Source organism: Vanellus vanellus, assembly GCF_965231255.1.
Source record: "Vanellus vanellus genome assembly, chromosome: 2".
Classification (NCBI taxonomy): Eukaryota; Metazoa; Chordata; class Aves; order Charadriiformes; family Charadriidae; genus Vanellus; species Vanellus vanellus.
This window is the reverse complement of record NC_138906.1, coordinates 134,650,575-134,938,932: the sequence shown is the minus strand read 5'-3', so window position 1 is coordinate 134,938,932 and position 288,358 is coordinate 134,650,575. Positions and strand designations below refer to the sequence as shown.

General features: G+C 41.2%; 3 protein-coding genes across 3 annotated transcripts; 1 reads left to right on the top strand and 2 right to left on the bottom strand.

Moving 5' to 3' along the window:
• Nucleotides 1-25,490: 25,490 nt before the first annotated feature.
• On the top strand, nt 25,491-37,438 carry SBSPON (somatomedin B and thrombospondin type 1 domain containing; the record flags this gene model as incomplete). The annotated part of the gene is made up of 5 exons (XM_082479644.1): nt 25,491-25,707; nt 33,804-33,998; nt 34,570-34,660; nt 35,433-35,609; nt 36,297-37,438. The coding sequence occupies 5 exons, from the start codon at nt 25,491-25,493 to the stop codon at nt 36,412-36,414; spliced, it is 798 nt and encodes a 265-aa protein (XP_082335770.1). The 3' UTR covers nt 36,415-37,438.
• A 26-nt stretch (nt 37,439-37,464) lies between these two features.
• Nucleotides 37,465-62,162, bottom strand: TERF1 (telomeric repeat binding factor 1; the record flags this gene model as incomplete). Its single annotated transcript, XM_082499234.1, has 10 exons — nt 37,465-38,369; nt 45,672-45,736; nt 49,098-49,143; nt 49,232-49,292; nt 50,376-50,482; nt 53,578-53,727; nt 55,079-55,165; nt 55,857-55,987; nt 58,191-58,286; nt 61,979-62,162. The coding sequence occupies 10 exons, from the start codon at nt 62,160-62,162 to the stop codon at nt 38,211-38,213; spliced, it is 1,086 nt and encodes a 361-aa protein (XP_082355360.1). The 3' UTR covers nt 37,465-38,210.
• Nucleotides 62,163-82,795: 20,633 nt separating this feature from the next.
• On the bottom strand, nt 82,796-286,395 carry KCNB2 (potassium voltage-gated channel subfamily B member 2; the record flags this gene model as incomplete). The annotated part of the gene is made up of 3 exons (XM_082479117.1): nt 286,275-286,395; nt 269,828-270,512; nt 82,796-84,961 (listed from the first exon to the last, which is right to left on the bottom strand). Exons 2-3 carry the CDS (start codon nt 270,404-270,406, stop codon nt 82,796-82,798), a joined length of 2,745 nt encoding a protein of 914 aa, XP_082335243.1. The 5' UTR covers nt 270,407-270,512; nt 286,275-286,395.
• Between the last annotated feature and the right edge of the window lie 1,963 nt (nt 286,396-288,358).

Here is a 288,358-nt window from a genome sequence, read left to right as displayed (position 1 = left end):
TATGTGATGGGGTCACTTAAGTTTTGTTACTATGTTACAGAAAAAAAATTCCCTCTTTGTTCTACCACGGAACAGTTTGGTTAAAGACTTGAAGGCCTAGTGTCTGGCTTATGTCCCACCTGACAAAAATCTCAGAAAGGAAGACTTAGTTTTTGCAGCAGAACTATATTCAAAAGGGTGAGATGAAAGGTACTTGAAAAATTACTTTTAACTCCATTATTTGCTGGAGACTGTAAGGAGAACCAGAAAGACACCATCATACCAGGCTTTGATCCAAAAGTCCTTACTAAATTAACAACAAACAGGTGTTTTATCATGAACATCCTTGGTTTTTTACTTCTCTGGAAGTCAAGGTTCCAGGGAGTGTCTTGGATCAAGGTCAGTTTCATAAAAAAATGAAGTCACTGCAGCAATATAGCCACACTGGATTTTAGAATTGGCTCAAACTGTGCAAATTCTCAAACCGTAGGTCCTTGGGGACATTAGGATTTGATACTGTGTGTCCCTGAATCTGTATGAAAGCAGAAGAGCTTAATTACACAAGGAGTTTCTTTGCTCTACTTTCCAGTGAGGACCTGCCTAAATTGCTCAGCCCTACCTGCCAGGTGACTCCAAAGGGTGATGGGTGAGTATATCCACCTGGTGCTTGCCACAAAACTCTAGCTGTCAGAAGCATCACGTTTTTTTCTAAGCACAGACGGTATGTTTGAACTGAGGGAACACTCTGATGGACTGGAATGGGCATTAGGTTCTTGAATGGTATCTTGAATGGATATTATCATAGAATCATAGAATTACTGAGGTTGGAAGGGACTTTTAAGATCATCAAGTCCAACCATGACAAAAACCACTTCTAAACCATGTCCCTAAGTACCACATCTATTAGGCTCACTGTATGAAATGCTGAGTGCAAACAAAGGATTAACCGCTCTAAATGCAAATACCAATGCCAATGCCATTATTTAGTTTTCACCATCAAAATGCACTCCCACTGTAAAAAAAGGCTGAAGGAGCTCCATCATCATAAGGTAATCACTCCCTCAAGGACCAGAGCCCTTTGGCTGAAATTCGCATCTCCCAGTGCTCAAGGGCTGTGATGATCTCATGGTATCTGTACTTTCATGTTTACTGCTTCTTCTGCATTGTTTAATAAGTGGCAGAGATGCATTCCAAGCCTTTTTTTTTTTTTATATACCACATGAACAGCACTGAAAGACTGCAAGACAGGTTCTCAGCTGGTGTATTACCTTACAGACATCTGCAGTACTATGTTGATTCACATTTCCTTAGGATACAGCCTGCTCACCGGAAAGAGTTTGCAGAAGGAAATCTTATTTCCCTAAGCTTTTCAGTTTAGATTACCCAGCCAGAAGAACCCTTTGACTGGACTGTATTATCTTGTAAAAAGGTATGCTCTTAAAAAAAGGCTAGGTAATCTTATTAAAAGACATCATCTGTAGCTCCATCCAGCTGGGATATACATTCTCAGAGGGACTGGAGAACCACTGTCAGTATCTACCGAAGCCACAAATGATGTAACTGAAGAAAAAGAACTAGTGAAAATGTAGAAAGAATTTACTTCAAATCAATGGCTTGTAGAGAAATATTCAAAACTACAGATGATTCTATGGCTTAGGGCCCAGCCCACCTCCTATTAGTGGATCTACAAAGGCATCAGGATTGTGTTCATCTATTTTTGGCTTTTAAAGGAGCTATTTCCTCTCCCCTGTGTATAACATACATCCAGATACTTCATATGGTATAAAATGATTTAATGAAGTTGTGACTACCTGTGATTATAAAGGAAAAATTCTGAACGTATCCTCAGTAGAGAAAAGTACGCTAGCAAAGGAACTTCCCTGACTACTCAATCATCATCTCTTGCCTAAGCGATACAGTGGCTCCCTGTGAATTGTTTGGCCTATTAGAAACACCATAAGATTAATAAGAATGTATGCGCGCTGTGCTTGCAGAATGCAACGGGGAGTGTTTGTGCGTGGTATTAAAGAGCTACAATCTGTGGGATCTGGCTGAAGAACAATGGTCTTGTGAAGGTCCAGCTGGTCCAACCCTCAGCTTAAGATAAGAGGGAGAGCTGCAGGAGACAGCTGGTCTCACACAGGATCGATGTTGTTAATAGGTTTAAGAAAAAGTGATGCCATCGATAAGACCAAGAAAGAGCAATGCCACTGAAGTAAAAGATGAGTCAAGATGGGTAATTCTTCAAAGACCAGAGACTGAAATCTGCAAAACAAAGGGCACTTGTGGCTGTTCTCCACATGAACATTGAAGGACCATCCATGTGCTCTGGACAGCAATCTGGCTCCACTTCTCAGTTCCAGACAGCATGGTGGGCAGCTGAAACTGGTGAATTGTATGTTTGTTCCTGCCAGCAGTTTTAGCTAAAAAGAGACTCTTCCTCTTGTAATAATGTTTCTTATTTAGGATACAATGACTACTAATGTTAAGAACTGTTGGCACCCGTTATTGTATTCAAACGTAATTGTTTAACTTGGCATTGTGCATGCATCTCTCTTCGTCACGGTCAAACTCCTTTTCTTCAGGTTACTTTTGGACCTTTTGCCTATGGAACTGCAAAAATTACAACCTGACCTGAGTGTTTTATTTTTGCTAAATTCTAACCACAATCATTTCACCACAGGGCACTGTGCAATGTTTGACCCATTTGCATCTTGTGATCTGACTGGAAAATTATGAAACGTATATTAGGTTATATTCATGGAAGTGCAGTCTTGAGAAAGGATGCCAAAACTGACGGTTTGTGTCTCTTACTGTGACAATAGCTACCTGTAGCTACCAGCGTCTACATAGTATTTGGCACATAAATATGAGCTCTTTCTCCCTGTCCTCTCACTTGGCACAAACCTCATGGCTAAGTTTTTGTGTCACTGAACCCCAGCTAACAGATAGGGTATTTTAGGCTTAGGTGTGTATATGGCATAGCCACATAATTCTTGGTCGGTAGGCAGTGTGAGCTCATGCCTGTCCTCAAATGATTGTGCAGACACGCTTTCTGTTGCATTTCTGCAAGACCGAGAAAAAAGTTGAATGATGACCATCATTTACTGCACGAACAAACTTTGATATCTTACGGGCTAATCTCATCCCTCCTGGTACCTCCAGTTCTGAACTAAATCCTTTTTAAGGCAACATCTGTTTATAAATCTTGCTATTCTCATAGCTTGTTCAGCTTATGTGACTTTGTCAAATCACGTGTTTCCTCTCCACCCTTTATCTGCATTCTTCATGTAATGTGAACCAAATGGCTCTATGTTTGGACAGCACGGAACTCCTATTTAATACAAATGAGATACAACGGAATGAAGGCACCTCAGTTCAGCAGCATTTAACCTCCTCTCAACACACCGCTGTGGTCTCCTTCTCCTTCCTCTAGCTCTGATCTTTCATTGCTTGCAGTGTTCCACACACAGAGGCGCAAGTCCATCAGTGAACTAAGTCTTGCTCTACCGAAAGTCAATAGAAGTTATACTTCGGTGTAAACAATTTGGAATACAAGACATAAATATATACTCATTTGAATGCATTCAAAAAGGTTTATTTGAGCAATAACAACATAATTAAAAATCAAAACACATTGCAGTACATTTTGTATCCAACAGCTTTTTTCTTTTCCCTTTCAATTCAGACTGCATTGTCTCAGCCATCTCTCAGTAATTCTCTATTTTGGCCTATCAGTTAGCTGTCTACTCTTCTTCAACACTAAATAAAATTTGTATTTCGGGATAAATTTCAAGCATTATTTTATTGGATAACAGCTAAACTTTTATCTTTGCTGACCCACACTCTACCTGAAAACAACTGGGATGTCCTTTTCAGACAAGCATTTTGGCAGTTAATGTTGGCTTGCAGTACTTTCATTAGCACTGAATGAATCCCTGAACACACATCAACAAGTAAATGAGAAAGAAATCATTAAACATGTCTGTGCAATTAACTACCCTAATGTATTGCAAACAAAAACTATTTCATGAGTAGCTGAGCAAATGAAGTCTAGTTTCCTATGGATTTGTGTGTTACGTGCTTTCATTTACTCAGTCCCCACTCCTCACTGCAGTGTAATCAGCTCCTTTGCTATCTGCTTTCTCTTCAACTGAACAAGAAGGAGAGCGGTGCATTCATCAAATGGACGCTGCACCACAGGGTAGAAACACAGCTATATTAAAAATGCATTTCCTTAGTAGGGGAACTACTTTGGTCTTTCTATAAACCTCTAGCTTTCCTAAAGCTTACAGGGACTAGATATATTGAAGGTTTCTCTCTCTGTGTCTCAACTCCTGAAGCCTCTATCTTTTTTCTTTTTTTTTTTTTTTAAATATATATAAAATCTCCAATCCTTTGTCAAACCAATGGGAAAAAAAAAAAAAAAAAAGAGGGACAGACAGACAGGATGTTTAAGTCTTGCTTCCTTGCAAAGCCTGGATAGCCACTCTTACAGGAGACTGCATGAATATTTCTCCTAAGTTCTCGTTAAGTTCTCATGCCACGTGTTTAAACTGTCTTACCAAAATACACCTTGGAATTGTCAGAAATGTTCTTCTCAGTTATTTGTGTTACGGTGTAATGCTGGACAAACACATTTTAACATTTAACACCTCTGTCTGAATCATTTGGGAAACTTCTGCCCACTTTTTATTTGCAAATCAAGACTGGCACAAATATATTCCTACTGTAAAAAAGGTAGTTACAATTAAATGCAGTGTCAATGCAAGATGTTCAACAGTTTATGGCAACAGAATTCTTTGCTAACATTTTTGGCCATAGTCTTCTGATTATGTCAGCTCCAACCTGGCCAAAGTCCTGCAGGACTGCCAGACAAAAGTCCTGTAGGACTGACCCATAAAAGCTAGTCCAGAAGTGCAGCTGGAAAATCCTCAGCGATTCCTTGTCATTTTCAGACATTAAATTAAGAAATTTGTTGTGCCAGTTTTCTGGTAAACTTTCCAAATTGATTTCCCAGATATTAGGGGGAGTCTTCTGCTTCTGGCAGAGCAATACAGAAATGGACGTATTTTGAGGAGAAAGAAGACATCTGTCCCCCGTGCTGCTCTGGGAAGAAGTAGGGTTATGGAAAACCTGCCAGGAACCTACTGAGAAGAAAGTGGGCTACTGCTAAGTCCGCTCTTAGCTGGACTGAGCACTTCCTTCCAGAGGTATGCGGTACCACTAGATTCAAACACAGTGGGAATGTTTTGCCCATTTCTAATCCTTGCAGGAGCCATTCACTGTTGCTGGAAGGTATTTGCCTGTGGGCTAAAAGCATTCTTGCATATCAACTGGGTCCAGGACACTTTGACACAAAAAAATATGCCCGAATAAGGTTGAAGAAATGACGTTAATTGCTATCCAGCAGAGAAAAAGCGATGTTATTGGCAAGAGAAAGCATATTTCAAGAGGTGGTCTGGCGTCTCATTTGCAGCCCATTTGAATGCCATTTCTTTTTTTTTGTGAGCAGGGATCATGCTGGATTTTTTCTTCATATGAAGGGCATATGTTAAATACAACATGAACTTTGTACTAATGGACGTCTAGAGTTAACTCCACAGCCTTCTGAATCTGGTTTATAAAGCTTACTCAAGACCTGCATAACTCTTCTTATGTATTTAAGAGGATTGCATTATAAATAAAGTGAAGGGAAAAGTGGGTCACAACTTTGGCAACCCTTTTTCCTTCCCTCTATTTTTGGTCTCGGAGTTAAAGCCTTCAACATTTCCTTGTACGGACAAAACAATTAATAAAAACCTAAACCTTACAGTGGAGGCAACCATACAACTAAAACAGCTTTACTTTACCAGTGAGAAAAATACATAAAAATGGGCAAAGGCCTTTAAAAGCCCCAATATCATACCACATATGGTGTGAACTGATAAAATTAGCGTAGGTGATCTGCAGATAACGTCTGGGAAATGTTAACAGTAAAACTGTATGCGCTGAAGGCCTTCAAAGTTTAAATAAATATTCCAAGTAAATGTTATGAAAACCTCTACTCCTTTCATGAGAACCTGTTCCAAGAAGGCTAACTGAGATATAGTTTATTTACATGAATCCCATTTTGATCTTCAATAAAAATAAAGTACAGGCTGCGTTGGACAGCATGGTATTGCACACCAACAGGGCAGGGCACAAATCCCGTTCATCTCAGAGATATGCCCAGCCTGTGGAAACAGGAGAGATTGTCCTCCTAGGAAAGCAAGAAAAAAAATTGTTCTATGCATTCTCTGGTTCTGCAGCCTCTAGAGTGCTTAATATCGCAGGTTGGATTGATCCTCCTGTAGGAGGGAATCCAATTCAGTTTATTGCCTTTGAGAAAGCTATAAAAAGCCAACAGCAGGGTAACAGGCTAACCTGTTCTGAAATACCGTCTCCACACACACGGCCGAAAAAGGCCCCCTGGTCAGTGGGGACAGAGTTCCCCTGATCCTGGCTCAGCAGGACACTGTTCTTTGCTTTGCAGACCTAATGCTTACCTTGGGTTAAGCACAGCCCAGCTTGGAGGTAAGAGAAGAGGAAGTTTAATGAGATGAGGGGAAGGTGGATTTGGATCGCTGAAGCAGGTCCATGATGCTTCTGGGGCTGGTGGACCTAATGAAGCTTTAGTTGGGGATAGGGACAAAAAGAGGTTTTTGGCGCTGCAAATAGGAAAACGTTTTTTGAGAAACTACAGGAATAAGGTTTCTTTCTTCATCTCCCATCTTCCCAAGAACTCTCTCCCTGACACAAAATGCCCACCCACTTTTCTGCACCTCCCCACTGGTGCGACATGTGTGGCCAAAGGAAGAGGACAGAGAAAGGAAAAGGGCAGGGTCGAGGACCATTATCCCTCATCGAGGGAGAGACAGAAACACAGCTGGGCTAGAGAGCCAGCAGGAGAGCCCATGGGGGATGTACTCGCTGCTCTCCCTGTGCTGGTGGACCCCTACAGAGGGCAAACCCAGCTGGAGGAGGGAGATGCAGAGGAGGAGACTTGTTGCCAGCCAGGGGTGGGTTGATTTGGGGTCAGGGTGGCAGTGCCTCTACAAGTGGAGCCACGGCCAGCCTTGCTGCTTGAGAGTCCCTCCAGGACTTCAGCTTGGGGCCAGGAGAAGCTCCCAGTAAGACAAACGCAAAGGCTGGCTGAAGTTAGATTTCCTGTCACCGCTCCCCTCTACCCCTACTGCTCCAGACTTCACTTACGATTGAATGGAAGTCCCACTGTTTTATTCACAAATTAAAAAATTCTTCTTAGGTTCTGGAGCAAAGTTTCAATAACTCCTGACTCTCATTGAAAGCACATGATCCTTTCAAAATGATGGATCACCAAGGCACGTTGTTGGTTGATATTGATGGGCTTGGGCAGTGGGATTGGGCCTTGATTTCAAGATATTTTGAGGTGGCATAGAGGTGGAGACAATGCAGAGAGCAAAGAGGATGCTGGGGCCCTGGAGAGGGCAGAACTGCCTGCCTCAGGGCCAGCTTATTCTATTTTCTGTCTGAGAGAACTAAGCCATTTGATTCACCTCAAAATCACTTTTTATAGATTCAAACCATGGCACAAGAAAGCAGGTAGAATCAAACCTGAGTGACCCACATTTTCAATTCTTGATTTTTAAAGTTTTTTCAGATTAAAAAAAAAAAAAAAACTGAAATCCCAACAGAATTGTATTTGTCAGGTTTTAATTTAAATGAACGTCTTCCATTTCATAACATAATTTGCTTTTGGGCTGATGGTGTGAGTGTAAGGTTCATGTTTATGACTGAGTTACAGACCCTGAATTAAATAAATAATATAGAACCGTGAACGCGTTCTACTTTTGTAGCAATTTTTACTTAGTAGAAATATAAAAATAAATATTTGCATTTGATTAATTAGTTTTAGCTTTGTTGCATAACTGTGTTGTTAACTTTGTGTTTATTTAGTATAAATTAAAAGGCAGAGAAAGAGTATGTCTCATGACAGGCACGTAAAATACTCCAACAACTGAGTTTCTCCATTTACTGGATGAGCTTGGATTTTTGTGCTGCATAACTGATGGGGAATAGCTAAAGACAGGTAATAAACAAGCTTTATTCTTTACCAGGCTGTGTGTCTATATATAAACAGGCCAAATTGATGGTGGAAATAGCAGTGGAGAATGTTCGAAATAGCATTTTTTCACTTCTGGCTTGTGCTCATGCCTGTTTTGTGCACGATCCAGTTTTTAAAACCTGAATCCTAAAGAGAATGTGAACAGTACATTTTCTCTGCTAACATCATAATATGATAAAAAAAATTTCCGAGGATTTTTTTCCCAATATTAACATTTCAATGGCTATATTTTCCACAGGTGGGGTAGGATTTTCTTTTATTTATCTACACCATTACATTTGATATTCCCAGCTGATTCACCAAATATGGAAATTTTACTATCAGATGAAGTATCTTTGACAGAACAAACAGCAGCATTTAACTTTTGGAAAGCTGGTAGTTTCAAAAACCTCCTTTGTAGTACTTACAGATTGCCAACCTCGATGACCTAGGGTTAAAATAATATTAAGCTGAAATAAACTAAAAATATCAACAACTTGGGTATTACTTAAACATCATGCTTCCCTTGACACAAAAGCAATTTCATTCATCTGCACCATTTCCTTTCGTTTTTATTAGCTGTCCAAATCTTGGAGACAGCTCTGCAAATCCCAGTCCTACTTTTTTCAATTTGATAGGTCACACTGCAAACTGATAAAAGGTGCTTATGTTTTTTCCTGCTACATTTGCAATGCTGCCAACTGCAAACATAAGAAAACAATGATATAATCCGATACCCTTGAAATGACGTAAAAATCATGAAGAAGAAAAAGAAAGGTGGGTTATTCACATCTGACTTGGGAGACTTTAGCTCTGAAGCTATAATTGTCTCACATTCTTCATACTTTGTCTGCAAGCAAAAGAGACAGAAGCTTTGCTTTTAATGCAAGGGGAGATTCTTATGAAATAGGAAAGTTTTAGCTTTCTCTCAGACAGAACCTTGAGGCTTTAAGGAAAAACAGAAGTTGTGAGACATGATGAAATTGTGAGAGCTGGCAACACCTCAGTCAAGTTTGTTCTTCATTTCCATTGAAGTTGAAAGGAAAAATGCCAAAACCATACTTCTGGTGCAAAAACTGATAAACCAGCAGGAAACAGCCTTGCCCAGTCAGCTTTTTCCCTGAAATGAAAGACAAACATCTTGTAAAAGGTCTGCTCAGAGTGTCAATGAAGTCAAATTGCAAAATCGGCTCTCACTGACTCCAGCGTTAAAATAGTGTGCTCACTTAAGGGGTTGTTCAATGGAAGAGAGGGTACTCTGCTACCAAACTGAAATTTGGACATTCTTAGACTGTAGCTCTTTACAAGCACACTGGCGTAGACGAATGGAACAGGCTGCCCAGGGAAGTGGTTGAATCACCATCCCTAGAGGTATTCAAAAGACTGGTAGACGTGGTGCTTAGGGACATGGTTTAGTGGTGGGTTTGACAGTGTAAGGTTAATGGTTGGACTTGATGATCTTAAAGGTCACTTCCAACCTAGACAATTCTATGAATCTATGAAATATTTTTCTTGTTGCCTCCTTACCAAGATGAACTTCTGCTACTGGCTTTGCTGCGAAATATTCAAAAGTGATACTGAATACTGTGTTTCTGTTTATGTTTAAGAGAAGCTGAATTTATTAAGCTAGATTAAGTGCTTCAGAGAAGTTGAAGTTAGCAAGCTAAATTATTTATTTGCCATTTATTCAAGAAAGTGAGTTTATTGGGTAAAGGGTACAGACCTAACAGGATGAGATAATTTAAAATAGGGTAGCTTTAAGGGTAAATATGTCACCATGATGAATAGCATGTAAAGCTGTATGCTCATTATCTTTAAAATATGATGGCAGTGCTAGTGCCAAGTCATATTCAGCATCACAATGTGCTTTCTACAGGTGGTGTCTTAATCCAATGCAAGGTCATGTTGCCATCAAAAATGCCTGTGCAATCAGCTGTGCTCCTGTTGTGTGTGCCCACCACGTCTTTCTCATTAGCACTGGCAATTATGCAACCTCAGAGCTGTTAGATCTGCTTGCACAGCTGCCTGAAAATCAGCCCATGGGGAACAAAAAAAAAAAAATAAAAAAAATAAAAGGTTAACATTTAGCTGAATCAGTAAGCTGACCTGGCTCTCTGTTCATTCCAAATGTCAGACACAGGTGGAAGCAGAAATATGCACGTGGTGACAGCGGAAAGGTAGGACTACGCTTTCCACAGAAGGATCAGCCTTAAAAAAAAAGCCTAAGCTACTCATTAAACTGGACCAGGACATTACAGGTTTGTCTGGGGTAACAAGGTCTGGCTGGTCGTAGCTGTGCTGCCTTTCCACCACCTCGCACTTTAGGAAACCCTCCCAGCCTGTGCAAACCAGGCTGAAAAAACAGAGCAAACGAACTGGCAGTTCTCCGTCGGCGGTGCTTTCTATCTGCTTCCTGCAGGTGTAAATCACTCCACCAGGTGCCAGGCAGAAAACCCAAGGGCAGGATTAATTTTTCTTCCTTAAGACTGCTTTGTACTACTGCAGTAAAAATGTATGCGTTCATGGTAAATAACTGTTTGCAAGTCATGGCAGTATCTAGCTCAGCGTTAACTTCTTGATGCTACCAGAGTGCAGAACTTTAAATTTTTGTTTATATCTACAGATGTTTAAGGTGTTCATTTAGTCTTTGCTTTATTTTATTTCCACCTGCCTAAAATAAAATTAATTTTATATTAAAGACAAGATTTCCATTAGGAATCAAATTAACAGGCTGAAATAGCTATCAACACAAGGTTTTGTCACTTACTGTAGCAGAGAATTGTATACACTTCACTGAAAATCTTAAGCCATTTAAGAGTTTCTATGCCACAAAGCAAATTCCTCAGTACTGCCTTCCTTGACAGTAAGCAAAAACTCAGTGCTTGAAAAAATTAAGGAAGAAGAAAATTAAGGTTTTCTACAACGCAACATGAAAATCTTTTGTAGAACAGAAAGGGGACTGGTCTATTAGTGCAGGCAAACGCCTAATGAACAGTGCTGTATCTTTGACACTGTAAAGGAACCAAATGGGGGCAGTGAAGTCAAAATTAACTATATTTACTGCATGTAAGTGACATGTCAGATCCAGATACACAACACAACTATCTGTTTGATGTGAGCAATCGAATCCACAACAGTTCAGAATTCTTAGACTCGCTCTTGTTGGGAAAATAGCTATTTTTCCTTGTCAGAAAAGAAAAAAAATACAGTTGATAACTAATTGAACAATTAAAATCCCTTCTAAGACAAATCCTTTACTAAACTAATACTTAGACCATATACCATTTCCATGTTCAGTAGGCTTCTGTGGTTTGTGTCTTTTTCCATGGTATGGCAGGATCTTGTCTTGCTGTTTGCCCCTTTCTTTTCATACAGTATGCAGTCCAAAGGAATGAAGGTCCAAATATCTCCATTTATTCTCTGTAAGTACTCGGTGGGTAGCGTGCAAGGCCAAGCAACAGATAAGCACCGTTGCTTTGACTGAGTTCTGGTGGCTCTGAAACAGAGGATACAGTCAAGGTCACTAGACTTTTCACAAGCTGTGAAATGGAGACTCCTCAATTCCTGTCACTGCAGACATATTGCATTAGTTTCAATAAGAGGAGAGCTATATTTAAAATCATAAAGTAATATTAGTCTAACAGGACCTCCAGAAGTCATCTAGTCCAAAACAGGGTCAACTTTAAAGTTACATCAAGTTGCTTGAGGTCTTGTCCAGTCTAATTTTTAGTATCTCCAAAGACTGGTGATACCACAGCCTCTTTGGGCAACCACTTCTCATGCTTGACCACTCTTATTGTAAGGAATGTCTGTTCCTTCCCAGACATTCAGTTCAGAAAAAGGGGAGATTACACCAAGCATTACAGCTGAAGAAGAGGGGCAGCACATGTGCAGGCAGACGCTGGAGGGTCAGGTGGCAGCAGAGGCACAGAGAAGATGTCTTCCAGAGCTGTGAGGTCTTTTGGGTCATAGGCTGGGTAGTAGTAGTGGAAGCACTAATGCTGTGCTGTAGGATGACGTCTGGGTCCATGAGTAACAGAGTGATGCAGAGCCGGTAGGTTTTGCTTCTATTCTTTTGAAGGTAAAGATCTACTTCTATTTGAGGCCACTTCGTCTTGAGGTCAAGAAGGGTATTCAAGCACTTCTGTAGCTCACACTGTGATGAGGGCTATGTAAAGAGTTTGCATAGCCAGTTGCAGTCTTTTTAAAATCCCTTGTAAACTTGGGTGGACTGACAGAAAAAGGTCATTTACAGTATCTTCCCTAGCCTGGGAGAGATTACTGGGAATCAGTGATCCCGCAGAGCCCCCCTCAAGCATGGCGTGACTTGCCACGTTGCTCTGGGGATCCGTATCACTTGCTTATGGTCAGATTTGAGGGTCTCCAATGCAGCACCAGTTGTTGCAGCCATTCATTCCTGACACTGCTTTGCAGCAGCAGCAGCGCTACAGGCCTGAGGCTCTCTGCTTGTCGGCTGCTTGTTTTTTACCGCCAATAATAATTCAGTTCTATTATCAAACGTGCTATCTGTACTACATTGTTGCCTTGGGCCACAACCAGAAGTTGGTACTGCCTTGTGCTACAGTTTCTCTGTTTGTGTCATAAATCCATATTCAGGGGATCAGTTCCAGTCTTGCTGCTTTAACTGGGCTGTGCAGGGCAGTACTGAACTTAGACTTTTAAGCCTGGTGAAGTGTAAAGAAGTAGAACCCCATTTTTGTCAATTTTTGTGGACCCAGTTGCTAACTGAGAGGGCCTGTTGATTTCAGTGGAGTCGTACAAGTGATTAATCTGCTTTTTGTGTAAAGTCCTGTTCTGTAGATAAATGAGAACTCATTAAAGGGCAGTGTTCACCTTCTTACCAAGACACTTCCAGGGGAGGAGGGAGTTGATATGTAAGGAGGTCAAGAAACCAAGTAACATGACAAAGCAACATTTTTTTTTTCCTTTAAATATTTGCAGAAAAGAGGACAAAAGCTCTTTTAGGCATGCTGGGCTGAAAATGTCCATTTTAAGAAACTGTTTTTTCCTGTAGAAAAATCTGCTTAATTCCTTGTGTTTTGCAGCACAACCAGCTGCTGCCTGTGTCATCATTTCCAAACTGGTTTTCTTTTCCCCATAAATAATCAAGTCCATTTTGTTTGAAGTGTTTTACATCCTGTGCTAAGGCACTCGTCTCATGCGCACATTTAAACATGCACACCCCAGAATATGCTGGGAGATTTTTTTTTTCTCCAAGGCCAAGACGGATGGAGGCCAAGTCTGAAGTCTCTTGGTGTCAGTGATGGAGATTCAAAGGTTACTGGATAAGCTCTGAGCCTCTGTGTGAACATCTGAGATCAACTGAGAATGTGTCAAGGTCTATAAAGTTACCTAGAGACTTTAAAACCTCTGTGGATTAGGGAAACCATTCCCACGGCTTACTTTGCCCCTGGGGCAAACATTGTCATCTCAAAATGGGATAAGTTATGGGACGTTACAAGTCTAGAGGCTCTAGGCTATTTTCTTCTGACAGTGCAGTTTGGTCTTCATGGGGTATTAGATGATTATTTTGATTTCATTCCTACCTTCACCTTCATCATCAGTCTTTGCGAAATAAGAAAATGAGATGGATCAGTTTTGATGTACTTATCTTTTGGTGCCCCCATAATTCTAGAAGATAGAGTTAATTTTGGTGGAAAAGGTACTCTTTTCCAGCAATTGCACTCCAGTGATGAAACACGGATTTCTGTTAAGCCTGAGCAGAAATAAATAAGAGAGAAAAAAGATGTAATTCTGTTAAGAGTTTTGATATTTTTTCCCAGTAGTTTGGAGCATGGGAGAGACAGAAATGGGAATGGGCAATCCTGATACAATAATGATTGCAAACATAGCCCAGCACTGAACTTCAGATCAAGTAGGATTACAGAAATGAAGGAAAAAACAAGTAGGCTAAGAAACATAAAACAAAATATACCAACTAAAATGATACCTAAGTTGGAAAAAGCCTTTGTGCATGAGCTTGTTTGTAAAGCTGATGCACCACCCATCTCAGGCAAACTGCTGATTATTTTTTCAGTTCCAAATTCTCTGATCACTTAGCCTGGGAGAAGATGTTTGCTGGAACTTGCTGTATTTCTACCAGCCTTTTAATTATCCTACTGGGATGCTATTTACAGCCAGCGTTTTAGGGCGAGTCTTGGAGGTGCAATTCCCATTAACATTAATGATGTGTGCATGCTGTGAAGATAACTATAATCCCTTTGCAGATTAAATGCTTGATGCTGTCAAACCTTTTCCTAATGCTGTAAATCTGAAGGCATTCAAAATGGGTGTAGGGCTTTTTTTTTTCCCCCTATACGAGTGATTGCAGTATTTTTGACTGCTTTGGATGAACAAAAACATCTCTGCAAGACTGATGTTTTGTGCCAGAAAGCATCATTATGAATGGGGGGCCTGGTTACTGTAGGTGTTCAGGATCTTGGAAAGTCCCACCAAAGAGTCTCTACAGTATATTCTTGTTGGAGCTAACGTAGCTTAAAGTGTATAAAAACCTACAAATTTCAACTCTTCAATTTAATTTAAATCCACTGTGAGATTACTGACAGCCCATTTTGCATTGATAGACATCTCGTGCAGCCAGAGGACGGTTCTGTGAGTTTCACAAGTTGTAGATAAAACCAGAATGTCATCTCATGAGAAAAGTAATTGTTCTCCTTTCTGAAATATAAGCTTCTCCATGCTCTAAGTGCAGTATATCTAGTTTTAATCTCCAAGGAAATGTTATATCTCTAGCTAAACACAAAACTGATGTAAAGAATTTCAGCATCAAAGTTGTAGACATGCTACGCTGGTCTACAATCAAATTAAATATGCAGATAATTGGAGGAGGAATTGATAAACATGTTTCAGACAGAAAGGTCTAAGTGCAGGTGTCCTCTGCCTTGGTGACCTCTGCTTTGTAACTAAGCCAGTATGGGAATCCAGAGGGGGGACAGAAATACAGCTGAAGTACTCACATCTTCAAGCTAGAGAGCAAAACAAGGCGTCTAAGAGAAAAATATAAATAAATCAAGACACAACGTAGCCCTAAAATTAAGTATTTAATATCATGCAGTTGCACATATAATACATACATTTAAACACAGAGATATCGAGACAAATTCAGGCACATAGATAAATGGGTTTCCTGGGTGGGAACAGCCCTTGCACTTATTGGCACTGGCTGATGAGATATCTGTTCTGCTTCACCTGCTACAGGCAAAGCTGAGCTGGCTCCTGTTGAGTTCGGGGCTGTATCTGCCTTTGCCATCCATCCACCCCAACAGAATGTAAAACCAAGCCACATTTATCGCCTCTTTCTTCTTCCAACCATGCAGTGGTAGTAAAGTGTTAATTAATTTTTAAAGGTAATCTAAAGGTTTAGCTCATTAAAACGGCTACTAAATACCTTGCAGTTATTCAGGGAGATTTTCTGGCATACCCAAAGCCTCATGGAAAACTGGGTGGGGATGGAAAGCAAATGTACTAGGAGAGTCTAGGAGTTAGTTACTACCATCTTGGAACTCATCTGAAATACCCTGAAGGAACTGAAGTGTCATCCATTCGCATCCAAATTACAATTTGCCGTTGTGTGATATCGAGAACAAAAGTTTTAAAAATGGCACAATAGTAAATTTGTGTCGGGGAGAATTTGGCTCAGGCTGCATGAACTGTTTGAGCTCTTTAGCACTGTTCAATACTTTATGAACCTTCTGTACACCCTGGGTAATCTCCAGTTAAGGTGACAAAGATGTGCCCAGACTGCATGTACACCAGGCCAGGCTTGGTGCTGTTACTACTGAAGAAGGAGTAAAAAGAGATGCACCCATCCTGTGTCCAGGCTCTGAACTGGAGGGAAACGCAATACCTCAGCAGAAAAGATTGTTTCTCATTGCTTGTCCCCAGTTGTCGCACTGACTCCTTCCCTGCTTGCAGCTGCAGCATCTGAGGAGAAATATCTTCCAAACTTCTTTAATAATATTTGAAACCGCCTTTCTAAAAAGCGAGAGGAAATGCAGGTATTGCATGCCTGGAAGAACACCAGGAAGAAACTTAAATTTATTCAGGGCCATTTTATGCAGTGTAGAGCACTCTGAGAATTTCTGAGTACACGAACTAGGTGAAACATGGAAGGGCAGCTCTCCACGTAATAGCGTATTTCCATGTAAGTCGCATGGAGTGGCACCAGCTGAGACTGGGGACTAACCTTTTCTTTAGAGTCTACATTATTTATCCTTAGAAAAATACACAGATTTTGTAAGTGGAACTGCAAAGCACTCAAGAATATTTACATTGCAGCAGGAGGACCTTTTGATTTTGTGATCACCGCTCCTGCCTGCACTTCTAGTTAGTGTTTCTGTAATAAGGAAGTATGCGTTACTGGTAGCCCTAAAAAGGAAGCGCATAATAGTCCTCCCAGCAGGGTAAGTGCTAAGAAAACATCAACGCACTCCCAGGGCCTTCACATGCACTCTGTGAGTCCAAGAGAGGCCACTTACCTCCTCAAGGAAAAACCTTCAAAGGTGGAGATGGGGGTGTACCAGGTGATAGGCCATCCAGGGTCTCAGGAGAAAATTTCTCCCAATTCAGTTTGCTGCCTCTGCCCACATGTCACAAACCCGTCATGTGCTGCAAGTGCAGTGGGTGCAAAGGGCCATTGGGCAGCGCCCAGCCATGCCACAGGCAGGAGCAGCAAAGTGGAGAAGGTGGTAGGAGGGAGAAGCAAGTCATGTTTGGTGGGTGATGCAGTCCTGAGGACACCTGACAAGAAACTCCTGAGAGAAGCCTTGAAGGTCATGGTGGCAATGGAGGGATCTTCCTGGACTAGATCCTCCGCTTGATACACGTCTGCAAGTTTAATTGGTTTCTTGGCTTATTATGATGAGGCTTATTTTTTACCACATGCACGTATTGTGGTTCTGTGGTAGCTTAGTCAAAGGATATTGCTATCCAGACAGATTTGAACACAACAAGAAAGTGATAACAACTGGACAACTGGGCTGCTTCTAAGATGGTTAAGAAAAATAAATTTTGGTATGCTAAATATTGTGAGTTTTCTGCAGAGGCCTGTGCATCTAATGGAATATTTTAGGGACACATAACCTGAAAAAGGTTGAAAATGCTTGCTATTTTGAAGTAGAGCTACTTTAACTGTAAGTCATCTGCCTCTGCAGAATTATCTGGTGAAGTGTTAAAAGCCTGCGTTGCACAGATGACAGACGACTGGAGATAATATTTTTTTTCTCTCTTTCTGAAAATAGGATCAGGACCCATTTCATATATGCAGCTAGGACTGATCCTAAACTTGACATGCCTTGCTTTTCTGGTTGCTGTAGTATAGGATAAAGAGAATTATAGGATCATTTTAGTTGGAAAAGACCTTTAAGATCATCAAGCCCAATCGTTAACCTAGCGCTGCAAAGTCCACCACTAAACCATGTCCCTCAGCACCACATCTCCACATCTTCTAAATACCTCCAGGGATGGGGACTCAACCGCTTCCCTGGGCAGCCTGTTCCAATGCTTGACAACCCTTTTGGTGAAGAAATTTGTCCTGATATCCAATCTAAACCTCCCCTGGTGCAACTTGAGGCCATTTCCTTTCGTCATATCACTACTTACCTAGAAGAAGAGGTCAACCCCCACCTTGCTACAACCTCCTTTCAGATTGTTGTAGAGACCAATAAGGTCTCCCCTCAGCCTCCTTTTCTCCAGGCTAAACAACCCCAGTTCCCTCAGACGCTCCTCATAAGACTTGTGCTCTAGACCCCTCAACAGCTTCATTGCCCTTCTCAACTTCCTCAGGTGTGTTTAACAAGAGTAATATTTGTCTTGTCTCTTTTTTTTTTTTTTAATGGGGAAAGAGTGCACATTTTGGTAGATTTTAGTGGTCTTTTTTAGTAAACATACATGCCTTTTTTTTATTTAGGCAAGATCAAAGAATGCAGTAGTACCCAGCAGCATACAGAAGGAGCTTGGTTCTTTGGGAGACCTCTTAATTTCTGGTGGATTCCTCCACAGGTTTCCATTATGGATGCTACTTCCACACAGATAAGCTCTCCCCTCATAATGGAGCTCTCATTGCATTAGAGGAATTTAATGATTAAGTGGAGTGAAGGCATAGTGTGGGACTGGACTTTGGGCAACCATGAAGAAAAAGATCAAGAGTCTGAGCTTGATTTGAGATTCTGCAGGAAACTGATATGACAGGGCTCCAGGTCTTGCCTCTCGGATGAGACTGTTACATACAGAAAAGCTTTTTCTATTTCCTTCAGACGGAATTAGAGCTCACAAATTCTCGCTGCACCTTTACCTGCATGGTGAGCGTGCGTGTGTACGCATATGGGTAGAACTCAGAGTAGCGTACAGTCTGCCTCCAATGAAGGGATTTTAAGGTCTCTTAGAGTTGATTAGACAAATTACAAAGAGGTGCCTTATCAAAAATCACATTTGCCCAAGTCCATCATCTGACTGAAAAGCTTTGTTCGCTGTTCTGCTCTTAAACAGCAAGATATGCACGGAATTTGGATGGACAAAATGATTCAGAATATTCTAGATGCTGCAGATGCTAACTGTGTGTGGTTCAGAATATTTCTCTGCAGCCTGAGAGCCAAATCTGCCCTGACACAATTACAATCACTTACGTGAAATGACATGGCTGTAACTAATTGGACTCAGCACGCAAACTTTCACTGCACATAGCCAAAGACAAACTCTGGCTCCAAATGTTTTTCCCCGAACACATTTTCATGGTACCTGGCCTCATTTTAGCTCGAACAATACGTTTTTGTCTACAGACACTAAAAATAGTTCATGTACTAATTAAAAAAAAACAAGCTGTGACAGAAAACAATAAAGGCAAGGAAATGGGAAAGCATTTTCACATAGCCAGCAGCTTCCCTGGCACCATTTCTAGCTATGAAGAGGGTTATTAGCAAGCCCAGAATTATATAAACAGTTTCCTCTGCCAGCCAGTGTACACCAGAATCATCATTTACTTTCAAATTATTCAAGTCAGCAAAATCCACCTTTTCATCAGAGCAGTGGAAAGATTGGCAGAGGTTTTTAAAAGTGGGATTATGATCAGAAAAATGACTCTCTTTCTCAATAGTTCAGTGCCCTAATTTCATAAACTCATTGTTATTCCTGCTGTCTTCATTGAGAAAAAAAAAAAAAAAGCGTGTTTATTCCTGCTAGCAGAGCATGCTCGTCAGCGGCAGGAGGGGGAGGTGCATTCTCTTCTGCAAAATGCACCATCCTCAAAAACGTCCACTGACTCCAAGATGCCGAATCTTTGCTACTGGACGTGATAATTGAGAAATAAACAAACAGATTGAGTTTTGGGCTATGCCAATACTAGTTATAGTTTAAAACAACAGGGCAAATTTGATCTGGAGTTAATGAGAAATAAACAGTCTTAGCCACTTTTCGCATGAATTTAAGTAACGAATTTGAGGACAACCTACTCACCTCTTCACCTTCATGTCCTGATGAAAAAGGAGCTGACCAGGCCTAAATCGGGGCTAATGTTTGCTCTAGATCTGGCAGAATGGCGTGGGTGCTCTGGGGCTGTGGGAGGAGGAGAGGCTGGTGGCTGTAACGTGCGGCTGAGAGTGAGGGACCCGCATCTCAGGGAGCCCTCGGGCACACCAGGAGGCCCTGGTTCAGTAAATCCTCCAAGATTGCATAACTTGGAACAAGTGAGCAGTCCTACAGTGGGGTTGTTATGTGCCTCGGGTTATGCAAGTGCTTAAGTGTTTTGCTGGAGAGGGAGCCCTAAACTCTCAGTATCGTTTTCTCCTATCTTTAAAATGGTAATAATGATGCCTCCATCAGGAAGGGAAGTAATTGATTTAGTCACGATTACTGAAAAGAGGGCGTCTGTAACTACCAAACAAAATAACCTAAAAGCAGGAGAAACAGGGAAGTATGCGGAATAATATCCTGGGATGCTTATTTTATAAGAGGCGGTTCAGTTTTGGAAAGCGCTTATGTTAAACTGCCACCTTCTTTTACTCTGGCTGATCGTGTGCATTTGAAAAGTAAAACTACCTAGTAAACCCTGCCGGAAGATGGCTAACAAACAGGCGTCAAGTGGATTGTGTTCCTCACGCATCATGAATAGATGCCTTCACGTCTGAGCAAAGCCTGTGAAAACACGAGCGCCCTGTTTGGCCTGAAGAACCAGGACAGGTTGTCTGAACGACAGGCTGACTTCACAGGACCAAGAATTAGAAAACTCCCCGCTTTATGCACGGAATCACGAATTTTCAGAGTTGGAAGGGACCTCTAGAGATCATCTAGTCCAACTCCCCTGCTAAAGCAGGGTTGCCCAGAGCACATTACTCAGGACTGCATCCAGGCGGGTCTTGAAAATCTCCAGAGAAGGGGACTCCACAACCTCCCTGGGCAGCCTGTGCCAGTGCACCACTGGTTATGCTGCAAATGCTCTTCTTCAAACGCAGCCAGGTACTAAGCATGCTCGCTTCTGAGTGGTCTCAGGGGAATATTGCTCTCAACTGCACTAAGACAAATGAAAATTGGAATGACATCATGATGACAATTCTAGATTATAATAGCATTTAGAATTAAGATAAAGCTAACATGCGAAAATGTACTTATGACTGCGATACTATTGTTCCATAAGCCATAGGCTGTTTATTCACACAGAAGATGTGGTTGTAGCCTGATAGAGTATGAGGAATATTCTACCACGTGCACAAGCTGAGCCAGTCTCGTGGTTAATTGCTGCTGGTGGAGGCAGTCCTGCTGTCCTCTGCCCGCCCTGCCTGGGGCTTCCTCCCCTTCCTCATGCTGGCGCAGGTCCTTCATTTCAGTTCACCTCCCTGAACCTGTAAAAAGATAAACCTGGAAAAAAAACAAACAGGGAAAGTATGTTTTTGAGCCCTGATCAACTGAGGCTGGGCGTATAGATTTGTGTGAAGTTTTCTGCATGGAAGCTCGACAGCAGCTCTGTGTTCGTCTCAGCACTTGGGCATTAAAAACCAGCTCAAAACATCCTGACAGATAGCTCTGCTATATTCCCACTAACCTGTAGAATTCAAGCAATTTCGTGCATTGTTACCACCCCGAACCAAAATCAATGGTTGTAATTGAGACGCAGCAAGCCAACGTGTCTCCCACGGCAGGGTTCTGCCCGACAGGACTGCCAGGGCAAAGCGGGTGCAAGAGGAAGGTTGTTTGCCCAGCAAATGACCTCTCTCCAACGTAGCCAGGGACTCAGCATGCTCTCTTACGAGCCATTCGATGTAGAACAGCTCAAGCTAGTCATTGAAACAACATTGTGTTTTCTGAATAACAGCAAGGGCTATGAAACCATAGAAAACTTCTTTTATGTGTTGTCTACTGTGTTCCTATACAGGCTGATCGTTAGAGAAGACAAATTACTCCCCATTTTTCTTACATACAAAACGTTGCTTTTGCTTTAAGCTGTCAGCTACCCCGGCAAACACCATGATTTGGTAATTCACCTTCACAGGGTGAATTCACCTTCTCTCTTATCAGGAGGAAGTCTGCTTTTTCAGAACAAGGGGAACAAGGGCCTCTTACGACCAACTCAATTTGTAGCTGACTGCGGTGCTCCCGGGGAGCGTGATCCTGCGTCACGTGATGGAGACAGCCTGCAGCCTTTGGAGTCACGTCAGTCACCGTGTTGTCTCAATAGAAAATGTAAGCAGGTTGCTTTCGGAAGGGTATTTCTGTAAAATATATAAAGCCGTGTGCAAACACGGGTCTAACAAAAAAAGTAATGCCCTGCTGGGTCTTTGAAGTGGTCTCATTTTGTCGCCACCGGGTTAACCTCCAAGAGGTTAACTCCAAAAGAGTTCTGTTTGTGCAAGTTAGGACCTTCCAGAGAGTTTGCTCTTGAGGAGGTGTGGGCATGTGGAATGCTGCGGGCTGGGGGATAATGTATTTGAAAAAGACTTTGAAGTTGAGCTGAATAGTCCTTACATCAGGTCCTCAAAGTCACAGCGGCTGTAAATTAAACTTGAAAAATAAGAGAGGTATTTTACTACCAAACATATATCTCGCTCCCAGACTGAAGCTTTTCCCAGTTGCAGGTGTTTTCAGTCTTCCGCCTAATACTATGGGTAGATGCGCACCATAGGAATGGACAGAGAGTAAGAGTTCGGCTCTGCTTTACGTGCTTTATATAGAGAGAGCATAAATAAGCATGGTAAATAATAGACTTGGTAAGCACGGTAAATAACAGAGACTAGTTCTTTTTCTAATTTACTGTTGGAGCTCATTTGGCTCAGTTTTGTCTTTGCAGTGTTACAAACCAAGGAGATCTCCATGTAAGGCAACGGGGACACTTTGGTTGGAAATAAGAAAACAATGGAACGAGACTCATTAGAACCATTTACATGTTGGAGAAATTAGTTGAAAAACACGTTTCACAGTCTTGGTTTATTTTCCCCTCTTACCATGTAATACTGCTGTTAGGTTTTAGTTTGGGAATTTGAGTTTTGGGTACCAAAAGCTGAAATAGGGCAGAAAAGTACAAAAATGGGTGGCAACTTGAGCTAGACTGTGGTTTTCAAAATCTCATAGCCAGTGGCAACACCTGCTTTTGAGAGGATTACAATACAGTCCTGAGATTTCTCCTCACCTCTGGGATTAAGAAGTATTTCAATGGCATATGTGGAACAAATGATGGCTTCTGCTCCATGCAATGCTCCTCTGTGGCTCATGAAGAAGACAGAGCATGGGCGCTGCCCATTCCCTATGCTTACATACACACCTCTTTTATATCAGCCCTGCCCCAAACTGCTTTTCCTTGTAGGTAAAATTATCTGCATGACAAAAAAGATAACCAGTCACAGGGCATGAGCAACACCTACTTTCTGTGGATGGTCTCATGTTGAACTAGAAAGAAATCTCTGTCTATTTTGCTGGAATTGCCTGTAAGGGTTTCCACACTGCCTCATTGCCTGAGAACACGTCACTGTGTTTCTTTGTCCTTCTTACTCACAAGTTACCTGGTGTTACTCCTAATAGTGAGGAACTAAACTAAAAAGGAAAAAACAAACTATTTGCTGGAACAAACTGGGTGAGCTTGTTCTCTCCTTTAATTAAGATTCTTTTTTTTGGTTGCTCTGAAGAATCTGCTTGACTGCATCTAGTAGAAATTTTAACATTTTTCATTTGTATTCTGTTTTCTTTTACTAGAACATTGCAGACATCGTTTCTTGGTTTTCTGTAAACATATCCACTAAGAGAAAGCCACTCTTTAATCTGTTCCAAACTCGTCTCAGCTTCACTGACATCCTTTCAGCATAAGTCATCCACACACGATTTACCTACTTATAAAGGTGGTTTCTGCATCGATTCGCTAATATTTCGCCTTTCAGGTGATCCACAGGAATCCAATAACGGAAAGGAAAACACAAAGAGGCGTTCCTGCTCTCACATCACCTTTTACCGAGGCAGGCTGCAAGCCTTGCTCTCCTCTCACCCACCGCAGGAACTCCCGACGTTCGCTGTTCCCGGGGTTCAAGCTTTAGGCTGGCAACGTGCCAGCGAGTTCATTAGTGGCACGCTGGATAACAGCGCGGACCCAATCCTCCGGGATTTAAACAACATTGTAACGGTAATGTTGTGATGTCCAGAAGAAATTAAACTCTGGCTGGTCCGAGCTGTCTCAGCGGGTCCAAGTACCCACATGTAGCAGATAATGTAATAGGCTGTTACCTCCCATCTGTGGGCAGCTTTGGGAGACCAGATGTCTCTTGCCTTAGTAGCCAACTAGCTGCAAACTGAAGCCTGCAAAGCAAACATATTTTTGCAGTCACCTCACTACTTACTTTTGGGATTTGATTTTTGGCTAAAATTATCAGGTCCCATTAATCCTGAAAATCTCTTAGCACTGGAGATAACTGAAAACCAGAATCCAAATCTTTGTGTTTTAGGAAGTTACTTGGGGATCCATCCCGCTTTCCTTGTGCACCTGCAAGTACAGCTTCTTTTGTTTGTTCTGGAAACAGAGCTTTTTCTGTAAAAAAAAAAAAGAAAGAAAGAAAGAAAGAAAATGAAAAACATAACACAAGCAAATGCTCCTGGCTGTGTGGGATGTGCCCTGAAATGAGAAAGCGGCTGTATCAATAAACCACATCCGGTGGCCCCAGGCTGTCCCCACCGGCTGGGCTGTGTGGAGGTGGATGGGGACGCACTGGGACAGCTGTTGTGGGTTACTGCTATGTGAGTCAGGGAATGGCTGTGCAGTTCACAACTGTGCGGGTCACTGACGTGCAGGGCACTGCTGGGTGGGACATTGCCAGGCAGGTCAGTCCTGTGAGGGCCACCACTCTGCAGAAAAGGGCCGTGTGACACTGCTGTGCAGGACATTGTTCTGTGGCTCACCACTGTGTGGGAAATGGCTGTGCAGGACATCGTTGTGTGAGAGGGACATCATTGCTGTGGGGGTCACTAGAATGTGGGACACTGCTGTGTGGGATATTGCTGTGAGGATCATCACCATGTGGGATGTTGCTGTGAGGGACATCAACTGTGGGAGACAGTTCTGTGGGGGGCATTGTGGGTCATCACCATGTGGGACGTTGCTGTGAGGGTCATCACCATGTGGGACGTTGCTGTGAGGGACATCATCATGTGGGATGTTGCTGTGAGGGACATCAACTGTGGGACGTTGCTGTGAGCATCATCACCATGTGGGATGTTGGTGTGAGGGACATCAACTGTGGGAGACACTGCTGTGGGGGGCATTGTGTGTCATCACCTTGTGGGACGTTGCTGTGAGGGACATCACTACGTGGGACATTGCTGTAAGGGACATCAACTGTGGGAGACACTGCTGTGGGGCGCATTGTATGTCATCACCATGTGGGACGTTGCTGTGAGAGTCATCACGATGTGGGATGTTGCTGTGAGGGACATCAACTGTGGGACGTTGCTGTGAGGGTCATCACCATGTGGGACGTTGGTGTGAGAGACATCAACTATGGGACGTTGCTGTGAGGGTCATCATCTGTGAGAGACACTGCTGTGGGGGACATCGCAGGTCATCACTGTGTGGGTCCCTGCAGCGCGGGACACTGCTGTGGGGGGTCTATGGCTGAGTGGGATGTGGCCGTGTGGGTCACTGCTGTGGGGGACATCACTGCATGGGACATGGCTGTGTGGGCGGCCGGCGCGGTCCTGCCCGGCCCTGCCCGGCCCTCCCTGCCCGAACGGGCCCTCCCGAACTGTCAGGGAGGGCCGGGCAGGGCCGGGCAGGACCGCGCCGGCCGCCCCCTCCTCCTCCGCCCCCGCTCCCTGCCCGCCGAGCCCGCCCCGCTCCGCCGGGTGCCGGTGGCGGCCGGAGCGCGTAGCGGTGGCGGGATCCTCACGTCGGGGCGGCACGGTGATGGGCGGCGCGGCGCTGTCGGGAGCGCTGTGGCTGGGGCTGCTGTGGGCCGGCAGCGGGGCCGGCGGGAGCTGCGAGGGAAAGTGCTGCGAGGGTCGGGACGCCGCTTGTGTCGGCGAGGGATGGAGGGAGGGAGGGGGCTACGGGACCTGCTATTGCGACGGAGCATGCCGGCGAGCCGGGGACTGCTGTCACGACCACGGCCAGGCGTGCCCGGGTAGGTGCGTCCGACCCCCCCGTCCCGTCCTGTCCCGTCCCGTCCCCCGGCCCTGGGGGGGGGGTGGTGGTGGTGTGGGGGGTGTCGGGGTGGTCCACAGCCTCCGAGAGGGGCCGAGGGGGTGGGGGAGAGGGGAAAGGCTGAGCGGGGAATCCCCCGGGCACCCCCCTCCCTTTCTCCAGGTATAGTTAGCTGTTTGCTTGTGGGTGCTTTGCGGGCTGGAGGTTTTCGTGGGGTTTGGGGATGGGGAGTGGGGTAAAGGGTCGGCTTTGGGGGGGGGAGGCTCTTCAAAGCCAAATTCTTCCCCGGTATCAGCAGCCTCGGGGCGGGTGCGTGAGCAGGGACCGGGCTGGGACCAGGCTGGGGCTGTGTGAGGGTAGCAGAAGGCACAGGAGTGGGGAGAGAGGCTTTTAACACACTAAACTTTCGCAAGGTTTCTGGAGCAACTGTAGCGCAGTGCCTGGGGTCTGCCTGTCTGAACTTATTTTCCGTCTAAAATGTGATGTTGCTTACTTTTCACTCCCAAATACGCATCAATTACAGTGGGGATGAAGGCTTACAGAAACAACAGGGAGATTTGTTTAGCACCGTCTGTGTCTCTGAGCTGTTTCCTTAGGCCTCGCCAAACAAGTATCAGGGAAATAATTGGGGAAATCCCCAGGCTGAGGTTTTGTCCTCATTTTTAGGGGCAGGAATCAGCAAGGATCCGCCGTCGAGGCAAGGACTTCAAAATGAGCGTAGGGGAATGAGCGAGAGTGTCCTCTGCCAGGCTGTGGGGGAAAAGCCTGGCTCCCAGGGGACCAGTGACAAAGAGGGGAAAGTCACCCAGTTCTACCAAACTGGACCCAGCAGCCTTGTAGGTATTTACACCCCCTCTTTCCGTGGTGTTTCTACCCTTTGCGGTCTTCACAATTTATCCTCCCTCCCTCCGTCTGCGACGAGGGACACTGCCGTGGCTTTACAGGTGCAGCGCCAGCACTCAGCCAGCCTAACGTCTCTTCCCAGCCTGCTGGGTGCACGCCAGCCTACAGCCAAAAAAGTTGTGAGTCTCCGCTGCACGGTCCTGCTAATTAGGGTGTATTTAGCAGGCTCAGCGCCGTGCTGACGTAGCCACATAGCTTTGGGACCCAAGTTAGCTTGCGGCTGCCTGGTTTGGGAAGGGGGAGTACGACTGTGGGATGGTGTGTAGGCTCATCCTAGGTGATGTAAAGCTGCACAGAGAGACTCCGCAGAGCAGAACTCTGACCCCGGGTCTCCAGAGGAAACACGGTCAGTTCTTTCCCTGCTAAACAATCTCTGCAGAATAACAGAAGGGAAAAAAAAAACATGCTCCCTGAGGTCTGACAGAAGGTAGCCTCTTTCAAATTAGCATTTTTTTAATATATTGATCTTTTGTTCAGGAAAATCAGTTGGGGGAGAACTGACAGCATGCTTGCTTGTCATTCACTTGTAGCATATTGCGTCTTTTTGGTAAATCAAATGACATTTAACAGTCAAGTATAGTAGGAGAGAGCTAATAAAGGTGTGTAGCGCTAGCACTATAGGGAGCACTATAGGGAGCTGTAATCTGATAAAAGTTTCTACGCTGTTAAAAAATAAGCTGAAACTTGTGCTCTAAAAGTAGACTTTTTTTTTTTTTACCATGACTTCTGTCATGACTTCTGGCACCCGATGATGCCTTATAGTTTTATCAAGATGGTATCTTTTGTCTCGAGCGCAGCGGTGGTTGCCTCGAAAGGCAGAATGTTTGTGCCATCTCCATCCTGTACCCTGCATGGACAGTGGGTGCTCTAGATCCAGGCAGGGAGATGGAGTCTCAGTGAAGTCTCTCTCTTTCCTGCACCAGAGCTGGAATTTGACAGTCTCTGGTGGCCCAGTTCAGGCAGCTAAACCCACAGGAAACTATTTCTCTTTTGTCTCTTGCCTGTTGCTGGCTGGTTTGTCTCCCCGCAGTGCTTCGCTGCCCGCTGGTACGAGCATCAATGCCAGCACCAGCGAAGGGAGCAGGACGCTTTGCATGGGTGTAGCATGTGAGGAGAAGATTTTGGCAGCCTGGCAAGATGGTCCTGGAACTCATACATCTACCACCTACAGAACTGATCACAAGAAGTCATTCTTTTGAAGGCAAATGATCATATATACTTTCTATTGCAAGCAGCCACTAAGTTATGGTTCATATAAACAGAAATTCCAAACAGCTCCAGTGGGAGTTTGCATCAACTTAGCTGGAAATTTTAAAGTTGTTTTTGCTCCTGTTGGATGTTGAGGTCTCACCATTGAGTGTTTATAAATTCCGTCCATGTGTTTAATGACACCAAGGGTGTTTATTGGCATAGTTCACTCCAAAATGCTGTTTTGAATGTAGAGTTCGAAAAATTTAAACCAGAAATGTGAAGAAAGGTGACCAGTGGTTCTCGTGCTACAGCCAGTTTGTCAGCCTGTTTGGCACTCATGATTTCAGCACCGGCTGCAATGACATTTCATCCCTTTGCAAATACTTAACAGGACAAAGTATTTGGGGGAAGTGTGAAGTGCCTCAAGTGTATGTAATCAAGAAATGTGTTAGGAATAATACAAAAACAATGCTCCAAAACAGTAGAAACCACTGAAAGGAGGGGCAACCTAAAGCTGCCAATGCCATGGTTAAATTCTGTCGTGCCTAAAAATCGTAGTCGGTCTGGTACTTTTTATAAATAGATAGTTCAGCAGAAGTCCATGGGCTGCTGAACCTATGTCCAAGGGGTTTTAAATACATTTCCTCATAGTTCTAACAATGAAGAAAGAATATTTTTGTGCATCGAGAGCATTTTAAATAGGAACTATTGTACAATGAGAAAGTCTGAAAAAGGAATGACCTCATCATTTGAATGGAAGTGGTTACTCTGAGAAAATTCACAGTTCCTTATACATAACAACATACGTTGTGCAGTGATTCACTGAAGCTACTGTAATCCTCTTTTTTTCCAGAGATACAAAAAAATTAAAGGGTGTGACTTGTAAAAAAAATTCTATGATTCAGTGTTGCAAATGGAAAAAACCCCGAGTCCTGACCACTCAACTTTGTTTCATAGGATAGCAATGTAATTTTCCTGTGTAGTTTTGAACTTCCAGGTGTCTCATTAGCTTCCATATTTGGTAGGTCTTTGAGCACAAATCCTGTCCTTCAGGTTCCTTTGACTTGCATCCTTCTCATTGTTTCAATGAAAAATCATCTACCATCATTGTGTTAATTAAGATGGACCAATAGTAACGTAGACAGAGATCATAGACATGTAGCTATGGGTCCCTGATACTTCTTTTTATATTTCAAGAGATGGGGCCATTCCTTTTATGTCAGCTCTGGGACCCATTCTCTGTCATGCTGGGGAATTTGACATCTTTCCAATGAGGCACAAAACTGATGTACTGTCCCTTAATAGTTGCTGGGTACTGACTGCAAGAGCGATGTTATTATCCCACTGGCTAAATTCCATTCTAGCAACCCAATATTCTTATTATTCCACATGACTGGGGCAATTCATGCTTCTTGTTCTAAATCTTGATGACCATAAAATTGCCGTGTATTGCTGCAGACGACCAATGTGTAACTGTTGGCTTGGTTTAATTCCATTAAGATGTGAAGTCATCGCTATATTTGTTATGCAGCTGCTCAGTCCCTTGGGGAGTTTTCTGCATGGAAAATGGGATCATAGAATGGTTTGGGTTGGAAGGGAACTTAAAGGTCATCTAATTCCAACCCCACTGCCATGGGCAGGGACACCTCCCACTAGACCAGGTTGCTCAAAGCTCCATCCAGCCTGGCCTTGAACACTTCCAGGGATGGGGCATCTACCACTTTCCTGGGCAACCTGTTCCAGTGTCTCACCACCCAGTCAGCAAAGAGTTTCTTCCTAATATCTAGTTTAAATCTATCCTCTATCTGTTTAAAACCTTAGCCATTGTCCTATCATTACACTCCCTGATAAAGAGTCCCTCCCTATCTTTCCTGTAGGTCCCCTTTATGTACTGGAAGGCTCTTCTCCAGGCTGAACCACCCCAACCCTCTCAGCCTGTCTTCATAGCAGAGATGCTCCAGCCCTCTGATCGTCTTTGTGGCCCTCCTCTGGACTCGCTCCAACAGGTCCATGTCCTTCTTGTTTTGGGGGCCCCAGAGCTGGACGCAGTACTCCTGGTGGGGTCTCACGATGCTAGACCTTGTGTTGTCTGCATATAAAGGTGCTAATAGGGGATTTAAATTATGTGGAAATTCTTCCGTGGGTCATTCATGCAGCCAACTTGGAAAATAGTCAACAGATAAGGCAACTGGGCTAGATGACACTTACTGTCCTTTGGGAACTCTAGGTATAACTCAGATATGTGATCAGGCATTGAAGTCTACGCTTGTATTATTAAATAAAGTGGGGCCAAGGACTGTTTTCTGGCTCCGCAGCCAAGTGGAAAAGACTGTGATGTCCATACTATGTTTAGCACTTGTCCTGGCTAACTTGTGGTGGAGTCTAAGACATTTTTATTATTAGCACTGGTTTTCTTTTTTTTTTTCTAGTTCAAAATGCTTGAAACAAATGTCTGAGGGTTGTCCTGCAACATGTTAGGGTGGTGTCTTCACAGCTGCAGAGACGGTGTCACGTCTCTTGGGGCACCTCGATGTGTCAGAGGGCAGTGCCTGGTGGTGCAGTGCCAGGTATCTGCATGTGGCAAAGGGAGCCATACGCTTTTTCCATGTTATTTTCCAGTGCTGTTCTACAAATCATACCCAGGTGCTGTCAGGGAAGGTGTTTATCAGTAAGTAGAAGAAAATGCCGGAGAATGCTAATGGTTAAACAGGATGGGCAACTAACAGGTGGCCCAACATCCAAGGCTGCTCTGTGGTTCTGTTTCAGTGGAGTTCCTCAGGGCGTGGGGTGCAGCATCCTCGGCCACTCGTACGCCTGGCGCTGCCGGGCAACTGAAAAGTGGTCAAGTTTGGTCAGAACAGGTGCACAGTGAGAGGAAAGGAGGGGAACTGTAATAGTGCGGTAAGGACGTCTGCCGGCTAGCCTCTGTCAGGGGCTTTATCTGCTTTATGATGTCTGTAGTGCTCCAAGAAATTACAGCTTCAGTGACAGAGCAAACCCAGCAATTTCTGTGTCTTAAGAAAAGAGTCACAAACACCAAAGAGGGTATCACATTTTATTCTTTCTTCCCAATGTCTTGTACTGGCAGAATCCCAGAGGGCATAAAATATTTTCCTGAAATCGTAGTTTGGTCTCCTCACTTTCCTGCAACACTGATACGAGTATGTAACTAGTGGTTAAGCTGTAAAGCTTCTTGGAGATTTAAATTGTAATCAGGAAATATAGAAAAAAAAAAAAAGATGGGAAACATGTGATACGGTCCATTACAAGCTAATGGGAAACATGGGAGGGGAAAAAGCTTCATTTAACTAGATAATGAGACACATGGCCCAAACCAATTCAGAACCAAAGATAGCCCAACCATTGGTTATAACATGTATTTTGTACCATTCTCTAAGTATCATGTTGAAGACCTGCCTTTATAAAGGAATGCAAAAGCAAAATGAAATGTGATTCACACTATATGGAAAATAATTTTAAGCCTATTTGCAATGTGCAATGAAAACAAGTCGTTGAAGAACTGGGGAATTTCCATATCAATAAGAAACTCTCATATTAACATAGGCAGCATTAGGTTTTTATGCCACTACGTGCTACTATTTCAGTTACATGACATTAATTGTAACTCTATTGAAAAAGCAAGCCCATCAGAGGACAAAAAGCAGCTAATGATATATAGGGAAAGCAGCATGGACTAGTACAGCGCTGCAGTGTTTTGACTGCTTGTCTCATTTCTCGGTTAAGGAGAGCCGCAGACCCGGCCGTTCCCCGCTCGCCCAGCAGCACACCGTGCACCCATGGAAAGCTGGTACAGCCGCTGCTGTACACACACACTGACGAGAGGGGAAGCGGCCCGGAGGAATGCGGCTGCCCAACCTGGAGCACCTTCCAGGTGGCCTTTGGGAAAAGAGGCTACTGGCAATGGACCACTGGTCGAGTTAAATGTCCTCATAGGCCACAGGTTGAGGACTACTCATGTAGGGAAATGACTACTTATCCTCAGAGGATTCTTCCTCTTGATGGATGCCCATGTGCGAGACATTTTTACCTGTTCTTTCACTGCTCTGCCTGTCGAGGCTGTGTAGACTGGAAGTTCCCCGTTGGAGGGGTTGTGTTTGTTCCATCAGGAAGCACCCGGAGATCATCCCCATCCTGCCCCTCAGGGGTGAGAGCTCAGTACAGTTTTAAAGAGCTGTAGTATTCATTTTGACTGCTAAAAGTGAAATTGTTAGGTCACACAGTTTTCAAAACCTAGGGCTTGGTGTTCCTGGCGATGAGGCTAAGGAAAGCTCGGTTTCACTGAAACGTGAAACGGCTGTGTGTTTTTTACTGTTGTGTACTGTGTTAATGGACAAAAAAAAAGAAGACTTGTGTGTTATGTAGCTTCTTACTCGGGAATAATGTGTCCATCACCTGTTTCTGTGTTCTGAGAATCAGGCTGCAAAACCTTTTCTTCCAGAGTAGATTATTTGTATCCACCTGGAAGAAATCTTGCACATTGCACGTGCTTACATTGGCAAGATTGACACAGAGCTACTGTTTTGCCAGAATATAAATGAGAAACACAAGAGAAGGGAGAATTATAGATTGGAAAAATGTGTATCGTGCCTAATGAGAACTAGAAGGAGCATGCCATCATTATTAGATGCACTGCAGAGAATAAAAAAAGAAGGAAATGGCTGGTAAATAACAGATATGATAGATCCGCACATTTCTGAGCTTCGAGACAATACCGAAACTAAGAGATGCTTAGTCTGTTATTTACATCTCTCCTGGAAAGGTTAGCAAAAGTGACAAACATGAAATAAGGGCTCATTCTCTACATAATATGATGATTTAGTTTTTTTCTAAAGAACCTGTGTGTTATTTAATCAAAAGGGTGTTAGAGGCCATAAACTGGGCTAAAGGTTTCAACAGTTGCCAGAAAAATACCACAGAATACAAAACAGAGCATTTTTCTTTCTTCCTTCATCTGAGGCCTTCAGTGAGCTCACCTAATATATGCAAATTTCACAGATGAAGAGAGAATTTTTTTGTGCCTCTGACTGTTAGCCTGGGTTAGGAGAGACCAAAGGTACAAGTGCGTGGTACCTGTACTATCGATGCCCTGTCTGAGGGAAATGCAGTTTCTTATGATTCAACATTGACTTCCAGAATAATGATGGCACTTCCCCCATAATCTTTTGGTCAAGTTCAGAGGAAATTTGTGATCCATGAGAATTAAAATTCAAACATCCAGTGGACTGTTCTATCATTGGGCATGAGCAAAAGAGGGCCCTAAAATCACACTTTTACACATTTTATTTAGTACATTTAAATATCTGCATTGTTGTAAAGCTCTATCTATCAGTAGCTATACAGACACAGAAACACAACTCTACACACATCCCTGTATTGTTCTGAGACTAAATGAAACCAAAATTATCACCAAAAATTGTCTATGCGGCAAGGACCATGGAGCACGACACCTTGTGTTAAAACAGGGCAACAAAGCCGTGGCAGTAGAACTTATCTCAGCGTTGAGAAAAAGGTGTTAGAAATCAATCTGAGGGGAATCAAGAGGGCTAAAAGGCTTCCTGAATTCTGCTACTTTATTTTCCAGCCTTTAAACAAAGTTTGGTGGTGTAGAAACTGCCAAGGTAAGTCAGATCACTCACGGGTCTAGATAATGCATGAACTGGTCTCCTTCGGGGCTAATGCTGTATGCTTCAGAAGAGAGTGCAGAAGAACCTCACAGCTGTAGTGAAAGGTTTCCATGAGAAGCTGTTTCTTTCTGGACAAGGGATGGAATGGGGAGCCAAGCACTGCAGGCAGGTTTGAATGTTTAATTTGAAGATTCAAACTCCTAGAACAGCACTTAAAACCCTATAAAGTATGTAAGAAAAAAACCCACAGACACTGTCTTACTAGTCAAGTTTTTGAGAGCAATTTGGATAAAACAGAAGTCTTGATTACTGGTAATGTTTTAATACTGCCTTGCAGCTCTTCCATGCGTTGTGGGGGAGTGGAGTCATTGGAGTGGCTGCGCAGAACAATGTCAACCCGATCTGCGGATACGAAGGCGCTATGTACAACAGGAACCTAAAAATGGTGGGGAACCTTGTCCTGCTCTAGAGGAGAAGGCTGGCTGCCTGGAATACCTGACTTACCAGGGAGAGGACTGCGGCCATGAACATGGTATTCTCTCTTTGCTTTATCTGTACGTTGTGCCCGTCAGGGCCTTCCTTCATAAATTGTACTGATGTCAACGAACAGAAAAAAAGGACATCTATCTGCAGCTAGCTGGTTAAAAATACAATTTAAAACTTTACTTTCTACTGTCATATTGCTCTTTATTCTATTCTTATATTTTTTTTTCCTACTTGGGCTTTTCTTAATTTCTATTAACTAAACAATTAAGCTGCATGTATTCTTCCAGATTCTTGATTTAAGCCCCTAAGTATAAAATTGTCTCTGTGTAAAGTTAGAACACAAATTCAGTACAAAACCAGGAGACAGAGCTCCTTGTAGGATTCCAGCCCGTCCTGTTTCCTCACAGACTAGATGGCATGCATTTCTTCTGAATAAGGCGAAAGCTTAGCTGTAGGGAAGGGGGCCGAGGCTGATTTTGCCAACATTTTATCACTTTTTCAGTAAGTCAGTCAGCATCACCATCCACAAGCTCCTGATTCATTCACCCACTGTTACAGTAATTGAAATATGACTCAACGGTGCCTTGCTGCTTTACCGTAACTGTTTTCTTCCTCAGTCCCTGCTTTCATAACTACCTCTGAATACGGTAAAGAAAGAAAACGACGAGCAGCGTCTTCTCTCTGGCCTTCAGACAAAGAAGCGGCTGGGTAATCTATTTATCATATGCATGTGGGTCATCTTGTTCAATAGAAAATTGCTGGCTAGAGAAAAATGTAATTAAATTTGCAATAATTAAACAATAAGCTATAGCTCGTACTGTTTTTCTCTCCTGCAGTGCATTTGCATGTTCTAGATGTTTTTTATTACTTGCTAATTGTCCCAAATCAGACATTGGGGTCATGGTAAATCTGAGGATAGCATTATTTACTGTTTGCTTTCAAAAGCAGCTAAACAAATGTATCTGTAAGCATAAGTCTGAGAACAACATGGGCTGAATGTGATTGGTCTCAAGAGACCTTTTTTTAAAATTGATTGACACAAGCAATAAAAAATTTTGGTTACCAGTAGAGATGGTTATGAAGTTTAAATTACTGGGTCTGTAGGGCTCATCATTCTTTGCCCTATGCAATAAAGCCTGTCGGTATTCTTAAAGCCTCTTTTCCATTTTCTCTTTTAGCAGCACGAAAGAAAAAATATGGGTTACTGAGATTGTTTTTCAACATAATTTAAGAACACAGGACACAACCAGAAAGTGAAATTATACAGAAAACACTGGACTGGGGCGTGGAATGAAAAATAGTTCATGTAATGTTTTTAAGAATCCATTAATTAGGTTAGGGTCAGAAACAGACTTGTTAGCAATGATGTCTAACTTGTCCTTCACAAATAGCACCCTGTGATATGTAAGTACATTTAAAGTGTATACCTCGCTTGTGCTTTATCTATCATAACTAATTTAGTACTTTTCCTTCTGAGCAGATACTGTGTGGAATTTAAAACAGAATCACTTTCACACCACTGTGCTTTGGAGAATCGGCCGTACGCTCGATGGATGCAGTACCTACGAGAAGGACATACTGTGTGTGTAGCTTGCCAGCCTCCAGCAATGAATACTGACACACATCGTTGTTCTGGAGATGGCCATAACGCAGACGGGTAAAGAAAGCCATTTTTCTGCTGTCTCTTTGGTAGAAAAATGCAGTAACAGAAGTTAAGACTTCTCAAGGTCTCATTAAAAGCTCCATTTATTATACCTAAAAAATGAAAGAGCTCATATCGCTTGCAGAGCTCAGATTCACCCTAATCTGGTGTGTCTCAATTGGCTTTAAAACCTAGATAAAATTGGGAAATTATTTCAAAATAAGAGTTTAGCACTTTCAATGCTTTATTTGCTATTGTGAAGCGATGGTGTAACTTCTGTAGTGCAAGAGGTCTTTTTACAGCTATGGGCACTTTTACTTAAAAATGGTATTTCCTGCCACAATCCAAATCTGATTTCAGGTTTAACAGTGGTGGATCAGTACTCCTCTCTCTCAAACCTACACACCTGGTTTCTAGAACAGTAATTTTGAAAGTAGACATTTAATATTCAGAACAGATTTTTATTTGAGCTATACATTTTTTAATATGCATACTATTTAATACCTGTATAACCACCAGTCTGTATTCTATACTTCGGAATATAGTGCCTGCTCCAGAAAGCGTTTTAAAAGCTAGATGAGCTAGTTAAAGTTTTACATTATTAAGCAAATCTAATCTTCTGACATGTTATACAACACAACCTAGTAGCATGAAATATACCGTTTTCAGTGTTTTAATTCGTCATTTATTGTCACATTTCAGAGGTAAAATCTTACACTGGGAAGCAGTTGGCAACTCTCAGTGCAAAGGAACCTGGAAGAAGATTCGGCAACTGGAACACTGTTCGTGTCCCCTTGTGCATAGCTTTATTTTTACATAAAAGTTTAGAAGACTTTTAAAACAGCAACAACAAAAAGATTAAGAAAATTAACACCAAAGTCAAGAAACCTACATCTTTCTGCTGCATTTTCTGGAACCTAAACAAACTTTAAAGGAGTCAGAACTTTGGAAGAAGCATTTTGGGAAACCCTCTCTGCTTTAATACAAAACACTAAGACTGATCTTTGTATTGGAACACTAGAAGTATGTTTCCACATTTCTCTTTTGTAATTAAAGAGCTAATGTTTCTAACCGTAGTAGCTGCTTTTCCTAAAGTTTACTGGCTACGTTCCTGTCTACAGGCACTGCTCCTACTCAGTAGTGAGCCAGCCAAACATTCTCAAGTCTGAGGACAGTTACTGTCATCATTAAATAGCAAAGGTGAATAAAAATGAGAGTTTAAGAGCTAAAACTGGATATCAGTTTAGATCTTGTTCCTTCCCAATATCATCTAGACAGTTGTTTATACTACAAGTGGATAAGTATTCTTCCTTTACATTGCACTTTTTGTGTTCAGCCACCTTTATAAAGATGCACGACTAGTCAGCATTGTTAAGAAAGCAGTCTTGCTCAGAACTTTAAGTCACTAATACCCAATGTGAACTTTATGGCAGAAAAACCTAAACAAGTCTTTGTGACTAAAGCCTTGGCTAACAAAAAAAATTACTTATTACTAGTTAAAACTGCTCACGTACAATGATTAACATAGAAACCTGCAATATCAGAGCACTGGCAAGACTGCTATGCCTGTAGCTCAAATCCTTGTTTTGTTACCTATTACCTTGAACTATTCTTACAGCATTAAAGAAGATCCATACTGCACTTTCTCACTTGTCGGATACCTGCTATGACTTTTTGAATTGTTGGCTTATGGCTGCTCTAGTATTCCTTGCTGAAGGATAAAGCCTGTATTTTATCAAGATACTGGAATTCACAATGTTTGCTAAAAAGAAATTATGCCTTAAGGTTGAGGAAATTTACTGTTAAGACATGCGGCATCTCTGTGGAACCTAAAGACTACTGATTGCCGCTGTTTCTAGCAGCTGCAAGAAGAAACCGTAGTGGCTGGTGGCAAGACCAAGGAAGGTGATCTGGCTGAGGTCTTGTCCACAAAAAGACTGTGAAACAAACCTTTGTAACTGTACTTTACCATTTATCTTAACGGAAGCAAGCCTCCAGAACAGAAAGCAGAGAGATCATCTTAAGACTTCCTGAACATTTCACCTTCAACAATATATATCTTTTAACCAAAAAAAAAAAAAAAAAAGGAATCAGTTTGTAAAGTCAGCAATACCAATACATATGTATTTTTTGGTATAACTTACTGATAGAGATGACAAGTCTGACCAAAATGTCAAAGTGAAGCAAATCAGATTAGAATGGGTTATATGGCAGGAAGTAAAGTGATAAAAAGCTCAATCTAACCAGAGATACAACCCCTTAAAAATACAGAACACTTGACTCTTTATTAGCCTCTGTCAAGCTAAACACGTTGCTGGTCATTTAATATCCCTATGTACATAATTGACCATTCTTAAATCACTGCAAGCATTTTCACATTTCAGAAATTAGGTCATCTATTGCATGTAGATAAAAGGCCAGGCTTTACACTTAAGTCATCGTTATCCAAGCAAGTGAGATTACATGAATGTTTTACACCTATTATTATTCTGTTTCACGTATTAGGACAGCACCACAGCTGGGCATTCCGAGACTAAAATAAGCTATTATTCTGAAAAGCTAGGCTAGGTCCTTACATAGGGAAATGTCAAGAAGAGTTGATTCCTGTAGTCCAACTTAGCCTTGGTTGATCCTGCACAGTGTTCTCCACCGGTCTTTTAACATGACACTAGTTCGGTTGTTGAAGTCACCATGGACCAAAATTTTAGCCCAGTTACCCACTCCAAACTCCCTTATTCCAGATTTCAGTTCCAAGTCTTCTTTGTAAGTCCATCGCTAGGGGAAGAACAGAGAAAAAAACCAGCTATATGAACAGAGAAAGCTATTAATATAAGAGCTAAGCTTATAACAAATATAAAAGCAAGTTTTTATACAGCTCTCCAGTTATTACAGGGTACAGATGCCTGGGGGTCAGTAGGGTCATTTTGATTTCTTCTGAGCACCATAACTTGACACTAAATACAACAAAAAAGGTTACCAAGTCAAGTGTTACAACACAGTAGCAGACATCTACTGGAACAAGAACCACATGCTTCAACGTTCACAAGGAGGAAAAGAAAAAAAAGACATTGGGCAAAGTTTTGCTTCATTCAAAACACATTTTCTAAAATTGTACTTCATCAGCCGATTGAGTCAAGACAAACTTTGACTGATCCTAGTATACATCACAAAAGAGAAAGCATTTTGTAATACATTAATCTAGGGACTGAGAATCAAGACACCATTTACCAACAACAAAGGAATTTCAGTCTGCTTAGAAAAAACAAATCCCAATATTTTAAATGCTGGTGGAAGCAAAATGCACATATTGCATTTGAAAGTGAGATCAGCTATAACCTCAGGTAATAGCTATACATTTGTTTTTGGGCGTTTGTTGAGCCCACTGCTTAAGCCTTGCTGTCATGACCTACAAGCTTTTAATCTTTAGGGGATGGCATTTCTCTCATAGAAGGAGAGAAAATTACTTGCAGTTATACATCTGTAAGCAATACCTTCCAATGAAGTTCTCCACTGTACCAGTTCTTCCTTAGTTGCTTCTCAATAAAAATCTCTCAATACAAACAATTTAAAGACTGCACAAAGTGAAAGAAAACTGTATTTTTAAAAAAATTAAATAATTTCTTTTTAAAAGCTTACCTTTACAGTAAAGTGTGAGGGAGAACAGAGTATTAACTTTCTTTTATTGTAGTTTTATAGAAATACACATATATATAACAAAAGTTTATAGATCCTACATATCCTATCACGCCTATTTTTAATCACTGCATTTTTAATATAGGTGTATTACATACAGTCATTTTTTCACTCTGAAATAGCAATTAGCAACTTTAATATGAAATTATTTTAAACCAACTTATTCTGCTAGCATCTGGCCCTCCATAAATCTCTTAAAATCTTTGCTTGCTTAATACACAACTAATCATACTGATGTATGCTCAACACACCTCCTCAGGCAAACTGAATTATATATCATCTGTGCAAATACAGGACAGGATTACCAGTTGAAACAACTCTGTAGGAAAACTGTTTCTAAAAAGTAAGTGTCAATTTCTATTTTAAACTGCAGTTTGATAGCATATTCTTTCTATATTTATTCCCTGAAATCTGAAATTACTTACAGAAAAAATGTAAACTTAAAAATGTTAATGAGATTGAGATGTACAAAGAATTGTATTGTGTAGCTGTTCCAGTTAATTTATCTGTGTTCACTTCTGCTTCTTGGACTGGAGACGTCCTGCTGCTCCTGATGGTCTCATGGACCATAGTAAGTTATGAAAGGAGACAAATGGTCAATTTTCACTGGTCTCATGCTGGCATTTCTGTGAGCACCAGCAAATTCCATATTAAAAAACATTAGTTACCAGACTTTTACAAAATCTGCATGTGTTTATGTGCATGTCATGAGCAAATGACTATGGAAGATCCAACCAAGCAGCGCTGCTATTTCTGCATTTAACCACTGCCTGTGCTTTACTTATTTTGGAGTTGTTCTGAAATAGCAAAAAAGTCAGTGCTTCTGTTCATAACAGCACTATGAAATTCACATAGGCAAGTGATCAAAAGCACTGTAATTACTCATTCATGTTCAGTGTGTGAAAGGAAAATAGTTAATGTCTCATAGGCCTTTGCAGGCCTCAGCAGTTAAGCATTTGCAGCTAATGGTCTTGCCGGTCAGAACCATTTAATTGACAGAGTGAACTATTTGTAAAAGGATATACTGTCTAGAGCCTCCTTGTCTGATGAATTTTATTCGCTGCTGTTACGTACCACATGCTGCTTATCTGACACAGTTTTGGTGAAAAACAGGTTGTAAAAGTTATAGGAACTCTGTAGCTGCCCCAGCTGGGCAGAGTTCACATCAGCACAGGCTGTCACTGCTGCTACCTGTCCTCACCTATAGCCAGAGCAATAAACTGTTTCTGCTCTGACCTGAGCTGAATTGCAATTCAGATAAGCAGCATATGGTACATAACAACAGCGAATGAAATTCATCAAATAAGGAGGCACTTTTTACAAATTGTAAAGGTCAGCCATAGCCTGATTCTCTCAGGTTCCCTCCTGCTTTATAGCCAACACCATTCATCCATTTGGTAGTTGGAAATGATCTGTTAGTTACAGGAGGAGGTCTTGTACCTACTTTGGTAAACCCGTTTTCCTCCCCCAAACTACAAATTCTAAGACTTCAGCTTCAGCCATTATACACCTCCTATTGCTCTTCTAATATTCTGTAAACATTTTTTTTTTTTTTTTTTTTAACCAATCCAGTTGTTCCAATTAACCTGAGGTTTTATTAGCACAGGTCCCCTTTGGGAGCCCCTTTAAGGCTCTACAGGTTTGGTTACAAATTTATCATTGTAGGCACTAATGCGCAAAGGATTAGTCCCCCACCACATAAGGATTATGCACATTTGATCTCGGGAATACTCACAACTCAACCAGATCCTGCTGACTACAAAACTGCTAAGGGATATTAGAAGTGGCCACCTCCTCCAGCAGCCCCAGCCCAGGACCCTCCTGGTATGGCTGCCCTTTACAATTGAAACTTTCAAAATTGTGAAGAATTGGCTAGAAAGGGAAATGCAGTTGTAAAGAAATAGCCTCGACTTACAGAAATTTAAACTTGATAAAGCCAGCTAGTATAACTGAGTAGTACAGAGAATCTGTGAATTACAGGGGAACAAACATCACTTAACTCTGCAAATACAGTACCCAGAAGAAATATGTCTCATGGCTGCTGTCATTAGACAAATGCATACCATGCTGCTGGGTGGCTGTGCAGGACAATCCAGGAACAGCCAGTATCACTGTCAGTGGCACAAGAGGTCCATTTGTACAAGATGCTCAGACAAATTCCTCATCTGTGGATATATTTTTTAATTATTTTTTTAATGTTTTTTTTTTTTTTTTTTTTTTTTAAATAAAAAGAACAAATTTCTCCTCTCCTAATAACCTGGACCCCTTCCGGGCATCCTTAAAAGACACCACCCTTACGAACAACAACAATTCAGGCACCAGGGATGGGCCAGGTCACAGTTATGAGTGTCATTCTGCATGGTTCCTCCCTTCCCTTGAATGTAAGCTGCTAAAAGTGGCAGCAGCACTCAGAGGTGAAAGGTGGGGGGTGTTTCTTGGGGAGGGAAGGAACTTGGATAACATTCAGCCTGATCAAAATTGTATTCTGGTTATTCTGCAACAAGCAAAAATTTGGCATCTACACAAAATGAAAGCTGAGGTACATGAAGATCAAACTTCACATGTGGAAGCTGGACTTATTCCAGTTTAATGCAACTATCAGTGGCTCTTCAGGAAACTATGATCACTGATAAACCTCACGAAGCAGTGAAAGAATTGAGTGGTAGTAGTTCAGTTGTGTTTCTAAACAATTAAAAACCTAAAACTTCTCTGAAGTTGTCTACCCTTTATCAAAAATACTTCCTTTTTCCAATACTTCCTGTTCCACAGTTCTTTTACAACATCAGCAGTGAATAGTGTTTTTTTTTAAGCTATTGTTAAAAGGCCAACAATTCCATTGGAACCATCTAGTTCACCTCATTTCAGAGCATGCCAGAAAACCTTTCCTAAATAAAAATCTTTATTCAAGTAACACAGTTATGCTTGACCTACAGCACCAGACAATTAAAATACTTCCAGCAACAGAGACAATCACAACCCGTGTTACTTGTTGTAACAATTAATTACATCTGCTATTAAAAGGGTTGGTTTTTGCTTGTTTTGCTTTTAAATTGCTTATATTGATTTTTTTTTTTTAAACAAATTTATTCAGTTTAAGATATAAATGAGGAGGGTGCCTGGTTAACCAAGTAAACCAGAGACTGACTCATTTTCTTTTCATCAAGAAACTGTATAGAGCATTAAGTTGCTCCCTCCCTGCCTCGAAATGCCTGTGCCCTCTGAGATGGCAGCAGCTATGTAGACTCTAGCATTGCACTGTTACAAGCTACCAAGACGGGTTGAGAGACTGGACATAACGCAGCACTGTGCTCGACCTAACATAATCACAGCACCTAGTCCAGAACAATGTGACATTTGGCTAGTGCAGAATGCTGGCAGAGCAAGCTTGAGTTTGCCAGACAGACTGTGTAGACATACCCTCATATATCTAAAGATCTTGTTATTCCTCAGAGTCAGTTCTGCTCTAGTAACCTATCTTCCTTCGATTGCTTGTCTGGGACTCCGCTGTGCTCTTTTTTTCCCCCTCCAAGTTTAAATATATGGACCTTCCTCCCCCCCCCCAAAGTCTGACTAAATTCTGAAAACCCAGATTTTCAGATGCATTCTTTAATTTAAGCAAACTGTCAGTCAGACTTCAGACAACTCACAGAACTTGCCATTCACATAGAGATTATAAAGTTGAGTACAGTTCCCTAAATTTTGTGACACTTGCATGCCCTAATTTAGGAATGAGAAAATAAAGTACACTTCCTTTCAATAGCACTGCAGATTGCTGTATGCAACTAACTGAAAACACAGCAATGAAAGGCTGAAAACGGGCACTGAACCATTGCAATGAAATGCCATTTACAAAACAAGAGCAAACAATGCCAACATTGAAAGAGGGACTACATGGAAAAGGAAGTTCTAGAAGTCAACAGCTCTGACATTCACTGCATTCTTTCATGCATGCAGACAATTTTATAACCCAGATTATTAAGCAGAGGAGCAGATGTATTGTTTAAAAGGCCAATATCATTGCTTTGTATACAATATTTATGAGAGGTCTCACTGGCAGGGAGTATGGCATAAATATCATGCAGACAGCAAATGCCTACTTTTCTAAGTGTTTAAAGAAACACAGTCCCGAATCTTAATTTCTTTCAAGTTTTTATGAAATTTTCAATGAGTTATTCACTACTATCAGATGTAGTTTTCTATAAGTTTAGTCTTTACATTTCAATTTAGGTTGAACTATAATAACAGAATTAAGCATGTGACATCTATTTTTTTTTTATTGAGATCTGTGCACAAGCCCTAGACCTGGATACAGTACCTGTTGCTGACCCCATAAGAGACTACCTTAACATAAAAACAGGTGAATATAAAGCTGTCATTATCTCTGTCAGTTGTGGTCTGATTAGTTTAAATCTTGACGTTGAAAACAAGATTGATGGAAGCGTGCAAGCTCACCTGCAACTGGCTGACAAGGCACCTACCTGAGTTTAAGTTAGAATACAGTAATTTATTATGTTTTTGAAGGCAACAAGCAAATCCACTAAGTGCTGATTTTTTTTTTTTTTTTTAAGGCACTGGTTGTATTTGCAGGTTTTAAGGAGGATCTCAGTGCTTTAACTATTCCTGAGATTTGTGAGAAAGTGAAAAAACTGTTTATATGTAGCAGGGGGCTTAATCTCTGAGGATAGATGAGCTCTCATTAGGACGTCAACCAATTTGAGGACAGCATGTGACTGAAGATTTATCCAATACTTCAACTTCTGTAAAAATGCCTAAAGAACTAGGAATAAGTACAACTCTCCTCAAGGACAGTCTATAAAAAACATTAGCAAGTTTGTCCTTCCCTGTTATGTGAAAAATGGAATGTCTAAATGAACTCTGGGAAAATGAAACAGCTCACACCAAAATGGATGTATGTTGATAACTTCCATGTTATGTAAACAGAAAGACTCCAAATTGTTTGCTAAGATATTCTCAAGAGGAATTAAAAAATGGCAATACATTTATTTAATATTAATTTCATTCAGAAATGTTTATCAGTTTGTCATGATAACTGAAGAAGATTGGCTATGTGCAAAAATCAGTTTTTAACAGTTCACTCCAATGTCAAATCAACTTCAGATTGTCTTCCATTAAGGCACACACTTCTGTACTTCCCACCAATAGGGAATTCTGCCATTAGTGAACATAGAATTATTTTGAAGCAATTCAATGAAGTAGGCTTACCCATGAAGAGAATGCAAATGACTATTTGAAATGTAGCATTATAAAAAGACCCTATTTGTTTATAAAAAGTGGAATAATTTCTCAAGTAAATGTATGTTTTCACCTCATATGAACAAAGTATCGAATTACAAAATTGTTAGATCTTGTCACGGTTTAACCCCAGCTGGCAACTATGCACCACACAGCCGCTTGCTCACTTCCCCCATGGCGGGATGGGCGAGAGAATCAGAAGAGTAAAAGTGAGAAAACTTGCGGTTTGAGATAAAGGCAGTTTAATAGGTAAAGCAAAAGACATGCACGCAAGCAAAGGAGAACAAGAAATTCATTCACTACTGCTCACTGGCAGGCAAGTGTTCAGCCATCTCCAGGAAAGTAGGGCTCTATCATGCATAACAGTTACTTGGGAAGACAAACAGCATAACTCCAAGTGTCCCCTCCCTTCTTTATTCTTCCCCCAGCTTTATATGCGAGCATGGCATCATATGGTATGGAATATAAGTTTGGTCAGTTGGGGTCAGCTGTCCCGGCTGTGTCTCCTCCCAACTTCTTCTGCACCCCCAGCCAGCTCACTGGTGGGGTGGTGTGAAAAGCAGAAAAGGCCTTGACTCTGTGTAAGCACGGCTTAGCAATAACTAAAACATCCCTGTATTATCTACCTACACTGTTTTCAGCACAAATCCAAAACAAAAGCCCCATACAAGCTACTATGAAGAAAATTAACTCTATCCCAGCCAAAACCATCAAAATCTTTAACCTTTTAAGTAGGAAAACAAAGTCTTTGATGTTTGCACAAAATTTCTCCTGGCCAAGTGACATTCTGAATTCTTTAAACCAAACAGTGGAAAGATTTATTTTTTTTCCTCCACATATTTTAAAAAGACTAAGACTAAGCTTTAGTAACAGTGTATTTCAACAAATTAAAGGCTCATAAGCATTAGCAACAATATTTGAGACTGCACAAATAGGGTCTTTTTCTCTTTTTTTAAAGACAGGAATTAGAACTTAAAAAACAGTCTCAGGAGCTGTATGTAGCACACCTTGAGTAATGTGGAGAGTCTTAAACTCAAGCATTCTGGAGACAGAGTCAAATGAAGTTGGGAAAAAAATTCTATGTAGTGCAGATTAATCTTATCTCCATTTAGAATACAGATGGGTACAAACCTGTCTTCTGCGGCCACAAGCCAAAGCATCTCCATGTTTTTCCATATTTTGCAAGCTGTTCAGACCTAGAAGACAGTTAATATACATTCAGACCAATGAGGAGTCAACATTAAGGCAGAAGTTTTGCATTCTACCATTTATGTGAGACAAGAATGTACACTATTCTGATATGCTTTGACAGACTGGGAAAATTTCAGTGTCTATTTATATATGAATATGCTTTTATATATATATGAATATGCTTTTATATATGTATAAACGAGTGTCACCTTAGTCCAAGGACTCAAAAAATACTGTTCAAAAGAGTCACTATATTTTCTACCCAATAGAGCTCACAGAAGCACATATTTTAAACAATTAGGCAAAAATTGGTACATAATAATGAAACATTGTTATTTCATTTTGGTAAAACCATTTTTATTACACATACTGCAGTCATTTTACATAGAAAGAATGGATAGTAACCAGCAATCAGAGCTATGATACTTTGTATACAGGTTCCATCATTTCGACCCAACATGTGTCAGGCTCTAACTATTGCAAGCACCCAAGGCACCTTAAAATTTTGTCCTTCCCAGTACAACATCGCCACATGCAGATGCTGTAATGTCATCTCTTTGTGGTAAGAGGGTTTTCGGAACCTACTTACAAATATTATAAGTAGGACCTGGTTCTTACCAACAAGGAGGGGCTGGTAGACAGTGTCAAACTCAAGGGTAGCCTGGGCTGTAGTGTGTAGTGACCAGGAAATGGTTGAGTTCGAGATCCTCGAGGCAGTGAGGAAGGTGTGCAGCAGGCTGACTACCCTGGACTTTGGGAGAGCTGACTTTGGCCTCTTGAAGAATCTGCTTGGTATGGTGCCATGGGATAAAGTGTTGGAGGGAAGAAGGGCCCAAGAAAGTTGGTTAATACTCAAGGATCACCTCCTCCAAGCTCAGGAGCAATGCATCTCTACAAAGAAGAAGGCAGGCAGGAAAGCCAGGAGGGCCTGCATGGATAAACAAGAAGCTCCTGGACATGACCAAAAGGAAAAAGGAGGCCTATAGGGAGTGGAATCAGGGGCAGGTAGACTGGGAGGTATACAGAGAAATTGTTCGAGCAGCCAGGGATCAGGTTAGACAAGCTAAAGCCCAGATCGAACTAAATCTGGCCAGGGACATTAAGACAAACAAAAAATCCTTCTTTAAGTATGTCAGCAAGAAAAGAAAGACTAGGGAAGAAGTGGGCCCTCTCTGGAAGGAAACGCAAGAGCTGGTTACCCGGGACAGAGACAGAGCTGAAGTACTCAATGACTTTTTTGCCTCGGTCTTCACTGGCAAGGACTGCAGCCACACTGCCCATGACGCAGAACACAAAGGCGAGGATTGGGAAAACGGAGAACCACCCACTGTAGGTGAAGATCAAGTACAAAACCACCTGAGGAACCTGAAGTGCACAAGTCCATGGGACCTGATGAGATACATCTGCGGATCCTGAGGGAACCGGCAGATGAAGGTGCTAAGCCACTAGCCATCATATTTGAGAAATCGTGGCGGTCTGGTGAGGTTCCTGCCGACTGGAAAAGGGGAAACATAACCCCTATTTTCAAAAAGGGAAATAAGGAAGACCCGGGGAACTACAGGCCAGTCAGTCCCACCTCTGTGCCTGGCAAGATCATGGAGGAGATCCTCCTGGAAACTCTGCTAAGGCACATAGAAAACAAGGAGGCTATTGGTGTCAGCCCTGCTGGCTGTCAAATTTGGTGGCCTTCTACAAAGGGGTTACAGTGGCAGTGGACAAGGGAAGAGCAACTGATGTCATCTAACTGGACTTGTGCAAAGCGTTTGACACTGTCCCACACGATATCCTGGTCTCTAAATTGAAGAGACAAATGGACCAGTCAGTGAATAAAGAACTGTCTGGACGGTCGCACTCAAAGAATTGCAGTCAACAGCTCGATGTCCAAGTGGAGAGCAGTGACGAGTGGTGTTCCTCTGGGGTCGGTACTGAGACCTGTGCTGTTCAATATCTTTGTGAGCAACATGGACAGTGGGGTCAAGTGCACCCTCAGCAAGTTTACCAATGACACCAAGCTCTTTGGCGAGGCAGACACACTGCAGGGGAGGGATGCAATCCAGAGGGACCTGGACAGGCTGGAGAGGTGGGCCCAAGCCAACCTCATGCAGTTCAACAAGGCCAAGTGCAAGGTCCTACATCTGGGTTGGGGCAATCCCAACCATAAATACAGGCTTGGCGGCTGGAGAGCAGCCCTGAGGAGAAGTACCTGGGTGTCCTGATTGACGAGAAGCTCAACATGAGCCAGCAATGTGCGATTGCAGCTCAGAAAGCCAACCGTATCCTAGGCTGCATCAAAAGAAGTGTGGCCAGCAGGTCAAAGGAGGTGATTCTTCCCCTGTATTCCACTCTTGTGAGACCCCACCTGGAGTACTGCATCCAGCTCTGGAATCCCCAACATAAGAAGGACACGGACCTGTTGGAGCAGGTCCAGAGGAGGGCCATGAGGATGATCTGAGGGCTGAAGCACCTCTCCTGTGAGGAGAGGCTAAAAGAGTTGGGGCTGTTCAGCCTGGAGAAGAGAAGGCTCGGGGGAGACCTTATTGCGGCCTTCTAGTACCTAAAGGGGGCCTACAGGACAGCTGGGGAAGGACTCTTACTAGGGCATGTACCGATAGGACGAGGGGGAATGGCTTCAAACTGGAAGAGGGTAGGTTTAGATTAAACATTAGGAAGAAATTTTTCACTTTGAGGGTGGTGAGGCACTGGAACAGGTTGCCCAGAGAGGTTGTTGAGGCCCCATCCCTGGAGGTATTCAAGGCCAGGCTGGACGTGGTCTTGGGCAACCTGGTCTAGTGGGAGGTGTCCCTGCCTATGGCAGGGGGGGTTGAACTTTATGATCTTCAAGGTCCCTTCCAACTTAAACCATTCTATGATTCTATGATTATATAACTCATGTTGTAAGTTTTTAAAAAGTAATAGCAGGAAGACACACAAACATCCTAACTTTGTCCATCTTGCACTACAATTTGTTTTTTCCAATCAGCCAACCTCTTTAGTTCCTTCCCCTCAAAGTCAGAAAGAGACAAGTTTCAGTACTCCTCTCGGAACTTTCTTTTGCAGAGTACTGCAAATCCCAGTAAACCAAATAAAACCCCAAGGAAAACAGAAACCATTGAATGATTTTGCAAAATGAGTTGCCAGAGAACCTTAAGTCATTTCATAGCTTCCTAAATGTGGCAAATACCAGATCTGCATTTGTGCAGAAACCACACACAACAACTGGGAGAGTTTTTTTCTACCACAATCATTTTTATATCAGTCCAATCACACTGGATAGCAGTTATCAAACATCAACCCATTTACTGCAGGGGGAGGGAGAAAATGTTTGACCTGACTGTTTTGAAAGTGTAAAAATAAGCTAATACTCACTCTGAACAACACTGCTCACACCATGTTTCCATCCTGAATGAGGCCTGCAAGGAACACAAAACTGAAGTAAAAATACACAGAACTTCATGAAATGTCTATGACTAAGAGCAACAACAACAACAAATTTACCTTACTGCAGGCTTTTTTATGTCTCCAGGTGACTGATCTGTAATACGCTGTTGTTCTTTCATTGATCTTTAAAAACAAGCCAAAAAAAAACTTCCTAAGCAGCAACTTACCATTTATGTGATTCAACAATATTTAAAGGAAAGAAAATCCCAAGATTTCTCTACATAAAGTGGCATGCAAACACTAACTGCTTCAATCCATTAACCCTCTTAACCTTGCCTCCCTATACCTGGAAGAGAAATACACAAGGCATTACACAAGTTGAAGACATGACGCGTTTTGCACATCTATTTTTTTTTCCATACCTTCTTTATAATCTAGGAATTGTTTCCATAGGTTTTTTCATCAAGTCTTTCATCATACCTCTCAGATGTAATTGTGTCAGGAGCTGTCCTAAAAAAGTATCTTATGACTTGTCTTCCTGTATACTCTGTCTGCATCAGTTGATTTCCATAACTAAATGATGCCAAGTATTTCAAGTATAAAACTGCAGAAATACAAGCTCCATCAGCTAAAGACTACAATTTATTCTGCATAAAAAACAAGTGGTGATAAACCTAGAATATTAGTATTTTTCAAAATAAAGTCAAAGGCAGGGGGAAAGACCTGGGCTTAAGTTCTCCCAGCACTTCTTAGAAAAGCATGTAATTGTTTTGAGGGTTCACGTTGCCAGAATCATGAAGCAACGTAAGTATTTCCCATCACATGAGTATCACTAAGTAAGAAAATCTTGTGTTTAGCTGTAAGGAAAAAGCAATAGACTAATTCCCTTTCCTTATCCTCTTTCTTTTCCAGATGCCCTATAGCCTGAAATTAGGAAGGCACAACTAAATGGAGCTCAATCAAGCATAAAGAAAAAAAAAATAAATGAAGTATTTCTATGTTTTTATTTACAAGACTGACAGCTGTTTAAACTGAAAAATGTGCATTCAACAAGTCCTTAAACTTAATGCCAAGCTATTTGATGTAAATGCCAAAATTAACAACCATAGAAAAGCCAAAACTTAAAAACAGAGAATGTGCTTGTAGTTAACTTTCTATTGAACAGCAGTTTGGAATTTAACGTCCTTTCTCCACCTACTCTTAGTTCTACAAGTTTCAAGTTACTGTCCAAGCATGTCCCTCAGCAGCAAAATGCTTAATACAAACCTTTGTTTTGTTTTCAAATTCCTTTTGTGGTTTTCGTTTACATTCACACTTTTGTTTTGCAATGCTGTTGCTCCCAGTCCTTTAGACTCTACTTGTTTTGTGGCTGCCTGTGAGAAATGGAATTGATACTTTAAAATTAAAGCCAGCACCAAGATAATAGTTTACACTAAGATTAATGTGTACTCTCTGTTAGGACTAACAGTGCTTATTTCACAGACCCTTCAGAGGTATTACCATTAAAATCAGCAGTTTCAAAACAACTGTAGTGTGTCAAGTTGAAATCCATCACGATCTTTATCAGCTAATAACTCTGAGAAATTTTAGTCGTAGCTGCAAGTGATATTTATATGGACACACAGAAATAAGTGAACACATAGATGTGTGAAATACATTGCAGAAATTAACTAAGACTGCAAATACTACCAAAGTACTCCAAAGTCCGTTTTTTATAACTAAATTAGAAACTGAAAACTGACAGGCCTCACAAGTTCACCTAGTTCTGCAGCACATGGCAGGATCAGACATACACGTAACACTTTCAGAAGACACATGTCTAATCAGACTTTAGGCTTGTACCATAACCTTTGCTGTATGTAAACTTTTCACCACAAACTAAGATTATTCCTCTTCCATTCCTATGGCACATGCGGGACAACCAGTGATCAGGCACAGTCAGCATGGGTTCATGAAAGGCATGCTTGACAAACCTGATATTTTTCTATGACAAGGTAACTCGCTCAGTGGATGAGGGAAAAGCTGTGGATATTGTTTACTTGGACTTCAGTAAAGCCTTTGACACCGTTTCTCACAGCATTCTCCTGGATAAACTGGCTGCTCATGGCTTGGATGGGTGCACTCTTTGCTGGGTGAAAAACTGGCTGGATGGCTGTGCCCAGAGAGTGGTGGTGAATGGAGTTAAATCCAGTTGGTGGTTGGTCACAAGTGGTGTTCCCCAGGGCTCGGTACTGGGGCCAGTTCTCTTTAATATCTTTATCAATGACCTGGACTAGGGGATCGAGTGCACCTTCAGTAAGTTTGCAGACAACACTAAGTTAGGCGTGTGTGTCAATCTGCTTGAGGTAGGATGGCTCTACAGACAGATCTGGACAGGCTGGATTGATGGGCTGAGGCCAATGGTATGAAGTTCAACAAGGCCAAGTACTGGGTCCTGCACTTAGGTGATAACAACCCCATGCAGCGCTACAGGCTTGGGAAAGCTTGGCTGGAAGGCTGCCTGGTGCAGAAGGACCTGGGGGTGTTGGTTGATAGCCAGTTGAGTACGAGCCAGCAGTGTGCCCAGGTGGTCAAGAAAGCCAATGGCATTCTGGCCTGTATCGGGAATAGTGTGGTGAGCAGGACTAGGGAAGTGATTATTCCCCTGTACTCAGCACTGTAAGGCCCCACCTTAAGTACTGTGTGCAGCTTTGGGCCCCTCACTACAAGACAGACATTGAGGTGCTGGAGCATGTCCAGAGAAAGGCAGTGAAGCTGGTGAGTGGTTTAGAGAACGAGTCTTATGAAGAACAGCTGAGGGAACTGGGGTTGTTCAGCCTGGAGAAAAGGATGCTGAGGAGAGACCTTATGGCTCTCTACAACCACCTGAAAGGAGGTTGTAGAGAGGTGGGGGTCAACCTCTTCTCGCTAGTAACAAGTGACAGGATAAGAAGAAACGGCCTCAAGTTACACCAGGGTAGGCTCTGGGGAGACCTTATTGCAGTCTTTCAGTACTTAAACGGGGGCCTACAGGAAAGATGGGGACAAACTTTTTAGCAAGGCCTGTTGCAATACGAAAAGGGGTAATGGTTTTAAACCAAAAGAGGTAGATTTAGACTAGATAAGGAAGAAATTTTTTACGAGGGTGGTGAAACACTGGCACAGGTTGCCCAGAGAGGTGGTGGATGCCTCATCCCTGGAAACATTCAAGGTCAGGTTGGACGGGGCTCCGAGTAACCTGATCTAGTTGAAGATGTTCCTGCTCACTGCAGGGGGGTTGGACTAAATGACCTTTAAAGTTCCCTTCCAACCCAAACTATTCTATGATTATACTTCTACATATGGCACCAGAAGAAAGAGAAGAAAGATTAACAGTTAAAGCTAGACTCCTTTTCTGTAGAGAACACAGGGTACACTGCTGGGAAACAATTATGTGTATTGCACAGAGAAGTGGGAACTCTTCACAAAGTTGTCTCCTCCATGTCCCAGAGTAACTCAGTTCAATGTAAAGATTTCAGAAGTAAGATCGGCAACACTGGTGCAGACAGTAGGATGGATGTGCAGGCAGTTGGGGCTGCAACGCAGAGGGCCTAGGTATGCTAGTATGGAGTTCGGGGCCTTCTCCAAAACCTCCAAACCTCCATCTCATCTTAGATTCAAAGAAATAGCCTTGAAAACTGAGAGTCAAGTGAAACCATTAAAAGGTATTCCTTGTATTATACTTTAAATGCATTTAGTATGTTCTCTAGTCTCTCTTTCTGGTAAGAAAATGAAAACCCCAGAGGAACTTCAGGTTTGTTTATTTATAATTTGCTTCTTATTACCTTTAGATGTTTGTGCTTTTGTAATTGAGTAGTTCAATATTTTTTTTTATAGGAAGTAAACTTAAGAGAAATTCTTTACAATCCTCCTGAAGATGAACTGCAGAAGGAATGTTGTTCTTGCAAATTTTAAATCACTTCTGAGCAAGATGGTTTGTAGGGAGCTTTTTCATTTACAAGGAAACAGTAATAATAGTTTTCTATCTCCTAAATCCTCTGACATTCCTAAAGCTTTTAGCCAAATTAGCAAGTCTTGATCTTTTAGCTTTAGTATGAGAAGTAATATAGACTTAAACAGAATAAACATTAAATATATAGTTATACTATCTTTTAAGGAGTCTCAGATCACAACTGCTTCTCTTAAAACAAGATCTGTCATTAGTGTATGTTTAATTATGTCTTTTTCCTGACTATCTTTCGAATCAAAACAGTTGTGGAAAAAACATTCACAAAAGATATTTTAGGGTAGTCTTACTCCTAGTTTCTCCTAAACATATATTCAACCTATTATTTTTTAATTAATAAGATAATCTAAAGGACGATAAAGCTTCCTTTTAATCTAACACAATAACTGAATATTGTCTAAACAACTCCCTTGAAAGTATAAATCTATTTAATCTTATCAAGTACCTCTTTTGGAATACACTTTAAAAATAGTTTTGACATACCTGTATTAAGAAGTTAGTTTCATTTTCTTTCATAAAAAGTTCAATGTAAGACTTGATTTTACTTGTCAAAAGATTGTAACTGAAGCTTTGGAGAAGGGGAACATATGGATCCTTGCTTTTAATTACGGTTGCCAGCTTCACCCTTAAAGGCTAAGAAAAGCACAGCTTTATACAACACAGAAATATATCCTGCAGTAAACTTTGCATCTATGCTAAACAGGACATACACAAAGCTAAACATGATTATAAAAAGTTTTCTGAATGTGCCTATACAGCTTCATGCTACAGTTTGAAGGGGTTCTAAAGTTAACTAGGCATAATACCAGGAGTTTACATGATGTGCTCAGTAAATGGTTAGGCGTACCTCTTCAGAGATCCTCATTTTCATTCCTTTTATGAGTAACACTGAAAGCAGGGTTGCCAATGAAGCAAACACACCCAGAAAAGGCCACTCATTACTGGGTTCTCTTTTTCATTTGCTGCCTCAAAAAGACTGCCATAGAAAGGGGTTTACAGCATTCAGGAAAAGGACTATTCAGTACAGTAGCACTAAGCATTTACTGATAAAACTTCACATTTTGTATATCAACCACTCTGAATTTTACAGAGACCAATCTAGCCAACAATTAACTACTGTGTACAGACTGCATTTTTATTTAAGAATTTGTATACTATTACCACAGCCTACGCTTTCCAAACATCTGAGTCCTCTGAACGAAGACTCTATCTGAAGAACAAGTTATACCTATGCTACTATTTACATACAACATGTGTCCTAATATACCAGAGGAAGATAGAGGCAGCATTTTTGCATTCTTTTGTCTTTGCCTGCAGTCCTTCTTTTGCTCTTTTCTCCACCCCATCAAATTGAGGTGTGTGCACTTTCTATTATTTTAAAGAGATATGCACTCAAATTTGCATCTTTCTGAATGAGGCTGTCAACATCAAACTAGGAGGTGGCCAGACCCACATATGTTATCTTTTCCAGACAGAGGCATAATAATATCCACTCTATACTACAGATGCTAATAAGCCTTCCTTCTCCGTGATGCTTCAGTATGTAGAACACTAATCAACAGAGATGACACATAGAGGGCACTGCAATGGTTCAGAAAAAAAATCAGCAGACTGATAATTAGGGAGTTACTATGTCTCTACCAGCATTTTTATGCTAACTTAGCTCTGAAAAAACAGCAATGTCAAACTCCCAGCATCTGTATGACACCTCACTCCTCATATGAAGTGGGAAAGAGGATGAAGTTCGGAATGATGCTGCCCACAGCGAAGAACAACTGGTGATAGAAGCATTTCACTCCCCCAGATCATCCATTATTTCTATCAAACCTCTAGCCACAACTTCCCTTTTGTATTTACAAGCACCACAGGTGTGTAAGTGACTGCATAGGCAGTAATTAGGATGAAGCTATGCACGTAGCATTTGCTACCCATTCCCCTCTTCTCCAAAATTAGAGAGCTTAATGCAAGTTAAGCAAGTTACTACCTTATCTGTTTCCGAGTCTGTAAATAGCCTTTCAAGAACTTCAGCAGCCTCCTTGAAATATCCATTTTCCATATGGACTGCTACAATCTACAACAAATACAGTTACAAGATATGCTGAAATACATTTCACCTAGGATTCAGAAAAAACAAAGTCACACTTTTACAGTTGTGTAAGACTTCTAAAGTCCAGAGCATTATACACATAAGGGTTACCAACAATTACCTAGTTGTAACAGCTAGTTCTGAAGTAATAAAAACATCGTGTATAAAGGCCTAAAATCTCTCCATCAGGCATTTAAAAGGAGCCTTATTAATGCAAAATGTCCCACACTTACCTACTAAGTATTGCTTTCATCTTTCCCTGAAAGACTTTCATAGCCCCAGTAGCTGTCAACATGTTTTCACATTCTATGATTCTACACATTTCTCTTTGAAATCAAGTCTTTTAATACAAAGAATTATTTTTAAGCAAAAAAAAAAAACAACAAAAACCAATTCATAATATATTTTAAAGCTCGAGATACTAGTGTTTTGAAATTGATCTCTCATTTTTCTTATAGATTGGCAGCTTTTGAAAAAATTTTGAACTGGGACAAACAGGAACCAATTTAGATAGACCTGTACAGGGGACCTCTTCCTATTTACTCTGTACTTGAAAATACAACAAACATAGAAAATTCAGTTCAGCCTGGTAATAGCCCCAGCTTTTTGTAAAAGGTGCCCTATTTTAGCAGAATGAATAGGCAGCATCCTGAAGCATTTTGAATGTCACACAGACCTGAATTTGAATCAAGCAACGAATATCTTCATGAAGCTTTTCCAATTTAACTTCTTCCCTTTCAAGTAAAGTCCAGAAAGACAGAGCAGATTCCAAAGGTGAAATTCTTTGATCATTTTCAAAATGGCATTCTTTGAGGGAAAGGGGGGGGGGGGGGGGGAAGACCAGAAAAAAGATATTTAAAAAACTTAATCAATAAACCAATTACATCATTTCACACAATCAAGTAATATGTACTATATATAATTTCAATTCCTTTTTCCTCAAATAACTTTTAGTCTCTCTCTTCATTTGTGTTTAAGAGACCTGAAGTAACTGCCTTCTTTTCAGAGAGACTGGTTCTTTGTACCCTTGCTAATAACATTACTGTTGCATTTTTAAGGGAGACTAAGTGAACAATAATTAGCAGACACATAAAATGCCACTTACACTAGTGCTAAGTTTAGCATCATTGGGTTGGCATTAATAATACTCTTACATTAAGCTTGGCATCAGATATCAAAACATTTGGTATTGGTACTGTTAATTTTGTAATATAACCCCTAAGTGTTTTTTTTTTTTTTTCCTGAGTCTACATCTATATTTCCACATCTTCACTTTTTGTTATATTTGAAGGGGTTAAGCTGAGAGGGAAATTCAAACAGCTTAAAACAGCAGTGTCACTGAAAAAGCAGAAGCAACTGCCCATGTCATTCTACCACTGTGCCAGCACCAAGGTTTGTGCAAACTCCCAGCAACCAGGATCAGTGACCAGTTCTGGCAGAAGTCTAGCGCAGCCAAATAACCATCCCCTCAACGCTCTAGAAACAGTTTCCCAGTTTGGTCATTGCACATCTGTACAAGTGACCGTGCCAACATAACAGATGCAGTAGGAGCTGGCAGGTGCACAAGACTGCTTTTTTCCTATGGCACTGCCTGCTTAGCTCAAGATGTTCACTGAACTACCGCCTCATTTATTCCTTCTTTTTATGACATCATAGCAGAGTCTCTCTCAGCATCTTCTTATTCCTTACAGTAAGTATTTTGCAGATAGAAGGTAAGCAACACTGAAAATAAAAGAAATATGACACCCACTACAGTAAAAGACAAATACTAAAAATTTAAATAGCATTATATGTATATATACACATTAAAAAAATAACACTTCTGTGTTTCTCTAATTATTGTTTCAATCAAGTAATATGACACTTCATATTACGTTTATTTTAATATGAAAAACAATGTGTTTAACTCAAAGAGCTGGCATTTGAAACCGCCTACTCCGTTTTAAGGCTCAGTACAGGTTAAATATTTTAATAATTGGAAAAGAATTATAAAAGTTACTGTACAATATATTAGCTTTCCATGTCCATTGTGCAACTACATCTGATGTAATACCTACTAAGCACATGCAGTCTTCCTCACCACACAGGTCATTCTCTACACTGATAGATAAAAACACACATTGAAGTCATCTTTCCAAGCGTTACATACAATAATATAGTTTTAAAGCATTATCAGAAGAGTTTCATAATTTATATATGATAAACTATTTTAAATATTAGAATTTGATTCTCAAGTTGAATTAAATCAAGAAGAGTGTTATTACCTGACAAGCAACATAAGAAATTTCATTTTACAAAAACAAGGCTTTGTGGCACTGCTATGCTAGAATACACTTTTTTCTTCCATGCTTATGCTGGCAAGACTGCTTTCTGAAGTCCATAAATTCCAATGAGTTTTATCAAGCAGTGAAAACTTGCAGCAAGTTAAGTCTTCCAGAAACTTGAGCATGGAAGCAAAATCAGCTTGGCTAAACCAGTAAGTTGTGAATACAGCCAAACGGGAGACATGGTAGTGAATAAGAGTCCTAAGGACCTGCTGCCAGCTGAAAGTTTTACAGCCTTCTGCAAGAAACAAGGGCAGTCATCCTTTTCATCCATATTCTTATTCCTACTGTTTGTCCTACTTTAACCTCTAGAGTTACATGTGCAAAAAGAAATACATTATGTGCTTTAAACTTGCAAATATTGCTCACTAAGAGCTAGTCGACCTTTTCCAGTATGTTTCATTTGCTGATGCTACTCTGGCAAAAAAAGACCTGTAATTTAAGAAGCATATAGTCATTCAAACTCAAAGCAGCTAAATCAGTCAGCACAGAATAATATTAGTCCTGCATACAGCTCAGTCACTTGTGGAATATAGACAGGCCAAAATGTAGAGTTCAGTCATTTTATTTTATATATATATATATGTACAGTAAAAGCTATGTGAAAGCCTACCTAATACACCTCTGTGCAAATTCATGCAAGTCTATTTAAACAAGTTAAAAAAAAAGAAATAAAGAGTATTTACCAAGATTTTTTCCTTTTTCAATTCTTATCAAAAGCTGACAGAGATACACTGTTTTTTTCTGATGTGTAGGTATTTTGGAGAATCCCTTAATAAGAGCTGTAAAAGAAGAGAAAAGCTAACTCAGTCTTGCTCCAGCACTGCCCCAGTGTGGCTAGAAACATACTGGACACTGTTTTACCAGACTTTACTACTACTAAATTTCTAATTCATTAGGAAATTGATGAAGCACATTTAGTTAATATTCTTCCACATTAAAAGAATTTAAATATCCTTTAAGAATTTGACCAGAAAAACCTATCCCTCTTGCAGTTCACAACAATAACCTAGAAGTGGTAAGATGCATCACAGGCTTATATTCATCAAATCAGAAGATCACAGTATCTCACATACATAAATGAAGTCTTGTTTTGCTCAGTAGCATACTACTAAAGACAACTGTCTGCTCCAGAGTGCATTTATGGGAAATACCCACAAAACATGAGCCACGTGCAGACTTGGTAACACATGTTGCTATAGCAACTGACAGACCAAAAGCAGTAAAAGCTACAAGACGACCTTAGTCAGAAATGCAAATCTACAAGGGAAATCCTCCTTACAAAGGTTGGAAGGTCACAAGGATTATACGTATTTTAGAATGGAAGCCATCATGAGATTATTTCCGTCATGATGGTTACCGTGAACTTCATCTTTTAATGCACTGGATATAGTAATTTGTCTTCACAGCATAACACAGAAACATTCAAAATGAAAAATGAAGATGTGTCAAGTGACTTGTCTAAGCTGCAGACTGAACACCCTAGTTCAGGAAGTGTTTACACACACATTTCAGTGTCAGCCTAGCAAAAGCCAGGATTCTGGAGTACGGGACCCCCGAGTTCTCCAAGGACACAACTAGAGCACATTGATTTAGTCAGAAGCATTTAGCATACTTACTTATTAGTGTATGATCATCTCCTACAAACAATGGATAAGCATTAAGTTACAAATTAATTAGATCATCCTGAATGATCACCTAAACTAACATCAAGCAGGATATTGTCATTTGGGCTCGGAAGAACACATTTACAACCGCTTCAGCAAGGACAGGTGATACAAGAGCATTTAATTCCTATTGTCAAAATAGGAAGTAGAAAAAGAACATTGCTTAGAACAGCACTAAAGTGCCACTCATAATAATTGCAAATTCGTGCATCTTCCATAGCAGACAATTTCAGAAAGAGTTAGTATGCTTTCAATGATAAGAGATAAGCACCATCATCATGCCCTGAAGATGGAGCCAGAGCTTGGAAATTTTGGGATTAGGCACAATACTGTAGCTGAACGACTCAAAAAGAGAGCATCTTGGCAAGCAGCTTGATAACGTTCAGCTTTCTCTGTTCTTTTAAGGTGTACCTACAGTAGTGCTTTAATTCAGAGCAGGTGTTTATTTTTAAGGCAAACTTCCTGAGCTTGGTTTGTACAATGGAGTAGTCTTGAGAACACTGATTGAATTCCTTTAGAGCTAGTCCAAAGAAAAAGAAACCTTGAAATGTTTATTGTGTGGATACCAGGTCCTTAGCAGCAATTACAAGTAAGGCAGACAAACAGAAAGAGACACAGCCTTAGTCATCTTTTCTAGACTGTTTTCCCTCTCCACCCCCAAGGCAGTTTCTCCATTAATTTGTTTGTTAATAGTGCTCTCAATCATAAATTGCTTTTCTCCCTACAGCCACTCAAATGTATCTCGTCTTAGCCTTTCATTAGAAATTCTAGAAATCCAGTTCCTTGCCACGTAGATATCTACACAAGCTAGTTTGGGTATAGAGCCCATAATATCCTGTCAAGGCAAGATAAAGTAGGCAAGGCATGTAACCCTGCCTTGCTGTCTTTAAAACCTTAATCCCAGGTCCCAGCTGCCTACTTGGCAGTGTACTGAGCTACAAAGACACATTATTTATCTCCTAATAAAATAGTTTATCTTGTTCCCTTAGCCCTCCTATCTTTCTGCACTTGCTTGAGTTTGAACTGACCATCTTGTTGACAGCCCATCATTATTTCAATAGGGTCTCATTTTGACATATGCAAGAGTAATAGTTCTGTATTTCTATTAAAAAAAAAAAAACAACACACCCACTTTTCTGATGAAACCTTATGACTGTGCTTAGCTTTTCCCATAGACTTTCACACTTCTGACTTTGTAACCTTATAGCACTACTATGCCCAACTCTTTCCTCTGTGGCTGAGCAGAGCAGGAACAAATTCCAAATTTGCTATTAGTTCCCAGTTCTACATGACCCTGCCTCCTGTACAGTTTATTTAATTATTTCTACTAATGCAGTCCTCAAAAGTCTTCCTGTTCTTCTTAGGAGATATTCTAATCTCCTCCTGTGCTGACAGTGTCTCTTCTTCCCACCTACACAGTACTGAAATTTCAGTACAATTCTCCCACCAAGCCATAGTCCCAAGGCCAAACAGAGAAGCACCATTAACAATTTAATCTAGCAGCCCCCCATTCAATGTACTTTATTATGTTATCTTTAGATTTCTTACCTCTTACAATTTCTCATACCAATCTCACTAATAATTCTGCATGCCACTGTATTCCATTCTTTGTGAATGTTTAAACAAGGCATACTATCACATTTACTTGACTCAAGAACACACACACACAAAATATCCCCAAAAGCTCTAACCTGGTATCTTCAGGAAGATTATTTCTAACAGAAAACCTATCATATTTATCTGAGACCTAGACATTTGCTTCCAGCTGTTAACAATCCTAACTCTTAAGTATTTCTTACATGTTTTTCCATTCAAAATCCAGTCACCACCTTTGTCTGCTAGACTACAGTTCCTCGAAATACTTCTAGACTTCTACCATAATCCTGAATATAAACTCAAGGAACTCAGTGTATTTAAGTAATTCTGCTCTGTTTTTTAACCTATTTGCATGTCTTCACTAAATCCTCTTCAACTTTCAGTAGCCTTGAACTCTCAGCATCTGAGGTCTCAGCTTCAGTTAACTGAACTGATGGTACACAGGCAATCACATTATACATTAAAGCTTCATAGAATCAAGATATATTAACACCAATGCTTGTATTCACCTAATCATCTAAAAGTCCTCACGCCTGTCATGGTTTGGGCTGGGCTGGACACTAAAACAAATAACAGGTGCTCTCTTTTACTCCTCCCCTTCAGAGGAGGGAGATGCTCTCAACTTCTGCAACACAGGTCATGGCATTTCATCATGGTTTTGGTCCTTCGAGCCAGAAACAAACCAGCAACCTAAAGATCCGAGGTTCTCCGACCCCCCAGTAACCACTGTTTTCTAGGAGCAGTTCTGTTTGCTTCCCTCCCTGGTCTCATTCAACCAAAACACAAACATCCCCCAAAACTGTGATGACCCTACTCCAGCAGAGCTGCCATTGCACGCTAAACTCAAACACCGGTGGACTAAACAAGCAAACAGAAGTACAGCCTGCACTGTTTTATTTCCACCACGTGCAAATGTTGCCGATACCATTAAATTGCCTCCAGAGACTACCCTGTATTCTAGGAAACTTCCGCAGTCTTCAAAAGAGATGAAAACCTCCTCAGCGCTAGCGACCACGACCACCAGGAGGCCACACGCATGTATAAAACACACTTACATAGACCAAGAAGTAAGCGCAGAAGCACTGTCAGCACTTTAGCACAATAAAGAGTGCGCTTTGTCCCTCACGCTTTGTAGGGACAGTCTGCTGTTCGAGGGCCGCAAGTGCCCGCTCCCTCAGAACATCGCACCATCACCCGCCGCCACCCCTCACCCTGCGCCACGTTCCCCCACCGCTGGAACTCCGCCGCGCTCCCCTCCCTGAAGTGCCGGCACAGGCAGCAGCAGGCGAACTCCAGCATCCAGTCGGCAGCCACGGCTTCCACCTCAGCCGGCGAGGGCGAACAGACGCCAACACCGCCACTCCCGCCCACCTCCCCCAGAGAATCCTCGGCCATCTTCAACCCGCGCGCCTAACGGCTGCCGGCCGCGCTCCGCTAACGGCCCGGCCCGGCTCGCCCCCCGCCCCCCCCGGAAGCCCCACCCACTCGCCTCCCGGCAGCCATTCAGCGCGGCCGCTTCCTCCCGTCCCCGGCTGCCGTCACCTCCGCCGGTGGGCGGGGCCGCGCCGGTTAGCCCTCAGAGGCGGGGGAGAGGCGGAGTCGGGACTGGGCGCGGTGCTCACGTCACTGGGCGCGCGGTGGAGCCGTTGGCGGCGGCTCGGTGCGTGTAGGCCCCGGGGGCAGCGGGCCCCACGCCGGAGCGTGTCCGGCACTGCCTCGCCGGCCGGTGGGAGCCCCTCCGCAGGGCACCCCCTTTACCTGGCGACTGAATAAATGATGTGACGCGGCACACGCGGTGGAAGCGGCTCACAGCGCTCTCCTGTTCCCCGGCAGGAATGTTGTGGAAGGACTGGGCCGTGTCCCGGCTGGCTCCTGGGGATTTCGGAGCTTTCCCCTGCTCTTGCCGCGTCCTGAGACACTTTGGTATAGCGATGTGAATACAGATGTTTTTTGGTGTCAGTGGCTGAAAAGTTGAGGGGATGTCCTGCTGGGAGCAGGTGGCCTTGAGAGCTGCCATGTCCCACAGTTTCTGGGAGACTGAAAGGCAAAACAGAGGTTTTGGTGCATGTGTGAGGTGAAGGGCGTCCCATAAGAAGAATGTTTTCACGTGGATTCTGGAGAGAGAAGGCTGCTGGGGGAAGGAGGGAGAAGATGTCAGTGTCGTGGAGCCTGGACAATGACAAGTGGAAGCCTCGGCTTGGCAATGAAGTCCAGGATGAAATGTGAAGGGGGACTGAATTAGTTGGAGTGTGGAGTGCGTCTGTCTGAGAAGGCAATCCTTTGTACATTTTTAAATGTTTAACCTAAGGAGAAAGAAGGTAGTCTATGATGAGATGAATTTATGGCAAATGCTGAAGGTCAGAACAGTTTACCTGTCTGAGACTTGATGAAGGGTGAAACAGTCTTTTGGTAGATATGGTGAAAGGGTTTAATGTGAGCTTAACTTTACTCCTGGGATGAACAGTATGATAACAAAGAGCAAAGAGAGTGAACTGATAGGCTCTGCCTTTGATTCCTGTGGTCACATTAAATTTACCTGCAACAGTGTTGCTGGGGCATAAATTGAGGTCAAGCAGAGCAGAAAATACATAATTTAAGATAAAAAAGATCATCTATTTGGACATCTTTATTAATAGAATATAAGATTTAAGTTTGCACTTTCAAAGAGACTTAATGTTTGGCAATAGTTGTAAGCTTATGTTGTAGTAAGATGCATGTTTGCATGTGTATCTCTAATAACAACTTCAAGGATGTGAATTCTTTAGGCTGGGTAAATTTCTGTTATTTGCTGTATTGCTTGACAGTACTTCAGGATAACAGCAAGCCCCAAACTGTGACAAGCTTTATCAGGCTGCTGACAATCTCAGAAATCAAAATTCTCAAAGTGTTAGAGTTAGTATAAGTGATGACATGAACCAGTTAGACAGAAAAAATGAGATCATAATGCATTAATCTTTAACTGGGCATGAGTTTGGGGGGTTTTGTAGTAGAAACTGTGGCAGGAAGGTATATCAAAGCTCAAAATTACCATGATCAAACAACAGCAGGAACAACCCTGCAAGCTGTTGATTTTTTTTGGCATTAATCTTGTTCAGGCCTCTTTGCCTCCAGAGGATTCTGACTGCAGTGGTTCAAATGGAGAGAGACTTGACAGTTTCTTGAAAATGTACTTTGGGAAACCACAGCAGTTGCTTTGACCTGTTAAGCCTCAGCAAATACCCCAAAGCAGGGCAGTGTCTCTGCACTATATTCTGTGACAAACACTTGAGTGTTGTCTGGCTTTCCTTTAGTTATCATCTTTCTTTATGGGTGATTTTTTTTGTATTTAAATTATCTCCACCCCTAAAACCTGGGAAGTCCAAGATACCTGTGCACCTTACAACAGTACCTTTCAGCCTGCCTTGTGAGCAGCATCAGAGGACAGTGTTTTAAAACAGTCTCTTTAATCTGAAGACAATGTGTGAAGCTGCTTCAAATGCAATTAACTTTTCATCTAGGAAAGTACAAATTTATTGCACTTTTCAAACTCTATTGCAGTCTGCGCCCTCTGTTAAGGTACTCTGTGTTATGTGTAACAGCTTGTCTGCACACCTACAAAGGAGCATTGACAGACAGTCACGGGGCAGGGAGACCTCAAATAATCCCCTGCCCTGGATACTCACAGGCCCATCTCCACAAGCCCAGAGGAGCACAGGACACTATGGGAGGCCGGAACCCAAACTGCAGACTCCTGGAAACAAACACTGTATCTGGGCTATTCCCAGGGCTGCCCCAGGAGACTCTCGGCAACCCCCCACTCCATGTCAAGGCATGAAACCCATCACCATCAGTCATGGGGAGCAACTTTTCGGATCACCTTTCAGGTGCTGCTGAGGGGTGAGAGACATGATGGGATGCAGGGGAATAGCATTTTGGGGTTGCACATGACATATGGGAGGAAACAAAGGCAGGAAAAAGGAGGGATTTAGGTGATAGGGAGGAGGGACAAGTGTGAGAAAATAGAGGGGCAAGGGGATAAAAAGGTTGCATGAAAATAGTTGGCTGGTAGGTATGGTTGTCTCTGCTGGATCAGTGCAGTCTGTCTTATCTGCTTATTAAATTAGTTTCTAATGCCTTATATATGGGAGAGGGCTTGTGTGTGTGTGCCTGAGTGCTGTGGACCTCCATCCTGCTTAGCCAGAGGGGAGCAGGATGAGGCCATTGGTGCTATCTGTTTGTGTGAGTTTTCTGAGTGTCTATGATCTGTGTGGCTGACCGTGTATATATGTGTATAGATGTGTTCTATACATGTGCTCTGTGTGTGTGTGAATTAACGTTACGTAAGTGCATTTTCTACAATTGTTTTCTGAATTTTAAAAGGAAACAAATATGGGGAAAGGAAGGATATGGATACAGGTCATGGGTAGCCTGAACTTTATTTTAAATGGGCCTGACAGTATTCCTTGCTGGAATGCAGAGGTTCTTGAGCTGGCGTGACAGGTTGGTTGGTCAAAGTCTGTAAACTGCAACAGTGCAAGATTAAGTACTTCAAAAATTTTTTTATTTATTTATTGGAAAATAAGTTGAGAACCTGTGGCATTTCTTACTACTGTTTGCCTCATTAATTGATATTTTTCACTGTTGTCCCAAATGCAGTGTTTTGGAATACATTCTAGCACTAAAGCAGTTTTAGAGTCCTCCCAAAACATTCTCCATTCTTTTTCCCACAAATAATAGAAAAATACAGCAGTTGCCTTGTTCTGAAGGCATTCCTTTTAGATCCCTGTGTGAATTGGTATTTTCATCTTAACTTTGACCAGAATCAAGTCCTATTAAAAATACTTACCAGAGAAGCTAATGAGGTGGAAAAAAGAAGTCCTCCACTGAAAATTCCAAGGTCCCCTTCACTTACTGAAGTTTTTGTGGTGTTAGTCCACTTTATCCCTTTAGCTGTCTTTTCTGCCTAAAAGATACACTTTCAAAGCTGCTGAGTTTTTTCAGGTGTGTTGTACTACAGTCTTTTGTTGCATGGCAAAGCTGCTTCTTGGCTCACAAACTGTAATTTCTCTTGAGTGTTATAGCATAGGTTTTCTTTTTTATCTTATTAGCAGTGCTGAGCCATGAGACTGATTGAACCAGTAGACTTTAGAATGAACTATATTAAAATCCTCACAACCATGAAACATACATTTAGGTATAGTAGCAGTTATATAATATTATATGCAGTTACTTTTGAACAAAGGTGAAAGAGATGGTTTAGTAGTGTTGATACACATTTAATCAGCCAAAATGCTGCTCTACTGTAATATACTTTATTAAATTAGTTCAATGGTAATAGTTATGCAATATAGAATGATGGAAAAATCAAAGTAACAGCGTCAGAAGTTCTGTTAAAAGAATATTACTGAAGTTATTCAACATATATAGAAATAAAGGATCAGAATTCTGATAGAATACTGTCAAAAATCTTGGAAAATCACATCTGTCTAGAAATTACTGTCAGTAACTTTCCATTCAGTGAAGTATTCTATTTATCAGTATGCCAAGACTATGCAAACATAATTTCACATCGATGTTTCACAGATTTATGGATATTGTTCCTGAGCCAATCATACAGAAGCAATTAGATGCAGTAAATTTCTGAGAGGACAAAAATACAATGGGTGAGGTTGGTCTGCAATAGGCAATAGTTACAGCTCTGCAACTGTGTTCTGTCTTTTCTTGATCCTCTGGGCATTCATCTGCTGTGGTTTCAAAAGGTTTGGGCTTTGCAGGCAAAAGGGACAAGCAAGGCTGAACCAATGACTCCCTTGTCTGCAGTCACAGGCCACCTAAGTGCTGGGGAATTCCCATTGTGAGGTCTAAATCCAACGTTTCTGTATGAGAGCCTGTTTGGGAAATCTGGAGGTCACTGCACAAGCACATGGCCCCTTTGTGGATGCATACTGTTGGTTCCAAGGGAACAGATTCCTTATGGAACTCTGATCAGTGGGAAAGGAAGATGTTTCTGATTAATTAACTAGAGAAAGTGTAAGAGAAAACAAGTGGAATTTCCTGGGACCTGATTAGGAGCAGGGCGTTATGCAACACACGTGTTCCTGTATTGCCTTTCCTAACTTAGATTATTTGATTCAGTATTACAGATTTATCCTGCCCTCTTCATAAATAAATGCATTTTATGGAATAGAATTAAAGGGGAATTTAAAAATAAATGAAAGGCTAGATTTCTCCTGTTGAGAGTGCTACTAGCACTTGGAAGATACTTGGATGATTTCTGCAGCTTCAACTATAGATCTCCTCATTGTATGCTTTAAATACAAAGCATTTTAATGTCTCATTAAGCTAATATATGTGTGAAAGAATAAAGATTGCATTATTCTCAGTTAACATAATGCAGTTTTAGAGTCAAATGTATTATAGTATTCAATATAATGAACTCAGCAGAGTCTCCTCCCCTTTGCTGAGATTAATTCACACACGGAAAAGGAATTGATAGGCATTTTATTCTGCCCTGGCTGAAGAGCTGCATAGGAGACTCAGATAGAGTTAAAGGTAATGTAGCTGACTACATTATCACCAGCCATTGGCACATTTGCATCACTGAGTGTCAAACCAATGTTTTACCACAGTACGTGAGACTCCCCTTAGCAAGAAGAACAGTAACTTGGCATGCTGTATAGCACTGAGCGTAGTCCATCTTGCTACCAGAAGCAAACAGTTCTCACATTTTGACTTTACTTGATGTCTCTTGTTTTAACCAGGGACATGCTCTTACAGCCCATACGCCAAACTCCTGATGAAGTTACATGGAATTCTCCTTGGCTAAGATCAAGGCACTTAAATCAATTAAACAAATCCATGGTGTTTACATGCTTTAATGAATTTAAATAATCTTTATGGATTACATTTTATGTAAATGAAGATTGCCTGATAAAGATATGCAGAATGAGTCCTTGAGTCACTGGCCAGATACTGATATCTCTGGTATACTGAGTAATGACTGACACTTGGCACTGTTTTCTGTGGAATTATCCCTGAGATGATACACAGTTTCAGCTTATGTAACTATATTTCCATGAAATGATTCTTAGAGACCTCTTGGAAACTTTGCTTGTTTAGAAGTAATAATTTATTTATGGGTTGGTTTATTTTGCTTTGTGTGCCAGGCACTAGGAACTAACTGCTTTGAAACTGTTCCCAGTGTGAAAATAAGGCCTCAGAAATATGATTCTCTGGCTCTACTGATTAGCTGAACATTGTATGTGTTTAGCAGACTGGGAGAAAGAGAATGGAGTTGCAACAACTTTAAATATTGTGAAAATATTAAAAGAGAAATACTTTCCTGCATATCTGTAAAAGTGACAGAGAAGATGAGTTGTAGTTAATATCCAAAAACCAGACATTTGAGATTGAGCTGAGTGGGTGAAACTGAATCTGGTACTGTTATCAACCCAAGCTTCCAAATGAAAGGGGAATCATGTACTGTTGTTTAAATTTTAAACAAGTGGGAGGTTGGTAGACTTCATTAGACTTCTAACACTGTTTTAAATAGCTATTGTGACAGGCAATACCTCTGAACATATGCACGATAATGAAGTAGTTTGCCCTGATCTGACATATCACAATGAATGTCAAATTAATTTGCAACATTAATACACCCCTGGAATTACAATTTTATTCATTCAGAGCTCTGGATACATTGCTGACAGTCCCTGTGATTTAATTCTGCAGAAATCATGATTAGAAATTCCAAGGAGAACAAGACATGCTGATTATCCAAAAATCACTTTCATTGTTAACTGTGGGGAAATACTGAAGTGAAACTTTTCTTACAGAAAGCAGAGATAGCCGCATATTTATGCAGTGATGCCTCCATAAATTTGTTTTTTCTTTGTTCATTTTCATGGGTGAGAATGAGGGCTCAGACATGAAAAAGAGTAGCTACTCTTTTCTGTTACTATCTCTTCTCCCTGGTGGCAAGTGATAGGACGAGAGGAAACAGGTACAAGTTCTGTCAGACGAAGTTTAGATTGGATATTAGGGAATTTTTTTTCATTGAAAGGGTTATTAAACATTGGAATAGGCTGCTCAGGGAGGTGATGGATTTGCCATCCCTGGAGGTGTTTAAAAAAAGGGTAGATGTGGTACTTGGGGACATGGTTTAGAAGTGGTTTTGTCAGGGTAGGTTAATGGTTGGACTTGATGATCTTAAAGGTCCCTTCCAACCTCAGTGATTCTATGATTCTATCTAACACTATACAATATTTTTTTTTTTTTGTATGTAGTAAGCTCTTTATTCCTTTTGATTACCGGGAATCTTATTTTGTCCTTCCCCAGAAAGGCAGGTAACTTTCAATTTAGTTTTGAAATATTTCATAGAAAAGTTAGCACTTTTCTCCAGTTCTTACTCAGGTAAACATACTTGTAGAACTTGCTTGAAGGGCTTAAACAGGGCTTGCTTGTATGGTCCTCATGAGAAGGGAGGGACCAGGGAAGCAAGAGTGGGTCACAATTGAAGGAGTGGTTCTACTGTTGCTGCCATAAGAAACTTCTTGTTTTGGAGATGTAACATTTCATGCCAGAATGAAATTATTCTAGTCTATGTATGCTTTAATTTACTGCCAGGTTAATAAGCCTCATAGCAATCACAGCGTTGTGCAGGTGTTAACACTTCCATTTTTCTGTGTGCATAGGAAATGACGTTCTGGTATATAGCTTCTTTTGGCTCAACTATGAATTAGAGCAGTGGGAACTGCGAGGTCCTCCTTTCTGCTGTGCCTTAGTGAACTGAAAAATCTCTTTAGATTGCAGGTATATTGTAACACGTAGTCCAGGTATAGCAGGGTTTTGGTTTGCAGACTGCTGTGCTAAGACAGTGCCATACTCCCTGTGTGCTGCGTGTATGGGGGGGTGTGTGTGTGTGTGTGTGTATGTGGAGCCACTTGCTCAAGTGGTCATCAGACTTGTCACTGGAAGATGAGTCACAAATACAAGATGTTTCTGTCATGTAGCATCCTGGTGAGGGATTGGAGAATGGAAGGCAGTTCTTTTCTTTTTGCTACAATTATACCTGATTCTTTATATATTTTAATTAAGTCATTAAACCAACAACAGTAAAACATTAAAATGGAAAAGGTGGTAAATACAGGCAGTTCCTTGAGTGGCTGAGTAATGATTTCTACTTTATGGATCTGTGTTTTGTGGTTGGATGCCTTAGTGTTTAATAAGGTAGAAACATTTCCTGCTCTTTTCACTGTGGATTTTCCAGAGTCTAATCAGACTAAAGTTCACTTTGAACCCTTTTCCTTAATGAATTCACTAAGTTGTAATAATCTCTTAAGAAGCTTTTTTAACTTTAATAGCATGGGTATGGATACGGTACTGACACTTCGTAGTCGACAGCTTATTTCTTGCCATCTAGTAGAAACAAATTGACATGGGAAGAGGTTATGAAGAATAACTGCAAATTCCCATCTGAAAACTGTAACATAAGAGCAAATCATAAAAATAGATTTCTTTTGTGAACTAAACACATAGTTTCATTAGTAGTTTAAATAACAGTGAGTGATAACATAACTCAACCTGAATTTTTTGCAGTAGGAATACCTAAATGGTAATTTAGTAGAGATTAGCAATAAATTGTCGCTGTGCTGATTTCCAGTGTGGGAAAGATGATAATCTGTAGCAAACATGAGGATGGAGAGTGAGAAATAACAACACAAATCACGCTTATTTATTATAATTTAAAAATTTATTCCTTTTGGTGCTGTTCATGTTTGGTTTGTCTTTAGTTCTGCAAATAAGATGTATTTTATAGTTATAGTAGTTCAACATGATTAAATGTTTTTAAAGATACTGATTAATGCACTTGAAGGCACGTTGGTGATTAACAAATATTTTTGTCTCACTGGCCTTGTTCCTTGTGGTTGTGTCTTCATTAGGAAGAAGAAAATACATGTTTAACTACATCTTAGTTCACCTGTAGCAACTAATGCCAGATAAAATCCTCATTAAGACAGTCAGTTTGTAGTTTTAAGCCAAGTTAACAGCTTTTAGTAAACTCTTGTTCCCTCTGGGCCCTCTGTTATTGTTGGCTAACAAAATTGCAGACTGTTTTTTCTCATTATCTGATTATTAGTGCCTATTTTTCACTCTGTCAAGCATCAGTAACTTTGGGTGTCTAAATAGTGAAAGTCATCTGATAAAATAGTTACCATGAGCCAATAATGCAGTGATTTTATATTTTCACAGGGAGTATGTAGCTTTCTTGTTTGTGCAATACTTTTTCCCAAAAAGCTGAAAAGAAAGAATTTTGTAAATGTAGTGTTCTACTTTGAATCATTTAGGTACACAAAACTTCCATTAAAGCAGGTTCTCAGTCTTCATTGGCTCATAGTGCCTTGTTCAGTAGTAGAATTTTATTAACACATAATGACAAAATATAAAAAGTCCTGCTGTGGATAAAGCAGATAAAGTTTTCATAGATATTCGGTTATTATGATTGATTTTCAGGTCAATCAGGGCTTCTTGTATATAATATTGGTTATCTATAGATGATGGCTTTATGAGGACTGAGTAGAACTCAGTCTGGTTTTAAAAGCAAGCATTGGAAAATGCTCAAATGCCAGGTCTGTGCTGGAAGTCAGACTGTGCTTCCCTCTGGTTGAGGCAACAAGCTGCAGATTTCTAGTTACAGGACCCGAGTGAGGGCCATGTCCCCTCAGGTAATCCATGAGGGCAAAAGAATAGGCTCAGTGCCTTCCAACCCCAGCCAACAGCCAAGTAAGCCTTTGAAGGAAGGGCATTAATTGACCTTTATTAATTGGCCTTTTATGCCTGATCTGTGGGCTTTCAGTGACAATGTCAAAGTTTCCATTTTTTGTTCTGGGGTAGAACAAAAATATGAGTCAAAAACCTCTGTGTTTCTTGCAAGATACAGTTAAGGTTTTGATTAGTGTTTTTAGCATGAATTGATGAAGAGAAAGTAACTTTACATTTTGCGATTCTGGTATCATTTCAGGGTACGACTGAGGAGCAAATAGTGCTGAAATATTGAAAGGTGGCAGCTTACATAAAACTGATTTGAAAATTCAGTGCCCATTTATGAAGGTAATTTCAGTTGTGGATTCTGTGGTGCCCATAGATTAAGTCTGCTGGTATTTCAGTGCTTGAATGAAAACCTGTAAGTACTAAAAGTGCTGTTTGAAAGGTAATTTGAGTTATTTTACTGGGGGAAAGTTTATTGGCTGACAGGCTAAAAATGAGTCAGCTTTATTAACAACCAGTCTCAAATATAACCATTAAAAGTTGTTATTTAATTTGGAGATAGCCACAGTTTAGAGAGTTAAGTATGCAAAATCTTTTCAGAAGTCCAGGGCCTGGAAACTGGCTTGCTGTCACCACAGATAAGTAATGAATTTTTTTGTAGGCACTTTCACCATTTGCTTATGCAGGTAATTGAGGCCTGTGGGGTACTCTGAAACCTTTAAAAAAACCACCCAACCCAATGCCCGTAACACAATATAGTCTAATTCCCCCCGCCCCCCATTTCTGGCTTTAAGATAGAAGAATGGACATGGGTTTCTACAGATCAAAAAATGGTCCAAACAAATTTCACTCAACTTTTGATTTAGTTTTTTCCATACTCAATAAAAATTTGCCTTCAGAGAGTCAGCGGAAATATGATTTAAGCCTATACAGTAAATTCAGGTTTAACATAATGATATCCTCACTATTTAGGTTTTCTTTCCTAATACTTATATTAGAAATGCTTGAAGTTTTCCTCTGAATAGATTAGAGAGGGGTACTTTTATGCTAACCTACTGGCATCTCAGTATTTTGTCAGTATGATCTCTATAACCTGCTCTATTCCTTGTCTGCCAAGAATATTTCTTTCTTTAGGACCTAATCCCAGTCACATACCACATTTGCAGCTTTGCATAAAATAGTTTGCCTGCTTTCTAGCTGCATTTGCATTCAGACGCAGGTCTGATAAAATAGTGGAGATTTTCTGTATTTTATTTTCTTGCTAGCATCAAGTCCGTTCCTTTCTTAGGCTGCCATGGAGTTGGGATGAGATGCTGGGGTGCTAGATATTTTTTTGAAATGAGCTCCACAAGAAAGAATAGAGTGAGAGGAAAAGATGGGAAAAGATGAAATAGCTAGAACAGAAAAATCTCATAATCTCTTAGCTTGATTGAGGAGAATTTTAGCTGTGTCTGAACTGTGGTGGTGTATCCTCATCCCTTGACTGTCCAGACTTAGTGATTATTGGAAAATGCTCCCACTGTTTCTCCTGCGTGGCTTAATCTCCTATCTATGCAGTCAAAATTTGGAGGGTCAGATGACTTACAGAAGGCCCAGGTGGAACCTCCGGGGTGGAACCATGGGGCACCTAGAACTGCAGTTTTGGAGATACTTTTAGGTACCATGGGTAGATTGTGGGCTGCAGACTGCTTGGTTATTGAATCATATATAAAACTCAAAATCCTTTATTTGAAATGCAATTATTCCAATCAATGCCAAGAAGAGACTGGGAGAAGCAAGAAGGATGTGGATTTTCTTTTTAAGGAAAGAGGACGTTGGGAATGTGTTTGAAGTAGAACAGGAAGATGGAACAAATTTAGATTTATGTACAGTGCTACACATTCAGAGAGGGAACTCTTAGATTAAAAGCTGAAAGGGGAGAAGTTCTGCAGTGCAGTGAAGGGTGTCTTGAGGTATGTATAGCACGATGGTTTTGTGAAGCTAAAGTGTGTCTCTAAGCTCTCATAACAACTGTAATCAGCATGCTTACCAAAGGGCTGAGTTTGGTCCTCCATTTTTATTTCATTGTAGTACCATTCAGATGTAGAAATTAAAAAACAGCTTTCTATTTTGAAGATGAGAAAATCATATTCCTTGTTTTCTGAACAGTAGACATGCTCTATTATAGTTGCATTTGCAGCAAAACTTTGCCTGTAAAAAAAGCAGTTCTTTCCATGACTCATCTTGAAGGAGAAAAATAATTTCCAGTACAACTTACATTTTCTCTCACAGTTTTTGGGCTATAAAAAATTGGTCAACTATAGGCAAAATGGTGCTGGGGTCCAAGCTAGGTTGTTGCTTACTAGTAAGTTGAACAACAGAGTGGTTTATCCACCACCTCTGAATATTAGGCTGAGATACCTAGGCTTGACTATCCAAAAAAAGGCTGCAAAACCTTTCCATGCTTCTGCTTTCCATCCTGCAGGCAATAATGTTTACTCACCCTTGTAAAGTCATTTGAGGTCCTGTGTCTATGACAGTGCAAGTAGTAATTAGCAGTAATGCTGAACAGAGACGAACAAAAAAAGGCTACAAGTAGTAATTAGCAGTAATGCTGAACAGAGAGGGGAAAAAAAAAGGCTTAGAAGCATTGTATTTCTCTTTTTTTAAAAAATAATGGATTCTGACTTTATTTGCATAGCCAAATGATTTAGTTCTGTACACGCTGTCTGCCAGAGATCCCTTTATAATATTTTCAAGTAATGAAACCTAAAGACACTACGTATTATTGTTTTGGTAGATATGCAATGTTCAATGTAAAGTGGTTTCATGCAGAGAACTGAAATGAGACACAGATGATTCATTTACACATTTATTTACTATCCTGCTTATTCTATCAGACTGAAATGGAGAACAATGCATTTATTTTACAGACATTTGACATAAATTAAACAGATATTTTGATGTTGAACAATTGTACAGACTACAACATGCATATTAATATGTAGATTGGTGCAGAAATATTTAGTCGATCAGCAAAATCTAGTATGACAAAAATAATAATCACATTTCCTTTTTTATGAAGTTAAAATGCAGCTGATATGGAGACATTGATACAAATACCACTAAATGCGAGAAGTTATTAGTCTAATGGAATCAGATGGTTAGCTGAAAAAATAAAGCTATTGTCAAACAGACTTAGCTACAAAAAGAAATTAAATCAAAATGTTTCTAACAAATACAATAATAATGAAAAAAGCATGTTTGATGCAATTACCATTGCAAAATGCCCTATTATTCCCCTGCCCCACCCCCAAATACAAACAATGCACGAAGCAAAAGCAGCATATTCTCCCACAAAATGTCGGGGGCATTTTGTAAAGGCAGATGAATGAGATTAGACAAGACTTATCACAGATGCTTTTATCTCCTAGTGACAGTTCTTTTAAAGAAAGATATGTTGTTAATATAGCAATTTATGATGAAATGTTGCTAATTCTGTAAAATTGAACAATAGTGAAGACACTGCTATCGCGCCAAGAGAACTTGAAAAAATACTGTTGTGCTTTTTTTGTTTGCAGCATTCAGAGCATTCACAGAGGAATACAAAGTAAAGTTCATTAAACTCAATAAAACTAATAATAGTCATGCTACCGCATCTATGAAACTAACACAGTAATAACTTATAAACATGAATTAGTACATATTTTTACTTGATATTTACAGTGATCTTAAAGCAATAGGCTATGTATTCAACTCTCAGGTTCTTTGTACACTAATCCCTCCATGTTTCAGCTTATCAGCATGTCTCCTTTGACTTTTGAAAGAGTTATACAGGTAAAACTCTGCATAACTCTCTGAAAATTTAGAGGTATAGATCCAGAACTCTGAATCCTAGAAGTACCCATGATTGTCCCCAACAGTGGTTTTTTTCTTTATTTTGTAATATGTGTTAGAAACCGTTCCTTTTGCCTAAAGCTATAATATATTGCTCCATCCTTCAGTTTTATACAGGCAGAATTCCCATTGGCGTTCTGCTTAAGGACTTCAAGAACAGGCATAAATGTTTTGTATTCTGAACCTCCACTGAGAGATGCTATCTGAACAAAACTCTGAGCAAAAATATCAGGCTAAGACATATGTCCTTCACCTTGAAATTGTTTAAAAAAGATAAGGAATAGGCTTTTTGTTTCTTGCATTACCTTTTACAAGATAGGTCCTAGACATCAGAGCAACTAAGCACATAATCAGAACCCTACTAGGCCCCCAATTTAAATAAATTTCAACTGATGATACAAATGGAAAGATATCTAGTCATGGTATATTGGCACAAAATACTCAAGCTGGGCTTCTGCTCCTCCATCACTGCTTAGCCATCTGCACAGCCATTTGCTGTACCAGTAGAAACTAAGAGTTACTGTTAAGTGAAATAGGGCTACTTGCAGTCAGTTTAATCATTCCACTGATTTAATGATTTTGGAGAGAGTGTCGATCTAGTGCTGTCTGTACTGTCTTAATCAAATGTAACACCAACTTTACAGTAAATTGACTATGGAAATATGCAGTATTTATAATATGAGTGTCGTCCAAACTGCAAATCACAACTATCCAGGGGTTATCAAGAATTTATTGTTTAGATGATTCCACCTCGGTTCAGCTGGAGAACACCCTGGGGACAAATTAATCTTTGGCAATATATTGCTCTTTTTATGCAATACCACCAATGACAATGGCAAAAGTTGCTTGAGTAAGGGATTTAGCCAAGACTACATGGAGTGGACGTAATAATCATGGTAGAGATAGTCTATTAGCAAGTAGTACAACACAACAGAAGCAGATTTGTTGAGGAAAACAGTTTGTGCTGACAATTTATACTATGTGTATCAGGGCTACTATTTTGGACTAGCTCTAGTCTGGTACCAAGGCCTGAGCGCTTCATACTGGTTGCAGCACAGGAGGTGCCCTCAAGTTTTCTGGTTCAGCTTTGTCTAAAAGTTATCCAGTTTGCATGGTCCAGGATTGCTCTCTGATGTGAACCAAAGCACGAGGCGCAGGGATAGCTGAGAGATTCACAACGAGAGAGCTGTCCTGATTTCCACTAAGATGCCAGTGTCAACATAACCATAGGTTTCCAGATTTAGAAGTGTACATTACTCCTGTTGATGTTTTTAAATACTTACTTGAGGTAAAAAAATACCCTAATGAAATTAACTACCCAGACTGCTCTCAGATTCAGGGTTTACATTAACCACAGGACTACAGTCAATGTCTAAGGTAACAACATGTCATCATTCTGTTTGCTTCATAGGTATAATTAGGATAATCTTAACTTTTTGAATTAAATGTTAGCTAATAGCATGACCTTTAGCTACTTTTAATTAAAAAGAGCAATAATATTTGTGTGCTGCTTCTTTGTTGTACAATGGGATCCATCTGGATCGGTGTTAGGTGTCATAAAAGAAAATTAAATAGCAAACAATAATCATATAGGACTATAAGGTACGACTGCTGTTTTGGAAGAAATCTCCATTGCACTAAAGGGTAATACTTCTTAAATATCATAACACGACATTTCAAAAAAATATTATTTAAACCTGTAACAGAACAAATACAAAGACAAGTATGTTACTCCACCTGCAGATGTCACATGGTGTATGATTACTGAACAAGAAACCATCACACGATGCAGACAGTTTTGTCTCTACCTGCCAGTAACCTAACCGTTCTTCACTGAGGAAACTGATAGAGTAGCTGCGAAGGATTTGGCTCCCAGAACACCTGATGTGTTTTAGAATATGAAAGCATTTCAGATGGAGTTTAAACTGAGTACCACGAAGTAATAAAAACTGATTGGACAAGAGACACATACTCACACTGACGGCTCTCTTAATAGCATTTAGCAGTCAACTGCTTTGACAAAGGCTTTTGCAAAAGTGCTGAACAAATGCACTGAAACATCTTGCAGGTTGAGGGGGACACTGGAGGAGTTGGAGCCTTTTAAAACTAGAAAACATGTGAAGCTGTGAGATGGTACAGCTGTAATAGTAACAGAGAGAAATGACACTCAGTTTCTCGCTCCTTGGTTCAAATGCAATACAGTCCATTTGGCCATTTGCACCAGCCTACCAACAGGCTTTCCTGATAAACAAGACACACCTCTCATCTTGTTTGGTGGGTTGTCTTCTAACTGCTCTCAAGAAAAAGAGAAAGTTGGTGTTAGGAGGGCAATGGGAAGAGATCCAAAGAATAACAAAGATAAGAACACACAGTATCTTCTTTTTCAGGAAAGTCTTCTGAAAAGCGATTACAGATCAGATGTTCGTGTAGCTGGTGAGCAGATAATAACATCACTGAAAATCTCCATAGAGACCTGTTGGTTCTAGGATAAAAATTAAGATGGGGTAGGGCTGGAATTAAATCTTTTGCTACTGAAATTTTTACCAAGTGTGAACAAGGACCATTTTATATGTTTTACTATATGTCTTGTTTATATAGTATATTAAAACATGCCTTGTTTACTTACAGTTTTCTGCCTTTCTTCCCCCTCTGTTGTATTTGCATTTCTTGCTTGATCTGTGCAGGCTACTTTGAAAAAAACATTTCTTGCATTTTTTTTCTTTAAAAATATTTTTTGCACGATCAAAATGTTAAACTTCATTCTCTATCCAAATGATTCAAAAATTATATGAATGAAAAGAGCCAGTCAGGTAGGCCCTGGACATTTGTACCAGGGTGACTGTATTTGCAATAGGGCTTGAAAAAGACAGCTGGCTTTTGTACTGGACGGCAGTTTAGAGATGAGGTTGAAGGAGTTAATTAAATAACAGGAAGGTAAACCGTGTTTCAAACAGATGTAAGGAAACAGAAGCTCAGTCTACATGTTAGGGAAGAGACTTACTTTTAAAAGAACTAGTTGTTTTTCAAGGAATAAAAATATGTTGCCCAGTGCTACCTGTTAGGAAAAGGCTCGAGAAGCCAATTGTCATTTTGATTTGTGTATGTTATAGGCAAAAATACAATTTTCTGTGCACACTTCTGGTTAGGTAACATTGTGCTAAAAAGTTCTTCAAGTCAGTTGCTCTAGTATTAGATCAGATATCACCTCTCTATCATCACTGTTTGAATTTTGAGACCAATTTTGAAGTGAGGACACAGTGCATTAGATTGCTGCATTAGCACAGAGGCTCCTATGTTCTATACAATGAAGCATTAAAAGGCCTTTTGTGTTTTTATTTAAAAAAGTGTATTTTATATAAACTCTGTAGTGCAATAACTTCCTACACCTTGTTACATTCTTCATGTTATATGATTCCCCTGTAAACAGCTTTCCTGTATGAACTTCCGTTGCAGTTTGTGCGATATATTATTCCCCCCACCCTAGATTTGGATTAATGTGACTATTTACTCAAAAATTTTTCTGATTACTCTGTGAACATCTTTTAAATGTGCACATTTGGTTTCATCATTGAAAAGGAATTAAAACTTTGATTCAGGATTCTGCAGTTAGTATAAAATATAAAAAATAGATTGATTGCAAAGCTATCTCCCTGAACAATCTTCATTTTCCAGTGATATGAAGAGTCAGACCCCTTTCAGGTACACAGGGGAGTAAGTCTCCTTAAGTTGTTTTGAAATTCCACAACCATTGGAAACTGACTGCAGTATTCAAAAACAACCCTCCCCTTACTGTGGTGAATGGGTAATAAGTCTGAAATGGCTTCAAAGTTTTAGAAAAACAGAAAAATATACTCAGGTAATTTTGCATAATTTGCTACATAGCAATTCATGATGAATGAAGTGATCCTGGACTGCACTTTTACATGTGCTATAATGGAATGAAAGCTAGGTCCAGTCCTGCAACTGCTCAAGTAATTGTTTTGATCAGGAATTATACATGAGCTAGGTATTCAGGACTGGATCCTGCGTATACAGTTAAGATGGGAAAAAACCAAATGTCTAAAACTGTACTTCTGGAAATATATTCAGCGTAGTCAAAAATATGTAATTAAATTATACCAAAAGCACTTCTAAAGCTTGATCCTCTTGCTTCCAAGATTTCAGAAAACCACAACATCTATTAATAAAGAGAATTGCATTTCCTTTGCTTGTACAATTTCAAAATAAATGTGCTTCTCTGAAAACATTTAAAATACGGCAGTCAATAACAGCCTGTTCTTCTCATCTTAAATCTCCTGTAGATTTTAATCAAGAGAGAGACTCTTGCTGCCCTCATTTATATTTCAGTCAGTCCCTTTTTCCATCAGACTCCCATTGGTTTCAGGGGAAATTCATCTGCACAAGGATTGAGGCTTTGATTTCACCACTATTGAGTTAGTGATTTTAATTGGGCAGAATCAGGTTTGCATAAAGTTTAGCTCAGGAGACCTTAAGGAATCAAATCTCTGCTCCTGCAATACGTTCCCTATGGCTGGACTCCTCCCTTTCCACCAAGTGGCACAGATCTGAGGGGGCTTTTCCAAAGCTTAAGGGTCACCTGGGAGAAAAAGCACACGGTAGGAACACAAGACAGACCTCAGTCTTGCCAGAACAACGTCATTGTCTTGAATGGAATTTTTCTGTGGATCCAGAGCATGGGATCAGATCCCATTTGGACTTAATTTGGTCTTCATTAGTTCACTAGGATGTAAAGGCAGATCGAACAGGCCCACGTGATTTCATAAAACTGCACATAGAAAATACAGACCAACACTTTAGGCATATAAAAATTGACTGGCATTTAGTTTTAGTCACTGAAAATATGTAGGAAGAAAAAATAAAAATAGAAGATTAATGACTATAAAATACTCAAGAACTAAGTTTTGAAACAGTGAGACACAACATGATTGAAAAATGTTAAGCAGAATGCTATATAAATAGGTAAAACTGAATGCAGCAACAAGTTGCAATATACTGCAACTAAGGACAAAAAAAAAGTAATTTTATTTTGAGAATTAATGACCAGACATTGTTTGGAAAAAATAACATTATGTTCCTGGTTTTTCAAATGATTGAAGAGACACCTCAACGTTATCTTTTTATAGAAATCAGAAAACTTATGGAAATATAGAAACCTTTTTTTTTAAAGAAACCAAAGGATCGTGCTGTGCTCATTGTTTGGCTCGGCCATCAGAACCCATATTTTGGGGCTTTTCAAACTTGCCTCTTTTCCATGGGCCAGGCTTGAGCGAGGTCTGTGGCGTCAGCCTGGCCATTTCAAGCAGAGGGCAATGTTGCAACGAAAATGCTTGCTCTTTTACCATAAATGCATTCGGTGCCTGACTTTTACTCATTTAAGTGACAGAAAATGACACTTAAATAAAAATTAACCTAGGTCTACTGTGGGAAGTAGAAGCCTGCTGTTACAAACCACATGTTGGTTGGTGTAAAGTGCTTTTAAGGCTTCCATTCTTGCTGTCTCAGTGTCTTTGCAGTGCTTGCTGTTACAGCGCTGGCCGGGAAGAAGCATTCGCTCCCTTCTGGGTATGGGGAAGCAAGAGGCTCAACAAGCCCATGGAGCAGCAGGGAACTGACGCTAGAATTTCTAAACACCTCCTCAGACTAACTGCTGGACCCTCTGGCTATTTGCTGCGAGGCTGGACTGCTGTTCTTACAAAACTGTTGTAAGGGAGTACCCAATTTCACAAGACAATCGGAGGACAGCAAAAAAAATACCTCTAATCTGTTTTCCTAAAAAAAACCCCAAAACTTATGATTACGATTAATGAATTGAATAAAATTTTTATGATTTAGGGAATTAAAGTGACCTATAGCCGTTTTTTATATTATAGCCTAGGAAGCTATTGGTGCTGGATAAAAAAATAATAGCTTTTTTCAGACAGTGGTTAGATGGGTACTTCGTAATGAAGGCTTTGGTTCAGCATCTCTCTTACAAAGCTGGAGAATATCAGAGAAACCAAAGATGCTTTGGCAGGATTGACATTTCCCTTTATTTCAGTATAGGGGAAAGCGAAAGCCTGTACTCTGCTTTTGGAACAGGTATGGGCATATGGGTTGAGGCAAAGCTGGTGAGTCAGGTGATACCTTCTGTCAGTCCAAATGATTGAACTGAGAAACAGAGACAAGCTTCAGGGCATGGAAAACCTGGGGCAAATCACATGTACTTGAAACCTGTTTTTTCCAGCTATATGATTTGTGATAATAAAAGGTACAACTTCCTTCTACAAAGCTTGTCTCTTACATCTGTACACCATAATGACTTCAACAACATTGCCATTATTGAAGTATGGGCACTGCATGTAAAAAAAGGGGAAAGAGAGCTCAAAGATCATGTGGAAGCAAATGTTGTTAAATCAAAGGAAAAAAAGAATGTGGGTAATATTATTTTAATAGCAATTTAAAAGAAATATTCTAAGAGACTGAGAACTTTTGGATATGTCTATATAGCCATTTGGCACTATTTATTGCCACAGAAATAACTCTTACTTTTTTTTTATTTTAAAATGGAACTTTTTTTTCCTTAGTTATGAAATGTTGGCAGTTTTCTATAAAAATGTCAAATGCTTCAAGTTCTGGTCATTAAATCTTTGCTCCTCCTCACAGGATCATTAACAAAACTAACAAACGCAATAACTAAAATTATGCAAATAAAAAAAATAATCATGATTTACAGCACAGATAAACTAAAATACTGTAGTCCTTAATTAACAGATATACTCATGAGCTTTTTAACAGAAAGCAAGATACGCGAGATGCTTTAAGTAGAAGTTGCAATTTTGCAACATAAGTCTGTACAAAACCTCCAGGCAGCACGCTGTGAAGGAAGTACCTGTGTCCCAGGAAATGCTTTTTCCATAAATCCTTGTTAACAGTAGCTTTCCCCCAACCCCAAACTATTTACAAGTATATGCATTTTGCAAGCTCAAAGCACCTTGTTTCACATCTTTATGAATGCATGCATTGACATTTCATCCTTTCATGTGCAAATTCTAAAATTCATTGTAACCAAGAAAACAAAAAAAGTTAAAAGAGTTCAAAATCTGTCTACAATCATAAGTGAAAGGATCAAAAATGTCAGATGTTGCAGAACACTGGCTCCTAACAGAGCTCTCTTTATTTTATTCACTGTTCTTGAGTCATTTTTTTCCCCATTTTTTCAGTTTGTTACAAAAAGCAGTCTTTTTTTTTTTTTTTAAATTAAACAGTATTTAAACTAAACAACTCTTCATGCCATGCAAAAATAACATTTTATGCACTTTTTTTTTTTTGAGGCTTTCCATGTTTTAGTTCATAGGCATTACTAACTGTGTTTTAAGAAAAGTTATTTTTATTGCTTTTGTAACTAGTCACATGCTAGTTTCGCGTGTGGGACAGTAACCAGTTTCTCCTGGACTTGAATGAATTTCTGGGGCAAATAAATGGTTTTCCATTTTGTGACCTTCTTGGTTACTGTCTTTCTTTACCTCACCCACAGCATGGTAAATGTCTTGGGTACAGTTGTGGCTCATGCTTTTGGGTGAAGAGCTGACCTGTGGCTCCTCTGTTAAATGGTTGCCGTCACTGTGTTTATCCCCACCACAGCAATTTGTTTTGATATCCTGTTGCTTTTCATGTTTTATACCATGTAACTCCATAAACTCTTCTTCTTCTCCAGTGTCTATTTCAGTGAAGCTCCTCCTCTCTTTTGAAGGGAAAGTGAAAATCTTTTGTTTGGGAAAGAGAGGGGATGATTTTTTAACAGGTCCCTGACAAAGTGCGGATGCGTCAGCACCAAGTAAAGGTCGTTCACCCTGGGGTGAATTTTCTTCTAGGAGAATGGTGCTGATGTGCTGAGGGGTGGCCTGTGTGAAGTCTGCTCCTGCCATTACTGGCAGTGGCCTTGCCGTGCTCGGTGGAGTTTGTGGAGCACCACCTCTATTGTCTTTAAAATTAACTTTAAGGGATCTAGATTTTAATGGGTTGCTACCTTTCATGGAACTTTTGGGGCTTTCCATGGCAGTGTCTAAATGCAAATGACCATGCAAAACAGTTTGGGATCCACTGCCATCACTGATAACAGCTCTGTCGATTGGATTATAGTCAAAGGTGACATCGGTTGGAGAAAACATTCTGTCTTTTGTGAATGGTATAAACTGAGAACTCCGTACTCTTTGGTTGTCTTCCAGGTTAACAGCATCAGCTGGAAATCTCATTTGCAAGTGAGAGCCAGGAAACAGAGAAAGGGGAGATCTCTCTGTTTCCGTGAAGTCGGTTGCACAACTGGCAAAACTGTCGATACTGGATGTGCTTCTCATGTCTGTTATAATGTCCGTAGGTCCAGTTGGCAATGGATCTCTCTGACCCGTAACTTCTTCCATTTCTATTTCTTCTTCATACACAGGTGGCTTTGCTGACTGGTCTTGGTAACCAGCATTAAGATTAGGCTGAGACTGAGTTTTAGTAATTTCATTATACAACATCTCCAGTTTTTGGGCACTGAGGTGCTGCGGGCTGGAGGATGCTGCGGCATTGTTTAATTGCTCGTGGGAGTCCTGTTGACTAACTTCTTGGTATTTGTTCTCATAAGACTTGTTTGAGCTTGTTTCAGACATTGTCCTTCTGGCCCATTTCCACCGACTTGGGGACAAGTGGTTGTCATCAGGTGTCTCCTTTGGGTTGGATGCTTCTCCAGGCTTACCTGAATCTACTGCTACATCTATCATTTCCATACTGCGAGCAAAGGCATCTTTCAGGTTCATGGAGACGATACTACCATTTCTTTTAGCTCGCTCAAGTGCTTCTCTCCTCTTAATTGCCTTCTCCTGTCTTTTCTGCTCCTTATAAAACTCTGAGAAATTGTTCACAATAATTGGTATGGGCAGAGCTATGACCAGCACTCCAGCGATACAGCAAAGTCCTCCAACTATTTTACCTAATAACGTCTTAGGATAAATGTCACCGTATCCTACAGTAGTCATAGTGATCGTTGCCCACCAGAATGATGCAGGGATACTGGTAAATTTTGTAGCATCCTCATCCTTTTCAGCAAAGAATACAAGACTTGAAAATATCATTATTCCCATGGCTAAAAATAATATCAACAAGCCCAACTCATTGTAACTCCGCCTGAGCGTAAACCCTAAAGACTGAAGGCCTGTTGAATGTCTGGCGAGCTTAAGAATCCTTAGGATCCTCATAATACGAAATATCTGAACCACACGTCTGACGTTTTGGAACTGCAGGACACTTTTATTGGACTCCGTGAGGAAAATAGTGACATAGTATGGCAAGATAGCCAGTAAGTCAATGACATTTAACGGGCCTTTGAAGAACTTCCACTTATTTGGTGAGGACAGAAAACGCAAAAGGTACTCCATGGTAAACCAAGCAATACACACAGCTTCAACGTGTGCTAGCTGAGGGTTGTCATTTGGCTGCCCAAATTCATCTATTTCTTGAAGCTCTGGCAGTGTGTTAAGAGACAAAGCAATAGTGGACAGTACGATGAACAGAATGGACACAATGGCCAAAATCTGTAAAACAAAATAAACAATGTTTTGGTTAGACTGATACAAGTGTATTTGTCAGGGCTTGCTCAAATCCTTTCAAATGTGCATGTGGCAGATAATCTCAGAATGATGGAAGCTGCTTTGGCTGCTGCATTTGCTATTTTGTTTTAATGTTTTGATTTTTGCACAGAGAGAAAACAGAATCATCTTAGGCAGGGTCAAAACCTGTTGCTTTTGCTGCCTGTGGTGAGCCAATTCATTTCAGAAAGCAGGCCGTGACTGGTCTTACCATTTTTAAATTACAACAGGAGGTGTTACGTATTATTAGAAATTACCAAGTGAAGGATATAAAGTTCCTGCTAATGTGCAGAACATTATTAATTTTCTTCATTAAGTGTAATTATTTAAAACGTCACATGGTGTGGAGAAGTGATTGGGAAATACCATGTGTAAGCTGTCAGTTTAGTACTACAAGGTGCACACTTCCCTAGCCACGCGTAAATTTATGAGACAAAAGCCAAAGTTAAGAAAAATAAACAAGAAGCATTGGTCAGGAGACTAGTCCTGCCGAATTGTCGTGTCTAGACAAATTCCAGGTGCTATAGGAATTGAAGGTATTTTATAGCCTTGAATTAGGTTGAGAGCAAGATGTTTAAAAGTAAGCAGTGGTGTGAAGGTGAACCCAGTTTCTCATCATGATTAAAATGTGTAAGTAGATGAATGCTTCCTAGAAATAATGTTTCAATTTCTGTCCTGGGAAATAGGTTTTCTGAAATATTTTGTGATCCATTTTGATAAAGTTCAGGCTCCTCCATACCTCACGGTGTTCTATTTTGCCTGGAATAACTGGTCATTCTCATTTACAGAAACAATATTACGAGAAAAGAAATTAATCTATCAGAGAACCTAATGGTTTTGCTACAAAGTTAAGTTATTTATACTCAAAGGAATATGGGCAGCTTTGAGATAGTGTGTGAAGTGTTAAAGTGATGCAAAAATTATTATAAAACTTGGAAAAACACATATTGTTTTGGTTAGAAGTCCTAAGTAAATCCAGGTTTCTATTAGAAATACTAAAATAAATTGTTTTCTGTTTTAAAGCTCAGTTTAAGTGCATTTATAAAAGCATTTGCTCTCATTTCTCAGAAATGGTACTGTTAAATCTATTTGGTGATGTTTGGTGTACTTCCAAGGACACACTAAGTCTGTCAAAATCGCTGTAATACCCAAGAAAAGGGAAATGCAGCTAAGCAGAATGCAGATGTGATGGGTATATGGGGAGAGATTGGTCACAGCGGTGGTAACAGCTCCAGGGATGGAAAGGCCACCTCACTCTAACTTTGAGAAAAATAGCAGTAAGCCTGTTTCATCTAGGGGTTAGTAAGAACAAATTCAGCTCTCTAAGCACAAACTGAAATTGCTTATGGTGTGAGGGTCTGTATTTAGCATCATCTTGTACTTATGTGCTCTCTTTGGCCTTTTTCAGCTAATAATAGTACAGAACAGGTAGCACCTTTCATATTTCGAAGTATTCCAAACAGATTTGTATCTTCCCCTACCAGTGCAGCTTCTGCTTTTTTTTTTTTTTGGCCATATTTATTGGAGGAATAAGATCCATTTTTTTCTCCTGCCAAGTGAGTTGCGGATCATCTGTCTTCATCCTTCATACAGTCCATTCAGAAAACATACTCTGGTTAATCTAGCCTATTTAGAAGAGCTATACATCCCTTTAAAACAACAGCAAAAGAGGGCAATAACACTGTATACCTATGCAGGGCTGAATAATGCAATTGGTGAAGTCCTGGAGCTAGGACAGCGGCAGACAAAAGACCACGCTGTTGGAGAGCAATAACTACCTTTCAAATGGCGAAAGTTGCCTATATCAGCTTTCACAGTGAAAAACTTTGAAGCTTAAATAAAGTATACTAGGTTCTCCACTTCACTGAAATTACTGTGAAATAACTAATGCATGCTCAAGTTCTCCAGCATACTCAGCAAAATAATTATACTTTCTGAATTCAAAGAACAAATAATCATGGCATGGATTTGAATTGTTGAGCTTGCAGTTTCTGTCAAACTGATTGCTTCCGCGTTGGGGCCGGCATCACTATGTAAATAACAGCATAGGAAAAAGCTGTACAATACAAGGACACAATTACTTGACATGTGTTGTTCTTAAAAAATAAAGTCATGAGAACAGATCTGCCCGATTGTCATCAAACTGGTTTTAATTAGGAAACGCTGGCGTTTCAGTCTGTCATAGGGAGTTTATTTTATTCCTGAATGTTCACCAGCATACAAAAGACCCTAGAAAAGAGGTGAGTCAATATATAGCATCCCTTCTTACACTGTGTAACAATGCTAAAACTCCCTGCATTTTATACGTCTTGAATACAAAACTTTCCTGTTCAGAGTTGCCACCCAGGGTGTTTTATTGACAACAACCATCTATCTGTTTGTTCCAGCCATTCATTCATATGCTGGTAACACGCAAGCCTGAACTCTGCCAGCTATTTCAATAAAATTTACAGAATAGCAGGCCTGGAATTTTCAGTTACATATATATATATATATATATATATATATATATATATAATCTATAAGCATGAGTCTGTTCTCGGTGAAAAAAAATTTACAGCAAAAGAAAGTATTCTGATTTCTTCTAATGTAAGAATCTCAAGCTTTTGTTTGTCTGGGACTTTGTTGTGTAATTAAAGTTCTGCGTCATTCCACACAGAGTATGTTTTAATTATTGCAATTGATTGGATTTTACAACTCATTAGGCAAAGAATGGCAGGGGATCACTAGGAAGAACAATAGCAACTATGAGAAAAAGAAGGACAGAAAAAAAAGGAGCTCCTTATTCTGAGTCTACATAAAGTACACTTTGCAGATAGTATTACACTGGTAAATCCTCATGGACCAGATGTACCTTATATTAACAGAAGCACTGAGTTTGTAAGAAAGACCCATAGCAATCTGCTCGGCTAGCTATGCTGATACCGAACAGTAAATAAAACCTCCACTGACTGAATCTTCACCAGCAAAACTTCCTGTGTTCTGGGCATGTTTCTGGAACTGTATTCCAGATTGAAATGCCGGGAAAATTTTGCATACGCCAGGTAATCAGTCTATGACTACAGTTTAGCTATATAATTCTGGACATATTATATTTAATCTGCATTTCAGAATATAAACAATATTTTGTTAAATGAGAGATTCTGGCAGTTCATGTCATTTAGCTATGGTTCTACAAAAACACATAAAAATCCAACTCATTAAACTTCAAAAATATTTCCTTATAAATTGCAAAATGCATCTAAAAGAATGGACATATTTAAATTCCTTTCCTATAGGCTGGTTATGAGACGTTTGAATCTGCTGCTGAAGCAATGAATAGTAAAATATTCCTTGAGTTACCGATGCAGTCTGAACAGGCTGCTCCAGATACTGTTGTGTCTGATTTTTGTGGGGACAAGAACTGGTAGCAATCTGAAAATGTCGTGGTTTCTCAGTATTAAATTGCCACTAAAAACTGGCCCTTTTTCCTGTGCATTCATCTCACTACTCATTATTGCCAGCACTGTGAGGATTTCTGCATAGAATGAGCATACAAATTGAGGCAGAAAAGAAAGGTGTAATGGAATAGGCTTCTTTGCAGTTCTGCAACAACTGATATTGTGAAAAGGCTCCTGACATAACCGTCATGCCAGTGGTATTGTTATATAAAGCAGAGAAAAAGTATACATTAGGTTCAGACTCCAGTATAGCTGCTCAGGGAAAGTTCAGTTGAGCCATATCTAACAGCCAGTGAAGTATATTTGATTAATAGAGGTTTCAATCTGGTAAAACTGTATTAACAATGTTGTTTCCTTTTAGTTCTTGTTCCAGGGTGGGATCTAGACCATTTAAATAATAGAAAGCAATATGGTCTCATTAGTTTTCAAATCTCTAGCCTCCATAGGCACTGAACTTTATCAGACTGTTACATAGTCTTCTCTTTCTGCATTAAAATGTATGATATGATCTTCAAATAAAGTGCTCTGGCAGCATATTTGTCTCTGGCTTTAGAATAAACCTCAGGAAAAATAGTCATTGCTCAGCTTTTGAAAGACTTCTGACAACAGTTTCTGGAGAACTGCACGAAGTTTCTTGGGCACTTGGCTATATATTCTCAGAAGCATCTGCTCTTGGGAAAGAGGCGTCTACATCTAGATTTGGGCAAACAGATAGCTGGAGTTGGTCTAGGTTCTTCAGAGAAACCTGAGAGCTCCCAAGTGCTGTAGCCAGCAGGCCATGCTGTATCTTCCATAAAAATGTCCTTAGCCTGTAGCACAGAGCTCCCAGCTTGCGCCCAGACAATCCATTGACTCACAGCCACACTGGCAGAAGCAGAAGGTCACATCATGGAGGTTTTCATTCCTCTGAGGGAGTAAGCCCATGAAAGCGGAAGACATAATTGTAGGCTTGATGGGAAGTTTATGGAAATCAGTTTAAATCAGCAGCATCCTTTGCTGTCAACAGTTTTCAGATTGTGATATTGAGTTTGCAACTGAATGGAACAAAAAGTTTTGCTCAGTAGGAGCACTGTATTGTACATCTGCCGAAATCTCTGTGTCCTGTACTTGACACCTGAGACTATCCAAATGAGATGCTCATTGGAGCAGCAAAGACAACACTACAAAATGAGCTGCCTTCCAACAATAAGCATTATCACATGAGGAATTTCAAGAATAGCCAGAACATCAGTCTGTAGGTATTTAGGAGAAGGGGCCATTATAATTTCTTTCAGCAATGCAAAGAAGCAGCACATTTTTACGTTTGTACAAACCGGGTAAGTGCAAGGATATTTTACCAGCTAATAATAGCGCTTACCAGTACAGCACCATGGCACTGCCTTCAGCAGCTGCCAGCGCTGTTCCTTGCTAGACACTGCAGAACAAGGTCATGAGACAGCACCTCTGTCCTTGGTCTCTTCATTGTCTCCCTTCATTGTGTGCCTGGGACTTCCCAGTTACAAGCATCCCCTCTTGCTTCTGGCCCATGATTCTACATCGTGCTGCTCTGCAGGGAAGACTGTATTCAGCTCACACCTGCCGTCTGGCAATTCTGCACTCAAAATGTTTCCCAGTGTGTCACAGCTCACATCATGAACAGTCTGGAGACTTAGAAGTCTGTTACTTTGAATCTGAGGTTTCAACAGGCCACACTGAAAAAGTTCAACAGAGAGGCAAGGCATTTTGCTACTGATAACAGGGTATGGTGCTTACTGGCTACCATCTTTATTAACATAAGGTCCTTGGCCAGGAGACATAAAAAAGGAGATAAACAGGGACAAACCCTACTTGGATTTGGTCCAAACTGGAATGTGATGGAGTTATGGCAAGCCTTAAGCATGCCAATTCTAGACAATCTTAACAGTTCTGCAACACTGAAAATTAGGTAGGGATAGAGGTATTGTATATGCTTGCAAGTATTCCTTGTCTTAGGTCATGGAAAAATTCATTGCCACTTACTAAAATTAGACCTAGGTACCAATTTAAAATTACCCTAAAACTATTACTGAGAAATAAAGAAGACATCAGCCTCCAGTCAGGTCAGGTACTCTGACCTCAGCCTCTGCTTTGTCATTATTAGAACTGAGTCAGTACTTGCAAGAGTGAAGACAGAACTTCATGATATAGGAAGAAAGAAGTTGATAACATTCTGTTATAAAGTCTCAAAACAGATGTCCTTTGTAGTTATCTTACAGGCCCTACAAACCATTATTCCAAGTGGAAAATTGCCACTGCTGATGCACATCTATCCTTTCAGAGTACACCATCTCTTTTTACCTCTCTAGAATAACCTCTGTTTGCAGACTCCCAGCACAAGTCTAACAGCTCCACATAGAATACAGTGTTTAATTTTTGAAAAATAATATAGAGGGGAGGGGAATAATTTAACAGAATAACATAAATTTAGTTCATCTTACAGCTCTATCACAATTGCCCTTCCAGGAACACATCTGATAATTGCTCTGACAGCATGTGTAATCACTGAACAGCGTCTCTCTGCTACTCTTGATCTCCTTCCTTGATGACATTATTTAGAATTCTGACCTTTCATTTCCACTTTTTCCTAGATCATTATTATGAATATTTCTAAGGACTCAGTTTGAATGTTCTTCATTGATCTTTCCAGGATATTCATTAAGCCTGACATTAACCTCCATATACGAAGATTAAGCTCTTAGTATTGTACTTATCTGGTGCCTAAATGATGCACAGTCTTGTCTTTTTGTCTCTTTGCATTGGGATGACTTGTCACCTTAAAAGCTTAGTCTAGAAATGCTCATTTAAGAGGTTTTCACTAAAGATTTAATGACTAGCTCCATTGACACTCCCTATCATATCTTTAAAAATGAGAAGTGGCTACTAGTTCATCAGTAGACAAGCAGCCACTGCTCTATCTGAAGTTCAGATTGACAGACCCACATTCCCATTAAGTTAGTGAATTCAAGTACTTTAGATGTTTATTCGTGGGTCCATGAAGTTCAGTGGTGACTCTGCCTAGGTAGTTATTTCTTAAGTGGCATATGTTCAGGGATGTGCTGCCCTATCAATATCACCCAGACTGGGAGCCAACGTGTAGTAGTGAAGCTGAGGGCCAGTAGTCAAAGGGACCGCCTTTGCTTCTGGAATGAGGTGTCCTTCAGGTCTCTGTCTGAGGAGGCTCAAGGGAGGCTCAATGGAATTGCTGCATACCAATTCCAGTGTGCATGGGAGACTAATGATGATAACAGCAGCATGATCATAATGATGTTAAGTCTAGCGGGAGGGGTAATAACAGGTAGTTAAAGCTCAGGTTTTACCACCAAGTCACTCAAACTTCTTCAAGCACAGCTATACCTAAGCAAGGTATTTTGAAACTGGCCCCGGTAGGTTTACCTGACCTGAGAAACTACTACTGTCCTGACTTCACGTCAAAGTTTGGTCCTAAAGCCTTTCTGTGCAGCTGATATCCTTCCTGCTTGAGACCCCTGTGTGAACTCCATTTTTTTTCACAACGCCTTTCCCTCTTCCACTTTGTGCTGACTTTCCCATTCCACAGACTAATATTTGCCTTACAAGACCAAGACTCTCAGAGGGAATAAATCTGCTTACGAAAGGATCCTATGTTCTTTGAGAGCAGCCTGGTATACTTCTGGTTTAAATTAACAGTAATAAAATATATCTCTCCTGCATTCTGTTACAGGTAAATTACTGTTTTTTTGGTTTTATGCTATTAGGATAATAGTAATAGAATAACTCACTCCTGCACTCTGTGGTGGGTGAACTGCATTTACTTAATAGAATCATAGAATCATAGAATCAGTGAGGTTGGAAGGGACCTTTAAGATCAAGTCCAACCATTAACCTACCCTGATAAAAACACCACCACTCCTAAACCATGTCCCTAAGCAGCTCATCTACCCTTTTCTTAAACACCTCCAGGGATGGTGAATCCACCACCTCTCTGGGCAGCTTATTCCAATGTTTAATAACCCTTTCAGTGAAAAAATGCTTCCTAATATCCAATCTAAACCTGCCCTGACATAACTTGAACCCATTTCCTCTTGTCCTATCACTTGTCGCCAGGGAGAAGAGGTCAGCTCCCATCTCTCTAAAACCTCCTTTCAGGTAGTTGTAGAGGGTGATAAGGTCTCCCCTCAGCCTCCTCTTCTCCAGGCTAAACAACCCCAGATCCCTCAGTCGTTCCTCATAAGGTTTGTCCTCCAGACCCTTCACCAGCTTTGTAGCCCTTCTCTGGACACGCTCCAACACCTCAATGTCCTTCTTGTAGTGAGGGGCCCAAAACTGAACACAGTACTCGAGGTGAGGCCTCACCAGTGCCGAGTACAGGGGGATGATTACTTCCCTAGTCCGGCTCACCACACTATTCCTGATGCAGGCCAGGATGGTGTTGGCCTTCTTGGCTGCCTGGGCACACTGCTGGCTCATACTCAGCCGGCTGTCCACCAACACCCCCAGGTCCTTTTCTGCCAGGCAGCTTTCGAGCCACTCCGCCCCCAGTGTGTAGCGCTGCATGGGGTTGTTGTGACCCAAGTGCAGGACCCGACACTTGGCCTTGTTGAACCTCATACCATTGGCCTCAGCCCATCTGTCCAGCCTGTCCAGATCCCTCTGCAGAGCCAATCTACCCTCAAGCAGATCAACACGCCCCCCTAGTTTAGTGTCGTCTGCGAACTTACTGAGGGTGCATTCGATCCCCTCATCCAGATCGTTGATAAAGATATTAAAGAGAACGGGCCCCAGCACCGATCCCTGGGGGACACCACTCGTGACTGGACACCAACTGGATTTAACTCCATTTACCACCACTCTCTGGACACGGCCATCCAGCCAGTTTTTTACCCAACGAAGAGTATACCTGTCCAGGCCATGAGCAGCCAGTTTCTCCAGGAGAATGCTATGGGAAACGGTGTCAAAAGCCTTGCAAAAATCCAGGTAGATAACATCCACAGCTTTTCCCTCGTCCACCAAGTGGGTCACCTTGTCATAGAAGGAGATCAGGTTTGACAGGCATGACCTGCCTTTCACAAAGCCATGCTGACTGGGCCTGATCACCCTGTTCTCTTGCATGTGCCGTGTGATGGCACTGAGGATGATCTACTCCATGACCTTCCCAGGCACCGATGTCAGACTGACTGGCCTGTAGTTCCCTGGATCCTCCTTCCGGCCCTTCTTATGGATGGGCGTCACATTTGCCAACCTCCAGTCAGCTGGGACCTCCCCGGTTATCCAGGACTGTTCATAAATGATGCACAGTGGGCCGGTGAGCACTTCCGCCAGCTCCCTCAGCACCCTTGGATGGATCCCATCCGGCCCCATAGATTTGTGCACCTCCAGGTGCTGAAGCAGGTCCCTCACCATTTCCCTTTGGACTACAGGGTCTTCACTCTGCTCCCCATCCCTGTATTCTAGGTCAGGGGTCGGGGAATTCAAGGAACAACTGGTCCTACTGCTGAAGACTGAGGCAAAGACGGCATTAAGTACTTCAGCCTTTTCCTCATCCTTGGTTACTACGTTACCAGCCCCATCTACTAGAGGACAGATATTATCCTTGGTCCTCTTTTTATCGCTAATATATTTATAGAAACTTTTTTTGTTGTCCTTGACAACAGAAGCCAGGTTTAGCTCTAGCTGAGCTTTGGCCCTTCTGATTTTTTCCCTACATCGCTTTACTACCTCTTTGTAATCCTCCTGGGTGGCCTGCCCTTCCTTCCAAAGGCCGTATATCCTCTTTTTTTCCCTAAGCTGCAACACTAGCTCCCTGCTTAGCCAGGCCGGTCTTTTTCCCCGACGGCTTGTCTTACGGCACACGGGGACAGCCTGCTCCTGCGCCTTTAGGACTTCCGTCTTGAAAGACATCCAGGCTTTCTGGGCTCCTTTGCCCTGGAGGACTGCCTCCCAGGGGACTTTGTCAACCAGGCTCCTGAAGAGCCCAAAGTCCGCTTTCCGGAACTCCAAGGCGGCAGTTCTGCTGACCCCCTTCCTTGCTTCTCCCAGAATTGAGAACTCTATCATTTCATGGTCACTGTTGCCAAGACGGCCTCCGACCATCACATCCCCCACAAGACCTTCCCTGTTTACAAACAACAGATCCAGCAGGGCACCTTCCCTAGTTGGCTCTTTCACTAGTTGTGTTAAGAAGTTATCCCCAGTACCTTCCAGGAACTTTCTAGACTGTTCCCTCCCTGCTGTATTGTATTCCCAGCAGATGTCCGGCAAATTGAAGTCTCCCACGAGGACTAGAGCTCGCGATCTTGAGACTTCTCCCAGCCGTTTATAGAATATTTCATCTGCCTCCTCATCCTGGTTGGGCGGTCTATAACAGACTCCTACTACAATATCTGCCTTGTTAGCCTTCCCTCTGATCCTTACCCATAAACACTCAATCTCATTATCACCATCATTTAGTTCAAGACATTCATAACACTCCCTGACATACAGGGCCACCCCCCCGCCTCTCCTCGCTTGCCTATCCTTCCTGAAGAGTCTATAGCCATCCATGGCAGCACTATAGCTATGCGAGTCATCCCACCATGTTTCTGTGATGGCAACTACATCGTAATTACCCTGGTGTACAATGGCTTCCAGCTCCTCCTGTTTGTTGCCCATGCTACGTGCATTAGTGTATAAGCACTTCAGCTGGGCTATTGGTCCTTTCTCCTTTTTACTGGAGGGAGCTGAAGTTCTGCCATCCCCAGACATCTTCCTAAGGAGCCCGGTTACGCCCCCTGTCTTTTCCAAGTCTAGTGCCAGCACCCCACTTTCAGGCTTTTTGCTAGCAACCTTGGATCTATCCCCATCCCCCTTCAAACCTAGTTTAAAGCCCTGTCAACGAGCCCCGCCAACTCCTGCCCTAAGACCCTTTTCCCCCTCTGAGACAGGCTTTTTCCGTCTGCTGCCAGAAGGCCTGGTGTCCTGAAAAGCAGCCCATGATCAAAGAACCCAAAATCCTGCTGACGACACCAGTCTCTGAGCCAGGCATTGATCAGCTGATATTTCCTGTTAATCTTCCCATCCATCTGTGCAATTGTTGGGATAGAAGCAAACACTACTTGTGCTCCTGATCCCCTAACTAGCCATCCCAGGGCCCTGAAGTCTCTCTTCATCGCCCTCAGGCTCCTTCCTAGAATTTCATCATTACCTAACTGAAAGATCAATAAAGGGTAGTAGTCAGTAGGCCTGACTAGGCTAGGGAGTTTCCTCCGGATATCCTTAACTCTGGCCCCAGGAAGACAGCAGACCTCCCTACAGATTGGGTCCGGTCTACATATGGGACCATCCACTCCCTTCAGAATCGAGTCCCCTACTACAAGGACCCGTCTTTCTTTCCTAAATGATGATGTCGTTATATGAGGTGTAATCTGTCTTGGCTTCAGTGGCAACTCAATGTTTGGCAAGCCACAGTTATTGTCATCCTCCTCTTCCCCTTCAAGAACATCATATCTGTTCTGTAACAGCACCTGGGATGGCGTGGGGGTTACCTGGGAGGCACGCCTGCCACGACGAGTGGGGACTTGTTGCCACTGGCCCCTGTCTTCTGAATCTCCACATTCAGACACAATGCTAGAGGGTGTGGGGTTCATTGTATGCGGAGCTCGGTCTCCCTGGGGTGCTTCTCTCAGGGAAGACAGAGTGTGACTCCAGTTATCTATCTCCTGTTCACTTTCCCTTATACTTCTTAAGCGGCTTACCTCCTCACGGAACTCCATCACTAGCTGAAGGAGTTCCTCTACTTGGGCACACCGCCCACAGGCCTGCTCACCGTCACTATTCAACACCGGCGCAAGAGAAGGGCACTCCCTACAGCCCGACACCTGGGTGGCAGCATGTTGCCACGCTAGCTCTGTCTGGGTGGCCACCTCAGAGCTGCTTGGTGCAGAGCTCAGGAAAGCCATGGTCTTCTGCCGAGTTCTCACCATGACGTTCTGGCCGGGTAAAGAGTTTTTTAGTAACTTACCGTTAGAAGAGCTGCGCCCTGTTTGCCCACTCTCACCTCTGTGACGCCCGGGGTGACGCCCACCAGCTGCCCGCCTGCTGGGTGCGCAGCGGCCTGGGCAGCCCGTTTAGAACTGCCGCGTGTGACGCTGGCTCTGCCCCTGCCGTGTCAGCAGCCCGCCCCCGAGATGCCGGCTCCGGCACAAGCACGCGCCAGCCGCTTTTCCCGGCTACAAGAGCCCTCAAAAGAGCCCTTTGCCAGCCCGATCCGCCGCGATCTCCTTCCCCAGTGAGGCCTTACCTTCACTGGAGCTGATCTCCTCGGCGACATGTCTTGATTATTGCTTTAGGGAAGGATGACCTTGGGGTTTGCACCACCTAGACTTTCAGCATCAGGATTTATTAAAATGTGAGTTTCAGCATTCGATTACGGCTGAATATGGAGGTAGCTTGGTATAAGGCAATCTTCCAGTGGATAAAATGGGAAAATGAGAACCCTGGGAATGTGGACTGAGCCTCTATGAATCTGAACACAAGGGCCATTAAAGTCTATGTCATGGTTTCAGCTGGGATAGAGTTGACTTTCTTACTAGCAGCTGCTATAACACTATGTTTTGGATTTGGGATGAAAATAGTGTTGGTAAAACACTGATGGTTTTGGTTGTTGCTAAGCAGTCAAGGCCTTTTCTGCTCCTCACACCGTTCTAACAGCAAGTCGGCTGGGAGTGCACAAGAAGTTGGGAGGAGACACAGCTGGGAGACCTGACCCCAACTGAACAAAGAAATATTCCATACCATATAACATCATGCTTGCATATAAATCTGGGGGAAGAAGAAGGAAGGGGGGGACGTTCAGAGTTATGCCATTTGTCTTCCCATGTAATCATTAGGCATGATGGAGCCCTGCTTTCCTGGAGATGGCTGAACACCTGCCTGCCCATGGGAAGCAGTAAATGAATCCCTTGTTCTGCTTTGCTTGCGCGCATGACTTTTGCTCTACCTATTGCACTGCCTTCGTCTCAACCCAGAAGCTTTTCTCACTTTTCTGATTCTTTCCCCCATGCCACAGTGGGGACAGTGAGCGAGCGGCTGCGTGGTCCTAGTTGCTGGATGGGGTTAAAGCACAACAGTCTATTAGAACACAAGTGGCACATTAGCTACATAGTAGAAAATCAATTACAGCATGGCAAAAATTTCCAGGCTGTATTTACTAAATATTGTGACCAAGAAGTGGTGACAAAGATCTTGGAGACCAGAGAAATTGCACTAGGCACCAGTAATAGGCAATGGATTGCAAGTGTGACTACTAGCTGGATCTTCAGCACAGCCCTCAAGAAACCTGCTGTAATTAATTATGAGCAAAAGTTGAGGATAATACTGGGGTTATTGGAGACAACCCTGAACACTGTTTATTTAGCGCAAAAGTATTGAGCATTACTTTGGGCTTGTTAACAGATTAAAATCCATATCAAGTCATTTTTAATATTTTTTTGTTGAACCGCAAAAGGCTATCTCAGCTGGAGACATGAAATCAATTATTTCACGATAAATAGCAAACTGCCCACTAGGACATAATGTACAAGAAATGGCAGATCCAGAGTCAGTGTAAGTGAATGGGTATTGCTTTATTTTTTTCACTAGAAATTGGATAAGCCTGTGAATTTTTCTGTCATATTATTGACAGAAACGGAGCTACTACCTGCTTGAAATTATGCTGTAGCTAGTTTAATCAATTAAATAATTTAATGTAATGTAGGTTACAATGAAAATAAAAAGTATATCTAGGTATAGCTTTCTTCGCTGTATAAGAGGGGGTGAGATTTAACTCCCCATTACAAATAAACACAAAATATTAACTTCAAGAATCATGTTAAAGGCTTTATTTGTAAAATAGTTTTGTGTCTGCAGAGCTTTTTGACCTCCCTAAATATTATTTTTAGGTGAAAAAAATTGCCCATGTGTGTAAGAAAAGTTAGCTAAATTTATCAAAAATGAATGAGATGTCTTTAATAAAGTCCCCACCTGCCCTCATTCAGAAGTTTTCTAAAACTTTTGATGATCACATTTGGCATGTTTCTTATGTTTAGGTTGTGTTTTGTACTACCTGTCTAATTTTCAGTGGTGGAAACTGATTATTATCGCATAGATGGATATACTAGAATCTTTTAAATTTCCATCTAAGTCATGACAAACAGCTTGCAGTTTCCAACTCTTTTGCGCAGCAGACCATATGCAAGACCTGTAATGCACTCCTTGCAGGCACAAACCATTGGCTTAATTACCACGAATTTCATTTTCAAAAAAAACTAAACCACCCCACAACCCCAAACCAACCCCTCCCCAATCCAGAGGAGGAGGATATCCCCAGAAAGCAGCTGGGCGGAGGTCAGAGGGCTGGGAAGCGCGGCGGGAAGCGGGGCGCTAGGACCCAGCGGGACGGGGGACAGGCCCGGGAGCTGTCCGCCCCGCCCCGGTGCTGAACGCGGGACCTCGGCAAAGCTGCCCCAGCCCTGCGCTGCCCGTGGTGCGCCCGCAGAACTCCCTTATCCTACCGCCTTAAATACAGGAAGGTATGGAAACTATACCATTCGTAAAGATAATACTGGCAAAATAAAGAAAATGCTGGCACACTATTTGTTTCTCAGAGAAAATACTATTGACGTAGGCTGAAATCTTGCCAGAGGTGACAGATTTCTTTTTACTGCTTGCCAGTAAATAAGTTATTAAAAACACCTGGCCAATCATAGTGGAGCTAAACAAGCAGGAGTAATGAAAAATCAAAACTCAACTGCTTACGTCTGAGAAATTTTAGTATAGGTTGTTGAATGGCTATAATGGGGGAAATCAACACACCTGATGTACAGATTTAGCTGACGCTACTCTTTTTGACATTAACATTAAATTTAAATCAGAAAGCTGGCTGTAGCTGATTTTAAAAAGAAATTCTGTGGAAATTAGAAATGAAATGTCTTGGTTCTCACTGTTTGTATTTGCCATTTAGTTTTAATGGAATTTGTTTACAGCTGAGACCTCAGATTATAAATCAGGACTGTACACTTGAGTCTAATTTGCTGACAACCATATTGAGATTTTAGTTTAAACTATTCTCATTCTATCATCTTTTTACCATTGATTGAGACTGTCTTTTAGTGATGTAATACAGTGAGTAAGGATGACCTCTCACCTGAAGACTTCTGTTACCTGTCGAAGAGATTTGCTACTCAGCCTTATTTGAAATTATGACAGGCACAAAATTCAGACATAATCTTTACTCACACTTCTAAAAAAAAATTTCTATCTTGGCGTCATGTCAATTTCTAGATATATTTCAGAACTGCAGCTCTATGTAAAACATCTACATCAATCTATAGGTTTACATAAAGCTTATGCCAATATTTCCCACACTTGTGGAATCAGAGAAATTGTTAAGGAAATGAATCCAGTCTGTTTCTTCCTCTTTTGCAATACAGTCATGCGTAGTCAAAAGCCTGCATCTCTTAACTGTCTTCTTTTTTACAAACTGTAAGGTGACTTCCCTGTCTTTCTCCCTTTTCCCTCATAACCAATTTAGACTTCCACTGGAAATATATGCAATATGATACTTTTTCTCATTACTACATAGACTTGCATTTATGACATTTAAAATATTAACTACAGCTTCAACAGAAATACATGAACCTTTCATATCACATGTTTTATGATGCTATCAAATTCTAGCAGGCGTTGATTTATGAGTTACACTCAGTTCACACTTCAAAGACTATGCCCATAACAATGGGGACTATGGACTTAATATAAATTAAAAAAAAAAAAGAAAAAAGAAAAGAAGAAAAAAAGAGAGAGATCAAGCTGAAGAAAATAGACAGACCTGTTTATCAGTCTTTAGTTTTTTGCATTTTCTGCAAAATATCAGGCTAACAGCACACAAAATAGGAAAATGCCTGTAAGTTATGTGAACCTTCCAATTTAGGGCTGTGATTCAGACTCCGCTTTTAGCACAAATAACTTGGGCAGGTGCTGAATAGGGTGTCCAAGAAACGTCTGTTTTCTCCTAAACTACAGATTAGCCAGAAGAAGGGCCGAAAATTCACTGCTCTACAGAAAAGACTGTTTTTATCCGGTCACATATAAATGTCTATAAAGCTTCAAACACTTATGGTCTACCTGCGTCACAGGGCCTGGTTTTGTTCTCAGGAAATCAAAGGGAAATTTGCCGTTGCCTTTAACCAGAGTGCACAAGTGGAGTTCGGATATTTTGGTAAGCTTTATTGGGAATGTGCTGATCACCGAGGGAAGAAGGATGTCTATGTAAAGAAGAGCAGGTTTTGGATCTCAGCAGTGGAGTGAGGAAGCAAAGGAAGGAAGTCTGACAAGCCTTAGTCTAGCGTTCCACAAAAGATGTTTTGGTGTTTTTCCTATTTCGTATTTTAACCAGTAGATGTCTCTGTTTTATCACACAGTTGTTGACAAGGACAAAATATTCCTGTTGTCACAACACATATTTAGTAGAAAAACATTTGTTTCCCATGGAATGAATATACGTGAATGTAAAGATGCCAACTTAATGCTCTTGGCGCACCCTGCTGATTTCTGACCAACCTAAGCCCCTGGAAGCTTTAGTGAGAGCTCTGGCTGCTAAGCAACTTTGAAAATCATCCTTATGGAAATGTCCTATAGGATTATAAGAGGACAAAAGAGGAACTGGTGAGATTCTATGGACATTCATCTAAAAATGTAATAAATTTAGTATAGCTTGCTTTATCACATGGGAAGGCTCTACAGAAGCAGCTTACAGAACAGTGTGAGAGTATTCAGTTTCTACACAATGCCTCAGGAAATTCCAAGTTGTGATAGATGAATTCTCTTCTCTACTTCGTGAACGCGTAAGATAATGTTATTTCTGTATCTATTGCTATCAAGAGTAATAAAGTAGATGATTTGAAACATTCACACCTAACTGAAAATATCAGCATGATGCAATTCTATTCAGACATTTGTATTTTACTCATCATTTGAGAAACATATAGGGGGGGAGATATATATATATATATATATATATCCTAAAATCTTTACAGAGCTGATCCTGGATTAGCTCATCAAAGAGAAAAAACTCTAGACTGGATCTGCTCTGAGCCCTGAGCTGCATCAGAGCTTTTTGTTTGCAGGTTGTTCCACCCTGGTCAGATGCTCCCTTGGTAGAAATCCCTACAGAAGCTGTTAGGATTTGTGGTTGTGCCTTATACTAATTAACCTACACATGCATATTATGTTAGAGAAGAAAAATGTTGCCTAGTTTAGATGATAGCTGTGCCCACATGAACCGAAGTGGTACGTTGGGGCTTTTTTTTGCCATTGAGTCCCAAGTCTATGTTGGAAACAAAACTTCTCCAGCTGGAGGGAGCACTGCATCGAGGACAAATATGTGTTAACAGAGTTCCCCTGCATGTTCACTCTTCTACACACTGTGGCTGTTTCTCCTACTGTTAAGTGGAGCCATAGGCGAGCTACTTTTTAGTCCATGTTTATGCTCCAAACGCACTGTGATGAGAGGTACGGATGGCCAGTCTCTCAAAGTCATTAGTCCCATGTCACTGGTTCCACCTTCTCAGAGGGAGGCCATTTCAGAATATGGAGTAATAGAAGGAAATATTAGGCCTTACCCTGAAATGACTTATTATTAGACAGAGCTGTTCCCCAAATGTAGGGACAATGAGGAGTTGATTGTAGAAGGGGAAATCAGTGTTGAATAGTAGCAAAAGAAGGACCAGATTGTCTGTCGAATCTTCCTGATTGTCAAACTGATGGCCAGGCCACAGAAACCCCAGAGGTTTCCATGACTGCAGCTGTACAGCAGAGTTTCTACAGCTCAATCAAGCCTAAGACAAGAAATAAACCTGAAAATAGCTTTGTCAGGTATGAGAAGCTATAATGCAGCTATTTGCAGCAAGGTTATGGACAATAAAATTCATCTTCAAAGAACCCTTGAACATGGAACAAATACATTGTACTCTGACTATGCCTCAGGAAGTATCTTTCGTAGCCGACAATTTCATAATACATACATTTTTTTCTTCTAACTGCCAGTATCTGGCAATTTACGATAAAGACTTGGAATCAAGGCTTTGGGGTATTTACAACTGCTTCTGTCTACGCACTGATTACATCTACTTCTACTTCCTGAAAGCCACAATCCCTCCTCTCTCCACCACCAGAAACACAAAAATTTGCTCTAAGGGCAATGTGATTCTTTATTTTGCATGATCTTTATAAGCACAGCACGAGGAAGTCATAAAGCCAAAAATGTGTGTTATTTCTTCAGTCAGAAGTGCTAATCAAAACAAAGTAAATATTTTTGAAAGATCTTTTACTGTGGAATATATATGACAAAACCATGTGACTTCGAGTAGTTTACAGAGAATCATGGCAGTACTCGAAGAGGACAGTATTATTCAGGCACCAGTCAGTTACACCTGGAATAAACTGGAACAAACTGGAACCTCTATGTAAGGAATATATGTAATATTACTATGTACTGTTATGTATGGTTTCTCTGAGATGTAAACATACAGCTGTGTTCTTTCAAAAGGGTTATTTATTATTGACCTTGCAGATTATAATTGCTTCTGCTTTATTCTGGGTCCTACATGCCCAATTATTTTTCTGGAAATCATCTAATGAGAAACACATTTTTATGGGAAAATACCTGTTTTACTATACCTATAAGCTAACTGACATTGATGTATTTCACTGCTATTAATAGAAATATAGCAGTGGCACCATGGCTGCGGTTTGGTTTTGGTTGAGTTTTTTTTTCTTTTTTTTCCAAATGATTTATCTTAGTAGTCATGGAAGTGCATGCTCCTATAATTGTCCCATGCTCCTTTGAAGGAAAAGAAGTGGGAGGGAGGTGATTTGTTGCCTTCAGTACAATACGTTTGACATTATGACAGAAAAGTTAATGTTAGTCTGAAAGCAAATAAGTGGCAATACTGTTTTTGCTGTCATACAAGATGCAGAAATGCACGTGATGTGGAGATTAAGGAGTCAAAGCACAGGAATATTTGAGGTGCTTTTCAAAATTTGGTATCTTGAGTAGTGAACTGAATTTTTCAGCATCTAAGAAAACCCTCCTCATCTTTGAGCTCCTGTTTATATTTACCTCTAACAGAACCCATACTATCTCACCTTCTGTCTTAATGGTAATATTTCAAAAGGAATCAAGTTTGACATGAGAGTGAGATTATTTAGAAATACGGGACTATATTAACTCACAGTGAATGATGGAAATATACCATCATCCATCAGCTCTAACATCACCATTTGTGGATACATTTAGGCTCAAATGATTATCTCCCTGCGTCATTTCCAAGTCCTGGTTCACTTCCAGGCTCTTTCCAGAGGCAGGTAACCACCTCTCTCTGAGATGAGACCAGTATCATTCATATTATACTCCAGGAGAACAGTATGGACAAAACATTGAAGTCTCAATGCAGGAACAAGGATGTTTAGACCAGATTCACTCGTGACTTCCACCTGCTGCACGGGGTCCTTTTGCTGTACACTTCCAAAACGGGAAGGACTGTTGAGTGACCTGTCTATGTGCTTGGGCTGAGCCAGAACAGAGACTTTCATCACTGTCACAAACACGTTTTCAAAGGTACATATTATAGCTACAATCTGACACTGAATCTGATTTATGAGAGAAAACTCTCATCTAGCAACTGTGTGATGTTACTGTGCATATTTAATGCATCTGTTGGGGGAAGCATGCTATATGAAACTCAACAAGATAAAAAGCAATTTCTATGGATTTTTATCAGCAGGAGGCTTGTTTCAGAGCAGCATGATTTGGATAAGAAATTCCCTTAAAGGCATGTGAAATCGTAAAAGAAGAATACAGTTTCCAAATCTCTCTCAGTGGAAATCAGAGATCCAAACAGTAAAATGGTGCCAGGAAAGAGAGTGAGTAACAGATGCACTTTCAATGTCTGATCCTTCCACTTACAGTTAGTCTTTCAATATGATGAACATCATTGCTAACATGAAAACGTGCAAATAAAATCGCATTGAAAGTGTTAAACATCAGCAGTGTTAGTAGGGTCACTAACTGCACACCAAATCTGGATGCTGAGATGAAAGGGATTAGTTTTTTTTTTTCTTTACATCAGAGGAAAACATGTTTCCTCTGAAATACCCTGTCAAACAGGAAAAGCTGCAGTTCCCTCTCCATTATAAAGCATTGTTCTTTTATTAAAATTCATTTAGTTTCTAACTCTGTAGCTGGAAAGAAAACCAATATTTATTTTGGAGTTCCCAATTGCTTTTGAATTTGACAAATGACTTAAATTACTTGCTTATCAGATTTAGTTTAGGAATGAATTGTATATTTTTTCCAGAGGGTGTTACATTTGCTAAAGAGTTTCATCAATTTTCCACTAACGTCTAAGTCAGTCTTAGTGATAATTACTAAAGCAGAGGTATCATATTAACCTCTGGGTACCAAAAGTTGGGATTAGCATATTAGCACTTAAGCAATGTAAACCTTGGCCCATTGGTGCCGAGATTAAACTGCAGCATGCTGTGCCTGCTGGGAATGAATTTACTGTGTCTAATATATTTTCTGCAGTGTCCAAATCCTTATCCAGATCCACAGAACTCAGTTGGAATATCCTCACTAACTACATGAGCCAAAGGCCGACATAAAACTAGTGTCAGGAATCAAAATCCTACCTCAACCAGCTCAAAGTTTCTTAAGTTTTCTTTTTCTGCACTCTATACAGTAATTACTGTTTTTTTTTCAGGAGGTGGTAAATTTCAAGTTATTTACATGCACTGAAGCATAGAAGTTAGAGGTATTTAAAACCTATTAAGGCATATGGAATGCTGCTCTGTTAGTGCCACATAAATTAATATGCCTTTTGCTGGCTGACAATGCTGGAATTGACCAAATCGCTAAAACAAGAATATATTTGTATAGCTGTAATGTTACCAGCGCAATATATACTTTTCTGATCAATAATTTCTACATCAAGATATGCTTCAAAATATGATCACCACAATAATCCTAGCTGTAAAAGCCCCATTGCTTTAAACTAAAATCTGCAAAAAATTTTTTTGAAAACTGACTTGGTAGAATTATGGTAGCAGCAGTACAATTTTAAATTCAGTGACTGAACGACTATTTTTTCAGTGAGATATCTGGCTAAACAGTTATCATTAATTTTTTTGTCAAATAGTATTTAGAGACTGCAAGTTAGAAAAGAAGCAGCATATATATAGGCATAGATACCTTATATAAAATGCCAATATTTGCTATTATTTATTAAACATGCCGGAAGTTTCGTGGGAATAAAGTTGTCAAAGGAATTGGTTGTTCTGCGTTACTATTGCCTTAAGCTTTGATGACCTGTGTGTTATCAAAATTACAGCTAGGTCCTGAAACTGAAAACCAGGTGGCCTTTCTAGATATGAGCTGTTTAATTTTGAAGAGAATCAAATGCAAAGAGCTCCTGGGGAAGGTTGTGGAATATCATGTCTAGGGCCTCACTTTTCCTAGCTATAAATTTCCTATTGTATAAAACTTCCACATAAAAACTACTGTTTAGAAGCTGCCAACTTTACATTGGTCTTATGAGGATCAATTAATTATGTTTGGCGTTCAATAAACTTTCAGAGATCAGTTCTCATTTAAATCACAGCATCTTGCTGGCTCTCTTTCTTATGCAGGAATGAAAGATAGGGTTATTATTACTGTTCACGTCCTGCCACACAGGCACTTGGGGATGCGCTGGCCACAGTCTAAGGACCTGAATTGATATTCTTACTATCAATTTCCAAATGGTTCTGGAAATTATACCACACTGGATCAACTGTTAGCATTAATCACAACTGCACTACCTCTCCAAAGTATTGGTTTGCATGACATGATTTTGTGGCATTGGATAGCTTGTTTTCTTTATACTTCATTATTTACTACAATTTACATTGCATTACTGGAAGAACATAGTTCACTTTGAAGTGGGCTCTTTAGAGACAATTGGCAGACTCTTGTCTGGATCTGGATTAAACTTGATACTGAATCAACACAATAAATAAAATGGAAAGATAGGAAGATGGGGATGCTATCTTTACTGGTCAAAGGTTAGTACCCCATATTATCTACTTTATATGGTTTTAATATGAATTCCCTTAGAGGGAATAAGGGCCTTTATGAAATCCTGGCACTGTATAGCAGTAAGTGCTATTTACATGGTTAAAAAATGCAATTTATTATTTTTAATGATCATTAGTTTTACATACGATTTATATATGTAACTCCTTTTTGCAACAGTAAGACAGGTAAAAAGTGCCCTTAGATTAAATGAGAATTGAGTGATCACATTAGTAATCATTTTCATTTCCTCAAAGTGAAATAAATACAATCCTCAAAGATAAGGGCAAGGCTTGAGATGGGTAAACTGGTCTAGGGGTTCAGAATGCGCATAGTTCAATTGGTTGGAGCAGTTTACATTAATTCTGTTCACTTTCTCCCATATGGCAGAAAGAACGTGTAAGTATCCCATTTGAAGAAAAGCCCATTAGCAAACCGGAAATGAAAAAAAATAAAGATCATCCTTTTCCTCTGCTCTCCACTAGCCTGCCAAGCTGGAAGACTGACATTATTAGTTATTCTCACTGGACTACCTTTTCACTACATTTTGTTAGTTCACTAAAATTCCTGTTTACCAATTTATAAGCTTCTCCTTCAGAAATTTATACGAAGACATAATCTGTATGTGCATGTATTTGTGTGTGGTTATCTATCTTAACTACAGCATCTACAAAAGCAGAAACCTTAATGACCTTAATGCAATCAGGAAAGAAACTTCTGAATCCTTTCAATGCAAATGCCTTATTAATGGTTTTTACAGCTGATCTGCAGAATGCTGAATTGAAACATATAAGAACAGCTGATATTATGCTGATAAACAAGAGGTCAAATCTCTACAGGGTCATGTATGTTCCTGCTAAAAACTTAAGCAATTGCTTGCATGCATGGTTATTTATAGTGTTGAAGAGTGAACCAAGAGTATCGGTATCTGATCCATATCTCAGATACATAAAACAAACTGAATACCAACCGAGGGAACAACAGATGCCTATGAAGCTTGTCTGGTTGACAGATGTCATTTGAATAAAGTTTATTAAATATTAATGGCCACTTAAGCGGATTTCCTCTGCTCGTTTCTCTCTGGAACAGTCACCAAATCCCAAATGATCTGGGCTCCATTATAGTCCATGAAATATGCCTATGCTACTTCAAGGTCTAGGGGAGGTCACATCTCGGGCCCTTCAATGAAGAACCTTCTTCTTTCTAAATCTCCACAGGTGAGGAAGTTAACTCTCACTTGGAGCAGGAAGGACTCCCAAGTAGCGGTGGAACAGGGATCGCAGGCTGTAAGAATCAAAACTTCATGGTAAGAATAAAACCAGCTCCAGACCATCAGAGGTCCTGGTTAGCTCAGAAGTTTGAGTTCATGCATTACTTGTATCAGTTCCCTTTAGCACATTGTTACGTTTGACTATCCTACTTTAAAAATGGTTCTTGGATGCAAACATACGCTTCTTGGTTATGAATAAAACAACAATAAAAATATTATGCTTAGTTTATGAATAGAAGTAAGTAAAATGACTTTGCTTGGTCCAGGGTTTCTTAAACCACATAATACTTAACTGCCATGAAAGATGCATAAATAATGCCTAGGAAGCCAACAGCTTCCTTCTGAGCAGAAATGTGACTGGGAACTGCTGCTGTTGCTCCCAGTATTACCATAGAGATGGTACATGAGAAGAATAAAGTTGGTGACTTCTGGAAAGCTTTGTATTTTGTACCAGATAAATTATGCAGTTCAGAACAATGGGCAACATCTCTCCAGGACACATGCAGGAGGCTACGCAGTGTAGAAGCAGGAACTTTACGTTCAATGAGCCACTTCTCATTGCAGATTTTGTGGTAGCCTCTCATAACAGAGTAGAATAATTTCCCCAATGTCAGCTTAATTTTAAAAGGCATCTGCTTACAACTGTAAGTGATAATATTTTGCAGTGGTAAGGAACACTTGAATCACAAGCAAGAGACTGGAGTATTGGCTATGTCTACCTGCAATTGCCATTTCAACTCTCTCTTACAAAGATTTCGCTCCAGATCTCCACAGCTGTTCATGTATTCGTCTACTGTACAGATGAGGACAAAGATATCCGCTCAGACTACTTACATCTCACAGTCTTTTAGATACTTAATCTAAAATGTACAAAATGTACATCTAAAACAGCGGAACATTGTCTCAAGATTAGAGACTCTGCAGCAAAGTCACCAAATCTCAGATTTACTCTTACACAAAACTGCCGTTTACAAATCCCTAGATTTCATGAAAGCAGCAGATGGTGAAAATACATTTCTAACTTATTTATGTTCTATGCAGCGGGATGAATTCTTTTTGCTCTCTTCGTAAGTATCCTTCCAATACGATTCTAACATTGTTTCCAAAAGCTGAAATTGGTTATGAGGTTGGTTTTTTTTTCTCCATTCCATTTTGTATAGTTTTTGAAGTGAAGAATAAGTAAAGCTTATCATCACTTATATTTCAAATGCAGCACCTGTCAGCATTCGTATACATAGTACATATATGCACATACATACATAAATATGTATGTATGTACACATATACAGCGAGAGATCTCTGTTAAACATCTTAAAATCTGAAAGACAAAGGCTTAATTTAGGAGCATTTAGAGTTGTGGGCTACGTTGCTGGCATGGTGCTAAATGCAATTTACTAAACCCTTTACGCAATCTTTTATTATACAAAAAATTGCAGATGTGCCAAAAGTAACAAAGCGGATTGATTTGGAAGATTTAATGAATTTATGTCAGCTCTGAAAGCCTGAGTCAAACATCATATTCCTGGGGCTTAATTTGGATTGCTAGTGCTTTTTAAAGTAATTAAGAGCACACAGTTAGGAGACATTTGAACTGTGCTGGAAATACTCTACTGGACTACACAGTTTTGTTACACATCTTTTTTGCATTGTGTCATGTTGGGTTTCTTTCTTTTTTACTGCATACTGCTTTGCCCAAGACTTGAACTTCCTGTTATGTCAATGTTCTCAGCCCCCACTGATTTTTGCGAGATTCCCACCTATGGGAGAATGGCAAGAAAGAAAAGCTCAAAAATAACAATGAAAATGCACATGTTCCATGTTAACAATCCACAGGCTCTGAGGATTCCAAGTAGATACTTGTACAATAAATGCATGCAGCGTGATTCTTTGTTCAATATGATGAAACACCTGGAACATTCCCCCACCCTTCACCCTCCCCCTGCGTTCTGTTGTGTTTTTCCAAAAAATCAATTCACAGTATTTCCTGATTTGCTTCCCCAACCTGATCTCATTTCAACAGTTCTCTTTGTGAGGGAGATGGAATAGAGATCTTCTAACAGTCAGTTCAGCTCCAAATTCAGTTATACAGAAATGTTTTTAATGTAATATTGTGCTGTGATTTATACCCATTGAGCAAGGCCAAGCATTAATAGAATCAAGAGAAAGAGGACAATAATAACGTTATTACTAGGCCTTACATTAGACCTTTTCTTCAGAAAAAGCAAAATAAAAGGGTCTCAAGAGTGACTTGTATATTAGAACAGTTATCCACATAATATTATATGTCAAAATTAGGAGTATCTACAGAATATTGAATGAAGCTTGGAGGTACTTCACCAGTGCTTTAATGTTCATTATGTATCATAAATATTGATCACTAAAACAGATGGGTAAGCATTTACTGAGGAAAATTTTGATTGAAATGAAAATGAAATAAGTATTTTCTCCATGCCCTTTATTCTGTTTTAATGGTAAAAAAAAAGTATTTCTTAGAAACCAAATGTCTAGGATGTCCATTACAAATATGAAGATTTTCATTTAGAGGGAAAAGCTTTTCTAAACAAATTTCAAACAGTAAATTTCTGACTCTCTCCATTGGAAACTAAGAATTGTGCTTTAAGTACCTGGACAAAACACCAGCATACTTCTGGGGGTACTGCATCACTGTGTGGGCTCTCACGATCTGAGTCACCTGTTGGAATGGTCAGATTCTACCTTCCCAATTTAACTACCACTTTGCCTCAGGTGGATGAACGTCAGCACAAATGTTTAATAGATCGATCACAATGCTGATGTGTTTCAACACACAGCAAAGTAATACAAAAAATCCTTGAAAACAAGGCTGGTTCAGTATGTCCAGCACACCACCTTCTGGGGCACTTGCATGTGCTCAGGCGTGGAGGTGCCACCACAGGCATAAAAGGGAGAGTGCCCGTCTTCCCTCTACACTGAATTTGGGGGGATGCCATTGTGACAACACTTTTAAATGAGTTCATCAGTATTAAGGGTGTGAAGTTTAGGTTGAATGAATCTGAATTCTCATGTTCATGACACTTCCTGATACTCATATAATCACTAATTTGCATATGATCGATAAAAAAACTAAATAAGAAGCACAGTACATTAACCTTCTCTTAGCTTGTGTATCATCTGTATGGGAAGAGTACAATTCATTTTTCTAATTGCAAGGGAATTTCATATTATTCAGTGGGGTATCCTCAGTCTAGATATGTGCAATGGCTTCTACTACTGCATCCTTCCCAAAACAAAGTTGAAAACAAAACTTGCCAACCTATGTCAGAACCAGGGTTTTACAGATTCAGAGAATCACTAAGGTTGGAAAGGACCCCCTGCACTCAATGCAGGCATGGTCAAGTACAGCAGGTTGCTCAAGGCTGTGTCCAGTCAGCTTTTAACTGTCTCCAAGGTCAGAGACTCCTCATCCTCCCTGGGCAACTCATTCCAGTGTTTGACCACTCTCACAGTAAAAAAGTTTTTTCTTATATTTAAAGGGAATGTCCTGTTTTTTAACTAGTGCTAATTGTCTCTTGTCCTGTCAGTGGCTACCACTGAGAAGAGTCTGGCTCTATCTTCTTTATCCACTCCCCCAATCAGGTATGTGTACACATTGGTAAGATTCCCCCTGAACCTTCTCCAGGCTGAACAGCCCCAGCTTTCAGTGTCTCCTTGTATTACGGATACTTTAATCCCTCCGTCATCTTTGTGGCCCTTTGAAGGACTCACCCCAGTCTGCCTGGAGTCTTGCACGGGGGAGCCCAGAACTGGATACATGACGCCAGGTGTGGCCTCATCAGTGCTGAGTAGAGGGGAAGAATCACCTCCCTCGACTTGCTGGCAACACTCGTCCTAACGCAGTCCAGATGCTATCGGCCTTCTTTGCCACAAAGGTACATTGCTGGCTCATGCTCAATTTGGTGTCCACCAGGACCTTAAGTTACTTTTCTGCAAAGCTGCTTTCCAGAGAGTTGGACACTGGCATGTACTGGTGCCTGGGATTGTTCCTCCCCAGATGCAGGTATTGGCATTTTTCTTTTGCTGAACTTTATGAGGTGTCTGTTGGCTCATTTCTCCAGCCTGTCAAGGTCTCTCTGAATGGCAGCACAGCACACTGATGTATAAACCACTCCTCCAAATTTTTTATTATCCATCCAGAAACCTGCTGGGGTGTGGTCCTTCCCACTATCCAGGTCGTTAATGGAGATGTCAAACAGTATTGGCCCCAGTATTGACCCGTGGGGTACATCACTTGTGACTAGCTGCCAGCTGGACTTTGTGCTGCTGATTAAAACCCTTTGAGCCTGACAGTTCAGCCAGTTTTCAGTCCAGCTCACTGCCCACATACCTAGTTTGTATTTTATCAGTTTATCAGCAAGGATGTCAAGGCAGACAGTGTCAAAAGCCTTATTAACATCCACTAATCTCCTCACATCCACCAAGACAGTCATGTCATTGTAGAAAGCTATCAGGTTAGTTAAGCATGTTTTCCCCTTTGTAAATCCATCTCTCAGTCACCTTCATGTCCTTAATACAGTTGGAAACAGCTTCCAGGATGATTTGCTCCATGACCTTACCCGGGACTGAGGTTAGGCTGACCAGTCTGTATTTTCTCCTTCGTGCCCTTCTTGAAGATATGAGTGACATTTGCTTTCTTCCAATCCACAGGAACCTCTCCTGATCACCACAACTTTTCAAAGATAATTGAGAGTGGCCTCGTGGTGACATCACCTGGATTCCTCAGCACTTGTGGGTTCATCCCATCAGGTCCCATTGACTTGTGTATGCCCAGTTTGTTTAAATGTTCCTTAATCCGATTCTTCTCCACCAAGGGTGAGTCCTTCTTGCTCCAGACTTTCCTGGGGTTCTCAGAGATTTTGGATTGCTGATGGTTGATCTTATCAGTAAAGACCCTCTGTGCTGGCTAGGGCTGCAGCTTCAATGCTGCTAATGTGAATTGCACAATCTTTCAGTAGTAGTGGATGGGTTAGAAATGATTTTTCTTGACATTTAAGTTCTAAGCTCGTTTTTTTATAGCCATTTGTCAGAAAAGCCTTATTTTTCCCTACCAGCAGTGATTTGCATGTTGAACTCTGAAGCACTGCACTGAAGATATGGGCTAGCAACCTCAGGATATACAGCAACTTTGAAGGATTAGTTCTTTGGTAAACCTAATCCCGTGGTACCACATCTTCAATGCTATTAGTTCTGAACCAACTAGATTAAAATCAGCAATTTCTATACATGTGACAATACCTTCTACTACTTTTCAGAACTCCCCCAATAAATAGATAAAAGGAGGAGAGTGGCTCATACATAAATAAATAATATAACACATAGAAAGCAGTTACCATAATTTTTGGTTTTAATTTACTGTTGAAAAACTTCCACCCTGAAGACCAGTTTTATGTTCCATGTAGAAGAACATCTTGTTACCACAAAGTACTGAAAGTCACACCTTCTGACTTGCTAGATACAGCAGAAATTGATTTTAGCACAGAAAATAAAAAGCCATAGCAAAATTATCATAACTATAAATTGTAGCTGAAGACTACTTTCCTTTTTTCTATGTCAAGTGGTAATACAGATAATAAATTCAAACACACTTTGGAATGAAACAATTTAGCAGATAAGATGAATAACTATTGAAAGGGTTTCCTGGAACTGAGAATGGCCAGAGTGAAAATAAGAATGAAACACAATTATACTAAAAAGGACTAGTCAGGAAATATCTATTGTTTGGAATTTCCTGAGACTTTCTTACAGCTTTTACTATGCTGTACTAGGCCAATAGCTAACAATTTTTTTCTTTTTCTTAGAGACGCTTTTCTCTCACTGTTGTTACCTGAAAACTGATAAGGAGAAAATATTATACCAGGCAATGAAAAGTCTCTTTACCAAAAATTATTTCCCAAATATTTGTTTTGAGCTTTTCCAAGTTTAAACAAGAGAATGAAGTCCTACCATAGCAAAACAAACTTTTGCACGCTCATATGCCCATTTTCCATAAGTTTTATTGATGAGGTGGAAATAAATCACAGCTGGGCAAACCTCAAAAAGATTTAGAGGCCATATCCAAAAGGATACTTAGAAAGTCACGAGGAAATTAACTGAACGCAGCCTTTTCCAGTATACAGACCTGTGGCAGGGACCTGGGGGAACTGTGCTCGCAGTGCTTGCGCAGCGGGGTTGTCTGAGTGGGTAGGCACAAAGGGAAGGAATCGGGTGCTAGGCTTCTGCATGGTCACAGAAAGCTTTTGCCTTTCTGCCCCGCTGTCCAGCAACAGTGGCTAATGCCAGCAGATAACAGCTATTAACGCAGCCCGGGATGAGCAGAGGGATTGACTGTGTTTGCTGAAGGGCAGAGACAAGTATGAGCCAGGAACAGATGAGGCTCAAAAGAGAAAAAAATAGGAGGAGATATGCTGGGGCAGAGAGATGGGGTCTTGTAGAACAATATGCTGTTTTTCTTTGAGATACAGACAAAGAGGACCCGTTAGAAAAACTGGGGGCTTGATTAAAACACCCTGTGTTTGAAGCAGGGCTAAAAGCTACTTACTTACCCCACTAAACAGCTCCTTTTTGCAACTTCTGGTTAGAAAAACAAATAACTGATATTTCTGAACTGTTATTGGTGCAGTATGGTATTTCCTCATGACATATGGACTTAGAAATGAGCTTGCTTGACATTGGCTGGAGCACACACTTCATTTTCTGAGCCTTTGAATATATTTACATTGTGGGACTGTCACTCTACAGCACACACCTAAAGCCCCAAGGTCATTAATCATCTGATATGAAAGATATAAAGTTACTGGAATAGAACACTGTCACCAGACAAATTACAGTATATTTCTGACCTTGTGTCTTAAATATTTATCATTGCAGTAAGTAGATTTGTGGGACTGCTCTTTTCAAGAACATGAAGAAAGCTGCAGTGAAGGGAAGCTTGTCACTTGTTCTATGAATAAATAGAGCTCTTCAAAATCCATCAATCCAAAGCCTTCCCAAAGCAATACATTCAGTTTCAAAAGGAAAAACCTTTCCACCTTCAGTTGCAGATTTAGTTTGTCATCACATATGTTTAGGCCGATGGTTTAAAGGAAATTCTTCGTGACATGATTTGGCAGTCAATAACATTAAAACATTATCTTTACAAAATATAATGCCGTGCTTCACTTTGAGATCTATGTTGTTATGCTCACATCTACTTTCAGATTTTATTAGGGTATATGGTAGAGAAATCCCATCAAGTCAATCAGAACTTCTGAAGATAGGTTTGTCACAGTCGTCATTCATCCTGCCTGGTTCTGACTCTGTTTCACATGCCCCAGAGAAAACACCTTTATCCTTCAGTGAAAACACTCTCACCCTTCCCCTCTTGGTTGCTTCTTTCAAGAACAAGAGGTACTTTCATACCCTTTAGTATATCTCATATATGAAAGACAACTATGTCACAAGACAATACACTGCAGAGTTCAGTCCCCATGGGAAGGGAGTAGTAAAATAATTAGAAAGGATATAATTTTATTTTGCAAGGGATTGTCTGCAAGAAAGCCAAGTCTAAGCTGAGGAAAGGGTCACATTAATCCTATGAGATTTTCTCCTCTCTCAGTTGAACAAAAAACTCTCTAATTAACCAGAAAGCCTCCTCATAGGCTTGATAGTTATTTGAACTACTGTTTGAAGCACATTGTTAACATTTGCCAAAAGAGACATGCTTAGGAAACCTTCTTGCTAGCATTAAAAGTTTGAATACAGCTGTGTAAGGCTGTTACGTACAGACACAATTCTGCTCTCAGTCACGCTGGAGGCTGCAGCACAGAGCCTGTGGATATTAACTGAATCAAAACTGGTCCCTCGTAATAATTTGTAAAATAATTTGTAGCTCTGGTCAAATGAGAGCTCCACATGGCTCAACACCTCTGAAAAATACAGGCCCATAATATGTTACATCAAGCCATCATAAAAGAATGCAGATAGGAAAAGAGGAAGGGAAGGGTGAGAAAGTGATGTTGGGCAGCCAGTGAACAGGGTGCAAGGGACAGCATATGTGTGTGGGGGGGTGACGTGGTGAGACTACTGATGAGATCAGGAGTAAGAGCGGACCATAAATATTTGATTTATTTTTTTTTTTTAATTCTGTTGTCAGTTGTGATTACAAGCCAAAATGAGCAGTCCTGCATGGGAACTTATCCTTAGGCCTGTGCCTGATGATCAGGCCCGTCTGTGTATTTCAGTGCACATGCACCGCTCGCACCCCGGCAATGGCAGCTACCTGTTCTGCGAGAAGACCTGCGCAGAGCGGCAGGTGGTGTTTAATGCAATCCCACGGCCCTGTGAAGGTCTGGAACTAAAGCTTGACCGGCTACAAACATGACAACACAGGAGAGAGAAACTAGAATGGCATATTACTGCTCACACCAAAGAGGCATTTTGTGTGATTTACATGTAACTGATAGAAGCATATTCTAACAGCCCGTGCAAATCAAATGGGTCTTCCTATGATGTCACATAGTTTGCTATTCAAAAGCACAAATAAATAATGTAATAGTAACAATCCTGAAATAGTGTCATGGAAAGGATGGACATGCACACTCAATATCGCTTAGTTTCACAGAATATCTTTGCCATTCAACAGCATGTACATTTGCTGGGATCAGACTTGGTTCCCTCCAGGCTTGCACTAAGCACGCGGCAAGGAGTTAGTTGCCAAAACGATAAGCTACGTTTTTAACTTCTTACAGAATCAGAAACATCATCCTCTATAATATACTACCACAACAAATTCCCACCTCTCGTGTCTTTTGAGTACTCCCTTTGATGATTCCCTCCAATGCTGAGCAGTACTCACAAGCACATTAGCTGATGCATTTTTGTACCTCTTTGTGTGAAAATGCAGTCAGTAAGCTATATATACTGTGCACTGACACCAGTGAAATTCTTTTCCTCCTGTGCTTTGCTCTCCTGTGCTTTATCATGGCTTTAAGGTGCTATGCCTCATGACAATTTTAGCCTCTTCAGATCAGCAGTCGACCTTTTCCTTTGTCATGGAAAACTCTATACATATTCCTGGCGCTAGACAAATGGCAAATCAAAAACACCTTGTCCCTAGCTGGTACACAGCAGAAACTAAATTTTCTAAAATCATAATTTGCCCCTGTTCATTACTGCTAACAGCCAATGATCAGGCTATAACCTGGATAAGCTTTGTGGAAGGATATATTATAAGCACTTTATAAGCACTTGGGAGTAAATACATAAATAACTTAATTTCCAGGTTCGGGTAATAGAAAAAATAATCTGTAGAGAAATCTTGCTTTACCTCTCTAGCTCTACCTCTACCTGTATTCTCTTAGGCTTTATTTCTTGAACTTTTAAAATTCGGCCTCATATCCATGATCTGTGTTTGTTTTAATGGCCTAGTATCTAATGCACAATATTTAATAAAGTAATAACTTAATAAAGCCTTAAAATGGTTCTGTTCTAAAATGCTGTTGAAGAAACATCAGACGGTTTGTCATCCTGTACCAGGAAAGAATGAGTAAGTACTAAAAGTGGCTTCGCATCCTTACTATATATAGAAATCCTATTACAATTACCCTTAACTGTCCTTTGCCATCCTGTGGTAGTTTCCTCTGCGTCCTCTGTACCTCCATAGGTAAATACAGTAAGATGCCAGGGTTTGTCTGTGTATACAGAACGCAGAGGCAATCCCATTCCATTTTTAGTGTATAGTTTGTTTCCAAGCAAGCGTGTAGCATCCTCATCTTCACCTTTGTTTTAGTTTGTATGTGCAGTAACAGTTCTTTATACTGAACCTGTTTTTACATTTTGTCAACTGAACCATTGCTCAGAGTATCCTCCATTGACACATTCTGTATTTGGAGTACAAAGTATTCAGAAAAGAGTCAGGCAGCATTAATACCTTCAGAAAGCAAATCTGTGCAGAATTCATGGCCTGCATAAGGAATGAAGAGGGATTTTAGTGCAGGAATGCTTGCTCATGCCACAGATGGATACTAGTTATAATAATCATCATCGGTGCACCTAATCACATTTTTAGCAGTTCTTTAAAAGCCTTCTTTGTGACCAAATTTTTTTCTTCCCCTCGTTTTAAGTGCAGAGCCTGTCCCTTTCCTTCTGAAGATTAATGGTCAGTTAACTGCTCGTAGCTGAGCAAGGCTCATTAAAGCAATATTCTCTAATCATCCACAACACTGCCAGTCTCTCCTTATTCTAAGCATACAATTTTGTGGAAACAGGATCAGAGATTAATTGAGTCAATTAGCAGCTAGATTTGCAGACAGTTTGGGAGACCTGAGATTTCCCACTTACTGTATTGATTTGTGTGCAAAATGGCATCTAATTTTCCACACTTCTAGGACTGGCAGGCATCCAGTCTGTTCTTTTTCCACCCTAATGGCTAAGAAAATGTCATGTGATCTTTGCCAATAAATTGCATTTTTTCAATCTTCCTTCTGAATCCAGTCATCCTATTTAGGTATTTGGTGGTTTGTTTAATATATTTTTCAAAAATCAAGCTATGTTGCTAAAATACATGCCTGGCCAAGCTTAAATCTAAGACATTTCCTGTAAATCAGCAAGTTACATTGGTTTTCCAACTGAAAATGAGCCAACTTTTGTACTAATTGATAACTTGTAAATTTCTGGTGAATCAGTGCTTTTTGCAGAAGAGGCTTAACTAACAGTATGTATATATCTATATTAAAAGTTTTAGCTTGAAGAAAATACGCTGTTCTTTCTCCAAGCTTCCCTCTGCTCTCTCTCCCCAGATCTGGTCTCTGTTGTTCTTTATCTCAAGGCAGAGCTGACACAACTGATGGACAGCTTTTGGCCATTGACAGGGATCAGGACCTGGGACTGGTTTTCGAGCATCCAGAGAAGCACTACTGCCATCTTCCTGCTGTGCTTAGACATATGTAAGATCAATTGAATGAAGCTAAACACTGCTGCTTTAAGGGTGAAAACTGCAGCAGAGAAAGTCCTTTATATTTAATCTTTTGTCTTCCACCCTAATAGTCCTTAAGTACTTCCCAATCATTAACAGTAAAAAGCTCTTATTATGTCTTTACAGGATGCGGCAGAAATCAACCATTTAATCTGTAGTCCTGTTTGTGAAAATAAATGATGGGGAGCTTTCACTTGCCAGAGTAAATAGTTCTGTGGCTAGCTCTGAAAGCAGTAATGTTGCGGGTTCTTCCCTTACAGGGTTGATCTTCCTGGGCTGTGTGAGGCCTTCATCTACCCGTACCTCTTCCTCCTGGCCAATGCCAAGTGAGGGTGGTTGCTGCAGGAGAAGGTCAGGGATCCCGAAGCACAGTTTATCCTTGGTTCAAAGTAGAAACCAGACCCTGACAGTACTGGTGAGCTGGTACAGCACCCTGTTAAACTGCTCCTGGTGAACTATGTGGCTTCCCATATTGTTTCCTCCCTTCTTTAGCCACATACCTGGGACGCTGTGCTCTGCCCTACTCATCATACCAGGCAAGCCCTGCTATTTGCTTTCTCTCTCCATTGGGAATCAGTTGCTCTTTTTCCCCTCCTCTAGGGTCCTGTTGCCTTTTGCTGCTGAAGTTCAGGTGCTCCCCTCAGCTCTATTGCTGTCTCCACCTGACATGTAAGGAAAAGTTGCTACCTCCCTCCTTCTTGCCTTTGCTCTCCTCACTTCCTCCTTTCCTCCACTCTCCCACGTGCTTTATGAATGACGTGCTCTGCTCTGTCACATAACCAGCCACTGCAGGACAGCTGAAGGACCCTTTCCCAGCTCTCCATAATCCAAACCCATGCTGTCTCAGGGACACTGTTGATGCTGTTGTGCATAACCTACTGACAGGCAGGGTGAGACCTCCTCACTGTTGAGGAAGACCATCCCAGCCAAACCATATCCTCCTCTCTCACAGGCAGAAGGTGTACACTTACTGCTGATTCTCTGTATTTCTGTAGACTTGTTTGACCTGAAGTCTCAGGAAAAATGGCTTCGGACACAACTTTTCCTGTAGGCAGCAGAATATTGTGAAGACCAGCTTGTTATGTTAATGAGTAAAGGAGTGGACATTCATGTGTTTCTATGAAGGACTGTCACACTACTCCATTTATTTCTGTCTTAAAATAGAAGCAGAACAGAAACGAAGGTAGGAGGAGAATAAATTTCAGTCTGATCCAGACAGCATTTAAGTCTTTGAGAAGTGGCTGACAGATTTGAATGGGCTTTCATAGGGATGAAGGAGCTTCAGTTACAGAACCGAAACACCTCCAAAGTCATAGAGCACGATCACTTTCAACACCCACAAATGGGACTATGCTTCATGAGGCGATCAGGCTCCACCTACACCAGGTCATATTCTTTGTTTCCATTGTTCCTGCTGAGAATATTTCTGGGCATTACAGTTCTGATAGAAACGTTCTTCTAGTTTTCAGTTTAAACTAACAATTGACAAGTGTATAGCAATTCATTCTTGTGCCAATATAGTTAAAGTAGCTGTCTTCCTCCCGGGTATTTACTTCTAATATTTGCTTATAGATAGTCTTTAGTTTGGAAGGCTAAGCAAGCGTTTTTGAAGCTAGGCAAGTCCTTTAGTCTCTTGTGATAGAATAGGCTCTCTATTGCACAGATTATAATAGTAACCCTTCCTTGCCCTTCCTTCAATTATTCTTGCTTGAGCAAGGAATCAGATCCTCGGTGTCCAACATTTTCATCTAGAAGCTTTTTGCTTATCACATATCTAAAAAAGAAACTGAGAGTTTTAATCTGCTTGTTTAGTAAAGGTTCCTTAACAGTCTTATTATCCACCTCCTCAATCTTCCATTGGCAGGTACTACTATTCAGCAGAGTGGAGAACAAACAGGGCTAATTGCTTGAAAGACAAAAACCACAAATAATGCAAGATTACATGAGGTGGTTAATTAGAGAGTTTCCTCTTCACTTTCAAAGTGCAATTCAAAACTCTGGGCCGGTTATGCACCTAAGTTTTTGATTCCTGGGGATTATTTATTGAAAGTGGTGGGAAATATGCTATTGTAAGAAAGCAAAGATTTCATTTACTTAGTGGGTATAACAGATTCTCAGCTACTTTCTGTAATCAGATTTGCTTCTTTAGCTAAATCATGCTATCACGTTAGCTTTAAAAAGTATGTGAAACCTTGTTTCCAACCCCAGCAGTCTTCTGGCTTTTCCTTATCTGTTAGAAAAGATTACATGCCTGCCATTTTCCTTTCAGGCCTGCAATAGGAGAGTATCTCCTGTGCCAGTTTCTCTGAAAGAAGCATTTGTAATTGACTCTTTCTTTGTCTCCGCTTATTGGCCCCTGTTATCAACTGCCCTTTTCCTCCATGGCAGGCCGGTATTCTTCAAGGTGAGAAAGCACTGTAAGAGGAGCTCTAGAGAAATGGGAAACTTTTGGTGGGATGAACGAACCTGAGTCAGGTGCAGCAGAAGTTCTGGTGAAAGTTGACCCCATGGTTGCCATAGGACAGATAGCTGAGTAGTCACTTATTAAAAATAGCATGATTAGCCTCTGTCTTTACCAAAAGAGAATCAGCAATTGTATGAAGGAGGTATCTGAAGTCTTGACGCTATAATGAAGAACAGCAAAAAGCAAACCTTTCCAAAATTCTGCATCTTGTAATGGAAATAAGATTCTCACTCATTGTAACCTCCCATGTCCATGTTATATTTTTCAGTACATAACAAATTTAAACGTTTTCTGTTCAGTGAAGCATGACTATTTTACACAAGATTAAGGGTTCTAAGGATCAGGAATACTGAATTCTATGTTGTATAATACTGGGGTCACAGTAGACATTCAATATTACAGGTAAAGAGAAGACCCTTTAGGTAGAAGCCCTCAGTGTATGAATGAAGGTTCTAAACCAAGTGCCAATTCCCCTTTCAGCCTCTTTAAACTACTCACACCCTCCGAATTTGTAGCAAAGACCATAAGCCTCAGGTTTGTAGGTATCTCTGGAAGTGTTATTTGTCTTTTATTTCTAAGCTAATCTTTGCTATTGTGCTTCACTGCTAATGGGGTACCAATTCAGAAATATACTTGAGGACATCTGGTGTGAGGGAGGTGCCTAAGCCTCTCTCGAATCAGTGGGATGTAAGGGTTTTTCTGAAGCAAAATGATTTCAGGAATTTTACCCAGTTCTACTGTATTAGTGTTGAATTAGAGCACACCTCCAGGGCCAAAAAGACCCATGTGCAACTGAATTTAGGTAGATATTATTAGTTGCTGAAGTCCCAAATGACAAAAAATATACTGCTTAATGAACTACTTGGAGGTACCTAAACTCTTTTGCTGCCTTCCCTTCCACTTCAAAGTCTCCTTGGAGAGATTGCACATGGGCAGAATGACCCCGTGTGAACCACTACACTAAGCTGCCTCTAAAGAAACTAAGCAGACCGAAGCTTAAGACCAGCAAGACCAGGATGAGAGTGTCTCAGCGCGCCCTGCTGTCCTGCCTTTCTGCCATCTCTGACTGAGAGACTTACTGGAATTTTTCTTCTAGTAGAAACCAAGGCACCTGTGACGCACGGGGAGGGAAGGCTGCGGGCACCCTGGTCTCATCCTGGTACGTTGTCAGGCTGTAGCTGGGATGCGCACCCAAACCTGAGGGCAGGACAGTGCTTTTGCATCTCACAGCTGAGTTGCAGTCTCAGGTCCGGAGCTGCCAGGCAGCTTTTCTTTATTCTAACAAGAGGCATCTCCTCTGATATACAAAGCCTATAAAGCAGCAAATGTGTGTCCCTTGTTGTGATCTCTTCGGTTAAGGGCCTCCTGTTTAGAAGCTGATGAAATGGTTTGGCGTTGCTTGTTATAGCTCTGATTTTCCAAACTGAACCAACCTCATAGCAACACAAGGAATTAAAAATTCAGCTGCACTTATTTGCCCGTCTTAAAAACTATGCTGCTAAACATAGTGTAATGTAAATGAGAGGACAAATTAGCATATCTGACCACAGACAGTCGTTCTCCGAAGAGTGGTGTGTTTAGATACAAATGATTGCTCAGTAATGAAACAGCAGCAGTAGTGATGAACCTATTTCCCCAGTTCTAATTACATAGGCTCCAAAAAGGTATAAGCTATGTTCCCTGAAAAGCTAATTATTCTAGCAAGAGCACTTTCTGCATTACAAATAACTTAATCCCTACAGCAATAACTGAGCTGAAGTAAATGTGACAATGTTTTTCCCATAGGGAAAGGCATTTGCTCCAGAATTTTTAACCATTCAGATACTGGAAAAGTTCATTTTGACCCCATAAGAACAAATACATTTTAATAAGCAGTCCAGATCCTGCAGTGTTCTTCACCGCTCTCTATTTAGCTATTCATTACAAGGACCATTTTAATCCCTTTCAGATTTTTCAGAAGACATTTCTTCTGATTTTCTATCTAAAGTTAGTTACTCATTACCTTTAAAGCACCTTAATAAACGCTTTAATATGACTTATAAAAGGACTTTAGAAAGTCCTAAAACTGCAACAAGTACTGGACTGAACAGTTCTTCATATAACCTTAATGTAGTAATAAAAATTAATAAAATAAAAATGATCCCAAGTACATTGCTGTGTTACAGCCTATTGCCTAGAAGTGAAGGAAACGCTTACCGAGAGCTCAAAGGCTCCCCCAAGTCAAGAAGTACAAAGGGGAATCTGGCCTTTGTGTTCTAAGCCCTTTGTTTAAGAGACACACTGCACAAGACTGGGCAAAGTTTTGAGACTGCTGCTTTCCAAGTGCTGCCAAAGGCAGGATGCTGAAGGGGGTAGACATGTCTGGGGTCATATGGAATACACTGACAAACAAAAGTCTACAGAAACTGATGAAAGTTTTTTGTCCCAGCTTGCTTCACTCTTAAATGCTAAAATAAGATGTAATTGATTTTATTTATAAAGATTTCCTCGCTCTTTGAGCTCATAGGCTCTAGCCCAGGCACTCAAGTGACTGGACAAAGTGCCATTATGTGAAGAGTCCGAGTATTCTTGTGGCGCATGCTGAGAAACAGCCCCGGCAGCCTCTTCCAAACGAGAGCAGTTATATATAAACCATCACCATGTCCAAATTCTTAGAACAGATGCCTGACAGCCTACTGAGTGAAGTTAACAGTTACCACAGAGGGAAAGAGAAATGTTTTCTCGTGGTGTGAGCTCAGCATGAGAGATATACTGTGCTCCTCTCATAGAGTAGCTGTCACCAACCACAGTCTCCAAGTATTATTCTGTTCCACAACCCCACCCCCCTGGCGTTAGCTCTCTGGTTTTCGGCAAGCCAACCAAACTCTCTGTTTCCCACTCTATAGAGCACAGATAGATACTTTTTTATCTATATTGCAGAGATCCTGAAAGGACTAATTAATAAAACTGTTTACTAATCAACTATTTTTAAGGCGAGGAGCACTAGGGGCCTTTATTCACCCTCTCAACTATAGCTGTTCTTAATAGTTTATATTGCAAATTATGAGTAGAGACTATTTTAAAACAAGCAAACTAGCTTGTCTGCAGCTTTTCTTTCTGGGGTACTTACTATGTATCCTTCCTCCGCCTCACCTCTTCCTGGGACTAGCAGCAACACAGGTGGAAATGGAGGGAAGGGGCAAAGTCCTTGAGGATTGCAGGACCTCAAATTTCCACCTCATATCCCCACGTATCTAAATGGAGAAGCCAACACATCCTAGCAGGGTCAAAGAGAATCATTACACTCAGGTTTAGCAGCACCTTCAGAGCCCTTCCCCTTTCTAACTCCTGTTTCTTTTGGTTCTCATCTTTGGAAGTGAGGATGGAAGAAACCCACCAACTCTGGATTTAAGTATGACAGTCACAGGTACTATCTTCTTGTATCTAAAGGGCTAGCTTATCTTAAGATAAGCTTAAGAAATTTCTTGAGATAAATACCCACCAACCCACCCTGTAGCTAAGAGGAAGGGAGTGAGCAAGATGCTCTTTTGGCTTGTTAAAGACGACATTCCCATGGAAAAGCAGAGCCATCTAAAGTAACACTGTACTGCATGAGTTACCCACAAAAAAGCTGCCATAATATATTTTAACTGGGCAAATTATAATATGATCAGAATGGTAACTGGATTCAAATGTTTAAGTTTCAACTGGCAGATTGAGGAAGAGGGCTTATATTCATTGGACCTGAAGTTTTTATAGTACCTAATTGTCATAGTTAGCATTATAAAGAGGATTGATAGAACTAATCCAAACTCTTCACATAAAATTAAATAACATGAAATGAGAGGACATATGATTTATAAATTATGAAATTATGAATAAGGTTAGAGCTTTGTGCCCGGGGTAGTAAGCACAAGAAATACTTAATTTCAAACAAAACGGACCAAAGGGACCAAAGATCATGAAAATAGTTGAGAAAAGAGTTTGATGCTCCTTTGTTTCTCCAACATATGCTCCTTATGGATCCGTACAGGATATTTGACATAATTGCCCATGATAAAGAAAAGGAACAGCAGTTTATTGAGAGGTTATAGCCTTTTCATAACATTGGCATGCTGCACTTGGTTTTTAGTATGGCAATTAGACCAACGTAAAACTTGAACTGAGATGGATGAGACTTTCATTTAATTTTCTTTTTTACGACCTGGTCCTATTTCTTAACCGAAAAACAGTAAAAATAAAGAAAAACAGAACAATGTAATTGCTTTGCAATCCATCAGATGAAGAAATATGTATGTCCTTGGCTAGGTAATAGCTTTCAGGGAACTAATGTATACTCAAGATTCAGTCTGGTGGTGATGCAGCATAAGAATATGGCAAGAAAAGAAAATACTAAATGCAATGTGGAAATCAAAGACTTGAGGCAGAAGCAGAGGGAATTTTAAAAACAATGAATATCTTAGTGGGATGGCAGATGCAGCCTCCTGGAAAAACAAACTTTCACTGGTTAAATTTAAGAGTGCATTTTAAAATCACTTTACTTAAACCAGTGAAAACCTGTGAGGAAAAACATACTTTGATGTGTTTCAGGCTCAATCCAACAAGCTGTTTAGTTAAATCCATGCAAGTTTTTGAGCAGACCTAAGTGCCATGCTTACTTATGACTTACGGTCCACCTTCAGCTTTCAAGCCTTCGTTCCCCACAGGCCCTGACTATGGAAATGCCTGATACCTCCGTAACAAGCTTTAGTACTGAAGGATGCCAGCTAAAGCAGGGTGCAGAGGCATGATTTCCTCAGCACCGCAGCCACTGCAAACGTGTCGAGGCCTGGCCAGTATACCTGACACTGCTCCTGGTACAATGCAGAACCAAGTGAAGGTGACGGTCTTCATCTTCAAGGCATCTCCTTGCTGAAATTGAGTATTCAAAAGTTGACTTAAGCACAAGGATGAGACCGCAGCTGACAACTCTTCTCCACAGGTGGAAAGGAATAATAGGGCTAAAGCTCATCTCTACAGAGAATAGGGCTGGCACACTCAGACATTTAAATAAGAGTATGAGACACCTCCAACCTGAAATAGAAAGCACTTTTTTTTTTTTTTTTTACCATATCTTCTTACATGGGTATTAACAACATCTCTTAGTTAATGTATATGAGTTTTCAAAACAAAACTCTCAAGTACTCACTTCTATCCCTGGGGAAAGGGTAGGAGAACAAACACTGCCTGTCAGGTATTAGATACAGTGCTTAATGCAAGATAATAAGGTATTTCAATACAATGATAAACATAGTCTGAAAACCTATAGAGAGCCAACATAGAGGTTAAGATGTAAAACGCCTGGAAGAAAATAACATACAAAATTATTGAGATGGAGGAGGAGGAGGGCAAGGAAGGAAGAAAAAGAGTGAAGGAAGGGATCGAGACACGCATTTTAAAATAGCTACCCTGTATTTCTCTGATTTTCTGCTTTCTCCATTCATTAGCCCTTCTTTTAATTGACGCAAGAAGCATTCGACTGCGCAGAACACAGAATGGGAGGAATGAAGAGAAGTGCCCTTGAACCATACTCAGCTGCAGAAATCACCTACGTCTGTCTTCTGCTTTTCAGTATCAGTTACCAAGAACAAGTACATATTTTTTTTTGCCATCTCTGGTTAGACAGTTCTATTAAAAATGGCTTGTTCCTTTCATAACACATTGTCCACTTCCTATAAGAAAGGGCTGTATGGCTCTGAACAATGAGCAATTCCATCTTAGCCTTGAATGTGTTTTGTTAGGAGAGCGAGGCAGATTGCTAGTCTCGCATTACAGGCAAACAAAAAATTGTTTGACAAAGGAATTCACGTCTTTTCCCTGGTACTTACATGGGGATCAGCCTTGATAATTGAGATGGCAACTATCCCCCCCAGAGCTAGAATTGGTAGAATTCCTTCCAAAACCCCAGCTTCTGCATGACCATCCAAGAGCATACCCAGGGGCTGAAAGCTGCTCGTCTGTGGGACTGAGCTTTTAGCAGAAGCTCATAATCTTGTGCTTTGGCCCTCTTTGCTATGAAGGCATGTGAGGTGATCTTTGGCTTTAGCCAGTGCAGACTTAAAAACTGATTCTATTATTACCAATAGAAGAATGACAGTGAATGCATGTAAGATTTATTGCAGGTTATTAATTCACTTATATATGACCGTGTAGAAAGGTACTCAACATTTTTTAGGAAAAGACTGGTACCTCACCATTTGGGAAGATCTATGGCATTACACTGCATCTCTGAAGACTGGACAGATGCATTCTAAAGTGATGAATATTTCCCAACAAGAATTTATCACCTTAAGCAACAGTTACTGAAGAATGAATGAGGAAAGAGAGAAAATTATACTGATTCATGAAGCAACTTCTTTGGAGGAACTTGTGATTCTTCAGAGCTTAAATCACTCAAATGACAGGGATGCTGTAAAATCTTTATTCCAAGTGCTTGCTCCCACCCAATTGTGATAAAAGCTTTATAGGATGGCTTTAATGAAAGAACAGCCTCTTTTCTGATGATTTCACATTTTAAATTCAAGTTCAACAGTATACCAGACAGAAAATAGGTTTTCCCCAGACTTTTTACATTATAGTTTCAGGATGCACAACATAAGTCTAGCTGTGGTAGAAAAGATTGCAGCAGATTTAAATCCATTCTGCCTAACTTTAACCAGGTTTAGCAAAGTTTTCGGTCCAAGGCTTTCCAAAAAGTAGCAGCAAAACTGAAGGGAAACAAACGCAGGAGAAATACTTCATGAGCATCACTTTCAAGTATTTTAGTTTCTTGCCTAAGATGCTAGAAAAACATGGAAGCCAATTACTGGAGGCAAAAGAATAAACTATGAAGTTGCTGTAAAATAATTATTCCTGATGATAACATGTCTTATATTGCCCCCCACCCCACTTGCAATTCTAGCCCATGCATGCTTTCTACTGTCGTAGCCAGTTCTTCGCTATGATTAATGTCAGCAAAACTGAGCTGCCAAGAACTTTTCCTCAGATAAGGGAACTTACCATTTCAGAGAGGCATTCATCTGGGCATGTTCTGCTCTTTGGCTTTTTTTGCGGAGGACTGGTAGGGCCAACAAGCCACAGGAACACCAGGGCGCAGCTGCAGCCACATTGCCTGGGCACATTTCTGCCCAGCTCTGGGGGTTCTGCTGGCTCCATCTCTGCTCACTCCTGCCCCCCTCACCCACTGCTGGAGTCTCCCCAAGAAATTCCCCAAGCATCCCCGCTAGCACCAGCTGCTGGGGAACTAAACATATTCAGGCAATCTGTTCTATTACCAGAGATTATGATTCATTTAAAAGCATAAGGGTGAAAGGCAATGAGTATTAGTGGTGACATTAAAGTGAAATTCTTCTGGAGAGGGAACACAAGGAGAGAGACACATTTTTGTCTGATGTTTTTCAGCTTCCAAGACTATTTCTAGATAAAAATAAGTGATTCACCCTAAGCATTTTTGTCACTTGTTATTTAAAGGGAATTATCGTGGTTTGGGATTAGTTCTGAGGTATAATTCACAATGTTTAACGTAATAAATATGTAAGATCCTCTTGGAAAACAGATCTCTAGAATGGGCAGGCAGATGGAGGCCTGTGTGCTGTTCTATGTCCAGCACTACTTACATTTGGGAACTCCTGAAACCCTTAAGCTTTAAATCTGCTATTTCTCTTATAAAATATGGTGAGATTAGGAGGGCTGCACTAATCAAGTGCCAAGATTAAAAAAACAACACTCATTGTAAAGCATCCCATGAAGGCCAAGTGAAAGATGAAAGAATTGCCCTAAATCCTCAAAGATAGACCTTAGGTATATTTTTCTCTGGTCAATATGATTTCTAAAATATCAAGGTAAAGGTGCTTCTCAGTACCTCAGCAACTGCTCCACAAGCGAATCATGCATTAGTTAACATGAACGAAAGGACCTAGTTCATTTTATCTCTTCAGAGTCTGTGGGATTCACACTCAGATTATCTCTAATGCATTGTGAAAACAAGTATTTGTTTCATTTTTAAAGCTTCTTCATCTTACAGTCGAGGTATACTAAGTGACCTGTGCAGATGCACAAAGAAGCAGAAAATAGCAGATGAATCTCTAATTTTCAAAGGCATCTATTACAAGCGCAATTGTCAGTTAGTGACATAACTTGTTCACATATTTTTTTAAACCTCACAAAGCATTTATCTACACCCTTCTGTGCCTAAATACCTTTGCCAGTTTTCTTATTTGCCAAGAAATACAACCGACTCTCGAAATATTCAGAGTTGTACTGGTTTTATACAAAAATCAGTTTTCATTCCCTGAAAACCTTTCTTTCTGACATTTTCTAAGGAAACGCTTTAATTTGGTATTTGGAAGTTATATTTCAAAATAATAAAAAATATACAATGAGATGCATCTTTTTAAGTCGAACAATACATCTCTTTCATTCATTATGACTTTTTTATTTCAATATTTTCAAACATGAATTGAAAAATCTACAGCTCTAAATTTTTATGTGTGTATATATATACACATATATATTCACAAAGTCCTAGTGACTGTATTGAATATTTACATTTTGAACTTGCTTGGCTTAGTGGAAAATCTATCTCCTCTTTCAAAGTCCTCCAGAGATAAAAGAGAATATTGCTTAGAGAAGTGCTAATGTGAGTTCATTACAGTCTTGTGACTGAGGGCCTCAAGCCGAATATGTGGTACATTTTACCCTTGAAAAGATTACCCCCATATTCATAGAATTTCCTAGACATCCTTTAAGGAATATAACTTCTATCACTATTATCTTACCTCTTTATCAAAGGCAAAGCCCATGAGTGTTTAAAATGAGGCCAATTTTGCTACATTAAGAATAATGATCATCAGCTATATTGAGGATAAGACTATGCCACCTTATATTAGCTGCTTGAGAAAGAATAACAGAATTAACAAGGTTTCTCCTTCTCTGAGCCTAATTATGTCAATATAATATAATTTGATTTAAAATTACTATTTTTTTTTTAATCTTACGAGCCAGAGGCTGGCTGGGTGGCTGGAATTTGGAAGAAAAATCTTTATTGTGATATATATGCCATAAATGGGATGCACTGAAGCCAACAGGAGCTCTGTAACAGACTCAACTGAGAAGTATGCTCCAACTGTGAATGAAGTTCAAGGTTGTTTACTGGCCTCTTGGCTAGTAAACATGAGCTGGATTCTGCAGGATTATAGCAGGCCATAATATGAAGAATATTGCAGAAGTCATCAAGGAAAAGAAGTACAGAACAGAATCAGTCACTGAATAAACGTTCATTCATTTCAGTTCTGGTTTAAGCATGCATATCATTAAGATGTAATTATCAGAATAAACAACTAGAAATGGAAAATAAAGATCTTGAACCCCCCTCATCACTCTCCTGTTCTCCCCTCAGTACAAAATGTACTGGGACTGGAAGTCAGCTATAAGCAAAAGTTACAAAGCAAGAACTGTTGTGGTTTTTTTTTTTTTTTTTTCATATGAATGATCATCAAGACATAATGGAGAAATCCCCAGAATATCTCCACCCCCGACATACTCATTTCAGCAGAATGCCAGAGGGTTAATCAAAGATGGAAGTGAATGAGTGGATTTTCTTATGTCTTTTACAAAGGTTGAAATAGGGTTCAATGGAAACTGCAAAGGCCACTTGTCATCTTAAAGGCTGACATTTTGAAGGCAGGAGTATCCATACAGCATAGTACTTTAGGATCTGAAAGTACAAAAGCATATTTTCACTCCCCCATAAAAAGCACTAATTTTCAGAGGCAAAAGTGCTTTTATCTTGCCATTGCAGTTAAGAGACCTCAGCAGCTCTGAAATTCAGAAGAGGAGATTTTGTCTTGGCCAGGAAACATACAAGAAATGAATATTTAAAATGCAGGCTCAGAAAAAGATCTTAGCAGGGCTGGATTTGAAACCCATTTACATTAATTCCTGATTCAGAAACACATCTGTAAGACTGTTCTCGCATTTAAAACCAAGGATTTAGAAGCAAGTGTGTGATGGATATACCACAGGAATAGTTACAGAAAGCTTTCCAGAGAGGTCAACTTTTGGTGCCAGCAGTCTTGAAACTGTTGCTTGGAGCAGCAGGGATTATCAAACATCTCAAGACATTCAGTGTAAAGATGCAGCTTTTGATGCCAGTCAAATATATGCAAGTGTCAACTTTCACTGGCTTTAACCTTCACAATTAGAATGAACAGCTTGGAAATGTGACAGTCAGAGCATGATTCAGTGACCTAAACACAGGCATCTAGTGTCATTTTGGATGCCCTACAGGACCCTGACTGGCTTCCAGCCACTGGTCCAGAAGGGCACGGGTCTTCTGTTGCTTCAATGTCACATCTGCAGGACTCAGGCAGATGCCCCGTATACCCCCCCAGGGCATCTCAAATGATACTAGAGATCTATATTTAGGCAACTGAACGGAGTCCTCTGTGTGAAAAGAATGCGAGCAAAAGGATCCAAAACAGGTTCCTCAGATCCATAATTATTTTAAAATTGTTGTAATTATGGGAAGCTCACCAGTGATTGCAGAATGCTTCAGCTGGCAATACTGGAGTACGCAAAGTGATTTTTCAGATGTCTGCAATTAATTAAGCACTGGAAGTATTCAGCAAAGTCTTCCCTCTGATGAGCATTTACAGAGAGGGTGGCATTTTGGTGCAATTCTCCCACTAACAGGCTGCTTGGGAAACTGCAGTATTTTGTAAAAATTTTGGACTGACTGCTTCAAAACCTTGACAATATGTTTAGTCTGCATAAATGAGGGAAAACATATTTTGTTTTGTTCAGCATGCTCTGAACTTTCACAGTTACATAATTATCTGCTCAGATGGTCCCACAGTCTTATTTTGACTGAAAGGGAAATTGGAAATGTTGATAAAATAAACCCAGGCTGGAAGCTTGGCAGCTTTGCCATTTGTTAAAGAGAAAAAGACCCAGGTTCAGGACTTTCTTTAGCGTGGGATATTTTTCACTGCAAACCGTTCCCTGACACAGTGACATTTAGCTGCTATAAGGCTATAAAAAATGGCTGGATTATGCTTTTCTGGTCTTGTCTTGAAGAGAGATATTATAAGAGGGTTGAGTTGCATCCTGTGGGGTATGTTGAGATGCTGGCATTTCATACTGCCCAGAATCTGAATCAAAGTGCTCAATCTGACTTTTGAAATGAAACATCCCAGGATTTTGTTTCAAAATTTTAAACTCTCAGAAAGTCTTATTTTCTCTTTCCCAGTACTTTGTATGTAAAACTATGGTGACAATGCTTTCCTTTGCAAAGCACTGAGGTGATAACTAATGTTATGGGCCGTTTAAGAGATGAGTATGATGAGTCAAAAGGGATAGGTATAATTTGAGTCAAAACGAAATTATAAAAATAAAATTGAATGAAAAATTTCAGATGCTTTCTTGTCAAATATTTTGACAAGCCCAATCCATGCCCATGAAATAGATTTCAGAGTTGCCTGATGGGAAACTTTCTGCTGGGAATTCTCTGAAAATTATCGTCACTTGTTTGTCCTGCACCAGCCCATACATTAAGGTGTAGTTGTATAGGAAAAGAAAGCTTGTCCTTTCCAGCTCCTTGTGTCAAGACTGGGTTACAGCAGAGGTGTCTAGTTTCATATCAGCCAAAACAAATATTGTCTGAAAGTATAACTGCCCTGCATCTGTAGTCATTTTATACCCTAGCAAAGAGTGAAATCTGGTTCTGAAACTCCGGTTGTAAAAGCATTATCTTACATCCCTTGTCCCTAGGTGTAAATGCCATCATGGTGCCCAAAGCGGCTGAGGCTTGCCTCATTAATTTCTTATATGTGCACCACCATGACTAGTCTTGCTGCTTACAGTTTCATCAATGGTCTCATGACAGACAATTTATTCACGGAAAAATCCAAACTGTCACCTACTGAAGCAGCAATGCAGAGGTAGGCTTTAGGCAAATCTAGAAGGGAATGCAAACATTGTATTTTCCCTTGCACCCATGCAGCAGTGTGACTGCTCCGTGCTCATGGGCGTGGAAAGTGTGATTTGATACAGACTTCATAACTTGTAGGCCTGCTAAAGAACCCCATTGCTTTTGGCTCCTTGCATCTTAAGTTTCACAGTGAAACTTCTCTGCTTACTTCAGATTCTGACGGTTTCATACTTTCTTCCTTACCACAGAGGCTGAATAAAACTGTCAAGGCTATGAGGCACCACCAGCCCTGTCCCTGCTCAGCCTCCCCAAGACCCCCACCCTGCCCATGGCCCAGGATACCATTTTAGACCTCTGGGCTCCCTCCACCCTGTATAGGGCTCAAGACCCCCTGTCAGCCTGCTGGGGCCATCGGCCCCTGCACCAGTTACGTTGCAGCAGGGATGGATTCCAGATTTCCACAGCTCTGCCATGGCCTCCGCTGAGCCAGGCCCACCCATGGGCCCATAGCCCAGCCTGGCCTTGGCCCGTCACCGCCCCCAGGGAGTTGCCCGATGTCTGGGGCTGGCCCGGTGCCCCCACAACTGCCCTGCTTCTGGCTGGGGTGCCCTGCCCTGCCACCCTTGCGGTGCCCTGATGAGAACCTCTAAACTACCTCACAATCCAGAAAGCCACCCGCTTCCTGGGCTGCATCAAAAGAAGCATGGCCAGCAGGTTGAGGGAGGGAATTCTGCCCCTCTACTTCACTCTCCTGAGACCCCACCTGGAGTACTGCATCCAGCTCTGGAGTCCCTAACATAAGAAGGACATGGACCTGTTGGAGCGAGTCCAGAGGAGGGCCACGAAGATGACCAGGGGGCTGGAGCACCTCTGCTATGAAGACAGGCTGAGAGAGTTGGGGCTGTTCAGCCTGGAGAAGGCTCTGAGGAGACTTTATAGCAGCCTTCCAGTACCTAAAGAGGGCCTACAGGAAAGATGGGGAGGGACTCTTTATCAGGGACTGTAGCGATAGGATGGTTTTAAATTGAAAGAGGGTAGATTTAGATTAGATATTAGGAAGAAATTCTTTACTCTGAGGGTAGCAAGACATTAGAACAAATTGCCCAGGAAGTTGTGGCTGCCCCATCCCTGGAGGTGTTCAAGGCTAGGCTGGATGGGGCTTTGAGTAACCTGGTCGAGTGGAAGGTCCCCCTGCCCATGGCAGTGGGGGCTTAAGCTAGATGATCTTTCAGGTACCTTCCTTTAAGGTACCATTCTATGATTCCATGATTCTATTATTAATAACTGAAACCATGACAGAGTGAATCAATGCCTTTGTATGTTATTTATTTGGGAACTCCTCATTTTGGAAATGGCTTAACATGTAACGGTCCCAGTGGATAATCACTTCGAGTCACATTACTGGAATACCAAGCTTTTGTATTGTTACTCCAGGTCATTTAACTGAGGCCAGGAAATAAAGTTGACTTTCTCACAAAATCCCCTGTGCATCCACGGTCTCAGAAGAACACTAAAATTTTGGTTAAAACTACATAATGTTCCTGTATAAAGAAAATTAAAAATGAGGAGAACAGAGAAGAGTCTGGATATGAATTGAACGTGAATTTTCAGAGGCTGGCAGCCAAGTGTACATGTGGTGTATCTCTCAGTGGCTTTCTCTGGTGTATTGAGTCTTCATCACTCTTGCATTAAGCTTAGGACAAGAGGCTGTGCCCACCCTGCTGCACGAGATCAGCCTATGATGAGCAGACCCTCTGCGCCTGCTTGTTGGAGACCCTGCCCTTCAGGACGCAAGAAGGCATAGGCTGTGTCTTAGGCTGCGCTGACCACCCCACAGTAACCACCAGTAGCTTTCCACCCTTCCACAGCCCCTCTGTGTAGACTTCTTATATTTTTATAGACGTGTACATTTAATATTAATAGAAAGCTTTAAGATCTTGAAGGTCTTAAAAGCTTTTCAGAAATCAAAGTTTGAATATTTTCCAAGGCACGCATCTAGAACCATACTGTGTCCTTTCTGATGATCAAAACACTTAACCTTGAAGACTAGAATGGCGGAACGTTTTAATTACCAAGAAAAGCTCTGTGCTGACAGTACCAACAGCTTCATGCTGCTCAGGTCCTCCATTGATCTTCCTGTATCCCAGACAGAAGGAGCAGTGGGGCTATACTTTCTTGCAGATATTCACCGCTAAAAGAATCATAATTTTGGTGGACTAGGGAACCCCAGGAAATGTTTCTCTGTCCCCGTGCAGCCTGCAAACTGGCCTCAGTGGCTTTTTTATGCCAGATATCCTGCAGGTCCAGAGGTGTTGTTTCTGGATTAAAGACATGGGCCCGGATTTAAGGGATAAAGTCTTTGAACTTCTCATCTAGAAGTTTTTCTGTCAGTGGGACACAAACACTAGGGCTGCAGGAACATTTCGCAAGACACTGCCATCTCCTCAGAGGAGGATAAAGTTAACTTTAAAAATACAATCTGTTTTCATACTGCATAATGCTCGTGATTAAACATGAATTGCTCATAGCTGTTAGAGCCTGGGGCAGTCACCAAGCCCCAGCTGAAAAATGTTGCTTAAATGAAACGACATTTTTTTGTTACGCTACTGGCAATTAAATAATGATGTGGACAAATCTCTGACAGGGTTACTGCCAGACCCTACAGACTTTCAAATAGTATTTTTTCAAATGGCAAGATAAGAATAGGTCAAATCACTAATTTTTGGCCCAGAATCATATCCCACAAGGATAAAGCTCATTTCCTTATAACTCCTGCATGACACTGAAAAATTTTCTGTGTGATTTCGAAAAGCATTCCAGGAACACACAGAGTTGAAGTAAAAAATAGATATATAGACCATGATATATGGCATGACTGATGAGCCATTTTGTATTGTGAAAACAACTCAGGGCCTCTGATGGGACCGGGTCCTGTGGTGACAGGTGCTCCGAGCATGTGGCAATATAATCGCATCCGCTCAAAGATTTTGCAGTCAGAAAAGGAGTTTGCAGCACAAAGCACAGTATTATCCCTGCTCTACATCCTTATGAGTTAGGCCTAAGAAGTGCCTTGGGTAAGGGTGAGAGGGGAATAACTCACTTCACTTTTGTGGAGGTGCTAGTATTATAATTATATTATAAATGCTATGTCATGACACAGGATGTTATATAGGCAAGTCTGCTCATATATCCAGTTGCTGGAGCTGGGAAAACTCTTCTTGATGAGTAAGTTAAATTCTTTAGCATTTTTAACTTTCAGTATTAATCATAATGTTAATGATAATAAAGTTCATGCTAATAGCAGCATTCTATAATTTAGGGATCTAAATATAGCAATTTCCTGAGGCTCTGACAGTGTGAGGTATTAGTTTTTCCCGACTGGTGTACTGAATGGGACTTTCTGCTGGGAGGAGTATGAATCATGGATTTAATATATGTAAATTCTGTAGTGTAAAATCTTTCCATGGTTTACAACCTGGCTGCTTAGACTCACAATCCACATTTGATGTGGCTATAACAAGGAGTTATGCAATATCTTTTATGGTGGCATACCATAAAGGCAAAGGATTGTTACATGTTACAGGGGAAAGGTAGAAGTTACATGTTCCTCTCTGTAATACGGTATTAATGAAAATTAAACACAAATGCAATGTCTACAGCACTATCATTTTAAATTTCTGAGTCATTAGCTTTCTAGTACAATAAGGAATAAACATCATTTAATAGGCAAAGCATAACAAAGGGATCTTGCTAATACATGTTTAAGTGATTAAACAGCAGTGATCAGCAGGTTTCTAAATGAGAAATCATTTAAAATAATAATTTAAACAGACTTGCTTCACTCATTAGCTTGCAATTTCCATTCCCAAGAAATAATGTCTCACTTCCCAAAGAGACATATTTAGCAAAGATATACATGCTGTTTCTGCCACGTGAACACTGGGAAAAAGAAGATGCCCAAACCTCTGCCTTACCTAAAGGCTATTGCCTAGCCAAAAAAAGAACAGACTGTTTTTGTTACAGCTATAATGTACTGTTCCCAAAGAGGTGGCAGGAACATGTTTGCAGAACACACAGCATGCCTGTGGAAAACAATAATCCCCTTTACTTCTTAATCTTAGGGAGAAAGTCTACAGCTAAGAAGGCAGACCTAAATTTAACCAGACTCAAGAATTTAATCAATTTTGGGTAAGTTTACATCTCCCTCCATGTAATCTGGCAGCAGGGTGGTGAGACAGCAGTCTTATGAAAGGACACAAACTACTGAAGTAATGAGTTGGTGACCACAGCCTGACCTCAGATTGCTTCTACATAAGCGATATTCTCTCCTGGATGCTGGTTTCTGTAACACAGAAATGAATCCAACAAATCTCACCTCCAACCGGCTGTTCACTGTTCCTAACCGAGGGTAGCAAAGGCTTCTCACCCTTCGGTCCCAAGGACGGACGCACGCACCATCGGGGGTGTGCTCCCTGCACTGCTACCCAGAAGCCGCTCAGAGGCACCTCAGAGTTCCTCAGTGGGCGGTGAACATTGACCTGTTCCAGGGTCCTGCTAAAAACAAACTTATGACCATCAGCTCTGGATCTGCATGGCCTCTTTCTCCTTTCTTATATGCAGAGGTCGTTTTCTCCATTCCACTATATGCTTTTTTCAAGAATCTGACCCATCTTCACAGAGTATGTATGGCAGTAATAACAGCAGGCATTAGCAGCTTTGCCTGGATGCTCTCTAGATAACAAACAATGCATAGGACTCCTGCTGGCAGGCTTTTACCCCTTACCCAAGCGGAGTTTGTTCACAGTAGTCTAGAGGGAGCAAAGGCATGACTCACCGGCTAGTAGCATGAATGCTAACTGAGATGCTTGCAAAGCACAGACTCTACAGCCTGGTCAACTAGTGGTATTTTCATACCCCCTCCATGAAGAAATAGGACAGAGGATAGAGGAGCACAGGGAGAGTGAATGTTACTCTAGTGAACATATGGATAAAATCTAGAAAACAGTCCCTTATTTGCTGGGGAAGGATGGACAATTAATGCTAAGAATATGTTTATTACTGTATGTGTATACAAGAGTGCATCCTGGTATCTGACTGCTCGCCAATATGCCCAAATTCTGTGGGTGATTACAATATACACAGAAGTGTGACCCCTAAATACAGGTCCCATAAATTATCCTGGTGCATAGTTTGATTAATACTTTCTTTATGCTTTATATATATACTACAGGTGAAATTATAGAAAAAATATTTATCTTATACCAGCACTTTACTAGTAGAAAAAGCAGAAAAAAGAATAAAAAGATGAAGAACAATTATTTTTGTTACAATTACTTTTCCCATATTTACTGCTCTATTTAAACTTTAAACTATTAGCTTTCCTGGATAAGTCTATCCACTGAACAGATATACCTGTTTCTTTAGTTCTCTGTAAGTAAGATAATTTAAACAGTGAAGTTCAAAGGCATTTTTACTTCTGAATAGAGTGAAAAGTTGAAAATTATTTTAGAGTGATCAAAAAAAAAGTAAAGCTGGACTTCTGAAAATTATAAAATACAAAGTAATATGAACTATCCAAAATCCTGATCTAGAACTGAGTTTTGAGTTATGAGCCAATTTATGGACATTTCTATTTCTCATCACTATAAGTAAATTACAAATCCCCCTTTCTTTTGAAAAGGTCTTTTTTTGAGAGAGAGAGAGAGAAAAAGTAGAACTGGCACAAAGTGCTTTTCTTCCTCCTTTCCTACAAATTTACCAGAAGTTGTGGAGAACAGTTTAGGTGGAATTACATTAGCATACAAAACCTTTTTTTATCATAATAATTTTCTCCCCATAAAATACAGTGGTTTGTAACCTTCTGAGTAATATTATGTGAAGTTTGCAGGATATAATAGTGCTATATCAGTCATAATCTCAATACAAACGTAGGAACTCAGTTTGGTCTAAATGGTCTACTCTAATAACATAGCCAGTGGCATTTTGCCCAAGCTACACCAGGAATATGTGTTCTTTATGATTCAATAACAAACCGTTTTTTTCTCTTCTTTTGCCAGTGATGGGCAAAAGTGCTTGATAAATACAATAGAAAGCAGTCTCTGATGTACTTCTGTAATGAGGCTTGACAGATATAGCTGTGGAATGAAGTCAAGATCTAGCAAACAGTCTATAAATCCAGGAGGTTTCCAACTTCATATTAAAATCTGTCCCTTCACAGATGAGCGCTAGCACACCTTTAGAAACAGGGAAGCTTTGTCCATAGGCAGAAAACGTGTGGGAAGCGAGTGCCTGAGAGAATGTGTTCTAGAGAAATAAGGCAATGTGGAGAAAGTAGGAGGTTTGGGACAATGAAACAGCTGACTACCTAATTCAGCAATGAAGCTCAAAGTACAAACATTCAGCTTGAAGTCAGCCGCCAACTACCGCTTTGTAAATGGTTTGAGCTTTATCTTATTCATTGGTCTGTTTTATGCGAATCCCTATCAAAGTCTTCTCAGCAGCTGTGGGGATCCAAAGTGATCAAAAGGAGCCCAACCATATGAAACGAGAACTCTGTATTCCATTAAGAATATACACTTCTGCCCTGCGATCTAACGCATTGTTGAACATATCATCCTTCACTTTTCTAATGCTGGTTTTAAGTTTTAATTTAAATATAATTAAATTTTTTATGGAATTTACTTCAAATAGTCTTAGTAGCAATAGCAGCAAAATGAGGCATAGCAATGATGATAGCAATGTGCATTTTGAACTGATAATAACAGGGTCCTGTTACATTACTCTATGCAACAATAAGAGAACAGTAATCAATTCTTACTACAAGGTAGTTATAGATCTGTGCCATCTCTATCATGTTAATTGCTTGTTTTGAGCAAAGAGTTTGGTTTTATCTCTTCCACTGTATAAAAATAACAGTTCTTACCGTGTGTTTTCTTGTTGTAACTAATTTTTCCATATGTCTTTATACTACACCCGACTGAACTGCTCTGTAGGTGCCATTAGCCAATGCTGGTAAAAAGCAAGAACCGGTCTCCCCTATTTCAAGTCATTTGGGTGATTAAGAATGGGTCCTGATGATCTTAGGCCCAGTAAAGAATCAGAAAATTACAGGTAGTTTCCTTTGGTTTGTCTCATAAAGACCTGTGGCAGGACACAAGAAGTTCAGGCCACACGGCTCCTGTGAAAGCTACATCTCCACAGACTATATGATTGAAAACACAGCAAAACCTGTTATATCCCGGAGGTAGGAATTTGTACTAGCGTTGTTCTCTGAAAACATTTTGTGGAAGCAGCCTCAGCAGCCAAGGGATTTTGCTGCTTCTAAACTATGACAAGCAGTTTGGGGATGCAATTCATAGATTCGCTAATACACCTACACAAAACCCAGATATCCTTCATTTTCTAGAACGTTTTAGAAGAAAGCACTCTGGTACCAATGCATCAGCCCTGTGTCCACAGAAATGCATGGGAATCCTGGCTGAATGAGTTTTAGCTGGATCAACAAGTCTCTGCGGTGTCTGCAGAGAAGACACCTTATACCTACAGAGCCTCAAGTCCCCTGACGCCAACAAATGACCTTACAAATCACTGCCCTGCAAAGCAAAAGGCAAGCCTGGGAAAAAAGAGCGTGTCTTTGGGCAGGGTGGCAGTGTTCTGCATGAGTGCCTCACCACTCATAGCTGTTACAAGGGGTTTTTAGGCTTTAATTGCAAACTTACCATCTGCTTCCTCCAAAGATCACTTGGGCTTTGCACAGTTTCACCCAGAGCGAAAACCCCCCCAGCTCAACCTTCCCTTTGGTTCTAGCAACAGTAACTTTCTAACATTTTCTTTTAGGCAGATGAAATGGAAGTGTCAGACAATGAGCTTTGGAAGGAAGCAGTACTGCCTGCCGAGAAGAAAAAATTCATGAAGGAGTGGTGCCTCCAGCCATTAAGCCCAGATAGTGCTCCTAGTAAAAAAGGAAACACACATATACCCCGCCCCCCCCCCCCCCCCCCCCCCGCATTTCTCTCCCCCCTTGCACTTGCTTTTGTTGAACCTCATTAGGTTCTTCTCTGCCCAGCTCTCCAGCCTGTCCAGGTCACGCTGGATGGCAGCACGGCCCTCTGGGGTGTCAAAAAAAAGGACAAATCACTTTTTGTCTTGGGACAGTTTATTCTGAGGTATTAGAGGCGTGAAATGATCAATGTACTACATGACAGAGCGGAGGTGCTCCTGTAGCTGTGACAGTCTAAAGATACATAGCACAGGGTTTGCAGGAAGGGATGGTATCTTCTACTAAGTCAACCAACACAGCGAGAAAAAAAGGATAAACTACTGAGTGAGAAAATGCTAAGAACTGCTATAACTGAAAAGTTAAGGATGATCCTTAAACCTAAGGATGATCACCATTTCTCGATATTCGACTATCCTGTGGTCATACAATAGGTATTTGTACAGATCATTAATAATACATCCCAGTTTAATGATGATGATAAAAACAAACATCTAATGAAACATTAAAAGTCAAAGGGGGTGTTGCCACCTATCCTGGCATTGCCAAGATTTGATCCAGTTTTCCACTGTTCTTCCTAGTTCCAAAGGATTTGTTCAATGTTCCATTATTTTCTTATCTCAGACTGTGGTTCATAATTGAAGGATCATGAAGAGAATAAAAGAACAAAAGTAGGAAGGTAATCTTTAGAACAGAGGTCAATTATTCGTTTGGGCCAGCTGTTGTAATGAATGATGTCATGTATATCTCACTTAGCAACATAATACAAATAACAAATATTGTTCCACCGAGTGCAAAATCCTGTAAATTGTGTAGATAACGAGTTTTTAATGACTAAGTTCACTTGGTGCAGAGTCTTAGAAATGTTCCAGTAAATGTTGTTTACATCATGAAAAGTGCACATTAAGTACAGTACAGTTTACCACTCTGTACTCACTCCCTGCACTTACAGGAACGCCATTAGAGAAGAGATTTGAAGAGATTCAAATCCTGTCGTAATTACCTCACATGGAAGAGAAGATTTATATCAACATCCAGTGAGAAGGGATATTTTGGTAACAATGTAAAGTTAAAGTGGTACAAAAAAGCCTAGAATTTCTTAAGCATTTTGTCCTTCGCTTGAATATAACAGGCTACAATTTAATTCCAGGTTAAATCTGGAATTGCAGCTATATAAAAACTAAAACGTTTCATTTTGCTTGACCTTCCACTTGCTATTACAGAGCTATTCATGAACACTTACTGCAGTTTTTTCAGAAGGGGAAAAGGAACATATATACAGAAATATGCATTTTGTTAAGGATAAGACAGAAACATAGAGAATGAAAGTCAAATTTTGAGTTGCCTCACTATGAAAGTACGTTTTAACTAGTTCAGTCAACTTTACACGTTGTGACACCCTGATTGTGATGCTATGGTATCCAAATCTGCTTCCTTTGGAAATCAGGAGCTTTTTATTGTGATTTCAAGGGAATTCATTACATCTTCCATTCTGAAAATGCTGTATACATCGTGAATACACATTGGTTCGTATAACTTAAATTCATTGTTTCCAGAGAGTATTTGCTAATGAAGTAAATTCTAAAAATATGTCAATTTCAGAAATGGACAGGTCTAGCTAATAATTATACCCTTGACTATTGTATAGTGACTTCGTATGCATGCTGATAAATATAGCAGTATCCTTTGAAATGTTTGATTTAGACAGAATTAAACCATTTTGTTTTCATTGCTACTTCTTACCTTCATAATTTATTGTGTAAGGTTTTAAAAAATTAATAAATTAAATTTGAAATTGATTTTTTTCCTTTACTGAAAGGTTAAAACAAGTTAATTTGGGTTCTTTTATTTTTTCGTTAAATCTGTATTTTTCAGTGGAAAACTGGTCTGTCTGAAATTTCCCAATTAGCTCCAGTGGTAAATACAGTACATAATTGGAAGTGGTCAACATGGATTTACCAAGGGTAAATCATGCTTGACCAATCTGATAGCTTTCTATGATGTTATAACGGGTTGGCTGGATGAGGGGAGAGTCGTGGATGTCATCTACCTTGACTTTAGCAAGGCTTTTGACACTGTCTCCCATAACATCCTCATTAGGAAGCTGAGGAAGTGTGGGCTAGATGAGGTGACAGCGAGGTGGATTGAGAGTTGGCTGTGTGACAGAACTCAGAGGGTTGTGATCAGCGTCACAGAGTCTAGTTGGAGGCCTGTAACCAGTGGTGTCCCCCAGGGGTCAATACTTGGTCCAATTTTGTTTAATATATTCATTAATGACCTGGATGAGGGGACAGAGTGTATCCTCAGCAAGTTTGCTGATGATACCAAACTGGGTGGGGTGGCTGACACCCCAGAGGGCCGTGCTGCCATCCAGCATGACCTGGACAGGCTGGAGAGCTGGGCAGAGAAGAACCTAATGAGGTTCAACAAAAGCAAGTGCAAGGTCGTGCACCTGGGGAGGAAGAATGCAAAGCAGCAGTATAGGTTAGGGGCGGACCTGCTGGGAAGTAGCTCGGAGGAGAAGGATGTGGGGGTCCTAGTAGACAGTAAATTATCCATGGCCCAGCAATGTGCCCTTGTCGCCAAAAAGGCCAACGGAATCCTGGGCTGCATAAGGAAGAGTGTGGCCAGTAGGTCGAGGGAGGTCATTCTCCCCCTCTACTCTGCACTGGTGAGGCCACAACTGGAACACTGTGTCCAGTTTCGGGCTCCCCAGTTCAAGAGGGACAGAGAACCGCTGGAGTGAGTCCAGCAAAGGGCAACTAAGATGATTAAGGAATTGGAGCATCTGCCTTATGAGGAAAGGCTGAGAGAGCTGGGACTCTTTAGCCTGGAGAAGAGAAGGCTGAGGGGAGACCTTATTATGGCGTACAAGTATCTAAAAGGGTGGGTTGAAGGAGGATGGAGCCAGGCTCTTTTCAATGGTTCCCAGTGACAGGATGAGGGGCAATGGGCACAAGTTAGAACACAGGAAGTTCCGTTCAAATACACAGAAAAACTTCTTTACGGTTCAGGTGACAGAGCACTGGCACAGGCTGCCCAGGGAGGTTGTGGAGTCCCCTTCTCTGGAGATTTTCAAGACGCGCCTGGATGCAGTCCTGAGTAATGTGCTCTAGGGAATCCTGCTTTAGCAGGGGAGTTGGACTAGATGATCTGTAGAGGTCCCTTCCAACTCTGAAACTCCATGATTCCGTGATAAAAACTGCACGGCTATTAATACTCTTTTCCTATGGAAATTTTGCATGGCATCACTATTTTACATTCCCAAGTACATTGAAGAAAGTCAGAGGAAACATTTTATCCTAATTATATTTCTCCCAGTAAATTATCCTAAAGTTTACACATTTCTTTGTCTTGGCTCATTATCACAACCCCCATCCTTCATTAAATGGTTAAAATTCTTCCCAGTGTCTTGGCTTTCCTGATCCTGGTTTCCAAAATTTGCTGTTAGTCTATTTTCACATAGCCTTGTTATCCAGTGATCTCAGGTTGCCTTTGCTGCGATTTTTCTCCATTTCCCTGCCAAGCATGTTTATCCTTAGACAACACTTCACCAGTCCTCATTGCCACTTTGTCAGCAATTTGCAAATACCCAATCAAGCACTAAAAAGAAATCCAGAGAGTCTAAAATTTTGAATGAAAATTTCTCAGGCAGCTTAAAATGAGCAGTAGGTTGCCTATGCTGGCTACATGAAAGAAAGAATTAACTCTTTATTGATTGCTAACACGTTGATTAAATGTTTGCTAGCTGTCCTTTCATCTGCACTCTATCCCTTTGGCCACAGCTGATTGCTCACTCATCAACCTTTTGAACCCAATCAGCCACCACAGTAATTATCAGCAGTCCTCATAAACCCCACTAACTTTGTAACAATACATTAGGGCCATTTATTATGGACCTTGCAATGATAAGCAATACACAGTGGTTTTACCTCACACTTGAAATGGGTTTTTTTGGAATGCGGACAATCTGAGCCACAAAAGCAATTTTGCATGCAAAATGCCTGTAGGTATCACCTAACTTGTGCGGAGAACCAGGGCTGCAGCAAGGATGTCATCTCTGTTTCTCTGGGTGACTTGGAAATCACCACATTCCTGCAAGAGCAAACTCAAATGCTGCTCTATTTTATACCGGATGCTGTGAAGTCCAGTAGGTTGAGAAATTACAGCTTTGTATTGATTTTCTCCTCCTTTTAAAAGGCTCTACCAGGAGTATTAATGTTATACCACCTTTAAATTAATGACATACTAGTTTTTATAGCCGGTTTCTATCCCCAACGTAAAAAAAAAAGACCACAGAAAGAGCAAGACCATTTGTTCTACACTACAGAAGAGACTGCAGTCAATATTTTGACTTGCCCTGTGAAGAATAACACAAATAATATTACATAAAAAGCAAAGATGCCACTTGACAAGAAGGTGGTTTTGTAAAACAATGCACAACAGGTCAAATCCCTTAGGAAGAAAAGGAAATCACAAGAATTGGCTGGGATGAAGGCTTAACAGCATTCATAAATTAGCTGATGCTTAAAAATGTTATTCATTATGCTCTATTTATCAGCTTGTAAAGACTCTCATTTTAATTTATAATAACACTCCTCCTCAGTCATCACCCTTCTGCCTCTTTTATTAGATTAGAAAATTCAGTTTTCTATACCCTGTTCTCCTACAGAGAAGGAGAAATTATTTTCCTCCTCATCTTTTGACTACAATATGCATTCTTGCCTATATCCTCCTGACTTTTAGCAGTGTAATAATTTACCGGACAACTCCCCACCATCTTAAGGATGTGCCCATGAACAGCATACTGCATCTTGATTTTTCTTCCTTACAGTAGAATATTGAAATCAATTTCAAAGACAAAAATGCCATCCAGTTTGATTCATCAAGTGGAATAAAGCCCTCTTGCTGAGAAAGCTATTTGAATGCGGGTTAACTGTGACCTGTGCTCCTCCACAGTCCTTGGAACATCTGGCCATATGGGCTGTAAGCAGATTAATCCAGTGCTTTGCACTCTCCTCCTTTAAACAGCTTAAAGGTTGCTGTTTAAATAGCATGGCATGCAATTTTTTAAAAAAAGATCAGCAAATATCTGAAATAACTGGGACCAGATGAACAAGCCCTCTCCACAGGAAATTTTCAGAGGGCCTGAAGAAGCGAAATATTTGGAAATGACTTGGTTTTGTTGTGGTTTTGTGTTTTAACTTGAAATATCTAAATCTAATCTTTCCCAAAGTTGTCAAATCCTATCTAGCTTACATGATTGATCCAGACATACAACTTCCACTATTCCTGCTTCTGACAATTGTAGTAGACAGTTTTAAAGTCTGGCTAACCAGAGAGCTGGGGCTGAGAGACCTGTAGTAACACCAGCTTGCCTGGATGAAGCCTTTATGCCCAGTCGAAGCATCCCTTCCAGGGTGCTGGTAGCAATGTACTTGTAACTTCAGCTGTAGCTCCAAAAAGCTGCCAAGTACCCCCTCAGAGCACTGACCACCCAGCTGGTGCCTGTTAGTGCCCAGAGCTATGTGAGCATCTCACTTGACGTGTCCTCTGTGGAGCAAGCGGGGAGACGAGGCTCTGCCTACCTTCATCACGCTTGCCGATGCTTTTGGCCACAGGAGCAATTGCAACTGGATTGTACTGATGCGCTAGAGGTCATGTGGAGGACAACGATGCAGAGACTTTTTTACTACTTTTTTTTTTTTTTTCACAACAGGGTAATAAATACTGTGGTTGCTCAAATAACTTGTATTTTAATTCAACTTTCTTAAAATATGTGTTTTCTTCTTTGTCCACTGAAAGTGGCAAGCTCCCTGCAGGTGGAATTTTGATTGTTTTTGAAAACAGGAAAAGAAAATCCATTTTATTTCTTTTAAAATCTAAGGGTTTTCTACAGAAATAATTATTTTAAAAACAAGTCAGGTTGAGGGTAAGTTCCTATAAATGTGAAGTCAATACCAGGCACCTTTTATCTCTGTCTCTGTTTCTAGGATTTTATTTGGTAAAAGCAGAAGCTAAGCCCCCCAGCACCAAACTTTTGATTTGTTTGACATAGTACTTTCAGGCTTTGCACTGCCTCGGAATTCATATTTGTCTGTTGATTTCCAAGCATTTCAGCTCTCAGCTTTTGTACTTCATAGCTTCTGCACTAGTGATTTAGCCTCAGATGACTGCCTCATGTGTGTAGCAGGATGGCCAGAATAGCTGTTTCTCTATACGAGTCTGAAGAAGTTGTCTTCTTCACAGGTGCTGGTGATAATTGCTGCTCTGAAGACAAGCTGGAGTCTCATTATCTTCATTTTGCATAGCTACTAATTTTAATATTGTCCATCAAGATTAGTTCCGGGACTAAATCCTGTCAGTTACCAACCATGGTGAGTTCAAGAGTGTCTCTCTCAATTTTTAAGAGAGGAACGTCCTTGTATAACGGTAGCTACTGTGCGGAAACTCTGCTGATACACTTCGAAACAGTACTAGAAAACAGCTTGTAAAGTTGGAAATCTTATTAACGTGCAGAGCAGCACATTGCATATTACTCTGCATTCCTAGTTAATGGGGGCATTATTAGCAGGCAGCACTAAATTAAGAAAAGGAATGATATTTTGATTTAGTTATTGAACTGCCTCTATTAAAGAAGACTCCATCGCTGCGCTGACAATCCCTGTTCCTCATTTGGTTGTGCACCTTCTAGGAAGGGACCTGAATGAGAGCTGAGCGCCAAAGTGTCCACCTGAAGCAGACTGCAGGAGCATTACCACAGCTAAGGCAGTATTTTAAGGACTAGATGTCACCTCTTGCTTAAGTTGTCTGTGTTGTGTACACCCAAAGGCCAGCTTGAAACAGAAAAGTGGCAGCAATTTACAAACTTTTGGCCTGATCCTGCCACTGGTGATATTTCACCAGCCAGTTCAGGTCAGGTGAACGCGTGATGCATGATCTTCAGTGACAATTAACAGTGGACTTTGTGAAACACCGAAGTGGCAAGCAATGCTTTCTTTCAAATAAAACATATGCAACATCGACATAAGAATTATCTCTTTCCTTATAATTTGATTATGAATATTCCTAGAGCATGGTAGAAAAAAATTTCCAGTCCTTTAAAAGTTTTACATTTTTCCCATCCCATTTGGGTTGAAACTAAGACCTTTCCAGTGAAATTCCAAATCTCAGGATATCATAAGAGGTTAGGATTCTCCTCTAAAATGGAAGGTAACCCACCTGAACTTCCTTCAGCTCCCAATTACTGCCAGAGATTTCTATGTTAGCAGCTCAGTTGGGATTCCTGACTACTAGATTACCGACTTGGTATCTCTTGCTGTGCCCTAGTAACTACTCAATTATTTAAACGTGGAATAGCTCCAACTGATGCTATTGCAAGAAACACGCTCTATAACGGCACAGTCAGGGCATTCATCTGGGACACTGGAAACCAAGGGTCAAGTCCTTGTACCACAGAGTTTTAAAATCTTTATACAAAGAATTATGTGTATGCTAGGCAAACAACAATATCACTGGGTCAGGGGAACATAAGTTCAAATGCCTGTTCTGGGTTATACCCTATCCTAGCATGGAATTAACTCCATCTCTGGTTATTGGGAAAATGATTTATCTGTTGAATTTTGACAGAAATGAGCTCTTACATCTTGTACGACTGCATCCTAAGAAGCAGCAGAGATCCTCTCAACTCAGGAATGCAAAAGTCTAATTGGCAGTGTAACAGACACTCTGATAACTATGGGGTATGCAAACCAGCTATTTCGTGGAGGTACAGAAGTTTTATTGAAATTATAAGGTACTAAAGCAAAGTTCAGAGTTGTTACTGATAGTTCACTTTTCAGCAACTCAAAAAAGAAGTTCTGCAGTGAAAGCTACAAAGGAAGCTGCCTTGGAGCTGGGTATTAAATCCAATATTCCTGTTAGGGAAGGGATTCCTTGATGGAATTAAGTCCACCAAAGGTCCATGGAAGTCAGTGGAGCTTTATGGCTTGACATGTGTTAGAAACCCAGCATATAATCCCTGGGCAACCAAAATCAACACCCTAGAAATTTAGCAATACTCAAAGCATCTTTGACTGGCATGCCACCAGAGAAATGACATTCACCTTCAGCTCATGATGTGACTGCCATCATATTTCCAAGGCTGCCAGGAGGTTTTGGGGTGTAACTCCCCTCACTTTGGTAGACTTCCATCACGCTGATGTTAGATCTGCAGGTTACAGGCTTTGTATGGCTCTCAGGGTTGGAGGAGTGATGGTAGCACTGGATGGGGCTGGCCCAGTGTTCAGGAGCTGCTGAGCATCAGTGCAGCCACCACCTGCCCCATCACAACCCGCCTGGCCACACCTGGGGCCCCTGAAATCTGTATGAGTTTAGCAGAGCATGCGGGTGGAAAGCACAGGATTATCCCATACGAAAAGCACTGATTGACAACAATTGGTCGTGATTTCTTCTTTCTGAAACTCAGTGATTTTGTGGTATGAATAATTCTGACTACGGCTAAGCTGATGTCTTTGTTCAAAGTGATATCCTGCAATAATTTATATAAACACTGTAAATTACATATTTGCACTGTATATCAATTTTATGTCTGTGCCCACTGATTTCTCTCATAAAACAGAGAAATAAAACTTAACCCACTTTTCAGATACACCACCAGCTGCCTTGCCTAATTTCCTAGTAGCGAATAAAAACAGTGTGGGTGACAGTCAAGACAGGCAAACTCAGGCACTCCCAAATTGTATTTACCTTCCATCACTGCCTTTTCTTTTCTGATTCATCTGTAATGAATATCCTCCTCTCTTCATTAGACTCAGTTACTGTTTCTTTGTCTACAGTAACATAATCTGCGTGGTTTAAAAACACAATTCATCCCTCTATCTCTATTCCTTTTCCCTTACCATTAGTGTAATTGGGATGAAACTTTGCCCACGAGAGCTACAGATGGAGTTCCCAGTAATAAGGTGTCAGAGGAGGTTAAAAGTGAGAGACCTTTAAGGCAGAAGGAAACATACTGCAGCAGCTGGTGAGCGAACAAGCCTGGGTTTTGTGGGGCTTTGAGCGCCTGCTGCCACCGCGTCACACATGAAGAATTAAATGCGATGCCCAAAGGCAGAGTAAGTGCATTTGATAAGGTAGGATGCCTTCCTCCCACCGCCCCTCGCCGGGTGCTTCCAGACAGAGCGGGAGCGGGGCCAGCTCCTGAAGGCCACTTTTCAGCAGCTTCTCAGCCACTGCTGCTGCTGCCACTGGTTTTCCGGAGAGGACCAGAACACTCGGAGAGCTCCTCACGGTTCTCAGAAATATCGCTGTAAGGTATCTGGGTGCCGCAAGAAAGACAGTAAAATATTTGTACCAGAGGCAAATTGCACCACTTCTGTACTCTTTAAAATAAATCTCTCACCCTGCTCAGTGACTTATCTTTTCTGGGATTATTTTTGCAGCCATGGATTTCCCTCACTCTTCCCTAAGTGAATATCCAAAGGAAGACTTTAGTCCTAAGACATATGGAAATCAAACAAATCAAGATTCATATAAGCTGGTGTCCTCTGGTTAACGTGTTGTGTGTGGAAAGCAACTTAATCCTCGGATTTTGGAGCACATCCAGTCTATAAAAACATGTGGACTGGGAGGAGCGGACCGGGAGGCAGGCTGAGCTGAGCTGCAAAAGGCAGTAGGTGCTGCCGCTGCTCAGCAGTGCCCCGAGAGAGAGCAAAAACCCCGCCAGTCTGTGGCGTGCATCCCCCCGGGGTGCTGCTTCTGTCTGGTTCTGCTTGTAAGAGAGAAAGCCTTACGACAAAAAGAGCAACTGTGTGTGCTGTGAGATTAGGAACTGCCACAGCCTATTGAACCGGCTTAACGGTAAAGTGCAACCTCCAGGTCTCGTCTCTCACGCTGAGGGTTAGCGAGGGCAGAACAGCACTACAGCCTGTGTTCTGGTGCTTGTTTCTGCCAGAAGCGCTCTGTTTTGTATTTGGGGAAAAAAGAGCACGCTTTTAACTGGAGTTGATTTCAGTTGCCTTGCTTTTCTACCACAGAATCCGGTATGAACAGTGAGCATCGTTTGAAAGGTATTTAATAGGAACGTATTATAGTGAAGTAATGAAGTGATCCCTTCTCAGCATGCTACTGCCTGCTATTTGTCAGTATTTTAAAAGGTAGTAGCTGCCCCTGTTCTGTTGCAACGCATGTGCCTTTGTCCTATCCTGCTGGTTACAGACAGAGGGGACAATGCTGCCTCACCCTGTTTTCACCATTGACTCTGGCAGAAGGAACCAAAATGCTGCTGTGAGCATCAGAGGAACACGCTGGAGATTAGCCAAAGAAATCCTTTGTAAAATGGCATCACTCGAGTCCTCCGAATCCAGGTCTCTCCCACCCATGGGCCATCAGGCACAAAACCAGAAGCCAGGTGCCAAACACAATGTGAGCCAGGGCTGACAGCTGCTGAGGGATGCACCGGTCCAGAGTCCAGAAAGGCAGGAGGAGGCAAGGCCTGGTGGTCCTGTCCCCAGGAGGAGCCAGGGCAAGGATCAAGGAGCAGAAACGAGTGGCCTGGGGGGAGGATGAGGGACAAGGGCTCAGTAGCAAGAGGGGTACACAGCTACTGCCAAAAGAGACTGCAAGCAGACAAGGCCAGTCGAAGCGATTGTGTCCTCTACCAAATGAGCACAGATTTGGCTAGTCGGATTTAGCAGATCATTTTAGCTGAAGGACTGGGCTGCTGGGCTACTAGCTCAGGCTACTGCTGGGCTACTAGCTCGGGCAGAGCTTGTTACCTGACCCAGAGCCCGTGCTGCATTAGCAGAGAGCTGATGAGGCAATGGGGGAGGGGTAATACAGCTTGAACAACTTAGTTCTCCTCTGCTAAACCTCCTCTTGCTCACGGAGAGCTGGAATTTTTTCGGCAGAAAACAGATGAGATTTTTTTTTTTCCTTTGGAATGCTAAAGCACGTTTTCATAAAGAGTGATTACCGTAGGATTTTAGGAACACGATCAGAAAGCTGGAAGGAGGCCGAGGGCATAGCGGATGTGGCCGAAGTGTTCTGTAGACAGGCAGGGCTGGCTGGACCGCGGCCGAGGAAGCCAGCCCACACCATTGCCACCACCCACCCGCCTCGCTCCACAGCCCTGCAGCATGGGGAGCACAACCCATCAAAAAAGGAGTCTTCAATGAAGCCACTTTGCAATTAGCTTTCAGAAAAATATATTGGGGTGCAGACCAGTAGCATACAAACATATTAGGACCAGTCTTTAAAAATCCTCCCTCAAACTCACCTACATTTTCTGCCTCTTGACACCCAACAAAGCTCGCAGACTCCTTTAAAGCCTCATTCCTGGTCTCCTAAGTAATAATCTCTCGCAGGAGGAGCACAGGAAGGAAAAGGTTCCTTCACTACAGAAATCCTGCATAAAATACTACACTTAAAATAGTTTTTAGGTAAGATATTAATGTAGCTGAAAATGGCTGAATTATATAAGCTCTAGTGTAAGATTTTTCACGTTTCATGGAAACACAAGTACAAAACAGCACATTTGTTATTCATGACATGAATCTCCATAAAACCCCAGTCTTGTAAAATGTAATGTCAGGAAAAATCTGATTAAATGGCGTTGTCCTCCCTCAGGGAAAACCTACTTCAATTAGAAGAAATTGTGTTAAAGTCTGCATTTCCTGCTCCATTTCATCTTATTTATCATTTCAATAACTTTCTTTATGCTAGGCTTAAAAATTGCAAAAAACAGTGAGTGGCAGGTGAACATTAAAAATATATGCATTTATTACACTTACCTGTTTAGACTTAATGCTATTCAGTTGTCTAGTTTCAAACCTTAAGTACTTTCTTTGGGTTTAGCTTTGTCAGCTTGGCATTTTTAATAATCTGAATATTTATCTATGTCGGTCTCTGCCATAACTGGAGCTAACCGCTTTATCTGGGAGCAGTAAGTTTGGTCAAAACCAGCCCTTCAACTGCATAGTCAAGGCTATTTTGAAACTACATATAAGTTTTCTTAGGTACTAAGTGAGGGATCTGGCTCTTGATTAACAAAAATCTTTGGTGACTCTTCACATTAATTGCATCAGTATTCATTTAACTTGGACTTAGGAAGACAGTTGTTATATTGTGAGTGATTAGATGATTACTGAGAAGATATTTGAGGATTATCAACTATAATAGATATTTTGTCTTTTCCCGCCTCTGATTTGAGTTTGTGTCTATTATGCAGCTGTGAATTCTAGTGATTACGTTCGTATATTCAAGTGAATATAGTTGCTACTCTGTCAACATACAGCCAGCTTAAAAAACACTAGCTAAATTCATGCCTTAGACCACTGAGACCCATGGCAGAGATATTGAGAAATGAAGCATGATACTTGGCTACTTAAAATACTGATGTTCACTGCATATTTTCTGTTGCATATGCTAGACTGCAAGGGAATATGTTGCACCATATGAAGTGCGTGACATCTGCTATGGCTAACAGATATTAATGAGCTTGCACATCTGTTCTCCTTCGATTTGTTGGGCTCACAGTGAAACTGTGAAGGCTGATGCAAAGGCAGCTTTCATTGACTACTTCATCTCCCACATGCTGGAGGCAGCTAGGGATGGACACTGGAGCAGCTCAGGGAAAACTCGGGTGAATTGTCTTCTGATGGGGTGGAGGACACTGTGCAGCCAGGTGCCAGTCCTCATATCAGTGTAGTGGTCTCACTCAGTCTCGATTACATGGTCTCCTCTACTTCAAACTTTGTTGATGTTTTGTTGGTGATATTTTTTGCTGCCATCTAGACTGATGAGTCAGCTGCAGAGACAGACAAGGCCAAGCAATACTCCTGTCGGTGCAAGTAAGACCTGCTTTGCAGCTTTTAGTGATATTGAGAATATATACTTCAGGGCAGTGATTTTCATTATTAGAATAATTTCTTGATTGGGTGAGCTTTTGATATATTTCAGTTTCTTTTCTACCTTTTCTGAACAGCAGGGAGACCTCATCTGAAAAAAGACATTTTTGTAAAAGGCCGAGATGTGCTTTATTCAAACACTTCTCTTTTCCACTGATTTTTCAACAAACAAAAACATACAAAAAGAAAAATGGCACATCCACTTTTTCTATTTGCCGATTGGTAAATAAAGGAATTCAATAGGAAAGCAAAGAAACCCTATCATTCCTCGCTTCTGACTTTTCAGAAATTAACTACTTAACCTTCATCATGTATAGAGAACATGGTGTTTAGTGGAACATCATAATGCAACATGCAAAGTATTAATCCTTTGTAAGGAAAGTAATACTTTCAATCAAATTGTTTGCTGATGCACTGGATAGTAATTAAGAACTCCCTCATTCTAGATGTTGAGCACTGGCGATGAGACTTAACCTAAAGAAAACCATAAGGTCTAGAAAAGGACAATGCTGGCTGAAAGTACACCCAAATTCAGTGTCAAAATTAAAGTACCAGTTAGAATAGAACTTCTGAAAATAATAAACAGGGGAGACAGGAAAAAAACAATTAGTATATCACAAATAGCAGTAGGTTGATGGAAGAGGTTACTATAATACATGAAAAAAAATCTACAGAAAAGTGTAAAATAAAAAACAGGAACAGAAGAAATTTAGGACTGGCATAGATCCTTTTCTGCGTAGATGGTGTATAATGCTGTGGCATAGACAGACGTGTTTAACATGTTTTGTTTTCACAAGGCAGCAGAATGAAGTATTGTAAGAGCATGATGTACTTTCTTGCACTTTCAAGAAGAATATCAAACAGCATGTACAGGGGATAAATATTTTTCAGGCCACAGCCTTGCAAAACATGCACCCAGGAGTCCTTGTAGAGTTGTTTGAGAGATATAAGCCTAACTTTCAATTTTAAAGATAGCCAAAGACCGGAAAAGAGTTAATGTTGTGCTAATATTCATTCTAAAATGGCAGTGGATGACACAAGCAACTATACAGATATAAACCCTGGAAAAATAAATATGGACATCACCTGGCAGGGAATTAAATGACAGGGTATCATTACAGACAGTTAGCGTGGCTGTATTTCAGACAAATCCAGCACCGCACTGGATAAGCATTGAAGAAAATGTTGTTACATACATGGCATGATAGGAGCAGATCAGTAGATGAAAAGACTTGGTGCTGAGGCTCCTACATCCTTGTCAGATGTAGTTGAAGGAATTTACTTTGAAGCAGAGTTTGTCTGGTTCCTGAGACTGAAAGTCTTCACCATACCAGGGCTCAAAGCTGTTCAAGGCCAGTCATTGCTTCGGACTTTCCCCTCAGAGCTGGCATGCATGCACTGATGAGCACTTGGAGGGGATTTTCCAATTTAGCTTCCTCCAAAAGAAATTTAAAATCCAAAATTGTTTTCCTAACTAAACCAGAACATACTAAATGGAGATGATACAGGGATTTGCTTCAAACCAACCAAAACCCTACTACAAATGTAAGCATTCACCTAAAGTAACAGCGAGTTCCTTGCTGTGCCACTTTCCATGTCTCATCTCCACTGATTCTACCCAAATCCTCCCCTGTATTTGCGAGGGGTAATTCACAACACAACCAGAGTGTTGCAAGAAAAAAAAAATAAAATCAAGTTACATCACCGTATGTCTCCTCTACAGTTCTCCAGAGGATTAACTCTCATTTTGGCAGTGTTAGTTCCAGTTAGCACCCTGTCAGCTGGTAGGCTGAATAAGCAGTTGTGAAGGCATCACGCGGCATGTCTTCTTCTGCAGCTCATGTAGCTGACGGGGAGAGTACAAGCTAAAAATCTTTTTGTAAGGCTATAGTACCAGAGTTACGGCCACTGCTGGAAAGCTTTACTGCCCAAGAAAAAAGCGGGAGGGCGTGAAAACATGAAAATCAGGCACTTACACAACTTCTTCAGGGCTAAAATGGTATCTCATATTTAGCAGCTCTTGGCATCAAGTATCCTTAGTTACCCATGGAAACTAGGCCTGTGTGAGTCAAAACCACACAGCTGAACAAAAATAAACACAACTGAAAATTTTCATTTGAGTTGATGCAGACAATCATTTTTCCATGCATTTTCTTTGATAAATCAAGAAGAATATTTGAGAATTGTAATAATTTTGGGTGACTTATGACAGAAGTAAGGAAAGTAAATAAATTCTGGACTACTTTCACAACAAGATTCTATTGCCCTTCAAACACCAAGGAAGATGCAATTGTTCAAACCATGCATGGCTCCGTTAAATTTTGTAACTCAAGCTCTCCAACAATGAGCAGGCCATTTTCCTGGCAGACGGGAACCTCCTGCTCAAATCTTCCCTGACTGATTCAGCGCAGTAATTGGAATTTTTATCTCCTCTGAAGACAGGACTCTAGCCATCAGACTGTATGTGTAGTATAGGCAACGAGGAGTGTCCCTCAGTCTTTCTTCTTGAAGCTGCCTAATTTTGGCTAAATTATTGCAAACCAAGCTAAACTGAGTCTCAATTATCATGGAGAGAGAGAATGATGCTGAGCCTGTAGCTTGTGAGCTAATAAGGAGGAGCCACCACATTTCCAGTTAAATCTAAAAGGTTTTAATTCATTTTCCAAGCAGATTTTAATGAAAATAAGCTTCCAATGCTGAGAAAGTAAGATTTTTTTTTCCTAGAAAATGTTCATCCTCTCTTCCACATCTTCCAACTAGTCCAGAGGGGACATGGAAGTTAACTTCTTCACTTGCATGTGCATATCAGACAGATGCATGCAAAATGGAATATGTAAATTACAAATTGAACATCTGTAAGGTAATCATCTGGTGAAGATCAGTATGCCTCCTCAGAAAAAATACAAGACTTTTGGTTAAATTATTCTGAGCTGCAGTAATTTATACAGAAATGGGCTGTTGGGTGTCAGTGTATGTCTGTACATATAAATAGACACACACATCACAATCCCACTTTTAGCAAGGTGAATTTGCAGATGTTGTGTCATTACTCAGTGTTATGTTAATAAAAGCAGACTAAAGAAATATATGTCACTTTCCATTTTCTACCTTGCCTACGGTGTATTTAATAACTTCCCAGCATGGAGTATCTTTGAATCCTGGTTTGGAAGTGTCACGGTTTCAGCTGGGATGTGGTTGACTTTCTTGCTAGCAACTGGTGTGTTGCTGTGTTTTGGATTTGGGATGAGAATAGTGTTGGTAAAACACTGATGGTTTTGGTTGTGGCTAAGCACTCAAGGCCTTTTCTGCTCCTCACATCGCCCCACCAGTGAGTAGGCTGGGAGTGCACAAAAAGTTGGAAGGAGACACAGCCAGGACAGTAGACCCCAACTGGCCAAAGAAATATTCCATACCATATAACGTCATGCTCACCATATAAAGCTGGGGGAAGAAGGAAGGGGGGACATGTTCGGAGTTATGGCATTTGTCTTCCCAAGTAACAGTTACGTGTGATGGAGCCCTGCTTTCCTGGAGATGGCTGAACACCTGCCTGACGACAGGAGGCAGGGAATGAATGTCTTGTTTTGCTTTGCTTGCATGTGTGCCTTTTGCTTTACCTATTAAACTGTTTTCATCTCAACCTGCAAGTTTTTCTCACTTTTACTCTTCCGATTGCCTCAGCAACCCCAACTGGGGGGAGTGAGTGAGCGGCTGTGTGGTCCTTGTGGCTGGGGTTAAACCACAACATGAAGGAATACCCACCTTTCCAAACTCTTACCCATTTTACCTCTTTTCAGGGGATTAGCTCTCAATTCCCCTTCACACATGAGGAGTACAGTATAAGGAACAATTTTCCAGTCTATGGGCAAAAAGTTCTTATGCAAAGAAATCTTGCACAGGTCTGTTCTTTAGCATGAAGGCAACTCTTTGGATCAGTGCTGAAGACTTCTTTTGCATGTAACATTAATGGCTTGATTTGTTAGCACCTTCCATTTTGGAGACTGTAAATTGTAATATATTTATTGTTGGTTGTTGGTAAGAAGCAAGTATTAGGATATTTCTAGACACTTCACCCTCTGTATACCATATGTAAAGAAGACAACCATAGGTGCAATTTAGCCTTCATATTTCACATTTAGGCCCATAGTCTTTCAATACAGGATGGTCTGGCATATTTTTCTTCAACTATATGAAATTTCATGTTATGATTTGCCAAGTTATTTTAAAGAGATTTATAAAGACAGCTCATAACATCTTCAGAGGCTGAAAACCTGTTATGTCTGTAGGAGGGAAGGAAAGAGAATCTGAAAACCATTTTCTGGAAGGGGCTAATGGCTGAGAGCATGAGGAGAACCTGAGAACAATTTCAATGATATTTACAAGAATGCATTTTTCAATTAGCTCTTGGAAGAGGCTCTCACATGGGTCAAATGTGTCTTGGCAATTTGTCAGAAAAATGCAATTTGAGTTTAAAGCACTCTGAATTAAGGTTTCCAGAGTCTCAGTTTTGGCCTGAAGAGGAAGGTTTCATTTCAGTAACTGTAGACCTAATTCTCTACTTCCTTTCTTAAACCGTTAATATCACTGACTGAGTGACTGCACTCCCAAAGTGATATAAAAATCAATTCCTGAATGACAATACTGGGGCAGCTATCACCAGGACAGCAGGCTACAGGACAATGGAGGAAAATGGTGGCTGGACTTCTGTTATGTCTATTTGTGGGAAAGGACAAAGGCAAAAGCAGAGATCAAATATTGGAACAGGCTGCCCAGGGAAGTGGTGGAATCACCATCCCTGGAGGTATTTAAAAGATGGGTAGATGTGGTGCTTAGGGACATGGTTTAGTGTTAGTTTTGGCAGTGTTAGGTTGATGGTTGGACTCGATGATCTTAAAGGTCCCTTCCAACCTAGACAATTTTATGATTTTATGACAGAATCACACCTTAGACACAGATTTTACTGTGTGACCCCTCACTGTGGCTTAGGGTATTTTGCTCATTTTCAGGTTAGTCACTAAAGGCAGCTGAATTTTGTAGCTGAATAATCTATGCCAGCTGGTCAGAAGAGTTCTCCACCGAACAGGCTGCACTAAGTATGACCAGAAACAACAACTAATGGAGCTGGTATGCACACTGGGTTGGAGGAAATCCAGAAGTATTTAAATGATGAATGGAAGGAAAACCTTAAAAAAAAAAATTCTGCTCACAAAGATGACAAATCTCTTTACAAATTGCATGACAGTTGGTGGTACATCCATGACCCCTGTTTACACATTCCCTCCTGCTTTACAGTCACAGAGAGGATGTTGTCCATAACCTGCCATGCCTCACTTTCCAGGGAATTCTTATGGCAATTTTAATGTCTGAGCCCCATTTCTGGTCAAACATAACTTCTGTTGGGTTCTGATGCTCAGTTGCTAAGGAAGGACATTGCTCCCTGTTCATAGCAATTTTGGGGAACTCTTCTGAACAACACCGACCAAGAAGACCGAGTGGATGAAGTCCTATAGACAGATAGGGGTGGCATCACGTTCACAGACCCTGGTTGTCATGGGTGACTTCAACCACCCTGACATCTGTTGGAAGGGTAACACAGCCAGGCATAGGCAATCCAGGAAGTTCTTGGATTGCATTGATGAAAACTTCCTTCTCCAAGTGGCTGAGAAACCAACGAGGAGAGGAGCTATGCTGGATCTTGTTCTTACCAACAAGGAGGGGCTGGTAGGCAGTGTCAAACTCGAGGGTAGTCTGGGCTGTAGTGACCAGGAAATGGTTGAGTTTGAGATCCTCAAGGCAGCGAGGAAGGTGCGCAGCAGGCTGACCAACCTGGACTTTGAGAGAGCTGACTTTGGCCTCTTGAAGAATCTGCTTGGTGTGGTGCCATGGGATGAAGCGCTGGAGGGAAGGGGGGTCCAAGAAAGTTGGTTAATATTCAAGGACCACCTCCTCCAAGCTCAGGAGCAATGCATCCCTACAAAGAAGAAGGCAGGCAGAAAAACCAGGAGACTTGCATGGATGAACAAGGAGCTCCTGGACATGACCAAAAGGAAAAAGGAGGCCTATAGGGAGCGGAAGCAGGGGCGGGTAGCCTGGGAGGTATACAGAGGAATAGTTCGAGCAGCCAGGGATCGGGTCAGACAAGCTAAAGCCCAGATCGAACTAAATCTGGCCAGGGACATTAAGACAAACAAAAAAGCCTTCTTTAAGTACGTCAGCGAGAAAAGAAAGACTAGGGAAGAGGTGGGCCCTCTCCGTAAGGAAACACAAGAACTGGTCACCCAGGACAGAGACAGAGCTGAGGTACTCAATGACTTTTTTGCCTCAGTCTTCACTGGCAAGGACTGCAGCCACACTGCCCATGACACAGAACACGAAGGCAAGGATTGGGAAAATGGAGAACCGCCCACTGTAGGTGAAGATCAAGTACGAGATCACCTGAGGAACCTGAAGGTGCACAAGTCCATGGGACCTGATGAAACACATCCGTGGGTCCCGAGGGAGCTAGCAGATGAGGTCGCTAAGCCACTAGCCATCATATTTGAGAAGTCGTGGAGGTCTGGTGAGGTTCCTGCCGATTGGAAAAGGGGAAACATAACCCCTATTTTCAAAAAGGGAAATAAGGAAGACCCAGGGAACTACAGGCCAGTCAGTCCCACCTCTGTGCCTGGCAAGATCATGGAGGAGATCCTCCTGGAAACTCTGCTGAGGCACATAGAAAACAAGGAGGTGATTGGTGACAGCCACCATGGCTTCACCAAGGTCAAGTCATGCCTGACAAATTTGGTGGCCTTCTATGCAGGGGTTACAGCGGCAGTGGACAAGGGAAGACCAACTGATGTCATCTAACTGGACTTCTGCTAAGCGTTTGACACTGTCCCACACGATATCCTGGTCTCTAAATTGAAGAGACATGGATTTGACAAATGGACCAGTCGGTGGATAAAGAACTGGCTGGACAGTCTCACTCAAAGAGTTGCGGTCAACAACTTGATGTCCAAGTGGAGAGCAGTGAGGAGTGGCGCTCCTCAGGGGTCGGTACTGGGACCTGTACTGTTCAACATCTTTGTCGGCGACATGGACAGTGGGGTTGAGTGCACCCTCAGCAAGTTTACCGATGATACCAAGCTCTTTGGCGAGGTAGACACGCTGGAGGGGAGGGATGCCACCCAGAGGCACCTGGACAGGCTGGAGAGGTGGGCCCAAGCCAACCTCATGCAGTTCAACAAGGCCAAGTGCAAGGTCCTACATCTGGGTTGGGGCAATCCCAAGCACAAATACAGGCTCGGCGGGGAATGGCTGGAGAGCAGCCCTGAGGAGAAGGACCTGGGGGTGCTGATTGACGAGAAGCTCAACATGAGCCAGCAGTGTGCGATCGCAGCCCAGAAGGCCAACCATATCCTGGGCTGCATCAGAAGTGTGGCCAGCAGGTCCAAGGACGGGGTTCTGCTCCTCTGCTCCACTCTCATGAGACCCCACCTGGGGTACTGCATCCAGCTCTGGAATCCCCAACATAAGAAGAACATGGACCTGCTGGAGTGTGTCCAGAGGATGGCCATGAGGATGATCCAAGGGATGGAGTACCTCTCCTATGAGGAGAGGCTGACAGAGCTGGGGAGACAGTTCAGCCTGGAGAAGAGAAGGCTCCGGGGAGACCTTATTGCGGCCTTCTAGTACCTAAAGGGGGCCTACAGGAAAGATGGGGAAGGACTTTTTACTCGGGCATGTAGCGATAGGACGAGGGGGAATGGCTTCAAACTGGAAGAGGGCAGGTTCAGATTGAACATTAGGAAGAAATTTTTCACATTGAGGGTGGTAAGGCACTGGAACAGGTTGCCCAGAGAGGTTGGTGAGGCCCCATCCCTGGAGGTGTTCAAGGCCAGGCTGGAACTGGTCTTGGGAAACCTGGTCCAGTGGGAAGTGTCCCTGTCTATGGCAGGGGGGTTGGAACTCAGTGATCTTCAAGGTCCTTTCCAACCTAAACCGTTCTATGATTCTGTGATTCTATGATAAAACCAAGGAAAGTGAACTCCACTCACGGAAGATTTATACATATTGTCTAAGAAAATGTCAGGCCCTACTGAACCTCCAGAAGCCCAGCTACTGTGCTCTAACAGCACCGACTATTGTAACTACGTCCCTGCTCAACTCCATTTGCTGCACCCAGTGTTTTTCCTCCCTCCTGCCCATCACCTACGCAGCCTACGAAGCTCTCTGAGATAGGTGTGGTGCACACGGTGATCCTCTACTGCTGCGGCACTACTGTAATGAGGATTAATTGTTACCACGAGTCACACCAGAAAGGAAACAAATGTTAAACAAAAAATTTGGAAGACACAGACCTGATATGGTGGAACTTTGTGCTGAAATCAAATATCACTGAGCATGCCCCTCTGTCCACAATGCACAGCAACACTGAGGCGGTCACTGTGGCCCTGCATCCAAATTAATAAGCCTTGCCTCTTACCAAGGTGAATTAGGATGAGGGTAGCACCAAAGGGTGATGCAGCAATCCAGCTGCCAGTCCTGGGGTAGACCAGCTAGAATTAGCTTAGGAATTTTTGTCCTGTAACCCATTTCAGAATCTGGAGGAGGCTGACTGCACTGATTAATGGCTTTAAACTAGAAGAGGGCAGGTTCAGATTGAACATTAGAAGAAGTTTTTCACTCTGAGGGTGGTAAGGCACTGGAACAGGTTGCCCAGAGAGGCTGTTGAGGCCCCGTCCCTGGAGGTGTTCAAGGCCAGGCTGGACGTGGGCTTGGGAAACCTGGTCTAGTGAGAGGTGTCCCTGCCTATGGCAGGGGGGTTGGAACTCGATGATCTTCAAGGTCCTTTCCAACCTAAACCATTCTATGATTCTATGATTCTATGTACACTGAGGACAGTAGGATTTTTCTACATAAACTCATGGCTGTATTTTACATACATCCATGCAAGATAAAGTGCCATTGGTTTTTTTTTCTTAAGTAGAAAGAAATAAAATCTAATCCTGGTTTGAAAAAAAAGCACCTAATTAAGCATAGTTTCTACTCAGAGAGAACAGCATTTAGGTTATGTTTCTTTTTAGTTCCAACAACAAGAACGAACGACAAAGACTTCATGAAAGACATCGTATTTTTTAATTTCCATATAACTATCCTCATCAAACTGAAAATTATTTTGTACTACGACTGGAAATGATAGCTGGCTGCCTAAACCTCGAGCCCTTAAGAAAAAAAACAACTATGCCGTTGAAAGGACACAGAGGTAAAAATGCTATATTGGATAACACATTTACATAAGGCTAACACATTTAAAATGCTATTGTTTAGGACAAAGACAATCTCTGTTAAAAAAGAAGAAAAAATGCCTCAGAATGTTGCTGTGCTACTATACAGACATTTGATGAAGAAATGTACTATTACTCTAAGTCTCAGTCAAGCACCGCTAGTAAATACATCATTACACGGAACACTGCAATTACACAGAACAGTGACTTCCACAAAACTCATTTTAGACTGGTCAATTCTAGTAATTTATGCCTACCATCACCATCAGCAAATGAGATGAAGAACTCATTTTGTGACTGCTAGCTGAAAGAAGATACAAGAGTATAGGAAGCAATTGCCTGGATCAATATTTTATTTATTTTTTCCTCATTTATAAAATGGGTCTGCTAATGCATCTGTAAAAACATAAAAACGGAATAACACAGTGCATTGACTACCCAATGTTGGCAAATGCTATGTTATAAAAGAGTTCTGTAAATGTCTATATATCTCCAAGTGGTTAACTGATAAAATGCCAATAGAAAACGCAAAGAACAAGTAGCAGGTTTTCTGGGTTTTGTAAAATCAATACAACTCCTGATTGCATACTGCAAATGGGTTCTTCTTTGCAGTGCTTGACCTGGAACTCTTCTCATGCTCTGTATGGGAATGAAGGGTTTGTCCAAGCTCACCCAGAGATCACACTTGGAAAAGGAAGGCCTTCTGTGGGATTTGGAAAGGTCAACAGCTTGCATTTCTAATCAACCCATTGCTTAAAGTCAGGAAGCCTTTAAAGCTTGTTGAGCTAGTGAGATGTATTGAGTTACACAAATAGCAAAAAATTAAGGTGTAATTATTAAGATTGCTCATAGAATAAAGGAGAATAAAGGCAAAAAAATTTGACTTGATAAGACTGCCATATGAGTACCACTTTCCCTGGGACTGAAATCTTTCCAGCTGTAATGTAGACAAGCATATCTATTTTGAACAACATGAGCAACAGTGCAGACCTGGTTAGAGAGGAAAGAAAGAAAAATATTACATCTTTCAAATAAAACCCCAGAAGGAATTTCCTAGATGGGATGCAGAAAAGTCAGTCAATTAGTATCAGATAACCTTTTTGACTAATTCTACAATACTTTTGAAAACTTCTTGCCATTATATGCCCAGCTTAAAGACCTAGCTGAATTACTCACAAATATATTTCTTAATATATTCTTCAATGTGTTCCATGACACTTTAAGTAAAATCTACAATGAATACATTTGTTCAGTTCTCACATAATTCCAGTAATTAAACAAAATTGGGATCTGGCCAGGACATGGGGCCTAACAAAATTACTCTTGCAAAAACTGTTATGGGATTTTTTAATGATCCAAGAATTATCATACAGCTTCCACTCTGCTTTCTGGACTCATGGGGGAAGGTTAATTGAGAAGGCAGAGAGAACATGGTCTAGTGAATGAGCAGAAGTACTGTCTGTGGTTAATTACTGGTAACCTCCATCCAAGCTGCAATACAACCACCTTAAAGTGGGAGATCTTGTGGGATCTCAGTGTGACACATCATCAAGGAATATGGGGCAGGTTAGGAAATGCGAAATGTGGAAAGTAGGCATGCCTGCGCACTCTCACTCCCTGCTTCACCGACGGAATTTCATAAATTTAAAGATATCAAGCACTGAGAGCTTAGGTAATACTAGAATTCGTGGTTTCTATTCAACACTTGTCCTTATTTACCCTTCCCCCTCAAGCATTAGAATAGTTTTTAGTGACTTGAGCACATATGATTTTTTCCATATGCCTCCTCTCTCATTCAGTGCATGCATTAAATAGCACTTGATGTTCTGTTTTCTCCTGGCTCAATATATTGTGTACACTTCAGTAGAGAAGCTCTCTCCTAAATATAATAGATACACTCCTGGGCTGTTCTATAGTACACACAGAACCACCAGGTGATTTGCAAATTTTATTTAGATATTTTCTTGACCTGTAAGGTGAGGTGAAATGTATCATCAGCACCATTTTACAGATACAGTACTGAGGCAAATAGAGATTAAAGTTAAGAGTACCTACTAGTTTTCAGCTCTCATTTTGCGATGCCCTAGGACAGATTTTTCAGCACAGGCAACATTTGTACAGTGGTTAATATATTCTCAGAACAGCTCTCCTAAGTTCAGCTGTCCCTGGCATTGCCCACACTTCTCCAAATTAGAACTGTGCTGCTCTCAGGCTAGGCACTAATGTACCAAGAAACCCACAATTAAAGGCTATGCAAAGTCTGGTTTATGTGACTTGCTCACTAAAGCATCGGAAGCAGCAAGAACTAAGGGAAGAATCCTATTTCCTTGGACCAGAGTCATCCTAACTATAAGAATATGCTATCTCCTCTAGCAGTTCCCTGCCCCCTGTGCTGCATATAGCTTTCGCAGTAATGGAAGCAGCGGTATACAAACAGCAGTTGTCTTAATCATACTTAATACTCCATTTGCTTAAATGCCAACACAAAGTAACACTCCCTTAGAACAGTCCAAGAGGACCCCCTTCCAAAGACTGTGACCTTAGCAGGACTAGTTTGACAAAAGCTACAAAACTATTTTTCATTAAAAATAAAAAAGAATTTGAACAAAGTGTTCTAAATCTTGTAAAAAATATAATCAGTACAGGACCTCATTATCTTACATAGTTCACAGTGTGTAGAGGAAGGGAAAACAGTGGCAGCCATCTGCGCTAAACAAGGGATGTGTGGTTCATACACCTATTTTGATGTGTATCTTTAGCTTCCGAATATGATCTCCGATATGTGCAGAAGCAAGCCTTACTCAGGTGGGTTCATTAGTTCAGAGCATCTGAACTGATATATTCACCCCCAAATTTATGATGGTGTCAAGCAGTTGCAGTTTGCCATTCACTTCCAGAAACTTCACTATTTAAAAAGTAAAGTATGTTTTTAACTTTCTAATATAAACTCACTATAACGCAAAACTTATCTTTTTTCTGTTTCAAATAACTTAGAGCGGTTGAAGGCTGCTGCCAGCCTGGCGCTCTCTGTCTCAGAAGGCATTAACAGAACTATTTCCTGAGCCTCATACTTCCCTCGTCTTAACAGCATAAATCAAATTATAAGCTCAAGAATCACAATTCGAGCCTTGGTACTGCAGCCTAGCTAATTTTCTGTGATATCTGAGAACATTGTGTTTCTCCTAAATACACCGGTAGCTTATTAGACTTATCAGGTAAATGAGCTTCTTTTACCCCATGAGATGAATATTGCTCAGGAAGTAAATCAATACCAAGCCTTGTAGAGTCAACAGCAAAGGTACCGGAGTATTGCTCTTTTCCAGCTGCAGCATTTTATTCTGAAATCAGGGCAAGAACTTTCACAGCTAATGGACTGCGCTGGGGAGCATTGCTCTGTTCCTGCAAAGATCTGTGTGTAAGGACTGGAGCTGACAAGAGCAGGCGAGGTTTGTCAAAGGCAACTCTTGTTTCAATTGACATTGTATTCTCGTGCTGACAGCTGAAGGTTAAAGTTGCGATTTATTCATTTTCCTTTCACTGTAAACATTTCCTTTTCCCCCTGAAGGTTCATCCAGTCTAGAAAACCAATGGCCCTTGGCAGTACTGGTTATTCTTATGTGGTCACTAAATATGCAAGAAGGCTCTGACTTGTAACTTCTCCCTGAATTTTCCAATCTGTCTGGACTCTGCTCAATGAGTGAGCAAAAGCACACAGTTTCAGCAAGCCAATAACTGACATATTTACAGCGATGGACAGTTCTGTTCTCTGATCTGTTTTTTGGTCTCTGCACAGGCAAACAAATAACTTAAGTGGGAGTTTTGCCTGTGTAATGAATTTAGGAAGCCTTCCAAAACAGGAATAGGATGTGTGGGTAGCAACAGTGCAATAAATAGCCAACTTCTTTTTTCCCCAATTATCTGCAGAGAAAGAACAGAGATGGGACTGCGCAACAGAATTTGGATCCAGATTCAAGTTTCAAATCCCCAGTAGAATAAAGATACTCTGATATAGTTTTTTTCTGACATCTGAACCCCCAAAAGACAGATACAGACGTTACGTACAGAGACTGAGAAATATTACTACTATTTCCTCCAATTCTTAGAAGCATTTTAAAAACTATTTCGTATGAATTTTAATTATTCACAACAGGACACATGAAGATAGATCCTTATTCTGCAAATGACATACATGCATAGAATTTGTAAAGAAAAATTCCAGACGTGCAGCTAGACCTTTCCTGAGTTGCAATCATATTTTGTTGATATTCCCAGATTAGTGGCTTTTTCCGGGGTCTTGTTCTCTTTGTTTTGCCACTGAAAAATTACTATGCAGCAAAACTGTTTATTAATCCTGAAAACATGTTCTTGAGGAGAATACATTAGGGAAAATGCTGCTTACTAGATGGACAATCAGAAGTGACATAAATCAGGCTTGAGGGAAAGAATAGGACAGAACTATAGTCTCCTTCATTCTAAGTAAGGACCATAATTATGGGCTCTTGGGTAAAATCAGTACTTTTTTCTCCAGGACTCTTGTGACCCCAGCTTGTTTTTTCATAGACTTTTATGTCAAGCACAAAAAAGCACGTGCTCCATTTTTTGGTTGAAATATGTGTTTCCTTCAGCTGGAAATGAACAGAACCAAGAATTCTATCCAAGTGAGAAGATCTGAAATGTCCATCTGTCATATTGATCTGCCTGGTGATTGGTTTTGATCTGGACACTGAACAACAACATGAAAAAAATAATCCATTGTTACATTGCCTTAGTGAACAAGAATTTTTACTGTGTTTAATGCCACAGTATCCACAGTGGTGCCGGTGATTTAAGGTAAGGATCTGGTGAACGCTAACCATGTCAAGCCAGTGCTTTCGTGCTATTAAATGAGGTTAAGAGGCAAAAGTAAAAAGCCCTGTTAATGTAGGTATCTGATCCTGGCCCCGCATGAAGCTGACAGTGCTGTGTCGCACAGAGAAGCCCTCCAGGCTGGATTTGGACACTCACGTACACGTACTCTTCAGCTAGAACCTTCCTTTCCCCATGACAAACTATTCCGCAGTGTGTGACAAGCCTATGCGTGCCAGCTCTTAATAGGATGGCTGCTTAAAGCAAGAATTTGATTGTTCGGAACTAAAGCTTTCGGCCCAAACTGCATGACTCTGTCCATTTACACCATAGAAATGCGATGTTCAATCTAAGAACACATTATCTTACCTGTCGATCAATCTTCTGTCAAGTATACTATGAAGTAGTTGGTAATATATTTGAAATAATGATGCTGTAAATAGAGTAGGCCTTAATTTTACATGGTTCTGAGGGACATCTGAAATCTCTCAGAGGTCAATGCTCTGAACAAAGAAATACTGACTTCGATATGACTTATGGAAATATAACCTTATAGGAGCTCTGTTTAACAGACAGATTGGAATATTTGGGACCTGCACACTTGGGGTTTATCTGCCAAAATACAAACGATAGCAGGGAGTGTGACAAGTGCTAATGAGGAGTTTAGGAAGCAGGGATCCTTTCATCTTTACCAGTTACATATTTTTGGGCTGGCTGGGCAAAGCACTAATGTGCTGTCTAGACATTTATATAGAAGCTGATTTGGTTTGTACAACGGTGAGTTACATAAATGACTAATTACCCTGTATCTTACATGAGCCATCTTTGACTGCCATATATTTTACTGAGATGAGCACATTAAGAGGCATAAACTCTATATGGTAAATCCTGAAAAGTCCCATGTAACTTAATTTTCATAGATAAGAAATGCAAAACAGTCTTTCCAGTGTACCACGATTTTCTTCAGGAAGTAAATCCATTAGAAAAAAAGAAAGCTTTCTAATGCAATGACACAGCCTAGTCATCTGCATGTGGGACTGAGACTCACAAATTATTGTTCCAGCTGCCACCGGGCAGCTCTCTTTATCAGATCTAATTTACTAATCTTTTATCAAGCCATGTGAGAGACATCTTAATAATGAACGGAGGGATTCATCCCACCTAATGTCAGCTGTCTGAAGTTAGGCAGATGGTCCCAGCTGGTCCTCAAGGAGATGCTTACGGTCAGAGGACAGGGGCACCTCCTTGAGATAGCTGTTGTGGGTCTGGGTCCATCACCGTCTGTAGCCTCCCATTTCTCGCTGCTGACTGTCAAGAGACCACAGACAGGCTTAGACCTTGTTTTTAGCTTTCTGAAGTCGGGTGGGCTGAATCCCATATGTCTTTCACAGAATACTAATGAAAGAAGTGAACCAAGGGTTTAACATCTGGATCTGGAGACTGTTTTTCCCCAAATCAGGGATATGTGATGCCTTTGATTTTGCTTCATCCATTACGGAGAGAGGATCTCACAGGTATTTAGATTAGTACTAAGCTCAGAAAAACTGAAGAAAATGTCCCTATGAGATACAAAAACCCCAGTTAATATGACTGACTGATCCTGAAGGCAGCTGAAAACACGAGACACCAACACGAGGTTTGCAACTTTGCTGATCCAATAGCTGGTATGCACAAAATGTGACATGAGAGCAATGGCATCAACCTTCAAACAGCAGATTTTACTTATTGACAGCAGGAGGTATTCCAGACTGGATACCTCATATTTATCTGATGCTTTGCAACACAATTTTGAATCCAAATAGACTGAAATAATAATAATAATACTATGAAGGACTTGAGATAGCTGCCTAGATCATGCTGGATAATTCAGAGTTAGCAGAGATAATGAGGAAATGATTGGATGAGAACATGAAAAAATGTTTAGTTTAAACATTAGACATGATTTTTGACAAGGACTTGTTGAAATCACATTCTCATCTGTCCTTTCTTAAACAGTCTCCTACTTGAACTTTGTTGTGCCCTTGAAACTAAACAGTTTGAAAGCTTCTTTAAAATGCAAAGAATCAATAGCACTCAGAGATGCTGTGGTTGAGATGGAAAGCAGTGCAGGGTACATAACGTTACATCACCAGCCTGAATTGTTAAATCCTCATTAATACATACACAAAAACATAAGGTTACATTCTATAATACTGGTTAGGCTAAATATATTGAGATCAGGTTTTATTATTCCCAAATAAAAAGCTCTGTGTATTAGAAGAAAAGTAAATGTGTGCATTTCACTGAAATATGTTTGGGAGTATACTGACCAGCTTCAGTAAAATTACAGAGATTGACCTCAATGTGAGCCAATCCATCTCCACAAAATGTTCTTTTCTTATATTTTCCATTTTCCTTTCCTGTAAATCAAGTTAATCCAAATATAAATAGTGTAAAATATAATGAATAACTGCTGTGAGGTCAGAAGTGGGTCAAAGATGGATAAAGAAGAACTAATCTGAAGACCAAAGGCCATTGTATTTCAGATACACAGGTTTAAAGGTGGAGGAACTCTATGAATTGTAAATGAAATTTGGCAGGCTGAGGCTGGTGTGACTGACATCCTATTCTGGCTATCACAATCTGAATTCAGTTTGCTGCTACGTGCATCCACCTGTGTGAGGAACACTACTGAACTGAAAACACAACATGCTATATGGGAATTGATTTATTGTCATCACTCACAAGAAATGCATTAACTCATCCAATTTAATGAATTAGTTTGATTCAGGTTCATTGATTTACCTTAGTTTTCTGGGCTAGGTAGTGGTATCACTTCATTATAATATGCCAGAAAAGTACAACCAAATATCACATACCTATACAAAGACTGGTGTCATCTAATGTTCTCCAGTTGCGAATAATTGGGACACCTATTTTTAATAGTGACAAGACATAAAACTGCTTTTACACATAACAGTATCAGGAATTCATAATACGATTCATCTACAAAGTCTAGTTCTAAATACCTGCTGCCGAAATGCAGAAGAATTATAAAACTGATTAAACCTTGTCAGAGGTCAGAGTCCTTCTTTTTCAAAATGTTATCAGAGCCCAGTATTGTCTGCCTTGCTAAATGTGATAGATATTCCTCTCAGTTTGTTGTTTTAATTTTCTTACCATTTAGATATTCAGTATTAGGACAGTAATAGCAAATACAATGAAAGTACAATACTGCTGGAACGCTGCTTACAGGGTCCGTGCAGGGGACAAGCTACAGCAGGGTATTTTACTCTAAGCCAATTGCTGCAGATTGATCCTAAGAAAGAACATAAAGGGAAAACTCGTAAAAGGCTAAAAATCCAATCTGATGCTCCAGTTCACGTCCAAATATCTGTACTTTAAAGACTTCAATTATGGAGGAAATGAGTGCATTAGAGAGAATGCTGCCCTGGCTAATACAGCCTCTTCTTCCTCAAAAAGACATTCAATCGACTTTCAGGAGTCTGAGATTTTTTACAAAAGTTGACGTCCTGTGCTTTACCTCACAAACCATTGTAGTGGATGACATCTCCTACATCCTCTAAGCAGCTACTTTAAGTTTTGTGACTATCACAAGGAAATTTCACAAACTTATCTACTTTTCAATCTTCCTTTGCCATGTAGCCAGCTGAATGGCAGTCACATTTAAGGTCATATCCAGAGAAAAGTATTCCTTCTACTTGATTATAAACCCCCGGGTTTTAGAGGCTAAGCCATCTATCTGAATTTATTGGTAATGGATGATGATAATTGGCCCTGAAAATGAAGCCCCAGATGAATGGAGTTTAGGTACTGGCACTTCATGTGACAGAAGGACTACTTCAGAGCGGTGGCCTCACAATATTCCTCGTCTGGCACAGTGCTGTCAGGCATCTCCACAATCACCTATCCATCAAGAACACTTCCTTTTCGGAGCTGAGACGATCACATCCATTTGGAAGCTCTGAAAGAGAGTAGCCACGGGTAAAGCCATGGGTAAGGCCATGGGTAAAGCACAGGGTGCCACTGTTTGTCCAGAAGGTGAAGACCTGGTGTTTCTGTGGCAGAATATGTCCAGCGGGGGAGGTGCCCACCAGACCCTTCCCAGGGACATTTTTTAGCTTCTCAATAAAGTACTGTCAGGCACAACACGGCTCTAAACTGGCTTCGGGTCTACTGCCAGCTCCTTTCTAGACAGCGTGGAGGATGAGCAGGAACATTTTGGTCCACCTGCTCCAGTGTGAGTAACCAGCCCAGTCTCTGTGGGACTGAGATTCCTCTGTCCAAGCTGCGAGAAGAAGGAACCAGAATTTTGTCAGTAATTTGACATGCTTCAGATTACTGGACTGGATCCTCAGCTGGTAAAAATCAACATTAACCAAGCTGATATTTTTTTGGTCAATGTACACCACTTGAGTATATGATCCATTGTATTTTCCAGTGTTGACATATCTCAAGTAAAAGGATATTGTATTATGTAATACTTGTCATCTTGGTGTCTCAGTTCAATTTGCCGCAGAGCTCCGACAAAGTTACAGAGGAGCTTCTCTTTGATCATTAGGTGATAGAGATAAGAGCAAGTGTCATTGTGAAAGTAAAGATGAAAATATAAACTATACAAGCAGTTCTGAGAATTTATATAGTGCCACAGAACATTTCTCCTGAAATCCTATTTAGGAATTAGGGTTTGCTATGCTGAGTGAGCCCAGGTGCACTGGCTGACGTCCATTTGAGTAATTACATTCAGCTCGATATGAAGTTTTCTTTTCAGAGGAGCAGTGTATTCTCTCTTCATCCTGACACATTTTAAAGTAGTGGTGCCTATTATTTCAAAGCTGCACCCAGCCTCAGAGACAGCTGCACTTCACTGATAGCTGAAACAATCCTTGTACCCATAGTTCACATTCTCTTTCAGACTCTACCTTGCTTCACATTGCACGTCTTTGTAAAAGTGCTTACCCTCTTTTGCAAACAGCTTTGAGAGGCACAGAAGAGCAAGTGAGTCACCTGGGTGATAGCTAGTCCTTCCACAACTGTAAGGAATGAGAAGGCATAAGGGGAGAGGAAAAGAGCTCAAGACCGTAACAGCCAGCTCCTGTGTCCAGAGTCCACTGTAACATTCCTTCGTAAGCGTGCCTGAAAGAGTAGAGAATAGCCCACATCTGCCCCAGCCATCAGCCAGTGAGATGTGCACAGAACTTCAAAATACATTATTTTTCCTGAAGACAACAGATCTCCCTCAGTCCTTTTTCACGTCTCATATCCCACCTGGAGTAAGTACAATGTAGAATCCTTATTACTCAGCTACCCCTGCAATAGGGAAACTATGTCACCACCAAGTACTGGCCAGTACCCCTAACTAATGTGTGAGTACATGCAGGGACTGGACCTGAGGAAAGTCAAAGGGTAAGACAAGAGTATGATACAAAAATGATCTTACCATTCATCACTGTTCTCTTTTTTTAAGCCTTCCACTTTGATTTGTCATCCTCCTTCCCTTTTTCCTTCATAAGCTAGAGCTTTATTTATCTCAGTGCTATAATTTCTTCCCTTGGTTCCATCACCAAGGGAGGTTTGCTTCTAAATTCATTAAGTGTCTTAAGATGTTTAGCCACAAGGCATGGGAATGGGCACTCTGTCTTGCCACGGAATTAGCAACACTGTGCACTGGTGTCTGATGCCACACCATTTAAAACAAGAGGCATGCCTCCTAAATCACTGTATTCCACTTTTTCGTGTTTTCTTTCTTTTATCTTCATTCAAGTCTGAACCTGGTTCAACAACTTCAAAACGACACTAAGACAGAGCGAAATTCTATTCTGGTATGTGACTGGCTGCTAGTAAATTGTGACTTAATTTTTATTTCATTAGGAGTTTACTAGACAAGCTGTTACTACCCATGATGCCATCATGGGGCAAGAAAAGCTTTTTACGAGAGGAGCGTACAGGAAAAGTTGTTCCTACACAAAAAAACACTAACAGATATACTTATTTTATTACCATTCAACATATGGGAGGGAAAAATAAACCCACCAGCGTATTTGCCAAATGGAAAGAGACCAAGTTGGTTAGAGGGGAAAAACTATTTTCAAACTTCTGAGAAGATTTTACAATTAACAAAGAAATGTGAAATTAAATTAAACAAAACACAAAAATATGTAACTGTGCTCTTTTTACCATCATTGTTTATTCCTCCTAATAGTCCCGTTTACCCCTTTTTTGCCTCTTTTGACCTGACTGGATTGAGTTGCCACCCCTTTCTCTGGTTTTCATTGTAATCTCACACTTGGCCAAAGAACAGAGGAACTGAACAAAGTTGTTGATATGTAAATAACAGCTTTGAAGATAGAAGTACCAGATTGTTCCTAAAAAGAAAAAATGCAATTGCTTTTTTTTTTTTACCAGATTAAAAAAAAATATCCTGATGTATAATTCAAATGCTGCCTGAAATCAAAGATTCCATTATCTCTGAAGAATAATCATTTCAGTCAAACCAGGTATTTCCAGAGAGATGTGGAAATTGTATTAAGAGTGCAAAATGTTACATTCTAAATGTTGTTGACAAAATTGCTTATTTCAAGCCTATTTCAGTTTCCATGTATTTCATTACGAGTAGCTTTTGTCAGGACATTTTAAGAGATGGGATGGTTTTCCCCTACGTAAAAACAACTGAAGGCCAGATTCTGGTGCCTCAGCTCCCGCTAGGTGGTATCTGAATCACAGAGTCACAGAGCTGGAAGTGACCTCTGGAGGTCATCTGGTCCAACCCTCATGCTTAAGCAGGGTCACCTAGAGCTGGTTGTCCAGGACCGTGTCCAGATGACTTTTGAATATCTCCAAGGACAGAGACTCCACCACCTCCTTAGGCAACCTGTGCCAGTGCTTGGTCACCCTCACAGTGAAAAAGTGTTGGCGTTCAGGCAGTACCTCCTGTGTTTCAGTGTGTGCCCATGTGCTGTTCCTCTGATCCCAACCAGATTTCTGATAGGTAGGCTCCAAAAACTCACTGAAGTCAATAGCAAGTAACTTCTACAATAGCAAGTAACTTTGAACAGGACCCTGTATAACTAGAAGGATGAAATTATGTCCATTCTTCTGCAACTGCAGTCTAGTCTAGCATGCACTATTAAGGCCATATTTCTATATGAAATCTCTCCATGGAATGATTTACAGGGATGGCCGATTAAACTTTTCAGTGAAATACCCTAATGCTTTAGTGCAAACATGCAGTTGCTGGTGTGTAGGTAATACGCAGATTATGAGTTGCGCTTGCATAAACGTCGTAAAATGAGCCTTAATAATGAAAGGAGCTTAATGCAAAACAGCCTCAAAAGGGAGGAATTGCTGCTGATGCATGCCGCCTTTGGATCTTGCCCCAGAATAAGCTTGCCTGTGAAAGCTGTCACCTCTGATGGAGGAATACGTTTACAGGTAAGACGGGACCATTTGCAATTATCTCATCTACACTGAAAAAGAGAATGCTTGTGTTATTTCAACACCAACACCACTTCAGTTTGATGGTTCTGCCTCGATACTGTGGGTTGGGCAGTATTCATAATGCCTAGCCACGGGGACCTAAATATGGTCCAAAGTCATGGCTGCTGATCTTTCCACTCTGAATGGGAGGGCACCACTTTTGCTAATATTGACTGCCTGACCTCTTTGCATAAGGATGTACAATTTGCTGGATGTTAGGCAGGCCAGACTGGTGGACATGACAGACAAATAGCTGATGCATATGTATGGATGGACTGCGGTAAGACTAGAGAGTCTTGGATGTATCAAAATTGGTTTAAATACATAGTAGATAGCACTTGCCACGTTTAGACCCGCTCGTGTTCATCAGTCTTCTTGCATAGACAAGGGACAAAGGCAGGGCTCTTGAGAAGGCCATGAAGAGCAGGACTGTTCCTCTTCCCACTGCTGAACAGTGAGCCTTGGGTATCAAACCTAGTTGGGAATCTACCTGCATTAGGTTCCTTTTTTTCTGGGGCTGCAAATATTCCCATGCGGCTATGTCTGTGTCCCCGAGGGTAAAAATGAGCTCCTAGTTTCTTTTCTTAGTTTGTCAGGCTCAACCTGGTGTCCAGGTATTCCCACACTACCCTGCACCCATATTCTACCATAACCATTTCTGTTTGCTTTCTTGCCATCTCTCTCATTCAGTCTTTCTTTTTCTTGCTTAGTAGTCTTTCTAATTCACCACATCTTTTTGTGAAAAACTGCACTCCTTTTCCTTCTGACCCCGTGTCTTCTTCATCTACTTGTACTGAAAGACTGCAAAGATATCTTAATTATTTTCCTATTAAAATCAGCATTGTGAAAAAAAATCTTATATTGTTGCTTACCATGACAATACTATAGTCTCATGTTGCTGATAGTCACTAAGAACAAGAAAAATCAGACTTTAAGCAACGCAGAACTTGTCTTTTCTACATCTGTATCTTAGAAACAAATCTAGTTAAACAGCCTATGTGCCAGATAAGAAAAGGTAATCTTACGTCCCTATTAATTCTCAATTGGTGCCAACTTCATCAGGTAATATGAGCTATTTATTTTTCTTTACCTTTTGTCTATCAGGCACCTTGACTGTTTATTACCAGTAATGCTCACCCATTGTTGATCATCATGCAGAACTGTAACTCTTTGGAAAGCAGAAGTCAGCATCAGTTTGGCAGTTTTCAGAATACGGACAGAATCAATAACAGATCCAACTGTCTCCATCAAAGCATCCTGAAGAAGAGGCAAACTGGGCTGTTTAGCAGAGGCCAGTACATAATTTGTGAACTACCAGAACTTCACCCGACATCCCCCTGAGCTTCCCCATGGTTTTCTCCAAGAGGTGAAAATTTAACTGTTTCAGAACACTGGGAAGGAACCTCTGACATGCACTTTCACACACTAAGACACCTAACCTAGCTCTTACACAACAGATGGCTGCAATAGTGGATGTACTCACTTCTACTCATTCACTACTGGGTAGAAAGATTTAAAAACAGGACACTATTGAGTTTGGGTAGTTCAAATAAATCATTTCTGAATCATGTTCATTTTTATTCATAAGGAGAATCAATACTGCTCTCCAAGAAGCCACCAAGTTGTTTTTTTTTTCCTTCTCCTACAGGAGCTCAGGTGTTTTCCCTCTGGCATATCCAGAGCAGGTCTTGTACTAGCACTGGCATCCAAGACAGTTGTGCTTCTTTCAGGCAGTGCAGAGATTTGCGTTTCATTGTGGACTTCTTTCACCCTCTGCGTCCATCCACTGAAGCAGCTCAGAAGGACACTCCATCCCAATGCAGGGGACAAGCGCAAGGTGGAAACTACCATGTGCACATTCTGCAGGAGACTCTTTGGGCCAGAGCATCAGATTACACTTTGGTCTGAAGCTGCTGCAAAACTACGTGGTCAAGTGCCAGGCTGAATCAGTGCCTGAAATGAATTCTCCATCTGAGGCAATTCAGCAACTCTCTAGTGGGGTGTTTGGTTTTCTCATCTTGTCCTTGTGCTATAAAATGCCCTTGGCCACTACCAAGCAGTTCAGAAGGGAGCAAACCACTTCTCACAGTGTTCATTTGACTGAAACCAGAATTAAATGCTATTCTTCTCATCTCACAACCCTCCTGTTGTGTCCAAGGATAAGAATAAAAAAACTGAAGTCTGTGCTCTTCAGGGTAGATCAAAGTGAAAAAAAAACGGAAGATTTGAGAAATTTCAACTTGCTCACTTTCTTCCAGTGTGAGTTCAGTTAAAAAAGGCTCAAATCTCTGGACTTTAAACTCATCCATTCTTAGAAAATATATATATATATTTAATGGCATATAATAGCAATGATCCCATTTACCTCTGAGTAGACTGGAAGATTAAAGCTTCTGCCAATCTAGTGAGCAAACAGTCAGGCTGCAGCATCATATGTGCCCTCTGTATATTCCAAGGCAAACAGATCTCGCTTTTAGTTAAAGCACAACTTGGACAAGTAACTTACGGAGCCACGTATTAGTCACATATTACTTTGCCCCCAGAAACTGCACAAATTAAGCTGAAAAAACAGTGGGTTAATTAAACAGAAACTATACAAACTTAGGCACAGATTGTATTTTTTCTGTCTGTTGATGCATAACACAAAAGAATCTCAATCCTGGTGTGGCCTTGCATGCTACCATGATATAACACTTACCACTACTCTGAATATCATTTTAGACGTATTAATTTTGATTCATCCCAAAGCTATCTGTGTTATGGAGGCTGGGGTGTGGATTATCAATTATTAGCACCATCATGATGTTGTCATGCACAGAGTATACAGTAATTTCCACAGACAGATCTCAAAATACTTATAATGTATTCATCAGAAACCTTTAAATGGTTTTAACTGCTTATCCACAGCTCCACATCTGTGAGATTTTTATCCTTGATTAGACGGATCTTCTAGTGTATCTATCATTCTTTAATTGAGAGAAAAACGTGAGTGATTCTGAACTTTATACTTGTGCTTTGAACTTAATCTTCCACAAGAAATCCTTACAAGGATCAAAAATGTGACTTCTTATTTATTTAATCTGATTCTCATAAGCGCAAAAAATGGGCGCAATCCCACCAGTGCCACTTAACATTTGAAGAGAGCCTTTTGTGAACCCTGCTATTAAAATGGCCATGATAGTAGGAAGCAACTATAATTTGGCTATGAATCATAGAGCTATTCACAGGAAGGCTCTTAGCAAAGACAAAGGCCCTGCCGTCCATTATACACCCAGGAATTGCCTCCAGATAAATGCAGCTTGTCCTTCGATGTAAAGCGACTCATCGCAATCCACCCAGCAGCCTCCATTGTTCGCCCTAATGAAAATGCACTCTGTAACGGAGAAGCTGTCTAATTCATTACAGCGGAGACTATTTTTTCAGCCTACTGCTTTGTACTGAAAACTGCAAAAAAATCCCCAAAGCGAGCAGAAGCGGATTTTTTTTTTTTTTCCTACACACAATTTAACCTTCGTTTGCAAATGGCAAAACCTCCTTTTTCTTTAAAAATAAGTAAATAATAATGGCATTACTTTTGTCTGTATTTAGCAGAAAGGTAAATCTCAAAGAGCTTTCCTCTACACCATCTTCAAAAAGAATCTCTTCTTTCTGCTTTTTATATATCTACAGAGGCTTTGAACAAGAGGAGGCAATTTCATTGGCTGCCTTTATCTTCCTCCTGGCTCCCTTCAGTTAATATTTGTCTAATATTTGTTAATTGTTACTAAAGATGCTGTATCAGGTAATGCATTTAATTTACCTACTGAGCCTGAAACCACAGGATGGAAAGTGTATCTATGGATATGCCACTGTGGAGCAGCAACTGTAGCTTTGGGCTACGGCAGCTAAAAATAACTCGCTCTGTGCTGCAACTCAGGTATGAGAGATTCAGACCATTCATAAGAACTGCAATTAAAAGCATCAAATGGGATGGAAATACCCTCCTCCATCGCTCTGGCAGTTCGTTTTTGATCAGTATGTATGTGCAGTGGTGGAATTTTTTAGTTTGTTTTGGGGGGGGGGGGGGGGTTGTTTTGTTTTTTTTTTAGGAAAGGCACAATATCTCTTTTGATTTCTTTACTGGGAACCGGTATTTTGAGAGTTTAAACAGAAGCAGGCATCATTTTCATTCCAGACAGCAAGGAAAAAGAAAAGATAATTTTTCAAGGCCAAACAATGTTAGACTGTTGGCATTTTTTTAACAAGGCAATCAAAACAGTACCCCTCGTAATAAATAAAAACCCTTTAGCATTTATATAAAATGTGGCCTTCTGCATACATTTAATTAGCATATTTTCCTTCTCTTGGTCTCTAGGGGCAAGGTTGATCTGTTATTACTCTTACTAAAGCATACATGCTTGATAAGTAGTCCCACTGAAGTTGAAGAGATTGATCACGCAAGTAAACCTCTCATCAATTTGGCCTCATAATAAATGCTGCAAAGTGACAGCCAAATGAAGAGCTGAAACCCCGCCTGACAACCTTTCCGTAAAACTGGCCTTAAGGAAATCAAGTGAAGTCAAAAGCAGTAATTCATATCACACACTCGTATGGTTCCTCCGCTTCCTTCTTGTCCTGGTTTGAGGTGGAACAAAACCAATTTTCTTTTCGGTAATTTCACTTTTCAGTTAAATCTCTTCTAACTAACTGCACTCTCTGAAAGTCACCTGCCGGTGGCGTGATCGTCATCCTGGGAGCTCGACACAGTTTTGTATATATTTAATTATTTTCTTATTAATAGTATTATATTTTATTTCTTATTATTTTTGTATTAATATTTCATTAAAGTAGTTTAGTTTCTTTTTCAATCCACCAGTCTCTTTCTCTCATTCTTCCCTCCCCTGGGAGAGAATTAAAGTGAGCATCTGTCCTTCATTCAGCGGCCAGTCCAGCACAAGCCATGACTCTTCTTTCCCAAAAAGCAACCCTGAAAGGCACACAGTTAACCCATCGCTGAAGCAGCTTTGGCTACTTGAACTTTCCAAGGAGAGGAGAAGAGATCCTGGCCATTTTCCCGCATTCCCACAAGCCCAGGAACCCACATGGGAGGACAGGTTGCTCTCGTCACACCACAGGCAGGAGGACAGGGGTGAAGCTGCCAGTTGGGGACCGTGCCGGGGCTGGTGAGGAGCTCGGCCCCAGCGTCTCAGGCAGAGGCAGGTGAGCATGGGCCACCAACCTCCCCGCAGCCCACGGAACCGGCTGCTGCTCTGTACTGAGAGGACGTGGCTGAAATCAGCTCCAGCCTGGCACAAGTTATTTTCCCCAGTGCTCAGCTTCCTCTTTTACTGATGGTTTGGCCTTTCTCTGCCTCTTGTGAAGGGGACAGAGCACCTGGATGGTGGCGGCGGCTGTCACTCTACTGTTTTCTTTCTCGGGATATTCACTATGTAAAGGGGGAATGGATCTTTGCTCCATGTTAGGCAGCAGCAGCACAGACACAGGCTCAGCTGTCCCATTAAAAACAATGATCTACGCAAGGATTAAGAGTGCCAATAAAAAAAAAACCCACAATTGTTTTTTTCTTTCTTCCAGTTAGAACAAACTGAACAATATCTTTTTTTTCCCCCCCATTTTGTTCTGCCAAAACAAAACAAAACAATTTTCTTATCAAACTGTTATTGCACCAGAACATTGCTGTAATCCACAACAAAAGGTTTCATCTTGTGGCAGACGCACAAGAATCAAAAGGGAATGAAGGACCGGCTGCACCTCTGTCTCTGCCCTCTTTCCCCAGAGTCACCAGTGATGGGGACGCTTTTGGGACCTGAACTCCAGGCTCCAGTCCCAGCTCTGCCTGGAGGAGTTTCAATTTGCATCTCCTGCGAAATGAGCTAGCCACTGCGCTATGCCATTCTCTCGCTCTTGACAGCTGATGTTTTAGTATTTATAAAAATGTGTTTCGGAGCTGTAAATATCAAGGAAACACATGCTGAGATTCTTTTTACCCTGATGGTTAAGGCACTCTGTTGAGGTGAGAGAATCATAGTTCAAATCAATGCAGGAAGAAGACGACTGCATCCAGCTCTCCCATGTTTTCCTTGACAACATTAATCACTGGACTCTGAAAAAGCAGCAGGGACATTATCTGTTCCTCTGTCAAGATATGTCTCCTCAACAGCCTAACCATGTTTGCAGCTGAAAGCAGTTGGTAAATTCGATCCAAGTCCGCGTAAATTTTGAGCTGTATGAAACCTTGTTTTGGCAAATTTTCCATTTGTACTACTTGTAAATTTAAATCCTGTTTTGCTGTACTGTTGTGCAAGAACAATCATTTACAAAGAATCATTCAAAAATAAGCAGTATATTTATTCATATTTTTGTGAAAACTGAACCCATTTTGCATATGAAATATTTCCTGTGTTAAAGTCATTCTCACTGTGCTGGTTTCTACCCAAGTTTCTCCATACTAATCAGTACCCAGTATATTCAGCACATTCAGACTGATATATACAGGATGATAGTGGTTTAGTACAACTACTAAATTATTCATGTCAAAACATATGTTGCACTAACACTGCCAAAGTGTTTATAAGCAATATGTCTGGAAAAAAAAAAAAAAAAAGAGGAGAGAGAAGGCTGATCCACAAATTAAAACCAAAACATCTTGTAAAATTATCAGTAATAAATTTGGCACAAGATGTAGTAGTACGCTAACAAAAATTGCTGAATACATCAAAATAGGAGGTGACGTCCATTAGGTGAGAATCAAAATATCACGTTGGAGGGAAGAACTGAGCGTTGTTAAAGAAACAAGGATTGGACAAAAGGGAATATGGCAAAGCTGAAGCTTATGTTCACAGTTTGTTTATACGGCCAAATAAAACAAGGGGCAAGTAGAAGAGCCTGTGATTTACGCAGGCAAGAAAGAGACAGTGGGCAGAAGCAGTGACACTAAGCAATGAAGTGACACATCCAAACTTGCATCCTAAGCCAGGGGAAGCACCAAGAGCACACATCTCTGCAGCATCAGGCCAGTGAGCCTGGATCTCAGCGTGGCACCTTTTCTGGTGCTCACATTGGACAGGACAAACAGACTCTCTCGTAGGTGGCACCGTGCAGACACGAGTCTCCTGCTCAGGAACTGTTCTTAGACAGGCATACCTTACATTAACTTCAAGAGCTAAAACACTGCCAGGGTCACCTGTTCTTTGTAGATACCATGTAGTCGGGGCTGCTCCATGCTGGGAATATTTTGTGTCATTTCTAAACTCCTCTCTGATCCATCTTTTTCAAGAACTTTGAAGGTCAGCAGAGAGCAACACGTGCAGCACGCAGATGTAGTGGGCAGATTAGCTAAGTGACCTCAGAAAGGGAACAAAGTGTGCTGCTCTTTCAATCAGCATCTTTTAAAAACTGTTAACTAACATTGAGATATTTGCTTTGACACCAGGGTTTCCATGGTAATTCTTGGCCTCTCGAACGTGGGGATGATTTCAGCTAGTCCCGGCGGGCAGAATGGCCTAAAGACACCTTCCCCACAACTTCAGTGGCACTGTGTCAAAGAGGGACATTTAATATAGAAATTCCCTCCTTGTGTTTTAGTGTCACTACATCAGAAAAGAATCTGACCCTGCGGTATATGGATTTTTTCAGCTGTCCAGACTATTTGCTGCATGGATCAGATCCCGGGAAGAGCTGCAGTACAGTACCAATGGGGACAGAGAAGAGGGTGCTCAGCACCCTTGGCAGGCTGTGCGTCACGGGGAGCCCTGTGGTGCTAAGGGCAAGGGTGCAAATGTTCCTTCCCACTGGTAAATCTACCGCCAAATTGGATGATGCTGAGATTAAAGACGGGAGATGCAGGATGGTGTTTCTCCCAGATTATCATGAGCTCTGTCTGTAGCTGGAGCACAGCTCTCACGCAGCGCAGCAGCTGGCTGCCGGCTCCAGCTGTGGGCTCGCAGCCCGTTCTCCACAGGCCTCCCGGGACCCAGCAAAACCACTGCTCCTGGATCTCCTTCTGCTACAGACAGCAGGAAGGTGTCAGGCCATGCGAGCAAAATCCTTTCTTCTAATTGCCAACTGCCAGTTGCTCCTGCAACAAAAACTCTTGTGCACCTTTCTAACCATCTGAACTGCATTTCATGAACATGTATTCTTCCTTGAAATACATTACAGCTATATAACAAACACGCAGATAACATCTGGTCACTGGTTTGTGCAACTAACCTGATTATATTTTATATGCATTTCAGCACTGCAGTGGTTTACTTCCTGCAATTGGGAAGAACTGCAAATACATAAACAATATGCCTATAAATATTATGCAGATAATAGTACTACAATATAAATACTGCATCTATTTTACAAAGCATTATATATGTTAGATATATGTCAGTATATTACATGTTAGATATGATATGCACATATAAAGATGTATGTGCCTGTGTACATCTATACAAGAAGATTACGTAAAGGCTATCAATTTTTGTTTGCTGTAATAATGAAGCAAGCAAACACCTCTTTAATTATATCTATAATGCAGAGGGGCGCAGAAATAAGGATCCTCCTTAATAAGTCTGTAAATGTTAATGATACGAACCACCTCTCTACACCACTGAGTGGTTTTACAGCAGCGTGTCATCGTGACACATAACACCTCAAAATTTCTATCAGCATATTTCATACTGAACTTGCTCATAAGTCCATCGGTTTCTGGTGTGCAGTACTTGCTTTTTCTTTTTTATTCTACTGTTTTGAATTGAGTGAGAGAAACTCAGAACAAAAGGCCAGGGTCAAGTTCACGCAAATATTGAGCGTGTGCTGCAAAGAACATTTCCATTTTGCTGCCACGAAGGCTGCTGTCAGCACAAAAGCATGTTGCAGGGTACCTATAAGACCCAGCCCAAGAAGGCTTTACGCATGCGACCTTACAGCTCTGACGGGTTCAAACCAGTTTTGCGTGATGGCACATTCCTCTCTGTGGGGTTATTTGCACCATCCACCTTCGGGGTGGATACTGAGAAGTGCCACGCAATAGGGGAAGAGACAGGAATTCACACCAGCCCCCCCCCCCCGCCCCCCCCGACGCAAAATCTCTCCTGACACATTTAGCAATCTGAGCAGAACCACAGTATTGTCAAACGGGAGACAATAATTGCTGCGAGGCTAACGAACCATGCCACGTGGCTACAACTGGAAGAGGAACAAGCAGTCCCTGCTTGGCTCCTCCATCATCTCAGGGGGCTACCCGATGCCGGTCCCCAGGGACACATGCCGCTCACCCTGCCAGTCCCTGGGAAAGGTGCCTGGGACCCCCAGGGCTGCACATGGGGGAGCACCTGCCCGGCTCCCGTGGACTGCAGAGATGTTTAGGGCTCTCGGGGAAAGGTGATGCAGGGCAGGCCAAAACTGTCCCACACATAACTGGGACTGAGGAAACCAGAGGGGGTGGTTTCCAAAATCTTACCTCTCTCTGAGGTTTTTCTTTCTGATCTCTTTAATTCTACTTGGAGTGGATGAGCTGTGATTTGCTTATGACCTGCACAGGCTGTCTTGAATAATGTATTTATCTGAGACATAATCAAATATGGCAGCCAACAGGACTCTGATTCCCTAACAATTTGCTCCAGTTTCTTTTTCATTCATGAGGTAGACAGTTTATTTGGGTTCTTTTCTTAAAACAAAGATATTTTTTCTGTTATTCACCTCCAGACATCAGCTACCACATATTTAATAAATATTGAGTCTTAAAGTCTTCTCTGAGACAAATCTCTTGTAGGCTTCAGTATGAGCTTTGTATAACTCCTACAGAATTATTAATGTATTTGGAGATTGAGTTTTATCTCTGTTTCTAGCTCTCCTATTTAATTTAACTACTTATATAAAATGAAAATGAAACTTGCAATCATCTTCAACTGAAAGTTTGAAACCTTACCATCATGCCAAGATAGCTGTCTAATATAGAGCTGAAGCAACAGGAGGAAATAGGAAAATAAACAAGTCCAATACACACTTGAAAGATAACTGTACCTAGAGAAAGGGATGCAAGGAAAAGCAACATCATTTTTCAGGAAGTTATGCACTAAAAAGAGCTATGACAGACAAAATGAGTTGCTCCTGTTGGTTTTATTATGTTGGTAAGAAACAAGAGCATTTCTATTTTTGAGATGTACTATCATTTCCTACCAGGACCATTTTTACTAATATCTTTTAAATACAAATAATTTGTGTTTCTTGTTTGAGAAATATTTTATTTTAGTTTTGCTTTGCTCTCCTTTACGGTTCCACGTCAATAAAGAAATAGGACAATTAATTTAGTTAACTTATCACGCATGATGTTCTCCATCAAAGACAGACAGACACCAGGAATAACCACAACAAATTCCAATTCCACATTGCTTTTAATCCTTTCGTCTTACAATTTATTTATTGTCCTCTTAGATTTTGCAGAAGTTTACAACAGAAATATGTTTTTCCTTCTACCTGCTAATTTCAGGCTGACAGACTCACTGCAGCTACTATAACAACAGTTGTATTTAATTAGAACATTCTTGTCAGCTCGGGAAGATGGGACAGAAATTATTGAGTAGTTTCCCTACGTCTCCCTGGTGGAGGTAAGTGCTAGTAGCAATGAGAACCTCAATTCCTGGCTCTAATCCCCTCTTCCTACAGTTGTTTACCACTGAGAAGGAACTCAAAAGCCAACACAACTGGTTGTTTGGGAAAACACCAGGAAAGCATAGATCTGAGGATGTGCCAAAGGAAGACGAGGATTTGGACTCTTTTCTGTCAGCTACTCCGGGCTGCTGACGTGGCCAGCGGGCTCTTGGGAGGAGTGGCTGTGTTACAGCGTCATCTGGGGTGCAGAAAATTGTGTATTCCTGAAGACGCGAAACCTGTGTCTTCTGGGGGTTACAAATCAAAACCCGGCCCACGGCTCTCTATATTACGTCCAGTGACATTACCCTCTTTGTTGCTGCGTTGTACTGCATTCCAAAACTATATATTAACACTGGTTAGCTTGTTACTGGATCATACCTGGCACTGTATTGGTAAATCATTCAGCTTGTACTACTCACAGCTTTATGAAGACTGAAATTGATTTAATATACATACACGCGTAGCTGTGTGCATGCACGCGGGTTTATGTATAAAAGTGATCTCTAACCATCCTGTTTAAAGAGATAAAAAGGTAGCTGTGTGAGTATGTATGCACTTGAACATATTTATGTGTTTGTATGTAACACAGTGTCCTGGTTTGAGGTAAAACAGAACCAATTTTGTTCAGTAACTTCGCTTCTCAGCTGGGCCTCTTCTAACTACTGAAATGAACTGCATATTGTGCAGACAGTGTTCACTCTCTCAGAATGATAAGACCATGTATGTAATGTGTTCATAAATACAAATGAAAGAGGTAACTATTTCAAAAAGTCAGTACTTGCACCAAATTTTGCCTTTCACTGATGATTTCCATTTTGTTTTGTAACTGGGCAGTGAAGAATGGTGACAGCACTGGGTGAAAAAATCATATCTACTTTCAAGTTATTTTAATCTGAGAAAGTATCTAATGCTGCTGTGGAGGGATGCGAAGACCGAGGGGAGGACCGATATGAATAGAACGGTTAGGATACAAGTAACAGGGAAGGCTGAGAGGAGGATGATATAAACAGAAGAAAACCTCTCCTTTTCTCAGGAGCTCTAGTATCTCTCTGTAAGATGCGTGGCTCACTGAATCCATAGGACTGAGAAAGCCAGAGATAACTCCCTTGAAAATGGAAAGAAAAGACAATACGATGAAAAAGGCTGTGACAAAAAAATAAATAAAAAATCTGTCCCCCCAAAATATCACAAGCCTAAACAGTTCCACGTGTAAATATCATATGTGTATTATTTGTCCAAGATTATTTGAGTTTTCATGAGGGATTTCATCCTGAGGCTTTTCTGTTCAGATCCCTGAAAGCTCAGTCAACGTCTTATTAGACGGAACTTGGTTTAGCTTCAGGCTTGTCTTCCTGCAGATATAAACACCTTATGTAAACTTTTCAAATAAGGGTGAAGAAAGCACCCTTACTGACGATGAAAGCAAGCCTTATTTAGTTGTGGAGCACTTCTAATATAAGATAGAATAAGGTTTAATGAATGAACACAGGATACATTATTTTTTTCACAAATCTGTAATTTCAGGGCTCTGTTTTGTCTTTGAACACAACACATGATTAATCTCAGTGTGGGATTTACAAAATCCGCTTTTAGCCATAGGATATACTTAAAAAAAGAGGAAGTGAAATATGGCTTGTGCTAAACTTAGCAGCTTCGGCAATTAATCAAATTTATTCATTGATTTAGTCAAGCGAAATAGTTTGCTAGGTAAGTATAGAAATTGTTGCTGCAATTTTGAATACTAATATGTATCCAGCCAAAAGAGCTTTAGAATAAAGAGGCCAGTGTGATTTATTTGTAATCCCTTTAGTTGCTTTTTTATTTGTTCTTTCAGATTGCAGAGACTAAAGAATATGATACTTACCCAAACCCTTGGATTATTTCCGTGCAGAAGATCTGGCCTTAATGCTCTGTCTACGTGTGTAATAAAATCAGATGGGTTCAAATGACCCTGCTACAGTGATGCACTCTTGATACTGTCTACTTATTTGAAGCATGCAAGTGTGGTACCTCGTGCCCATTCTTTCTCTGCCTGCACGTGATCGGGCACATGTTAGGCTTTATTAAAGGACGAAATTATGGCAAGTCCTATTTATCCTGGGAGCAGGGGAGTGAGTTGGTCAAGCTCCCTTTCACTGCTCTCAGGGTGTCTTAGCTACACTTTTATTTCAGCATCTGCCTCCAGATGCATAAATTTCAATTAAAATGAAATTTCATTTAAAATTAAATGAGGAAGGAACCTTAAAATCCCACATTGTATATTCTTCACCAAGGGGGAACCCATTGGGAACAGCCTCCAGCCCAACGCAACCCGTAAATAAGCCTTTGCCTGCTCAGGTCCCAACCCCATTGGCCTCTCCTTTCTCCTGCCATCATTTTGACATTGAAGAGCGCTGAGCTGTAAACCTCAGGAGGACACCTCTGATGAGACCACACTGAGGAAATACGCACTCCCAATTGCTACTGACATTCCTCTCATCTATTTGGGGTGTGTGTGTGTGTGTAAGAGACCGATTGAGTACCCAAGGCTCTAAAATTCATTTCATGCAGAACGGAGTCTGAGCTTTTAAAGGAGGGGAGGGAACAGGGAGTAGATGGTTGGAAATAATGTTGAAGGAATGCCATTTTATTTTGTATAATGTTAAGGACGAGGATGTGAATGAAAACATTTAATGAATGTGAATATGCACTGAATGGGGACACCTAATACGATATTTGACTTTAAAACCTGGCTTTGGCAGAAGCAAGCAAAGATTCTCAAGTCTGAGGCAATCTGAATCCTCGGAAAGACAGGCATAATCTCCCCATGTCTTCTGCAGCCTCATATACTGAAAATGCTATTCTACATTTTCGAGTACACTTTTCACCAGTGGCTTTTAAACTATTTTGCAAATCGTGTCAGCATCACTGCTCATGTTTCACTGAGAATACATGGGACCAGAAAATGAAATGGTTTGCTGAAAGTCACTTCAGGTCGGCAGCGGTCCAGATTCTGTGCAAGTGCTTTACCGTGTTTCCCCTGCTTGTGAGATTATGAGAATATTGACTATCATTCCCTACTGCGACAGTCTGCTGTTCTTGTCATCCTGTAACTTAATGTGCAAAGATACACTGAAAAACAAATGAAATGCTTAGGATCACCTGGCCATAAGGCTGAGTAGCAAGCACTTCTGCGTAAGAACGAAATGAATGGCTGTCTCACAGTACACACAGACTGATCTCGCAAATTAACAGTTACTCAAACTTACTTCTGATGTCAAAATACTCAGAACAACTCCAGATGCAAGAGCTAGTCAAGGACATCACTAATAGCTGCAAGATGAGGACTGTCAGCATGTTCTCAAACATTTGAATGAAAATATCCGGCAGGAAAATCAGAAGGAATGGCTAACTTTGCATCAGGTCTTACAGTCTCACTGTACCTGAGCCACTCCACCCTGATCTTTACAGAAACATATGTACCAGAGGTCTTTTGTTCTAACTTGAATCCCTAACCCTTTTTTTTTCCCCCTTCCAAATAAAAAGGAGCTTTCAAGAGTAGTAATTAGCTAGAACAAGAAACACTGCACTTTGAACTCCACTGATGAAAAATTCTAAGTCAACTCTGAACATTTTTATTCTTACTCTTGTTCACCTTATTATATTGGGGCCTGTGCTTTTTTGAATTATATAATTGCACACGGAAATCCTGCACATAGCATGGTTCTCTTCTTCCCACCTCTTGGACTAACATTTATATATGCTTGTAAAGCGTTACCAGTTAGGGACCCGGATCCTAACCATGCATACTAAGGCCACAAGGTTTCTTTTTAGATTCTATGCCTCAGATTAGTGTTCTTCTTATACTAGATAAAACAAACTCCTTCCAGGTTACCCACTAAAACAACAAAACCCAAAATTTGTTATGAAACCAAAATTAGTAAGCTATATAGCAGGAAGTACAGCATCAGCCAGAAAAACATCATTGCTTATTGTGAGACAAAAATATTCAACAACCAGTTAAGCTACACTTGCTTAGGAAGATGGAAGGAAAGACGAAGACGAATTCCATAAGAACACAGAAATCGGTGAAATTAAGCAGTTTAGTCAATACTTTTCCACCCTCTGAAAGCTACTGCTATTCTTGCATGGGATTGAACATGGAACAGCTGCAGCCTAGGTCATTATAAAGCTAAAAAAAATCAGCAGGGGTCATTTAAAGTAATCTGCATAAATAGTATGAGGAATTGCTATTTCAGCAGTACATGGTACTTGCCATTGGTTTAAAGGAGTACCTTTGTACATTATATTATCTTGGGCTTAATGTTTTTCTAGTCAAGCTCTGGGCATCTCCTACAGTTGCTCATTTCTCATGAAGCTCAATAGCAAATGCACCATTTTAAATAATTCAGAAGTGATCATTTCACTTCCTCCATTGCAGGAGTTTGGTTGTTAGGTGTTTTTTTAAATATTACCTAATGTTACTGGACAAGGCCACAGGGATCAAAACTAGTCTCAATAATCTCCCTCAGAAATTGTCCTGGTGTGTCCCAAAGAACTAGGAGACAAAAAGATGCAGCTCCCTTCCATACAAGTAGATACCCTGAGGAAACATTGCCTTGATCTCTTCTGACTGAGAGCAAAATATGCTGGTCTGTTTAATCGCTGCATGGAGGTAGATTAAAGTTTGGGAACGGTAGCTTGCTCAGGCTCTTTCTGGGGTAGATTTGCCAGCTGAGACTTTTCTGAAGCAACAGAAGTAAGCATACAGATTTTTGGGTCTGATGCGAGTACTGCTAAAAATGAGTGAAAAGGTTAATTTTGTCTTGAAATACGCTATATGTGGTTGAAAGGTCATGGCCACACGAGTGCCCTTTCGGTGTGTCGTTCTGGGTGTCTGCAGGCTGAGCAGCAAGGGCTGTCGGGGCTGCCAGGCGGGATGGTGCTGCCTGTGCCGCTGACGGCCACCAACGCCAGCCGGCACGGCCGTCCCACCTGCCACCCTCTCACTCCTGGGGGTCAGCCCTTCACTGCTGAAGGGAAACCAGAGACCGGCTTCCAGCTTTGCCGTAGGGTATTTAGTCCCCTCTGGCCAATGCTTGTGATAGTCTGCTCCACGAGCTGGTGTTTCACTACAGAAATCTAAGCTAGATGATAACTGATTAAACTATTTAGGTCACATAATTTAACAAGTTACTAAATATTACCCAAGCCTCAGGTCCTGGAAAAGGAGGCAGCTACTTCTGAATCGAGCAGAGAAAATATTTTCCTATCTGAAGACAGATCAGACAGTCTCGTAAAAGGAAAAAATAAGATGGTTCCTGGATATCGTGAAACAACTCATCAAAACAAATCAGAGCACTGTTGGGAACTTTAGAAATCCACCCAAAACATTGAATAATATATGAGTACATTTATAAAATCTTTAAATCAGTGTTGCACTTAACATATGCGATCTGTGAAAAGGACAGAGATTTATAATTTTTTTTTTACTCAAGGCTACTTTCAGAGCCCATGGATACTGCCATCCAGAGAAATGCAGTTATCTAGTATATACTGCTAATGTTATTTATACCATTCTTTTTCCAAATATTCAAAGAAACAAGGTAATCCCAGACATTCCAGTATGTTAGCACTCAAACATCCCAAATCAATTTAATCTGTTCTATAACTTCTCTGACTTCTCAGGGTTGCATCAGAGAATAACATGGTCCACTGTAGCATATGAAGTCTTTTATAATTCGACGGTAACCAACCTTCTTAAAAATTCTCCTAAAACATCTACATCAAATTCAGGAGGTGAAATTGTCCTAGAACAGAACTTCAGGCTATAAAAATAAATCTACAATGTAATTATTTTGGGGAACAACTGGCAATTAGGAAATACTAAATTCAAGGACACAGTCAGATATTTTATGACTTTGCTAAAAGTCAGAGGTATGATTTACTTTTTGTGTTTGATTAGGTCACCAGATAAATAGCATAATTAGGAATAATAATAAAAACCGTGCATTTTAGTAGAGACACCAGCCAGCTTTCTCTCACAAAGAGGAAACATATGTGCCTTTGTGCAACCCATAACATGAAATATGTTTCAGGTGCCATATGCTATCTTTCCTCTTTGGATCCCTTCGAGAACCCATATCCCCTCAAAACCTTTTTTTTTCCTCAATTGCTTCTTTGCATCAGTCACACTCACATTTTTTAGTCGTAAATTTGCATTTTGGACATCATTTTTTGCGAGACATGACAGGGTCATAAAATCAATTCCAATGAGCTGTGCAAAATTAACAGATGAAATGGTGCGTTGGGTTTGTTTTCACCACCACCATCATTAAGTACAAGGCTGGCTCATTATGGGGAGACAATGTTTAATCATCCTCCAAATTTTGCAGATGGATTTACGTCTGTGCATATCCTCTTCCGTGATGCTCAACAGCCAGGCACAGTCTGTTCCAACCGTCTGTAAACAGGACCCAGTTCAGCAGGCTGCACAGCATTGCAACACGTGTTTGTGTCTCACTGGTTTCAGAGGAGTTGAAGCCCACAGCTAAAGCTAATAAACCCACGCTAAGGCCACACGCTGACAGAGACTGGCCTTGTGCATGGGCATTGACGCCTTTGTGAGCTGAAGTTCACCACGAGCTATGAGGGCTATACTGAAATGCAGCAATCATGACAACTGCATCTTGATTAACCAGTGCTGCTACTGCAAATGAAAGGGTGGGAAGAACAAAAAAACAGAAGAATCCCCAAAGTATCAAAAAGCAGGAACAAACGGCGAATAGTCATTTTCCTCACAAGATTAGAAGACATTCTAAGAAGAATTAAAAATATATATCAGCCTATGCTTACCATTTCCTTGTCACATTCCTAGCAACAACTTGGGGTTAAATTATGCTTGAGGGAATCTTACTTCGGTCTAATTTCTCAGCATAATTATTTCTCTCCAGAAAGGATGACGTGTGGGGGAGGCACTGCAGAGCTTTGAGGTTCCTTTTCTCAAACGAGACAAATGAGCAATGATGCCCAGGATTTTGCCAGTGGAACTTCATCCCAGCCTTGCCCTTCAGCTTCTCAGCTGAAGAAATTGTGAAAAGCGTAACCTGGCTTTTCACAAAGAGGAGCCTCAGTGATGCTAAATCTAGCACTGAACCTAGTTTTCTAAGTTTTCACCTACTGGCAGCAGATTTAAATGGTGACTTTAGGAAAACGTATGCAACTCATTGGACAAAATTGCTGGAGAGTATAATTCTGCTATTGCTATTTGAGGTACAAAGAGCATGGGGTTAGTTTTCTTTCTTTGACTATATTATTTATTCAAAACCTATTTTTTTCTTTAGATAATCCAGAAAGAGTATCAAGATTGAGAAGCCTGTACTCTCTTTATCATGGTGTGCTTGACATTGGTTGGCTCTATCTCACAGCTATGAAGAAGAGCACAACAGCTGCTTAATGCCATGGCAGAAATAAGACATCTGGTATATGGTTACCACTGGCTAGAAAAAAACAACCAGAAACCCCCCAGAGAATAGAAAACAAACCACGACAATCACAGAATCACAGAATTTTCAGTTGGAAGGGACCTCTAGAGATCATCTAGTCCAACTCCCCTGCTAAAGCAGGATTGCCTAGAGCACATTACTCAGGACTGCATCCAGGCGCGTCTTGAAAATCTCCAGAGAAGGGGACTCCACAACCTCCCTGGGCAGCCTGTGCCAGTGCTCTGTCACCCTCACCGTAAAGAACTGTTTCCGTGTATTTGAACGGAACTTCCTGTGTTCTAACTTGTGCCCATTACCCCTCGTCCTGTTACTTGGAACCATTGAAAAGAGCCTGGCTCCATCCTCCTTCAACCCACCCTTTAGATACTTGTACACCATAATAAGGTCTCCCCTCAGCCTTCTCTTCTCCAGGCTAAAGAGTCCCAGCTCTCTCAGCCTTTCCTCATAAGGCAGATGCTCCAAGCCCTTAATCATCTTAGTTGCCCTTCGCTGGACTCGCTCCAGCACTTCCCTGTCCCTCTTGAACTGGGGAGCCCAAAACTGGACACAGTATTCCAGTTGTGGCCTCACCAGTGCAGAGTAGAGGGGGAGAATGACCTCCCTCGACCTACTGGCCACACTCTTTCCTATACAGCCCAGGATTCCATTGGCCTTTTTGGCAACAAGGGCACATTGCTGGGCCATGGATAATTTACTGTCTACTAGGACCCCCAGACCCTTCTCCTCAGAGCTACTTCCCAGCAGGTCCGCCCCTAACCTGTACTGGTGCCTAGCATTCTTCCTCCCCAGGTGCAGGACCTTGCACTTGGTTTTGTTGAACCTCATTAGGTTCTTCTCTGCCCAGCTCTCCAGCCTGTCCAGGTCACGCCAGATGGCAGCACGGCCCTCTGGGGTGTCAGCCACCCCACCCAGTTTGGTATCATCAGCAAACTTGCTGAGGATACACTCTGTCCCCTCATCCAGGTCATTAATGAATATATTAAACAAAATTGGACCGAGTATTGACCCCTGGGGGACACCACTGGTTACAGGCCTCCAACTAGACTCTGTGCCGCTGATCACAACCCTCTGAGTTTTGTACAATGAGGCAAAAGACTCGGGTTCAGTCTCAGTCCTCAATGGGCCTGTTGCTTTTCAGGTCAGTGAGGTCTAGGTTGTGCTCACATGACATTTGGGCCATGTATCATAGAACTGATTGCTCGAATGCTTTATACGGACAAAGCTATTTACTGAAAGTTAATGCTTTCTTAAAAAAAACGTTAAGATAAGACACTTGGCAGGTTCAGAAAGAAGAGATGATAAGTGGTGAGATAGTAACAGTGAATGATGATGGCGGGGGGGCGGAAGGGGATCAAAAGGGGAAACACAGCAACTAAAGGCAGATGTCCTCTTTCTGGGAAACCACACATACCTCATCCAGGACCCACTGTGAAGAGCAAGTCACTCAGATGACGTACTGCAAGGCCCTTTTACTGGTTATTAACCAAGAAATAAAGACTGATCCATTTTTTACCAAGAAGCAAAGGTTGTTTCAGAAACCGGGCTACTATACCGTTGCAGCTCACTAGAAACCAGTGATGCAGAACAGGCTGTGCCAGTAAACAGAAAAAATATGGGCAGGTATGGATCAAAAATTAAAAATTTTTTCCTAAATGAGAAATATAGGAAAAACATTCAACAGAGGAGAGCAAATAAATGATATGTTATTACTTGTATCCTCTGAGGATGGCAGATATGGAACAACCCAATATAAACACTGAAATCCCAGACGAATGACAGTAAGATGATCCAGGCGACCCCGAAACTGGTATCGTTAATGAGACTTCTTGCTCTCTAACCTTGCATAAATTTAGTGGCAGAACTGTGAAGCAAAGCACCTTTCTCGTCAAATTAATATTATAAAAAAACCAAGTTGTTAATTTTCTCTGACATTTTTTATATAATCTACCATGTATTAAAACCCAGGAAACTTTAATCGGATTATTTTTCAACGCTCTCAAGTAACATGCTTTGGGGGCTTTTTCTACAAGGATAAAATTAAAAGAAATTATTCAAGCTTTCTTCATTTGAGCAATCTTCTAGCAGCTTGATGTCTCATCTCTTTCCCTATATTCTTTAGGAAGGGACTAGACACATTTAATTCAGGATATAAAACTTAGCAGGGCCCCCACCTTTTCTTATTCTGCATTTAAGAGACTTGCAGATTCATAGTCATGCTCTAAATACAAATCAGCCAATACATAAATAATGATGCATTATTATTTTATTATCATTAATAAATAATAGCAACAACAAGAAATTTTGCCTGAGTCAGAACTCCACAGTTTGAGTCCAAGACTGGAGTTTATTCTCTGATGGGAAGAGAACCAGTAATGATGGGATGATATGGACCAGAATATGAGACACCCATTTCATATTGATAAGCCCATTTTTCCCAGGAGAGTGACTCAGTACAAGAAGTGACTTGATGCAGGAAAGCCGTAGGCTTATGTGGGTATACCTGTGCTGTAGGTTCACTCTTGCGGACATGCAAAAAAAAGCATGATGGCAAGTTATACCTAAATAAACACACTCTTCTACTCTCTCTCTCTTCCTTCCCAGGGAAAAGATGGTCTTTTAAATAGACTTGAAAGCAGGGCTTTTTCATGCTGAGGGCGAATTCACAACAATCAGAGACCAGTTAATAATGCGGGCATCTGAGAGCAAGGCCTCGTTATTCAGCTACAAATTAAAGTAGGGGATGGGCAACTTCTGCCTGGCTGTGAGTAAATAACAAAAAAGATTACTGGCCACAGCACAAGCTAGGAGCTGAAAAGAGGATTAATGTGATGTTTTCCAGCAAGACGGCTTTTTTCCCCAAGCTCTAGAAAAGCTACATTAAGAGTAATCTAAGCTTTTATTTCCAACAATGCCAGGAGAACATTTCACAGCCAAGAAGCCATTTCTTCTATCCTAGAGCGCGCCGAAGGAGCTCGCGTCGCTTCCCCACACAGCACTGGTGACTGCTTTGCAAAAACAAGTAGCGGGTTATCAGGTAGAGACAATAACAGGAATTATTTCTGAACAACCACCATATTTAATCATGCGATTTGGAGGTGTACCTACTGTTGTACCAGGGCAGGAGAGCACTGCCAACTAGATGACTACTCCAGCTGGCAGTGGCACCGTTCAGGGGCGGCGCTTGCTCTACTTCGTGCGCTGAGGTGCTGCCGGGTTTTGCATACAAACCCCACGTGTCAGGGGCTGCTTAGGACTTAAGAGGGTGATGGTCGGATGTTCAGACACAGCTGTACGCGTCTGTGCCAAGGCCAAGTACCAGGTGTTTCAGGGCTAAAATTTCTCATTCAACTGCCGCACAATTTTGCTTTGCAAAAAGCTATCTTGCAGGCTTTGTCTGGGGAGCTCAGGTTTCACCTAGGCTGCTTCTTTATCTCTAATGTTAACAGCAAAATGCCACATATGGGATAGTCAATGAGACTGCCAGTGAAAGTCAGGCTTCCACCTCAGACCTCCCTCAGCATTGAATGGTTCACCTGGAGAGGATCCAATCTGAAATAATTGTTGAGAAAAAGCATCTGTTTTCCACAGGACAGACGTCCCCTCCCCCAAATCCACCCCAATTTGGTTCGATTCCACAGACAAAATGACATTTGAAGACCACTGTTTCTTATCTCAAAAGTTCACTGCATGATGTGGAGGCTGTTGTTAGGGCTGGTAACCCTGATGAAGACATGCCATATATACAGGACTCCACGTATATACAAATATCCATACATACAGGGCTTCCTAGGCATAGTGAAGTGCTTAAGAATGAACAAAAAAGAAAAAAAAAACAACCTTAAAATAACACAATCAAGGAAGTCTGAGCTCTGGGAGTTTTGAACCAAATTCCAAACTCTCTGAGTTGTGTTATGTTGGTGCAGGACCATAGTTTGCTGACAAGTACACACAATGTACTTGCACAGAATGAATTTGTTTCTTGCATTCAGAAAGCTTTTTTTTTAATAAAAAGAAAGAAAACAGAACACACTGGGGAGCTTAGGGGAAGCTTAGAGGGGTTTCAGACATCATGTCTGCATTATCATCTTTGCCTAAGTTCATAACAAAAAATCAAAATGGGTACAACCCATAGGAGTAATAGAGAAAATGGATGTAGGAATAAAAGAGGAGGTAAAGGAATACCTATGAAGTTAAGCTGATTCTAAAACTGTACACTAATTTTGGAGATTATCCACATAATAAGCACAGGTTGAATGCAATGACCTACACTGCTGTAATCTCGTGCTGTCCACAAGATCGACATTAAAGACATGGATCCAACATAACGATCATATCACTACTGACATAAAACGTAAGTAGTAACTTTGTCTATGTTAGAGGACATGATTTAGCAACACCAGGCATGAAAGCTGAATGCAGACTAGTCCTCAAATGTTGAAAACTCATGCCGAATCTCTTAATCAGATGTTTTATAAGCTCAGATTTCAGTGACCTGTGAAGACTTTAAAAAGTGACTGCACTGCCTGATTGTAACAGAAACCACGTTATCACCACTGCATTGCCGTCCAGTTTATGCAAACAAATGTCACACTCGACTCTCAGACAGACTTATTTCACAGTGACAAACAAGTCTCTTCAGACAGCTTGTTCTATGCCTCCTTGGAGGAAATGGCAGGTCAAGTTTGAAACTGTTCTAAATAAAACAGTACAGAAAAAGGCAAAAAAGTGAAGGGAGGAATAAAAATATACATTAGGATGGTCTGCTTTCTATTACATTTTTTTCCAGGGCTATTACCAGCATTAGATCTCCGGTGACATCCAATGATGTATCTCAGAAGAAACCCTCCCGCGCTCCATGTCATGACAACCTGTCACCAAAATGCTGAGGGATGTGTAAGGGAAGGTTTCCTTTCAACCAGCCTTCATGGTTCAACCTTCCTACGCTGTTCTGTATTGTCACCAGAGGCACTGGGATCTGAATCCCTGCACTCATCCAATTTGAAACAGGCATTGGTAATTAATTTCCACTGAGGGTTATAAACCCTTTCAAACCTATATTTAGGCCCTTCGTTATAATGTTTTGATAGACCACATGATCCTGAGGCAGCTGAAATAGCCACAATTCTTCCAACTCGGCTGAGCAGGACTCATTCGCCCCGATGAGCAATGCGGCAGGGCAGCTTCCTCCGTGTGCCTTTTGCTGCCTCGTGTGTGACTGATGCTGTCAGGCAGAGGAATGTTCCTCATGTACTTGAAGTAAAATTAAAGGGCTTTTACAGAGGATTTCAGCTAACCTCCCACACTAAGCTGCAGATTCTGAAATAAGCTCAACTTCTACAAATCAAGAGGAATCCAGATGGGGAGCTCGTTAAATAAGCACAAACTGAATCTGAGGTGGGTTTATGGTTTTGGGGCTTTTTTTTTTTTTTTTTTTTTTTTTTTTGGGTAAGCAACTTCTATTGCTTATAGCAAATCGACTGTCATAGTAACAGATCGGGTTCTTCTGCAAGGAGCTTGCTAGACATTTTAGGAGTAGACTGATTATCTGTGCATACGGCATTTTGCAATTCTTGATGTTTATGAGTTATTGGCCTAGTACTCTGAAAGATTTGTCATCCTCTCTTAGAAAAACATTAGAAGATGTTACATGTAATAACACATTATGCTAACCATCCCAGGCCGACAACTTCTTGAGAACAATTTTCTTCTCCTAACATGAACTGAATTTTATAAATGTGGCCATTTGCTTCTTTAAAATGCAAAGATCCTGCTGTTTTCCAAGAATATATATTCTAAGTCTTCCAAAGCTTAATGCTAGAATTATTCCACCACGATCCTGTAATGACTTAACATTATTTAATCATTTCCTGTCGGTTCTGACTTGTCTTCAGTGCAGTAAAAAAATTGCTTCTGTTCAGGAACTCTCTTTCATTTGTTTTGATGTGATTGATTTAAAAATTATTAAAGATGGAGGATTAAAAGTGCAGGAATAAGATATTCAGGGCCAGATTCTCATCTTTTTACTCATAGGAATGAGTCCATTGACATGAAGGTAACTAACGTGGGGAAAGCAGATGTTAGAGCAGGACCTGGACTCCAGTGTCCCTCAGAAACATGACAGCATCCAACAGTCCCTGTCTCCATTGGAGCTTCTTCAAATTTCGCGTTCCAATATACATATAAGGTGGTTTTGGCCTACCGAGGCAGAAGGTCTGTAAATGTAAATAGATAAAGGAATTTAATTTGTCATATTTGAAATGCTTATTTGCAACAGGGGTCCAACTACAGATTCTTCATTTGGTACTGTGGATTTCTGTTTCTCCTTTTGAGCCCTAAGAGCGTCTACCAGGGCTTCAAACTTTCCTGAGACCTTCATCCCTAGAAAGCTTGCTGTCTCGAGGTCTGTGTGAAATGACTTGCTCTAGATCCTTTGGCTCAGATGTACTGCTTCTGCTCCCGTGACCTGGATCTTGTGTGACATCCAACAAAGCTCCAACAAAGTATCATTTGGTGGATGTCAATACAGGCAAAAAATTAATAAGTAGGCAGGAAATGGGAAGCAGGCCCTTTTAAATAGAGAATATAGCTCAAGAATTGGCTTGCATCCAGTCTAACTCTTGTTTCCTCCAAACTGATCTTCCCAGTCCTAGTATGAAGCCTTTCTGTTCAGAGCTCCCAGCGGTTTCATTAAAGAATGACAAGATCCTTCTTCTAAAATCAGAAATGCAATTCTAGGTCCAACAGTCAGAGTTGGTCACCCTGTTCGGACTCCATACATAATACATGTGTCCATATTGGGTACACCATCTCCTTAGAGAAGCAGGAGATCACACTGAAGCTTCTTTTAAAAGAGGACTGCCCACACCTTCCCATGTTTACTGAAATGTTTGGAGGCTTTCCAGTGTGGGTGGCAGCTCAATTGTGCTAGCTAGCAAGTCTTTTACAGAACTTGGCACCACTGCTACTAACATGCAGTGGTATGGAAGAAACATCAGTTAAATGTAATTCAGAAGCACTGTAAATACTGTACCACATTGTTTGTAAACAAGCCTCAGCAGGTAGAAGGTTTGGACTGGAGAAGTCATTCTGGGAAACTGGTCACCAGTGAGAAGACCTGGGGAGAAATAATGTTTCTGAGGTTTTTTTCTCTGTGAACGGGGACCTCTTCCAGCCTGCAACTCCTCTCCAGTTCTCCAGAACTAAATGTTTTCCCTTCAGCTGTCCTTTGTGCTCTCTTCACTTTCCCTGGCTGCTTTTATTCTCTGTTTTCCTCCAGTTCCAGCCTTTTTGCCCCCTTTTCCCACCACAAGGCCACTTGGCCACCTTACCGCCATCTGCTGCCTCTGCTCTTGTTCCCCTGTCATGTCTCTTGTGGGAGTCCGGGCTGGACTTCATCTCACCTGGCCTCTGCTGAAAGATAGGGGTCCGACCCGAAATAGTCATCCACGCGCTCTCTATAAGCAATGGGGAGACACGCATTCCTGGGCCTCTTTATCTAGCCACTGATTTTCAGAAACATCCAGGGACTCCTATGGCCTTAGCTAATTTGATCAGAATTTCTTTGTAGCACGAGTGAGGATAGTGGACTGACAGAGAGGTGGATGCAGAAAAAGATAGATTAGCAATGTGGCTGCCTTTGGGCAACTCAGGCAAGAAGTATGTGGTTAAATTTTTCTAAGCTGCTCCTTACTCTGGTTGTAAAGAAAACCTCTACATTCATTGATACTTCTTCATCCATACAAATAAATCTATTCTTTATGTCTTCAACATCTCATATCTCAGCACTGCATGTATTTTTTTGCCCTTTTCACCTCACAAGTCTCTCCTTTTTTCTGCTGCAAAGAGATGTTTTTCTTAACACTTTGAGTATGATTAATCTGATCTTAACAGCAATTCTCTCACTCACCCTTCTCCAACACATGAAACATAACCTGCTCGAAGTCTCCTAGACCTTCCCCATCCACTACTAATCCCTCCACATATGTGCTTCAAATGCTGATGGCGTGTAGAGCTGCTGACACCTAACACATCCAGTCTGCTTTCAGAGGGGCACCTTCATCCCGCATCCTTGCACTGAACTCTTCAAAACCTTTCCATTACACTCAGTTCTGTGGAGGCTGCAATTTCCCACACCCTTGCTCAGTGTTCTTACTGTGCCCAGTTTTGGGTGCCGGGAGGGAGCGATGTAAATGATCAGGTATCTAAAAACCATGACCTATGAGGAAATACGTATTAGCTGCTCAGTGTGAGGGACAACAGGATGCGATTTATGTCAGATTAGTGAAAAGGGACTGGAGCAATCAGCTCTCCACATCTACTGTGGAGATGACAAGATGTAACAGCCTTCAATTTCGGCAAGGAGCACATAGGAAAAGCGGAACAGATTGCCTGGGAGGGCTGTGAAGACACCATCACTGAAGGTGTCTAAGGAAAGATCTGAAGTTTGTCAGAAGCAAAGCAGGTGTATTTGATTCTGTGCCCGGAGGATGTGCTAAGCGCTCTCTTCATGTCTCTTTTACTTTATTACTCCATGACTCAAAGATAAACACCTGTTCATAACTTCATTGTGCTTCTTCAAATATCTCTATACAAACTTCATTCATCATAACCCAGGAGAAAAAAGGACTAGTGCTTATCATAAATTGTGGTCTCTTTTTCTACCTGTTCAGGCACATTAACCCATGCCGTTTGGATCACTCTTCTCATATCAGCTCACTGACTGTACTGACCACATTAATAAACATAAAATACCCAGCCCTATACTGTACAGTACAAGTGGCATTCAAGAAAGACAGCTGTGAGTGGGACAGTAGTAGTGGGACTGACCTTGAAGCCAGTCACATACTCTTCCCAAAACAGGATACAGAGTATGTGGAAGCAGCAAGCCAGTTCCAAACCATTCCCCAAATGCATTCAGAAGTGCTCATGTCCTGCAGGCAAGCCTGGCTTATGGCAGCAAAGGTGTTATTTGTATTTTTCTTTTTCATAGTCTCTTAACTATTCATTACAGAACAGAAAATTTTATTGTGTAACATGATGCCTGAGTTGAAATTTTGTTGCTGGGCTATTTTTTCTATGAGCCATTTGGGGGAAATTTAGGAAAAAGTAATTACCTTTTTTCCCCCTAATTTTAGGGGTATTTTTGAAAACGCAGTAGTAGTAGTAGTGCCGTAGCAGTGAAGGACTTCTGTGCCCTCAAGCATGTCCATTTTTTCCATCTACAATCATCTGGTCTGATGCAAGACATTATGTCTCCCCAGAACTTCTACCTGGTCTTAAAAAGTTTTTATTTTTCAAGCATATGACCTAAACGCTGCACCAATAATGGAGTTGAGAAGAAAAATGTTGTAACTCACTGAAAGCTTTTTAGTGTTGAGAATAGGACACAGGCTTTTTGGGACATCTTTCATATTGATATAGACAAAACAAACTGAATAGCTCACAAATAATGATGTTACCTGACACTTCTTACGACACTAAAAGCTCCAGGACTACTACCTTGGGTTTTGTGAAAAACAAACAAACAAACAAACAAACAAAACCGAGGCTTTTTTGCTTGGCAAAGCTCTGCTGAAGGCTGCCTGGTAGCATAGAGTAAATTAAATAATCCCTCAATGGCCTTGGATGCCAGAGGATGCCATACAACTTTAGCACTGCAGTGGACTCTCGTAGACACCAAGCTGCTCGCTGGCAGCGAGAGAGTGGTCAGGAGTCTCCAGCACTGCCTCCCTCTCCAACAGAAGCTCTCTGATCACAGCCCCAGTATGCGGCTTATTCTGATCCTTCTTATGTGGCCAAGCCAGGTCCATTTGTCTCACCTAATTTTTTGCTACAGATAATATCCAACCTTCTGTGTTAATACTGTTTCTTCTACCCCATCCCTCCTTTTATAATAATGAGATGATCTGGAAGAAGGGTGGCTTGGCATCCCAGCAATGGCTACTGGGATGAAAGGTGGTTTATCTCCTCTCCACACTCGTCCATATATATCTACCAGAGAGAGCTTTCCCTCAGATGTCTTTGTTTTCTTTTCATGTCTGTCCATCATCTCTGACACAGTACCTCAGATAAGTGAAAACTATAAATGCTAAAGTGACATTTTTTACAGATAAAATCATCAGTTCAGATTCATCTTTGTGAAAAGTAGAGAAGAGGAAGAGAGCTGTTCAGCACTAACATACCTGATACTGTTGAGCTACATGAAAAAAAGTTTGTGCAAACACTGGTAATACCATCCCTAGTGGCCGTTAGCAACCTTCCATACATCTTTTGTTATGGTTTATGAACACATAATGCGTATTTGTGCGTAAGCGAAAGGGTTTTGTCACTCATTTTGCTTCTTAAAAGCTTGTGTTTAAGTGCGTCATTCATGTGGGCTACTTTGGGATTAAAAAAGGGAGATGGTGACCTGAAGGAAAGCTGCAATAGAGTAATTTTGGTCTGGAACTGCAGCATATCTGGACACAATTACACACTTGGCCACATATGGGCACTGCTTCTCTGCCTGAGACCCCAGCTAGCCAGGGGGACCCAGCCAGAACTGGCTGCACAGTGCCAATCCGCTCCATGAGGTTCACCCTTCCCTACATCGACAGACCCACAGGAATCAGGATGGAAGATGAGGACATCCTTGTAAAGCACTGGCATCAGAAGACTGAGTTGCACGGAATAGACTCTCATTTGCCTTATCTATTGGCTACATCATTAAAATGTTCAATGTCTAGATCTGAGAGAGGGATACAAATTGGAAGGGAATGCCTTTGAGCTTGCTGTGATTATGCCCAGTCTAGGAAATAAATGGATTGGGTTAAAGTTATCCATATAAAAACTGTCAAAGGGTATTTCAGAGCAAATGCCAAGAAGGCGAAGATGAAAAACCAGAAATCTGAACAGGAATGAAAAGAGTGGAGGACATCATTGATAGGACTGATAAGACATTGATAGTGCTGTTTTGGATGCATGACCACTGGGAACGAAGGAGCTGATAAGCAAATTGCGATGTATGAAAACAGCAGCTGCAACATTTGAAAAGCTTCATCTTTCGAAATAGCTGAACACCAAACCTCAGCATGAAGGGAGGGCTGAGAGAAGTTATGGTTTATTTTTGCCAGCTGAGGACAGGTGTGAGAGACTGAGAGCTTTTATGTTTTCTATGTATTTTTTCACCACACAAATGTTTGTGTAGTGACAGAATCAGTTCAGTTCAACTCGAATTTGAATTCCAGGTTTGATTTTGTACCATTCAATTTTCCACACTGTTTATTTTATACAGTCAATGCCAGCAAGAGCAGCACGAAGTAAACAAAAATCAGGCTACAGTGACATGCCCAGAGATCATACTACCAGATACCAGAGTGTTAACTGAGACTCGCTGGAGAGGAAATATGGCCTGGTTTTCTCACAAAATAAGGGAAATCCAAATATGTCCTCGTGTGATAAATACCTTAAACCAAGGTGAACGAGACTCCAAATAAGACAAAATCTAGGTCTTCTTGACTAATCCCTACCTGAATGTCATTTAAAGCCCCCCTCAGTTTTTTTTCTTACAATTAGTATGTTCTTATGAGTTTAAAAATTGCTGCTTTTTTTCAGAGTGGTTTCTGTATGAAGATTAGAGCTTTCCATGTTTGCCTTAGAAATATTTCCTAAATTTGGGTTGAACGGGTATTTGCTTTCTTTCTTTCCACAGAATCATAGAACCACTAAGGTTGGCAGGGACCTCCTGAGACCATCTCACCCAACACCTTCCTGCTCAAAGCAAGGTCAGCTAAAGAAGATCGTGCTTGACCATGTCCAGCTGGGGTTTGAATATCTCCAGTACATAATACCTAATTTACTACTCATCTGTTTAGCTCTCCTTAACCTGCCATTCTCCAGCTTTCTTTTTTTAAATTTGTGGGGTTTTGATCTTTTTGTTAAACTACATCTAGCAACAGCCACACGTCGGCTCCATGGGAGCTGGATTTTGTCAGGGGACACAGTCCATAACACAGCTGTTAACGCAAGTCAGTACAGGACTGCTCCGCCTCAATACAGTCCTGTGAAGACTGGGTGGCTGTGACTCCAACCAGTCTCTGACCAGTTGTTTCAGCGAGAGAGCTAATGATATGGCAAATATACATATTCCCCTGTCTCTGAATGATGGGTTTGGTAGTCCAAATTGTTACATAAGAGCTTTTATTGTCTTACACTTAACTTGCAGAGCTCTACCATCCATCACACAACCTAGCCTAGGGAAACGTGTCTTTCTTAAATTCCTCTTATTTAATCTCAGTTTTGAGTATATCAGCATACACATTGCAGTTTAGACACATTTCTACACTGAAGATATAATTGCAAATGAATAATATATTAGAAGCAAATTCCTCAGTAAATCAAAATATCCAAGGGCCAAGTAAACCTTTATTGCTTCCACTTAGGTGCCAGATAATCTGATTCACCTCTTCTTTGGGAAGAAATACTTCAGCTGGGTATGGGATGCCCACAAACAGCTTCATTTTATTAAAAAAAAAGGAATTGCATCCAGTCACCGCACTGACATTAAAACATGTATATTGATCTGATCAGAAGACCCCAGAAGTCCTTGAACATCTTTTATTTGGATTCCATTGATTTGGGAACCAGACCTCAATGAATCAGAAGAGGTTTTTTCATAATTTGTTACACCGGTTTCCATCTCTGAACATGTGTTCTCTGCACCACTTTGTCACTCCAGTTAAATTAGAGAACAGATTCCGGTTACATTAGAGAATAAATCTAACCTCAACTATAAAGCAAAACCCATTTCAGATTACGGAAGGCATGTAGTCTCCCCTGAAGGCCTTCACATAATTATTGTGAATTTCAATTACAAAACAATTCAAACAACTTCAGGGATTGTTTTATAAGGGAAAACTTAAAAGAGTAAATAGGGCTAGCTTGGCCAAATACAGACTAAGTTATTTGTCTTTCAAGCACTTCCACAGGAGAAAAATATTTACTGAGGATTAGAATGAAGTGTGTGTTCATGTGCTTGCAGGTTTGGATCTCAGGATCTAATCCTGCAATTTTTTTATACAAGTATTTTCAATATAATCAGTAAAAACACTTCCTAACATACTTCAGAAACATATTCCCAAGGGAAAAAAAAAATGGTAACAGCAACCAAATGCGGATGGCTTTAGGAATAACAATGTGGAAAAGGATTTTTAAGAGCTCGTGACTAAAGATTAGGAATAATATTTGATGCACAACAGAACAAACAAGTGAACTTTTAAGTGGGGGTGAAGTTCCATTAAAATGGGGAAGCTGTGCAATCATTTCCCTGACATGATTCTAAATTATATGGCATTTCAACTGTACCAACAGTCATCAGATTTTCTTCTGTTGTTGGTGCCTTTAAAAGCAATGTAATAGCCCAGTTCTAATTCAGTAAGTAAAACTGGAGTTTTAATGGCAATGTAAGAATACAAATGACAATGTTTTTATAAATTGCATGAAGTTCAAACATGCACAGCTTTATGAAAGCAAATGAGGATTACTAACAATTTCTTTTAGTTTCTGTAATCTGAGGTTTAATAGTAAAGAACTGCTTAAAATTTTTATGTTTAAAAAAAGTATGAGGCTCTATGGCATCTGACATGCTATGTGAATGTCTGTATTTAGAGACTGAAATACTGAAATTCTATCATGGACAATCCCTTTGCAAAGAAAAGGCAGGCTTCCGGTAATAAGCTTTTCTTACTCTTCTAATGTCTGCTGAATAATAAACGTTAATACTTTTGCCAAAACTGGAAAAAAACAAAAAGAACAAAAACTAAATTCTGTTCATGCCAGATCAATGTATATGGAGGTTTTGAAGTCTACATAATGCCTTTTGTTTGCTCTCCTGTTTTTGACTGCAGAAAATTACGGTCACAATGGAGACAGAATATACTGACTGAGCAGGCTAAACTGAATGTTTCTAATGCATGTACAGAAATAGCCTGTATATATGTAAATAGCACCTACATACATACATAAAGCTTTATTCAGGTTTCCTGCATCAGCGTTGACTTCATTAAGTCCTAAAAATAGCCTTGCAAAAGCTTTCTCCTTACAGGAACATAAACAATACTATGACTGTTCTATTATGAGCAGTGGTAGGCTGGTGCGCTTGTAGAAGCCTAAAAGAAATTGATGTGGCCTTTGAAATTTTTGACTCTAAAGAACCTAAACCCAATAATTAATTTACGAAATGGCTATCTCAAGGAAAATAAAAACTAATAAACAGTCATTTAACCCTTAGAACACTGGAGCTTTCCAGGTTGCCAGCAAAATCAGTGCTTTGGAAAATATATGTTGACATCTACACTCCATACTTACTCTCCAAAGGGTTACTTTAAGTATTATTAAGCAAAACTGTCAGCTTGAATGATTGCAGCGTTAACAAACAGGTTCTCCTTGGCAGCCAGGAAGCCTTCTATTTCATGCCAAGATGACATCTGCCATTTATAATTGCTTGAAAAAGACAAAGAATCTCCACTACAGCGCTGTAAACTCACGTCTTTTATCTTTTACTCTGATAGCCTGCACTTTGATCTTCAGAGCTATTTACTTTTAATGTATACAGAAAGAACCAAGTCTAGAAATGACAAAGATAGGCCTTGGCAAGGTGACTGTGACTTTTGGTGCTTGCTCTTTCGCTACCATTTGCTACATTTTTAGGCACAAAAAATTCTTAGGATGGAAACTCTCAGTAGGAAATGATCTGTTACGGCCAACAAAATGGCCCAATGCCTTAGTATATTGGCAACATAGCCATGATCTAACAAGCTCTGACAATGCATCCAATAGTGTCTTGTTTACCATTTGATGTCTGCTGATCAGAAATAACTCACAAAAATAAATAATTTGGGCTCCAGCCATTCTAGCAAATTAAACAGAGAAAGATACCCAAACTTATCCATTAAAAATAAGTGCTGTGTCTACAGGTAGTGGAAGAAGAGGAAACCTCTCTTTTAAAACATGTTACAGATTGATGTCAGTGTCCACACCAGCTATGGGGGCCGCTGCAGTACAGATGAGAGCTCACTCAAGTACAAATCAGAGGAGCCTCAGTTGCTTTCTTTCACACTCACATCTGCCATTAGGTATGAGTAGAGCTAACGCATACAGCCCTGTGTCTATTGCCTTTAGGTTCCCTCCCTGTTCTCAGTGTGCAGCTGCCTTGGATGAAGGAGGACCCAAAAGAATAGTTCTGCCATTTTTATTTTTTTTTGCCATGCACAGATTTTCCTCCACTTGCTGTATTGCCCGGGAGCAGCACATTTATTCTGAAGGATCAATATGGAGCACTTATCCTGGTTCCCTATATGCTACAGACGTGTATGATAAACTCATGCTAATTGTCCTAAGAGGTGTTAGGACCAGACTAGAACAAATAAGTATATGATAGAAATCCATACATATTTCCATGTAACTTTGCTGAATAACTGTGCATTAAATACAGAATTTCATCCTGGATTTCAACATAGATGTTTGGCTGAAGTTCTCTCCACACCTTTCTTTGCTCTGTTGTGCAAGTTTTCTTTGCAATTAAAAACCTTTCCACGGTTTACCCAGGAGCTCAGTGTCATCCCAGGCGGTGTGACTATGTCTGTCTGAAAGTCTGCTCCGTTACACAACAGGTATGGCAGATTTTTCGTGGCATGAACAACGATGAAGGATGTGAAGGATAAAAGTCTTGCCTGTTGGACCCTAACACTTGAGGGGCTGTTACAGAACTGTTTTTCACAACTATTTTGCACAACCTCTATTCAATAGGGGTTTTTCTGCACCAAGAAATTGGAAATACGAATGAACAAGCTCAGTATTGACTGTTACTATGTGTTATGATGTACCTGCCCGAAACAGATGGGCTGCAGGAAGAACTGGTGATCAAGTTAGATTCTGGCTGCTCTCAGATTAGGGGATTGCTCCGCACAGAGGTTTAGGTTTGGGGCTGTGTCTGGCTGAGAGGTGAACAGCTACCATAGAGGCGGCGGCAACTGTTTGTTTTTTATTCGGTTTAGTGGTTGCTTTTAACAGAAAGCATATTAGCTAATTTGCAAAAAGCAGGGGTAATCCTGCTTCCCATGACTGCAGTTTTGTTTTGGAATTACCATAAAAAGCAGACCTGAACTGAATTTTTCTCCAGGGTTTTTAATTTAATTATAAGATCTGAGACCTGCTGAACTTTCCCGTAGCTTGCATACCGATGATAATTCATTTCTATTCTTACTCAGTCTCCCAACAACACTGTATGTGTGAGTATGAGGGGGAGATCTACAGTTGCTGGAAGCTTGTACACAGCCTAGATTCTCATCAAATAATAACAACAAATGAAAAATGCAATAAAAAACATGACATGGCTTTTACGAGCTTAATCTAATTTATCATCCAAAAGCTTCCTTTAATATAAAATGTCATCACAGTAAAGACATGGTTATAAAGCTAATAGCAAATGCAATGAAAGGAAAGAGAATCCAGAGACATATTGTTTAGATCTTGCCAGTCACTTACTCTCCCCATAGAACTATAGTACAGAATAAAATTCATATTTGTCTTAGTTTTGCTCATGTCATGGAAAATTAAAATAAAGGAAGATTTAAAAGGTGGATTATTGTCCCATATTTTGTGGAAGTTCACACTGGTGTTAGCAAGAGGAGGGATTCAGCTTGGTACCAGCTTATATCCTGTAGAGCTGCCACAGCCACCGAAAGTCAGAACACAGGTCTTGAGAAGAATGCAAGTGCCTGAAACAGGGCTTAGGCAGATTTCAGTTATCAAAATCCAAAATGGCAAAGCAAAAATCTCCATTTCATGGGCTTTGCAGAAAACTGTACTTAGCTAGGCACCTTGTCTTCCTGTGCTCCCTCATCCTGAGCAGCCCCAGACACAAGGTGACATACAGAAACAGTACACACCAGCATCCTTCAGCTCCTCTGAAGGTATCACCCAGCACTGACAATAGTTTCTCATGCGAAAAGTGCTCAGACCTGTGTCTGCCGCACCACAGAGCTACCTGTCTCTGGGCTAGAGGTGCTGCCAAAGGGCTAACATGGATGTCGTGCTCTTTGCTCTTTCTGAAGAGGGTACAAGACCTAAGTCTCTGACTCCATGACTATTAACTAGGCTGGACTAAAATTCAAAGACTCACCTCCTAAGATTTGTTTTTTTTTAAAAAAAGGAAACCAACTTTTTTTTTTTTTTTCCAAAGCGCAGGCACAGACCCCTCTCCTCCGGGGAAAGGCTCGGACTCTGGCTGCTCTGCAGAGGGGCAGCCCTGACTCAGACACTGAAGCTCCAGAGAGGACCATGACTGATGCCAGTGTCCAGGATTTCCTACCAATGAGCTCCAAATCATCCCCTGTTCAAAATGGGAGCGTTTTGGATTGGTTTTCCAGACGTCTCACTCTTTCCACCAACTCCATATGGGTATCAGGGACACAGCTCCATAGTAGTTCAGAAGTTTTACAATGAGACAAAGTTTTGTAGGTTGCTCAGTGGACTAACCTGGGTATGCAGCCTCCTAAAAATGGACAGTGACAGCACCTGCTATGGAGGCAGTCTCCTTAGAGGACTCGAGAGGTTTCAGAGCTCGTGGGTCATCGTTAGAAGTTCTGCAATTGTTTTGTGCCTCAGTTTCTCATCTGTGAAAAGAGGTCAGGCATATCTCTTTTCTCCTACATGTTCTCTGCTTTATCTATTTTGTGTCATATTGTGAAACTTTTATTCAGGGGAGTGAATTGTGGTACTTAAAATACCACTGACTTTCCAGAAACTACCCATCAAACTCCTCATCAACATATGACAGGGTTACTTATAGTTTATGAGCTCTCTGAGGTGAGGGACAGTCTGTTCTTATGGGTTTCAACAGTATTTAGCAAAATAAAGACCTAATATTTAGTAGGTTTATTTCACGGAATCACGGAATTTTCAGAGTTGGAAGCGACCTCTAGAGATCATCTAGTCCAACTCCCCTGCTAAAGCAGGATTGCCCAGAGCACATTACTCAGGACTGCATCCAGGCGGGTCTTGAAAATCTCCAGAGAAGGGGACTCCACAACCTCCCTGGGCAGCCTGTGCCAGTGCTCTGTCACCCTCACCGTAAAGAAGCTTTTCCGTGTATTTGAACGGAACTTCCTGTGCTCTAACTTGTGCCCCTGTGATCAAAACGCTAACAAACCCTTTGCAGGCTTTTACCCCAGGAACTCTTCTTCTGCCCCATCTATGCACATGACTAGCTCTTGAATAACACTTTTTTACAGTCATTTTAACAATTTAGTGCATTGGATTAGATGAAAAGATCAGTTCTGTGGAGATGCAGATAGCCGGTTGATGGGATGCACACAAACATAGATGTTTCAAACTGGCATGAGAGTATCCAGTCGGATTTATACGTGTCAGCACCATGTGGGCCTTCTGCCAAATCACTGTACAGCTGCAATTTTTATATAGGTGCCAAATCACCACACAGTGGCTGGTTTTATACTGCTGGCTCATGCGGCTCAGAGCTGCCTTCGTTGACTTCAGCAGGCACAAAGGTGCTATGGATTGCAATGTTAAGGAATCTTTAACAGCGGGGGATTAACGAGAAGCGTTAGTACTGAATGGTAAATACCTCAATCCCTTTCGCAGTCACAGCTTTAGTATTCTGACTTCCCTGGAAGTGAAATGTAAATTTTGGAAAACTTCCCAAAAGCAGCATACTTTCCCCTTCTTTCACTAAGTTGCTCCTCAGCAAACATGTTTGCTATGTATTAAATTATGATCCTCTCAATCGGAGGCTGAGTGAGAATTAAACAAAAGCCCTAGCCCTAAGCTATTGAGATGTGAACTCTAAGAGAATGAAAAGAAACATTTCAAAGCAGAGAGGAGTATCTTGACTCAGAGGTAAATATCGGTCTATCATTTTTGCTTTGGATTTCAGAATGACCGCTGTGAACCATGAGATCCTACTTCCCAACTGCTTCTGTTAGTCGCATGTCATAAATATTCTAAGCTGATGGAAGCAGATGTTCATTTTTACATAGAGGTCACATATAGTTTCCCATATAGTTCTAGTCTGCAAAGCAAAATAATCTGATTTGTTATATAAACAGAATTGCATTTTAATGCAGTGTTTTCCTGTCATGTAACCAGAGCTCAGGTACATACAAAGTTGAAAGTTATCTGTCCAAGACATATGCGGGAATGAGATCCGGCTATAAAGATGACCTTTTGACACCAGTCAACCTTTTGGAAGACCCCATGGAACGGGGAAGTAGCAATGAATTTCAGGAAAGAGCATTACAAAGCACGGTTGCAGAAAGATAACATAAACAAGAGAGAACATTGTATTTTAAAGCCACTGACTGTCCTTTTTCTTGGTAAGTTAGCTGCAATAATCTCTGACAAAAGTGCCCTGAATAATAAATGTGAAGAATTGGATGGTACATGGAGTATATGTAATAGGGAGGGGGTGGAGATGCAATTACCGATAACTACTCTGAGACTGTACAGAATGCAGAGCGTAGGCTATTTGGGCACTTTGCCATGATTCTGAGTTAGCACTAAAGTTTTGCTAGTAAACCATGACAACCACTGTTTTTATTAGGTTCAGCAATGGAAATGTATCAGCTTGCCACACAGCATTAGGATGCAGAGCACTTGAAAATCTGGGCTGCTGTTGCAGCCTGAGGGTGGGATGAAATGGCTGGAACGAAGAATTGGTGCTACAGGAAAGGAGGCTGTAACACTCTCAGAGGATGTTTAATGCCCTGGTCAAGTCGATGAGTAAGAAACACTCATTTGGTCCCACCTCAAGCTCTGACCTTGCAACATCTGCAACTCCTACCCTGGCAGCACGGCACCAGCACCTCCCTTCTCCTGGGGGCATCTACACACAAGCAGAACTGAGTGGCCCAAATGAGCAACTGCAGCTGTCCCACGGGGACCAGGTTTAGGGCAAAAGTGTCTACAGCCCCAGCAGGACCCCTGCCCTTTGCACGGGGGCTCTGTGTTCAGAGGCACCAGAGTTGACAGTTCTCCTCTAACTCATTCCCCAGTGTGTGATCCCATGAAAAAGAGATGCTGGGAAGCATCTCTTGTTGTAACCCAACACATGCGCACCTCCACCACATGTCCTCCATGTCTCCTCTTCACCCAGCTCCCCCAGGGAGACTCAGGCAGATTTATCCAGCTTCGCTGCTGGATAATTGAAAGCACTTGCAGAGTTTCCAGTCTGCCTGGAATAGGCAACCTGAACCATTTTCAATTGTTACTTGTTGGACATGTATGGACTCTTGCTTCCTATGGAGAAAGCCAGATTCTCCATAGAAAAACTATTGACAGTAAGTTGCAGAGTTAAATATTTCTCACTGAACCAAGCATGAATTAAAAAGTACAGTCTCATATGAAATACTCAGTAAGCCATAACATGATGGGAGCTTAATTAGCATATACTCAGCTGACTACCTGCTTACTGTACAGGAACAGAGCCTTTTCAGTTGTGTTGATGAGGACAAAATTCCCCAATTAAATGACCGTTCCAATTAGGAGCTGAAAAAAATTAGCCACCACTAGCAAACTAATGACCAAGCAACATGTCGTTTTAGCGGAGAGTGACCAAAGATGACCCAGTGATTTTTGTAAGCAATACCAAATTCCGAAAAGTTTCTGCACAGCAGGAGACAGCGGCTCACCTAGGACAAAAGGTGAAATATTGCTGCCATTCACTCTTTTCCAAAACAACTGGTAATTCTTTCAAAGTATTAAAGTCAACCTATACTTTCAGCAGGGGATAGCTAAATACTCTCCAGTGCCATTTCTGAACACAATAACGCTTCCAAGGGAAGGAGATAGATACTGTCAATCTGTATTTCTGCAGTTCCCCAGACAGAGTCGTGCCACATAAGCCGATCTAACAGCTTGCTGTCACAAAAGTGGAGTCCCAGCGAACTCTCTTCCCACCTCTTCTGCTCCTGAGCACAAGCTTCTGCTATTTCTCTTTAAAAGGCCTGTAAGCTGATTTCATTCTTTATTTGTGGAGGAAACTAGAATAATGGGGCAAAAGAAAATTAATAGTTTTATTCCAGGCTGGGTAGTTGAATATGCTCTCCATGAGGTCTGATGAGGGCTATAGTAGAAAAAACAGGATTGCATGGTGCGAGCAGGGGTAGGAAGAGGAGGGGAAGAGGGACAGATAAATGGGATTGCCCCTTTCAGCAGCAGCCAGCCAGCAGACCAGACGCCAGCAGACCTCTAGCTACACATTCAGCGTCTCTTCAGTCAATAGCTCTGTTCCAGCAGTGCAGCAGGACTGAAAACCTGCAGCAATTACTGGCTTCAAGTATTCCCACTGACCAGAGGACTGCTAACTACCTTTAATTGCTGGCAGAAGTTCAAGTACCAATAATTCCAGCGCAGACGACCAAGAACAGATATCTGAAACGGTAGCTGCAGATGGCTTCACTCCCCCATCCCGATGGAGGGCGCACCGCTGCTAACTCAGGTGGTCATGCATGTGCATGCCAAAAGAGGTTTATGTTTAATTTTGGGAAACATGCTGTATATCGCGCTCTCAAGCGCAGATGGCTCTAAGGCACAGAGGCAAAGTCAGCTCTGGCGTTCAGCACTCTCGGTACAGCCACTTTTTATTTCGTGACTTGCTCGAAATAAGCAATTCGCGGCCAAGCCGAGTGCACAGCGATAAAGCCTTGTAAAAATGACTTGAAGCACAGCTGATTCATTCAGTTGCTTTATGGGGCCAGGGAAGCTGTATGAGCCGAGCCCAGGGTTTATGCCCCAGAAGCGCTCAGAGGACAGATCTTTGGAAGACCCTGCCCCGGAGAGGGGTAAGTTGTGTCATCTACTTGCCTGCAGGTAGTGAAGCAAATGGCATTGACTCCAGTTATTTCTGAGGACGCTGTTTATCAGGATGCCAGCTCTATGCATCCGTTAGTGTGCACCCGTACACTGCAAGGCGTTCAGGGTGGAGTGCCCATGATCGGCTTCCTGGCAAATAAAAACTGCACTGAGATTACTGAGCACATACCGTGTACATACGCCTCGTTCAGGCGTTGCCTTAGATCCCAAAGAGATACATCTCATCATCTCAGACGAGGAAAAGAATAGATATCCAACCTGAAAAGATAACTCCACTGTTTTTCATTTCATAGTTTACTTTGGAAGGTGCAATCAAGAAGTTATCGCTTTGCTACGTATCACAAACACTATTAAACATAAATACTGACATTAACTCTGGACTGGAAGGATATAATAAAGGCATTATACAACTTTCACTGAAGAGCATAATTCCTATTGACTACTTCATTAACAATGAGGAAATTAAGCCCTATAACAAGTTACAATCAAGTAACTAAATTTATATCATAATTAATTCGTTACGGGTGTGGGTAAAATTTTCAAGTGTCATTAAGAATATGATTTCTACCCAGAAGGACAATTCTACTTGTTCAACTGGGGGCCAAACTCAAAATGAAGCAACTAAGTGGTTTTTAGGGAAAGATAATTCCGGCAACAACTTCACATAATGAAGACACAAAATAAGGGCTGCCACGCAGCCAGGTTTCACCAGATCCCACAATGCCTTGCATTTAATATTAAGTAAGGTCAGACATATTCAGAAATGTAAGGTCCTTTCCTCCTAGGACAGACAAATAAGTGTAGTAGAGCATACTTCTCTTAATCAGGATGTGCGTAATCAGGATGGCACCTTATTAGGATACATCCCAGAGAACCTGTTTAGCTTAATGATAGTGAATGGTAATGACAACTGCTTAAGTGGGATAGTATTAGCAAAAATTTCACTTAATGGGATACATGCAGATTGTGTCAGGGGGTTAAGTGGTGTTTAACTAAGTGTGAAATTCTAAGCCCATGTCCCTTAATAAAGAAATTGTCGAATAATAATTAAAAGAAGAAATTGAAATGAACTATAATGAATAAAATTAGTGGCCTTGTGTTTATAGACAGCACCAGAGTGCTATGTACACAAAAAATGTACTTCAGAAAAATAACTTATTTTTTCCTTCCTGAACAGATTGCTATTTTTCAACTGTTTACATTATTTGAAGTAATTGATAGCCAGTTTTGCAGACTGACTCTAGCTGAGGCAAACCTGAAGCAGTGCATTGCAAGGGTTAGCTCTTCTGCGTGTGAATGACTTTACCTGGATAAAGGGTCCACATGGTAGGGTGCTGGTCTTTGACCAGATGCACTTAATGTAGAATTGCGTTCACAATGAAAGAAGATAATGAATTTCATTATCTGATGATTGTCTCCAATATTGGCTTAAGACTTAAAGTTCAGTGAATATTCATCAGTAAATACATTTGCCAAGAGCCCTCATGATAAGAAAAAAGCAAAGCTGCACTGGCAGGCAAGAGGCATTGTATTTTCCACTTCAGCGGCATTTCACAGAAAACTGTTTCTAATATTAACTTGGGGGTCGCTGCTACCTCGCGACTGAGGTAACGGTTAGGCTCCACACCAGGGAGAACAGATCTAGCACGTGTCTCCCCCCTACCCTCATCCCCTGCAGGCAGGCACCCACAGGAGGTGGACCTGAAGCCGCTTCCAGTCTCATCACACGTGGGTGCAAGGTATCATCGCCCCCGATATAAAGCCGGTCCTGAGCATGCCCCTAAGGCAGGGCACCCACCGAAGGGGGAGAAAGTCAGAAACAAACTGTGACTGCTGCGTCTGGGGTAGCGATCCAAGGCCCTGCCTCATCAACAGGGCTCCCGGGGAAGCTGTAACCGAGCCCTTCATCCCAGCTAGCATAATATTTATATGACTTGGCATCCTTCAGACTTCTTCTTTTATGGCTGCTTCAAATCAGGACAGCTTAATGAGGGACAACAAACAGTTGATAGGTGCCCTCATTAATGAAAATTTAGTATACTGTTTCTACTGTGATATGTCTTGCTTTGGTATTTTGGAAAAAGTTGGCATTTAAGATCGGCTGCCAAGTTGAAGACTCCAAAGATTCCCCAGCAAACTGCCCAGATTAATATTACTGGGCTGTATGAGGATTAGTTTGCAAAGTATGTGGTCCAAATATTTCTTAGCTGAAGTTAGCTAAGTTCAGCCTGTATGACTGCTCCCATCCACTTTAGAAATGCTTCCATGTCACACAATTTGTTGCATAGTATAATACACAATAAATTTACACAGGTGAATGCATACTTTTGGAGACTAAATTCCATATCTGCTAGGGTTTTACTAGTATAGCTGCAATGTTTGAGGACAAACAGCCCTGAACATTACAGGCACTCGTAGCAGGGGCTAAGCTGTAGTCAGGCATCTGTCATGACACATTGCTTCTCCTCCCTACTTGAATGACTAAACACATCTATGCAAGATCAAGGCTTGGAGAAATTAGCTTTTAAACACCAACAAAATATATGTACACTGTTTTGGGGTTTTCTTCTTAATTCCATGACCATCCTTTGACAAAGAAGGATTTCTGGTAAAAAGTAAAAAAAATGTTAATGCTACTGAAGAAAACAAAAGAGGTTTGCTCTTTTTTCAGGGCTTTTCTGAATGAATCTTGAAAGTGAGTTTTCTAGTATTTTATATGCCCTAGTCATCATCACTAGCAAAGTAAATTGCAGCATTATTTACTGACATTTACTTGGACTGGTCCAAAGACCCACAGTCTTCATTATAAAATTCATTTTCACTGATGAATTTGCAGATTTATGTCAATGCAAATAAAATGTTGGCTGCTGAGCATCATTCCTATTTTTTATCCTTAACTGGATAAAAATATGTGGATGAGGCAAAATTGTTTCATTCCAAATCCATCTAAGCCCAATTATTTTGTGAACTTTCTGATTCTATCAAAATATAATCAAACTATGTATATCAACTAAATGATACATAAATTATATCAAATTATAGCAATGTATAATTTAATACATTTTGATAATGATATATCACCAATATTATGCTGCTTTGAGATAATAAAAAAGTAATGCCATATTGCTGCTCTCATTCATTTGTTTGTTCTTATGTTTTGTACAGAAAGAAATTGTTTTCTTTATGCATTACATTCTGGTTCAGAACTTGAGAAATTACACATGATTTGTCTGATTGTCTCTTCAAACTGTACAGCAGCAGAGTCATTTCTGATTTATCAAATGGAAAACTAAGCCTGAACATTTTAAAGTGACATGATGAAAAGGCCTAGCCATGGAACTACTCAGGCAGCAGCAGATCTGGATGTGGCCCACTCATCACTGGGCGTTATTTGTCCCTCTGTGCTCTGACACACTGTGGATTTGAGTTTGCGATAGTCCTAGATACGAACATATTGAGCCTCTGACACAAAGCCTGTCTCTTTAGCAGGCAGTTGTAAAGACTAACACTAATAGCTCTGGAGTCTCCAGCTCCCAGTGTTAGCTAGGGTAGCAGACAGCACAAAAGCGGGAGCTCATCCAGGAATGAAATGCATTTACTACGCAAAAAATATAAATTATGTATGTGAAAAGTAATGCGGATAATAGAACATTATTGCATAAAATAATAATTCACTGCAAACAAACTTGTGAATCCATGTGAATCCAATTGTTCTTTCTCCTGTACTCATTTCAGTTTATTGGCTTGAGATAAGAGCAGTGCCAATTATCTTGGTGTTACTGTACACAGAACATCTTCAAATGCATGTGGATACTTTCACATCGCTATAGTCATCTATATGTCCACCGAACTGAATAAAATGTCACACCAACAAGCAGCCATGGCATGACTGTACATTGCAACCTTACTTTTCTAAGCACAAAATCTCAGCAAACAGACTCAGTCTGTCTGATTCTCAACTGTATTTTACAAGAACGGGACTTCTTAAGCCTCTGGTGGGATACATGCAGTAGGTCACAGTCGAATTATGGTTAACCCTGTGGGTTATTCAAGCATTCAATTTATTTTTCCATTACGTTGTCTATTGTCATGAGTTTCCCCAATGAAGCAAACAAGACACGTGTCTCTGCACAGACATTTCTGAGGAATATCTTGAACCGTTACTGGGAAAAAAACGACCCCAAACCCAAAGAGGAGACAGGAATGATGGAAAGGCATGCGCATCACAGCTGTGCAAACTCCGAAGCCTCATAATCTACAAGGGTTCTCCTCCACGTTGGTAATCTTTGTTATGTGTTGGCCGAGTTGCTCAATCCTTGGATAAGCCAGTCCTGAGACTGCGCCTGCGGAGGCAGGCGCTGCTGGGGCGGCAGGGGAGGGATTGGTTCGGCAGCCGTCTTGTAAAGTCTGATTAAGTGATCTGCCGCTGGTGAAGTCCTTCAGTGACCTGCCTGCTATTTCTGTGTCTAAGTCATTTGTGAAAGAGCCCCAGCATGTGATGCCCTTGCTGACGCATGCACATACCAACTGGGCAAGGTGGCCACTGGCTTTTATCTCACAGCTAGGTGAAAAGCCTACGCACACCTATTTCCTCTCATTTGTTTCTAATCCAAGGACTGAAAACGTCATGTTAGATTGGAATGGGAGCTTCACTAACAAAAAGAAAAAAAAAAAAACAAGGTAAAAAAAGAAGAGGAAAATTGAAAAGATTTCAAACTAGTTTTCAGATTCTTTCATTAATTTGAAATCATTTCCTTCCCACAGCAAAACTGTCAGCCCATTTAAGAGAATCAAACTAGCTTCAAATATTGCACTCTGTCTCTCTGATTTTTCACTGCTTTCTTCTGTACATTTAATGGAAATAGACTGACAAAAAATTACCTATAGAGTAGCTAAGATGTCCGTACTTCCATGAGGAAGATGTTCTGGGGAGGAGAGCTCAAAAAATTCCATTAATGACAACTTTTGTCAGTGCCACACCAAAACCCTGTCCTGTCATTCTCAAAAAATGTGATCTCTTGCACTCCAGATGATTCAGTAGCTTGCACTGCTTCATCTTATCTTTGTGAAGTATTTATCTGTTTCAATATCGGAGCTGGAGTTTTGTTAGACGTAATTAAACCAGGACCTGCACATACAGAGTAATTCTTTAATGAAGATTCTCACACTTGAAAGTACTGACACAATTTTTTCCTTTGGAGAAAGGGAAAATGAATGCATTACTTGAGTGGTTTTAATTCTGTAATGAGATTAACATGATTCATTAAAAAAAAAAAAAAGTACTTTTGCTTATCTGAGTAAGTCACACCATCAGAAAACCTTCCCTGCAAAGATGAGTAGGCTGATTTTCATTATTCAGTGCATTCTTGTGCCTGCTGCCTATCTCTGTGCCTTACACAATGCTTCCCATTGCTAACTAGGTTGGGGGCATCCTTACGACAACGCTGCCAGAAGCGCATGTTGACTACACTTGTGCTGATGTCATTCGCGTTTCAGCCTGCCAGAACCACTGGCTGTGATGGGCAGTGATAACGTGATGGGCAGCGATGGCTGTGAGCAGTAGGATTGGCCTGTGCATCCGCTATTACATATTTAAACTCCTTCCTCGCGGGATAAGCTGGTGGGCAAAATAGATACCTTTGTGAAACAGCACACTAGAGAAAAACATTACCCCTCATGCTGTTTTGCTTTGTCGTACTGTAGTGTGGCTTGTTTGTACTCTAATATAGATATTGCTTGTTACCGGATTTTGGGAAGCCTCTTGTGACCTTTGGAAAGGGTGAGGGGAATCCTTCTCTGTGAATAAGCTCCTACTCCACATTGTCTACGCGCAGGTGGTATTAGATTTGGTGAATTTCTAGGAATTGCTAAGATGGGAAAACCCTTTATTTCTTTGTCAGTGCCACTGCAAGGTAGGTCTCACACTGAATCCCTTTTGATGGAATTTCCAAGCACCGTAAGGTAGCTGGGGACACATATCCTATATTTTTAGGTGCAAAATCAGAAGTGGTGGAGCATTTGATCCTGAAATTTTAACTTTAAGCACAAAACCACAAAACACCTACGTGTTGCTACTCTTTTGGGACAATAAAAGTTTGATCTTTGGTACCACTCTGCCCCTCAGGTAACTAGTCAGTACAAACCGTGTCTCTTTCTCAGAGTACTGAGAAGACTACTCTTGGAGCAATCACATGGCCAACTTGAAATAAAGGAAATACACTACCAATATTGAGCTGATATCAATTCACATCTGACAGAGTGTCTCTCAGAACTGCTCATTCGCAGCAGTTCACTGACAGACACAGTCAATGCTCAGGCAGCCAGGGCTATCAGGAACACACTTTTTTATAAAAGAGACCTGAGCTGCTTTTTGACCTCCTGAGACCTGGCCTCACTCAGACTAATACGGGGATAGACATCTGTGTACAAAATCAGCACTAGCCTCTTGGAAAAGCAAGACTACTGTGGAGCACGTTTTATTACCAGCAACCTGGAAATGGAGATCAGGAGATGCTCTCTAGGACACTGTGGCAACTGGGACCCAGTTCAGCCTTCACGGAGGTCAACGATAAGGCACCCATGGACATAACTGGCTGTAGACCAAGTCCCCCCTGAACTGAAGAGAATGGTCATTACTAGCAGGAAGGCAGTAAGAGATCCTGTAGGACACCAAGCCAGAGTGGATGGAAACTACATCTTATCCAAGAGACTGTTAATGACACTTGTCATGAGACTTTTCTTATCACACATCTATCAATAATTTCATACTGCAGAAAGCTATAGGTACTTTGGAAAGTGAAATGAGAGCTGGGAGACAAGTTGAATAACAAAGCTAACCTCTACAGCCTCTGCTTCTCTGTTTGCATTAACAGAGTTGGTTCAGCAGCTTATTTCAAACACCAAGTGTAAAACTGAAACGAGCTACAACATCAACTACAATACAATTAATTGCTTCTTTCTGTCTCCCCAGAAAAACACATTGTCCTCACTCCTGGAGGGAGCTGTGGAGAAAGCAGATGTCTGGAACTAGACTCCTTGATTCTGGCTGCTGTGTTATATAGTGGCTACGGCTATAAAACACCTCCTTCCAAGTAAGCTCCTCTGCAAAGGTAATTATCGCTCCTGCAGATTGCTGTGCAGTCTGCCATTCTGATGATGGCAGGCTGATATGTTAAAAAAACAGCATTACTCACAGTGTCACTCAAACACCTGACCAACATGGCAATCCATGACACAAATCAATTTTCCATAGAGCGCACCCTGAAGAATTAATTAGAGACACAAATTCCGTTAACAATTGCTTAAATGACTTGCATTCCTAATTTTCTGCACACCAATCGAAAATGCATTCAAGACAGTGAATGACTATTGTGTCTTCTGGTATCTACCATAGTGCCAGTAATCCTGCTGAGTTTGATTTTTACGTAACTATGAAATGTAATCCTATAGTCTCCTATGGTAGTTTAGTATCAATTAATATCCAGTTCGTGCCAACTGGTCTTTGACTACTGAGGGTAGATCTGAGGGCAGATCACATAGAAGGATCAGTGAAAAAGGAGGGGAGGGTTTGATGCCAAGCTGTAAAAGGCTGAAATTGGTATTTCTAGCAATCACTTTTAAAAACTGTGAATGCTTTCATGGTCTGTCTCTTACCTAATGCTGCGATCTTGTATTCACCACCTGTACAAGAAAGTATCCATACCCTATATTTCAGATCCAGTTTGCAATGCACTGTTTGTGGACATCACCATCTCAGAATACTTTCAACCATGCCGTGAATAGTGGCACTGCCAAATCAGACTAACTTATTTGGAAACAAACCCTATGTCTTGATTTTGCCCATATTTTTCCTTGCTAATGGGTTCCAGGTCTATGAGGCCACAAGCAGCTGAAGGAGACAGAGCTGGGGAAAAATTATGTTCATCCGTTTCACGTAATATTAGTCCTCTGAAGAGCAGGCACCTAGTTGTCCAGGCTTCTCTATAGTCAAGGATGATACTTCCGAAGGGCACTTCATCCCTATTTTAGGAAAAGTTACCCTTTACAGTGGACAGCTGAATATGAGGCAACAAATTGTTTCACTTACTCCTTCATCCAGAAGGAGATAGACACCAGAATCCCAAGTTTTCTGCTTCATTCTGCCTTGTTCTTTTGAAAATTAAATAACTTCCATTCCCAAGCTAGTTAAGAAGCACAAACAAGTTATTATCAATGTTCTGCATGAATGAAAAAACCTTCTTCACGAAAATGGAAGTAAAAACCACCTTTCCCAGATTTTCAGTTTAACTGTGCTAATGTAGAAAGAGCATTTGTAGCTTTTCCTTACTGAAGATCAGGGATCAGTGGATGCTTGACAGAACAGAAGGCTGACCCTGAGACAATTTCACAGGGATCCTCTCAGCATTTCATTCACCCTAATGGTGACAAGCAATTCAGAGCCCATAAGAAATCTAATGGTAAAGGCAGTCTGGTTCAGCGGGGGTGCCAATTTAAGACACTCCTTCCCATCTTACACATGAAAAGCACCGGCATCTGAGGCTGAATGCTACAGCAGACTCCTAAGGCACAGTGACCGTCAACTGGGATTATACTGGATTACACTGATTGAAGCAAGCGTTACCTGAGAAATGACTCCTTATGTTACTTAAGATTAGATCAACAGATTGTGTGCTAAGAGAAGTAATTTTGCAACGAAAAAGAAGTATTTATTTAGAGGATGACAGAGTCTTAAGAAAAATGCAGTATGCAATTATGAAGAAAAAAACTTGTGTAGACTTTATTACTCTGTCAGGTAGATTAATAAAAGTAATGAATGAAGGGAGCAAGGCAGATGCTGTTTGAATTTTAGTGATATATTTCACAGCCTTTCAAAACAAGTCCTACTTTCCTAATTAATACATGTTACCCTGGATATAAACATTATCAGGAGGATTGAAAACTGCCTCCAAACATAAACAAAAGGTGATGATGAATGACAACGTATCAAGTAACAAGAATGTGTCTACTGAGGATGGCAGGAATCAGAGCACGACAGGGTTATTGCTAAGTATACCCATTAGAGGAAGGAAATACTTACAGTAATGAAATTTGCACATAATGCAAAACAGAGAGGAGTTGAGTATCCAAGTGTTGATAATAAAGTAACACAAAGGGTTCTATACAGATTAGAAGCATGAACAGACTGACGGTGAATTACGATTTACTCTGTGAAAATGTAGAGGCATACATGAGTACGAATGTACTTTAGGGCTTGTCCACATGTGAAAAGTTGCCTATACAGCTGTACGGAATAATTACATTGGTAAAACTGCCAGGATATGTCCCTTGTTGCAGCCATTCCACTCTGAAATAAAAATGATCTCTTTGCTCTGCAGTCAAGTCACTTTCATTCCAGAAAAAAAATCAGTTCGCAAGGGAAGTTACGCAGGAGAAACTGGATGCAGCTGTGCCTGGGCGAGGGGGCTCCGCAGCAGCTCCGCCACCACCCCGTGTGGTACACCAGCAGGATGCTGCAGCCCCTCCATCAACCTCCATATGGTGGACTCTGCGTTCTCCTTAGCAACGCCGGCAGGACTTCCCTTGTTTAGAAAGCCCCTAAAAAAACAGCAGGAGAGAAAGCCAGGAAAGCAGGAAAACTAAGGGGCCTGCAAACGCCATAGGCGGTAGCTCAGACATGATTTTGCAATGCAAAATTGCAGCAAAACTGTGTTGGAGGTGCAGAGGAATCACAGTAGGAGAAAGGGGGCTGGCCTGGTGGTCCCGGTAGTGTTCCCTTTATGTAACCCCTACCATGGCTGTCCCAGCAAGGTGGCCCCGAGGTTTGCTCGCTGTCAGAAACACTCAGTGCAACGGAGGGACATTTGAAGAGAAGCGGTGGAAAGCGCTGACTCACGAGGAGAGACCAGAGATGTTAAACATGTAGCTGGCTAAAAGCAGGCTGAGTGGGGAACCCTGTAGTACTTTATAAATATATGACTCTGGAGATGAATTTTCTTGGAGTGACACTAGAAATCATAGCATGCAGCTAAGAAGGGAAACATTTAGAGTAAGAGCCAGATAAAACTTCCTGACAAGGAACAACATTAGCCTTGGCAACTCCAAAGGGAAGAGGAAGAGATGAAAACTCACTTAGTATGTGAGAGATCATGTAATCTGATTTTCCCGACTTGAAGGAAAGGTGAATTCACAGCAGGAACCACACTAAGTGGAAAGCAGAAACACATAATATTTGACTTTTACTACGAAGAGGTCAAAGCTAAGGCACTAGTCCTTTCTCTTTCTCTTTGGGGGGCCATGCAGACACTGAAAGTGCACTGTACTGTACCTGGACCTCTCCTGCGGCACAGGCAGCCCCCAGGGCACAGTCCTGCAGCAAAGCCTCATGCAGAGAAGTCTCGTTCCCTCTGCCTTGCACTATTTAATGTCGAACACCTAGTGTGGAGACAGTTCTACGATTCTCAAATAAATTGAAAAGGATCAAAGTTTAGACAAGCTGCTCTTTCTTAACTGAAAAGCCCAGTTGACCCTGGAGACAGCATTACTGCTGTCATGAGATAAACCGTGGGCACAAAATCCTTCTGCCGCTCTTCAGCCTTCACGTATGGCAGACACGCAAAGAGGGGCAGCCCGCTGCTATGGCAGACACAAAACTAGGGGATTACACCTACCTGGATGATAAAGTGGCACTTCGCTCAATTTGTCTTGCTAATATTCCATGCTGCAGCATGGAAACTGTTCTCAAAATAGGTTTCTAATTTCTGTACAGATTAAATGCAACCAAGCTACTTTACTTGCTGATAATTTATCTAATACCTCTTAACTGTGCTGTCACATTCACTACAATGAGTTCGACAAGAAGTTATCAGGTGTCCTGTAAGAATTCAGAGAATTACTAATAAAGAAGCAGGCTACTGGAATTAGACATACATTAGTACCACTCTTCCAGGCTGGCACCTCTAAGTCCTCATTCTCTTGCTGTTGCAGCTACACCCTGCCCTGCCTGCCAGCATCCATCCCCTGCTTGTTAAATTCCTGTGCCATGTCGTATCTTAGCTTAGCACTCCTGAGAGAAAGGACCACAATATGTCGTGAAGGATCAGGGTTTGTGTCATCATGAAGGAAGGGAAAGTCTAGTCCAGCCTTCCCAAGGAACTAGCTGAAGTGTCACCCAAAGTTAAGCAACAGGTACCACCAGGAAAATTTTCAGCAGAAAAAAACAGAGAAATAAAGTTTTGTATGACTCATTCAGTAGATGCATGATCTTGCATGACCGAAGTCCTACTTTTGGGTAGCAGTGAACCCTTTAGGCTCACAGATCAGAACAGTGTATGCTTTGAAATTCTCCCAGGATTTCTTTACAGGCACTTCTACAAGGAAGAATGATCTTGCCTTTAAGTTTAAACCCTGCAAAACAGAAATACTTCCTTACTAGTTTATAATCTCATGTGTATCTGTGTATATGAGAAGTAGGAATATTTTCACTTCGAAGTCATTACTCTGAGCCCACACACCTGCAGCTGGGCTGAAAAGCAAGTTGCAAAGAACTCAGGAAATTAGAGGTGTAGGAGACAGACTCAGTAAGTGTTAATTTGCATTCTGTATTTCAGAAAATAAGGAGCATCCCCCAAAGGGAAGTACCTATCTCAGTATCTCATATATGTGCTTCATGTCCCTACTATTGAGAAATAAAAACTAGAAAAGAAAACCCAAACAAGCAGATACTTCTGGTTTGTTTTGCAAAATGAATGCATCATCACAGAGAAATGCATTACAAATTAAATTCGTCAGAATTCAACGTCCAAAAATTGATTATAAAGGTCCTTCCCCGCAATAAAATAATTCAGCTACTGATGCTTGTTTTCCAAAGTGCTGGAAGGAGCTTGAGAGACCAGTAAAGCTGCTTGGTCAAGCCCTTCCTGCCCCAGCTGCTACTGGGGGGGGGAGTCTCCACAGCTGGTGCAGAGGAGAGAAACAGCAGGTAGAACAAAAAGCCCAAGGGAGTCTTCTGCAAGTCCTTAAGTGGAGGTGAGAAAACTTGCCAGGCAATCATCATGCTTTTCTCCTTTTTTGTTAAAAGCACTACATGAACACTGTTACATATTTTTTTCCTCTGAATCCCCCTTGCTCCCCTATTTAATCCACGATGGAAATTCTCTATTTAGTCAGTATGTTACTTTGTGGCAGAAGTGACTGAAGTTCGCTTGTTTTAGTGTAAGAGAAATAGCGAGGCATGCTTTTAAGTCCCCTTGTGTAGGGAAGGCAGATATACCTGGAGAGAAGTGAGGTATGCAGACTGTGAGAACTCCACATGGCTCATAATTATCTATCACTTATAAAAATCTGACCATATCGTCTCTTAATTCTATTTTTATGTGTTTTATCCTATTTATTATGCCTGTCTTTATTATTCTGCGCTTTTCACAAAATGAGCAAAGACATTCTCCCAGTAAGCAGTCCTTCTTGCTTATTAGGCAACTGATTATTTCAAGTAAAGATGGTGCTATTAGTGAGCATTGTTGGCCAGAGCCTGCTTCTACAGTAATGCCTGGAGGATGCGGTGGTCTGGTGATAAATACTGCTTGCCATAGGCCCGCCTGTTTAAGGAATAATAAAAGAAATATTAGAGGGTCAGACATGTGGCTGGAAGCTAACACATGCTATGAACAGATGCTTGCTAGTAAAGACTGGTAGTTCATTCATTTTGAATTAAACTGTAAATCAAGGAACTATGGAAGTGTGGGAGGAGTGGATTAAAAATTTAACAAAAAGCTTTTGGTTTCTTAATTCCTTGATCTGTCACATCCCTCCATCTGTGCAAAACGCGTGGGCGTTGTAGAAAAAAACCTGAAAGGGTGGGATGTTAAAATGGTTTACACCGAGATTCCCGTGCAGCGTGGCTGACTTCTACGCTTCCCAAACAGCACCATTTCAGAACACCTCTGCTTTCCTACAGAATCAAGCCAGACATATTTATCACCAGTCAGACAAAAAGTGATTTAAATAGCTGGACTGAAAATGGAAATAAAGGCCTTATCATGCTTGAAAAATGCCATTTACTTTAAAGCGAGGTTTTCTACTTTGTGAGCATTAATTTGAGTAATAACAGAAAACGATACTCGATACGAGATTCTGCTGGTTTGCATTCAGAGAATCTTAGGCAAAACAAAATCCAGCCTTTGAGAACCAACAAGAAAGACTGATTACATGAGATGTGACTGAAAGAAAAATGACAAATGATTCTGAGGTTTTATTTTTAGTTTTGCTCCGAGAATGGAACTTGCTTTCGCTAAGGTCCAAGTGTCGATTGCTACACGTTTCACAAAATGATGAAGAGAAGCTGGTCCTGAGATGTGCTCTCTGACAATGAAGTACAGTGCCCAGAACCTGACAAAAATTAACTGAAAAGCGAATATATTTAACAGTTAGAGGAATGAGTTTAAGTGCAAACTCCTGAAATAATATCATACAATTCACATATCTTCTTAAGTTGCTGGATCTGTTACTTATTTTAACTGTCTGCATACTCAAGCACGCAGACACACATCAGAAAATGCAAAGTAGTTCGTCCCTAACTATAGTGCTAGTCTCTGTGCAGGGGAAGACCACAGGAAAACTCCTCTCAGCTTTGAACATAGCATGTTTTTATGCAAAGCGACTGGCAGCAACACAGCTGGCTAGAGCAACAAAAGTAGTACCAACAGACTCTGTACTGCAACAGGTTCCCACACACAGCTTTACTTTTGTCCATGCATGATCATCTCCATGGCCTGAACAACAGCCCATCTGGATGAAAACAATAGGGGAGTAAAAACCATTGGTGGATTGCAACAGTGCAGACCCAAACCCAACTGACCCATAAATTGTCCCAACTGCACAAGGATCAAAGAAGGAAAGATGGGCTGAAGTGTCCTCTCTTGCTTCAGAGCTTGTGTATGTCCCTATTAATAAAGAAAGTTATTATTAATCACAATCTCCCACTATCTCCTAGGTCAGATAATTCAAAATCCCCATCTGGCTGGTGTTTGGGAAGTTACGTTACAGGCCTTTTAATATTTCTGGTGTCTCATTATCTCTGGAGGAGTTTCTTACACTATTGGCAGCCATTCCAGCTTGTCTCTGACTGCGAGACTACTCACAGCATAAAGGAGGGAGAAAAATAAAATAAAAACCCACTCAGCAAAAGCGAATGATAATAACTGGAAGAAGCCTACACTGAAAATGAGAAAAGGAAGAGTCATTCGAGATGTGGGCTGCGTGTGGGAAAGCCTGGTCCCTGGGGACCTAACTGGCTGGCTGCGGGGTGGTGAACTGCAAGAGGATACCTACAAGAGAAAGGAAGGAGGAATCAGATGAGAGACATTTTTCATTCAAAGGGAAAAGCAACCGTAAATGCAGATGATAATTCCATCCCTTCTCCCCCCTCTCCCCCTTCTCCACCCTCACTGTTGAAAATGCTGTCTCAACCCCACAGATATAACTGCCTTTCCTGCTCTATAAGCTGGGTCCAAAGCCTCCTGGAGACAGTAGTTTCAACAGGTTTTATAAGCTCAGTGGGGTCTAGGATCTGATGACCCTGTTTTGTGGGAAAATACTTTCTGATCTCATAAGCTATCAGAAAGAAGAAGGAAAGGAACCAAAGAGCTCACCATTGTCTTTCCTCCTGCTATGTGACAGAGCAAGCAAACGCAGTTTCCTTTAGTCCTGACTGAACAGACCAAGACCTAAGAAGATCCATGGAGATATTAAGAAGATCAATGGAGATATCTGGAAATATCCTATTATGGATACTCTGCAGACCCTGTTAACTAGCAGGGACAAACCTGAATTGGCTTTCACAGAGTAGCTGGAGCACCACCAGAATTGTCCCAGACTGCAAATCAGAGAATCACAGAATTGCTGAGATTGGAAGGGACCTTTGGAGGTCATCTGGTCCAGACCTCCTGCTCAAGTAGGGCCACCTAGAACTGGTTGCCCAGGACCATGTCCAGACAGCTTCTGAATGTCTTCAAGGAGGGAGACCCCACAACCTCCCAGGGCAACCTGTGCCAGTGCTCGGTCACCCTCACAGTGAAAAAGTATTTCCTGATGTTCAGAGGGAACCTCCTGTGTTACAGTTTGTGCTCATTGCCTCTGGTCCTAGCACTGGACACAAAATGGGCAAAACCCATTCAAGAATCTGGATGAAACTCAGGTACTGAGAATTTGAGCAATGACTTGCTGCTTCTTCACCTCCTTGCAGTTCCTGAACTGGTTAATTTAAAGTTAGCCTGGGTTTGCATGTAACCCATTTTAGTCCTACGCAAATCTAAGGTCCATAACATAATCTTTTTGATTTCCTTAAGCAGCAAGCTAGATCAAAAATACACTTTTTCTTATCATTATGGTACTTCAGTGCAGTATTGTAGACAGCAGTGTCCTCCAAAGTTACCCTTCAGTTGCAGATGTGTTGCTGTCAGACAGGCATAGTCAGAAAGTATGATATAATAACAGTACCTATGAGAAGACTCCTATATACTCATATTGCATATCTGTGGGGCGGTGACTCTTTCATCTGTATCTTTGACCATAACAGCAATAGTTTTAAAAGAAAAATGTTTGCATTTATTCTGCATTCATGAATTTGTTTTCCATTACGTTAGCAGTTTTAGGCTTGCTGTATCTTGTATCCAAAATATTCTTAACAGGAGCAGTCAGGGAATATTTACATTTTAATTAGTAGATATTCCAATAAACTGCAGCTTATTATTTGCAAAAAAAAACAGGGAAGGAAGAGCAGGTTACTGCTATTTAATTTAATGTCACCAATCAGCTCTTTTCACTGTGGCATTTCTACAAACAATTTACTGTGTAAAAGTATTTTTTTGTCATGCAAATCATTCTGAACAAATATTATACAAATTTATTCACGAAAGACTGCAAGTGCTTTTCAGAACAATAATAAGCTTTAAGTGGTTTATATCAGAAATGGTTTTTCCAAGCTTGGAAACCACTGAAGGGAGAAACAATGTTCAGAAAAAGTTCACTTCAACAAGATCACAATCTGAACAAAATGGGTCTAATTCTCATCACTTTCTGCCACTGTGGCAGAGTTAAGGATTCCTGTAGCATTACTATAAGCTCCATTCTCAGGCCATGTGAGGCTCCCTTATCACATGGATGCCAGGTAAAATAGCCTCGATGCAAATGCAAATCTCTTTCTCCATGTTCGTAAATTCCTAGTAAGATCCATTTAGTGAAAAGGAAGGAAGGAAATGGATATCCCAGTAGGGTCCTTCTGAATGCTTCTGTTCCAAAGAAGAAAATGGAGGTAAAATTGGTAAAGGCACGTGTCAGCCTTGAATGATGGGAGGAGGGGAACGCTTCTTGAGAAAAATCGGCTTGCAATATCGATTGGTAAGAATATCTCACAGGGCTCGCTAGCATTTGAGGCCTACTCCTGACACAGGATATACAGATGCAAAATGTGTAAGCCAGGCCAAGCGTCTGAATCCATTTAACATAGTACATAAAGTAGAGCTGAGAAACTCAGAAGCTGGGAGAGCCCTGAGGGCTCCCCTGAACGCCCAGGACGTCCCCCTGCAGCCCAACTGCTGTAAGAAGTTGCAGTCCTCCAGTCCAGAGGAGTTTGCAGCTCAGCAGGAGCCAAGCGCAGGGACACTTGCCTTTCGCCAAGGACCAAATTTCTGAAGCTTGTGTCAGTCTTGCTGTGCACCGCAAAACTTAAGCCAGCACGCTGCCATTGGAACCTGGGCTGAAAGGTCTACAACAAATGAGTGAGCTAGGGACCTTCAGGCTAATCCTGCATTGTCATCACTCCTTGAATGGGAAACAAGAAGGTAAACAATTATCCCAGCCCACCAAAGGCAGCTCCAACCTGGAGAAGGGGAAACATGGGGTTAACATATGGAGAGGAAACCAAGTTCCAGATAAACCTCTCAAACTTCTACAATGAATAACCAGAGAAGAATGACTCAAAGAAATTAAGCAGATCTTAAATCACATTAATTTAATTTCTTTCTGTGTACACTTCCCATTACTCCCACAAGAAACTTTAACTGATGTCCCTCAGGTCCTGTTTAGGAAGCTGTACAGATCTCCACCTCTTCTACCCAGATACTCTCCATTTGCTGAGGGATACTCAGAAGAAGCCTGGAAGCTGCTGGGGTAAGAACTGCACAGACATGAATGGTTATAATTCCATGGTCAATCCTATTCTGGTAGAAAAGGAAACCTACCTAAAGGAGCAGGCAAGCCCCACTCAGAATATGGGATGCAAGACACGCACCAGAACTTAAACACATCTGGTATCATCAGTATCATGTTTTCCTGCTCAGATCTGGCTTTAGAACAGACACTATTTTTCCTCCCTTAAATCAATTTGTAAGTCAACCTCAAACCCTCCCAGAAATGTAAGATGGATTTAAAAAGAAAATAACAAGGTTGAAAGAAAATAGATTAGGCTTCTGACTTCTATGCATTTGGGCCATATGTTTAAGTTTCTTCCCACAAATACGAGAACCAGAAAATCACTTAAAATTACAGTGGATATTCTAACTATGACTTATTTTTGAGCTTTTCACATTGAGTATCACTGTGAAGATGTGATAACTGTGTACAGAGCATGACTTCTGGGTTTCCCTGAACTCCCTTGATGAGTCTGCAGACTCTTTGGTTTATTCCTTGAAGATGCAGTACATAGGAGCTCCTCCAGTCTGCATGTGGTTTACAGCTAGTTAGCTATTCTTCCCCAAACACTTCTGTTGTGAGAGACAGTTCAGTGCCAAGAGCAAATATTGCTGCTTCCATAACTGCAAATTAGGCAAGAAAGAGGCAATCCACGGCTACAGCTTGGCACTATGCAATGTAACATATATTTTTGAAAGCATCACCTCAGCAAACAATCATTTAAACATAAAGTTAAATGTTTTGAAGTCCAAAACTTTGTGAGAAATGTTTCACGTGCAGTAATATTAGCTGAGAGCACATGCAGGGTTAAAAGCTCAACTATGAGAAACATATATGTAATTTTATATAATGGCTGCAATTTCATATACAGTAATAATAGCTGAATTATCAAATGGCCAATTATACATCTAATTGATCATTTGCATTTGCCGCAATTGAGCATAACATAGCCCTACCATTGTCTCTCTGTTTAACTGAAAAGCTAGGTCTACAGCTTTGCATTTTAAAAAAATCTGTGTGGAAATCAGGACTTTATTTGCCCATCTATCATAACTTTGGTCCAGGGACCATGTCTTTCTTTTACAACATCCGATGCTCCTGTTTACACTAAGGTAAGGTAAAGTGACTGACTTGAAGTATTTTTGCTTGTCATAATGTATTACAAGAAAAACCTGTCAAGTTTTTTAGAAGAAAATTAAGCTCTTTGTATAGATACTTGGAGGACTGCCATTCATGTATAGTTGGGGAAATAAGTAGTCACCAAGAATAGAGCTTCACTGCAAATTCAGTCATATTACTTCTTCATTATTAGAGACAATAAAATACAACGTCAGCATAAGCTCACAGGAGACCATAAACTTGATTAAAATTCCACCAGAGTCAAGGGGAATATTGCTGCAGGGCTTGAGGAAGCTTTGGGTCAGATTTTGCAGCATGCATGCAGAGTTTCTCAATGTGCAGGTCTGACCGGGAGATGGAGAATGGTGTCCACCAACACAAGCCTCTGCTTCAGCACTGCAGCAAGCTCAATGTGTGACTATGGGGATGCATGTAACACTTCTGTCTCCCTTGTGCTGGGAAACCCATAGTACTGGAGCTGTCTGGGAAGGAACCCACCTACCTGTCCGATGACAGCTATACTGCCCTGCCTCAAGGCACTGGGAAATAGGTGGTGTAGATAACACAGCTTGCCCATACATGCCGCATGTAGGGCTAACTGAAAGTATGGACTCATGTCTCACCTCTCATATGGTGCCAGTACACACCGCAACTCCTTCTGCAAGGTCGGGCTTGCGTTCAAGGAGAAGACCCTCAGACAAACCTGGTATCAAATGCAGAATCAAGCCAACGCCAGTGTTTGCATTATAGAAGTGATGCATACACTGCCTTGCTGGACAAGGCGGCAGCGAGCAGACCTCCTTCAACTTTTCAAGTATTATAGGATCCTGCCTTTTTAAAAGAAGAGCATGAGATGTGTTAAGTGGGAAGAAAAATACATTATTTATCTTTCTTTATTTACCTTCTCCTTTACAAACTTCTGTACTTGGTTTTTCTTTTTTTTCCCTGACAACTCTCATCTCCTGGGTCCATACTACGAGTTTATTAAAAAAAAAAAAAAAAAAAAAAAGGGGGGGGGCATTAAAAAGGTCATAAATACTGAGTTTTCTTTCTGGTTAAAAATACAGAGCAGCTGAACTTGACATTAAAGGGCCATCCAAAATCAGCCATTGATTTTCAGATAGTAGATGGGAGTTCTACACTCAGAAAAATGGCAGTGAAACCATGGAAATATAAATGGATATTGAAAGGATTTTGTTATTTACCCTAGAACATTAAGCAGCTTTGGAAAATTACGTTGCTTTTCTTAAAACTGCAGGAAACAGGTTAGTCTATTTTTCTGTTGTTCATAATCTTCTGCCATACTCTGCAATTTTCAAACTTTTGGGCAGTTTTTGCAGAATTTTATGGCACTTCAATAATTTTTTTTTTTTTTACAGAATTCCTCATTTCTACAGAAACCAAAAGCTGCATTTAAAAGATGAACAAACATTTCAAATACATTTTTACTGAAGAATTACTAAAAAGAAACTCTGAAAGAGTTCTGACATTTTGCATTTCCCATTTTTCTTTGAGATGTTTCAGCTAGTTCTGATGACAATATAGCACTTAAGTCACTAATGACTTTCATTAATGAATGCTTTAATACAGCTAGATGCAAAGAATTACAGTGAGCGCAAATAAATGTAACATACAAGTTTTACCAACAATTCCTCCCCCCACTTTTTTTCCCTCTGTTACGTGAATCTTTGCATCCTTTTGAGACTCCTGCCTGTGTTGCATATGTCTCCTGCTGTAGTAAGGGGACTGTCCAAAAATATGACTGTGCACTTTTTCAAATATCTCGTGAGGTGACATCAGAAGATGCTACACTTCATGAGATGTCTTCCATGGAGACTGGGTCAGGTCCATATTTTTTCAGCTCTACCTGTATAAGCCTGGAGGAGAGAGCTTTTCAATCATCTTCTCAACACCAAGGCTTTGAAATGGCCAGAGATGGCTGGAGAAAGGTCAAAATATTCAGCTTTCGTGAACTGTCAAACACCCTGTGGATGTGGGGTGATCCCACACAGCTCCCTTGGGCCACGAAGAGGAACAAAAATGCTTTTGCAGTGGTCCAGCCCTTGACCTGCAGATGAAGCTGCTGCCCCTTCACACCTCGCTGCTTCTTGCCTCCCCACCAGGGGCTGCAGGTGAGGAAGGAATGCCCATCACTCCTCCCATCTGGGCTGCCTGGAATGCGACTGCCTGCTCCTCGGTTGATTAAAATACTGGCTAGCGATAGCTCGCTTCTTTTGCAACACTAATTGCTTCCATGCCTGCCTTAAAATATGTCTAAATGGAGCCCAAATAAATCTAATGTCCTAATGTCTCAGTGCCTCTGCACTCTGAAATCATGAACCTCGAATAATGACAAAATGATGAATAGCTGCATGTTGCAATTCAAACTTTTATTACAAATAAATTTCGAAATAATACCCTAGTACAGTCCATTTTTTTTATATTGCCTGTTTTAACTGGGCTTTTAAATGGTTCTCATGAATCTGCAAAAAGGCCAGTTTTACACAGTTATCCTAAAGGGGACACATATACTTTGAGCAGAAGTTGGGAAATGAATTGTAAGTACATGTATATATTTGATTTAATTAGGTTTAAAAAATTTACTTGGGTTGCAGACATTTTAAAATGTGTATTTGATTATTTTTCCCTAATAGAAAATATCCTTGCAAATTGGATTGCAGTCATCTGTGGCATATAAAGAGAAAATGAGCACATTTGCAAGGCAGGTTGGAAGAAGGCTAGGGGAGACAGAGAAGATTTCTGAAGACTCAACAGAGCTTTAGTTTAGCAAGAGAATTGCTAAATAGTTACTGAAGAGACATTTTAGTTACGACTAGAGAAGTATGTGGCACTTAGAAATGCTGAAAATCGCAAATTTTTTATGGGCATTATGCAATTACTGTCCTAAAACACATCTTTCACTTTTACTGCATTATTTACTGGGCTGGTTGTAAACTCTGAAATCTCTTTTTGTGTGAATTATATTCAAAGCTTACAAACTTAATTTGGCTCTAACACCAGCATCACTTTACTAGTGGTGAAGATGGAGCTTCATCCCTGTCTAGGAAGTCTCTGAATCCATGGGTAGGGAAAACCCGCTGTCAGAAGGGGGCTGGATGGCCTCAGCCTGTACTAAAGTGCCTCCAGCTGAGTACTGCAATGACTGAAATCCATCTTTCTTGCCCCAAATAGGGTGACTGACAGTGCTGGGGTCCAGGCCACCCCCCCGTCATAGTGTATCGAGCACATCCCGAAAGGCAGGCAGAGGAGAAGGCACACACAGCCAGCAGACAGAATTCAGGTTTATCAGTAGGCATTTAATTATATCATTAGGTTTATATCATAATGTAAGTCATCTTACCAAGGAAACTGCCTAACTAAGCAAAACTCCCGGGGGCAGTACTGCTGCAGCATGCCTGCCTGTGCCGAGTGCCCCACGGGGAAACCCAAACGCTCCTCAGGATGACCAGAGGAGCTGCTGGTACGTTTATGGGCTTCCTGGGCCAGGTGCTTGCTGAAGTGTCAGTGTTCTGGGCTTCCTAGGCAGGAAAATTCCATTTTTGCCCCTAAAATAAATGCTCTTGGTTTGCTTCATCTTCCCAAAGCAGAAATGATGAGAGTTTCTATCTGCGTGCGTGTTGGATGTGTCGTTTCCTGAATAAAGACATAAGTGTATTACTATATTAAATATTTATACATTTAAAATTTATAAATATTTAAAAAATGTATAATATATGGATTTATACATTAAATACATATGTCTATATACATGCATTTTTATAGATTTTTTTTTTATACTGCCTTCCTGTCAAGAGAAAAGGTATTGAATATTTCGCCAGGATTTTTCTAATTGCTAATAAAGTATGTATATCTCACAGGCTGCATCTCTCACTTTATTACAACCTTTGAAGACTCTGCAGTGCTTTGGGCATCACACAACCACACGGATTGTGAGGCTGGGCAAGAGCTGGCAAGCAATGATGCTTTTTTTTTTTTTCTTATTTTGGCTGAGATTTCTCCTCAGCAAGTATTTTTTTTTTTTTCCCCAAAGCTTCTAATTTACAATATTTTCAAGTCTAATTACTTCAGATTGTGACCTGTCATATCAAGAATTTATTTACATATGAAGCAGACAGTAATGCATCTGCTTAAGAGCAGGAACCCATCACTGTTTCTTCAAAGCCAAAAGGCAACTTAAATTTCTTACTGAAAATTTAGACATAGGTCAGGATCAGAGCATGTTTTTACATATTTTTGATTATAATATGAGACTTTAAACAGGTTAGAGTATTTTGAAAGATGGCAAACCCCCCTTTTGCAAACCACTGAGACAGCTGGGCACCCTATGACGAAACCGAATTGGCAATCCAACAGGCTTCACCAACAGAAATGAATCAAACCCGTTTGGTGATGTGAAATGAGGGCAGCCAATTAAGAGCCCGGGGAAAAGCTCATCAAGCCTTGGCATGGGAAATCTCCGTGCCTTGCTTCGTCCTGGAGGTGTCTGGGAAGTCCTGGAAAGCACTAAGGGTCAGATTGCTCACCGCTGACGTCGGTAAGCATGTAGTCATCCAAACAGCGCAGTGACTTCAGTAAAATCACTTGTGTGAGCAAGAGCTGGTCTCTGGGGACAGGGCTACGCCGTCCAGCCCTGAATCAAAGGTAACAACACCCTGGACCTTTCCAGCATCTTTTATCTCAGGTTCCCAAACTCAGGTACTGGCAGAGCTCCTGTTATCATCAGCCACCTGGCTCCTGGGGCTAAAATCACAGCTGATACCTCTTCCCTTCACTTATTGTGAGCACCCTGTTACTAAGTTGCGAGAGTGTGAGCCTACTTCATTTAGCACATCCAGGCCTGAGCATCTTGTTGCTTCATTTTTGCAAAGCTCTTTTCTGGGCTTGTTTTTGGGACTATTGCACAACCACAGCTGCTGGGTGGGCTGTTACAGGCTGATAGGATGAGAGTCACAGATCAGCTGGATTTGTTGACTATCTGTTACCACCAGCAGGATTTGAAATGTCTCACTCTGAAAAATATCATAGAATCATAGAATAGTTAAGAGTTGGAAGGGACCTTAAAGATCATCTAGTTCAACCCGCCCCTGTCATGGGCAGGAACACCTCCCATTAGACCAGGTTGCTCAAAGCCCCATCCAGCCTGCCTTTGAACTCCTCCAGGGATGGAGCAGCCACAACTTCTCTGGGCAACCTGTTCCAGTGCCTCACCACCCTTGAAGTAAAGAATTTCTTCCTAATATCTTATCTAAATCTACCCTCTTTCAGTTTAAAACTGTTAGCACTTGTCCTATCACTGCACTCCCTGATAAAGAGTCCCTTCCATCTCCCCTGTAGGTCCTCTTTAAGTACTGGAAGGAGGCTACAAGGTGTTCCCAGAGCTTGCTCTTCTCCAGACTGAACAGCCCCAACTCTCTCAGCCTGTCCTCATAGGAGAGGTGCTCCAGCCCTCTGATCATTTCTGTGGCCCTCCTCTGGACTTGCTCCAACAGGTCCATGTCCTTCTTAGGTTGAGGGCTCCAGAGCTGGAGGCAGTACTCCAGGTGGGGTCTCACCAGAGCGTAATAGAGGGGCAGAATCACCTCCCTCGACCTGCTGGCCATGCTTATTTCAATGAGAATAGACTTTTACTCAGTGAGACAAGGGATAGAGAGGGAGTGGGGAAATCCCACGGCAGGGAGACGTGCACGCCTGCTGCTCCTTCCAAGGGAAGCTGCAGTCATCAGAAGCGCTTTTAGGCTGTCAAGGCAAAGTGTCTAATGTGTTATGCCACAACTGGGTTCACGTTATCATTACTCTTTTATGTGGCATCCTTCTTCCTGCCCACACATTGGTGTCGTCTTGCTTGGGTGTGTTGCCGCAGCCGCTCGCTTGCTCACCAGGGACCAACAGGCCTCCGGTGCAGGGGAGAGGTGGTCACAGACTCTTGTGGGGCTGAACCCACTGCACGGGGCACAGCCTCTACCCGGGGGGAGGCCGGGATGAGACGCAACACTGTGAGCACCCACTGTACGCTCCCCCATGACAGCAATCTGCTTGTAAAGGCAAAGTTGGGGCAGGTTTGGGAAAGGTCTGACACAGCTCAGCAGATCCTGTGGCTGTGTTTGAGAGAGGGGAGCTTCACACTGAGCAACCAAACAGCACATACTAACGAATGAGGGCAACTGCATTTAAAAATGGGCTTGGGATGGTATTTGAATCTCTAACCTACCTAATAAAAATCTGGTATTTTTATCTAATACCAATCTAATACCATGCATTTATGAAGTCTCTTTCTGACTCTTTCTGAGTCAGAAAGCTCTTTCTGAAGACAATTAAACATCATGAGAAATGCACAGCACCCCCTTCTTTGGTGCCAAATCAAGCTACGTTTAGGGGAATTTCAACTTGGACGTCACTTAGATGTTTTTATGGTTCCTTCAAACCCACATAATTTCAGACGGCCAACACACTCACAGGGACCAGAACCACACGCCAATCTTACACGGGTCCTTGTGAGGAGGTGCTGCAGACTTCCTCACAGTGCTGCTGTTCCCACTTTTAAATGCACATCTCCACCACATGCTCTTTTTAAGGAACTATTTCTCAAACGCCTGCTGGAGGTTAGATCTAAAGTGCTGTGAACTGACTGAAAATGTCATGTAGTTGTTTTAAAATTGTAAGATATTGCCAGAGGAATGGCTGCATAATGAGACAGTAGCTTCCTGCATGTAAAAGTGAAAATTATGAAGAATTACTTGTGCTGAGTACAAGGTACTCCTTGAAATTTGTGAGACTGTCTACTGCATATAAAGATAGCCAGCAAGGTCAGACTGTTCATGTACCTTCATGACAGGGGCAAGTCACGTATGGATTCTTCTGAGGACTCCTGTCACCCAGAAAGAGCGAACCCAATCTTTCCCCTGCACCAGGAGAAAGTCCAGAAATCAGAAGACTGGATAATCTCTGACTGTATCTACTGATGTTGTAGAGATGCTGTAGAGACAGGAGGATAAGAAATTAGACAGAGACAGAGTACAAGATATAAATGACAAAGAAGTTATGGAAAGAGTAGATCCAACTGAGCATAGGGTCGGGAGTAAAAAACAAAAGGATATGGAAACTCTTGGAGAAACACAAAGAGAGGAGGACTTGTAGTGCTGGAGGGAAGACAAGAAACTGGGCTGGTGGAGGACAATACAACCTGAAGAAAGAGGGGAAAAAATGAAGCATAGGAGATAGGATAAAAAGAAAAATGGGAAAAAAATTGAAAAATAGGGAAAAACCATGCTGACAAATCCCTGCTACTCAGAGTATGCATTCGTGACTTCTCAGTGAATGCAACTGCTTTCTGAGTGCGTGCTAGACTTAATTTGCTATGAATGATAGATTTCAGAAGAACTTTAGATTTCAATATGTACTGCAAAATGTTCCCTGCTCAGCCATTCCTGTAGAGTGCGGAAAATGGCAGGAAATCATTGTGAACAACAGCAAGTGTTATTTTGAGGGAGACATAATGGCTTGTTTGGTTTGACATCCAAAACAGATATAACTGCGACAAAAGCATTTAAATGCTAATCTGTCATTTACAGCGGGTAAACAAAAACTAACGCGCATAAAATCTGTGGTGCTCGTGAGCGAGCACTCTAGAAGCCTGAAATACTGCTTAATTTAGAGAAGACAGGCGTCTCTTTGCAGGCAGAATTTATACCTGAAATATATGAATGTCAAGAGCAAAATTTAGGTACTCAAGCCTCTGTTTCCCGGTGGTGGATTTGGATCATACAGTTAGGGGCACAGAAAGGAGTGATTTTTCATTTGCAGCATATTTCTCAGAGATGGAAATATGCAGGCAAATGTTTTCCTGGAGCAGTTAACACCTGTGCAGTCCTATCAAAATGTACCCCACGTGACCAAATTCAATAGATTACATAGAGATTTTAAATTCATCACACTTTCCTGCCTTTTGTATATCCTCATGCCCACAAAGCAATGGTAATTCTGATCAAGAGCCAAGGAAGTAAAAGGCAGCTCTGGATGAGCCTGGAAGAAATGTGTTTCCTTGATCACTGGCCAGCCTGTTTCCTAAGACGCTTCCTTGAGCAACTGAGAAAAGCTTGGAGAACATTTCTAGAATCACAGTGCCTGCCACCAGCCTCCAAAGTGTGATACACAACCAGAGGTCACCAGGAACGATGCTACTGTCAAACAGCTCACCCCACTGCAGTGATGGAAGGAAGGATGAGTCTCCTTAGGTCAGCAAGTCTCCTGTCAGCCTCCAGCCGTACCACAAAGCGGCAAGTCTAGGCTCTCAGAGATCAACTTTCTATAAATAAAAGGAATGAATGGACCTGAGAACTATCTTAGCATCACAGGTTTTGTCTCTGTTGCAAGGAGGTCTCTACGAATTTATAGTTTCATTAAAGCTTGTAAAAAGAAGAAGAGAACAGAGAGGCAGGAGGAATTTATTGCAATGAATCAAAAAATACCTTGAAGTCCTTAATCAGAGAAGATTTCCATTAACTTCTACCAGGGCTGCCATACTCTATGGATACACAGGCAAAGAGGGGAAAACCTCAGATTGTGTTGCACACAAATGGAGCTTGAGAAGGAAACACACAATTTAAGATTCACCTAGTAGTTTAAAATTTACTTGAAAACTGTATGAGTCTCGCTACCCTTCCTGCCTTCTTCCTATAAAGTTTCTTAATTATTCTGTTCTGCCTAAGTTTGTGATTAGCTTCACCGTACCAATGTTTGCTTCTTTTTAATATATTTTTTTTATTATGCCTGCTTGCACATGGAAGTCTTCAATACACACAGACAAATAGCGAACAAAGTCTCTTCAATGGACAAAATGTGGTCATATAACTAATCTCTAGCAGACAAAATGACAGGAACAGAAAGAAACTCAGTCACCTGCTCCTTCTCCTTGTAACATGGTGTGGTTTATCTGCTTATTATCTACTTACATGGCTTTTGTCACGCAAGTCTCTGAGCTCCTGATAACTGCTGAGTAACTTGTACAGAAAACATGCTTTTATAGAACTAGAAAAATATCTTAATTTCCAGTTGATGACTGGCTGCCAAAATACAAAAAATAAAACCTAATGCAGTGTCCTGGAGTTAATAGGGCATTCTGTAATGATCTATCTGGATCTGACCTTGACATGGTCAGACTATCTGCAGCAGACCTGCTTTTAGTCCTGGCCTTCACTTCTGAACTTTCCTTTGTCTTTTCCCCAAACACACTCTTCTGTAACACAGGAAAAAGCTATGTGTCCTCTTCATATGAAGAACTACACTTTCTTGTGATCTTAACATGTTCTGCTTCATAAATATGTAATATATAGCCCTGGAGTATAAATGTGAAACTTCTGTTGAGCTGGCAACTCTCCCAAGCCCCTCAAATGCTGGTTCATGGGAGGTCTCCTTCTGAATATCATTTGTCCAGTGCTTGCTGTTTGTTCTGAACTGAAAACAGTGAAGAAGTGAAGGCTATGCCTTTCCTACACAGAGCCTGCATCAGAATGCACGTTAAAGACACCTTCCCAGAAATCTTAGATCGTAGTTGACAAGTTCAGAACCAAATCATCCTCCACTTATCTTGAGATACTTATTCACGGGAGAAAATGTAAACACCCATTTGACAATCACCACCAAAACTTCATGTTCTTTGTGACACCCTATTAGTGTTTACATTATGCATTTGAAAGCAGTGATAGGATAAAAACCCTCAGAAACTTTCTTCTCCAAAAAAGTTTCCAGCTCAATTTCAAGTATAGAGTTTCAAGGTATTCTGGAACTGTCTTAAAACTATTTTGTAGGATAAAAAAGCAAACACAGTATTTGATATTACATTTTGAGAGTCTGTGAAATTACAATATTGCTTCAAAATATTTAATTATGCCTGTGTGGGCTTTGACATTGCTCTTTCAACTGACAAACATAATCCCATAGTGTGTCTAAGCCTCTCCACATAGATCTTACAAGCTTTACGCTGTTGTCAATATCCTGCCTTGCGTTTCATGACCTAGGTTCAGTGAATACTTCAGGACATCCAGCACATGGCATCAGACATCTTGATGACACCAAACCTTGCACACTGATGTTTAATGACCTCTTGTATTATTTTTGTCTGTTGACTTTCTAAACCCATCAAATCAGATTACAGCCACTTATAGTGTTCATGTCTTCTGAGTCCTCTGCTCAGCTTAATTCAGCAAGAAAATCACCTTATCTGTCAGATATTCAGTGTACCCCAAAATCTCTCTAAAATACATCATAATCCTTCAGTTGGACTAAGAAATGATGTATTTTCAAAGATAATTACACAATCTGTTTTAAACATCTTTTTCATTCTGATATACATAAAGGACCAGATTTTACTTCTTCGTCATTCTATTCTGTGAGCAGTTCACTGATGTCAATGGTGTAAGGTATGAATGCAGATGGCAGGCTATCACTTTTAGTTGCATAGTTCTTCTTTAAAATCTCACATTTGTAAATAATAATGTACAGAATCCGAGCCCAGGCAACACAGGTACATGTATTTCAGCAACACAGGTACATGTATTTCTCAAATGTTGATCATTTTGCATACTTATACCTGGGATAAAATTTGCTGTGATGAATAAATGTGTTTGTCTTGCTTTAGACAGCTACTTCTTTTTCAATTGGAAAAGCGATTAGAGCAGGATTTGCTGAGATCTGTTGTTGTGTCCCCATCCTCTGTTGTTGCTCCTTCTCAGGTGAAGAAAAATTAATAGGAATAAATATATACGTTAAGGCAGTAGCAGTCAGTGCTGTACCATTGCCAAGTATTATTTCAGAATATGTGATCAGGATTGAATGGGATGGGGGGAAAATACAAGAAATAATTGTTTTCAACCCTTTTGCTTGGACATATCTTTGCTCTGGATGTATAATCTGTAACCACTAATTCATACTTGTGAAGAGAAAGTGAAGCTAAAGAAAAAGAAAACTTCTTTAAGTAGCAGTTGATGTTCTGCATTAGCAAAGAGGTTAATGTGAGCAGTATATTTAGTTGTTTTGTTTTCTCCTCAAAGAAAGATGGCATGCTGCATTTATGCAGGAAAATTTACTGCCACCTGATTAAAATTAGATAGTCCACATTTATGCTTTGAGTTTATGTCATTATCCCGGGAACGGTGTGGGAGTTTAAACCTATAATCTCTGCATACACTGGGAAAAGACAAAGACTATTCTGAATAAATGCAACAGCCTCAGAAATTCAGGTCTTGGCATTTGACTCATTTTTTTAATGAACCTAAAGCATAGGTGCTGGAAAGCAAAAGTGGAGGGGAGAGGAAGGACAAGTAACCAAGCGTACCATATGGGTATTTAATGCATCTGCCAGCCTGCCGTTTAACCACTCTGGAGCCTTGTAATAGTATTAGCTGACACAGACGTGTGACTGTGCTTATCGGACGTCACTGATGGGGTAAGAGACATGCTGCGGTGGTAAGCCCCAGCACTCCAGTTTACGTTGCACGCCGCAGCTCTGAGTGGGAGCTGATTTAGCTCCTGCTAGTCATACTTTCAGATGACCGGCGACTTAATAGATAACAAAACACTGCCAGGTGCACCAACTCTTGATAGTTTTTCTGATTTTCCTGAACTTCGTTGACAACTGCTGCTTCACTGCATTGACAATTTTTTTTTTGAAAGCAAGCTCAGAGCCCAGAGCCTTTGCAGTCTGCACCGGCAAACTGTATGGGCAGGGGGGAGGCAACAGCAGCTCTCAGTAAATGACACCAGTTCTCAGTAAATTAGTTGTGTGGATTTGTCAGACAATGACAATTTTCAATTCTAGCCCTCAGACCTGTCTTTCCATGGCAGCTGTGCATACTGCAGCATATTGCATACTATCTCTGCGTCCTACAATAGGCTGTAAATTCAGAGAGGCAGAAAGTAAATACCTAATCCAAACCCAGCATCAGTGTTATTTTGTTTGGATCCTACCTCACTGCCCTCAGCTGCACCGTGTCTTTCTAGAACCGAGCTCTTACAGTGAGCTCATGTTATAAAAACGGGTGCAAGGCAATATTAAAATGTAATGGAAAATATTGCCATTTCCTTCAGATGCCTATTTCCCATTAACCTGAAAAACTACTTTCTCACTTACCTGACATGTCTGCCTATCTGTAAACCTGGTATCCCATGTTCCAGATCTAGCATAAGCCTGCTGGTTTGGATCATGACACAAATCCATGATGATGAAGGCATCCCTTGAACAGCCTTAAAAGTAACTCGTGAGCCTATCAAAAACTACTTGCTCTTTTCATTTGCTCAAGCTTCCATGCTAAATTCTTAAGAGAGTGTTTAATGGATGTAAGAAAGTTTTCAGAAATTCCTGAGAGGCTGGATCACATCTTACAAAAGGAAAAGCAACTATTATCCCAGAGAGCATGTAAACAGAAACCACTCATCTAAAAGCCAGAATATAGCAAGACTCCATTATGAGGCAAATTTTGTATTAGTAAAGCCCTAGTTTCTCCTTATTCTATGTTATTTCTCCATTATCTTTCAGTCAATATAAAGCCAGAGTAGACCAGATAACAGTGGTTCCTTTGTTCTTCCATGAAATTATTAATTAAGTAGGCAACACAACAATTGTGCATCATTTCTGTACAGATCTACAGCCATGTGCGTTCATGTTTGTGCACAGATAAACATGTGTATACATGCTCATTACAATGGCTTTTTCGTAAAATTAACAAGGCAAACCCTGCAGGGCTAATTAGTTTTTATTGCACAAAACCTTGGCAAAAAGTTCTTATTCCCTCCCATTTAACAGTTTGGACTTGAATTGGCTCCGTTTCTGTCCAAGTCAAAATCTAGCTTAACTGTTTTCAGCCACGCTGGGAAGTTAGTCCACAATGAAGAGCATTTATCTGATTCAGTGATTCGGTGCCTTGGACCCATTTTTTACTGTGGAGCTGGCACAAGGTCAGAACAACGCGCTTGATTTCAGTGTCCAGTCCTTATCTAGCCAGAACAGCCGTGCATAAGACGACTAGCAAAATGTAGCAATTTGTAAGTTTTGTCCAGAATTAGAAAACAAAACCACAATTTCTGGGATTCTTCTGCTGTCAGACCAATTGCCATTCTTTCCTTCTGTCAGATGGCCTTTGATCTTTGTCCACCATTCTGCCATTTCACTTAGCACAGTCTTTTTTGTTTCTCAGGTTAGATGTCAACATGAGAAGCAGACCAAGATTTTCGAGTTGGAGTAGAACCGTTTCTTCCATGTGCCTTATCCTGCCCGTTCAATATACCACACGTGTTAAGTCCTGAGAATACATCTGATCTGAACTATCTCCTGGCTAATAAAGTTAAGTTAGAGCAATGTGATTCACTTGAGAAAAATATAGAACACTGTCTGTCCCTATGTTGCTCAACAGAAACAGTAATAGAAAAGTTTATGCAGACTAGCAAATTATTCTCACAGCAGAAGACATATTTAGAGACTCTGAATTAAAAATGAGCACATATGCTTTTATTCCTGGAAGCGTGACATCCACAGTATTGGCAGTTTGGGACCCAGTGTAACAGATTCTTAAGCAGTTTCCACCCTTCTGGAGTACCAGATTAATTCTCCACAGATGAATATGATGTAAATATGAAACACTTGGCTCCAGCTCGAAGCAGTCAAAAGTGATTTGCTGGCTATCCCACCAGCATTTCAGCAGGCTCTGAGCTACCTTATTATTCCTGTCAGCAAACTCTCAGATGGCCAATTCCAAAAGCTTCTGCTCCCTTCCCAACAATGCGGCAACTGCTAGTGAAATACTCAGGCAAAACAAAACTGACCCCCAAAAAATCAATTAAATATAGCAGTTTAATTTCAGATTCTGTGTCACTGAATCAAAGTCAACCACCTGAGGGGACGGAGGACCTGGCTGTACCCTCGAAGTATTTAAAGTGCTGCATCAACTGTGACAAGGAGCTTTGAGAACAGCCAGTAATCAGCAACAACATTGTGCAGGTGTGCTGCTTATGTGGTGTGTGTGCAATGTTAACTTCTGAGTAGTAACTGATAAGAAGAAAATACACTACTTCATTTCCATTGCCAATCTAGGCTTTGATCTATAAAAATACCATCCCAGCTACTTCTAGGTAGGGCAGATTAATTTCCTAAGTTGATCACACAACCTAAAGTTTGGATATTACACTGCTGATACAAATGAAGCACTGCAGAAATGACCAGGCTATAATGTCACCAGTCCTACCAGAGACCATTCCTATATATGAAAATGCATTTCGGCATTTTTACCCTTTGGCATAACACGTACATTATCACATTGTCACAATGTCTTTGAATCTGTTCTAATTTTCCCAATAGTGCGATAAAATTTTTTTACTTACTTTCTATTTATGTTTCTGTGCCTAAAAAGAATACCATTAACAGCCCATGGCGGGGGGGGAGTGGAACTAGATGATCTTTAAGGTCCCTTCCAATCTAAACCATTCTATGATTCTATTCTCCAGAATAATTCGGCATGTTTTGACTTAGTTGTTTGAAATTTGAAGCATTTTTATCTTAAAGGCAGATGAATTACAAAATCTATCACATCTATATGAAACAACAGAACTGAGTCTGATCTGAGTGACATTTTGAGGATTTAGAAAAAAGGTGGTTCACTGTTTGCTTATTTTACAGAAGGTGGATGACAAGACAAAAAAGTGCTGTATCTTATCTCTGTTTCACCAAACCGATTGTTGTACTTATATGCTGAATTTTAAGAGATGACTTGAAGTTCAGTACATGCTTAAGTTCAGACCAAATACTATGTACAAAATATAATACGCAAGTAACATAATGTGATGAAAAGAACCAGGTATTCCCTACTTATTCTGTAGACAATGTGATCATGAATTTTAATATTATCTGTCATGGTTTCAAGGAGAATGACTACAACAGTTCCTAAGAAGTGGTATGTTGTCTGCATGTCACCAAATTTATTGCTTTGTTGGTATAATGCAATGGAGCAGCTCTCGGGAAGGAGCGTGCCTTTGTGTGACTAGCTGCAAACATTTACTTCAGAAGCTAAGGACAGTTTAAAATTAAAAAAAACACCTCAAGGCATAAATATTTCTTTTGCTGTCTTCCAATATCTAGCTAAGTTTCCGTGGAACACGCTTTGCTGCTGTGCACGAAAGTAAGACATTGCGGCCCATTAGATGATGGACATCCAAGGAGGCAAATTTAACTCCCATTTATTTCAGCACAAATTGAAGATGCTGTTTGCAAAGAATCCTTAAAGCTTTGTGCCAAATCCAGCTCTTTCCTATCAGTATTTTGGAAAAGCTGCAGTTTCCATCCAAACAGAAGAGGACGGGAGAAGCTATGCAGACAATTGACCTTGCTGCCTCACAGGATGAGAACATTGAGAGGTCTCTTGAACTAATGTGGTGAATGCGGATCAGGACACAAACCCTGTTTTGCCTTTCTTTCTCCTACCTCTGGTGAAGTCAGGCCTGCTGCTGTTAAGTTTCTGAGAGCTGCATTTTGTGATGCAGCACTGGAAGACAACTTGGCAAGACCTTACCCGTACCATGCAGGTGCTCTGCCCGAGGTCCGTACTGCAGAACCAAGGTGCCTACCTGAGCCTTGAGCTCCTTCTTCAGTCAGTGGAGAAGGACATGCTACCTTAAGGCTGTGCTTAGCTCTGCTGAGCTCCTGTTTTCCCTGGCTATGGGATGGAGCTGGAGACACCCAGACTCCTGACTCAGGCACCTCGCTTGAATCCTTAGCTCTCCTGCAGCGGGACTGGGTCTGGAGAGCCAGTTCAGCTTCAGGAAACAGGACTCCTACCAACATAAAGGAGGACTGAATTCAGTCTTAGGCTGCTGCAGATTTTGTATTTAGCAATATTGCAGAGTAATCCAACTAAGCCAACATTTTCTAAAATGCATGGAATGCCTCAAAATTAAAGCTCGGTACCTAAACGGTTTAGACACCTAAGTAAAATTCAGTTAATGTAATACAGTTCAGGGTGAGTTTAGATGGTCCACCTCTTCCTCTTCCATTCTTTACACTTTTTTACAAGTGAAAAAGCAAACCTTGGAAGAAACACTCCTTCCACAGACTGCTACTTCAGCAGCAACTCAAAAATCTGGGATAACAGGAGTTCAGCTACCAAGCATTTAAGGAAAAATATTACCAAGTAGGACACCTTGGGATTTATGTCAAAAAACATTTCTGAAGGAATTGCTTATGTTTTCTCTTCCTCTCCATAAGACAATTGCTGGAAACTGCTGACAAAGATTATATCTGAATATAGAGATATACATACAAGCATAAACATATAAATACATATGTATAAGAAGGCAGAACTCATGGTTTGAAAGCCAGACCCGATGGGAACCCATGGTTCATGTCAGGGCAGGGCTGTGGCTTCTCTCCTGGGCTGGGGCTCTGGGGGCCACCAGTGCGAGGGGGCTCAGGGTGTGTGCTGGTGAGGTCACCCACCCCAGCAGCACTGCTGCAGAACTGAGACCGCGTTACCCCTCTGCTTCTGGGCTCGCTGCAGGAAACCTCTCATGCCTTCTATGGTTCTTTTGTCTCCTGAAATTATATGTAAGATCTCACTGAGGGTTTTTCTGGCTTTATACAATGTCTTGTATACAATGCACTGTGAGATTATAAAATATTGGTGAATGGGATTACTCCCTATCACATGACCTGCTGACACTTGAAATGTTCTTTTGAGTCCCCTTTTATTTGCACAAGCTGTGAGACTAAAGAGCCAGACACCGTATCATTTTCCCTCACACAGATCACCTTATTTCCTATTGTTAGAGAAACCAAACCACCACACATTGTGTCAAGTGACATTTCATAAATGCCGCAAGATACAGAAAAAAACCTGTTCTTTTATGTTTTAGATTGATACCTTGACTTCTGTTTCATTTCATTGCACTAAAATACTGAAGTCTACTGGGTAATAAATATTCCCTTACTAACCCTTCTAAAATCTCTACATAGGGACTAAAATTTGCTCCAAAGACATTTGATTCTAAAGGACAAACAACCGAGAGATTATTTTTCTTTAGCAGATTTCCTAATCACATACCGCCTTTGCTTCACTAGCTGAGTATATAATGATGTCCTCTAACAACTGCCATATTTCAGTATCTCTAGACTCCTGGAACGGAATTTTTATGAAATCAGTGGCAAGAAAGGAAATTTGAAACGCAAGACTCCAGATACAAAAAATACGAGCTCTGCTTATGGTATTTCAAGCGTTGCCATATTTCTACTTACAGGATTTATTTTATTCTAAATCCAGTATAAAAATACAAATTTTATTGATTAAATAATTTTGAATCATGCAGACCATACCTCCTGGTACAGGGAGTGAGGGAGGAAATTACTGGACTGTAATATTCTCCCTAGTCTTGAACTTGTTCTCTATGGTTGTCAACTTTTATCCATCTGTCTGAGAAACTGCAGGGATGGAAGCAAAGGGGTAATTGCCTTCCAAATGAATCTTGTTTTTTAGCTCACCCCTAATGAAATCAGCATCCATAGGACAGAAGGAGCACTACTGCATGGTATGACAAGGAAAGCTTCCACATCAGCCTTGCCTGAAAGCAGACCTCCCTAACATGTGCCTGCTCAATATTTGCTTTCCACAAGGACTATTATGATTAATGAGGGCCTATTTCTTTGCTATTTGTCAATGATTCACACCAGCATTCAAAAGAAAAAAACATTCTCCTTTATTTCTCAGTTCAAACATTTGATGACCCTGAGAAAGCCCAGTAGCTAAATGTTTCCAAGCCACAAAAAAAAAAAAAAAAAAAACAAACACCTTGAATACATGACAGACTCCAAAGATCCAAACCTGGCTTTACCAAAGAAAAACAAAAGTGTCTTGTGTAGGTCCAACGATGTAGCAGAGATGCTAACCAGCTGTCAGGGAGCAGCACGGCATCGTCTTCCACATTGCTGGAAACGGGCTCCAGCTGTGCTTTGTCCCTGGCCTTGTAACAAGGGAAGCTGCTGTGATTTGGGGGGAGGGGGGGGAGAGGACAGGATGATGATGACACGGTGCATTTTTCTTGACATTTCCCTTGAGTGTCTTTTTATAACTACATTTCTGCTAATTAACTTCACCTCTGAGCTGCATAGGGTAACTGCTTCCCCTTCAGGTTGTAGAGTGACAAAAAGCCCCTACAGTGGCATCTTGTTTGAGCGACCGTTTGGGTATGAGCAGCAGAAGGACACAGATTGACTAAACAAACTCCAGCAACCGAAATAGCACTGTTAACCAGAAACAAGCAAACAAACACAAAACTCAGCTCAGGGACCGTTTGACCTTGAAATATCCAAAACGTGCTTAGCAATGCCCTCTCGCTCAGCAAACTCTGAGCAGACTGCTAGGAAAAGCGTGAAAAAGGAGGATGAGGTTTCCCATAAGAACAGACACAGAAATGCGCTCGCCAGGGCAGAGCTGTGGCTCACCTCGCTCTTTATCACACAGCTGAAAGCGCCCAATGCCCGGGAAAGAGTATAAAAGGGGAGAGCTCAGGGGCAGATTTTCTTCGGTACATACTCCCAACCTCTGCAACACATGGCTGGGGACTTCCCATGCAGCATTCGAGGGATCTTTCCTTGTGCTTACGTTCTCTGTTTTCCTTGTTTGGACATGAGTTCCACTTTCTGAGGGCTTATTTATTTGCAGTAAAACTCTTTGATGAGCTGTTTTACCATACCAGCTTGTAGGATTTTTTTTTTTTTTTTTTTTTTTAGTAAGTGATAATATAATTGCACCAGTTTGGGTTTATTTACCCCCACCCCACCGTATTTGCTCCTTTAAAAATGATTCCAGGAAATTTCCTCAGCTTAGTGGAATCTTCTATTTTGAAATTAAGCACAAATACAGGCTTGGCAGGGAATGGCTGGAGAGCAGCCCTGAGGAGAAGGACCTGGGGGTGCTGATTGACGAGAAGCTCAACATGAGCCAGCAGTGTGCGATCGCGGCCCAGAAGGCCAATCGTATCCTGGGCTTCATCAAGAGAAGTGTGGCCTGCAGGTCAAAGGAGGTGATTCTGCCCCTCTTCTCCACTCTCCTGAGACCCCACCTGGAGTACTGCATCCAGCTCTGGAGACCCCAACATAAGAAGGACATGGACCTGCTGGAGCGTGTCCAGAGGAGGGCCATGAGGATGATCCGAGGGATGGAGTACCTCTCCTGTGAGGAGAGGGTGAAAGAGTTGGGGCTGTTCAGCCTGGAGAAGAGAAGGCTCCGGGGAGATCTTATTGTGGCCTTCCAGTATCTAAAGGGGACCTACAAGAGAGCTGGGGAAGGACTTTTTACTCAGGCATGTAGCGATAGGATGAGGGGGAATGGCTTCAAACTGGAAAAGGGCAGGTTCAGATTAAACATTAGGAAGAAATTTTTCACTTTGAGGGTGGTGAGGCACTGGAACAGGTTGCCCAGAGAGGTTGGTGAGGCCCCATCCCTGGAGGTGTTCAAGGCCAGGCTGAATGTGGCCCTGGGAAACCTGGTCTAGTGGGAGGTGTCCCTGCCTATGGCAGGGGGGTTGGAACTCAATGATCTTCAAGGTCCTTTCCAACCTAAATCATTCTATGATTCTATGATACTATGATAAAACCAAGGAAAGTGAACTCCACTCACGGAAGATTTATACATATTGTCTAAGAAAATGTCAGGCCCTACTGAACCTCCAGAAGCCCAACTACTGTGCTCTAACAGCACCAACTATTGTAACTACGTCCCTGCTCAACTCCATTTGCTGCACCCAGTGTTTTTCCTCCCTCCTGCCCATCACCTACGCAGCCTACGAAGCTCTCTGAGATAGGTGTGGTGCACACGGTGATCCTCTACTGCTGCGGCACTACTCTAATGAGGATTAATTGTGACCACAAGTCACACCAGAAAGGAAACAAATGTTAAACAAAAAATTTGGAAGACACAGATCTGATATGGTGGAACTTTGTGCTGAAATCAAATATCACTGCGCATACCCCTCTGTCCACAATGCACAGCAACACTGAGGTGGTCACTGTGGCCCTGCATCCAAATTAATAAGCCTTGCCTCTTACCAAGGTGAATTAGGATGAGGGTAGCACCAAAGGGTGATGCAGCAATCCAGCTGCCAGTCCTGGGGTAGACCAGCTAGAATTAGCTTAGGAATTTTTGTCCTGTAACCCATTTCAGAATCTGGAGGAGGCTGACTGCACCGATTATAAATTCAGCTTGTCCGAAGTACACTGGAAGAGTAGGCAGGTTGCAGCATCTCAGAGGAGAAGCTTCACATCTGCTTAGTGAACAAAAGGAACTTTCAAGCCAAAAGACCAGGACAGAATTAAGAATCAATGACTATGGATAAATATCTAAAGCAAAATCTGGATGCATCTGAAGACTTCCTTACTCTTTTATCTCTGCTCTTAGCATTTCTTTTTGTTTTCCCACCCACAAAGTCTATTTTATTGACTTCAAATTAAATATTAATTCACTTTTCAAGCTACACTGTAGAAATCTGATCAAAGGCAAATGGTTGCTATGATAAGTAACAGTTAAATTCTGTAAGTATAGTGTAATCTATAAATTTTCTTTTAAAGAATAGCACGGAACTAAACATGTCAAAAGACTAGGATCAACTGACATGTACACCATTACACTGACACACCCACCCACAATATATTGGCTAAAATAGCTTATTTCCCATTAAAAGGACTAGAAACAAGACATCTGAGTCCCTTAGGCTTGTAAGCTTGAAAATCTCTGCCAACATTATTCAATGAAAAGTTTATTTAATTAGTAATGGTAAGGGAGGATAAACTCTGCTGGCCTTAAGTCTAGAATATGTAAGGCATATTTCTTGCACAGAAAGAAAAGATGGTCCAAATGTAGGGGGCTGTGTAGGACATGAAGGATTTGGATCCAGCTTCCTGCTTTGTCATGGACTTTCTGTGTGACCTTAAAGTAGCTGCAGTGTACCTCAGGTTAGTACAACAGGGCTTCCCTGCTCTGTCAAGTGATTGTAAATCTCAAATCACTCAATATTACGAGGCACTCAGTACTAAAACAATGACATTAGGGACAGATGAGAACATACATCTACTTGTCTGCTTTTAATTTGTAAGCAAGGCTCATTAACTTTAGTCCCCAAATACTATAAAATGTTTGTGCTTTCTTTTCTAGCCGTGTTTTCACCCCAGAGGTGAGCTTGTGACACTAAATCTTTACTAGGAGTGATTCATGTGACAAAAAAGTGGCAGTATCATATTAAATTTTTCTCAAGCAAAACGTATACCCCTCTCTGGGGTACCTTGATTTTGGGCTGATGTGACCTAGCACAGCTGCAAAGCACTGCACTTTGCACAGTAACTGTTATATGCACATGCCTAACACATACGCACGAACTGTCAGTAAACATGAGGGAACAGCTGTCCCCTGCTTAGTTCAAAATTCTGTCCTACACGGTTGGAGAAAACACTGCTTTGCTTCCACAGAAGGAATAATCTCACTCACAAGTAGGTTATTCATCAGATGTCCTCTTTCAGTAGATGGCTGTCACTATGCTGAAGTTCTGTGCTATGAATGAAGACATGGCAAACTGGAGAACCTTCCTATGAAATCACATGGCCCCTACCCTCTCTTTTTGACCATAAGGCCACCACCTTCTCTTTTGAACCACAAGTTACCTAAGAGATTGAGCTAACGGTTTTTAAGAAAAATCGAGTAATATTGCTGTAGCTTTTAGGCGCCAAAACCCTAATATGCATTAGGGCTTCAGCACATTTAGATACTTGGTGACTGTTTTTCTCTTACTCCCTACCTTGTCCTTGGTCTTCTTTTCTGCTGATCTCTTCTAGCTGAAGGGAAATTATCTGGTGACTTAGACTGCCTATTCCATTTTTCTTGAACCCTCACCATATGACACAATGTCAGTGCTATAGCTCAAATATCAGGTTACTTATACAGGACACAAACACAGTTATCTAAATTGCATGTGTTATTCTGACCAACACGCGTCTTGCTGCTGACAGAGGTCTCCTTCCTTTGACACGGGACAAGCCAGCCAGAGCACCGGCACCCCGCTCTGTCCCCAGGGCAGGTTGTCTCCAAAAGGGGCTTCAGCCCACCTGCCCCAGCAGCCAGCCCTCCTGCACAGCCCGGTGCCTTTCTGTGGCGAGGCTCCACGCAGGACCGGCTGCTGTGCAGAGGCTGAGTTCCCAACATCACCAAGCCCGCTAGCCTGGAGGGTTTCCTACGGTCAGAGGACTATACTGGAGGTACATACTACTGGGCAAAAGAAACAGCATTCACTGGCACATCTGCGACTACAGATTTTGGGTGGAAAGGGAAGACAAGACTGCTCTTTCTGTTCAGACTCAACCCGGATCCGTGTTTTATGTCTTCATTTTGATCTATTATCTCACTCCCATTTTTTGAGAGTACTGTAAATCTCCTTTAACAGCAACTGCGTTTCAAAATAGCACCCTTAAGCCTAGGAAATCTACCTTATCTGTGACAGCTCACCAAACAATGAATGCCAAAGTATTTGACATCATTGTATAAATTTACCAGAGTTTTTCATCTACTGAAAACTGTGTCTTCTTTTTTTCTTACATGCTAGACCAACGTTAAGGCAGGCAGAGTCAATGGGTGTTTGCCTTTCTACTGTAAACACCTCAGGAGACTTAAGTGAACATCCCTCTGGAGGGGAGGTTTCACTTTAGAGAAGTTTTAAAACAACAGTTATGGTAATATTAAAAAATAAACATTTTAGCAAAAATAGTAAAAATATTGTGAGATTCTTCTATATAGACCACAAGAAAACAGGAAGATAGCATTGTGGGGTTTTGCTTGATTCCTTTCTAACTGACTCCTTCGTGCGTGTGTAATAGGGAAAAGAAAACTGTATTTACACAGGCATGGGAAATGAAAAGGGGAAATCCAGTTAAAAACCTCTGTTCTTCTTTTGAGTTTTACCCGTGTCCCTGTGTGCAGGTTCAGTGTCTCTTCTGTGCCTGTAAATGCTATTTGCCTATGAGAGAGTCGTGGAGGAAGTGTGGGAGAGAACTGCTTCTTCCAGCCACCATCACACAGACCGCACAGTGGCTACCATGTGCACTGTTGTAGGCAAACTAATCTGTGCCAGGGATTCCCCCATTAGTGTATGCTTTTGAAGCACTGCTCCTCCTGGAAAGACCACTCTTGAGTTCAGCCTGGTTCCCGAGGGATAACACTCCTTTTCGCATAACTGCAATATGGGGAAAGGTTCAGAGCTTTTGAAAGTTTTCCTCCCATCTTCCCTTGTGAAAAAAAAAAAAAAAAAAAAAAGGGAGGGGGAAGAAGCATCAAACAGATGTGCAGTTGTGCCTCCCGCTTGCCCTGACTGACACGGGCTCTCCGGCAGCTTGCACGCCGACTTTCTGCTTGACTTCACAAGCAGAAGACATTTGTGCCTGCGCAGTGCCCTTTGCAGCTGCACCGTGCCTTTCCAGAGAAGCCCTGGGGGAGGACGCCTCCAGGAAAGATTGGCAGCAATAAAACCCTGCTAGCAACTGCGCTCTGTTAACCACTTCTCTGTCACAGACAGCCTCCTTCCCAGGAACCCAGGCTTAGGTGAGGGTTAGGCTGTGGTTTTAAATCAAATTGGGGAGGAAACAGATGATGCTGGAGTTATAAAGGCTGAAGTTACATTAATGTGAATGTGGTATTGCTGAGACCTATCAGATGCGTTATCAGGGATTCAGTGCAATAATGGGTATTTCCAAGATTAGTCTTATGCTTTCAGTTTCATACCCCCCAAAACTGAAAAAAATAATCTTCAAATAATGACAGAAATCAGTCTGAGAGGTAAGGACACCTGTGAGTCAGTCAGTCACACTAGCTGTCTTCAAAGGAAACTCATTTGCTTTCAGAAAAGAAAAGAGAAGTATTTCAGAAGAACTTACGCTCCATACAGGCATTACTAATATCAGTGACACAATATTGTAATAAGACTTGTCCCGCCATTCTATCCCTGCTGGTGTTAACAAGTACTAAGAATGCTGCCTGAAGAGCACATCTAACCTTCACCTATCCTCTCACTCATCAAGCAGATTACCCTTCAGTCCAAGATCTCTCATCTCTGTTAGCTACTCTAGTTAAAACACTCTCTCTTCAGCCTACTTATTTCATCCAAAACTACACATACAAGTACATAAAAAACTGTATTGATTCTTCCTGAATTAAGGATTGACCTGAAGGTCAAACTTACCTAGCAAAAATAGTTATAATATTTACCACCAGAAACTAAATGCAACTAGCAATTAAGAAATCACTCCTATCTGTATGTCTGTGACACTAGGCTGAATTTTCTCACTTAAAAATGGCCAAACAGAACCATAACAAATGTGAATGATTTGGCCATTAGAACAGACTTCAGGCTGGTTGAAATTTGCTATGGATATTTTTTTAGTTAAACAAATTGTTTTCTATTAAAAGTATCTTCTTTCATTCATTCATTCATTCATTCATTCATTCTCTTCTTTCCTTCTTTCTCTTTCTTTTTCTCTCTCCCCCTCTCTTGTTCTTCCTCACTCTTTCTCTTTCTTTCTTTCTCATCTACTGTAATTTCAGAACTTCACATCTTCATTTTTCTCTCTGGGTGAGATTCTTCAGTTCATTTTTCATGGTGCACCCACCTCCTCAATACAGTCATGAGGAGAAGCAGGAAACTCAGTGCATAAGGCTACAATGGGACCAGGACACACATCCTCTACCAGGGCTGGCGGAGTGAAAATATTTCTGGTGAAAATGTTTAATTTCTGAGTGCTCACTAGGGTGTTCTACTACTCAGCTAAGGGGACAGGGGGACTTTTTCACCAATAACTGCATCTAATCAATCCCCTTACCACTACACCTATTAACGGGCACATGAAGAGAAAGGGCAAGCGTTTACACCACTCTTTCTGCAATTTCCTAACAGGCCACCCCAGTGGCCTTATAAATCACCTTACAAAGTTTATTTTCCCTTCGTTTTACTATTTTGAAAAATCCACTTTTAAGTCAACTTAAAAAACATTTTAAAGACCCAGAGAAACTCTATTACTCAGCATTCAGTTCACAGGATTTAACTTATATATCTTCTAAAAAAATTGGTCAGCTCTGTTCAGCTTTGTTTCCCATATCATTTATTGACCTTTGACAGAATAAACAGTAGAACTGCAGGGATTTCTTACTGTCTTTCTTGCCAAAAATAACTGGGACTTTTCTCAGATTATAATGTCTTTTGTAATGAACTTCACTCTAGCATGAAACCACAGTATAATTCTGTCTTCAACTTCAAGCTTTCATGTATCATTTATTAAAGTAACAGAACACCAATCTAGATTTCTAGTCCTGCCTGGAGAAGCATTCTCTTTCCTCCCAACACACAAGTCGCTCATCAAGGTGATCCACAGGACCATCAACCTCATGATCTACCTCCTGAGGAACCAGCTCTCACATGGACCAGGTGCTACTCTCCTGACCTCAGCTGAATACCATCAAACACAGCAGATTGCACTACACAGACCTGCAGTTATGTAACAGACTGTAAAAAGACAGAAAATCTTAAATTATAAGATGAAAAAATACATGCTGGCCACGTGCCGGTCACAGGCTGAGGGAAAGGCATGAGAAGCCACCTGAGCTCAGTGTAAAGGGTTATTATGTGTTCTGCCAGGACACAAGGGAAAACAACAGAAGCATCTCAAAATTACTCCAGGCTTTTGGTCCTCATTTTGGATTCATGAGCAAGGCCTACACATCCCCAGAGCTTGAAGTGGGTTTCCAGCCACCTGAGTTGAAGATGCAGAAGTGGCTAGTTATGATTCCTGCCACGGTATGGCAAGCGCTTACCATTCCTGCAATTACCTTATGTATCACCAGTAAAGAGACCAAACTGTACCATGCTAGGTACAGGTACCATGAAGGGCTGCTAAGAACAGAACAGACTTCTGATTAGATACATCCCAAACTCAAAGCTCTAAATTACGTCTAAGTTGTTTGTCCCTCCTGCTTCAATTCTAATAAAGGCTGTAGGGTTCAGTCAAACAAGACTGGCCTCATACCTCTGTACTCTGTTCATATTAGATGGTCCGCCGTTTTGTGCTAAATGCTGGCAGGAATCACCTAAAGCACGTTGAAGTCAATGTCAGTGTTTCAACAGAATTCGGGGGCACTAGCCAGGTTTTTCTGGGCTATAATCTCCCCAAATGTATTTGCATGCATACATACATAGACCACAGACCAAGATACTTTTGGAACAGTTTTTTCAAACAGCATTTAACTCCACAGAATAATTTCTATCAGAAATTTTAAAAGCTAATATAAGAAAATATAAAGGCTTTGTGAAAATAATAGAAATGGAAATTAGTTCCCAGTTCTTCTCAGAACAAGCCTGTAACACTCTTAGACGATCTCTTTCAGTCTGCAAAAGAACTACCTTAACTACTTTAATTTAATTTTTTATCCACTGTTGTCCAGAAAAACCTTGCCCCAAAGCCAAACACAATGGTAGATACGTCAGTAAAGCACAACAGAGACCACCTGAGGAGCCTTCACTAAGCAATCCAAAAGGAGATTATAGAGCTTGGGAAAGAAACTGTGTGCATGTGAGCTTGTAAACAAAACTTGATGCCACTGTTGTCTGTCACAGAAACCTGATTGACTGAAGAAGTACAAAAAATGGCACCATCTCAGGAGTTGACCAAAAGTACCTTCTCTAACAGTACATTAAATCAAGGCAAGCTGGACTGTCCCAAAGCACGATAGCATCCACCCCTTCCAATGGGGCATTCTGCAAGTGGCCAGTGACACGCAAAACTGTCACTGCAACTTGTCTGTCCTTGGGATAGCTCTGGCGTGTGCCATACCTGAGCTATTTAAAGCAATGTCTAACCCTCGCGGTTGCATCAGGAGGGACACAATGAAAGATGAGTGAAGACACTGAACTCTGGGTAACGAATGTGCCCCGGACTTCTGCAGTGAAGCTCATTACTGCCCTGGAGAAAAAAAATCTCCCTTTAAGAGCTGTTTTGTGAAGAACTTGGCTCCTGTTGGACTTTTATTTAACTCGCCTTTTAGAAGCTAGAACAGAAAAGCTTAGATAATCCTAGAAGTTTTTTTTATCAGTCCAGTGAAGTGCCAGTTTTTAGGCAGGAGCTTAGGGAAACACAATGCCATTTCCCACAAGCAGCAGGCATAAAAGGTTCTCAGTGAGGGATGAAACTGAGCCTCAGGGATTGGGTAAGACTCACCCAATCTCCCAAGTTCACCTTGTCATTCAGATAAAAATTTCCTCAGACTTCAGGTTTGCATACCATTTTCTGGCTCCTGTCTTTCCCTACATTTTAGAGGAAATCCTGTATGAATATTTATAACAAGTAGCTACAAGATGACTTGAAAATTCAGCAAATATGATTCAGGCAGTTTGTAGGTGCTTAAGTATCGAGAGAAAACCACTGCTCTGATTGCCTCCACTATCTCACACATTTTCTCATTGTGCAACATTACCAGTTAAAAAAAAAAGGGCTCATTGGTCAGTATTATATATAATTACACACAGGATATGCATATCTAAAAGCTCTGACAACACCAAATACACTTTTTGGAAATAAGGGCTAGTTTGTTAATATGTAGACTTAACGGTTACAATGTCTAAGTGTGCTTTTGAAAGACAACTTGCCCCTTTCCGTTGTTGCTCAAAAACAGTAGAAGACCTGTCTCAGGTATGGCATGTGGAGAACAGGTATTCACTCACTCATAACATTCACGTGGAAAGAATACTGTACACTTAACCAAACAAGCTCAAATGCAGGGCTGTTGTCCAGGTCCCAACCAATGCAAATCAAATACACTTAAATGGAAATACACTTACTTATCCCACCTGAAAACCTGGCCTTATTGCACGCCTCCCCAAAGAGAGAGTTACCAAGGCATGTAAAGAGCAGACTGTGGTGGCTTCACGAAAAGACCCTACTAGGATACTTTTTTGATCTCAAAGTCACTTTGAAACAGCTGTGTCAGCGTCACATGCTTGTTTTCAATATTCCCTCAAAGGACCTGGGGTTCAGTGCTATGCGTCCAATATTCACATACCTTCATCAAATAGAAAACTCATGAGCCTGCCATATGTCATGATAAATATCACGGGGTTTTTTTTTCTGAAATAAGTAACGTGCAGAAATCTCTCTGGCTTCCTGGTCACTTGGGAGCAGTTTTTTCCTCTGATACATCTTGCAATAAAATCAGAGGCTCAAACAGAAAGGCCAGTTTGCAGGTTATCATATAGATTTGTTTTGCTCTCCGCTTTACAAAAGCAAGACGGAGCTGGTTCTTCCAGACAGTAAGGGCAGCCCTTTTGTTTCCAACAGATCTGGTCTGGATAACCCTTCAAACAACATTGTCTTCACATCATTTAATTTATTAGTGTATCTCCCTGACATCTGATGGTTTCCAAATATCTTATGTGAGAGAAGACAATGCACTGGCAGCTGCTTACGAAAACACGGAACGGAAATGCAACATTTTTAGGACATATGATCTGCCTCTGGGTGAAGGGAAAGGCACAACACCCTGGTCTGTCCACTCAGGCATGACACAGCTTAAGTGACATGTCACAGCTGAAAATCCAGCTCGCGAGATGCCTCTGACGTTACTGAGGGGCATGCTGTAATGCACAAAACATTACCATCCTAACCAGAAATACCACAGTACATATTTTAAAAGGTATATGCAATTGATGCTGGTCTATACTCAATTTATGGTAACAGCTATAAAAAAAAGGATATGAGCAGAGGCAAAAAAAGCAGTCCTCGTAGAGTTAAATTGCTCTCCTAACTTAAGAAGGACACATGGAGCTGGGGTAAATTGGAATAACGTTCTCTTATCCGCTATGGCAAAAGATAGCTGTTCTCAGGCAGATTGTACCTGCTGGTAACTCACTGTGATCTCCTATATTCTAAATCCTGGCACATTTGTCTGTGCAAGAGCTACTGTGCAATTCTGTGAATGGTGTCACAAGTGCAGGCATGCTCTAGTCATTACGTTAAAACTTTGTTTTGCAAAATGTTACCAATTAGATCTTATTTCTAAATACTGAGAATGGATTTCCCCAATTTTCAAAATAATTATTCTTGCCTTTTTTTCCCCTTTAACAAGAGTCATCATGAATCCTCTTTAATTTTCCTTAATGTATCCATAAAACCAGAGTCAGTGAAGCCCTTTCTCACAGCTCCAGGAAGGAAAGATCCCTTCCCTCTGTTCACATAATGAACGGGGATATTACCTGGTGCTGGTGCTTGAAACCAACAACAGACTGTCTGAATATGACTTGCCTCTTTGCCCCTGGCACTGCTTCCAAAATTTCAGCATCTGATTTACCGAGAATTAAGTGTCAATGATAAACAGGTCAGTTCAAAGGATTTTTTTATTAATTTTATTCCAATAGTAGTTTTTAGTAAGTTCTTTTAATAAGTTCACAGCAAGACCTTCCAGCACACCACAGATAAGATCTCAGGGCTGGAGGGAATCCATATGTAACTGAGGTATTAAACACCTCTGGAGCAAGACAGATCAGATGGTAGCTCTATTCTCATGACACTTAGGCTGACCAAAAATGCTGAATCATGGGTTACATGATACTTCATATAAGAAGTATAAAGAAGGTAAATAATCTTTTAATGACCAACTCAGCAGTGAGCACACACAGGCTCTTAAAACAAAATCAATTAACTACCGACAGTCTACCGTGTTCCTTGATATAATATCTATTGAAAAAACAATATATTCACTTATCTTTCAAGACATTAAAACACTTTAATTATTAAATATGAATGACTAGGATCAAATATAATCTCTTTGTCTTACAGTCACATTGACTGACTTTATCATTTGGCACAAAAAATAACTTCACCTTAAAAGCAAAGAGTGGTAATAGAGTCCTGGCCAGAAACGATGGTGAGATGAAGATACATATTTATTACCAGTGACATCCTCTGTGCTTTACCATAACTTAGTTTCAGCAGCCATTTGTCTTTAAGTATTGGGAGTGACAATGCAAACTATAACATTCCTGGTAGTACATTCAGATAAAGGCTCATAACAGGATTCCCACCTAAAATAAGTTGAAAACAGAGGTCAACCCACAGATCAGCTAGAAAACATCTCTTATCTTCAATGAATGTTATCATGTTCTGATGTATACTATATACAGTACAAAAACTTGTGGGAATTAAAATGGTACAAAAGCCATCCCTCACACTTTTAAAAAGAGACAGTCTTAGTTCTCTGTCATCTTTATCCTTGGTTGCAGTTAGATGGGAAAGAACACAGAATATAAGCTTTTGTAGCTAAACAACATCAGGATAACACAGAACAGGTAAACCTAAACTGAGAAGAGGACATAAGCAAGAAAAGTGTTTTGTTCATATTACATAACAAAGGATGTAAACATAAGACAAAGTATTTCTTTCACTTGAACACTTTAATATCCTTAGTGCAAACATTTAGCTGTTGACAGACGCTTTTCTTATGTGGGATAGCTTTTCTCTGCAATACAACTAACTAGCTAAAAGCTTTCCTAAAGTCCTCTGAACATGTATGATGTGACCTTCAACCCAAAAAGAACCAGCAGCATACCATTAATTAGGGTTCACCCCAGAATGAGCACTGTGTGACAACCTAGGAGATAATTTATAAGGACTTGCAAAGAAATACTGAAATGTCTTATATGACACTCAGCTCTGTTCTGAAGTCATGCATAATGACTGCCAATTTGCACTTACCCCAAGAATACTCTTAAGCTGCTCTACAAAATCTAAATAGGCAGAAGAGTCAGTGTGAATTATATATATAACATACTTACAGAAAATGAGAATCAGGCCCTTCATATATAATAGGGGTGTCCTCTCTTGGCAAGTCCTTGTAGCAAGCCTAGCTGTAATGCACCTGGTAGCTAAATAAATAAATATCAGTGGCCTGAAACTCCTCTTTCATGCTGCTTTTTATTTCCCCCCCAAAGGAATTTTTCCACTTAGGGGATTAGTTACTGAATGCAGCACACAAACTCCTCACGATTTCCAGTCAGGCTTGGGATAATTATACGTTCTGTAATCCACAATCCACTAGTTAGCTGATAAATTAGTGTGCTTTTCACAAAGGAGGAATACTCATGTTACAGACAGTAATGCAAAGCAAAAAAAAAACAAACACAGAAAACAAACCCCCAAGAAAAAAGAAATCAACAAAATAAAATAACGATAAATGAGCCATGCAGTGAGACAAACAGAATTAACAGAGAACACTTTCACCCTCATCAGGTTTCATATAACTTTAAAGAAAGTAAACCCCATGCTGCAGAGCTACCAAGGCCAATATTTTACCCTTCTGTGTATGTACATCAACAGGGGTTATGCAAAAAATCAAGGACAGAATGTGACTGACTAGTAATTTTTTTAATGACTTAACTTATTTGTACTACCTTTTATACTTGATCAGTTAATAGTCACATTGAGCTTTACGGAAATATTCATGTGAGAAAGAATGACTTGCACAAGAAAGTCCTGTAGAATCAATCCCAAGCAATTACTCTCCAAAGGGACAACCTGTGATATAAAATACCAAATGTAAAATTGCAGTGATATTTATTGATAACATTACTGTAAAGTACTTAAAATACTCTTGTAGATGAAAGGTGATTGAGTCAGTATCTTTAGGCAGACATAGGCTCTCAGTTTCTCCTAGATAGTCCACTTATTTCTGACCTCATTCACTCTGTATTTATAGGAGATCATCTGCACTAGAAACATTCCGTATTTATTTAGGGTTTAGTCCAAACGAGTTTCATCAATATAAAACAAGTGTGAGAAAAGAACCAGCCTCTTGGATTCTATAAACAAGAATGAAAGGAAGAGCTCCTGCATTAACACTTTCAAAGAAACATTGAATTTATGGGTTCATTTGATTCACAGTCGTTCCAAAGTAAGGCTCCTCTGATTTAAAGTGCACTGCACAGAACAAGATAACATAGAATTAGTTAAAAAGGCACCAACTCAGCTAGGTTCATCCTTAATATCCCAGTTCAGCAAGGTGCTGAACTCTAAGCATCTGTGATATCCAGCTGCAGTCAATTCACATCTACCGAAATAAATGCTCATTTTTTTACTTCCCAGCCAAAAACTCCAAGGTGAAAGACAAGACTTTTCATGAGAAAAACAGATGTACCATGACCCCAATCTAGAGAAGGTCTACTCTGCTTCAGAGCTCTGTGCATCTCTGAAATGACCGAACTTCTGGAAGTCTTTGTCTTCATCGTACTTAAAAAGCTTATGAATGAGAACATGGGAAAATGGAGGCAAATCCTGTATTCTTCAGTTAAAAACTCTACTGAATTCACAGAGAGCTTTGCTGAGGTGAGGACTAAGCAAGAACTGCCATGCCTAGAAGATACTTATTGGTGACTGCAATGAAGTGCATACCTGCATTTACTAAAATTAAAAAAAACTCACACAGCAAAGTGTGCCTGTACAGTGCAACAGTACTCGACCTATAACATTCCTTTCTTACTAGCTAATCATAGTTTTCATTTCTTGCCACACATACATCTTGCTCTCTCCTATTTATCATCACAGAACCTGTAAAATACCTGCTGTTCATACACTGTCACCTTGTTGCGTCTCACCTTGCAGTAAGTGAAGTCAATGGCACGCCGTCATTGACCTCGAAAGGAGCAGGATTTGTCCTGAGATAACTAATCCAAAGCAGGACTCCCCCTTAATTCAGTAAGCTTTGGATCAGACCTAGAAGGCATCTTAGCAGAATCAAAAAGTGGCAAGACACAGCCACAGACCGAAACCACACTTGAGCTTTTATCTTGCATTCCTAATCTTTTACATGAAAGGGATTAAAAAGCAAGCTGTTCCTGCCAACGGCTTGGGTGCTACAGAGGATCTGAATGATTGAACGGGCATCTGTAGGATAGCTATGCACACTGACATGGTTTCATCTCTTTCTGGAGAAGTTCAAAAGGGAGCAAATATTTGAATTCGAGGTTTTACGGTAATATTTCCTCATTTGGTTCCCAAATTTCCACTCTCGAAATACCAACATCCTTTCTACTCCTACAGAGGAAAGAAGATGGTTGTGCCTCTTCTTTCAGGCCCAACTAGCAACTTACCGCATAACAGAACAAAAGATGAGAAATCTGAAAGTGATGTCATCCAAACATTCAGATAAAACCTTGCCACAGAGCCTAACACAGTCTGTAACGGCTCCAGACTGTTTGAAAGTACTTCCAACTGATTCCAGCATATCTTGTTTTACATGCAACTCTGCTTGTTTGCTTATGTTCCTCAAGTCTGAATGTGCTGTGACAGTTTTTGCTCTCCTTTATGTCATTCAGCCAAGTTTCTACAGACGTCTTTGAGATGCCACGGGTGTAGCTGACTATGATTTTGGCTCATATATGTATTTACAGACTGAAGGTCGCAAGAAAGAGAAACCGAGTGCCTGTAATATGGTGACTTTCAGCTGCTAGAATCACAGAAATCACACCAAATGGCATTAATTTAGAGAGAAGGCAATTGAAATAATGAAAACCATTGCAACATGCATACAAGTGCAATGTGAAGCTCCCTGTAGCAAGAAAGCATACAACTATAACATTCAATCAAACTAGGAGATGAGGGAAAAGGAAAATAAAAAGGTAAAAAATAAATGTTTAGACATCTTGAGAAATAAAAGAAATGGCCACTTTCATTTGCAAAACCTGAGGAGAAATCTGGCCTGAGTGGCCAAAGGGGGATTCTCTTAAAAGCTCAGAGTTGGTCTAACTCTTTTCAAGCAAATCCAAGACAGGGCACTGTAATCCATGAGAAGAGTTAGTCATCGGCAAGCACTCATGCAAGTTTAACCATCCTGTACTTCTACATTTATCCACCAAGCAAAAGAATGACCAAATGCTAATCAGAGCAAAGAACATAAGAATCAGTATTTTAGTTCTGCCCTATTCACCTGGTCCACCTTACTGTGTTGACTCCCACCTAGTCTTAGGAAAACACTAATTAAGCGCATCTCGAGCCCTATTGGCAATAGCCTTCTTTTCTATATTAAAAAACAAAAGTGTGTCCCAGCCACATGGCCCCGGGCGGAGCTCTTCCCACCTTCATCCGCGAGGAGGAGAGGTCTGTTACAGGCCACATCAGCGATGTTTCAAGCCGTGCAGGACTGAGAGGCCGGTCCCGAACTCCTGCAGGCTGTGTAGCAGCTGTGTCACAAAAATGCTAGGGGGGCTGATGGATGCTAGCTTGTACCAGGGGATCGCGGTGTGTAACACGGCCTCTCTGAACCCTTTTTGGCACAACTTATGCCCATCTGCTTCCCCTCTGCTCCTTCTCCTGGAGAGGAACATATGGCCCAGAAAATGTATCTCAGAAGCAGGAAATGTATTCATATAATTTTCTAAAATATTCTGAATTTCTTTTTTCTCCTAAAAGCTTATATTTCAGTTATGAACCTTATATTCTGGCACAATAAATAATATTTTTACAAAAGCAAGTCCTTGCTTAAACAGTTAGGCAGCCCACAATGAAAAACTAAAAAAAAAATTGTGTATTGCACCTCAATAGTAAGAAGTTGCTGCTGCAAGAAAAAATCTTTGCTAGGATTCTGGCTTTTGTCCATTCCAACATCACATTTTCATACTTACCTTAGTCCAATCGCATTGCATCCAATAATAAATCAACAACAGAAGAAAATAAAGCCACAGTCAAGCTTAACATGAACATCTAATCACCAAACATTTTTGCTCTGAATGGTTCAAACCAGAGACAAGCTTCCACAATTTTCCTCATATTAAATAGAACTTCACATCACAAATAGAATAATGAAGTTCCTCAAGAAACAAGAAAATCTTTCTTTTAAATAGCAGTACCAACATCTCTGTCTGCAGTCCTGCTTCCCTAACAAGGGTAAACTTTTCCACTGTATCAGTGAGACTTTTGCCAGCTTGCCTGTCTGAAGACGGCAGTACTGGAACAAGGCTTCATCTGAATGATTCCTCATTTCTGCCTGAATATGTACAAATTTTACATACATATATATCTCTGTGTGTATATATGTATATAATATCTACTTGTTTATACAAATATACATGCATACATACATATATATGTATGTGCATATACATGCTTTAATATTTTAATACTCTTATACAAAACACTCTTAATTCTTGATCGCAAAAATGCAGTATGAGAGAAAACATACTGCAGTCCTTGCCCAATGTAAAACCACGCCAGACAGTGCCTGTTGACACTATTCTTTGATAACCAATCTAGCATACCTTATAAGACACTGATACTACACCTATACAGTGGCTGTAACAGGACAAGTAGCAATACGGAAATGTATGTTTCTCATAACGAAATGCTTTACTAACAAAAAAGTAGGTAGTGTTCTCTGTCTGAATTGTCATCAAAGAGTTTAACATGAAGTCCGTTAACAATGACACAGATGTTTCTGGTTATATACAACAAAAGTAGAGTGTAGCAGTTGCTTAAAATCATCTGAAGTCAACAGGATTCCTTCTGCTGATTTCAGAGGGTTTTAGGACAGATTTGGGTGTATTCTACATGATATGTAGACTTTTAAATGCTTCTTTTCTGTAAATATTTTAGTGAAAGTTGTTGATTCATGCATGTCAGATACACGGGCTGTGAAACCATTTTCTACTGTCTTTGCATTAAGCATACTGTTTATCCTACCTTTGCCGCCACAGATGAGTTGGGTTTCTCCAGCAAGTCCCAGAGCTTCCTCCTTTTATCTGGGCAGCAGGTATTATCAAATTCTTCCCCTTCTCTCTCGCGCAGCGTCTCTGCCTCTCTCCTCAGCTCCTCATTCATCTGTTCTTTCTTTTGATGGTATCTTGCCTGGCAGCAAGATTCTAAATATATCTCATCAATCCCCCAGTAATCAAGCTCCTGGCCAAAAGAAAGAGCACACATTTCCTCCATCATATGTAGTTTCCCTGTCCTGTAGAAATTCAAAATGGAAGTGAAAGCCCCTGGGTGTCGATCAAAAAAATATTCGTTTTCATTTAGATTATAGTCATCACATACTTCTAGCAGAGATTCATGAGTATTGCAGTCTCTGAGCTTTCCTAATCGTGTCCTTGGAAGTCTGTCCAAAGTCCTCCACAGCACTTCATGGTTGAGCCCACCGACATTTATTTTAACTCTCCGCGAGCAGGCTTTGCTCCTAATGATCTCCACTGGTTCTGGAGGCAGAGAAAGGGTAGACCTTGAAGACTTTTTGTTGATACCTGGTGGAGCCTTCTCAGCCATTCTGAAAAGGATGCGGTTGTAACACCAGAGTCTTCAGCAGAATGAGCTTGGAGACTACAAATATTTGGGCAGAGTCCTCTTCAGATAGACAGCTCCATTTCTGAAGCTAAAAAAGACAAAAAATTAGAATATCGCAATGTACAATACATTCCCCAATCTCTCTCTGTCTCTTTCCTGCCACGCTTTCATATGCAGATGAAAATTTAATGAGGGTAATTTGCTCTCTCTACAGTGAGATTCTTTTGTGGTAGTATACAGAACCACTGGAACAACTGGAACAGCTAAGAGCACTATGTTTAAGGAAAGGAAAAAATTCACTGGAATTTCTGCATTCATGAAAATCAACTGGGACAGTTTGTACAGAGGATTTGGGTTTTTGTTGTTTTGAGTTTTTTTAAAAGCAGTTTCTGATGCAGCCCTGTTAGCTTAATCTGATTACTTGCCAATTAACATGTGAGGTATGCTAATGGAAAGATTGTAGAGATATCCATAAGGAAAAGTTGAAATGGGGGGTAGCTTCCCTTTTATTAAATAATTCAAATGTGGGAGATAAGTTCTGAAACAGAATGAAAGAATTAGAGCATATCAAAATGTCCTGTGAAACCAAACTGCTTCTCTCCCCCTCCCAACCCAAATCTTGATTTACTGTATTGTTTCATGGCCAAATGTTACTCACCGAACAATTCAATTGCCATTCTGACAAGTCAAATTTTCTAGCACTGGACACTGCTGATTCATTTACAGACAGGTCAAAACAGTCCTAACTCTTTTGCAGCCAACTGAACAATAATACATGTTACATAGGCAAAGACTGTGCATGCCATTCCCTGCCTCCTCAGAAAGGCTCTTCTCTCTTCCACTTGTTCACCTGTTAAGTTGTTGCAGGGACATGATTGCATGACAGCAATCAGCAACCTCAGGTTTAATAATCCGCAAGTGCATCCTCACTCGCTGTGCCTAGTGCTTCGGTGAACTCTGAAGTGCAGCTGTTTGTCACCAAATTCGGAATATCAGGATCAAACAGGAAGGAAGGAAACCCACCCACCATCTCTACTGTGGTCAATTATCTGAAACAGTGCTTAAATAATAACCTAGCCATGGTATCACAGCCCAAAGGGCAGAATATTAAGAATGCTTAGGCAAGTTTCTCTTCCAAAGAAGGAAAGTCCTCCCTAGTAATTTCCCTGAGTAGACATCTCCTCCTCCTATTCTCTGCAAATCAACAATTCAACAGCCTGGTCTTTTTTGTTTGTTTGTTTGTTTGAAGTGAAATAACTCCAGCTTTCAAAAGCATTGGATGTGAACAAGAATTTGATCTTCTTTGCAGAGTAAGCATGAAGGTTGTGATGGGAAGGATTGCTACCTATAAATACATCAGGGGTAAACACCAGGGAGGGAGAAGAACTATTTATACTAAAGGACTATGATGGCACAAGAACAAACGGGTACAAACTCACCATGAAAAAAGGTGGCAATCTGAAAAGGAACGAGAAGGTCACAAAGACCAGATCCTCACCAGAGCAGTGAGGATCTAGAATAATCCTTTACTAAAAGTACCAGCAAAACCAAAGAATTATTTCAGCGTGCCATCTGACATGCTTATGACAGTGTAGATTATGTTGCCAGTATAAAATGAAAATTACTAACCCTCATTATTGCTAAACTTTAGAAGTTCCTCCACCAACAGATAAAGTAATAATAAGGCTCAGCCATGTATGATACAGGTATTAACAGACTTCCATGTCCAAAGACATCAGGGAAAAGGAAAATTACCCATCAGAGCAACATTTACATTCACAGATATATTTTTTTTTTCTGGTTAAATGCATATCTCACTGTCTCGTTAACCCCCATGATGGCAACAACCCAAAACACCACCTTGTTAGCAGTTTCACTGTGAAGTTGAACCTACTTTAAAAACACGAGGGCCAAAATATTCTGCCCTTTCCCATCCTGCCTCCATCACTGCACTGTGAAGCTCCTCCCTGATCTCCCAGTGCAACCCAGAGCACCTCTGTGCATATTTACGTAAGGGCTTAAGCCTGTAACATTTACCTTCATTCACGAAACAGATAATCTGATAACTTCACTTGCAAAAATAAATGTCATATCAAAATCAAAGCCCTGACATCAGTAGTTTTACATAATATACATCCCTTTCTGTTGTGTTTGGTTTGTTTTTTGCTTTGTTTCTTTTTCACCTTAGGCCGATTTTTTTCTCTAGTTTTACCCTTCTCTTCATTGCCTTAAATGCAAGGGGATGATGGGAGGACTTCTGAGAAGGAGGGGGCTTGGGTCTTTGCCAGGTGTCCTCACTTAAGCATCTCCTAGCACTCTGGGATGCATTTATCAGTCTTCTGACATAGAGACAACCACATAAACACTAAGCAGTTATGAGAGGCTATTTCTCCACAGAGGAAATATTTACAACCTTTTTTGAAAAAATTCTTTTAGACTTTAATGCACAATGATGTTTCTCCTTTAAAGGATGTCTTACATAACGAAACACAAGAATTTAAGAAATTCATAGAGAGGTTCTGTCATTCTCCATGAAATCAGTCAAGTCTTCAGGCAATTTCTACAGAGGTTGACTAGTTTATTCACTATTGAATCTCAGGGATTTCTTCTTATTAATATGTGTTCCCTAATATTAGCAATACCGACTAAAACACAGTGGAAATCAAGCAGTTGACCTCATTAATCTTAGGTTAACCATACCCTCATTTGCTTTTCTGATTACAAAAACTAAAGATATGCAAGACTACATGTTGTTTTAGCTTTTATGCAGTGTAGTTACCACACAGATTTGTAAAACAATGCAAAATTATAGTGTCACCAAGATTGGTCTAAAGCTGATAAAACATTTTCGGATTTGTCAGTACAATTATTGTTTGCATCTTCCTGCTTGAGAAAACGTGGCTTTTCTAAAAAGCTTTAAAAATCCTGGTTAACTGTGGTCATAGTGAAGTCAGCAGTGAAACACCATTAAGTCTGTGTTTAGAAGACTGGATCGAAGGCACTATGTGCGTATGTATGTACCAAGGAATGAAACAGTGCTCATAACACATAGCACTCTGAAAAGATCAAAAATAAAAAGCATTTCCCCAAATGAAGAATCTTGAAACGTGAGGTCTATTTTTACCTTTTTACAGAGGTCCTTTCATTTAAGTATATACAAGCAGTGGGCAACATAACTTAAAAAAACCCTGCTTTTAGTGTGCTTCCTAAGTTTCTTTCTTCACACCTTCTTTTGTTTTCTGCTGATAAAATTTTAAAATTTCTTCCTGTGCAACCCCAAGCCTGGACTACAGAGCCTGTATTTAACTGTGCCTTTAACAAAAATTTAATCAATAGCCTCTACTTTAACTACACAACATTTTTAACTTCATAATCCACATTATAAATTTCACATAAAATCACCAGGTCTTTCATTAGAACAACTATATTCAAGTAAGGTTACCTTTACAATTCATTGAATAATCTTTCTGGATTTTAGCTACTGCAACTAATGCTTCAGACACTGCAATTTTTGTCCCGAGAAGGCTTAAAATATCCTTCTGTTTAGTTTATTGCATTATCCTTTTGGCTGTGTGCAACTCCACCATGGACTTTTTCCACTATGGGCTAGTGAGAAGCACAAGTGACTACCCCTCGGCAGGCAGGCAATGCCAGCTGGCTGCTCACCAGCACTGCTTAGCAATCGGTAGAGAAAGACACAAATGCTAGCCACCGATATATAAGAACAACGCCAGACAGAAGTGATTTTCTTCCCTTGCAATAATAAAATGATTAAAATATCTATAATATTGAATAAAACTCTTCCAAACCAAAGCCAATTCTTTGCATTAAATAAAAGCCGAATCTTGCAAAGACTCAAAAAGCTAGGGAAAGCCTGAATGAAGGTTAAGTGTCATACAGCTTCCAATGGTGTGATTCCCCCCATGCCAATCCCTCCTGCTTTAAGCGATCATAGAATAATTTACCATTTCTTTGCATCTTTCTCACTCAGTCTGTGGCCTCTGAGGTTATTTAGCGTGTCCTACTGCAAACAAACACCACGTGCAAAGTGATGAATTTCCCTCTGGGAGCTCTCACTATCTTACCAGAGTGCCCCCATGGTATTCCAGAGTTTCCCTTCTCAACATCCCTAGGAGGCCATTATTACCATTGCTTTATAAGGGAGAAAATGAAGGTCACAGATGTCTGAAGTATCCAGTGATTTTGGCTGCTCAAACTGAGATAGCTGCTTTTTTCAGAGTCCTTAGCATTTTTATCACATTTGATGGGCATGCCTATGTGAGCAGATTAAACCCTCAGGCAGAATTCCTCAGTTGCCTGTGCCGTCACATTGCCAGAGCATTGCCTGGCACGCACAATTAGGACTCTCCCAAATAATTTGCAGGGATGGCTGGAGAGTCAGCATTCTTCAATATCTGCTCCTAATAAGTGTTTTCTCCACAGCCATCTGCTTTGGAGCCTAGGTGAGTCTAACGGCACGCACAGAGGTCACTATGCCAGCTGGCTCGAGCAGCACTGGCCCCTTCCACAGGCCAGCCCAGCTGCACCCTGCACATTTAAGAGTCAAGTCCAAGCTACTTTTGCATGCCTTAGTCATAGACTTCCCTCCCAATCTCTGCTGTGTAATTTGCACTGAAGAAGGTGGAGATGAAGACAAGCTGAGAGAGTTGGGGTTGTTCAGCCTGGAGAAGAGAAGGCTCGGGGGAGACCTTATAGTGGCCTTCCAGTACCTAAGAGGACCTACAGGAAAGATGGGGAGGGACCCTTTATCAGGGAATGTAGCAATAATGACAAGGGGTAATAGTTTTAAACTGAAAGAGGGTAGACTTAGATTAGATGTTAGGAAGAAATTCTTCATCCTGAGGGTGGTGAGACACTGGACCAGTTTGTCCAGGAAAGTTGTGGATGCCCCATCCCTGGAAGTGTTCAAGGCCAGGCTGGATGGGGCTTTGAGCAACCTAGTCTAGTGGGAGGTGACCCTGCCTATGGCAGGGGGTTGGAACTAGGTGATCTCTAAGGTCCCTTCCAACTCAAACAATTCTATGATTATTTAAAGAGATACTACACTACTTAAGCATGCTTCACTGGTAGAGCATGCCTTCCCTGCGCACTTAAAACACTGTGAGACAAAAAAGTATGTGGTACATACTAAAAAGGCTGTATCATAAGGCCTCCAGGAAAGGGGACCAAACCTGCTTTGTTCTGATTAAGAGACACATTTTCCATCTTAATATCTTCATCTATTTTTGTCAGAAGGTGGCCTTCTGTCAAAACTTGACAAGTTGATTGCAAGGGAAGTTCGTATTCATTCATTTCCTAGCTTTGGAAACAAATGGAAGAAGTTTTCAGAATTTGTTGAAGGTACATCTTCAAGATTTTTGAAATTAAATCTAGATTTCTGGTTCTAAATGTAACAATAATGTTTATTTTTTTCTAAGGTTAAGATAGCTCTAGATCTAAATGAGATATTTTGCAATTATTAAACAAAATATTTTGAGTGATGCCATTCAATGTATTTTTTTTCAGGTCTGGAAAATATAAGATCAATGTTTCTTCAGATGCCAGGCAAAAAGGCTCACTGAAATCCAGAAAATACTGGGGAGATAATAGTTTCTTTGAGTAGTTCAGCTATTAAAAATTACTCATTAAGGTGTGACATAAATCAGACCTGCAGTCCATATATAACGCAGATATGTAACACTTTGTGGAAAAACTAGCTTTAACTTTCTAAAAAGCCTTAGAAAACCTGTGCCCACCTCAGCGTCTGACTCTTAATGCACATAACCTGGAATATAGCAAGCTAGTCAAGAAAACATACAGCAAGTTAGTTGGGACAAACTAATAAATTTTTACTAAATAACAAATTTTTAGAGTTTTATATCGCGGCTTATTTGATCGCATGGTTCTGCTTTTTGCAACTTCTGCTTTGCTGTAATAGCTCTGCTACCACATCATACCTATCAAAATGCCTGGGTTTTGGATTCAAAATAGGAAGACCTGCAGTTTCTTAATGGTGAGCTGTGGGATCTTTATTAATAGCATTTCCCCTTGATTTCAGTTTTTAAAAAAATGGCTGAGATGATAGCTAAAACTCTGAAGAAAAACACGCCACTCAAATGAGGTGCTCTTATTTCCATTTCCCAACTTTACAGAAGTCACACCTCATAATACAGTTAAGGATTGGCAAGTTGAAGGCAGGAAGTGTCAGGAAACATGTCAAAGTATTCCTGAGCACCGTGTGTATGTCTCAGCTTCATATTCATATGCAGGAACATGCGCATACACTCAGAGGAGAGAAGTAGCTGAGCTTTGATTGTCCAAGCTATCTGTGATAGCTGTGTCGGCATTTGGGCTCAAGTCCTCAGAGCCAAGGGGCTGAAACCACCAGAAGACATGTGGCCTGAAGGCATAAAGAAGGAGCCGGAGCCCCTCTCCCCTGTGAGACAGCTTCCCTGCAAGCAATGGCTGGCTCATGCCAGACCACGACCATGGCCAGAGACGTCGCTGGTGGATGGCAGGGACTGTACGAAAGCTGGGTCCTTCTGTGAGCTAATGCCAAATTGCAGCTGCAGCCTTGAAAGCTCTGCTTACAGCTATGGATGCGTTGCTCTATGGAAAGTAAGATTTTGCTTTGAGAATAAATCCTGCAAAACCAGCTCTTGGGGCGTTACTATGGCTAACTGGTCTAAAACAATGTTTATTTCTATTTCATAACAGAACTCACAGATTATTTATTCCTAGTATGTGACAAATTAAACGTTGGCTGCATAAAGTCTCAGAGATCTGCAGGAAACACTCAAAAAAGATGGGGCCCTTTATAGATGAACTTTTCAAATCGACTAAATCAGTCTGTCTGCTAACTCCTTGTTCTCACCATCTTGAGCACAGAAGTGTCTTTTAGATGGATGAGCCGAACCTCACTGCGGAGCAGCAGACTCAGAGGCTTTATATATTCCCTTAGAGCCTTGGACAAGAAAAGCCAGACAGAAATAGGTAAGGAGACAGAAGACAGAAAAAGAGGGACAGTATAACTGATAAAACGTTTGTAAAATCTTGCAGTCACACAAGCTTAGCAGTTTTGGCCTATCTGAGTTTTCTAACTACCCCAACAGCACTTGCAATTACTTACTGGAGCTCCTACTCAAGGTAAAGCCTTGGGGGTAGGCCCTAGACTCCACTACAGGTGATGCAAACAACCTCACACCAAAAGGCTGAATGCTCTCGACAGCGTTCAGTGCAATTTTACCTCAAGACTCGTATGGAATTTAGGAATCGAGTGGCCTTTTTGAGTAGGACTTCACCACAACTCTGGAGCTGAGAGCGGGGTTTGGGGCACCCCTTCAGACTGCACTGAGGTCTCAAGAGAGCAATGAGCGTGGCTTCGCAGTCCGTCCCAAGCAGGATCACCACCAGCCTTTATTCCAGACGAGTTCTGGTTCTCTGTCTTTCCTTATCAGCAATGCTCTGTAGTTGGTCCTTGTGACAAGGGGGACTATATGATCCTTACAAAACAATCCTGATACGTTCCTGCTTGGTTTACAAAAACAGTCACATTGCCATTGCAGCCCAGGTTGAAGCATCTCTTGTTTAGGATGTAATTGTCTGTGGTGTCTGCACTTTACTATTTATGTTTACAATTGGTTGCTAAGGGCTGAGTTATTGCTTTCGCCAAAGATACTGTCTTTCACTGCATATTTAGCCTTCCCTGGAAATTTCAGAGTGGATGAGTTGTCACGGAGAAGTACAAGGCCGAATGGCAGATCGTTTTCTTTAGTTTCAAACAACCAGATATTACAGAAATGTGATTATGCAAGATCCTCATTTCAGGGCTAAATCAGACTACATATTTATATCCCGGCTAGCACTCTGGATCCACGGATTTGACTGGTGCTACCGTACAATTCTTTAAGTAGATACAGATATTATATACAGGGTAAAATAATAATAGTAAATACATAACTATTAATAAAATAGAGCTTTAAATTGCAACTTATTCATCCACTACTTGATTGTTTTTTTTCTAATTGCATTGCAGTGCATTAAGATGATGGAGGAGATTGTCAACATGTCATTTTTTCTTTGAGGAGGCACTATTGTAACCTAAAACAATTAGTTTTAGGGCTTTTCTAAACATGTTATCTTCTATAACCCTTCAATCTTCCACTGCTCCCTACCAATAAAATTGCTGCCAACTAGCCAAAACCGTTGAAGAACTTCACAGATGTCTTTTTGTTCTCCTGAACAAAAACTTGCACAGTGTGGTACTGAATGATTATTCTAGGTTTCTAGGCAGGGAAATATTACACAGGATATAATATTATACTATATACATAGAGAATGATGTCTGAAGTAACAAGGTACATTGAGAAGGGTCAGATTTTATCTCTCTTTGAATGAAACTGCATCCAAAACTCTGGCTGTGGCACTTTGTCCAGAATCTGGTATAGTGTTTGAATTTTCTAACAGAGTATAGACATGCAGCCCCACCATTCCAGATCTACACACAGTTAAGGAAAGTATGGTCATATTCTTAAGTGACTTCTTTGGAAATGAAAACATTTGGGTTCAATTTCTGCCTCTGTCAAAAGTTTCATTTTGAACCCTTTCTAACTGGGCTCTGCTGATTCAGTTGAGGAAAATGGTAGGCCTAGGCCTCCCTAGACAACAGGTTGGAAGAGACACAGCCAAAGATTTCAGTTTGAGATGGGTAGATTTACTCAGGAGATGCTTGTCTCAACCCAGTGACTGTACCCAGCAGGACTACAGCCTACGTTCTTACCCCTGGTGCTTCACAGAAGCACTGAAGCTGGAAGGAATGAATCAAGGCCTTGATTTTTGGGTGACTCAATTCTGACAAGCGCCTTTGTACACAGCTGGAAATGTCCCCAAGGTCATAGCATCAGCAAGCCTCCACAAAAATCTTTTATCATTAAAAATTAAGACAAGTTTCAGTCTAGGCTTGATTCTGAAGAATCCATCCCTTCACCATTTTTATGTCTTAAACTATGGAATGCCTTGAAAAAATACCCCAGCCTACTACTAAAAATTGTAACACAGGGCCTATGACAACCTGTCATCTTATTTTGCCCATCTGAGACATGGGGTCACCCAGAAATCTTTGATTCTCAACCTTATATTAAAGTGGTTTGGTTCCACAGGACAGTTCCACATCCTGCACAAAGGTACAGCTGGTTTGGGGATTGTGTAAGGGAGTGCTCTTCCTAGGAACTCCAGTTTAACACTGTAGAGAAGAAGCTACACTTCATTTTCATACTCATTTTTAGTCCTACCACAATGGAGACAGTGCAAGTTTTGGAAAGCAGAATGTCAAGCCTAAAGGCAGCTGATACCAGGAGTATTGATATTTTTGACCCTCAAACTGACCTGACAATAGAAAAAAGTGAGGACTTGCTGTCATGCACAACCCCATGCTACTGTTGCTCTAATTCTGAAATCAAGAATGGCTAAAAGGAAAATTTTTATAAAACTGCCACTATAAATTAATTTATTTACCTCTGTCAAGCCAAAATGTATTTTTAAAAGCCACAGCATCCTCTTAAAAAATGTGCTCCATCAGAGCCATTAGTTCAGAGTTTCTAATATTAAACATGCAAGACCCAAGTTCAAAGAAGGGTGCGGGAACCTCTAAGACAGGATCAACGCGGTACTTCATGGTCAGAAAGAAGATACTCTGAACTCCCATCCAGGCCCAGTGCATAGGCAGGATCAAAAGGGACGCAACTCACCCACATGACATTCTAAGCCTGGAAACCTCCTCTTATATGAGGCACATAAAACACAGTCCTTCAGAAGAACTGAACAAGGTTCACTCTATTCAAAATAGAATCATAGAATCATTTAGGTTGGAAAAGACATTTAAGATCATCAAGTCCAACTGTTAACCTAGCACTGCCAAGTCCAGCACTAAGCCATATCCCTCAGCACCACATCTACACGTCTTTTAAATACCTCCAGGTACAGTGACCCAACTATTTCCCTGGGCAGCCTGTTCCAATGCTTGACAACCATTTCAGTGAAGAATTTTTTTCTAATATCCATCTTAAGCCTCCCCTGGCACACCTTGAGGCTGTTTCCTCTTGTCCTATCGCTTGTTACACCTTGAGGTGGTGGTAGCAGCCTACTGATTTAATTGCCTGATTATTAAATATTCACCCAGGGACCATGTTCATCCCTACTGACTCAAACCTGTGTTTTATATTTTGTAGACTACTGTTGCTACCAATAAGCCCCTGGATAGATAGAGGGATGGAGACCACCCTCCCTGTTCCTACTGAGCAAGAACGAGGCAGACTGCACTCCAAAGCCAACAGGCTTGAGTCTGTAGCTGAGGGGTGTGACCAATCCTTTGCTGGGAAGAATCCTGGATTACAGGAGATTAAATAATTGTTTGCTTCACGTTAACCTAAAAAAGGCCTAAAAGCTTGATTTCCTGCTTCTGGGTGAATACCCTAACCACGAGGCTACTGAACAAAAGCCAAACGGTTTTGTTTCTACTAGGTGATCTATAAATATGTCCTCATTTTCAGAGCAGCCAAACATTCTCATCCCTTCTTTAGTTCAAGGGGAGAAGAAGATACCAGCACTGCTAGCACTACTTTAATGAAATCCCTAAATAGGACCAACTAGCAGCCAGGCTAGTCCTGAATATAAATGTAAGCACAAGGACTGCCCAGTTAAGAAGTTTGCTCTATGTCAGCAATAACGAGAATGAAGACAGCATGAGATGGAAATATTCTAGTAGGCAAGACCTTCTAGATGGCACTACTGTCAAGGTAGATCAACTCTGTGTGCTGTTAATCTCAGCAGCCACTGGATGAGCACGTACAATACTGTTCATAGATTTGTGATTTCAAGGCTAATTAGCCCAGATCACTGTTTTGAGTCTGTTTAAATACATTAGTGGGCTTCTTCTAGAGGCTGCAGCCTGCCAGCACTTTCTGCTCAAGTTATCCCAGGATCTCTTTGATATATTCAAATTTACACTAAATGTATGGCCATAAATTATAGCAGGATTAATCAGTGATCCAAGAGTACATTCAGCTGAAATGAGGTCATCAACCTTATACGTAAACCAAAGCCTCACACTTTAAGAGGGCAAAAGACACGACTGAAAGCTCTGTAGCATGATAGCCTCATTTTGAGTTGTTGAGTTTCATTGCAATTTTTATCTCTATATATTTAAAATACAGCTCATTTTCTAAAAGTTAACTATTGATGAGGCACTGTGAAAAACTATTTTATGAACTGCCTTGAGATGTCTTATTAATACCGAGGCAAATTTATTCTGTATTTGGCCTGTACTGCCATAATTGATTTCTATTTCTTAACTTGTTAGGCAATCAGTGGGAGAAGCTCATTTCCAGTGTCATCAAAGAAGATTACGTTTGAGAGCTTTGTTCAGTTAATTATCAGCACAGCTTTGCATTCGTTTCTTTGTTACATGGTTTTACCTAAAGGGCTGATGTTTATTTCCTAACAAGTTAATACCCGCATATGATGGCAGCATGAAGAATACCTTGCAATACCAAACATGACCTCCCAGGGAGAAGCACTGACCGGCACAGATGCTTCTCATTATCACGTGATGGTGCCGTGGTAAGAGAGCTGCTCAGCCCTTCCGTCTAGGCTCGGACTGTATCTGCCCTCGTGCAATTTCACAGTGTACCACAGTCCCCCTGTCATGGTATCATGAGAGGTAAATTGGTAGATTGCCATTGTTCCTTGTAAAGACTACAATTGCTGCTTATCACAGCCTACTCCTAAATACTCAGCGCTGCATTATGCCAGCGTGACATATATTATTTATTAGCTAATAGATTGTTGGTTCTGACTCTCTTGCTGCTGCCAGCAGTGATGCTACTGACTACTCTTTATAGTCATCCGGAGGAGGAATAGGGCCGTATAGAAGCCAGACACCTAAATCACAGCTTTAGCCATTACGGCTAAATATAGATTTCCTGCATTAGAAACAAAAAAATTAAAAACCCCACAGATTTTAGCGGCCTAAGACTTTTCCATTACTGTTTCCATATTGCTGATGTGGTCACCATAATCCACGAACAAGTGCATTCAAAATAATATTCGTTATTAACTGATGATGCAGTTCATACTTTCATGCTGGTGAAAAAAGTAGGTCCTCAGTTTAAAAACTCTTCAGTTTACTCCAACCCTCCAGCCTTGGAAGAAAATGAGGTATTGCACAGTGAACAAGTGAAACTTCAGGAGGATGCCAATCTGCGACTTGCACTGAAGTTTCTGCATGTGCTGTAACGAGCACCGGAAAGGACCAAAATAGCCTTTCCGGTCCTTCCAGCTTTAATGGAGAATACAGGCAGTTTTAAGCTTAATAGATTCTAAATATCTTGATATGCATCGTATATCTAAGGTTTTTATGGTATTTAGTGATCTGGGAAGCTATACTGGGACTGTCTTTATACCTATAGCTAACCAAGATAAGAAACCTCCAAGTTCTGTTCAATAAAAAATTGAGTTGTTCAGCTTCTCTGCTCACATTTTATATTTATTCATATGACTTAATATATGTGCCTTTTACTTAGATTGAAATTGAGCATCACTAAGCAGTCTATTATAGCATGCAATATGATACATAAAATTGCACCATACTCAGGAAAAAATTCAAAATAATGAAATTTTTTCCAAATCCTTTCCAGATAGCCAGAGAATTACACATAAATAAACACAGACATCTACGGGATTGCACAAAAATCACATTTACAATAGGAAAAAGTCTAGTCTATAATGTCCCAAGCAATTTATTTTCACAGTATCCCACAGAACACTGTTGTACATCTTAGAGATCTCTTCAATTAAAAATTGGAAAGTTTATTTTGATTTACAGCTGAAATTATCATTAGGAAGAAAACACATTTTTCTCCCTGTTAAAATGTGAGTTAAAACAACATGTCCCGAAGATTTATTACAAAATCCAAGAAATTCAATACCCAGCGCCACTACCTCAGCATTAACCTTAAGAGAAAGTTACCAGTTACTTATCAAAATCAGAAACATTTCCTCTTAGGGTGCTCACATCTGATAAAAGTAAGAAACAGCACAACCCAACAAAGTAAACAACAGCCTGTTTTTATCATGAATCCACGTATATAGCATAGACACCTATTAAGTAAAAGAACTTATTTCTAAAAATGAAAAGACTGAAGAAAATACTGAAGAAAAAGGGAAAGTCCTTTCAGAGGCGACCGTTATTTAACTCCAGAAGCTGTGAGTATACTGTTGCTGGGTCAGAAGGTATTATGCAATAACATGATGAGTTAGTATAAATGACCTCTGAAAACATCCAAAAAATTCATTTTTAATATGCGCGTATGTCTACTGTGATGAAGCTGAAGCAAAGTGGGTCGCAACTTCAGGAGCTCCCCTTTCCGGCTCCTGGCTTTCCCTCCTGGGCTCTGCCTGTTGGGAGCAGCAGGTCCGTACTCTGGAAGAGTAAATGCCTTCAGAGGGGTCTGCAGTAGGATCCCACAGCACTGCAGTGCTCCCAGCCACTGCCCCCTTCACCAGGTACCCCATCTGGCATTCACCAAGACTCCTTTCCTCTAAACCATGCAGACTCGAGACCAGACAGCCCCTCCCCAACGTGCTGTTTATATAAGAACAACATACGGAGTAAAACACTGACTGAAATGTCCTCCAGCAGGTAGCTTTAAATATAGTAGCACCATGAAAAATATTTTACCTGTGCTTGAAGTGACATGAAGCTCGAGGAAGTCACATAAGATCAAGATTTTCTTCTAAAAGTCACAGTAGCAGGCTGTTTGGCAAAATCCCAAACGTTGGCAAGAAAGCTACTGCGAATCTCGACTCCTTGCCTTGCCTTGAATGGCAAGCCAGAATTTGCCAATTAACTTGCACTTTGAAAAAAGGGCTGAGCATGAATAAATAAATACATATGATATGGCATCGTTACGGCAACGGGACATTTCAAAATGCTGAAGCCAATGGAAACGCTCAGGCTGAAGCGTGCTGGTCCAAACAGCACTTCTCCCTTGTCTCGAGCTGAAGATGTTTTCAGTTTTATCGTCTGCATGTGTCTGAATGAGGCCAACCTGCTGAGCCCCAGTGACAGCGTCCAGCTGAGAAAGAAGGAGGCGAGAGCAATTTGAACGCTGTTGTGAGAGCTGCCTGTGGCAGCATCATTTAAAAAAAAAAAAAAAACACACACAAAAAAACCCCCACAACAAGGCAGCTGCAACTTTCAAATAAGGCTGAGCGAAGAGACGGTTTATCAGTTGTTTGAATGGAAAAGACAGCGGCATTAAGAACCAGCAACAAACTTTTTTGGGGGTACTGCACCTCGTCTCTCTGGGAAAGATTTCCAGAGTTTTGCTCATACACCTCTGGTGATCACAGAGCACACAAATCTCATGAGTGGCATGTACTGACTGACCCTGCTCCCCTGAAAGTTTCTAGTAAAACTCCCTGGGAGCAGGATCGCACCCCTGGCTGGACAGGACATTTAGTTTCTCAGACCCTGCCTAGCCTGTAAAGCTCGGTGCTAGCTCTGCACTAACTTCGATAGGACTCTCCAGCTGAGCAAACTTGAACTCTTCAGTGCTCTTAAAATCTCACCAGTCAGGCTTTTCCCACTCCCAAGCCCATCCAGCCTGGCTGCTATTCTCCCTCTTCTAAACCAATCCTGGCAGGTCCTCAGAGCTACGGGATGCGGTCACTGAAATCCTTCGCCTAGGTCTCCTTTTAATAGCAAGGGCTTGATGACTGTGTATTTGCTAAGGAATGTTGCCTCCACCTGATGCTACTGACGCTTCCCTTTTTACACAAACATTTTAAAAGTGACAATTTTGACAGGGATGCTAGAGACGGTCTCATCTGCAATGAATTAAAACGTCCAAGAAACTGCAAACATACTGCTTATTTATATCTTAATCATTATGTAACTTGAGTTGAATGAAGTCCAAGACCTACTATAAATATGGACAGTACATGCATAGGGTATAAACAAAGGTCTGCCTTCACCCGGACAGTGACATTCCGACATAAGAAACACACTGAATGATTTCTAGACACCATGCAGTGAACATGCCCGTTTATAATGACACTTCGGTTTTTAAACCTGGGGGACTGACAGCATGCTACGTATCTACAGAAAGCATCTATGCCAGTATTTTTCAGACTCTACACAATGCTCCAGCTTTTCTTCTTTGACAGAGGGGATTTTTCAAGCCCCGGGTACGTGGAGTAATCCAAACGACAGCTATCTACCGAGAACGCTGAGGTTTTTGTATCATCAGGTTCCCACAAGCGCGATTAGAGCATCGGAAACAAATGACGAGCCTTTATCTTTAAAGCTCACCCACGGCAGGAGGTAGAATACTACGAAATGTCATTCCCACCCCTCCACCCCCCCTTCCCCCTTTAGCAGCTCTGAAGGAACAAAAATACAAGCCACGGTTTCCAAAACGCTCCAGCGTGAGGGCTGCCTTATTCTCCCCTCAAACTGATCCCAGCGAGCCGGAGAGAGAAAAACCCTGTGTCGGTCCAGCCCCGCCGAGCGGAACCCATCTCCGGCGGGGCGCTCCCGGGGCACTCCGGGGCTGTCGGCGGGAGAACGGCGCTCTCGCCCCCCCCGCTCCCCTCCCCGGTCCGGTCGCCCCGGGGGGCAGCCGGCAGTTTTCGCCTCCTTTGCAACTCCCACCCGTGCGAGAGGCGTGTGTGACTCGGTCCCCCTCGGTGTCGTCCCCCCCCCCCCCAAAAAAAAAAAAATACAAACAATCCCCAATAAATAAAAGCAAACGGCAGCCCTCGGCGGAGGAGAGATGCCCCGTCCGCTTACCTGGCTCCGCGGGCGGCCGGGGCACCACCGGGGGCTGGAGAAGGGATTCCCCGGCGCTGGCAGGGGCTGCTCGGGCTTCCCCGGGCACTGCGCGGCCGCCAAAGCCACGGCGAGAGGTTTGTTTTGGTCGTTCCTTCCCGGGGAGGGTTTTGCTCTACATTCCCGTCTCCACATCACCGCCCCCCCCCGACGCGGAGAGGACTGGGGGTGGGAAACCACAGCAAAGGCATCTCCCCTTCTATCCCCCCCCACCCCACCCCCACACCCCGGGGAGATGAAAAGCCGCCGAACGAGCAGCGCGGCGAGCGGCTGGGGTGGCGGGCGGAGGAAAGCGGAGGGGAGAGAGCCGCCGGTGGAGGGGGGGGCCGGGGGGGGAGAGAAGGATAAAAGCCGAGCCCGCTCTGCCCTCGCCCCGCTGTAATCCCCGGCTGCATGCGAGCTGCCGGCGCGGCCGCCCGTGTCTGCGGCTGTGCGCGGCGGCGGCGGCGGCGGGGGGGGGTGGGGGTGGGCACGGTTGCTGCCGGCCGGGGCGCGGGGGGCGCACACGGAGTGGTTTAGGTTGGAAGGGACCTTAAAGATCATCTAGTTCCAACCCCCCGTGCCACGGGCAGGGACACCTTCCACTAGATCAGGTTGCTCAGAGCCCCATGCATCCTGGCCTTGAACACTTCCAGGGATGGGGCATCCACAACTTCTCTGGGCAACGTGTTCCAGTGCCTCACCACCCTCACAGTGAAAAAATTCATCCTGATATTTAATCTAAATCTACCTTCCTCCAGTTTGAAGCCATTACCCCTCATCCCATCACGACATGCCCCTTGTAAAACATCCCTCCCCATCTTTCCTGTAGGCCCCCTTCCCCCGGAAAGGCTGGAATAAGGTCTCCCTGGAACCTTCTCTTCTCCAGGCTGAACAACCCCAACCCTCTCAGCCTGTCCTCATAGGAGAGGTGCTCCAGCCCTCTGGTCATCTTCATGGCCCTCCTCTGGACCCAGTCCAACAGGTCCATGTCCTTCTTGTGCTGAGGGCTCCAAAGCTGTACACAGTACTCCAGGTAGGGTGTCACTAGAGCTGAGTAGAGGGGCAGAATCACCTCCCTCAACCTTCTGGCCACACTTCTTTTGATGTAGCCAAGGATACAGTTGGCCTTCTGGGCTGCGAGCACGCATTGCCAACTCACTTTTAGCAATCAAGCAACACTCCCAAGTCCTCTCCTCAGGGTTGCTCTCAATCCATTCTTCATCCAGCCTGTATTTGTGCTTGAGATTACTGCGACCCATGTGCAAAACCTTGCACTTGACCTGGTTGAACTTCATGAGGTTGGCATGGGCTCACCTCTCCAGCCTGTCCAGGTCCCTGTGGATGGCATCCCTTCCCTCCAGCATGTCGACCATGCCACACAGCTTGGTGTCATATGTACTACCCCCTCCCACACACACCACCTGCTCCTGGTCGGTGCTACACCCACAGCACCATCCCTCCTCACTTTTCCTTTCCCCTTCCCCAGCCTGGGCAGGGCATGGAGACACAACACACGACACACAGGTGTTCCAACACACGGTATTCCCCAAGTCTGGCTGACAACCTGACAGCCCCATCCCAACCTGGCTGTTGGGATGCTGGGGGTGTGCTGCGGGTCAAACCCCATGGCAGAGGTGCAGTGTCTGGGGAATCAGGACCCCTCACAGGGTGGGGACTCACACGCTCTTGTCATCAAGTCTTGATGGGGTGGCAGGCTGCGGTCAAGGCTTCTGCTACTCCCGCTGCCTCTTCCTTCCTCCCATAGGGTTTAATAGTTCTTCTTTATTGCTTTTTAATGGAAAGTCCTTTATAATTCCCGATAATGGGAGGAAGTCTCTCTCCCTCACTCGGTGATGCCCCTCTGTATTTTAGGTATTCAACTAGAAAGCTGTTCTCCTTTTCAAGCTCTCCTCTCTCAGGTTTCATAACAGTTGCCCTGTAGCTTTGCCCTCTGCATTGTGTTTCTCAGGCTTCACCTCATCCTGTAGCCCTGAGATTCTGCCTTCAGCATTGCACATTCCGCTGCTGGGACGAAGGCTTTCCAACACGTTTATCAGCTTCCT